The sequence below is a fragment of the Lepisosteus platostomus genome, chromosome 8 (assembly GCF_059453375.1).
Source record: "Lepisosteus platostomus isolate fLepPlt1 chromosome 8, fLepPlt1.hap1, whole genome shotgun sequence".
NCBI lineage: Eukaryota > Metazoa > Chordata > Actinopteri > Semionotiformes > Lepisosteidae > Lepisosteus > Lepisosteus platostomus.
This window is the reverse complement of record NC_142618.1, coordinates 15,486,084-15,767,804: the sequence shown is the minus strand read 5'-3', so window position 1 is coordinate 15,767,804 and position 281,721 is coordinate 15,486,084. Positions and strand designations below refer to the sequence as shown.

Here is a 281,721-nt window from a genome sequence, read left to right as displayed (position 1 = left end):
GTGACCAGGAATGAATTTGGTTCTCTTGAAGTCAATGAGTGCTGGACCTTAATAAACACCTACTGTACAAAACAACAAGCCACATACAGTAAGGTGTTCACAGGTCAAATACTTTTTAATAATCCACTCCACCTTTATTACTGTCTGATCACTTCACAACAAGCCACAGAAACCTTTATTAGAAAGAATGTTCTAACACCTTTGAACTCATTTTATATGAAACAGAAACAAAACTATAAAACAGCATGAACCCACAGTCATAAAAGGACATATTAAGAGGTCTCTGTCATGTCCACCAGTAACCGTAAACGACCTTTTGCTAAACCGACCACAGCTATGGGTAATTCCAGCAAGCGCCAGCGCACTGATCAATTAACCAATCGCGACACCACACTAATTACCAACCCCTCTACTTCCCAGGATATTAAAACCCTCATTACGCGCAGGTCTGTGCTTGGTATTAGCCTCTGTCCTTGGAGTGCCTACCTTGCTGTTGCTATTGAGACTTTTGCTTCCAGGCTGATTCTCAGGTCTTTGAATATTCTACCTTCGTCCCTCGACACTGACTTCAGCCCAGCGATTTGGGAAAGTTGCCAAGGATCTCCTGAAACTCTCAGAACAACGCACAGGGTCCTTCCTCTCCCCTGTGGACACAGCGTTTGCTACGGTCTCAGCTTAGTAATGAAGTTTGAAGTGAAAAATTAGTTTACATGGATAATCTAGTGGAAAGATACACTTACAGCTTTTTACCTAAAGAAATGTTAAATGCTATCCTATTCAAAACTGTATCTCAATTTGTCACTAATTTAAATTGTAACCACACCCTGACAAGTCTAGTGGAGTCTAGTGTGCATACTACAAAAATCCATTAAGATCTAACTTGCATTTGGTAGATAGCCTTTAAAACTGTAAATAGTATTTAATGGTTTTACTGTTGATAATACTTGGAAATCTGTTCATATCTCATGAATGTGTTCAACCCCATCTCTGTTCTGTACTACACAATTAGGTTTTAATGGCATGTCAAAACAAAATCAAGAAGCACATGAAAATGCTCAGAAATCCGAGATGTTTTACATGGGGAAAAAAGGAAAACCTCTGCTCACATCACGAGTGAAAGTGCAGGGTACTGAAAAGGTACTGACCAGAGGAGAATAGGAGGAGATAGGGTGAAAGTTCTCAAGGACAAAGTCAACCAATAAAATCCAGAGGACACAAGCAGGAACTACAGGGGATAATATTTAAAATGGAAAACAGAATGTGGATGAGCAGCTTGTTGCACACTCCCATCTCCCTTTGTGTACAGAACTGCCTTCTGATTTTAAATGCTCTTCCTTGTAGTTTAAACTTGTGTTCTCTGGTATGGGACTCACTGTATCCTTTTTGTATTACTTCGCTGTAAGGCAAAAGTCCTGATCACATTTTAGAGGTGCGCTATGGAGAGTGTGCTCACGTGTGGGATGACAGTGTGGTTTGGCAGCAGCTCGTTGTCTGACTGGAAGGTGATACCGGGGGTGATCAGGTCAGCCCAGTCCAGCATTGGAGTCCAGCTCCCTTCTACTGTGGACATTTTCATAACTTGTTGTCTCAGGAAGGCTGGAAGTACCGCTAAGGACAACAATCATCCTGGTTTCTCACTCTTCTCCCCCCTTCCCTCTGGTCAGCGTTATAGGAGCATAAAGACACAAACCTCCAGATTCAGAGAGAGGTTCTTCCCACAAGCTGCCAGATTACTGAACTCTACCCCTACCCCTGACTTACACTGGAGTGTGTGTTGTATGTTATTGAACTTGTTGTGGCTGCTGCTGTTCTTAATGTCTTTGTATTCTTTGTATTGGAACATACATGCAAATACGCATTTCATTGCACTTGTGCAAATGACAGTAATCTGAACTGGACTGAAATGATGTCACCCTAGACATCCATTCCATAGGTCCATTTCAGAACACCAGAAATTCCACACCTGACTTCATCATTTTTACTAGTAAAGGTTTATTCCATTCTGAAAAGAGAAGAAAGAAAACACAAAGTTTCGGCCGTGGAGCCTTCTTAATAAAAATAAGATGTCTTATTTTTAGTAACGGCTCCCTTCTTAATAATAATAATTGCTTACTTATACAGTACTTTTCTGCAGACTCCAGTCAAAGCTCTTTACAGGTAATGGGGAATCCCACTGCTCCCACCAGTGTGCAGCCCCACCTGGATGATGCGACAGCAGCCATAGTGCACCAGTACTCTCACCACACACCAGCTCTCAGTGGGGAGGAGAGCAGAGTGATGAAGCCAGTTCAGAGAGGAGGATTATCAGGAGGCCATGATTGGTAGAGGCCAGTGGAACATTTGGCCGGGATACCAGGGTTACACCCCTACTCTTTTTGAGAAATGCCCTGGGCTTTTTAATGACTACAGAGATTCAGGACCTTGGTTTTACACCTCTTTCAAAGGATGGCATCTTTTTACAGTATAGTGTCTCCATCACTATACTGGGCTTTAGGACCCACACAGACCACAGGGTGAGCACCCACTACTGACCCCACTAACACCTCTTCCAGCAGCAACCTTAGTTTTTCCCAGGAGTCTCCCATCGAGTTACTGACCAGGCTCACACCTGCTGAGCTTCAGGGGGCTGCCAGTTGTGAATCACAGGGGGTGATATGGCTGCTGGCCAAAGATGAGGTAGGGGCACTCTTTCCTGACCTGGAATGGAACCCAGGCCATGGCAGTGAGAGCACCGCATCCTAACCACATTCTCGCCACCCTGCCATTATAGGCTAGTTTTGTGAGGGCTTCTGGAGGCCGTTGGCTGATGCATGCTGTAGCTCTTTCAGAGTCCCTGTTTAACCCACAGCTTGCCCAGCAGCTCAGTTTGGAGGGACACCCTGATCTAGAGTGTCTGTGTGCCATACTTACGCCTTCTTGATGATTCAGTAGACTGCTCACTGGAACATTCTGGGACCTGGATATTTTTGTACCTGTGTTTGTCAATGACTTTATCCCTGGCTTGATATGAAACACCAAGGAGCCTTCAGAGACAGCTGACTAGGAGAACCATTATTATTGCACACAGAGGTGATTTAACTAATTCTGTGGCTAGTTAGGTTCATTTTGTGCACCTTGATGAATTTAGGTTTGCCACAGAAAAGGGTTTGAATACTGCAATTGTGACTTCGCCATTTTTCTTTCATAGAATTACTTCTTTCTTTTCATCTCTTTGTGTGGAGTAGGTTGTGTGTATTATATTCATTGTTACTTAAGAGTGTCATGACTTCAAATGATAAGATCAACAAAATGTGAAAACGGTCACCAAATCATGTCTACAGCACAAAGATGGAGAAGCAATGAAAACCGTTTTATGAAAACAAGAAGAGTATAATCAACAGGGTTAAAATATACTGTAACATGGTAAACATAGACAAGATCATTTTATATGATAATCGCAATGTCATATATTTATTTTATTAACCTCTTTCTTTAACATTGGGAGTTCATACCAGACATGCCCTCATTGCACAGATAAGAGAACAAGTCTGGTTACCTTCAGACAATCCTGCAGAAGAAACAGAAACAACTGTCCTGCGTTTTCAGTTTTGCTTGTCTCCCTTCACTCCTACCAGCTGGCCTCTGAAGCTGAGAGAAATGTTACATCCGCGTATTTATTGAACCGGAATGTCTTCTCCTGTGTGGCCCATAATCTTCTTTCACACCTGAAGCTCTTTCTCAAGCCGAGCTGGAATAGCTCAGTTGGTGATGCATGTTTTGAAATTTAATTGCAATCGGAGTGCAAATTTGCCTTAATGTGGCATTTGGACTCTATCGAACCATGAACACGAATATGTTCTTTCTTGCTGGTGCATTCCTGAGAATAATTGGGAAAGACGTGGCCTGTGTCACCATTTAAAGTCCTGGCTGTGTTTGATGGGCAGTTTTCCACCAATATTATCTCTGCATGCTGTCCCCTAGGCACAGGACTAGAGTTCCTTGTGGAAAACGGTCTCTGCTTCAGTCTGGATGTGAAGCTCCTGAGTGTCTCTGCTCATACTGTCTTGTGCTCATGCAGCACCGACTTACTCTGACGAGTTGTCTCAGGAAGGCTGGAAGTATCGCTAAGGACAACAACTGGTTTCTCACTTTTCTCCCCCCTTCCCTCTGGTCAGCGTTATAGGAGCATAAAGGCATGAACCTCCAGATTCAGAGAGAAGTTCTTCCTGTTAGATGTCAGATTCCAGAACTCTACCCCTGACTCACACTGATGTGTTTTTTTAAGTTGTGTGTTATTTAACTTGTTATTGTTGCTGCTGTTCTGTATTTATGTTTTTGGTGATTCCTTAAATGTTTTTGTATTGCAGCACACATGATAATCAGCATTTCATTGCACTTTGCAAATGACAAATAAATTGAAATGAACTGAAATGAAGTCACCCTAGGCATCTATTCCACGGGTCCTTTCAGCAAAGTAAGGGCCTCCCATAAGAACCCCAGAAATTCCACACCTGACTTAATCATTTTTATTCAGTTTCTCCTAATGAAAATACAATTAAGAGTCAAAGCAACAGACATCATTATCACTATTGTCATTTGCATTATCCATACTGCCAAACAGGACTTTGTACTTAGTACTGAAGAAACCAGAATCAAAAGCCATTAATAGAGGACTTGCAATCCTAGCTAGATGAGTTTCTGGAATGTGTTATTATCTTTTGAAGCAATGTACAGGTAAGCTTTGGTTCTTCACATTCAAACACACCCTTCTTTTCTTTCCTCATATTTCTGTCTTTCATGTTTCAAATATGTTGACATGTTACCTTTTCAACCCACTTCATTTGAAATTACTTTGAAAACAGTGTTTCAGGTAAAGAACATTAAGGCTGGGGTAATTTTAACTACAGGGCAACAAAGATAACATTTTTCAATTACATAAATATTTCTTCTAAGCAATTCTCATCAGTAACATTAGATGTTGGTTAATGACTCCTGCAGAGTCAGTGTTTCCATAAATACGAAAGTATTCAGACCCTTCGAAAGATCGAAAACGTTCAGCTCATGAGCTCATGTGTATGGAGGAGTGGCTTCTTCATCTTTTCTGTTTCCAAAGCTTGTGTTGCTTGTTAGTGTCTCTAATACCAAGATGGAGGCTGCGAGCAGTCCAGTGGAAGAAGACAGAAATCCCAGAACATTGCTGCTTCTGTGAGCCCCATTGCGTTCGGCGAGCCTGCGAACTGCACTGAAAGTGTACAAAGTGTGCCCCCCATGGTGCTCTGAATCCAAGAGATTTCTCAGGAAGTTTTATAGTCAAACACAGCTCTGGTATTAACATAAATAGCTGGTTAGAAGTGACCATTGCATTAGAACTACACAACTCTACTGTACAACTAATATTTCCACACATGGCACAATAGCTATTTCTGATAAGGTTATCCCTGCTTTTCAGATATTCCCAAAATGTCACATAACAACAGGTGGCAGTAAATTTCAAACTCTCACAGGTCAGGGCAGGTTCTACACACAGATCATACCATATGGTGTATTTTAATTTTTATTTAAGAGTCTCTCTTTGGGTAGCACAGTGGTGTAGTGGTTAACATCACTACTTTGCAGTGGTGGAGACCTGGGTTCAAGTCCTGATATGCCCTCTCTGTGTTCACATGGGTGTCTAGTGGAAGTGAAGAGAGAGAGTGCTAATTCAGACATCAGTTGCCAGACCTGGACTGTTGTTAAACCAGTCTGTCCTCAGGAGGAAGAACTTGATTTTGATCATTGCTTTCACCTTTTCAGCTCCTCCTCTAGCGTTGAGTGACAGAGACTTGGAAAGTGACAAGTGCTGGGGCTCACATAGAGCTCCGCTCACAGCTGAATGAAAACTCTACAGGAGCTCCAGGAAGTACTTTGATAAATGAACTGGTAAGTCTTGAATTTTCTTCACTTGCTTTGCTATTATTAATATCGATGGTGATGATAGTATTGCTACTGTGATTTTTATTTTATTATTGTCGTTGTGCAGACAAGATTCTTTAGTAACATAATTAATGTAGTCTCTGTTCCTAATAAATTAATCAATTGGATATGAAGATAAAGTGTGTACCCAAGTGTTTGCATGTTGACTTGAGACTCCTGAGATTAAATTGATTCACCATTGAGTAAATGTTGGTCAGTATCAGCTGCAGATCTCCTTCTTGTCACAGTGGGGTCAGTTTAGTGGGACTGCAAGTTTGTTACAATTCTGATAGTGAAGTGGTCTCCAAACACAGGATGTCCTCTCTTCCGGTTACTGCTGGCCATTTCATTAGAGTACAACCCACCATTATACAGTATGTCCCTGAAGTCATTACAAAAACACATATTGCATCTTACAGTACACTAACTGTCTCATATTACTTTTTGGATCTACTCCTGTGTTATTGTCTCTCTTACTCAGCCTTTTCTATGGTCTGACTTTCAAGAATAAAATCGAGACCTTCTCTCCTTAAATACATAAATGACAAGAACGACTCTGCCCATAATCATATGGATCATGGAGTATTTTAAATAGAGCATAGTGTTTGAAATCCGTCCACTATAGTTCATAATTGTGTTAAATAATTTCCTTTCACTCTCAGATGAATAGGAACAGATTGAAGTCTGTGGATGCAGCTTGCCAATTCCCTCCAGGCTAATTTCTAAAAATATAGTAAAAATAAATTATTCAAGTGTTGTTCAGTTTGATCATTCCACTTTCTCTTTCTGTGGTTAAAAGTGAATGCGAGACTCCTTTAAGACTTTGCAGTGTGCAATTCTTAGGTGGATCTTTCCTGAAAGCTTTTCAGTTGCCTCTGCTCGGTCTGGTTTGGTCGCTGATGCTCTCTGCTCATGGTGACAAAGATGAGAAAATGTAAGCTTCCATTCTGGATATTCAGATATTTCCTCTTGCTTTATTCCCTTAAATAATGTGAATTGTGAGTTGACCCAGCACAGTAGTGATCAGATGACAGTCGAGAAAGATCTGACAATCAATCTGGGCTCGTACCCAGGGATGGGAGATGTGCTCATGTAGTACCCACCCATAGGAAGGGTGAAAAAACCCCACCAGGAAATTATAGAGCAGTATGTCTGATTTGTTTGAGCTCCTGGAACAGGATACAACACTAATGGAAACACACGAGGCATGTGAGCTGGTGGTTTTAGAAGGCTTTTGATAATGTTCCTCATAAACAGTTAGAAGATTACAGAGGTTAAGTATTTATGTTAATACATTGATTTTAATAATTGTCTAATTGATAGGAAACATCAGAGAGAGAAAAGTTAGCTAGACTTGGTAACCTGTGATTGGACCATTCAGAGAAACCGAGAATTCATTATTAAAGAGAAAACATGGCAGACACAAGGGGTGAAGCCTCAAATTGGTGTGCTGCAATACTGGAGTACCACAGGGACAAGTACTTGGACCACTGCTTTGCTCGATTGATATCAGGATACGCACGTTCCCGGGCTCTTGATAAACAGTGAAACATTAACCAGAGGACACAAGTGGAAAATCCATGGACAGAAGAGAGAACAGGAGATCCTTTTTGTAACACAAAGCGTGATGGGAGTGTGGAACAAGCTGCCCAGCCATGTTGTAGAAGCCGATACTCTGGTCTTTCACGAAACAGCTGGACGAGATTCTCAGTTCAGATCCTCAACTGGACTGGATGAAGAAAAAGGCCTCCTGTCTATTCGTTGGAAGTTAGGGGGAGAAGCACATCCTACTGCAAGGATCAAGTTGGCTTCTGATGTCCGCCTGGAGTAGCAGTCCTTGAGTCCCTGTGATGCAGACAGAGACTTGCAGGAAGACGACTGGCCGCCGATCTCAGGTCAGGACAGTGAGGGCGAGACTCTCCCGGCGCACAGAACTTCATTTTGCACCAGCCTTTCTGTGTCCTCCTACAAGGACCATTGACTTTTGTTTGATCCTTTAAACAACAGTGTTTACACATTATTGCCTCTTTCCCCTAAATTAAACGACCTTGCTCGGTATTTCCTGAAACGTGATCCCCATTATTATCTCCTTCTGCTTTCCCGCACTCAGGTTTGTGTCAGAACTAAACAAGTACAGATTCACCCGTTGAACTCTGAAGAAAACTCTCAGGGCTCTCTCAATGTTACTGATCAAATTACAATATTGACAATTATACTAAAAAACTGGCCGTGAAATTCTTCTTAGCAGATGTGAGAGTAGAAGTGCAGTAATGCAGCTTGTTGGAGACACAGTGCAATTGTTACATGAATGATTACGATGTTTCTGAACAATGGAAAGCAAAACTACAGTCTACACAATGTTTCTGTTTCGTGCAAGTAAGTTCAAAGTCGAGTCCTGAATACCTCTCTAGCATGTCCTAAGGGCAGCATGACGTACAGTAGCTAACTGACCAGTGAAGCAGGCATATCCAGTGCAATGCACAACACAAGGAACACCTTCCAGTATACAGAGCTCATGGGACGCATTACCTAATGCCTGACGTTTAAGAAAAAAGTTTTTTCTGAAAATAGTCAAGCAGTGTCTCATCTGTAGGAGTGTGGCTTGGCTGATTGGAATGCAGCTCAGTATCTGTCTCAATTATTCAACAATTCAGCACTTCACACTTTGGCAATCAAAATTTTTGAAATGCACATTTACCGTAGTACTTCAAGTGTACAGGAATAATAACCTCTGCCAGTGAATAATTCAATGTCTAATCGGTCACATGACTGGACTGGTTGAATAAAAAACAGTTGGTTGGTCATGGCGACAATGATGAGAAAATGTACAGCAGTCTTTCCTCATGGAGATTCTGGTGTTTGTTTTATTCCCTTAAGTAATGTGTATTGAGATTTGATCCAGCTGTTCCCTGAGCACAGCGGTGATCAAATAACAGTCGATTGAGACCCAGCAGTCTCTCAGGACAGGGCTGCAGATGTGCTCATGTAGTGCCTGTCCACAGGAAAGGGTAAGAAAACCATCCCCAGCAATCATAGTGCAGTCTGACATCTGCTACATGTACAGTTACTGTACATGTACTCAAGTTCATTTAGAACATCACATATATGGAGATAATATAATATGGAGATAATATTCTAGGAAACAGTCAGAATGGATTTAGAAAACATAGGTTTGCAAAAGAACAAGTTAAGGTTGATTCCGTGCTGAAAAGAAAAGAGACACAACGTTTCGGCTGTGGAGCCTTCTTCGGGTGTCACCTTGTCTCTCTTTACTTTTCCTTTCAGTATAGAATAAACCTTTATTCTCACAAAAGCCAAAGTCAGACTATAGAGAGCTCTGCCTTTCCCGAGAAACCCAGGGGACACGCTTTTACACAGTGTCTACTAGTAAGGTTTGGTATCCCCTGCCTTCACCCATACACACACTAAAGTTGCTGATTAACACTTTAGTTCTCAATAAAAGTAACAGAATAATAAGAGGCATACCAAATCACACAGGCAGAGACTGCTTGCTTGTTTTATCCTTCACTGCAGATGAGAATGACCAAAAGAATCTGTAGTTTGTGTGTTAAAAGCTCTCTCCTAGTGGATTTAAGTCTATGACATGAATTAAGAGCTAAGTTATCTTTAGACAAGACAGGGAACCCGAAAGAGGGCAGACACAGTTTGTGTGAGTCTAGTTTTTCTTGTTCGTTACATACAAATCATTATAATACGTATGTATACCTGAAAAACAGATATCACACCTTTGACATGGGACACATATTTCTACGAGAGACAATGCTATACAACACCGTAGAGCGCCCATTAGCAACTTTAGCTTAAAAACCAGGCTAACTCTGCCATCTAGTGGCCATTAGCGCAACCGCACTCTTGGATCTGGCCTCTGTGTACAATTGTGCAGGACACTTGAGATTCATTTAAACTAAAAAGCCTAATAACAGCAAGCTTAATATTTTAAACCTTAACATTAATTTCATAGTCAACTGTACCCTGATACCAATTTCCTTGAATGTCCATGAAACTGGAACGTTACTGTTCCTAATTCATAATCTATTACTTTCTTTCAATTTCACATTCTACATGATTTTATTGTGTTTTCTGTTTGCTGTACTTATTTATTTTTATAATTTATGTAAAGTGCCTTGATAAAGCTCTGGATTGAATGGTGCTACAGTATATACAGTAAAAATAAAAGTGATTGATAGTCACAAGTTTTCTGCAGGCACATTAAAGCAGTGCCTGAAAAGTCTTTGATTTGAGGTTAGAGACAGATCTACAGGATGAGAGTCAGATAAATGTGCAAACATTTTAGTTACAGGCCAATTACACACAGAACTTCAAACTGCAAGACACGCCAGCCCTCTCACCCTACAACTTGCAACTAGCAAGCCACTGAAGCTCAGCAGGTGTGAGCCTGGTCGGTACTTGTATGAGAGACCTCCTGGGAAAAAAAAGGTTGCTGCTGGAAGAGGTGTTAGTGGCCAGTAGGGGGTGCTCACCCTGTGGCTTGTGTAGGTCCTAATGCCCCAGTATAGTGATGGGGGCACTATACTGTTCTCCTCCCCACTGAGAGCTGGTGTGTGGTGAGAGTACTGGCACAATATGGCTGCTGTTGCATCATCCAGGTGGGGCCAGATATTGGTGGTGAGAGTGGGATTCCCCATTACCTGTAAAGTGCTTTGAGTGGAGTGTCCAAAAAAGCACTATATAAGCATAAGGAATTCTTATTCATATTCTTCTTATTATTATTACAAATCATAGAGCACAAGTGGAACTTTACCATTTAAAACTGAGGAAGCCCTTCTTCACACAAAGGGTAGTGGGCGTGGGAAACAAGCTACCCCCTCATGTGCTTGAAGCCAAAACATTGATTTCTATCAAGAAACAGCTTGACGTTATCCTCAAATGAATTAGCTATTAATTACCACAGCCTCTGTGTGGGCAAAGGCTCCTTGGTTAAAATAAAATCCTCTATGAAAGATTGAGTAAGAATGCACGTGGCCACACAGGACATAGCCCACATTCACGATAAATGGATAAATGGGTATCACTACCCAGTTCTGGATTATAGGTACCAGTCATTCACACACACAGGGGGTAATGCTGTCATGTGCCTGTCTGGTTTCCAGGTGCAGATCAGTGGAGCTAGGATGGGAGGAGAATACAGAGCTCTATTATTCCTGCTGACAGGTCAGTATCTGCAGAGCCATGAGATTTTATTGCATTTGCAAGATTCATTTTCCCCCAGAATCCAAATGCTTTCCCGATAACAGGCATACACAGTTCTTTAGAGAGGACCATGGTCGGGAAAAAGAAACTGAAATACCCCATCCATGCGGTAGATCGAGCTCTCTAGTTGAGATCAGTCAGCATCTTCTACATGGAGACAGAGGGCAGATCATCTGTTATGCAAAATGCACCAGAGGGAGATGGAGAAAGAAGAATCTGACCAATTTAACCAACTGTCTTCCAGCAGTTGGTCAGGTGACTGAGGATGGCAGGTCATTTCTCAGAGTTTTCATTCAGACAAGAGTCTCCCTCCACCCCCTCATACCATATTATCCAGACTGAGCCAAAAGACTGAGCCCATGGGGTTTCCACCAGGCGAAGAGACATCAACCTATTACCCAGGTGTGCAAGTGTGGAGATTCAGGATCTGAGACTGTTGGAAATGGGGTGTTTAGTGATATCCATTTATGTTGATCAGGACAATCACTGTGTCCTTTTGTCTCTCTAGGAGCCTCATTCATCATCACTTCACTACCAGACGACAGGTAAGAGATCTGTTTCTCTATCCCTGATTCTAATAGGACACAGATCTGAACTGTGTCTCTCTACTGTACTATTCTTGGCCCAATTCAACCTTGTGGCCATTGTTTGGTGCTTTTCGCTAGCAAAATCGTACTGCTGTAGAGGGACAGGAAAGCCATTCAAACTGTGCAACTGGAATCCTGTGTCGACCTGTTATTGCTGATGAGCATCTGGCTCCATTGGAACCTCCTACCCCTATACCTGGCATGATTCCTGTGGATCTGCTTCAACCTGGCTCCTCTGCTCTCTGGCTGCTACCGAACTCCTGCTGCTCTGGCATCTCTGTGCAACATACTGGCCTAACAGCTACTGTACCTACCTGCTCCGAATCTGTCTTTTCTCACATCTATTCTGACTTTAACCCAAGTCTTTCCAGATGAATAAGGATTTCATTTCAGCAGATGACAGTGCAGAGATTGAATCCTTGTGTGACTGGAATGGTCAAGATCTCGGAGCTACTGGAGAGCCTCTTTCCCTTGCGTTGCAGTATCTCTGTTGATGTGTCTCTTTGGCTTTGCAGCTCCAGTGTCTACGGATCCCTGGAGTTAGATGTCACCACACTGAACGTCCTGTCTGTCAACACCAGTGACATCCAAGATGAAGTGCACCGAGGGGCCAGTTCGGTGAACATCACCCGGCCCTACACAGTGACCTTCCCCTCCGTCTCAGCCCAGGGTGAGAGCCGCCCATTCTCCCTTCGCCCAGAGGGACAGCCCCGGTGCTAAACCGAGCCATTTCCATGAAACTCTTACAGAGAGCCCTTCAATTCCAATATGGTTTAGACAGTCAAGACGTTTCCAGCACATTATATTAACAACAGCTGTTGGAATAAATCTCCTCAGAAACAGTCATACAAACACACTGATTAACACAGAAACAAAGGGGACAGAGATGTTTGTGTTGCATAAACCTCAGTTTTTTTGAGTTACTGTATGTGACCTTGTGAAACTGAGAACATAAAACAGGTTACAAATGAGAGGAGATAATTCAGCCCATCTAGCCCTTAGTAGTAGTTAGTAGTTAACTGATCCAAGTCCATATAATTTGTGATATAATCAGTCAATTTTATTCTTCTATCCAACGATCCCATCCAGCCATTTCTAGAATGAATCCAGGGTATTGGTTTCAACAACACGGCAGGGCAGCTTCTTCCACACTCCCACAACTCTCTGTGTACAGAAGTACACCCTGCTTTCAGTTTAGAAGCACTTCTCTGTAGTTGGCACTTCTATACTCTGGGCCGTATTTCACCGTTCACTCAGATGAAGTTAAAGTCTGTTCATTCTGCTGGGTTACATTTGTCAGCATCTCTGTGGCTTAAATTGACAAAGCCAAACAAAACAACTATCTGGTTTCTTGTTTGGTTTACTTACCTGTTTGCTGCCAGGAATCTTTTACCTGCCAGTGTGCTGAAGACATTTATGGTTTTTGCCTTGGAATTTAAAAAACATTGAGAGATAAACAGCTCTGAACTTATGGGTCAAGTATAAGATCAAGTATAGCATTAATAACAAAACTGACTGAAAATGTCTGATGGCATTTCTATTGTGTGTACCAGTGCATTAACATTATGACTTACAGAACCTGCTCACTTCTTGATCCACAGCTCTTGAGAGTCTGCTGAACGTCACTGTGGGTTTGGAGGTTCCTGGGCTGGGATGCGCCTTTGTGAACATCTCTGAGCTGCAGGCAGCAGTCAGCACACTAGTGAGTATCCTTAGCGGCCAGAGAGACACAAAAGCACAGGAGAACGGGAAACCAGATAGTTGTTTTACCTGATACTTCATGCCAGACCTCCTGCCTTGCTTGTGACATGTGGTTCTGATCTGTGGACTTCTCATGGACATCAGGATGAGCAGTTCTGCGCAGAACAACAGTGTGTGCAGGGACCATTAGTAAAACCATGAATCAGCAATGGTTGTCCTATAAAACCCATGCAAGTAGGAACATGGTAAACGAAACCATCCAATTTCTGCCCCGTTCCACTCACTACTACACTCATTTGAATGGACATTAGAACTGTTGAGTTACCACAACATAATAGTATTTATCTGAGACATTTCAACTTACCTGTGTTGATTCCCCAAATGTACTGTAGGTAGGCAGCTAATTTCCATCAGGGCCAGAACGGCTCATTAGGTAGAAGCTTATATTGGTTGACCTTAAGTGACCTCATGACCACCCCCTGTATGGGCTGAGCTCACCCCCAACCAATGCTGACCCCACTCACCCCGTTTGGCGGACTGGAGCAATACCCTAAATGAACACATTACATGCTATGTTGCCATTCCCTGTCTCTCTTTCCTGTGTTCCCAGTTCCACTCTCTGGCAGTGCAAACCCTGAGTGAGACAGCCAACCTCCCTCCGGCGCTGCTGATGTAAGTGATGTCACTTCCTGCTGTCCAGCCCTCTCAGTGTCTCTCGGTTCATCACTGTGTTATTGAGAAACAGGAAGGGGCGGGGTCTGAGGCCAAGATCTTCCCTGTATTCTGATATCCAGATGCCAAATGAAATCAGATGCTGCTAACAAGTTCTTTAATTCTTTGTGTCTACAAAAACTTTCTTCTTCTTGCAGTTTCAGCTTTACTCTGTACACCAAGTTAGAAAACAACATGTGCATGTTCGTGAATATTCAGCTAAAGTGAGGAAAAGATAACTTGTTTCATTAACCTGCTTTGAGTACAAGGTATTTAAAATGATCAGAAAAGAACCTTCAACACCTTAATGATGGAAGGTGATATATTAACAAAAAAAGTCTACAATGCAATGGCTGACAGGATACTGTCAACTTACTTTAGCAAGATCATTTCCTGAAAATGTTTTCCTGTTGTGTTCTGCCAGAATTCTGCACACATTTCTCAACCCAGCTCTAAAAAGAGTTGGTCCTGGTGTTTGTAGATGAATCAATATGAAACTGTGATTATAAATAAATGAGACTAATATCTCTCTGAATTATCAAGGATTATTGAGCAAGTACTTCAAAATGATTTAGCCCATGTGGCATTACATATTAAACACCTACTGTATATCTAGCTACATTTTCTAACAAGATCAGTTTTGCTTACCTTTATAATTTTACAGTGCCCTTTTCAATGCAAACATGTAATCATGTTTATTAGCTGTTTTTCCTTTTTGAAACCAAAATATCTTCTTTAGCGACAGTGTTTTAATAGTCTAGAACAAGCTGTCCAGCCACTACAGACCAGATGGGTTGAATGGCATCTGCTCATTTGTAACTTTTCTGAAGTATTTCTGTGGTTTAGAAATTTATCTTTGTTGTCTAGTGAGATGTGTCAATTAAGAAATGAAAGAGTTTGCTATTATTATTAACACTTACCAGTCCTGATACAGGGGTGTCTTCAAACTACACTTCAGGAGTTCTGTCAAATCCTAACCCCCAATTCGGATTGTGAGGCTGAGAATGATTACTTCAGAAAGACTGTCCCCTTTCATGAAGGACAAACATAGGGTTTGACCACCTACCCAACATTTTTTTAAACTCCAGTTTGGAGTCAGAAGGAAAACATAATTCTGGAGAAAGTAAAGATGAGTTTTGCAGTTCCCTTTCATAGAGGAATATATGCAAGTTTTTTTCTACTGAACACCAGAATCTCAGAAACCTTAGAAAATTAATTGATCACATGGTATGGTGATGGGAGCAGTATTAAAAATTAGGGGATACAGTATATATAAAAATCGTCCTGTTGAGTGTCACGTTTAGGCATGGAATTGTGGAATGTATAACATGCAGTCAGCTGAAATCTGAGTCATTTTTGTTTATGTGACTGTTGTGTAGGAAGAGATTCAAATCTAACTCTGAAAACATGTAACCAGTTTAAGTGAAACTGGCTGGAGTCCAACACATTAGTAAACTCATCTTGGCATGAAACAGGAATTGATACTTGTTTTATTTTTGCACTATAATAATGATGATTACACAGTGGTCTGGTTTCACAATGCAAGGCATTACACTGTAAATCAATACCATCACACACAAGTGCCCTCCCCCTACCCACAGTGTTCCGATCCTTGTGATAAATGACCATCTTCCATCAACCTGACATGTCTGTCCTGACCCATCCCACTTACTGTATACTGTACATCAATGTGACGTTAGGTCAGAGGTCAAGAACAAAATACAAATAACCTTTACCCACCAATGTGATGGAAGCACAAGGACACAATACAACTAGGCCCTCAACCATCACACGTCATACACCAATGTGATGGTTGCGCAAGGTCAAAGGTAAAGGACACAATATAAAATACAATTTTTCCTTTTTATTCTTTATCTGTTTCTCCCTACAGCCCTATGGATGACAAGTATCAGGCTACAGTACAATACAATCTTTCCCGAGAAGAAGTTGACTCTCCTGGTGCAATACTCAAGAGCCTGGTACAGCAACAGAAGTACAGCAGTGTATCAGTGCAGCTGTGTAACTGTGTTTCAGGAGGACAGGACTTCGGTGTCCGAAAGCAGTAGTGAAATTACAGCAGTCTATTGGTTAACAGTGAAGTGGTGCAACTAAAAATAATTAAAAAAATTATAAAAAGCACTCTCTAGACTTGAAATAGGAAATGACAGAAGTAACTAAACAACATAACTAAATATAGTAAGTTTAAATATATAAACTACCAAAATGCATAAGAACTTAAGAAAGGTTACACATGAGAGGAGGTCACTCTGGTCATCTGGCCATCTGTTGCAAAAAGCCAGGGTATCATCTTCAACAGCATAGCTGCACAACTTATTCTGTACTGTATATACTATCTATATACAATACATACCCATGTTAGATATATATATTATACAGTATATATATGTTTACAGAGAAACTCGTGCTCGCCATAAAGCAATCATTAGGAGTCAGGTAAAGCTTCTAACCAAAATGATTGTATCAATATAAAAGTGATTGTATTTTTCAATATATACTGATGGAAAAAATAAATGCAACATTCTGGAATGAGAATACTATAGTTATAGCTTATGTACTTTCACAAAAAGTTGTTAATTTGTTTTAAGCCCTCTGACCAGCAATACAGCTTGTGCAGTGAGGCATTGCAACTTGCCAAATACACGAAAGCTCGTTAGGTGCACTTTTACCCAGCGAGGTCCTGGTGGAACAATGCCTGATCAGGTCACCTTTAAAAAAGCCTTAATTCAAAGCTTAGGTCACTGCAAGAAAAAGGCCACACTTAGTCAGTTTTCTGTGCATTCCATAATGCCTTGAATGTCACCAGAAGCAAGGGACAGGGTCATTGGCATGCTGCAGGCAGGCATGTCATGTGCCAGCATTGCCAGACACTATGGAGTAAGCCGCTCCACTGTGTCCTGACTGCAGAGAAGGTTTCAGCAGACCGGCAGGACAGATGACCGTCCAAGATCCAGTCACCCTAGAGTGACCACACCAGAGCAGGACCGACACATCAGACTGGTCCATCTGAGAGATCGTTTCAGATCTGCCACCTGTACTGCTGCTGAAACTGCTGGCAGACACAATGCCCGCATCAGTGACAGGACAGTGAGGCTTCATGCTGCTGGCCTTAGAGCAAGGTGACCTGTCAGAGGCCCTCTGCTCACAGCTCCTGGATGTCACACCCGACTGGCTTGGGCCAGACAGAGGCTGCGATGGACTCGTCAGCAGTGGCATCAGGTCCTCTTCACGGATGAGTCACTCTTCAGCCTGTTCCACGCAGACGGGAGGGCCAGTGTGGAGGAAGAGGAGTTGGCTTCTTTTTTCCATCAGTATATAAAATATAGCAGAGGGCATTGTACTCAACCAACTAAGCATAATATTACAGGCAGAAAGCTTAAACAGTCATTAAAGTGTAACAATAGAAGGATGTGACAATATCAGCGCAACACTGCTTAGATCTGTCTTCTTCACTTCCTCTGTTATCAGCTCCTGGCCCTGTCACACAAGACTCTGAGCACGACCAAGTCTCCCATGACGCCAACACACACGTAAGTCAGGCCACTCACACCAAACTGTGTGTAGCTGCCAAGAAAGCTTGCTAAGGAGAGGACACCAACGAACAAACTGAAATGAAACATCATTAGAAGCCACTCTGTATTCATTCACTGCATGCCTTCTTGTTCATTCACATCTTTGCCTTCAGTTCTGCCATTAGTAAAGTCATTAGCAAGATCTCTGCAAGACAGAAGGTTAAGCATAGGATGCCCCTCATACTCATAGAAATTCTGACATCCAACATATTGGATATATTACATATAATATAATACATTTATTACAACTGTGGAAAATATGTTTGATTTCACTACAGGATGTTCGAGACACCACATTCACACTGTTTTTATTTCACAAACCAAATGCAAGGTCGTTTGATTCCACTGTTTCTCCCTGTTCCTCTTCACAGAACTGTGAATAATGACACATCTGTCACGACAAGAGCAACAGTAAGGAGAGATTTTGAATACTTACACTTTTTAGCTAGTACTGTACATAAATATGCAGATTGATTATCAGTAATGTGTGAATACTGTACCAATTTGAATCCTGAATCTTTTCCATTTGAATCCTGACTGTGCTCTGTCCTCATCACTGTATCTCTCTTTTGTGCCCATTTCCATCCCTCTCACAGCCGACTACGACTACAAGAGTGACCACCTCTCCAACAACACACACGTAAGTGATGACACTTGCTCTTCTCCAAGTGTGTGGGTCAATACTAGTACACTGCTCATCCATTTGTTTCTGTTGTACTCAGATAAGAGGACTAAGAATTTAAAATACAAGATTGGCTCATTCACACTCTTCTTGTTCCACAAACTGAATGTAAATAACATTTTGCCATATTGGTGGATTTCACTGTTTCTTCCTGTTCCTTATCGCAGAACTATGGATGATGAATCTTCAGCTTCAAGAGAAGAAGAGCCTTTAACTTCAACCACTACAAGACCAACAGTAAGGAAAAATAGACAATCTTTAGACTGTCTATCCTTACTCCTCAACTTCATTACTCCTTCTTACTGAACTTGAACAGCGTGTGACACTCATGTTGTTTGTTGGATCCCATTCATGTTGTTGAATTCCTTTCCTGTGTCTCTGCCCTTTTCCCCTTGGGTTTGCACGTAATAAATACCTCCTTGATCTCAGATGTAGTTCTGGAAAGTTTGAAAACCACTGATATTATTCCATTGGCCACTGACTCCTGATATATGTTTTAAAAATGTATATCCTTTAAACTCCAATTCCTTTCTGCCAACTCTAATGAAGATATCAAAAGGGGCTGTTGCACTTGAAATAAAACAGGAATCATAAAGTGAAATGTAGTCTCTAAACCATTTATATTGGTGTTCAGACATGATATAGTAGTAAAATGCCTTTTGTTAAATCTCCCAATGATCATGCCATGTAAAATGTCATTGCTGCAGTGTCTATATTAATTCTCTCACATCCTGATTTTGCATTTGATTCTATAAATCAGGGTTTTCTATTCACTGAACTGGAGATTATGTCTTGCGTATGTGGTTCAGTTCATTACTGTCCGGAAGTTGGAATCTCAGCCATTTTGTCTACTTTTAAGTCTGGTGTATTTTAACAAATACATTTTAGTGATATTTGTCATTAATGTATTTTGCTGACCTGGCTTCTTATTAAAGCCTGACCCCGTTCTGTCCTCATCACTGTGTCTCTCTCTTTTGTGCCCATTTCCATCCCTCTCACAGCTGACTACGACTACAAGAGTGACCACCTCTCCAACAACACACACGTAAGTGATGTCACTTGCTCTTCTCCAAGTGTGTGGCTCAATACTAGTACACTGCTCATCCATTTGTTTCTGTTGTACTCGGATAAGAGGACTAACAATTTAAAATACAAGATTGGCTCATTCACACTCTACTTGCTCCACAAACGGAATGTGAATAACATATTGCCATGTTGCTGGATTTCACTGTTTATTCCTGTTCCTAAACACAGAACTATGGATGATGAATCTTCAGCTTCAGGAGAAGAAGAGCTTTTGACTTCAACCACTACAAGACCAACAGTAAGGAGAGCTTTTCAATCCTTGCTCTTTGTATCCTTACTCCTGCATATCTTACTAAACTGGTATAGTGTGTGACACTCACATTCTGTTTGTTGGATCCCATTCGTGTTGTTTACTTTCCTGTGTCTCTGCCCTTTCACCCATGTGTTTCCATGCTATGCCTTCTTGAGCTCAGATGTAGGTCTGGGAAGTTTGAAAACTGCTGTTCAACTCCAATGGCCACACACTCATGTTCTGTGTTTCTAAAAATATATATCCTTTACACTCCAAATCCCTTTGACAATTCTAATGAAGATATCAAAAAGGGCTGTTGCAGTTGAAATAAAATAGGAATCTGAAAAGGAAATGTAGTTTCTGAACCATTTATTTAATAGTTTAGACAATTATACAGCAGTGACATATCTTGTGTTAAATCTCCCAATGATCATGGCATGTAAGATGTCGTTGCTGCAGTGTCTATATTCATTCTCTCACATCCTGATTTTCCATTTGATTGTATCAATCGGGTTTTATATTTACTGAACTGGAGAGTTTGTCTCGCGCATGTGGTTCAGTTCATGATTGTCCGGAAACTGGAATCTCAGACTTTTGTCTACTTTTATGTCTGGTGTATTTTCATAAATGAACTTTATAGTGATTGTTTGTCATTAATGTATTTTGCTGACCTGGATTCACATTGAATCCTGACTGTGCTCTGTCCTCATCACTTTATCTCTCTCTTTTGTGCCCATTTCCATCCCTCTCACAGCCGACTACGACTACAAGAGTGACCACCTCTCCAACAACACACACGTAAGTGATGTCACGTGCTCTTCTCCAAGTGTGTGGCTCAATACTAGCATACTGCTCATCCATTTGTTTCTGTTGTACTCAGATAAGAGGACTAAGAATTTAAAATACAAGATTGGCTCATTCACACTCTTCTTGCGCCACAAACTGAAAGTGAATAATATTTTGCCACCTTGCTGGATTTCACTGTTTCTTCCTGTTCCTTATCGCAGAACTATGGATGATGAATCTTCAGCTTCAGGAGAAGAAGAGCCTTTAACTTCAACCACTACACGACCAACAGTAAGGAGAAATAGTCAATCTTTACACTGTCTATCCTTACTCCTTAACTTCTTTACACCTTCTTACTGAACTTGAACAGCGTGTGACACTCATATTGTTAGTTGGATCCCATTCATGTTGTTGAATTCCTTTCCTGTATCTCTGCCCACTTCCCCTTGGGTTTGCATGTAATAAATACCTCCTTGATCTCAGATGTAGTTCTGGAAAGTTTGAAAACCACCAATATTATTCTATTGGCCACTGACTCCTGATATGTTTTAAAAATGTACATCCTTTAAACTCCAATTCCTTTCTGCCAACTCTAATGAAGATATCAAAAGGGGGTGTTGCACTTGAAATAAAACAGGAATCATAAAGTGAAATGTAGTCTCTAATCCATTTATATTGGTGTTCAGACATGATATAATAGACAAATGGCTTTTGTTAAATCTCCCAATCATCATACCATATAACATGTCGTTGCTGCAGTGTCTATTAATTCTCTCACATCCCGATTTGCATTTGATTCTATAAATCAGGGTTTTCTATTCACTGAACTGGAGATTTTGTCTTGCGTATGTGGTTCAGTTCATTCTTGTCTGGGAACTTGGAATCTCAGCCAGATTGCCTACTTTTAAGTCTGGTGCATTTTAACAAATACATTTTAGTGATATTCATCATTAATGTATTTTGCTGACCTGGCTTCTTATTCAAGCCTGACCCCGTTCTGTCCTCATCACTGTGTCTCTCTCTTTTGTGCCCATTTCCATCCCTCTCACAGCCGACTACGACTACAAGAGTGACAACCTCTCCAACAACACACACGTAAGTGATGACACTTGCTCTTCTCAAAGTTGTAGTTCAATACTAGCACACTGCTCATCCATTTGTTTCTGTTGTACTCAGATAAGAGGACTAAGAATTTAAAATACAAGATTGCCTCATTCACACTCTTCTTGCTCCACAAACTGAATGTGAATAACATTTTGCCATGTTGCTTGATTTCACTGTTTCTTCATGTTCCTAAACACAGAACTATGGATGATGAATCTTCAGCTTCAGGAGAAGAAGAGCTTTTGACTTCAACCACTACAAGATCAACAGTAAGGAGAGCTTTTCAATCCTTGCTCTTTGTATCCTTACTCCTGCATGTCTTACTGAACTGGTATAGTGTGTGACACTCACATTCTGTTTGTTGGATCCCATTCGTGTTGTTTACTTTCCTGTGTCTCTGCCCTGTCGCCCTTGTGTTTGCATGCAATGCCTTCTTGAGCTCAGATGTAGGTCTGGGAAGTTTGAAAACTGCTGTTCAACTCCAATGGCCACACACTCATGTTCTGTGTTTCTAAAAATATATATCCATTACACTCCAAATCCCTTTGCTAACTCTAATGAAGGTGTCAAAAAGGGCTGTTGCTCTTGAAATAAAATAGGAATCTAAAAGGGAAATGTAGTTTCTGAACCATATATGTTAGAATTTGAACATTATACATCAGTGGCATATTTTGTGTTAAAGGTCCCAACGATCTTGTCATTTAAGCTGTCACTGGTGCAGTCTCTATATTAATTCTCTCAGATGTCAACTCTGCACTCGATTCTACAAATCTGGGTTTTCTAGTTATTCACTTGGAGAGCTTGTCTTGCACATGTTTTTCTGTTCATGACTGATTCAAATTACATTCCACTGCATATGAACTCTTCATTTATCTCGATGTAGTTAAGCAGCTGGGAAGATTACATCTGGTGTTGTTTAGGGCTCAATTTCTGGCCAACTATGTATGCGATTTCAGGTGTCCACTTGGTCACAATGAAAGCGATTTGGGTTGTTTTTATATTTTAACACGTGATATCAGAATACAGTATATAACGACATTCTATTTTGAAGCTAACTCTAAAATACACTGTTTGCACTAATGCTATAAATCCAGAGGAATTTCAATTTCATTACAATTAGACTGAGGCCATGTTATGTAGCTGTTCCCGTCAATTCAGTTAAATAATCCTGTTTTCTATCAATTAGCAGCAGTGATGTAGATATTCGACAAAGGATTTCTAGGTGATCTCCAAGCATGGATGAACTTGAAATTCACATTAAGAATCATTTATAAGTCTTCACTTTCACCTCTCAGCAGTTTGGCTGGGCAGAATCCTATGCCGTGTGTTTCAGGAACATGAAAGTGTTTTTTGCAGTTGCTTTGTAAAACTTTTTAGTTATAATGCTCTAAAGTAAATGCAAGATTCTCTAAATCTCAAGTTAAAAATTTATTAGATCTCAGTTCTCAATATCTTGTTCCAACAATGTTACACGCAAGGAAATGCATGACTCCAATTCTGGAGATTATGCACCTGCAAACTTTCATGTTTCAAATGCATTTTAAAACCTATATGCTAAGAACGCTGTTTGTGGCATAGCTCCCTTGAACCTTGGCGAAGAGTTATGGATTCATTCCCAACTGAAAGAACGATCAGTAAATTCTTGCCACATGATGTATTTCCACTGTTCTCCTACACTGCATGGGAGACATGGCCCATTGCTACTGTAACAGAAATTATTGCAGTCCAAACCCAAAAGAATTTGGAAGCTCGACTTTTAAGTCTAGTCTAAATTCTCAAATTTTCACAAGTAACTTTTAAGTGGCATTCCACGTACAATATTTTGCTGACCTGGCTTCACATTGAATCCTGACCCTGCTCTGTCCTCATGACTGTATCTCTCTCTTTTGTACCCATTTCCATCCCTCTCACAGCCGACTACGACTACAAGAGTGACCACCTCTCCAACAACACATACGTAAGTGATGTCACTTGCTCTTCTCCAAGTGTGTGGGTTAATAGTAGCACACTGCTCATCCATTTGTTTCTGTTGTACTCGGATAAGAGGACTAACAATTAAAAATACAAGATTGGCTCATTCACGCTCTACTTGCTCCACAAACTGAATGTGAATAACATTTTGCCATGTTGCTAGATTTCACTGTTTCTTCCTGTTCCTTATCGCAGAACTATGGATGATGAATCTTCAGCTTCAGGAGAAGAAGAGCCTTTGACTTCAACCACTAAAAGACCAACAGTAAGGAGAAATAGTCAATCTTTACACTGGCTATCCTTACTCCTTAACTTCTTTACTTCTTCTTACTGAACTTGAACAGCGTGTGACACTCATGTTGTTTGTTGGATCCCATTCATGTTGTTGAATTCCATTCATGTGTCTCTGCCCTTTTCCCCTTGGGTTTGCATTTAATAAATACCTCCTTGATCTCAGATGTAGTTCTGGAAAGTTTGAAAACCACCGACATTATTCCATTGGCTACTGACTCCTGATATATGTTTTAAAAATATACATCCTTTAAACTGCAATTCCTTTCTGCCAACTTTAATGAAGATATCAAAGGGGCTGTTGCACTTGAAATAAAACAGGAATCATAAAGTGAAATGTAGTCTCTAATCCATTTATGTTGGTGTTCAGACATGATATAATAGACAAATGGCTTTTGTTAAATCTCCCAATCATCATGCAATGTAACATGTCGTTGCTGCAGTGTCTATTAATTCTCTCACATCCTGATTTTGTATTTGATTCTATAAATCAGGGTTTTCTATTCACTGAACTGGAGATTTTGTCTTGCGGTTGTGGTTCAGTTCATTCTTGTCTGGGAACTTGGAATCTCAGCCAGATTGCCTACTTTTAAGTCTGGTGCATTTTAACAAATACATTTTAGTGATATTCATCATTAATGTATTTTGCTGACCTGGCTTCTTATTCAAGCCTGACCCCGTTCTGTCCTCATCACTGTGTCTCTCTCTTTTGTGCCCATTTCCATCCCTCTCACAGCCGACTACGACTACAAGAGTGACAACCTCTCTAACAACACACACGTAAGTGATGACACTTGCTCTTCTCAAAGGTGTAGTTCAATACTAGCACAATGCTCATCCATTTGTTTCTGTTGTACTCAGATAAGAGGACTAAGAATTTAAAATACAAGATTGCCTCATTCACACTCTTCTTGCTCCACAAACTGAATGTGAATAACATTTTGCCATGTTGCTTGATTTCACTGTTTCTTCATGTTCCTAAACACAGAACTATGGATGATGAATCTTCAGCTTCAGGAGAAGAAGAGCTTTTGACTTCAACCACTACAAGACCAACAGTAAGGAGAGCTTTTCAATCCTTGCTCTTTGTATCCTTACTCCTGCATATCTTACTGAACTGGTATAGTGTGTGACACTCACATTCTGTTTGTTGAATCCCATTTGTGTTTTTTACTTTCCTGTGTCTCTGCCCTTTCGCCCTTGTGTTTGCATGCAATACCTTCTTGAGCTCAGATGTAGGTCTGGGAAGTTTGAAAACTGCTGTTCAACTCCAATGGCCACACACTCACGTTCTGTGTTTCTAAAAATATATATCCTTTACACTCCAAATCCCTTTGACAATTCTAATGAAGATATCAAAAAGGGCTGTTGCAGTTGAAATAAAATAGGAATCTGAAAAGAAAATGTAGTTTCTGAACCATTTATTTTATAGTTTAGACAATTATACAGCAGTGACATATCTTGTTTTAAATCTCCCAATGATCATGGCATGTAAGATGTCGTTGCTGCAGTGTCTATATTCATTCTCTCACATCCTGACTTTGCATTTGATTCTATCAATCAGGGTTTTATATTTACTGAACTGGAGAGTTTGTCTTGCGTATGTGGTTTAGTTCATGATTGTCCGGAATCTGGAATCTCAGACATTTTGTCTACTTTTAAGTCTGGTGTATTTTCATAAATGAACTTTATAGTGATATTTGTCATTAATGTATTTTGCTGACCTGGATTCTTAAAGAATCCTGACTGTGCTCTGTCCTCATCACTGTATCTCTCTCTTTTGTGCTCATTTCCATCCCTCTCACAGCCAACTACGACTACAAGAGTGACCACCTCTCCAACAACACACACGTAAGTGATGTCACTTGCTCTTCTCCAAGTGTGTGGTTTAATACTAGCACACTGCTCATCCATTTGTTTCTGTTGTACTCAGATAAGAGGACTAAGAATTAAAAATACAAGATTGGCTCATTCACACTCTTCTTGCTCCACAAACTGAATGTGAATAACATGTTGCCATGTTGCTTGATTTCACTGTTTATTCCTGTTCCTAAACACAGAACTATGGATGATGAATCTTCAGCTTCAGGAGAAGAAGAGCTTTTGACTTCAACCACTACAAGACCAACAGTAAGGAGAGCTTTTCAATCCTTGCTCTTTGTATCCTTACTCCTGCATGTCTTACTGAACTGGTATAGTGTGTGACACTCACATTCTGTTTGTTGGATCCCATTCGTGTTGTTTACTTTCCTGTGTCTCTGCCCTTTCGCCCTTGTGTTTGCATGCAATGCCTTCTTGAGCTCAGATGTAGGTCTGGGAAGTTTGAAAACTGCTGTTCAACTCCAATGGCCACACACTCATGTTCTGTGTTTCTAAAAATATATATCCTTTACACTCCAAATCCCTTTGACAATTCTAATGAAGATATCAAAAAGGGCTGTTGCAGTTGAAATAAAATAGGAATCTGAAAAGGAAATGTAGTTTCTGAACCATTTATTTAATAGTTTAGACAATTATACAGCAGTGACATATCTTGTGTTAAATCTCCCAATGATCATGGCATGTAAGATGTCGTTGCTGCAGTGTCTATATTCATTCTCTCACATCCTGATTTTCCATTTGATTGTATCAATCGGGGTTTTATATTTACTGAACTGGAGAGTTTGTCTCGCGTATGTGGTTCAGTTCATGATTGTCCGGAAACTGGAATCTCAGACTTTTGTCTACTTTTATGTCTGGTGTATTTTCATAAATGAACTTTATAGTGATTGTTTGTCATTAATGTATTTTGCTGACCTGGATTCAGATTGAATCCTGACTGTGCTCTGTCCTCATCACTGTATCTCTCTCTTTTGTGCCCATTTCCATCCCTCTCACAGCCGACTACGACTACAAGAGTGACCACCTCTCCAACAACACACACGTAAGTGATGTCACGTGCTCTTCTCCAAGTGTGTGGCTCAATACTAGCATACTGCTCATCCATTTGTTTCTGTTGTACTCAGATAAGAGGACTAAGAATTTAAAATACAAGATTGGCTCATTCACACTCTTCTTGCGCCACAAACTGAAAGTGAATAATATTTTGCCACCTTGCTGGATTTCACTGTTTCTTCCTGTTCCTTATCGCAGAACTATGGATGATGAATCTTCAGCTTCAGGAGAAGAAGAGCCTTTAACTTCAACCACTACACGACCAACAGTAAGGAGAAATAGTCAATCTTTACACTGTCCATCCTTACTCCTTAACTTCTTTACACCTTCTTACTGAACTTGAACAGCGTGTGACACTCATGTTGTTAGTTGGATCCCATTCATGTTGTTGAATTCCTTTCCTGTATCTCTGCCCTCTTTCCCTTGGGTTTGCATGTAATAAATACCTCCTTGATCTCAGATGTAGTTCTGGAAAGTTTGAAAACCACCGATATTATTCTATTGGCCACTGACTCCTGATATGTTTTAAAAATGTACATCCTTTAAACTCCAATTCCTTTCTGCCAACTCTAATGAAGATATCAAAAGGGGGTGTTGCACTTGAAATAAAACAGGAATCATAAAGTGAAATGTAGTCTCTAATCCATTTATATTGGTGTTCAGACATGATATAGTAGTAAAATGCCTTTTGTTAAATCTCCCAATCATCATACCATATAACATGTCGTTGCTGCAGTGTCTATATTAATTCTCTCACATCCCGATTTGCATTTGATTCTATAAATCAGGGTTTTCTATTCACTGAACTGGAGATTTTGTCTTGCGGTTGTGGTTCAGTTCATTCTTGTCTGGGAACTTGGAATCTCAGCCAGATTGCCTACTTTTAAGTCTGGTGCATTTTAACAAATACATTTTAGTGATATTCATCATTAATGTATTTTGCTGACCTGGCTTCTTATTCAAGCCTGACCCCGTTCTGTCCTCATCACTGTGTCTCTCTCTTTTGTGCCCATTTCCATCCCTCTCACAGCCGACTACGACTACAAGAGTGACAACCTCTCCAACAACACACACGTAAGTGATGACACTTGCTCTTCTCAAAGTTGTAGTTCAATACTAGCACACTGCTCATCCATTTGTTTCTGTTGTACTCAGATAAGAGGACTAAGAATTTAAAATACAAGATTGCCTCATTCACACTCTTCTTGCTCCACAAACTGAATGTGAATAACATTTTGCCATGTTGCTTGATTTCACTGTTTCTTCATGTTCCTAAACACAGAACTATGGATGATGAATCTTCAGCTTCAGGAGAAGAAGAGCTTTTGACTTCAACCACTACAAGATCAACAGTAAGGAGAGCTTTTCAATCCTTGCTCTTTGTATCCTTACTCCTGCATGTCTTACTGAACTGGTATAGTGTGTGACACTCACATTCTGTTTGTTGGATCCCATTCGTGTTGTTTACTTTCCTGTGTCTCTGCCCTGTCGCCCTTGTGTTTGCATGCAATGCCTTCTTGAGCTCAGATGTCGGTCTGGGAAGTTTGAAAACTGCTGTTCAACTCCAATGGCCACACACACATGTTCTGTGTTTCTAAAAATATATATCCTTTACACTCCAAATCCCTTTGCTAACTCTAATGAAGGTGTCAAAAAGGGCTGTTGCTCTTGAAATAAAATAGGAATCTAAAAGGGAAATGTAGTTTCTGAACCATATATGTTAGAATTTGAACATTATACATCAGTGGCATATTTTTTGTTAAAGGTCCCAACGATCTTGTCATTTAAGCTGTCACTGGTGCAGTCTCTATATTAATTCTCTCAGATGTCAACTCTGCACTCGATTCTACAAATCTGGGTTTTCTAGTTATTCACTTGGAGAGCTTGTCTTGCACATGTTTTTCTGTTCATGACTGATTCAAATTACATTCCACTGCATATGAACTCTTCATTTATCTCGATGTAGTTAAGCAGCTGGGAAGATTACATCTGATGTTGTTTAGGGCTCAATTTCTGGCCAACTATGTATGCGATTTCAGGTATCCACTTGGTCACAATGAAAGCGATTTGGGTTGTTTTTATATTTTAACACGTGATATCAGAATACAGTATATAACGACATTCTATTTTGAAGCTAACTCTAAAATACACTGTTTGCACTAATGCTATAAATCCAGAGGAATTTCAATTTCATTACAATTAGACTGAGGCCATGTTATGTAGCTGTTCCCGTCAATTCAGTTAAATAATCCTGTTTTCTATCAATTAGCAGCAGTGATGTAGATATTCGACTCAAAGGATTTCTAGGTGATCTCCAAGCATGGATGAACTTGAAATTCACATTAAGAATCATTTATAAGTCTTCACTTTCACCTCTCAGCAGTTTGGCTGGGCAGAATCCTATGCCGTGTGTTTCAGGAACATGAAAGTGTTTTTTGCAGTTGCTTTGTAAAACTTTTTAGTTATAATGCTCTAAAGTAAATGCAAGATTCTCTAAATCTCAAGTTAAAAATTTATTAGATCTCAGTTCTCAATATCTCGTTCCAACAATGTTACACGCAAGGAAATGCATGACTCCAATTCTGGAGATTATGCACCTGCAAACTTTCATGTTTCAAATGCATTTTAAAACCTATATGCTAAGAACGCTGTTTGTGGCATAGCTCCCTTGAACCTTGGCGAAGAGTTATGGATTCATTCCCAACTGAAAGAACGATCAGTAAATTCTTGCCACATGATGTATTTCCACTGTTCTCCTACACTGCATGGGAGACATGGCCCATTGCTACTGTAACAGAAATTATTGCAGTCCAAACCCAAAAGAATTTGGAAGCTCGACTTTTAAGTCTAGTCTAAATTCTCAAATTTTCACAAGTAACTTTTAAGTGGCATTCCACGTACAATATTTTGCTGACCTGGCTTCACATTGAATCCTGACCCTGCTCTGTCCTCATGACTGTATCTCTCTCTTTTGTACCCATTTCCATCCCTCTCACAGCCGACTACGACTACAAGAGTGACCACCTCTCCAACAACACATACGTAAGTGATGTCACTTGCTCTTCTCCAAGTGTGTGGGTTAATAGTAGCACACTGCTCATCCATTTGTTTCTGTTGTACTCGGATAAGAGGACTAACAATTAAAAATACAAGATTGGCTCATTCACGCTCTACTTGCTCCACAAACTGAATGTGAATAACATTTTGCCATGTTGCTAGATTTCACTGTTTCTTCCTGTTCCTTATCGCAGAACTATGGATGATGAATCTTCAGCTTCAGGAGAAGAAGAGCCTTTGACTTCAACCACTAAAAGACCAACAGTAAGGAGAAATAGTCAATCTTTACACTGGCTATCCTTACTCCTTAACTTCTTTACTTCTTCTTACTGAACTTGAACAGCGTGTGACACTCATGTTGTTTGTTGGATCCCATTCATGTTGTTGAATTCCATTCATGTGTCTCTGCCCTTTCGCCCTTGTGTTTGCATGCAATGCCTTCTTGAGCTCAGATGTAGGTCTGGGAAGTTTGAAAACTGCTGTTCAACTCCAATGGCCACACACTCATGTTCTGTGTTTCTAAAAATATATATCCTTTACACTCCAAATCCCTTTGACAATTCTAATGAAGATATCAAAAAGGGCTCTTGCAGTTGAAATAAAATAGGAATCTGAAAAGGAAATGTAGTTTCTGAACCATTTATTTTATAGTTTAGACAATTATACAGCAGTGACATATCTTGTGTTAAATCTCCCAATGATCATGGCATGTAAGATGTCGTTGCTGCAGTGTCTATATTCATTCTCTCACATCCTGATTTTCCATTTGATTGTATCAATCGGGTTTTATATTTACTGAACTGGAGAGTTTGTCTCGCGCATGTGGTTCAGTTCATGATTGTCCGGAAACTGGAATCTCAGACTTTTGTCTACTTTTATGTCTGGTGTATTTTCATAAATGAACTTTATAGTGATTGTTTGTCATTAATGTATTTTGCTGACCTGGATTCAGATTGAATCCTGACTGTGCTCTGTCCTCATCACTGTATCTCTCTCTTTTGTGCCCATTTCCATCCCTCTCACAGCCGACTACGACTACAAGAGTGACCACCTCTCCAACAACACACACGTAAGTGATGTCACGTGCTCTTCTCCAAGTGTGTGGCTCAATACTAGCATACTGCTCATCCATTTGTTTCTGTTGTACTCAGATAAGAGGACTAAGAATTTAAAATACAAGATTGGCTCATTCACACTCTTCTTGCGCCACAAACTGAAAGTGAATAATATTTTGCCACCTTGCTGGATTTCACTGTTTCTTCCTGTTCCTTATCGCAGAACTATGGATGATGAATCTTCAGCTTCAGGAGAAGAAGAGCCTTTAACTTCAACCACTACACGACCAACAGTAAGGAGAAATAGTCAATCTTTACACTGTCCATCCTTACTCCTTAACTTCTTTACACCTTCTTACTGAACTTGAACAGCGTGTGACACTCATGTTGTTAGTTGGATCCCATTCATGTTGTTGAATTCCTTTCCTGTATCTCTGCCCTCTTTCCCTTGGGTTTGCATGTAATAAATACCTCCTTGATCTCAGATGTAGTTCTGGAAAGTTTGAAAACCACCGATATTATTCTATTGGCCACTGACTCCTGATATGTTTTAAAAATGTACATCCTTTAAACTCCAATTCCTTTCTGCCAACTCTAATGAAGATATCAAAAGGGGGTGTTGCACTTGAAATAAAACAGGAATCATAAAGTGAAATGTAGTCTCTAATCCATTTATATTGGTGTTCAGACATGATATAGTAGTAAAATGCCTTTTGTTAAATCTCCCAATCATCATACCATATAACATGTCGTTGCTGCAGTGTCTATATTAATTCTCTCACATCCCGATTTGCATTTGATTCTATAAATCAGGGTTTTCTATTCATTGAACTGGAGATTTTGTCTTGCGGTTGTGGTTCAGTTCATTCTTGTCTGGGAACTTGGAATCTCAGCCAGATTGCCTACTTTTAAGTCTGGTGCATTTTAACAAATACATTTTAGTGATATTCATCATTAATGTATTTTGCTGACCTGGCTTCTTATTCAAGCCTGACCCCGTTCTGTCCTCATCACTGTGTCTCTCTCTTTTGTGCCCATTTCCATCCCTCTCACAGCCGACTACGACTACAAGAGTGACAACCTCTCCAACAACACACACGTAAGTGATGACACTTGCTCTTCTCAAAGTTGTAGTTCAATACTAGCACACTGCTCATCCATTTGTTTCTGTTGTACTCAGATAAGAGGACTAAGAATTTAAAATACAAGATTGCCTCATTCACACTCTTCTTGCTCCACAAACTGAATGTGAATAACATTTTGCCATGTTGCTTGATTTCACTGTTTCTTCATGTTCCTAAACACAGAACTATGGATGATGAATCTTCAGCTTCAGGAGAAGAAGAGCTTTTGACTTCAACCACTACAAGATCAACAGTAAGGAGAGCTTTTCAATCCTTGCTCTTTGTATCCTTACTCCTGCATGTCTTACTGAACTGGTATAGTGTGTGACACTCACATTCTGTTTGTTGGATCCCATTCGTGTTGTTTACTTTCCTGTGTCTCTGCCCTGTCGCCCTTGTGTTTGCATGCAATGCTTTCTTGAGCTCAGATGTCGGTCTGGGAAGTTTGAAAACTGCTGTTCAACTCCAATGGCCACACACTCATGTTCTGTGTTTCTAAAAATATATATCCTTTACACTCCAAATCCCTTTGCTAACTCTAATGAAGGTGTCAAAAAGGGCTGTTGCTCTTGAAATAAAATAGGAATCTAAAAGGGAAATGTAGTTTCTGAACCATATATGTTAGAATTTGAACATTATACATCAGTGGCATATTTTTTGTTAAAGGTCCCAACGATCTTGTCATTTAAGCTGTCACTGGTGCAGTCTCTATATTAATTCTCTCAGATGTCAACTCTGCACTCGATTCTACAAATCTGGGTTTTCTAGTTATTCACTTGGAGAGCTTGTCTTGCACATGTTTTTCTGTTCATGACTGATTCAAATTACATTCCACTGCATATGAACTCTTCATTTATCTCGATGTAGTTAAGCAGCTGGGAAGATTACATCTGGTGTTGTTTAGGGCTCAATTTCTGGCCAACTATATATGCGATTTCAGGTGTCCACTTGGTCACAATGAAAGCGATTTGGGTTGTTTTTATATTTTAACACGTGATATCAGAATACAGTATATAACGACATTCTATTTTGAAGCTAACTCTAAAATACACTGTTTGCACTAATGCTATAAATCCAGAGGAATTTCAATTTCATTACAATTAGACTGAGGCCATGTTATGTAGCTGTTCCCGTCAATTCAGTTAAATAATCCTGTTTTCTATCAATTAGCAGCAGTGATGTAGATATTCGACTCAAAGGATTTCTAGGTGATCTCCAAGCATGGATGAACTTGAAATTCACATTAAGAATCATTTATAAGTCTTCACTTTCACCTCTCAGCAGTTTGGCTGGGCAGAATCCTATGCCGTGTGTTTCAGGAACATGAAAGTGTTTTTTGCAGTTGCTTTGTAAAACTTTTTAGTTATAATGCTCTAAAGTAAATGCAAGATTCTCTAAATCTCAAGTTAAAAATTTATTAGATCTCAGTTCTCAATATCTTGTTCCAACAATGTTACACGCAAGGAAATGCATGACTCCAATTCTGGAGATTATGCACCTGCAAACTTTCATGTTTCAAATGCATTTTAAAACCTATATGCTAAGAACGCTGTTTGTGGCATAGCTCCCTTGAACCTTGGCGAAGAGTTATGGATTCATTCCCAACTGAAAGAACGATCAGTAAATTCTTGCCACATGATGTATTTCCACTGTTCTCCTACACTGCATGGGAGACATGGCCCATTGCTACTGTAACAGAAATTATTGCAGTCCAAACCCAAAAGAATTTGGAAGCTCGACTTTTAAGTCTAGTCTAAATTCTCAAATTTTCACAAGTAACTTTTAAGTGGCATTCCACGTACAATATTTTGCTGACCTGGCTTCACATTGAATCCTGACCCTGCTCTGTCCTCATGACTGTATCTCTCTCTTTTGTACCCATTTCCATCCCTCTCACAGCCGACTACGACTACAAGAGTGACCACCTCTCCAACAACACATACGTAAGTGATGTCACTTGCTCTTCTCCAAGTGTGTGGGTTAATAGTAGCACACTACTCATCCATTTGTTTCTGTTGTACTCGGATAAGAGGACTAACAATTAAAAATACAAGATTGGCTCATTCACGCTCTACTTGCTCCACAAACTGAATGTGAATAACATTTTGCCATGTTGCTAGATTTCACTGTTTCTTCCTGTTCCTTATCGCAGAACTATGGATGATGAATCTTCAGCTTCAGGAGAAGAAGAGCCTTTGACTTCAACCACTAAAAGACCAACAGTAAGGAGAAATAGTCAATCTTTACACTGGCTATCCTTACTCCTTAACTTCTTTACTTCTTCTTACTGAACTTGAACAGCGTGTGACACTCATGTTGTTTGTTGGATCCCATTCATGTTGTTGAATTCCATTCATGTGTCTCTGCCCTTTCGCCCTTGTGTTTGCATGCAATGCCTTCTTGAGCTCAGATGTAGGTCTGGGAAGTTTGAAAACTGCTGTTCAACTCCAATGGCCACACACTCATGTTCTGTGTTTCTAAAAATATATATCCTTTACACTCCAAATCCCTTTGACAATTCTAATGAAGATATCAAAAAGGGCTCTTGCAGTTGAAATAAAATAGGAATCTGAAAAGGAAATGTAGTTTCTGAACCATTTATTTAATAGTTTAGACAATTATACAGCAGTGACATATCTTGTGTTAAATCTCCCAATGATCATGGCATGTAAGATGTCGTTGCTGCAGTGTCTATATTCATTCTCTCACATCCTGATTTTCCATTTGATTGTATCAATCGGGTTTTATATTTACTGAACTGGAGAGTTTGTCTCGCGCATGTGGTTCAGTTCATGATTGTCCGGAAACTGGAATCTCAGACTTTTGTCTACTTTTATGTCTGGTGTATTTTCATAAATGAACTTTATAGTGATTGTTTGTCATTAATGTATTTTGCTGACCTGGATTCAGATTGAATCCTGACTGTGCTCTGTCCTCATCACTGTATCTCTCTCTTTTGTGCCCATTTCCATCCCTCTCACAGCCGACTACGACTACAAGAGTGACCACCTCTCCAACAACACACACGTAAGTGATGTCACGTGCTCTTCTCCAAGTGTGTGGCTCAATACTAGCATACTGCTCATCCATTTGTTTCTGTTGTACTCAGATAAGAGGACTAAGAATTTAAAATACAAGATTGGCTCATTCACACTCTTCTTGCGCCACAAACTGAAAGTGAATAATATTTTGCCACCTTGCTGGATTTCACTGTTTCTTCCTGTTCCTTATCGCAGAACTATGGATGATGAATCTTCAGCTTCAGGAGAAGAAGAGCCTTTAACTTCAACCACTACACGACCAACAGTAAGGAGAAATAGTCAATCTTTACACTGTCCATCCTTACTCCTTAACTTCTTTACACCTTCTTACTGAACTTGAACAGCGTGTGACACTCATGTTGTTAGTTGGATCCCATTCATGTTGTTGAATTCCTTTCCTGTATCTCTGCCCTCGTTCCCTTGGGTTTGCATGTAATAAATACCTCCTTGATCTCAGATGTAGTTCTGGAAAGTTTGAAAACCACCGATATTATTCTATTGGCCACTGACTCCTGATATGTTTTAAAAATGTACATCCTTTAAACTCCAATTCCTTTCTGCCAACTCTAATGAAGATATCAAAAGGGGGTGTTGCACTTGAAATAAAACAGGAATCATAAAGTGAAATGTAGTCTCTAATCCATTTATATTGGTGTTCAGACATGATATAGTAGTAAAATGCCTTTTGTTAAATCTCCCAATCATCATACCATATAACATGTCGTTGCTGCAGTGTCTATATTAATTCTCTCACATCCCGATATGCATTTGATTCTATAAATCAGGGTTTTCTATTCACTGAACTGGAGATTTTGTCTAGCGTATGTGGTTCAGTTCATTCTTGTCTGGGAACTTGGAATCTCAGCCAGATTGCCTACTTTTAAGTCTGGTGCATTTTAACAAATACATTTTAGTGATATTCATCATTAATGTATTTTGCTGACCTGGCTTCTTATTCAAGCCTGACCCCGTTCTGTCCTCATCACTGTGTCTCTCTCTTTTGTGCCCATTTCCATCCCTCTCACAGCCGACTACGACTACAAGAGTGACAACCTCTCCAACAACACACACGTAAGTGATGACACTTGCTCTTCTCAAAGTTGTAGTTCAATACTAGCACACTGCTCATCCATTTGTTTCTGTTGTACTCAGATAAGAGGACTAAGAATTTAAAATACAAGATTGCCTCATTCACACTCTTCTTGCTCCACAAACTGAATGTGAATAACATTTTGCCATGTTGCTTGATTTCACTGTTTCTTCATGTTCCTAAACACAGAACTATGGATGATGAATCTTCAGCTTCAGGAGAAGAAGAGCTTTTGACTTCAACCACTACAAGATCAACAGTAAGGAGAGCTTTTCAATCCTTGCTCTTTGTATCCTTACTCCTGCATGTCTTACTGAACTGGTATAGTGTGTGACACTCACATTCTGTTTGTTGGATCCCATTCGTGTTGTTTACTTTCCTGTGTCTCTGCCCTGTCGCCCTTGTGTTTGCATGCAATGCCTTCTTGAGCTCAGATGTCGGTCTGGGAAGTTTGAAAACTGCTGTTCAACTCCAATGGCCACACACTCATGTTCTGTGTTTCTAAAAATATATATCCTTTACACTCCAAATCCCTTTGCTAACTCTAATGAAGGTGTCAAAAAGGGCTGTTGCTCTTGAAATAAAATAGGAATCTAAAAGGGAAATGTAGTTTCTGAACCATATATGTTAGAATTTGAACATTATACATCAGTGGCATATTTTTTGTTAAAGGTCCCAACGATCTTGTCATTTAAGCTGTCACTGGTGCAGTCTCTATATTAATTCTCTCAGATGTCAACTCTGCACTCGATTCTACAAATCTGGGTTTTCTAGTTATTCACTTGGAGAGCTTGTCTTGCACATGTTTTTCTGTTCATGACTGATTCAAATTACATTCCACTGCATATGAACTCTTCATTTATCTCGATGTAGTTAAGCAGCTGGGAAGATTACATCTGGTGTTGTTTAGGGCTCAATTTCTGGCCAACTGTGTATGCGATTTCAGGTGTCCACTTGGTCACAATGAAAGCGATTTGGGTTGTTTTTATATTTTAACACGTGATATCAGAATACAGTATATAACGACATTCTATTTTGAAGCTAACTCTAAAATACACTGTTTGCACTAATGCTATAAATCCAGAGGAATTTCAGTTTCATTACAATTAGACTGAGGCCATGTTATGTAGCTGTTCCCGTCAATTCAGTTAAATAATCCTGTTTTCTATCAATTAGCAGCAGTGATGTAGATATTCGACTCAAAGGATTTCTAGGTGATCTCCAAGCATGGATGAACTTGAAATTCACATTAAGAATCATTTATAAGTCTTCACTTTCACCTCTCAGCAGTTTGGCTGGGCAGAATCCTATGCCGTGTGTTTCAGGAACATGAAAGTGTTTTTTGCAGTTGCTTTGTAAAACTTTTTAGTTATAATGCTCTAAAGTAAATGCAAGATTCTCTAAATCTCAAGTTAAAAATTTATTAGATCTCAGTTCTCAATATCTTGTTCCAACAATGTTACACGCAAGGAAATGCATGACTCCAATTCTGGAGATTATGCACCTGCAAACTTTCATGTTTCAAATGCATTTTAAAACCTATATGCTAAGAACGCTGTTTGTGGCATAGCTCCCTTGAACCTTGGCGAAGAGTTATGGATTCATTCCCAACTGAAAGAACGATCAGTAAATTCTTGCCACATGATGTATTTCCACTGTTCTCCTACACTGCATGGGAGACATGGCCCATTGCTACTGTAACAGAAATTATTGCAGTCCAAACCCAAAAGAATTTGGAAGCTCGACTTTTAAGTCTAGTCTAAATTCTCAAATTTTCACAAGTAACTTTTAAGTGGCATTCCACGTACAATATTTTGCTGACCTGGCTTCACATTGAATCCTGACCCTGCTCTGTCCTCATGACTGTATCTCTCTCTTTTGTACCCATTTCCATCCCTCTCACAGCCGACTACGACTACAAGAGTGACCACCTCTCCAACAACACATACGTAAGTGATGTCACTTGCTCTTCTCCAAGTGTGTGGGTTAATAGTAGCACACTGCTCATCCATTTGTTTCTGTTGTACTCGGATAAGAGGACTAACAATTAAAAATACAAGATTGGCTCATTCACGCTCTACTTGCTCCACAAACTGAATGTGAATAACATTTTGCCATGTTGCTAGATTTCACTGTTTCTTCCTGTTCCTTATCGCAGAACTATGGATGATGAATCTTCCGCTTCAGGAGAAGAAGAGCCTTTGACTTCAACCACTAAAAGACCAACAGTAAGGAGAAATAGTCAATCTTTACACTGGCTATCCTTACTCCTTAACTTCTTTACTTCTTCTTACTGAACTTGAACAGCGTGTGACACTCATGTTGTTTGTTGGATCCCATTCATGTTGTTGAATTCCATTCATGTGTCTCTGCCCTTTTCCCCTTGGGTTTGCATTTAATAAATACCTCCTTGATCTCAGATGTAGTTCTGGAAAGTTTGAAAACCACCGACATTATTCCATTGGCTACTGACTCCTGATATATGTTTTAAAAATATACATCCTTTAAACTGCAATTCCTTTCTGCCAACTTTAATGAAGATATCAAAGGGGCTGTTGCACTTGAAATAAAACAGGAATCATAAAGTGAAATGTAGTCTCTAATCCATTTATGTTGGTGTTCAGACATGATATAATAGACAAATGGCTTTTGTTAAATCTCCCAATCATCATGCAATGTAACATGTCGTTGCTGCAGTGTCTATTAATTCTCTCACATCCTGATTTTGTATTTGATTCTATAAATCAGGGTTTTCTATTCACTGAACTGGAGATTTTGTCTTGCGTATGTGGTTCAGTTCATTCTTGTCCGGAACTTGGAATCTCAGCCAGTTTGTCTACTTTTAAGTCTGGTGTATTTTAACAAATACATTTTAGTGATATTCATCATTATTGTATTTTGCTGACCTGGCTTCTTATTCAAGCCTGACCCCGTTCTGTCCTCATCACTGTGCCTCTCTTTTTTTTGCTCATTTTCATCCCTCTCACAGCCGAAAACGACTACAAGAGTGACAACCTCTCTAACAACACACACGTAAGTGATGACACTTGCTCTTCTCAAAGGTGTAGTTCAATACTAGCACAATGCTCATCCATTTGTTTCTGTTGTACTCAGATAAGAGGACTAAGAATTTAAAATACAAGATTGCCTCATTCACACTCTTCTTGCTCCACAAACTGAATGTGAATAACATTTTGCCATGTTGCTTGATTTCACTGTTTCTTCATGTTCCTAAACACAGAACTATGGATGATGAATCTTCAGCTTCAGGAGAAGAAGAGCTTTTGACTTCAACCACTACAAGACCAACAGTAAGGAGAGCTTTTCAATCCTTGCTCTTTGTATCCTTACTCCTGCATATCTTACTGAACTGGTATAGTGTGTGACACTCACATTCTGTTTGTTGAATCCCATTTGTGTTTTTTACTTTCCTGTGTCTCTGCCCTTTCGCCCTTGTGTTTGCATGCAATACCTTCTTGAGCTCAGATGTAGGTCTGGGAAGTTTGAAAACTGCTGTTCAACTCCAATGGCCACACACTCACGTTCTGTGTTTCTAAAAATATATATCCTTTACACTCCAAATCCCTTTGACAATTCTAATGAAGATATCAAAAAGGGCTGTTGCAGTTGAAATAAAATAGGAATCTGAAAAGAAAATGTAGTTTCTGAACCATTTATTTTATAGTTTAGACAATTATACAGCAGTGACATATCTTGTTTTAAATCTCCCAATGATCATGGCATGTAAGATGTCGTTGCTGCAGTGTCTATATTCATTCTCTCACATCCTGACTTTGCATTTGATTCTATCAATCAGGGTTTTATATTTACTGAACTGGAGAGTTTGTCTTGCGTATGTGGTTTAGTTCATGATTGTCCGGAATCTGGAATCTCAGACATTTTGTCTACTTTTAAGTCTGGTGTATTTTCATAAATGAACTTTATAGTGATATTTGTCATTAATGTATTTTGCTGACCTGGATTCTTAAAGAATCCTGACTGTGCTCTGTCCTCATCACTGTATCTCTCTCTTTTGTGCTCATTTCCATCCCTCTCACAGCCAACTACGACTACAAGAGTGACCACCTCTCCAACAACACACACGTAAGTGATGTCACTTGCTCTTCTCCAAGTGTGTGGTTTAATACTAGCACACTGCTCATCCATTTGTTTCTGTTGTACTCAGATAAGAGGACTAAGAATTAAAAATACAAGATTGGCTCATTCACACTCTTCTTGCTCCACAAACTGAATGTGAATAACATGTTGCCATGTTGCTTGATTTCACTGTTTATTCCTGTTCCTAAACACAGAACTATGGATGATGAATCTTCAGCTTCAGGAGAAGAAGAGCTTTTGACTTCAACCACTACAAGACCAACAGTAAGGAGAGCTTTTCAATCCTTGCTCTTTGTATCCTTACTCCTGCATGTCTTACTGAACTGGTATAGTGTGTGACACTCACATTCTGTTTGTTGGATCCCATTCGTGTTGTTTACTTTCCTGTGTCTCTGCCCTTTCGCCCTTGTGTTTGCATGCAATGCCTTCTTGAGCTCAGATGTAGGTCTGGGAAGTTTGAAAACTGCTGTTCAACTCCAATGGCCACACACTCATGTTCTGTGTTTCTAAAAATATATATCCTTTACACTCCAAATCCCTTTGACAATTCTAATGAAGATATCAAAAAGGGCTGTTGCAGTTGAAATAAAATAGGAATCTGAAAAGGAAATGTAGTTTCTGAACCATTTATTTAATAGTTTAGACAATTATACAGCAGTGACATATCTTGTGTTAAATCTCCCAATGATCATGGCATGTAAGATGTCGTTGCTGCAGTGTCTATATTCATTCTCTCACATCCTGATTTTCCATTTGATTGTATCAATCGGGGTTTTATATTTACTGAACTGGAGAGTTTGTCTCGCGTATGTGGTTCAGTTCATGATTGTCCGGAAACTGGAATCTCAGACTTTTGTCTACTTTTATGTCTGGTGTATTTTCATAAATGAACTTTATAGTGATTGTTTGTCATTAATGTATTTTGCTGACCTGGATTCAGATTGAATCCTGACTGTGCTCTGTCCTCATCACTGTATCTCTCTCTTTTGTGCCCATTTCCATCCCTCTCACAGCCGACTACGACTACAAGAGTGACCACCTCTCCAACAACACACACGTAAGTGATGTCACGTGCTCTTCTCCAAGTGTGTGGCTCAATACTAGCATACTGCTCATCCATTTGTTTCTGTTGTACTCAGATAAGAGGACTAAGAATTTAAAATACAAGATTGGCTCATTCACACTCTTCTTGCGCCACAAACTGAAAGTGAATAATATTTTGCCACCATGCTGGATTTCACTGTTTCTTCCTGTTCCTTATCGCAGAACTATGGATGATGAATCTTCAGCTTCAGGAGAAGAAGAGCCTTTAACTTCAACCACTACACGACCAACAGTAAGGAGAAATAGTCAATCTTTACACTGTCTATCCTTACTCCTTAACTTCTTTACACCTTCTTACTGAACTTGAACAGCGTGTGACACTCATGTTGTTAGTTGAATCCCATTCATGTTGTTGGATTCCTTTCCTGTATCTCTGTCCTCTTCCCCTTGGGTTTGCATGTAATAAATACCTCCTTGTTCTCAGATGTAGTTCTGGAAAGTTTGAAAACCACCGATATTATTCTATTGGCCACTGACTCCTGATATGTTTTAAAAATGTACATCCTTTAAACTCCAATTCCTTTCTGCCAACTCTAATGAAGATATCAAAAGGGGGTGTTGCACTTGAAATAAAACAGGAATCATAAAGTGAAATGTAGTCTCTAATCCATTTATATTGGTGTTCAGACATGATATAGTAGTAAAATGCCTTTTGTTAAATCTCCCAATCATCATACCATATAACATGTCGTTGCTGCAGTGTCTATATTAATTCTCTCACATCCCGATTTGCATTTGATTCTATAAATCAGGGTTTTCTATTCACTGAACTGGAGATTTTGTCTTGCGGTTGTGGTTCAGTTCATTCTTGTCTGGGAACTTGGAATCTCAGCCAGATTGCCTACTTTTAAGTCTGGTGCATTTTAACAAATACATTTTAGTGATATTCATCATTAATGTATTTTGCTGACCTGGCTTCTTATTCAAGCCTGACCCCGTTCTGTCCTCATCACTGTGTCTCTCTCTTTTGTGCTCATTTTCATCCCTCTCACAGCCGAAAACGACTACAAGAGTGACAACCTCTCTAACAACACACACGTAAGTGATGACACTTGCTCTTCTCAAAGGTGTAGTTCAATACTAGCACAATGCTCATCCATTTGTTTCTGTTGTACTCAGATAAGAGGACTAAGAATTTAAAATACAAGATTGCCTCATTCACACTCTTCTTGCTCCACAAACTGAATGTGAATAACATTTTGCCATGTTGCTTGATTTCACTGTTTCTTCATGTTCCTAAACACAGAACTATGGATGATGAATCTTCAGCTTCAGGAGAAGAAGAGCTTTTGACTTCAACCACTACAAGACCAACAGTAAGGAGAGCTTTTCAATCCTTGCTCTTTGTATCCTTACTCCTGCATATCTTACTGAACTGGTATAGTGTGTGACACTCACATTCTGTTTGTTGAATCCCATTTGTGTTTTTTACTTTCCTGTGTCTCTGCCCTTTCGCCCTTGTGTTTGCATGCAATACCTTCTTGAGCTCAGATGTAGGTCTGGGAAGTTTGAAAACTGCTGTTCAACTCCAATGGCCACACACTCACGTTCTGTGTTTCTAAAAATATATATCCTTTACACTCCAAATCCCTTTGACAATTCTAATGAAGATATCAAAAAGGGCTGTTGCAGTTGAAATAAAATAGGAATCTGAAAAGAAAATGTAGTTTCTGAACCATTTATTTTATAGTTTAGACAATTATACAGCAGTGACATATCTTGTTTTAAATCTCCCAATGATCATGGCATGTAAGATGTCGTTGCTGCAGTGTCTATATTCATTCTCTCACATCCTGACTTTGCATTTGATTCTATCAATCAGGGTTTTATATTTACTGAACTGGAGAGTTTGTCTCGCGTATGTGGTTCAGTTCATGATTGTCCGGAAACTGGAATCTCAGACTTTTGTCTACTTTTATGTCTGGTGTATTTTCATAAATGAACTTTATAGTGATTGTTTGTCATTAATGTATTTTGCTGACCTGGATTCAGATTGAATCCTGACTGTGCTCTGTCCTCATCACTGTATCTCTCTCTTTTGTGCCCATTTCCATCCCTCTCACAGCCGACTACGACTACAAGAGTGACCACCTCTCCAACAACACACACGTAAGTGATGTCACGTGCTCTTCTCCAAGTGTGTGGCTCAATACTAGCATACTGCTCATCCATTTGTTTCTGTTGTACTCAGATAAGAGGACTAAGAATTTAAAATACAAGATTGGCTCATTCACACTCTTCTTGCGCCACAAACTGAAAGTGAATAATATTTTGCCACCATGCTGGATTTCACTGTTTCTTCCTGTTCCTTATCGCAGAACTATGGATGATGAATCTTCAGCTTCAGGAGAAGAAGAGCCTTTAACTTCAACCACTACACGACCAACAGTAAGGAGAAATAGTCAATCTTTACACTGTCTATCCTTACTCCTTAACTTCTTTACACCTTCTTACTGAACTTGAACAGCGTGTGACACTCATGTTGTTAGTTGAATCCCATTCATGTTGTTGGATTCCTTTCCTGTATCTCTGTCCTCTTCCCCTTGGGTTTGCATGTAATAAATACCTCCTTGTTCTCAGATGTAGTTCTGGAAAGTTTGAAAACCACCGATATTATTCTATTGGCCACTGACTCCTGATATGTTTTAAAAATGTACATCCTTTAAACTCCAATTCCTTTCTGCCAACTCTAATGAAGATATCAAAAGGGGGTGTTGCACTTGAAATAAAACAGGAATCATAAAGTGAAATGTAGTCTCTAATCCATTTATATTGGTGTTCAGACATGATATAGTAGTAAAATGCCTTTTGTTAAATCTCCCAATCATCATACCATATAACATGTCGTTGCTGCAGTGTCTATATTAATTCTCTCACATCCCGATTTGCATTTGATTCTATAAATCAGGGTTTTCTATTCACTGAACTGGAGATTTTGTCTTGCGGTTGTGGTTCAGTTCATTCTTGTCTGGGAACTTGGAATCTCAGCCAGATTGCCTACTTTTAAGTCTGGTGCATTTTAACAAATACATTTTAGTGATATTCATCATTAATGTATTTTGCTGACCTGGCTTCTTATTCAAGCCTGACCCCGTTCTGTCCTCATCACTGTGTCTCTCTCTTTTGTGCCAATTTCCATCCCTCTCACAGCCGACTACGACTACAAGAGTGACAACCTCTCCAACAACACACACGTAAGTGATGACACTTGCTCTTCTCAATGTTGTAGTTCAATACTAGCACACTGCTCATCCATTTGTTTCTGTTGTACTCGGATAAGAGGACTAAGAATTAAAAATACAAGATTGGCTCATTCACACTATTCTTGCTCCACAAACTGAATGTGAATAACATTTTGCCATGTTGCTTGATTTCACTGTTTCTTCATGTTCCTAAACACAGAACTATGGATGATGAATCTTCAGCTTCAGGAGAAGAAGAGCTTTTGACTTCAACCACTACAAGATCAACAGTAAGGAGAGCTTTTCAATCCTTGCTCTTTGTATCCTTACTCCTGCATGTCTTACTGAACTGGTATAGTGTGTGACACTCACATTCTGTTTGTTGGATCCCATTCGTGTTGTTTACTTTCCTGTGTCTCTGCCCTTTCGCCCTTGTGTTTGCATGCAATGCCTTCTTGAGCTCAGATGTAGGTCTGGGAAGTTTGAAAACTGCTGTTCAACTCCAATGGCCACACACTCATGTTCTGTGTTTCTAAAAATATATATTCTTTACACTCCAAATCCCTTTGCTAACTCTAATGAAGGTGTCAAAAAGGGCTGTTGCACTTGAAATAAAATAGGAATCTAAAAGGGAAATGTAGTTTCTGAACCATATATGTTAGAATTTAAACATTATACATCAGTGGCATATTTTGTGTTAAAGGTCCCAACGATCTTGTCATTTAAGCTGTCACTGGTGCAGTCTCTATATTAATTCTCTCAGATGTCAACTCTGCACTCGATTCTACAAATCTGGGTTTTCTAGTTATTCACTTGGAGAGCTTGTCTTGCACATGTTTTTCTGTTCATGACTGATTCAAATTACATTCCACTGCATATGAACTCTTCATTTATCTCGATGTAGTTAAGCAGCTGGGAAGATTACATCTGGTGTTCTTTAGGGCTCAATTTCTGGCCAACTATGTATGCGATTTCAGGTGTCCACTTGGTTACAATGAAAGCAATTTGGGTTGTTTTAATATTTTAACTCGTGATATCAGAATACAGTATATAACGACATTCTATTTTGAAGCTAACTCTAAAATACACTGTTTGCACTAATGCTATAAATCCAGAGGAATTTCAATTTCATTACAATTAGACTGAGGCCATGTTATGTAGCTGTTCCCGTCAATTCAGTTAAATAATCCTGTTTTCTATCAATTAGCAGCAGTGATGTAGATATTCGACTCAAAAGATTTCTAGGTGATCTACAAGCATGGATGGACTTGAAATTCACATTAAGAATAATTTATAAGTCTTCACTTTCACCTCTCAGCAGTTTGGCTTGGCAGAATCCTATGCCGTGTGTTTCGGGAACATGAAAGTGTTTTTTGCAGTTGCTTTGTAAAACGTTTTAGTTATAACGCTCTAAAGTAAATGCAAGATTCTCTAAATCACAAGTTAAAAATTTATTAGATATCAGTTCTCAATATCTTGTTCCAACAATGTTACACGCAAGGAAATGCATGACTCCAATTCTAGAGATTATGCACCTGCAAACTTTCATGTTTCAAATGCATTTTAAAACCTAAGCGCTAGGAACGCTGTTTGTGGCATAGCTCCCTTGAACCTTGGCGAAGAGTTACGGATTCATTCCCAACTGAAAGAACGATCATTAAATTCTTGCCACATGATGTATTTCCACTGTTCTCCTACACTGCATGGGAGACATGGCCCATTGCTACTGTAACAGAAATTATTGCAGTCCAAACCCAAAAGAATTAGGAAGCTCGACTTTTAAGTCAATATTTTACAATATTTTGCTGACCTGGCTTCACATTGAATCCTGACCCTGCTCTGTCCTCATCACTGTCTCTCTGTCTCTTTTGTGCCCATTTCCATCCCTCTCACAGCCGACTACGACTACAAGAGTGACCACCTCTCCAACAACACACACGTAAGTGATGTCACTTGCTCTTCGTCAAGTGTGTAGCTCAATACTAGCACACTGCTCATCCATTTGTTTCTGTTGTACTCAGATAAGAGGACTAACAATTAAAAATAGGAGATTGCCACATTCACACTGTTCTCATTTCAGAAATTGAATGTGAATAACTTTTTGCCATGTTGCTTCATTTCACTGTTTCTTCCTGTTCCTTATCACAGAACTATGGATGATGAATCTTCAGCTTCAGGAGAAGAAGAGCCTTTAACTTCAACCACTACACGACCAACAGTAAGGAGAAATAGTCAATCTTTACACTGGCTATCCTAACTCCTTTACTTCTTTACTCCTTCTTACTGAACTTGAATAGCGTGTAACACTCATGTTGTTAGTTGGATCCCATTCATGTTGTTGAATTCCTTTCTTGTGTCTCTGCCCTTTTCCCCTTGGGTTTGCATTTAATAAATACCTCCTTGAACTCAGATGTAGTTCTGGAAAGTTTGAAAACCACCGATATTATTCCATTGGCCACTGACTCCTGATATGTGTATTAAAAATGTACATCCTTTACACTCCAATGCCTTTCTGCCAACTCTAATGAAGATATCAAAAGGGGTTGTTGCACTCGAAACAAAACAGGAATCATTAAATGAAACACAGTCTCTAAACCATTAATGTTGGTGTTCAGACATGATATAGCAGTAAAATGCTTTTTGTTAAATCACCCAATGATCTTGTCATGTAAGATGTCTTTGCTGCAGTGTCTATATTATTAATTCTCTTATATCATGATTTTGCATTTGATTCTATAAATCAGGGTTTTCTACTCACTGAACTGGAGATTTTGTCTTGCGTATGTGGTTCAGTTCATTACTGTCCGGAATTTGGAATCTCAGCCATTTTGTCTAGTTTTATGTCTCGTGTATTTTAACAAATGAACTTTATAGTGATATTCGTCATTAACGTTTTTTCATTAAGGGAAATATGTAGTTTTTAAATATTTCAAGCAGGAGTTATACAACAGTGAAATTGATTTTTTAAAGCTGCCAAAATCTTGTCATGTAAGCTTTGTTTGGTGTTGTATCTATTTTAGTTCTCTTAGATCCCAACTCTGCATTTAATTTCATAAATCATTTTTATCTAGTTACTCGGTTGGAGAGTATGTCTTGCATTTCGGGTTTTATTCACGATTGTTTTAAATCATATCCCACTGCATACAGTATGATCATACTTCTGTCGATTTGTGTAGTTACGCAACTGAGAAGATCATGTGAAATATCTTCTTTTTAAAGCTCACGGTGATCTTATATTGTAAACTTTGTTGTTTGATATATCTACAGTATTTTTAGTATGACAGTATTATTCTTTTAGGTGCCAACTCTGCATTCACTTCTATTAATCAGGGTTTTGTAGTTACTCAGGTGGAGAGTTTCTCTTGCATCTGTGGTTCTGTTCATGATTGTTTTAAATCATATACTGCTGCAAATGAACATGTTATTTTTGTCAACAGCTGAGATCATGTCTGGTGTTCCTCAGAACTCAATTCTTAGCCCTCTTTTTATCTGTTCTCATGTGTCAGCTTGATCAGACACTAAACAAACACATCACTGTCTCTCTGTCTCCTTTGTGCCCATTTCCATCCCTCTCACAGCCGACTACAACTACAAGAGTGACCTCCTCTCCAACAACACAGATGTAAGTGATGTCACTTACTCATCCCTAATGTGTAGTTCTATACTGCTAAACTACTCATTCGTTTCTCCTTTCTCACTTAAGTGGAAAAGTCTATACTGATATACTAATCATCCACTTGTTTGTGTTGTACTCCAGTAAGATGTCTAAGAATTAAAAATAGGAGGTCCCCTTGAATCACATTTCTCTCATTTCACAAACTGAATACGACTATGTTTTTGCCTGGTTGCTTGATTCCACTGTTTCTTCCTGTTCCTCTTCACAGAATTGCGGATGATGACTTTTCAGGCTCAGGAGAAGAGCCTTTTTCTTCAGCCACTACAAGACCAACAGTAAGGAGAGATTTTCAATCCTTACACTTTGTTTCCTACCTCCTTCATGTTGTAATGATCTAGGATTGCATATGGCACCCATTCATGTTATATAATTCCCCTCTTGTATTCCTGCCTTGGGTTAAGATCAGACACTCAACAAACACATCACTGTCTCTCTCTCCTTTGTTCCCATTTCCATCCCTCTCACAGCCAACTACGACTACTACAGCGATCACATCTCCAACAACACGGATGTAAGTGATGTCACTTACCCATCTCCAAATGGGAAGTTCTATACTGCTAAACTACTCATTCTTTTCTTTGTGTTGTATTTCTATAAGATAACTTAGAGATAAATTGGAGATCCCTCAGAATCACAGAGTTCTCATTTCCCACACTGAATATGAGTACATTTCCATTGTTTCTTCCTGTTCCTCTTCACAGAATTGTGGATGACGACTTTTCAGGATCAGGAGAAGATCCTTTTACGAGACCAACAGTAAGGAGGGATTTTTTGAATCCTTACACTTTGTATCCTTACTCCTGCATGTTGTACTGAACTGGTATTGTGTATGACAATCGTGTCCTGTTTGTTTGCTCCCATTTGAGTTGTTTAAGGCTTCTCTTGTATCTCTGCCCTGTTCCCTTTGGGTTTAGACATTATAAACTCAGGTGAAGGTCTGGCAAGTTTGAAAATTGCTGCTGTTCATTCCAGTGGCCATCCTTATATGTGTTTAAATAATATGCATGCTTTTCACCACCAATCCCCTTTGCCTTTTATACAGGCCACATCAAAAAGTGCTATTTCTTTAAACAACTAGGAATCTGAAAGGGAAATGCATAGTTTCCAAAATGTTTAAGCAGGATGTTAGACATTATACAGCACTGAAATATCTTTTTTGAAAGCTTCCAGTGATCTTGTCATATAAAATAGTTTGTTTTGTCATCTACAGTATCTATTTTAATTCTATTAGATGCCAACTCTGCATTCATTCTATAAATCAGGGTTTTGTAGTTAATCAGGTGGAGAGCTTGGCTGGTATCTATGGTTCTGTTAAATTTTTTTTGTTTTAAATCATATCGAGCTGCCTGTTTATACAGTATTTTATTTCTGTCAATGTTTGTAGTTATATAGCTGGTAAAAACACATCTGCTGTTCCCCCCTGCTCAATTACTAGGCCTCAGTTCATCTGTTTTCAAGTGTCAACTTGATCAGATACTAAACAAAAACTCCTTTGTGCCCATTTCCACCCCTCTCACAGCCAACTACGACTACAAGAGTGACCACCTCTCCAACAACACACACGTAAGTGATGTCACTAGCTTTTATACGAGTGTATAGTTTCATTCTAATAATAAACTGCTCAGATATAGCTGTGTGCTGTACACTGATGGAGGAGTAACAACTAAAAATATAACATCCCTCAATTTCAAAGGTTCTCAATTCAAAAACCAGATGTAAGAAACATTTTGCCACGTTGACTGATCCCACTCTTGTCCTCTGTCTCTCTTCACAGAACTAAGCATGACGATGTTACAGATTCAGGGATAGAAGAGCCCTACATCCCAGTTACTATAAGGTCCACAGCTAAAGTAAGGAGTGGTTCTGAAACTACATACTTTGGGTCCATACCAGTGTACAGAATATCATACTGAACGGGTATTACAGATCACTGGGAGACCCACATTCTCCTTCTTGAATACTTCTTCTTTTTAATTTCTTCTGTGTCTGGGTCCCAATCACTTGGCACTGAGTATAATAAATCAGTCCTTTGGCTCAAAATTACAATGTACAGTGTTGAGTCGTACAGCTTTCTAGTCAGATCTCAACAAATCCTGGCTGTAATACTATAGAAGGAGTTCAGTTCAGCCCCAGTCTGCATTTCCTCGTCTTATGCAGATGTTAGGCAATGATGTTGTATTCTGAACGTATCACAAATTGCTGTTGGAGTGAATTAACACTTTTCAAACCTTTAAGAGATCTCTCAAATATTCAATATTATTCAGTCCGCACCTGTTAAAGCAGCTATTGATCTTCTCATGTAAACAGATTCTGGTGCAGGATCTTCATTAACTCTTTCATGTCCCAATGCAGCCTTCTGTTCTGTAAATGAGGGCATTCCAGTTACGTGGATAGAGAGGTTATTCTACAAGCTGTGTTACTGTTATTGTTTTAATGTTACCTCTCTGAGCATCAAAGTATTAGTTCTGTTGATATATGTGCATATGCAGCTGGAAAAATGTACGTCTGGTGTTCCACAGGGATCTATACTGGGTCCCTTATATTTCAGTCATTATCGCTCCCCTTGCTCAAGAAATATAATTACATGGGTCATTGTGAATTTTAAAATGTATGTCTGATATTGGTTAAATATTACAAAATGGGGATTGGTTCTACTTTAAATTAGAAAAAATCAGAATATATACATACTTAACGTAGAGGGCTGTCCTTCAAATACTCTTTTACATTTATTCTAAACAAAATAACATGAAGACAGTGTAATATTCCCTGTTGATTCCTGGATTCATCGAATAAAAGCAAAGGTACACACCTATCCTCTTTACACTGTATAGCACTTTTACATTAGGTGCTGTAAGCAATGATATGGTTTCAAGACAAGTTAGGAAAATATGCACCAAAGTGACTTATTAGTAATTATTGACTATCTGAATGCCGAGTGTAAAATGTTTAGAATTGTTCTTTCTTTACACTTGTGCTCTGTCCTCAACATTGTCTCTCTGTCTCCTTTGTGCCCATTTCCATCCCTCTCGCAGCCGACGACGACTACAAGAGTGACCACCTCTCCAACAACACATACGTAAGTGATGTCACAAGCTTTTATACGAGTGTATAGTTTCATTCTAATAATAAACTGCTCAGATATAGCTGTGTGCTGTACACTGATGGAGGAGTAACAACTAGAAATATAACATCCCTCAATTTCAAAGGTTCTCAATTCAAAAACCAGATGTAAGAAACATTTTGCCAGGTTGACTGATCCCACTCTTGTTCTCTGTCTCTCTTCACAGAACTAAGCGTGACGATGTTACAGATTCAGGGATAGAAGAGCCCTACATCCCAGTTACTACAAGGTCCACAGCTAAAGTAAGGAGTGGTTCTGAAACTACATACTTTGGGTCCTTACCAGTGTACAGAATATCATACTGAAAGGGTATTACAGATCACTGGGAGACCCACATTCTCCTTCTTGAATACTTCTTCTTTTTAATTTCTTCTGTGTCTGGGTCCCAATCACTTGGCACTGAGTATAATAAATCAGTCCTTTGGCTCAAAATTACAATGTACAGTGTTGAGTCGTACAGCTTTTTAGTCAGTTCTCAACAAATCCTGGCTGTAATACTATAGAAGGAGTTCAGTTCAGCCCCAGTCTGTATTTCCTCGTCTTATGCAGACGTTAGGCAATGATGTTGTATTCTGAACATATCACAAATTGCTGCTGGAGTGAATAAACACTTCTCAAACCTTTAAGAGATCTCTCAAATATTCAATATTATTCAGTCCGCACCTGTTAAAGCAGCTATTGATCTTCTCATGTAAACAGATTCTGGTGCAGGATCTTCATTAACTCTTTCATATCCCAATGCAGCCTTCTGTCCTATAAATGAGGGCATTCCAGTTACGTGGATAGAGAGGTTGTTCTACAAGCTGTGTTACTGTTATTGTTTTAATGTTACCTCTCTGAGCATCAAAGTATTAGTTCTGTTGATATATGTGCATATGCAGCTGGAAAAATTTACGTCTGGTGTTCCACAGGGATCTATACTGGGTCCCTTATATTTCAGTCATTATCGCTCCCCTTGCTCAAGAAATATAATTACATGGGTCATTTTGAATTTTAAAATGTATGTCTGATATTGGTTAAATATTACAAAATGGGGATTAGTTCTACTTTAAATTAGAAGAAATCAGAATATATACATACTTAACGTAGAGGGCTGTCCTTCAAATACTCTTTTACATTTATTCTAAACAAAATAACATGAAGACAGTGTAATATTCCATGTTGATTCCTGGATTCATCGAATAAAAGCAAAGGTACACACCTATCCTCTTTACACTGTATAGCACTTTTACATTAGGTGCTGTAAGCAATGATATGAATTCAAGACAAGTTAGGAAAATATGCACCAAAGTGACTTATTACTAATTATTGACTATCTGAATGCCGAGTGTAAAATGTTTAGAATTGTTCTTTGTTTACACTTGTGCTCTGTCCTCAACATTGTCTCTCTGTCTCCTTTGTGCCCATTTCCATCCCTCTTGCAGCCGACTACGACTACAAGAGTGACCACCTCTCCAACAACACACACGTAAGTGATGTCACAAGCTTTTATACGAGTGTATAGTTTAATTCTAATAAAAAACTGCTCAGATATAGCTGTGTGCTGTACAATGATGGAGGAGTGACAACTAGAAATATAACATCAATCAATTTCAAAGGTTCTCAATTCAAAAACCAGATGTAAGAAACATTTTGCCAGGTTGACTGATCCCACTCTTGTTCTCTGTCTCTCTTCACAGAACTAAGCGTGACGATGTTACAGATTCAGGGATAGAAGAGCCCTACATCCCAGTTACTACAAGGTCCACAGCTAAAGTAAGGAGTGGTTCTGAAACTACATACGTTGGGTCCTTACCAGTGTACAGAATATCATACTGAAAGGATATTACAGATCACTGGGAGACCCACATTCTCCTTCTTGAATACTTCTTCTTTTTAATTTCTTCTGTGTCTGGGTCCCAATCACTTGGCACTGAGTATAATAAATCAGTCCTTTGGCTCAAAATTACAATGTACAGTGTTGAGTCGTACAGCTTTCTAGTCAGTTCTCAACAAATCCTGGCTGTAATACTATAGAAGGAGTTCAGTTCAGCCCCCGTCTGCATTTCCTCGTCTTATGCAGACGTTAGGCAAAGATGTTGTATTCTGAACATATCACAAATTACTGCTGGAGTGAATTAACACTTTTCAAACCTTTAAGAGATCTCTCAAATATTCAATATGATTCAGTCCGCACCTGTTAAAGCAGCTATTGATCTACTCATGTAAACAGATTCTGGTGCAGGATCTTCATTAACTCTTTCATGTCCCAATGCAGCCTTCTGTTCTGTAAATGAGGGCATTCCAGTTACGTGGATAGAGAGGTTGTTCTACAAGCTGTGTTACTGTTATTGTTTTAATGTTACCTCTCTGAGCATCAAAGTATTAGTTCTGTTGATATATGTGTATATGCAGCTGGAAAAATATACGTCTGGTGTTCCACAGGGATCTATACTGGGTCCCTTACAGTATATTTCAGTCATTATCGCTCCCCTTGCTAAAGAAATCTAATTACATGGGTCATTTTGAATTTTAAAATGTATGTCTGATATTGGTTAAATATTACAAAATGGGGATTGGTTCTACTTAAAATTAGAAGAAATCAGAATATATACATACTTAACGTAGAGGGCTGTCCTTCAAATACTCTTTTACATTTATTCTAAACAAAATAACATGAGGACAGTGTAATATTCCCTGTTGATTCCTGGATTCATCGAATAAAGGCAAAGGTACACACCTATCCCCTTTATACTGTATAGCACTTTTACATTAGGTGCTGTAAGCAATGATATGATTTCAAGACAAGTTAGGAAAATATGCACCAAAGTGACTTATTACTAATTATTGACTATCTGTATGCCGAGTGTAAAATGTTTAGAATTGTTCTTTGTTTACACTTGTGCTCTGTCCTCAACATTGTCTCTCTGTCTCCTTTGTGCCCATTTCCATCCCTCTTGCAGCCGACTACGACTACAAGAGTGACCACCTCTCCAACAACACACACGTAAGTGATGTCACAAGCTTTTATACGAGTGTATAGTTTAATTCTAATAAAAAACTGCTCAGATATAGCTGTGTGCTGTACACTGATGGAGGAGTAACAACTAGAAATATAACATCCCTCAATTTCAAAGGTTCTCAATTCAAAAACCAGATGTAAGAAACATTTTGCCAGGTTGACTGATCCCACTCTTGTTCTCTGTCTCTCTTCACAGAACTAAGCGTGACGATGTTACAGATTCAGGGATAGAAGAGCCCTACATCCCAGTTACTACAAGGTCCACAGCTAAAGTAAGGAGTGGTTCTGAAACTACATACGTTGGGTCCTTACCAGTATACAGAATATCATACTAAACGGGTATTACAGATCACTGGGAGACCCACATTCTCCTTCTTGAATACTTCTTCTTTTTAATATCTTCTGTGTCTGGGTCCTAATCACTTGGCACTGAGTATAATAAATCAGTTCAGCCCCAGTCTGCATTTCCTCGTCTTATGCAGACGTTAGGCAAAGATGTTGTATTCTGAACATATCACAAATTGCTGCTGGAGTGAATTAACACTTTTCAAACCTTTAAGAGATCTCTCAAATATTCAATATTATTCAGTCTGCACCTGTTAAAGCAGCTATTGATCTTCTCATGTAAACAGATTCTGGTGCAGGATCTTCATTAACTCTTTCATGTCCCAATGCAGCCTTCTGTTCTGTAAATGAGGGCATTCCAGTTACGTGGATAGAGAGGTTGTTCTACAAGCTGTGTTACTGTTATTGTTTTAATGTTACCTCTCTGAGCATCAAAGTATTAGTTCTGTTGATATATGTGCATATGCAGCTGGAAAAATGTACGTCTGGTGTTCCACAGGGATCTATACTGGGTCCCTTATATTTCAGTCATTATCGCTCCCCTTGCTCAAGAAATATAATTACATGGGTCATTTTGAATTTTAAAATGTATGTCTGATATTGGTTAAATATTACAAAATGGGGATTGGTTCTACTTTAAATTAGAAGAAATCAGAATATATACATACTTAACGTAGAGGGCTGTCCTTCAAATACTCTTTTACATTTATTCTAAACAAAATAACATGAAGACAGTGTAATATTCCCTGTTGATTCCTGGATTCATCTAATAAAGGCAAAGGTACACACCTATCCCCTTTATACTGTATAGCACTTTTACATTAGGTGCTGTAAGCAATGATATGATTTCAAGACAAGTTAGGAAAATATGCACCAAAGTGACTTATTACTAATTATTGACTATCTGTATGCCGAGTGTAAAATGTTTAGAATTGTTCTTTGTTTACACTTGTGCTCTGTCCTCAACATTGTCTCTCTGTCTTCTTTGTGCCCATTTCCATCCCTCTTGCAGCCGACTACGACTACAAGAGTGACCACCTCTCCAACAACACACACGTAAGTGATGTCACAAGCTTTTATACGAGTGTATAGTTTCATTCTAATACAAAACTGCTCAGATATAGCTGTGTGCTGTACACTGATGGAGGAGTAACAACTAGAAATATAACATCCCTCAATTTCAAAGGTTCTCAATTCAAAAACCAGATGTAAGAAACATTTTGCCAGGTTGACTGATCCCACTCTTGTTCTCTGTCTCTCTTCACAGAACTAAGCGTGACGATGTTACAGATTCAGGGATAGAAGAGCCCTACATCCCAGTTACTACAAGGTCCACAGCTAAAGTAAGGAGTGGTTCTGAAACTACATACGTTGGGTCCTTACCAGTATACAGAATATCATACTGAACGGGTATTACAGATCACTGGGAGACCCACATTCTCCTTCTTGAATACTTCTTCTTTTTAATATCTTCTGTGTCTGGGTCCTAATCACTTGGCACTGAGTATAATAAATCAGTTCAGCCCCAGTCTGCATTTCCTCGTCTTATGCAGACGTTAGGCAAAGATGTTGTATTCTGAACATATCACAAATTGCTGCTGGAGTGAATTAACACTTTTCAAACCTTTAAGAGATCTCTCAAATATTCAATATTATTCAGTCCGCACCTGTTAAAGCAGCTATTGATCTTCTCATGTAAACAGATTCTGGTGCAGGATCTTCATTAACTCTTTCATGTCCCAATGCAGCCTTCTGTTCTGTAAATGAGGGCATTCCAGTTACGTGGATAGAGAGGTTGTTCTACAAGCTGTGTTACTGTTATTGATTTAATGTTACCTCTCTGAGCATCAAAGTATTAGTTCTGTTGATATATGTGCATATGCAGCTGGAAAAATTTACGTCTGGTGTTCCACAGGGATCTATACTGGGTCCCTTATATTTCAGTCATTATCGCTCCCCTTGCTCAAGAAATATAATTACATGGGTCATTTTGAATTTTAAAATGTATGTCTGATATTGGTTAAATATTACAAAATGGGGATTGGTTCTACTTTAAATTAGAAGAAATCAGAATATATACATACTTAACGTAGAGGGCTGTCCTTCAAATACTCTTTTACATTTATTCTAAACAAAATAACATGAAGACAGTGTAATATTCCCTGTTGATTCCTGGATTCATCGAATAAAGGCAAAGGTACACACCTATCCCCTTTACACTGTATAGCACTTTTACATTAGGTGCTGTAAGCAATGATATGATTTCAAGACAAGTTAGGAAAATATGCACCAAAGTGACTTATTACTAATTATTGACTATCTGTATGCCGAGTGTAAAATGTTTCGAATTGTTCTTTGTTTACACTTGTGCTCTGTCCTCAACATTGTCTCTCTGTCTTCTTTGTGCCCATTTCCATCCCTCTTGCAGCCGACTACGACTACAAGAGTGACCACCTCTCCAACAACACACACGTAAGTGATGTCACAAGCTTTTATACGAGTGTATAGTTTCATTCTAATACAAAACTGCTCAGATATAGCTGTGTGCTGTACACTGATGGAGGAGTAACAACTAGAAATATAACATCCCTCAATTTCAAAGGTTCTCAATTCAAAAACCAGATGTAAGAAACATTTTGCCAGGTTGACTGATCCCACTCTTGTTCTCTGTCTCTCTTCACAGAACTAAGCGTGACGATGTTACAGATTCAGGGATAGAAGAGCCCTACATCCCAGTTACTACAAGGTCCACAGCTAAAGTAAGGAGTGGTTCTGAAACTACATACGTTGGGTCCTTACCAGTGTACAGAATATCATACTGAACGGGTATTACAGATCACTGGGAGACCCACATTCTCCTTCTTGAATACTTCTTCTTTTTAATATCTTCTGTGTCTGGGTCCTAATCACTTGGCACTGAGTATAATAAATCAGTTCAGCCCCAGTCTGCATTTCCTCGTCTTATGCAGACGTTAGGCAAAGATGTTGTATTCTGAACATATCACAAATTGCTGCTGGAGTGAATTAACACTTTTCAAACCTTTAAGAGATCTGTCAAATATTCAATATTATTCAGTTCGCACCTGTTAAAGCAGCTATTGATCTTCTCATGTAAACAGATTCTGGTGCAGGATCTTCATTAACTCTTTCATATCCCAATGCAGCCTTCTGTCCTGTAAATGAGGGCATTCCAGTTACGTGGATAGAGAGGTTGTTCTACAAGCTGTGTTACTGTTATTGTTTTAATGTTACCTCTCTGAGCATCAAAGTATTAGTTCTGTTGATATATGTGCATATGCAGCTGGAAAAATGTACGTCTGGTGTTCCACAGGGATCTATACTGGGTCCCTTATATTTCAGTCATTATCGCTCCCCTTGCTCAAGAAATATAATTACATGGGTCATTTTGAATTTTAAAATGTATGTCTGATATTGGTTAAATATTACAAAATGGGGATTGGTTCTACTTTAAATTAGAAGAAATCAGAATATATACATACTTAACGTAGAGGGCTGTCCTTCAAATACTCTTTTACATTTATTCTAAACAAAATAACATGAAGACAGTGTAATATTCCCTGTTGATTCCTGGATTCATCTAATAAAGGCAAAGGTACACACCTATCCCCTTTATACTGTATAGCACTTTTACATTAGGTGCTGTAAGCAATGATATGATTTCAAGACAAGTTAGGAAAATATGCACCAAAGTGACTTATTACTAATTATTGACTATCTGTATGCCGAGTGTAAAATGTTTAGAATTGTTCTTTGTTTACACTTGTGCTCTGTCCTCAACATTGTCTCTCTGTCTTCTTTGTGCCCATTTCCATCCCTCTTGCAGCCGACTACGACTACAAGAGTGACCACCTCTCCAACAACACACACGTAAGTGATGTCACAAGCTTTTATACGAGTGTATAGTTTCATTCTAATACAAAACTGCTCAGATATAGCTGTGTGCTGTACACTGATGGAGGAGTAACAACTAGAAATATAACATCCCTCAATTTCAAAGGTTCTCAATTCAAAAACCAGATGTAAGAAACATTTTGCCAGGTTGACTGATCCCACTCTTCTTCTCTGTCTCTCTTCACAGAACTAAGCGTGACGATGTTACAGATTCAGGGATAGAAGAGCCCTACATCCCAGTTACTACAAGGTCCACAGCTAAAGTAAGGAGTGGTTCTGAAACTACATACGTTGGGTCCTTACCAGTATACAGAATATCATACTGAACGGGTATTACAGATCACTGGGAGACCCACATTCTCCTTCTTGAATACTTCTTCTTTTTAATATCTTCTGTGTCTGGGTCCTAATCACTTGGCACTGAGTATAATAAATCAGTTCAGCCCCAGTCTGCATTTCCTCGTCTTATGCAGACGTTAGGCAAAGATGTTGTATTCTGAACATATCACAAATTGCTGCTGGAGTGAATTAACACTTTTCAAACCTTTAAGAGATCTCTCAAATATTCAATATTATTCAGTCCGCACCTGTTAAAGCAGCTATTGATCTTCTCATGTAAACAGATTCTGGTGCAGGATCTTCATTTACTCTTTCATGTCCCAATGCAGCCTTCTGTTCTGTAAATGAGGGCATTCCAGTTACGTGGATAGAGAGGTTGTTCTACAAGCTGTGTTACTGTTATTGATTTAATGTTACCTCTCTGAGCATCAAAGTATTAGTTCTTTTGATATATGTGCATATGCAGCTGGAAAAATTTACGTCTGGTGTTCCACAGGGATCTATACTGGGTCCCTTATATTTCAGTCATTATCGCTCCCCTTGCTCAAGAAATATAATTACATGGGTCATTTTGAATTTTAAAATGTATGTCTGATATTGGTTAAATATTACAAAATGGGGATTGGTTCTACTTTAAATTAGAAGAAATCAGAATATATACATACTTAACGTAGAGGGCTGTCCTTCAAATACTCTTTTACATTTATTCTAAACAAAATAACATGAAGACAGTGTAATATTCCCTGTTGATTCCTGGATTCATCGAATAAAGGCAAAGGTACACACCTATCCCCTTTATACTGTATAGCACTTTTACAATAGGTGCTGTAAGCAATGATATGATTTCAAGACAAGTTAGGAAAATATGCACCAAAGTGACTTATTACTAATTATTGACTATCTGTATGCCGAGTGTAAAATGTTTAGAATTGTTCTTTGTTTACACTTGTGCTCTGTCCTCAACATTGTCTCTCTGTCTTCTTTGTGCCCATTTCCATCCCTCTTGCAGCCGACGACGACTACAAGAGTGACCACCTCTACAACAACACACACGTAAGTGATGTCACAAGCTTTTATACGAGTGTATAGTTTCATTCTAATAAAAAACTGCTCAGATATAGCTGTGTGCCGTACACTGATGGAGGAGTAACAACTAGAAATATAACATCCCTCAATTTCAAAGGTTCTCAATTCAAAAACCAGATGTAAGAAACATTTTGCCAGGTTGACTGATCCCACTCTTGTTCTCTGTCTCTCTTCACAGAACTAAGCGTGACGATGTTACAGATTCAGGGATAGAAGAGCCCTACATCCCAGTTACTACAAGGTCCACAGCTAAAGTAAGGAGTGGTTCTGAAACTACATACGTTGGGTCCTTACCAGTATACAGAATATCATACTGAACGGGTATTACACATCACTGGGAGACCCACATTCTCCTTCTTGAATACTTCTTCTTTTTAATATCTTCTGTGTCTGGGTCCTAATCACTTGGCACTGAGTATAATAAATCAGTTCAGCCCCAGTCTGCATTTCCTCGTCTTATGCAGACGTTAGGCAATGATGTTGTATTCTGAACATATCACAAATTGCTGCTGGAGTGAATTAACACTTTTCAAACCTTTAAGAGATCTCTCAAATATTCAATATTATTCAGTCCGCACCTGTTAAAGCAGCTATTGATCTTCTCATGTAAACAGATTCTGGTGCAGGATCTTCATTAACTCTTTCATGTCCCAATGCAGCCTTCTGTTCTGTAAATGAGGGCATTCTAGTTACGTGGATAGAGAGGTTGTTCTACAAGCTGTGTTACTGTTATTGTTTTAATGTTACCTCTCTGAGCATCAAAGTATTAGTTCTGTTCATATATGTGCATATGCAGCTGGAAAAATGTACATCTGGTGTTCCACAGGGATCTATACTGGGTCCCTTATATTTCAGTCATTATCGCTCCCCTTGCTCAAGAAATATAATTACATGGGTCATTGTGAATTTTAAAATGTATGTCTGATATTGGTTAAATATTACAAAATGGGGATTGGTTCTACTTTAAATTAGAAGAAATCAGAATATACAGTGCCTTGCGAAAGTATTCGGCCCCCTTGAACTTTTCAACCTTTTGCCACATTTCAGGCTTCAAACATAAAGATATAAATTTTTTATTTTATGTGAAGAATCACCAACAAGTGGGACACAATTGTGAAGTGGAACGAAATCTATTGGATTTTTGAAACTTTTTTAACTAATAAAAAAATGAAAAGTGGGGCGTGCAAAATTATTCGGCCCCCTTGCGTTAATACTTTGTAGAGCCACCTTTTGCTGCGATTACAGCTGCAAGTCGCTTGGGGTATGTCTCTATCAGTTTTGCACATCGAGAGACTGAAATTCTTGCCCATTCTTCCTTGCAAAACAGCTCGAGCTCAGTGAGGTTGGATGGAGAGCGTTTGTGAACAGCAGTTTTCAGCTCTTTCCACAGATTCTCGATTGGATTCAGGTCTGGACTTTGACTTGGCCATTCAAACACCTGGATACGTTTATTTGTGAACCATTCCTTTGTAGATTTTGCTGTATGTTTGGGATCATTGTCTTGTTGGAAGATAAATCTCCGTCCCAGTTTCAGGTCTTTTGCAGACTCCAACAGGTTTTCATCCAGAATGGTCCTGTATTTGGCTGCATCCATCTTCCCCTCAATTTTAACCATCTTCCCTGTCCCTGCTGAAGAAAAGCAGGCCCAAACCATGATGCTGCCACCACCATGTTTGACAGTGGGGATGGTGTGTTGAGGGTGATGAGCTGTGTTGCTTTTACGCCAAACATATCGTTTTGCATTGTGGCCAAAAAGTTCGATTTTGGTTTCATCTGACCAGAGCACCTTCTTCCACATGTTTGGGGTGTCTCCCAGGTGGCTTGTGGCAAACTTTAGACGAGACTTTTTATGGATATCTTTGAGAAATGGCTTTCTTCTTGCCACTCTTCCATAAAGGCCAGATTTGTGCAGTGTAAGACTGATTGTTGTCCTATGGACAGACTCTCCCACCTCAGCTGTAGTTCTCTGCAGTTCATCCAGAGTGATCATGGGCCTCTTGGCTGCATCTCTGATCAGTCTTCTCCTTGTCTGAGCTGAAAGTTTAGAGGGACGGCCAGGTCTTGGTAGATTTGCAGTGGTCTGATACTCCTTCCATTTCAAGATGATCGCTTGCACAGTGCTCCTTGGGATGTTTGAAGCTTGGGAAATCTTTTTGTATCCAAATCCGGCTTTAAACTTCTCCACAACAGTATTACAGACCTGCCTGGTGTGTTCCTTGGTCTTCATGATGCTCTCTGCGCTTTCAACAGAACCTTGAGACTATCACAGAGCAGGTGCATTTATACAGAGACTTGATTACACACAGGTGGATTCTATTTATCACCATCAGTCATTTAGGACAACATTGGATCATTCAGAGATCCTCGCTGAACTTCTGGAGTGAGTTTGCTGCACTGAAAGTAAAGGGGCCGAATAATTTTGCACACCCCACTTTTCATTTTTTTATTAGTTAAAAAAGTTTCAAAAATCCAATAGATTTCGTTCCACTTCACAATTGTGTCCCACTTGTTGGTGATTCTTCACATAAAATAAAAAATTTATATCTTTATGTTTGAAGCCTGAAATGTGGCAAAAGGTTGAAAAGTTCAAGGGGGCCGAATACTTTCGCAAGGCACTGTATACATACTTAACGTAGAGGGCTGTCCTTCAAATACTCTTTTACATTTATTCTAAACAAAATAATATGAAGACAGTGTAATATTCCCTGTTGATTCCTGGATTCATCGAATAAAAGCAAAGGTACACACCTATCCTCTTTACACTGTATAGCACTTTTACATTAGGTGCTGTAAGCAATGATATGATTTCAAGACAAGTTAGGAAAATATGCACCAAAGTGACTTATTACTAATTATTGACTATCTGTATGCCGAGTGTAAAATGTTTAGAATTGTTCTTTGTTTACACTTGTGCTCTGTCCTCAACATTGTCTCTCTGTCTTCTTTGTGCCCATTTCCATCCCTCTTGCAGCCGACTACGACTACAAGAGTGACCACCTCTCCAACAACACACACGTAAGTGATGTCACAAGCTTTTATACGAGTGTATAGTTTCATTCTAATAAAAAACTGCTCAGATATAGCTGTGTGCTGTACACTGATGGAGGAGTAACAACTAGAAATATAACATCCCTCAATTTCAAAGGTTCTCAATTCAAAAACCAGATGTAAGAAACATTTTGCCAGTTTGACTGATCCCACTCTTCTTCTCTGTCTCTCTTCACAGAACTAAGCGTGACTATGTTACAGATTCAGGGATAGAAGAGCCCTACATCCCAGTTACTACAAGGTCCACAGCTAAAGTAAGGAGTGGTTCTGAAACTACATACGTTGGGTCCTTACCAGTGTACAGAATATCATACTGAACGGGTATTACAGATCACTGGGAGACCCACATTCTCCTTCTTGAATACTTCTTCTTTTTAATATCTTCTGTGTCTGGGTCCCAATCACTTGGCACTGAGTATAATAAATCAGTCCTTTGGCTCAAAATTACAATGTACAGTGTTGAGTCGTACAGCTTTCTAGTCAGTTCTCAACAAATCCTGGCTGTAATACTATAGAAGGAGTTCAGTTCAGCCCCAGTCTGCATTTCCTCGTCTTATGCAGACGTTAGGCAAAGATGTTGTATTCTGAACATATCACAAATTGCTGCTGGAGTGAATTAACACTTTTCAAACCTTTAAGAGATCTCTCAAATATTCAATATTATTCAGTCCGCACCTGTTAAAGCAGCTATTGATCTTCTCATGTAAACAGATTCTGGTGCAGGATCTTCATTAACTCTTTCATGTCCCAATGCAGCCTTCTGTTCTGTAAATGAGGGCATTCCAGTTACGTGGATAGAGAGGTTGTTCTACAAGCTGTGTTACTGTTATTGTTTTAATGTTACCTCTCTGAGCATCAAAGTATTAGTTCTGTTGATATATGCGCATATGCAGCTGGAAAAATGTACGTCTGGTGTTCCACAGGGATCTATACTGGGTCCCTTATATTTCAGTCATTATCGCTCCCCTTGCTCAAGAAATATAATTACATGGGTCATTTTGAATTTTAAAATGTATGTCTGATATTGGTTAAATATTACAAAATGGGGATTGGTTCTACTTTAAATTAGAAGAAAGAATATATACATACTTAACGTAGAGGGCTGTCCTTCAAATACTCTTTTACATTTATTCTAAACAAAATAACATGAAGACAGTGTAATATTCCCTGTTGATTCCTGGATTCATCGAATAAAGGCAAAGGTACACACCTATCCCCTTTACACTGTATAGCACTTTTACAATAGGTGCTGTAAGCAATGATATGATTTCAAGACAAGTTAGGAAAATATGCACCAATGTGACTTATTACTAATTATTGACTATCTGTATGCCGAGTGTAAAATGTTTCGAATTGTTCTTTGTTTACACTTGTGCTCTGTCCTCAACATTGTCTCTCTGTCTTCTTTGTGCCCATTTCCATCCCTCTTGCAGCCGACGACGACTACAAGAGTGACCACCTCTACAACAACACACACGTAAGTGATGTCACAAGCTTTTATACGAGTGTATAGTTTCATTCTAATAATAAACTGCTCAGATATAGCTGTGTGCTGCACACTGATGGAGGAGTAACAACTAGAAATATAACATCCCTCAATTTCAAAGGTTCTCAAGTCAAAAACCAGATGTAAGAAACATTTTGCCAGGTTGACTGATCCCACTCTTGTTCTCTGTCTCTCTTCACAGAACTAAGCGTGACGATGTTACAGATTCAGGGATAGAAGAGCCCTACATCCCAGTTACTACAAGGTCCACAGCTAAAGTAAGGAGTGGTTCTGAAACTACATACGTTGGGTCCTTACCAGTATACAGAATATCATACTGAACGGGTATTACAGATCACTGGGAGACCCACATTCTCCTTCTTGAATACTTCTTCTTTTTAATTTCTTCTGTATCTGGGTCCCAATCACTTGGCACTGAGTATAATAAATCAGTCCTTTGGCTCAAAATTACAATGTACAGTGTTCAGTCGTACAGCTTTCTAGTCAGTTCTCAACAAATCCTGGCTGTAATACTATAGAAGGAGTTCAGTTCAGCCCCAGTCTGGATTTCCTCGTCTTATGCAGACGTTAGGCAAAGATGTTGTATTCTGAACATATCACAAATTGCTGCTGGAGTGAATTAACACTTTTCAAACCTTTAAGAGATCTCTCAAATATTCAATATGATTCAGTCCGCACCTGTTAAAGCAGCTATTGATCTTCTCATGTAAACAGATTCTGGTGCAGGATCTTCATTAACTCTTTCATGTCCCAATGCAGCCTTCTGTTCTGTAAATGAGGGCATTCCAGTTACGTGGATAGAGAAGTTGTTCTACAAGCTGTGTTACTGTTATTGTTTTAATGTTACCTCTCTGAGCAACATGTACGTCTGGTGTTCCACAGGGATCCATACTTGGTCCCTTATATTTCAGTCATTATCGCTCCTCTTGCTCAAGAAATATAATTACATGGGTCATTTTGAATTTTAAAATGTATGTCTGATATTGGTTAAATATTACAAAATGGGGGTTGGTTCTACTTTAAATTAGAAGAAATCAGAATATATACATACTTAACGTAGAGGGATGTCCTTCAAATACTCTTTTACATTTATTCTAAACAAAATAACATGAAGACAGTGTAATATTCCCTGTTGATTCCTGGATTCATCGAATAAAGGCAAAGGTACATACCTATCCTATTTACACTGTATAGCACTTTTACATTAGGTGCTGTAAGCAATGATATGATTTCAAGACAAGTTAGGAAAATATGCACCAAAGTGACTTATTACTAATTATTGACTATCTGTATGCTGAGTGTAAAATGTTTAGAATTGTTCTTTGTTTACACTTGTGCTCTGTCCTCAACATTGTCTCTCTGTCTTCTTTGTGCCCATTTCCATCCCTCTTGCAGCTGACTACGACTACAAGAATGACCACCTCTCCAACAACACACACGTAAGTGATGTCACAAGCTTTTATACGAGTGTATAGTTTAATTCTAATAATAAACTGCTCAGATATAGCTGTGTGCTGTACACTGATGGAGGAGTAACAACTAGAAATATAACATCCCTCAATTTCAAAGGTTCTCAATTCAAAAACCAGATGTAAGAAACATTTTGCCAGGTTGACTGATCCCACTCTTGTTCTCTGTCTCTCTTCACAGAACTAAGCGTGACGATGTTACAGATTCAGGGATAGAAGAGCCCTACATCCCAGTTACTACAAGGTCCACAGCTAAAGTAAGGAGTGGTTCTGAAACTACATACTTTGGGTCCTTACCAGTGTACAGAATATCATACTGAACGGGTATTACAGATCACTGGGAGACCCACATTCTCCTTCTTGAATACTACTTCTTTTTAATTTCTTTTAATTTCTCCGCTGTGTCATTTTAAATGTTAAAATCCAATGTGTGCCCAGTTGCTACAAGGTCCACAGTTAAAGTAAGGAGTGGACCGCATAGATTGTGTCCTTACCAGCGTACAATGAATTCAAGTGGTATCATATATTACTGGGACACCCACATTGTGATTTTTGAATACTGTTTCTATTGTTAATTAGTAGTTCAATAGTAAACAAAATATGGGGCGCGGTTCCACTTTAAACTATATTCAGTCAGAATATATACATACTGTACTAAACCTACATGCTTGTTCTTAAAACCTTCTTTTGAATTTGTGATAAAAAAAGAACAAAATGAAGACCGTGTACTTTTCTCCATTGAATCCTGTCCCAGCTCTGTCCTCATCTCTCCTTTGTGCCCATTTCCATCCCTCTCACAGCTGACAACGACTACAAGAGGGACCTCCTCTCCAACAACACACACGTAAGTGATGTCATTTACTCATCTCCAAATGAGAAGTTCTATACTGCTAAACTACTCATCTGTTAGTTCGTGTTATATTCAAGTAAGTGGACTAACAAATACCTCTAAGAAGTACCTCGCAATATAGTCTTCCTATTTGTCAAACCAAAATGCAAGTTATCTTTTTCCAGGTTGTTTGATTCTACTGCTTCTCCTCTTCACAGAATTGAGGACAATCACTCTTCAGGGTCAGGAGAAGAAGAGCCTTTTACTTCCACCACTACAAGGCCAACAGTAAGGAGAGCTTTTCAATCCTTACACTTTGTTTCCTACCTCCTTCGTGTTGTACTGAACCAGTATTGCGTGTGACACCCATGTTCCGTTTGTTGGATCCCATTCATTTTGTTAACACCGTTAATGCAAGGAGTGTTTTTTTAATTCCATCCAGTTGTCTTCTTAAATTGTTTTTGAACTTCCCATGAAGGAGTCAGAAATGTAATGACGAAATCCTCAATGACTTATATAAAGCACCTGTGGGATGATGGCACCAGGCGATGGACTCGAAAGTAGGATTCTCACATGGGTTTGAACTGTACACAAGGGTGTCAGAGATAGAAAGATTGTGTGAGCCAAATTCCCCTATTTTGTTTTTAATAGAGCTGGGCACAATGCCTGACTCTGACGTATGTCTATGTTTGGAACGTTTGATGTGCAAATGTCTCCTGAGCTACAGACAGGAATCATCCAGAGCTATGTGTATACTGTGCTGTATAGTGTTCTGTGTATATACTGTGTGCTTTGTGCTTGCTTTGTGTGTGCTGTCTGTATACTCTGTATATACCGTGCAGTGTGTAGAGTGCAGAGTGAGAAAATGAGGAGCTTTACAATGTGTCAGAGTTTCTCCTCTGATCACTCTTTGAGAACTACAGTACTGTACATCAAAACGACTGTGTCCTCAAGTCCTCATTTCATGTCCATTCTCATTTCTCTTCCTATCACAGGAGACTCTGACTACAGTGGTGTCCCCTCCTCCTGAAACACTGACGTACGTAAACTTCTTTCCTTATTTAGTAGCAACTGCACAGTCTTGATTACTTGTGACAGAATGAGAGAAACCCTCAGGTCTCCAAAAATGATCAATATTCTAAAAATAACAACACATTGTACTACAGGCTATGAAATCATCACTTACATTTTAGTTAACTGATTGTGCTCTCTGTCTTACTCCTTAGAACTCTGCATGTCTTTCTACCGACCACTGGTGAATCACTGATCTTCCAAAACGTGACTGCTGTCCATGTTACGATGACCCTAAGAGGTAGGTTTCACCTTCCTGACAGTGTGACTACCTGATTATTACTAACACCAAGTAGACAGCAAGCATAGAAGGAAGGCTAATTTAATGCACTCTAATATTACAACTCACTATAAGGATAGTGCTCTTCCCTGAAGAATTCACTGACCTTCTAAATATGAAATATATATTATGTCTTAATGTTCAATTTTCACAAATATAGGACTGAAACTGGAGACAACCAAAGGAACTTCTACAACCACAATTCCGGCTAACACTACAACCACAGCTACCCCCACTCCCTCTACAACCACGCCCGTGGCCCCCTCTACAACCACGCCCGAGGCCCCCTCTACAACCACGCCTGAGTTCCCCTCTACAACCACGCCCAAGGCTCCCTCAACAACCACGCCCGAGGCCTCCTCTACAACCACGCCCGAGGCCCCCTCAACAACCACGCCCGAGGCCTCCTCTACAACCACGCCCGAGGCCTCCTCTACAACCACGCCCGAGGCCCCCTCTAGAACCACGCCCGAGGCCCCCTCAACAACCACGCCCGTGGCCCCCTCTACAACCACGCCCGTGGCCCCCTCAACAACCACGCCCGAGGCCTCCTCTACAACCACGCCCGAGGCCTCCTCTACAACCACGCCCGAGGCCCCCTCTAGAACCACGCCCGAGGCCCCCTCAACAACCACGCCCGTGGCCCCCTCTACAACCACACCCGAGGCCCCCTCAACAACCACGCCTGAGGCGCCCTCTACAACCACGCCCGAGGCCCCCTCAACAACCACGCCCGAGGCCCCCTCAACAACCACGCCCGAGGCCCCCTCTACAACCACGCCCGAGGCCCCCTCTACAACCACGCCCGAGGCCCCCTCTACAACCACGCCCGAGGCCCCCTCTACAACCACACCTGAGTTCCCCTCTACAACCACGCCTGAGGCCCCCACTCCAACCACGCCTGAGGCCCCCTCTACAACCACGCCTGTGGCCTCCTCTACAACCACGCCTGTGGCCTCCTCTACAACCACGCCCGAGGCCCCCTCTACAACCACGCCCGAGGCCCCCTCTACAACCACACCCGAGGCCCCCTCTACAACCACGCCCGAGTTCCCCTCTACAACCACGCCTGAGGCCCCCTCTACAACCACGCCCGAGGCCCCCTCTACAACCACGCCCGAGGCCCCCTCAACAACCACACCTGAGTTCCCCTCTACAACCACGCCTGAGTTCCCCTCTACAACCACGCCCGAGGCCCCCTCTACAACCACGCATGAGGCCCCCACTCCAACCTCACCTGAGTTCCCCTCTACAACCACACCTGAGTTCCCCTCTACAACCACACCCGAGTTCCCCTCTACAACCACACCCGAGTTCCCCTCTACAACCACGCCCGAGGCCCCCTCAACAACCACACCTGAGTTCCCCTCTACAACCACGCCCGAGGCCCCCTCTACAACCACGCCCGAGGCCCCCTCAACAACCACACCTGAGTTCCCCTCTACAACCACGCCCAAGTTCCCCTCTACAACCACGCCCGAGGCCTCCTCTACAACCACGCCTGAGGCCCCCACTCCAACCTCACCTGAGTTCCCCTCTACAACCACACCTGAGTTCCCCTCTACAACCACACCCGAGTTCCCCTCTACAACCACACCCGAGTTCCCCTCTACAACCACGCCCGAGGCCCCCTCAACAACCACACCCGAGTTCCCCTCTACAACCACGCCTGAGGCCCCCTCTACAACCACGCCTGAGGCCCCCTCTACAACCACTCCTGAGGCCCCCTCTACAACCACGCCTGAGGCCTCCTCTAAAACCACGCCTGAGGCCCCCACTCCAACCACGCCTGAGGCCCCCACTCCAACCACGCCTGTGGCCCCCACTCCAACCACGCCTGAGTTCCCCTCTACAACCACGCCTGAGGCCTCCTCTACAACCACGCCTGAGGCTCCCTCTACAACCACGCCTGAGGCCCCCTCTACAACCACGCCTGAGGCCCCCACTCCAACCACGCCCGAGTTCCCCTCTACAACCACGCCCGAGGCCTCCTCTACAACCACGCCCGAGGCCTCCTCTACAACCACGCCTGAGGCCCCCACTCCAACCACACCTGAGTTCCCCTCTACAACCACACCTGAGTTCCCCTCTACAACCACACCCGAGTTCCCCTCTACAACCACGCCTGAGTTCCCCTCTACAACCACGCCTGAGTTCCCCTCTACAACCACCCCTGAGTTTCCCTCTACAACCACACCCGAGGCCCCCACTCCAACCTCACCTGAGTTCCCCTCTACAACCACACCTGAGTTCCCCTCTACAACCACACCCGAGTTCCCCTCTACAACCACGCCCGAGTTCCCCTCTACAACCACGCCCGAGGCCCCCTCAACAACCACACCCGAGTTCCCCTCTACAACCACACCCGAGTTCCCCTCAACAACCACACCTGAGTTCCCCTCTACAACCACGCCTGAGGACTCCTCTAAAACCACGCCTGAGGCCCCCACTCCAACCACGCCTGAGGCCCCCACTCCAACCACGCCTGAGGCCCCCACTCCAACCACGCCTGTGGCCCCCTCTACAACCACGCCTGAGGCCTCCTCTACAACCACGCCTGAGTTCCCCTCTACAACCACGCCTGAGGCCTCCTCTACAACCACGCCTGAGGCCCCCACTCCAACCACGCCCGAGGCCCCCTCTACAACCACGCCCGAGGCCCCCTCTACAACCACGCCCGAGGCCCCCTCTACAACCACGCCCGAGGCCCCCTCTACAACCACGCCCGAGGCCCCCACTCCAACCACGCCTGAGTTCCCCTCTACAACCACGCCTGAGTTCCCCTCTACAACCACGCCTGAGGCCTCCTCTACAACCACGCCTGAGGCCCCCACTCCAACCACGCCCGAGTTCCCCTCTACAACCACGCCCGAGGCCCCCTCTACAACCACGCCCGAGGCCCCCTCTACAACCACGCCCGAGGCCCCCTCTACAACCACGCCCGAGGCCCCCTCTACAACCACGCCCGAGGCCCCCACTCCAACCACACCTGAGTTCCCCTCTACAACCACGCCTGAGGCCCCCTCTACAACCACGCCTGAGGCCCCCTCTACAACCACGCCTGAGGCCCCCTCTACAACCACGCCTGAGGCCCCCACTCCAACCACGCCCGAGGCCCCCACTCCAACCACGCCCGAGGCCCCCTCTACAACCACGCCCGAGGCCCCCTCTACAACCACGCCCGAGGCCCCCTCTACAACCACGCCCGAGGCCTCCTCTACAACCACGCCCGAGGCCCCCTCTACAACCACGCCCGAGGCCTCCTCTACAACCACGCCCGAGGCCCCCTCTACAACCACGCCCGAGGCCCCCTCTACAACCACGCCCGAGGCCCCCACTCCAACCACACCCGAGTTCCCCTCTACAACCACGCCTGAGGCCCCCTCTACAACCACGCCTGAGGCCCCCTCTACAACCACGCCTGAGGCCTCCTCTACAACCACGCCTGAGGCCTCCTCTACAACCACGCCTGAGGCCCCCACTCCAACCACACCTGAGTTCCCCTCTACAACCACACCTGAGTTCCCCTCTACAACCACACCTGAGTTCCCCTCTACAACCACGCCTGAGTTCCCCTCTACAACCACGCCTGAGGCTCCCTCTACAACCACGCCTGAGGCTCCCTCTACAACCACGCCTGAGGCCCCCTCTACAACCACGCCTGAGGCCCCCTCTACAACCACGCCTGAGTTCCCCTCTACAACCACGCCTGAGGCTCCCTCTACAACCACGCCTGAGGCCTCCTCTACAACCACGCCTGAGTTCCCCTCTACAACCACGCCTGAGGCCTCCTCTACAACCACGCCTGAGTTCCCCTCTACAACCACGCCTGAGGCCTCCTCTACAACCACGCCTGAGGCCTCCTCTACAACCACGCCTGAGTTCCCCTCTACAACCACACCTGAGTTCCCCTCTACAACCACGCCTGAGGACCCCTCTACAACCACGCCTGAGTTCCCCTCTACAACCACGCCTGAGTTCCCCTCTACAACCACGTCTGTGGCCCCCTCTACAACCACGCCTGAGGCCCCCTCTACAACCACGCCTGAGGCTCCCTCTACAACCACGCCCGTGGCCCCCTCTACAACCACACCTGAGTTCCCCTCTACAACCACGCCTGAGGCCCCCTCTACAACCACGCCTGAGGCCCCCACTCCAACCACACCTGAGGCCCCCTCTACAACCACGCCTGTGGCCTCCTCTACAACCACGCCTGAGGCCCCCTCTACAACCACGCCTGAGTTCCCCTCTACAACCACGCCTGAGGCCCCCTCTACAACCACGCCTGAGGCCCCCTCTACAACCACACCCGAGTTCTCCTCTACAACCACGCCCGAGGCCTCCTCTACAACCACGCCCGAGGCCCCCACTCCAACCATACCCGAGTTCCCCTCTACAACCACGCCCGAGGCCCCCTCTACAACCACGCCCGAGGCCCCCACTCCAACCACGCCCGAGTTCCCCACTCCAACCACGCCCGAGTTCCCCACTCCAACCACGCCCGAGTTCCCCACTCCAACCACGCCCGTGGCCCCCTCTACAACCACGCCCGTGGCCCCCTCTACAACCACGCCCGAGGCCCCCTCTACAACCACGCCCGAGTCCCCCTCTACAACCACACCCGAGTCCCCCTCTACAACCACGCCTGAGGCCTCCTCTACAACCACGCCTGAGGCCCCCTCTACAACCACGCCTGAGGCCCCCTCTACAACCACGCCTGAGGCCCCCTCTACAACCACGCCCGAGGCCCCCTCTACAACCACGCCCGAGGCCCCCTCTACAACCACGCCCGAGACCCCCTCTACAACCACGCCCGAGGCCCCCTCTACAACCACGCCCGAGGCCCCCTCTACAACCACGTCTGAGGCCCCCTCTACAACCACGTCTGAGGCCCCCACTCCAAACAAACCTGAGGCTCTCTCTACTCCAACTACAACACCTACTACCACCAAAACTAACACTCCAACTACAACACCTACTACCACTCCTACTACAACACCTACTACAACACCTACTACCACCAAAACTACCACTCCAACTACAACACCTACTACCACTCCTACTACAACACCTACTACCACCAAAACTACCACTCCAACTACAACACCTACTACCACTCCTACTACAACACCTACTACCACCAAAACTACCACTCCAACTACAACACCTACTACCACCAAAACTACCACTCCAACTACAACACCTACTACCACTCCTACTACAACACCTACTACCACCAAAACTACCACTCCAACTACAACACCTACTACAACACCTACTACCACCAAAACTACCACTCCAACTACAACACCTACTACAACACCTACTACCACCAAAACTACCACTCCAACTACAACACCTACTACAACACCTACTACCACCAAAACTACCACTCCAACTACAACACCTACTACCACCAAAACTACCACTCCAACTACAACACCTACTACCACCAAAACTACCACTCCAACTACAACACCTACTACCACCAAAACTACCACTCCAACTACAACACCTACTACCACCAAAACTACCACTCCAACTACAACACCTACTACCACTCCTACTACAACACCTACTACCACCAAAACTACCACTCCAACTACAACACCTATTACCACCAAAACTACCACTCCAACTACAACACCTACTACCACTCCTACTACAACACCTACTACCACCAAAACTACCACTCCAACTACAACACATACTACCACCAAAACTACCACTCCAACTACAACACCTACTACCACCAAAACTACCACTCCAACTACAACACCTACTACCACCAAAACTACCACTCCAACTACAACACCTACTACCACTCCTACTACAACACCTACTACCACCAAAACTACCACTCCAACTACAACACCTACTACCACCAAAACTACCACTCCAACTACAACACCTACTACCACTCCTACTACAACACCTACTACCACCAAAACTACCACTCCAACTACAACACCTACTACAACACCTACTACCACCAAAACTACCACTCCAACTACAACACCTACTACCACCAAAACTACCACTCCAACTACAACACCTACTACCACCAAAACTACCACTCCAACTACAACACCTACTACCACTCCTACTACAACACCTACTACAACACCTACTACCACCAAAACTACCACTCCAACTACAACACCTACTACAACACCTACTACAACACCTATTACCACCAAAACTACCACTCCAACTACAACACCTACTACAACCAAAACTACCACTCCAACTACAACACCTACTACCACCAAAACTACCACTCCAACTACAACACCTACTACCACTCCTACTACAACACCTACTACCACCAAAACTACCACTCCAACTACAACAGCTACTACCACCAAAACTACCACTCCAACTACAACACCTACTACCACCAAAACTACCACTCCTACTACAACCAAAACAACAGGTAAGTCTGCTCAGGTAATGTAAGGCAAACTGATCTGCTTTGTAAAATCACAGAATGAATATCTCATTTGTCACTTCAACACTGACTGGATAAGTGCTTTAACATTAAAAGAACAAGTAAACATTGATATATACAGTATATACACGTCTAGCCAAACACTCAATTTTAAGAGGTATTACCAGCACTGTGATTAGATTTGGGTCATGCATTATGATTCTTAGTTTTCATTAAGTATGCAGTATCTCATCTGATAAACTTTGTTATGTGTGATTGACATATTCCCTATTACAAACGTTAATTTTTTATTAACTGTTTAAGATTAATGCAATCTGATTTGTTCACTGACGTTAATAAATTTGCACACGAGAGTTTATATCTCCCATTGTCTTTTCCACGAGCAGTGACAACAACACCTGTACCTGCAGTTTCAACAATATTTAAACTGGTGTTCACCATGGCAATGAATTTCATGCCTCAGCTGAACGACCGCTCCTCTAAGGAATTTCATCAATTGGCAGCGACTGTTACAATACAGGTAGGTATCAATGGGTCCCTCTGCCAAAAGTAACAGTCTGGCTGTATCAGGTATACAGCTGGGTGAAGGTTTATTTAATACTGCTCCACAGATTATCAGAAACCGACTAGTACAAGCATTCTAGACAGCAAGTAAGAAAGTCAAGTCAAAGTTAAGAAATAAATGCAAGAGTCTAAGTCTAAGCAACTCAAAAGTCTAAGATGAACAGCTGGATATTTCCTGAATCCCTGGGAAAGAACAGAAGTAGCATGGTTTGCAGTGAGTCTTTGGTTTGGGATTCCTCACCCTCTTGCTAACATTTTAGGTGAAATAATGATAATGCAAATAAACAGAATATCATAAAAAGCAACCCAGACCAAAACAAACGTATATCAAATTATCTTTACATTCCGTGAGATTGACTCTGCACTAGGATTCTGGGAGTGGTTCTTCAGGAAGACAAAAGAGACAGAAACAGGAGAGTTTTGTTCACGATCTTTACCCAGCGACTCCTCCATAACTGTCATACTCAGATAAGAGGTGACTGAAAGGAGTTGCACAGGGGAAAATCTTCAGGGTGACACCGTCCTTTGAGGACCAGTAGAGGGCTGTTACACTCTGAAAATACGGAAGTACGTTTCTCACACAATTCCTGTACTGCAGCCAGGAGAAAAGTCACAGATCTTGCAGTTTCAAACAAAGTAATTAAACAAACTTAAGAGTCTTACATTGGTCTTAAGTATCCATTTCTTTCTCTCAGTTGAGTGACAGCCGAGGTGGAGTAATCCACAAAATTCAAACTTGTTCCTTTTTTACTCACAGCTTGATTTCGTGTACAGAACGAAGTATGGATCTATTTTCATTGGCGTCATCTTGTTAGGATTCAGGTAAGGAATTTAATTCTGCTGAGTGCTGACCAGTTAGCTGAGTCACTCTCTTGCCCTCTACATACTCTTGTCTTGTAGGTTTCATTCAATTGAGGACAATTCCCTCTAATTCTGAAATGACTTAGACCTACAGTTTGTTTTTTGTCATGGTGTAACAGTGGGACTCATTCCTTAACTATTCATTACCAAATTCATTCAGGTTTGAATCCGTTTTTGCAGGCATAATGTCTAAAAATATCCAGAAAAACAGGTCGGTTTTAAAGTTACTACAATTCAAATAATTGTCAATTATTAATAATTCAAATAATAGATATCACCCAATACAATCATTTAAAATTAGAAGTCAGTGGGAGGACACTGGTCCACTTGACTTTCGATCACTCAGTAAATCCTCAGAGACTGTGGCATCAGTGTTAACACAGTTCACACTAGTGATAAAAGCCTGCGGGAGGTGAGCTAAATCTCCTTCTTTTCCCCGGACAGGCCAGGATCTGTTATCGCAGACACACAGCTGGAATTCAGGAGCTCAAACACAACTCTTACTGGCACTGCTATAATCAAAACTCTTGTGGAAGCGAGTGAAAACTCCAGTCTCACCAACTTTACTCTGCCACTGAACACCTCAGCAATCCAGGCAACAAGTAAGGAAGAAGCAGCATGGCCGTCTTTCACTTCACTTTGCAATCTCTCTGTAGAACTAGCTTGCAAAATCTTCAGAATGTGCTGGTGTAATTCAATTAAACACCTGCCTCATTGCAAATCCCCTCTAATCTGGTTTCAGACAATTACTCAGCACCGAAAATGCCTATGTTAAAGTCATTTACAATCTTCTTATGACTGCAGATTCTCTGACTATCCTTATTCTCCTTGACCTCAGTGTTGCTTTTGATAGTAAATCGTGGCATCTTACTTTTTCATCTTGAGACTGTATGTGGAGTTTCTGACATTCGTTCATGTTCGTTAAGTCTGGTGTTCATCACTTGGCCCCCAACCATTCAGCATTTACATGTTTCCAATTGGTCAGCTATTACAATTACGTTGTCTGAATGATCATTTCTATGCCAAAGATACTCAAATCTATGTCCATACTTAACCTGACAATGAAGTAGCTGTTTTTTCACTCTCTCTAATTGCATCTCTGACCTAAAATCCTAGATGACACAGTACTTGCATTACAATCTAAACTGAAGAATTTGGAGGTGATATTGGATCCAGGCTTGACGTTTGACCCCCATGTGCAAAATGTTGTAAAACCATCTGCTTCCACCCTAGAAATATCACCAGACTATGTCCTATTCCGTCACTGACTGTAGTGGAAAAACTGGTCAGCACATTTGTCTGTAATTTTCTAGAATTACTGCACCACCCTTCGTTCTGACTTCTAAATCCTCATGCTCACCTATATTGCTATAATTGCTTGGCACCTCAGTAACTTCTTTTGTTTTGTTTTTAATTTCCCAGTAAAGTGCTTTGAAAAGATACTTTGATTACTATTATTATTGTTGTTATTATTGTTAAGAGAATAATGGTTAGACAAGAATATACAGTATGGTAGACATTTCAAAACAAGTTAACCTAAAGTACATCATGACAGGAAGAAGCTTAGTTTCAGTCCCTGTTAACATCTAGTCTTTTAGATCTATCTACAACTGTAATGTCCTCTGCTTTTGAGTGTCACTAATTATTGTTTCATTTTCTATCACCAGAAATAGAAACAACCACAGCAGTCCCTACAACTCTTCTTACAACTCCACTTCCATCAACTACTACACAACCTACCAACACTACTCCAACCAATTCACCAATAATTACTCCTACAACCACCCCTCATGCTACTGACACATCTACAACACCTACAATTACTCCTACAACCACCCCTCATGCTACTGACACATCTACAACACCTACAATTACTCCTACAACCACCCCTCATGCTACTGACACATCTACAACACCTACAATTACTCCTACAACCACCCCTCATGCTACTGACACATCTACAACACCTACAATTACTCCTACAACCATCCCTCATGCTACTGAATCATCTACAACACCTACAATTACTCCTACAACCACCCCTCATGCTACTGACACATCTACAACACCTACAATTACTCCTACAACCACCCCTCATGCTACTGACAAATCTACAACACCTACAATTACTCCTACAACCACCCCTCATGCTACTGACAAATCTACAACACCTACAATTACTCCTACAACCACCCCTCATGTTACTGAATCATCTACAACACCTACAATTACTCCTACAACCACCCCTCATGTTACTGAATCATCTACAACACCTACAATTACTCCTACAACCACCCCTCATGCTACTGACACATCTACAACACCTACAATTACTCCTACAACCACCCCTCATGTTACTGAATCATCTACAACACCTACAATTACTCCTACAACCACCCCTCATGCTACTGACACATCTACAACACCTACAATTACTCCTACAACCACCCCTCATGTTACTGACACATCTACAACACCTACAATTACTCCTACAACCACCCCTCATGCTACTGACACATCTACAACACCTACAATTACTCCTACAACCACCCCTCATGCTACTGACACATCTACAACACCTACAATTACTCCTACAACCACCCCTCATGCTACTGACACATCTACAACACCTACAATTACTCCTACAACCACCCCTCATGCTACTGACACATCTACAACACCTAAAATTACTCCTACAACCACCCCTCATGTTACTGACACATCTACAACACCTACAATTACTCCTACAACCACCCCTCATGCTACTGACACATCTACAACACCTAAAATTACTCCTACAACCACCCCTCATGCTACTGACACATCTACAACACCTACAATTACTCCTACAACCACCCCTCATGCTACTGACACATCTACAACACCTACAATTACTCCTACAACCACCCCTCATGCTACTGACACATCTACAACACCTACAATTACTCCTACAACCACCCCTCATGCTACTGACACATCTACAACACCTACAATTACTCCTACAACCACCCCTCATGCTACTAACACATCTACAACACATAAAATTACTCCTACAACCACCCCTCATGCTACTAACACATCTACAACACCTACAATTACTCCTGCAAACACACCTAAAACAGATATTTCTTCCGCAACACCTACTACAACCCCATCCAATTCTACTATTACATCTACAACTTCTTCTACAGCCAGAACTACAGGTAAGTTCGCTCAGTTAACCCAGGTCAAGCAGATCAGCTTTGTACAGGCACAGGATCGATGTCAAGTTTGTTTTAATCTGTAAACACATACACTGACTTTAAGCCTGATTGCATACATGCTTTTAGTTTATATAGTTTAAATAACAAATAAAAATTTAGATAATTACATGCCAAGCACAACCTCAATGTCAACAGTTATCACTAGCACTCTGGATAAATCGCTCTTTCTAATTAGTATTTGTCACTTAACATTTATTTATTTGATTAATGTTGTTTTGTTTTATTCACACTTTCCTTAAAACGTTTGAAAAAAAACATTTTCTTTATAGTAGAAGATTGATGTTTCACTGCAGTCTGATTTGTGCATTGACTTTAGTCACAAGCAACAATGTATATCTCTTTATATAAATATACAATTTATATTGTTTTTCCCATGAACAGCGACAAAGATTACAGAAACAACTACAGCCCCAACAACGCCATCTATACCCACATATCTGACGAGATTTGCACTAGTGTTCAGCCTTATAAGGTCGTTTGAGCCAGGGCTGAATGACCCCAGCTCAACACAATACAAGGAACTGGAACTGAATGTTACAAAACAGGTAGGTTGGCTCTCTTTGGATTATTTAACACTGAAGAGCTGGATGACTAGAAACGACTGCAGGCAGGAGGAGGGGCGACAGTGTCTCCACTGAGCTTCTCAAAAGAACACAAGCCGCAGGATTTGCAGTCTGTCTCTTATTCAGATTGTTTTTCCCCTTGTTACCAGTAACAGTGGCTCCTTAAGGTGGATCAACTCATTACTTCATGCAAATGGAACGTTTTATGCAAACAAGCAGGGAATGTTGTTTCACACCAGTGTTTTGCGAAAAGGATGGGGAAACCACTTCCTCTCAAACCCAAAAGATGGCACTGTGTCTGCAGACTCGTGACCACGTGTTTTCCCGTTTCAGAGTCCTATAACGTTTGGTTAGACTTTTAGGTGCGGTCTGGCTGGGTGAAGGCAACTTTTTTAAAGTGAGTTAAACAATCCCACATGTACATGCAGAATTTCTAGAATGCCTTCTCTCTCCATACTGGACCACTGTCTTTGGGACTTTGATTTTGTGAATCTAGAAGTCCACCGGTTTGTTTTCCCCATGAGGGTATATTTTACAGCAGTCCACAGTCAACATTCTGTACCTGTGATGCCAAGCTGACCAGGTAACCATGTCGCAAGGGGCACACGAGTGCATTTCTGTCAGCCAATCTACATTTTAGAGTGCCCAGCACTACAGTCTCAATAATTAAAGCACAGAAGTGGGAAGTAACTACACCTGCCGCAGGTCCCACTATGACCAGCCTTCTCTTAGTTCGGTCCAGAATTCAACATCTGGCAAAGCCGAAGGCTGACCCATAGCACTTGGCCTAAGATGGATGATGGATAAAATTGTGACACGTCCAGGACAGTCGCTACAAAACCACTCAAGGCTGTTCACCCTTTCTACAATGGCCAGGAAGTCTAATTAGGGGTCAGACCCCTTCAGTACCATGTCTGGGTATATGGCCAGAACTCCAGGAGTAGGAGCTGGTGACTGGAACTGGAACCAGAGATGGTGATCTGGGCTCCAACAGAACCACTGGCTGGTTTGCACTGACATTATGTTTGGAATGATGTACTTAGTCATGACCTGCAGGGGTCCGAGCTAGGACCATGACTGCTCTTATGTACATCAAAGATGGAATTAGTGGAAGACCGCAGAGATCTCTATTAGGACCACTCCTGTTCTTAATCATACAGCTGATGTAATTAGGGATGTTCCACAGGGATTTGTGCTAGGACCACTGTACTTATTCATTCATATCAAGGATATAGATGCTGGTACAGTCAGTAGATCAGATGGTGCAAAAATAGTAGAACTAGCAAACAGTGTAAAAGCAGCAAATTCATTTTAAAAAGATTTAGATAAAATTCCAAAACTAGGCAAAGACCTAGCAAATGATGTCTGATGTAGACAAGACCGGGGTTTTGCATTCTGGTAGGAAGAGCACGTGATCTTGAGTATAAATTAATTTTCTCTGTCAGTTGATACCTTGTTGTAGACAGAGAAAATTACAAAGTCCTAACTTCTTTCTAACTTGTTTTTTCAACAGCTTAATACGATTTACAAAAAGAAATACGGAATTCTCTTCATTCAGTCCAAGGTGACAGGATTCAGGTGAGGACTTGAGCTCTGCCACATGTTGGCCAATCAGCTGTTTACTCTCCAGGCCTCCACTTGGGTCTTCAAGTGTCAGCTCAGCTGAGCACAGCTCCCTCTGATGTGGGTGTTACTTAGACAGTTTCTCTTTAGGTGTAACAATATAATAATATAACAAGGTGTAAATATTCACTACCTAATTCATTCAAAGTGTGAATCAGTTGTTAGAAAGTTAAATTTAAAAGCAGATTTTCAGCTTTAACTGGAACAATTTAACCTTTGGTTTTAAGCTTCTGAAGACCGAACTTGGTCCAGATTATTTATTATAGTGGTACCAACCAATCGTATCCCTGTCACGTCTGCCTCTGGAAGCAGGTGACATCATAGCTAGCCGTGTTAAGCAGAGTGAAGTCTCATTCATTTAAAAAGTCCTAGTGTGTCAATATCACATGATATATGAACATTGTTCACAGTAATATAATAATGTTCTTGAATTTATTAAGTGACTTCCATCCCAAACCGTCTCGAATTGCTCCTCAAATGCTAGTGCAAAGCTCTTCATTTACCTCTGAACAGCTCCTATTAGACAGCAGATAAGCTGGAGAAATGAGACTTGGCTTCACAAATTGAAGCCAGAATAGACAAACCCAGAATATAAACTAGCCAAGAAGCTAGAGTTGCCACTTCTTCTCTAAAGAACAGCCATGGGATCTTTGACAACATAATAGTCAGGGCCTCGGTTTAATGTGTCAGAGGACAGCACGTCCTTCAGGACAGGATCCAGGGGCACAACACTGGAACGCTGGATTGGAAACTGCACTCTAGAGAGAAGAGCGCGCTCTACAGGTTCACTAAAACTACAGGATCGTGCTGGATTGTTCCTGGAGGGCACCCATCCCAGTATTGGCCGAGCCCAGCCTTGTGAGGCTGCTCAGATCAGATCAGGCTGCAAGGTGGCAACAGTGCCAACTATTACAAGAACAGTTCAGAACAATCAGAAATTAAATTAAACCCTAAACTTAAAATACCCTCAAATGTCTGGAAAATGTAGACTCTTAGATTAATTCCCCCCCCCCCCCCCCCCCGATATCCAAAATTTTAAAATAATATTCAGCAAAAATGCCCAATGGATTGAGTGGTATAAATCATTTTTAAAACTACTGAGATTTCTATTTTTGAATCGCGGACATAACACACTGAAATATTTTACAATCGGTCAGTGGGGGGGGCACAGGGTTCGGACACCGGTCATTAAGTGGCTATTGAAAACTCCACAGAGAGGCTGTGACGAGTGATTCAAGGTACCTCTAATCAAAAACAACGTGCTGGAGGCGGTGAACTGTCCTTCTTCCCTCTGCTCAGGCAAGGCTCCGTTATCACAACCACCGAGCTGGATTTCAGGAGCTCCGCTCCCAGCGCCATTGAGATCGCCAACACTTTCAAGGACGAGCTGGCGAACTTCACTCCTCCAGTGGACAACACGACAATACAGGCAACAAGTAAGAAAGAGGGAGTGGGGCCGTCTCTCTCCTGACCCTTCTCCTGACGTGCGCCTTTGGTATTTTCTCAGTAGAAATGCTAAGAGAATGAATACCCCTCAGAAGCCAACACAGATGTCGCAGAAGACACGAACCTCAAATCATGCCAGGAAGTTTTTTTTTTTTAAATATATATAAAGAAAGTCACGGAGCAAATGTTTACCTCACTCGGCACCGCTGCCAAAGTCTCGTCTTTCACCTCCACCGCTCTCCTCCCCTGGACGCCCCGACTTTCACTGACCAATTCTTCTTGCGCTTTCCATCACCAGAGCTGGAAGCCAGCACAGCCGCCCCGGCGAGCACAACGGTAACGACCGGGCCGGCCAGGCCCGCCTCCGGAGGACACACCGCGACCGCCAGGGCCCGCTGGACCTTCCTCCTGACCCTGGCCGCTCTCGTCCTGCCCCGCGTCGCCCGGCTGGACAGCCCGGCCTGAGGCCTCGGAGCGCTCGGCGGCTCCCGGACCCTGCTTTTATTTATCAAGAGCGTTTCCAAAAAAATCTTCAGATGTAAAATCAGTTGACTATTCCTTCATATAACGTGCAAAAAGAGAAATCCCTTTCATATGTCTCGCTTGCTTTTTCAGCATATTGATATAAAGGTGCAAAATGAAGTATTATTTAAGTCCATCTTCTAAAACCTCACTTTAATACGCTGTTTTTCCCTTTTCTTGATTTCAATACGTTAAAACGTGCTCACGGTTCTACCGGTTTTTTGCTTTGTCTTCTTTTGTAAAGTACCCTGAGATTCTCATGTAAAGTGCAATATGTAAAAATAAATATTATGAAGCATGTTTAAAAATGATGCGTGTTGCGTGTCACTCATCACTCCATCCCCCTTTCTCTCCAGGACAGCCTGGTTTCCTTCTAATCCTCTCTGTTCATTCGCAGGTTTCGACTTCATGTCTCTCTTCATCTCCCCTCGACCCAGCTCTTGTTCTCCTGTGCTATATAATCTCTGCTGACCCCCCTGTCTTTCTCACACCTGAAGAAGGCTCCACAACCGAAAACCTTGCGTTTCCTTTCTTCTCTTTTCAGCATGGAGTAAACCTTTACTTGCTCCTTCGCTGACGCAGCCCCCTGCTTGAACTGTATCAGTGTTAGATCTTTAACTCTAAGTGTATAATACGCATCACTTGGCGTGATGTGCACTCGGGGAACGACTGCACAGCCCACAGACTGCCACAGCTCCTATCAGGCTCAGACACAGGCACTGGGAGCTGCAGAACAATTACATGCCTGTAATTCCTGCGTTCCTTCCTTGCCCAGTAATCCCCAGTACAAACAGGTCTTCGTCCTCGGGGTCGCCGCACAAAAGCACAAGGCACTGCAGGCTATTGTACCACCCCACTCCTCCAAATGCTCCAGTAATTCCAGCCCTTTCCCTTCCGGCTCACCTTTTCCCTCCTGGATCCCAGATGGACAACGTCAGGCTCTTTCAAACTGCCTCGGCAACCTCAACCAGCACAGTGTTCAGTTCACGCCGCCTGTGACTATATCACTACTGCAGGACAGTATCCAGGCCGCCATCAAGCACTTGAAACAATCTGTTTACAACGTCTGCATGGTCTGGGATGTGGACGTAGGTTAGTGACACATCTCAGGTGAGTCGGCTTGGATTTCTAGGACAGCTTCCTGAAAATCCCCGCCCAGCTACAATCTGTCGTGCTGACAGAAGAGGAAATGTCCACACCACAGTGTGGGAAAGGAATCGCCACTCACCCAATTGAACTCGTAATTACATAGGTCAACAAAAGCCCTCAATGTCACACTGCCGAAATACTATGCTTCTGGTACGGTGAACTATTAATGAGACAGAACAGCCAACATACTGAGCCCCTAACAGCGAGAAAACAAAGGGATTCACTGCAGGGAGGCTCCAACACAAATTATTCCGGAGTTTCAACACATTTATTCAAAACTATTCCCACTGCCAATAATTCCAATGATCCCAGACGTTACCTGAAGCAGGTTACTGAATTACCTCACTTAACCATATAATAGAAGACTACAGAGTACAATACTCTTTAGCAGGGCTGGGAGTTTTTCTTGAGTATTTTGTTTTTGAATTTTGGGTTAATCCTGCTATGTAACATCTCCTCGTTCGAACACTTCAATCACCTTAATCAATCACTCACTGTAATTTACGCGCAGTATGTGCATATTAACAGCAAAGATTACGAGCTGGTTTAATTGAACAGCATCGCAGTGTGCAGCAATAAATCGAAATGGCCCCATACATGTATATACTGTAATGCGCCAACAACAGTTTGCTTTGAAGAGATGTGAAATACTGATAGCAGAAATACGTGCGGTAGTACAGAAAAACACTGTAAAGCGGAAAACTAAAAAGTTTCGCAGGCCGTGGTTTCTTGTCTGTTAAAAACTGAATCACTGATGCTGTTGTGTAGAAAGAACACACACGCGTTCCTCAGCATCCAGGGGACGGGTAACAGCTATTGTGCATCGTTTAGACTTGAACTCTATGTTTGGATACCACGTCCCTTCATCTCTTCAGAGACGAGCTTGTCAGCTCCTTCACTAAACCAACCAATAACCTATTGTTCATAAGTTTTAGCCAGTTAAATGAGTGCTCTCTAAATTTAAGCATGAGCAGGATGATCTGTGTGTTTTTTGTCGGCCTGAAAGGGGAGCATTTTGGTGCATTTATTTGTTAGGTGCCTGTGTTAGGGTCTGTGAAGGTGTTTTGGACGGACTTGCAGAGTTTTGTTTGCAGGCAGTTAAAGGTGCTTTTTAGATTTAAGGATTTTGATATTTTATTGGACTTTTGAATAGAAAATTTGGAAAAAGAGCATTTATTTATAGTAAATGTATTCGTCATTCCGGGTAAACGTCACATTCATAAATCAAAATGGTCTGATAATACTCCCCTTTTCAGTACTTTTGAGGTGGAGATGAAACACTATTTAAATTCTCTAAAAAAATTGAGAAATGCTAAAGCAAGGAAAACATGATATATGTAAACAAACACAATTTGATCACTTAATTTACTTCATTACCTCTGGCAGTTAAATGTTTTTCTTTTCTGTTTGTGTTTTTTTTCTCTTGTACCCGTTTCTGATCCTCTGGTTGTATTTGTATTTGTAAATTCTTTATACCTTTAATTAAAAAAAACTAATAACCTATTTCAAACCACAGTGAAGGGCGCCATCCAGCGGTGTGTAAACTGGCATTTGTTCAAATATAAAGAAATAAAACCGTGTGCTTACCTGTTGCGGATAATTCACAACAGCCGCGACACCTTATGATAATAGGAACAAAAATTGAACCATACATATTCATAAACATTTTTGGGTATGTTTAAGATTCCGTTGCATTTCACTCAACAGCACTTTTGTTTCCGTCAATACACATTTTTTTTCTACCGCACTCTACGACAAACCCACACTCAAGGTTTGGAAACCGGACATACTCTAAGCTACTTACACTGCGCCCTCTTGTGGCCTGGAGGTCTGATGGGTCTCTCCACCCATTTACTATTTTTTCTCTAATGTATAATTTATTAATAAGCCCCATAACCCCAATTAATTTATAGAGGAAAATACAACATATTAAAAGGGTACATGCGAATTGTTTTGTGGTGAGGATGGCTTTTATTGGTAATGTTGGTTATGCGTTACAACAGGGAAGGAGCTCTCGGTAGGGAGATTCCAAGGTAGGAGGTGTAATTCATCACATGTTCTGCACATGACTTGCTTTTGCCCCCAGTCAAGTGGGCGTTTTACTGGAACAAATCTGCCAAAGTACCTCTGCTCCATCCTGATACACAGGAGTCCAGTGTGTCTCTCCTGTTGAGCCATGTCCTCCATGTCTTCTCACAATCTTCGCTTCAGACTGGTCATCTTGCCCTGAGATGGACTTCCAGGGCCCCCTTCAGGGTGTGTCTTGTCTGTCTGGGTGTGCTCTGCAACTGCATTCTGGTTAGAACTGATCTAGAATAGATTTGTCCTCTCTGTTTAGATTCCCACATTACTGACTGGTTGGTTTGTACACATGCACCTGGTGTGTGCTGGTTCCACAACTGGGCCATCTGACTCAAAACCACCCACAAGGGACTTTGAGAACATGCTTTGAATTTACCAAAAACAGTTTCTGCAATCTGAGACTTTTTGTATTCATTGCGTTCAATGTTTGTGTTTGCACTTGAATGTCATGCATTTTAATAATTTGTTGTCATTTTAAAACTGTTGAAAAGCTTCTAAACGTATAGGCTTTTATTTTTAGATAAGGACAACATTACAAAAGCTTGTTAGCGCCAGGAAAAACAAACAGCATTGTGTTTAATCTCAATATTTATTGTATTTAAAGGGATTCGTTTGAACTCGACTGTTTTTGCATTTCAACAAGATAATATTGCATTATGCTGCCAACCACCGAAGCCTGTTAGCGATGTGGAGAAAAAAAGTATATAATGCATTGAAACAAGATCATATTGATAGTCCTCTAGACAGTGAGACCCTTGATGTCCGGGTGAAGTTATTCGTGGTGAGTGAAAGGTTGGAGAACGTGCGGTTTGAAAATGAAATACAGACTCCAGAACAACATTGCAAACATCAAACCAAGTAACAGCCTCAGGGGTTGCAATGCCAGCCCACCAGGAAGGAAAGATTTTAATCTTGACCAAGCTAAGGTTAAATTGCACTGCTTCTAAGCTTTTCAAGTCCCAGTTAGGCATGCAAGTAAATGGACTAGAAACAGGGTTGGGAAGGTTTTATAACAACAGAATAGGTATGTCTCCCACTTAAACTCTTGCCTGTAGGGGCAGTTTCATGTGCAGGCTCTTCCTGCTGTGCTGCCTCATGGGTTTACCGACAAACAATGGAATCATAATGTTTCCCTTTTAAAGCTCCTTGAAATATTCCATCAACACCATTACAGACGACGAGAGCCCTGCATTAATTACAACAGAATCTCTTTATTCTCCTCACTGCGCAGCAGAATTAAATAATAAAAATAATAATGCTTTTTAAACAATGAATACGTTTTAAAACTGAAATTGTACAGTATTTACATTCAATAGATAATTAAAACATTGATACATTGAAAAATATTGCACAGAAAGATCAGAACACTAATAAAGTACAGAAAAATATACATGATAATGTAAGTATTTATTTTCTTTAAGATAAAGGTTGAACATAGTTTTTTTTCTTTTTATACTTTTTTTTTTAATTAACTTAATCATATATATGAAAGTTTGAGATCTGAAAATGTTTCTATGAAATTTTCCATTCTAAAAATTGAATTATAATGGTTTGAATTTAAAGATCTGGAATTTTAAATTCCGACTCACTGTGTGATTTCATCAAACATTCTCAGGCATAAAAACGTAAAACTCACGTTTCTGCTTTTTTCTGTATCAGGACCATTTTTATCCTGACATTGTCAAATGAAACATTAATAATTATTAATTGTATCATATTTGTTCATGTAATATTCTTGTGTTGAGTCATTACTCATTCTGGGTTGAGGCCAGAACACACAAGACAGAAGTGATCCTTCCCATAATGTTAAACTTCACGACAGTAATGGCAGATTCATTTATGCCAAGCTAGCGGTTCAGAAGTATTTACTCAGTTCAAGAAACCTTCTACAGATCCATCAGACTCTCCCTTATTATTGCACACACTACTGTAAGAGAGAGGAGAAGAGTTGTGACTGCACCCAAACTGGAAGATACTCCTGCAATGTTGCTTCCAGATGTTGGTGATCTTGTAGTTGTGGTAGTTGATTTCTTGGTGGTTGTACTTGTAGTTCTTGAACCTGTGCTTGTCGCTGTTGTGGTTGTTGAGCTCGTGGTTGTTGTTGTTGGTGGTGGTGGTGTTGTAGTTGTGGTCGGTGAACTCATGGTCATGTCTTTTGGTCCTGTAGTTGTTGTAGTTGTGGTTATGGGTTTTGTGGTTGGGGTCGTTGAGCTCGTGGTTGTTGTTTCTGGTCTTGTAGCTGATGTAGTTGTGGTTGCTGGTGTGGTGGTTGGGGTTTCTGAGCTTGAGGATGTGATTGTTGTTGCAGTAGTTGTGGCAGAAGTTATCACTTTTGTAAAGGAAACAAAAAGATGTTGTGAGTTATAATTGTGTGATGTCATATTCATAAGTCACTGTATCTTTATTCTTTTTTTCCCAGAAATATTCATTAGCTTATTTATATAACCTTTAATTTAGATTTCATATTAATCCTTTTATTCCAATTCTGTAATTGTTCTAGAACTGATGCTTTATGAAAGGTAAATGTTGTTACAGGAGTAACAAGGAGTGCAGCAACATGGACTTGTTAGAGGAGTGGTTGTAAAATCTATAATTTCCCATTCACATCTTGACAGTTCACATTTCAGAAAAACGTATGCAGTTCACAGAGTCTCAAACAATGAGTACAAACTGAGCTATTCACTGATCTACAGGTGAGCTTACTGGGTTTGGGTTATAGTTGGTTTAAACAAAGAGGATTAAAGGGAGTTTCCTGCTTTACACAAGTTTATTAACTTTGTGGTAAATTATTATATTCTTCATCCACACACAGAAACATGGGATGGAAATAAAAGAGGAGATGAAGGGGCAGACAAAAGGGAGGGAGCTGAAGGATGACAGATAGAGACAAAGAAATGAAATGCCTTTGCCCGTCTTTTGCTCTAAGTTTGTACCAGGAGAGAGGACATTATTCTGATCAATCTTGGAGACCATATCCTGGCTTAGTAATTTCAACCTTGATTCAGAAAGCTTGTTGTCTTGCTATTTTAGGAAATTCTGAATTACTTTACTCGCTTGGAAGAAGTGGTTAGAAAATGGATGGATGATTTCCTTTGCTGTGGAGTCCTTAGGCTAAAATCTTTCTCTACAAATCTGGCAAATCATCATTAGAATTGGGAGACAGATTCCCATTCAGTTTTGAACATCCATGAAGTAGGAAGGGATATTTTTGTGCTGTGCAGTTATGTGATTGTTTTGTTAATAAATATTGGTTTACCCTAACAAGATTTGACTCTGATTTATACTTTTTCACGAGAGGTGTGCCAGAGAATGTAAGAAACACCTTTGCTACAAATTGGTACCTCTCATTTGGGTATGAATGTTGTGACTTCTTCGATTCCTACAGTGTAAATCTAGTTTCCTCTTGTTTGTAACCTTTCCTGTTTTTTTATTTCTAAGGCCACTTATTCTCCCTGTTTTTAGTCTTTAAATCTTTATAAAGGGGCACAGACACAATGCTCAGCGTGTTGCTGTTGCTGTATGCATGTATTTGGTGATGTACCTTTAGAATAAAGAGATTGATTCCCATTTGTTTTGTGGAGTTCAGGTTATAGGAAGGAAGCTTTAATATTAGTTTGTCTCATTTATTTAATAACTTAAAATAGAGAATTAAGCAAGAGAACTCAGGTTAAATAACAGTAGGATCCATATAGGATCTTTATTTCCCAATTGTTGCATTTACTTACATTAATAATGAAAATGCAGAATTATCCCATAGAAGTAAGGTTATATCACAGCACGTTTAATACAGTGATATGTCACTTTCAAAAGCTGCATGTACTTACATGTGGCATTAATGCTGGAAGGAATGATGTTCAGGAAGGTCTCAGACTGAGCCTCGGATATCTGCAAATCACTGATAACATTGGTGATGTTTGGCACAACTGTCTCATTACGGAATATGAGGTCTACATCCACTCCTACTGATCCACTCCTGTAGGTCAAGGGAAATAAAGAAGAGAGATATTTACTAATGGGTTGGAGCAATGTGTCATTCATGAGAGAGAAGATCCCAGTGTCCTCCTCACATTAGGGAACAACCAATTATGTGAAGTCATGACTGGTTATTTCAAGGGACAACTATATTGAATAAACACTCTAACAGACACCATGGATTAACAGGAAAATCACTGTTCCTGTAAATTTCAAAGTCTTTACTTTTTTCCTTTTAATAGTTTTTATATGTTTGGGTAACTGAAAATCCATTCACATACTGTAGTTTTGATGAAGTGAACCTATTGTCTGCACTGGTAGAAAATTCCAAAAATGTAGCTCACCAAAATCGCTTGACTTCACATCGCAGGAAGGTAAGTGGATATTTTTTTTTGTACACTGAGTAACACTGTAAAATAAGAAAACAGAAAACATTAATACCACCTCAGGCCTGGTAGATAAATTCTTCAATCAACGGTTCAAAACATACAAGTACTTACCTCTCCAGAGACATTTTGAGCCAGCTGTTTATACTTGGCAGATGAAGAATTATTCAGTTCGTCTTGGAAATCCCGAATCATTCGGAAAGTCAGCAGAATTATACCGTTCCTCTCTGATGTGGTTATGATAGTTGTCATGGTTGTAGTGGTGTCTGTGGTTTGAGCTGAGCTCGTGACAGCAGTCGGAGCTGTGGATTTCGTACTGGAAGTTGTTGAGGTTGTAGTGGGAGACGTTGGAGTAGCTGGGGTTGTAGAGTATGCTGAACTGGGAGTTGTAGCTGTGGGTGTACTGCCATGAGGTATTGTGGTCCTACTTGTGTTTGTAGTAGAAGGAGCTGTTGTGGTTGAAGTAGGAGCTGCAGCGGGCGAAGTGTGAAGTGGTGTAGTTGTCATGGGAGTGGTCGTTTGTGTAGCAGAAGATGCAGATGTGCTTGTGGTGGGTGGATAGGTTATGCCTGCAGTAGGAGTGATAGAAGTAGCAGTGGTAACAAATGCCATTGTTGCAGCTGGAGCAGTAGTTGTGAATGTGGCGGGTGAACTGTTGTTGGTACTGGAAATTGTTTTGGTAGTACTTAAAATATCTCTTCTGGTTGTAGATGAAGCTGTGGGCGTTGTGGAAGGTGGAGTGGTGGGTGTGGTAGGAGCTGTGCTTGTTGTACTGGGAACTATTGTGTTATTAACAGCAGCTGTGGGAGATGCAGATGGAGCTGTAGATCTAGTGGTGGCAGGAAGAATGGTGGTGGCTGTTGTAGTGGGAGCTGCTGTAGTAGTTGTAGTTGGAGTCTGAGTTGTAGTTGTTGTAGAAGGAGACGCGGTTGAAGTAATAGCAACTGCTGTTGTTGCCGTGCTAGTAGTGGAAGCTTCCTTTATCGTACCTGAAGCTGTAGTTCTGGCAGAAGAAGTTGGTGTTGAACTAATAGTTAGAGATGTAGTTTTAGTTGTTGTGATAGGAGATGTGGCGGTAGCAGTAGTTGCTGTAGTTGTACTGGGAATTGCTGTAGTTGCTATGGGAGCAGCTGTTGTTGAAGTGGGAGCAGCTGTGGTAGTTGTAGCTAGAGATGCAGTTGTGGAAGACAATGTGGTAGTAACAGCTGGGGCTGTAGTTGTTGTAGAAGGAATAGTTGTTTTAGAAGTAGGAGCAGCTGTGGTTGTTGTAGTTGGACCTGTAGTCATGGGTCTTGAGGAAGATGAAGTGTTGGTTGCAGGTGCTGTAGTTGTTGTAGTGGGTATTGTTGTGGTAGTACTGGGAGTGGCTGTGGTTCTTGTAGTTGGAGCTGTGGTTGTGGTGGGAGGAGAGGTTGTGGTACTAGAAGGAGTTGTGGTTGTTGTAGACGAAGGTACATTTGTGGGTGTTGTGGGAAGTGAAGTGGTGGTACTAGGAGCTGTGGTTGTTGTAGTGGTGGAAGGCGAGAAAGTGGAGGAAGTAGCAATTGTTGAGGTAGTAGTGGGAGCAGCTGTGGTAGTTGCAGTTGGCGCTGTAGTTGTGGTTACTGTGGAAGACGATGTGGTAGTAGTAGCTGGGGCTGTAGTTGTTGTAGAAGGAATTGTTGTTTTAGAACTAGGAGCAGCCGTGGTTGTTGTACTTGGACCTGTAGTCATGGGTCTTGAGGAAGATGAAGTGTTGGTAGCAGGTGCTGTAGTGGTTATAGTGGGTATTGTTGTTGTAGAAGTAGGAGCAGCTGTTGTAGTAGTTGTGGGAGGAGCAGAGGTTGATGTGCTGGTAGTTGTAGTTGTGAGTGGACTTGTAGTTGTGAGTGGAGGTGTTGAGGTAGTAGCAGGAGCTGTTGTAGTACTTGTAGGAGGAGCAGAGGTTAATGGACTGGTGGTTGTAGTTGTGAGTGGAGGTGTTGAGGTAGTAGTAGGAGTTGTAGTAGTTGTGGGAGGAGCAGAGGTTGTTGTACTGGTGGTTGTAGGTGTCAGAGGAGGTGTTGAGGTAGTAGCAGGAGTTGTAGTAGTTGTGGGAGGAGCAGAGGTTATACTGGTGGTTGTAGTTGTGAGTGGAGGTGTTGAGGTAGTAGCAGGAGCTGTTGTAGTACTTGTAGGAGGAGCAGAGGTTGTTGTACTGGTGGTTGTAGTTGTGAAAGGAGGTGTTGAGGTTGAAGCAGGAGCTGCTGTAGTACTTGTGGGAAGAGCAGAGGTTGTTGTGCTGGTAGTTGTAGTTGTGAGAGGACTTGTAGTTGTGAGAGGAGGTGTTGAGGTAGTAGCAGGAGCTGTTGTAGTAGTTGTGGGAGGAGCAGAGGTTGTTGTACTGGTGGTTGTAGTTGTCAGAGGAGGTGTTGAGGTAGTAGCAGGAGCTGTTGTAGTAGTTGTGGGAGGAGCAGAGGTTGTTGTACTGGTGGTTGAAATTTTGAGTGGAGGTGTTGAGGTAGTAGCAGGAGCTGTTGTAGTAGTTGTGGGAGGAGCAGAGCTTGTTGCGCTGGGAGTTGTAGTTGTGAGAGGACTTGTAGTTGTGAGAGGAGGTGTTGAGGTAGTAGCAGGAGCTGCTGTAGTACTTGTGGGAAGAGCAGAGGTTGTTGTGCTGGTAGTTGTAGTTGTGAGAGGACTTGTAGTTGTGAGAGGAGGTGTTGAGGTAGTAGCAGGAGCTGTTGTAGTAGTTGTGGGAGGAGCAGAGGTTGTTGTACTGGTGGTTGTAGTTGTCAGAGGAGGTGTTGAGGTTGTAGCAGGAGCTGCTGTAGTACTTGTGGGAGGAGCAGAGCTTGTTGTGCTGGTAGTTGTAGTTGTGAAAGGAGGTGTTGAGGTAGTAGCAGGAGCTGTTGTAGTAATTGTGGGAGGAGCAGAGGTTGTTGTACTGGTAGTCGTAGTTGTGAAAGGAGGTGTTGAGGTTGTCTCAGGAGCTGTTGTAGTTGTTGTGGGAGGAGCAGAGCTTGTTGCGCTGGGAGTTGTAGTTGTGAGAGGACTTGTAGTTGTGAGAGGAGGTGTTGAGGTAGTAGCAGGAGCTGTTGTAGTAGTTGTGGGAGGAGCAGAGGTTGTTGTACTGGTGGTTGTAGTTGTGAGAGGAGGTGTTGAGGTAGTAGCAGGAGCCGTTGTAGTACTTGTAGGAGGAGCAGAGGTTTTTGTACTAGTGGTTGTAGTTGTGAGACGAGATGTTGAGGTTGTAGCAGGAGCTGCTGTAGTACTTGTGGGAAGAGCAGAGGTTGTTGTGCTGGTAGTTGTAGTTGTGAGAGGACTTGTAGTTGTGAGAGGAGGTGTTGAGGTAGTAGCAGGAGCTGTTGTAGTAGTTGTTGGAGGAGCAGAGGTTGCTGTACTGGTAGTTGTAGTTGTGAGTGGAGGTGTTGAGGTAGTAGCAGGAGCTGTTGTGGTTGTTGTGGGAGGAGCAGAGGTTGTTGTGCTGGTAGTTGTAGTTGTGAAAGGAGGTGCTGAGGTTGTAGCAGGAGCTGCTGTAGTACTTGTGGGAGGAGCAGAGGTTGCTGTGCTGGTAGTTGTAGTTGTGAGTGGAGGTGTTGTGGTAGTAGCAGGAGCTGTTGTAGTAGTTGTGGGAGGAGCAGAGCTTGTTCCGCTGGGAGTTGTAGTTGTGAGAGGACTTGTAGTTGTGAGAGGAGGTGTTGAGGTAGTAGCAGGAGCTTTTGTAGTACTTGTAGGAGGAGCAGAGGTTGTTGTACTAGTGGTTGTAGTTGTGAGACGAGGTGTTGAGGTAGTAGCAGGAGTTGTTGTAGTCGTTGTGGGAGGAGCAGAAGTTGTTGTGCTGGTAGTTGTAGTTGTGAAAGGAGGTGTTAAGGTTGTAGCAGGAGCTGCTGTAGTAGTTGTGGGAGGAGCAGAGGTTTCTGTACTGGTAGTTGTAGTTGTGAGTGGAGGTGTTGAGATAGTAGCAGGAGCTGTTGTAGTTGTTGTAGGAGGAGCAGAGGTTGTTGTGCTGGTAGTTGTAGTTGTGAGAGGAGGTGTTGAGGTAGTAGCAGCAGCTGTTGTAGAAGTTGTGGGAGGAGCAGAGGTTGTTGTACTGGTGGTTGTAGTTGTGAGTGGAGGTGTTGAGGTAGTAGCAGGAGCTGTTGTAGTAGTTGTGGGAGGAGCAGAGGTTGTTGTACTGGTGGTTGTAGTTGTGAGTGGAGGTGTTGAGGTAGTAGCAGGAGATGTTGTAGTACTTGTAGGAAGAGCAAAGGTTGTTGTACTAGTGGTTGTAGTTGTGAGAGGAGGTGTTGAGGTAGTAGCAGGAGCTGTTGTAGTAGTTGTGGGAGGAGCAGAAGTTGTTGTACTGGTGGTTGTAGTTGTGAGAGGAGGTGTTGAGGTAGTAGCAGGAGTTGTTGTAGTCGTTGTGGGAGGAGCAGAGGTTGTTGTACTGGTAGTTGTAGTTGTGAAAGGAGGTGTTAAGGTTGTAGCAGGAGCTGCTGTAGTACTTGTGGGAAGAGCAGAGGTTGTTGTGCTGGAAGTTGTAGTTGTGAGAGGACTTGTAGTTGTGAGAGGAGGTGTTGAGGTAGTAGCAGGAGCTGTTGTAGTACTTGTGGGAGGAGCAGAGCTTATTGTGCTGGTAGTTGTAGTTGTGAGAGGAGGTGTTGAGGTTGTAGCAGGAGCTGCTGTAGTACTTGTGGGAAGAGCAGAGGTTGCTGTACTGGTAGTTGTAGTTGTGAGTGGAGGTGTTGAGGTAGTAGCAGGAGCTGTTGTAGTTGTTGTGGGAGGAGCAGAGGTTGTTGTGCTGGTAGTTGTAGTTGTGAGAGGACTTGTAGTTGTGAGAGGAGGTGTTGAGGTAGTAGCAGGAGCTGTTGTAGTAGTTGTGGGAGGAGCAGAGGTTGTTGTACTGGTGGTTGTAGTTGTGAGAGGAGGTGTTGAGGTAGTAGCAGGAGCTGTTGTAGTAGTTGTGGGAGGAGCAGAGGTTGTTGTGCTGGTAGTTGTAGTTGTGAAAGGAGGTGTTGAGGTAGTAGCAGGAGCTGTTGTAGTAATTGTGGGAGGAGCAGAGGTTGTTGTACTGGTAGTCGTAGTTGTGAAAGGAGGTGTTGAGGTAGTACCAGGAGTCGTTGTAGTCGTTGTGGGAGGAGCAGAGGTTGTTGCGCTGGTAGTTGTAGTTGTGAAAGGAGGTGTTGAGGTAGTAGCAGGAGCTGTTGTAGTTGTTGTGGGAGGAGCAGAGGTTGTTGTGCTGGTAGTTGTAGTTGTGAGAGGACTTGTAGTTGTGAGAGGAGGTGTTGAGGTAGTAGCAGGAGCTGTTGTAGTAGTTGTGGGAGGAGCAGAGGTTGTTGTACTGGTGGTTGTAGTTGTGAGAGGAGGTGTTGAGGTAGTAGCAGGAGCTGTTGTAGTAGTTGTGGGAGGAGCAGAGGTTGTTGTACTGGTGGTTGTAGTTGTGAGACGAGATGTTGAGGTTGTAGCAGGAGCTGCTGTAGTACTTGTGGGAAGAGCAGAGGTTGTTGTGCTGGTAGTTGTAGTTGTGAGAGGACTTGTAGTTGTGAGAGGAGGTGTTGAGGTAGTAGCAGGAGCTGTTGTAGTAGTTGTGGGAGGAGCAGAGGTTGTTGTACTGGTGGTTGTAGTTGTCAGAGGAGGTGTTGAGGTAGTAGCAGGAGCTGCTGTAGTACTTGTGGGAGGAGCAGAGCTTGTTGTGCTGGTAGTTGTGGTTGTGAGAGGACTTGTAGTTGTGAGAAGAGGTGTTGAGGTAGTAGCAGGAGCTGTTGTAGTAGTTGTGGGAGGAGCAGAGGTTGCTGTACTGGTAGTTGTAGTTGTGAGTGGAGGTGTTGAGGTAGTAGCAGGAGCTGCTGTAGTAGTTGTGGGAGGAGCAGAGGTTGTTGTACTGGTGGTTGTAGTTGTCAGAGGAGGTGTTGAGGTTGTAGCAGGAGCTGCTGTAGTACTTGTGGGAGGAGCAGAGCTTGTTGTGCTGGTAGTTGTAGTTGTGAAAGGAGGTGTTGAGGTAGTAGCAGGAGCTGTTGTAGAAATTGTGGGAGGAGCAGAGGTTGTTGTACTGGTAGTCGTAGTTGTGAAAGGAGGTGTTGAGGTTGTCTCAGGAGCTGTTGTAGTTGTTGTGGGAGGAGCAGAGCTTGTTGCGCTGGGAGTTGTAGTTGTGAGAGGACTTGTAGTTGTGAGAGGAGGTGTTGAGGTAGTAGCAGGAGCCGTTGTAGTACTTGTAGGAGGAGCAGAGGTTGTTGTACTGGTGGTTGTAGTTGTGAAACGAGATGTTGAGGTTGTAGCAGGAGCTGCTGTAGTACTTGTGGGAAGAGCAGAGGTTGTTGTTCTGGTAGTTGTAGTTGTGAGAGGACTTGTAGTTGTGAGAGGAGGTGTTGAGGTAGTAGCAGGAGTTGTTGTAGTCGTTGTGGGAGGAGCAGAAGTTGTTGTGCTGGTAGTTGTAGTTGTGAAAGGAGGTGTTAAGGTTGTAGCAGGAGCTGCTGTAGTAGTTGTGGGAGGAGCAGAGGTTTCTGTACTGGTAGTTGTAGTTGTGAGAGGAGGTGTTGAGGTAGTAGCAGGAGTTGTTGTAGTCGTTGTGGGAGGAGCAGAGGTTGTTGTACTGGTAGTTGTAGTTGTGAAAGGAGGTGTTAAGGTTGTAGCAGGAGCTGCTGTAGTACTTGTGGGAAGAGCAGAGGTTGTTGTGCTGGAAGTTGTAGTTGTGAGAGGACTTGTAGTTGTGAGAGGAGGTGTTGAGGTAGTAGCAGGAGCTGTTGTAGTACTTGTGGGAGGAGCAGAGCTTATTGTGCTGGTAGTTGTAGTTGTGAGAGGAGGTGTTGAGGTTGTAGCAGGAGCTGCTGTAGTACTTGTGGGAAGAGCAGAGGTTGCTGTACTGGTAGTTGTAGTTGTGAGTGGAGGTGTTGAGGTAGTAGCAGGAGCTGTTGTAGTTGTTGTGGGAGGAGCAGAGGTTGTTGTGCTGGTAGTTGTAGTTGTGAGAGGACTTGTAGTTGTGAGAGGAGGTGTTGAGGTAGTAGCAGGAGCTGTTGTAGTAGTTGTGGGAGGAGCAGAGGTTGTTGTACTGGTGGTTGTAGTTGTCAGAGGAGGTGTTGAGGTTGTAGCAGGAGCTGCTGTAGTACTTGTGGGAGGAGCAGAGCTTGTTGTGCTGGTAGTTGTAGTTGTGAAAGGAGGTGTTGAGGTAGTAGCAGGAGCTGTTGTAGTAATTGTGGGAGGAGCAGAGCTTGTTGTACTGGTAGTTGTAGTTGTGAGACGAGATGTTGAGGTTGTAGCAGGAGCTGCTGTAGTACTTGTGGGAAGAGCAGAGGTTGTTGTGCTGGTAGTTGTAGTTGTGAGAGGACTTGTAGTTGTGAGAGGAGGTGTTGAGGTAGTAGCAGGAGCTGTTGTAGTAGTTGTGGGAGGAGCAGAGGTTGTTGTGCTGGTAGTTGTAGTTGTGAAAGGAGGTGTTGAGGTAGTAGCAGGAGCTGTTGTAGTAATTGTGGGAGGAGCAGAGGTTGTTGTACTGGTAGTCGTAGTTGTGAAAGGAGGTGTTGAGGTAGTACCAGGAGTCGTTGTAGTCGTTGTGGGAGGAGCAGAGGTTGTTGCGCTGGTAGTTGTAGTTGTGAAAGGAGGTGTTGAGGTAGTAGCAGGAGCTGTTGTAGTTGTTGTGGGAGGAGCAGAGGTTGTTGTGCTGGTAGTTGTAGTTGTGAGAGGACTTGTAGTTGTGAGAGGAGGTGTTGAGGTAGTAGCAGGAGCTGTTGTAGTAGTTGTGGGAGGAGCAGAGGTTGTTGTACTGGTGGTTGTAGTTGTGAGAGGAGGTGTTGAGGTAGTAGCAGGAGCTGTTGTAGTAGTTGTGGGAGGAGCAGAGGTTGTTGTACTGGTGGTTGTAGTTGTGAGACGAGATGTTGAGGTTGTAGCAGGAGCTGCTGTAGTACTTGTGGGAAGAGCAGAGGTTGTTGTGCTGGTAGTTGTAGTTGTGAGAGGACTTGTAGTTGTGAGAGGAGGTGTTGAGGTAGTAGCAGGAGCTGTTGTAGTAGTTGTGGGAGGAGCAGAGGTTGTTGTACTGGTGGTTGTAGTTGTCAGAGGAGGTGTTGAGGTAGTAGCAGGAGCTGCTGTAGTACTTGTGGGAGGAGCAGAGCTTGTTGTGCTGGTAGTTGTGGTTGTGAGAGGACTTGTAGTTGTGAGAAGAGGTGTTGAGGTAGTAGCAGGAGCTGTTGTAGTAGTTGTGGGAGGAGCAGAGGTTGCTGTACTGGTAGTTGTAGTTGTGAGTGGAGGTGTTGAGGTAGTAGCAGGAGCTGCTGTAGTAGTTGTGGGAGGAGCAGAGGTTGTTGTACTGGTGGTTGTAGTTGTCAGAGGAGGTGTTGAGGTTGTAGCAGGAGCTGCTGTAGTACTTGTGGGAGGAGCAGAGCTTGTTGTGCTGGTAGTTGTAGTTGTGAAAGGAGGTGTTGAGGTAGTAGCAGGAGCTGTTGTAGTAATTGTGGGAGGAGCAGAGGTTGTTGTACTGGTAGTCGTAGTTGTGAAAGGAGGTGTTGAGGTTGTCTCAGGAGCTGTTGTAGTTGTTGTGGGAAGAGCAGAGCTTGTTGCGCTGGGAGTTGTAGTTGTGAGAGGACTTGTAGTTGTGAGAGGAGGTGTTGAGGTAGTAGCAGGAGCCGTTGTAGTACTTGTAGGAGGAGCAGAGGTTGTTGTACTGGTGGTTGTAGTTGTGAAACGAGATGTTGAGGTTGTAGCAGGAGCTGCTGTAGTACTTGTGGGAAGAGCAGAGGTTGTTGTTCTGGTAGTTGTAGTTGTGAGAGGACTTGTAGTTGTGAGAGGAGGTGTTGAGGTAGTAGCAGGAGCTGTTGTAGTAGTTGTTGGAGGAGCAGAGGTTGCTGTACTGGTAGTTGTAGTTGTGAGTGGAGGTGTTGAGGTAGTAGCAGGAGCTGTTGTGGTTGTTGTGGGAGGAGCAGAGGTTGTTGTGCTGGTAGTTGTAGTTGTGAGAGGACTTGAAGTTGTGAGAGGAGGTGTTGAGGTAGTAGCAGGAGCTGTTGTAGTACTTGTAGGAGGAGCAGAGGTTGTTGTACTGGTGGTTGTAGTTGTGAGTGGAGGTGTTGAGGTAGTAGCAGGAGCTGTTGTAGTACTTGTAGGAGGAGCAGAGGTTGTTGTACTGGTGGTTGTAGTTGTCAGAGGAGGTGTTGAGGTTGTAGCAGGAGCTGCTGTAGTACTTGTGGGAGGAGCAGAGCTTGTTGTGCTGGTAGTTGTAGTTGTGAAAGGAGGTGTTGAGGTAGTAGCAGGAGCTGTTGTAGTAATTGTGGGAGGAGCAGAGCTTGTTGTACTGGTAGTTGTAGTTGTGAGACGAGATGTTGAGGTTGTAGCAGGAGCTGCTGTAGTACTTGTGGGAAGAGCAGAGGTTGTTGTGCTGGTAGTTGTAGTTGTGAGAGGACTTGTAGTTGTGAGAGGAGGTGTTGAGGTAGTAGCAGGAGCTGTTGTAGTAGTTGTGGGAGGAGCAGAGGTTGTTGTGCTGGTAGTTGTAGTTGTGAAAGGAGGTGTTGAGGTAGTAGCAGGAGCTGTTGTAGTAATTGTGGGAGGAGCAGAGGTTGTTGTACTGGTAGTCGTAGTTGTGAAAGGAGGTGTTGAGGTAGTACCTGGAGTCGTTGTAGTGGTTGTGGGAGGAGCAGAGGTTGTTGCGCTGGTAGTTGTAGTTGTGTAAGGAGGTGTTGAGGTAGTAGCAGGAGCTGTTGTAGTTGTTGTGGGAGGAGCAGAGGTTGTTGTGCTGGTAGTTGTAGTTGTGAGAGGACTTGTAGTTGTGAGAGGAGGTGTTGAGGTAGTAGCAGGAGCTGTTGTAGTAGTTGTGGGAGGAGCAGAGGTTGTTGTACTGGTGGTTGTAGTTGTGAGACGAGATGTTGAGGTTGTAGCAGGAGCTGCTGTAGTACTTGTGGGAAGAGCAGAGGTTGTTGTGCTGGTAGTTGTAGTTGTGAGAGGACTTGTAGTTGTGAGAGGAGGTGTTGAGGTAGTAGCAGGAGCTGTTGTAGTAGTTGTGGGAGGAGCAGAGGTTGTTGTACTGGTGGTTGTAGTTGTCAGAGGAGGTGTTGAGGTAGTAGCAGGAGCTGTTGTAGTTGTTGTGGGAGGAGCAGAGCTTGTTGTGCTGGTAGTTGTGGTTGTGAGAGGACTTGTAGTTGTGAGAGGAGGTGTTGAGGTAGTAGCAGGAGCTGTTGTAGTAGTTGTGGGAGGAGCAGAGGTTGTTGTACTGGTGGTTGTAGTTGTCAGAGGAGGTGTTGAGGTTGTAGCAGGAGCTGCTGTAGTACTTGTGGGAGGAGCAGAGCTTATTGTGCTGGTAGTTGTAGTTGTGAAAGGAGGTGTTGAGGTAGTAGCAGGAGCTGTTGTAGTAATTGTGGGAGGAGCAGAGGTTGTTGTACTGGTAGTCGTAGTTGTGAAAGGAGGTGTTGAGGTTGTCTCAGGAGCTGTTGTAGTTGTTGTGGGAGGAGCAGAGCTTGTTGCGCTGGGAGCTGTAGTTGTGAGAGGACTTGTAGTTGTGAGAGGAGGTGTTGAGGTAGTAGCAGGAGCTGTTGTAGTAGTTGTGGGAGGAGCAGAGGTTGTTGTACTGGTGGTTGTAGTTGTGAGAGGAGGTGTTGAGGTAGTAGCAGGAGCCGTTGTAGTACTTGTAGGAGGAGCAGAGGTTGTTGTACTAGTGGTTGTAGTTGTGAGACGAGATGTTGAGGTTGTAGCAGGAGCTGCTGTAGTACTTGTGGGAAGAGCAGAGGTTGTTGTGCTGGTAGTTGTAGTTGTGAGAGGACTTGTAGTTGTGAGAGGAGGTGTTGAGGTAGTAGCAGGAGCTGTTGTAGTAGTTGTTGGAGGAGCAGAGGTTGCTGTACTGGTAGTTGTAGTTGTGAGTGGAGGTGTTGAGGTAGTAGCAGGAGCTGTTGTGGTTGTTGTGGGAGGAGCAGAGGTTGTTGTGCTGGTAGTTGTAGTTGTGAGAGGACTTGTAGTTGTGAGAGGAGGTGTTGAGGTAGTAGCAGGAGCTGTTGTAGTAGTTGTGGGAGGAGCAGAGGTTGTTGTACTGGTGGTTGTATTTGTCAGAGGAGGTGTTGAGGTAGTAGCAGGAGCTGCTGTAGTACTTGTGGGAGGAGCAGAGCTTGTTGTGCTGGTAGTTGTGGTTGTGAGAGGACTTGTAGTTGTGAGAGGAGGTGTTGAGGTAGTAGCAGGAGCTGTTGTAATAGTTGTGGGAGGAGCAGAGGTTGTTGTACTGGTGGTTGTAGTTGTCAGAGGAGGTGTTGAGGTAGTAGCAGGAGCTGCTGTAGTACTTGTGGGAGGAGCAGAGCTTGTTGTGCTGGTAGTTGTGGTTGTGAGAGGACTTGTAGTTGTGAGAGGAGGTGTTGAGGTAGTAGCAGGAGCTGTTGTAGTAGTTGTGGGAGGAGCAGAGGTTGCTGTACTGGTAGTTGTAGTTGTGAGTGGAGGTGTTGAGGTAGTAGCAGGAGCTGTTGTAGTAATTGTGGGAGGAGCAGAGGTTGTTGTACTGGTAGTCGTAGTTGTGAAAGGAGGTGTTGAGGTTGTCTCAGGAGCTGTTGTAGTTGTTGTGGGAGGAGCAGAGCTTGTTGCGCTGGGAGTTGTAGTTGTGAGAGGACTTGTAGTTGTGAGAGGAGGTGTTGAGGTAGTAGCAGGAGCTGCTGTAGTACTTGTGGGAAGAGCAGAGGTTGTTGTGCTGGTAGTTGTAGTTGTGAGAGGACTTGTAGTTGTGAGAGGAGGTGTTGAGGTAGTAGCAGGAGCTGTTGTAGTAGTTGTGGGAGGAGCAGAGGTTGTTGTACTGGTGGTTGTAGTTGTCAGAGGAGGTGTTGAGGTTGTAGCAGGAGCTGCTGTAGTACTTGTGGGAGGAGCAGAGCTTGTTGTGCTGGTAGTTGTAGTTGTGAAAGGAGGTGTTGAGGTAGTAGCAGGAGCTGTTGTAGTAATTGTGGGAGGAGCAGAGGTTGTTGTACTGGTAGTCGTAGTTGTGAAAGGAGGTGTTGAGGTTGTCTCAGGAGCTGTTGTAGTTGTTGTGGGAGGAGCAGAGCTTGTTGCGCTGGGAGTTGTAGTTGTGAGAGGACTTGTAGTTGTGAGAGGAGGTGTTGAGGTAGTAGCAGGAGCTGTTGTAGTAGTTGTGGGAGGAGCAGAGGTTGTTGTACTGGTGGTTGTAGTTGTGAGAGGAGGTGTTGAGGTAGTAGCAGGAGCCGTTGTAGTACTTGTAGGAGGAGCAGAGGTTTTTGTACTAGTGGTTGTAGTTGTGAGACGAGATGTTGAGGTTGTAGCAGGAGCTGCTGTAGTACTTGTGGGAAGAGCAGAGGTTGTTGTGCTGGTAGTTGTAGTTGTGAGAGGACTTGTAGTTGTGAGAGGAGGTGTTGAGGTAGTAGCAGGAGCTGTTGTAGTAGTTGTTGGAGGAGCAGAGGTTGCTGTACTGGTAGTTGTAGTTGTGAGTGGAGGTGTTGAGGTAGTAGCAGGAGCTGTTGTGGTTGTTGTGGGAGGAGCAGAGGTTGTTGTGCTGGTAGTTGTAGTTGTGAGAGGACTTGTAGTTGTGAGAGGAGGTGTTGAGGTAGTAGCAGGAGCTGTTGTTGTACTTGTAGGAGGAGCAGAGGTTGTTGTACTGGTGGTTGTAGTTGTGAGTGGAGGTGTTGAGGTAGTAGCAGGAGCTGTTGTAGTACTTGTAGGAGGAGCAGAGGTTGTTGTACTGGTGGTTGTAGTTGTCAGAGGAGGTGTTGAGGTTGTAGCAGGAGCTGCTGTAGTACTTGTGGGAGGAGCAGAGGTTGTTGTACTGGTGGTTGTAGTTGTGAGAGGAGGTGTTGAGGTAGTAGCAGGAGCCGTTGTAGTACTTGTAGGAGGAGCAGAGGTTGTTGTACTAGTGGTTGTAGTTGTGAGACGAGATGTTGAGGTTGTAGCAGGAGCTGCTGTAGTACTTGTGGGAAGAGCAGAGGTTGTTGTGCTGGTAGTTGTAGTTGTGAGAGGACTTGTAGTTGTGAGAGGAGGTGTTGAGGTAGTAGCAGGAGCTGTTGTAGTAATTGTGGGAGGAGCAGAGCTTGTTGTACTGGTAGTTGTAGTTGTGAGACGAGATGTTGAGGTTGTAGCAGGAGCTGCTGTAGTACTTGTGGGAAGAGCAGAGGTTGTTGTGCTGGTAGTTGTAGTTGTGAGAGGACTTGTAGTTGTGAGAGGAGGTGTTGAGGTAGTAGCAGGAGCTGTTGTAGTACTTGTAGGAGGAGCAGAGGTTGTTGTGCTGGTAGTTGTAGTTGTGAGAGGACTTGTAGTTGTGAGAGGAGGTGTTGAGGTAGTAGCAGGAGCTGTTGTAGTAGTTGTGGGAGGAGCAGAGGTTGTTGTGCTGGTAGTTGTAGTTGTGAGAGGAGGTGTTGAGGTAGTAGCAGGAGCTGTTGTAGTAAAGGGTGAAGTTGTATTATCTGAGGCTTCAGATGTTCTCATAGCTGTACATAGAATAGAATGTAAATGTCAATAAAATGTTCAAAACACCCCTTTGTATTCATGTCCATTTAAATCAATAAAGATTTCATCTTTAAATCTATTTCCAGGTACAAACACTATGTTTTGTCTTAACTATCTTTTGTGAAAACAAATGATAATGTTGATGCATTTTTTTCTTTCTACACAGACCAAATTTGAAGAGAGAGGCATTTGGTATAGGGGGATATTAAGACAATTATGCTTTTCAAAGAACTGTAATGTTCAGAACAGTGTTGAGTGGTGACAGTTTGTTCATTTGCAGTGAGTGACCGAGTGAGGGACGCTGCGTGACCTCCATGTGATAACACGGACTTCCGTGATCGCTAGTGTGAACTGTGTAAGGGCCAGTAACTTATCAGAGGGCTGGACTCACCAGCCAGGAAGAGTATAAGTGCTGCAATCCCCCCTCTCATCCTGTTGTCCATCCTGAAGAAGACTCGAGAGGTTCAGTAGCTGCTCAGTGTTCAGCAGAGTTGGTGTTTGGTCTCTCCAGTAACTTGTGCTTCAGTGCTCTTTTTCCTAATTCACACACAAACATAAAATCTTATTTGTGTTTATTCATGATTCACCTTTTCATTCTTGTAGGAGCTTCTCTGCTGAGACCTTGATTAAGTCTTAACCAGAGTCACATGATGTTGAAAATGCCATAGGCCACAAGGAAATTCATTTCAAACCAGGAACAGGAGGTAAGTCTTTACGCAAAGGATAATGGGAGTATGGATCAGCCTAGCAGGCCATGTTCTCAAAACTGATACTCTAGCTTCTTTCTAGCATAGGATGGAGGAGATCTTCAAATCAATTAGCTATCTACGTAATGGACTTCATATCCTGAAATTCCTCTTTCCAACTGTATCATGTCCTCAAGCTACATGATTAGTGATGCGTTATTTACTTGCAGTCTTACTGTCGTTGTTACAGTATATCATCTGATGTGATGACATTGCCAATGGTCTTACTAACCCAACTCAAGAGTGACAATACCCAACATGATAACATGAACAGTCAGCCTGTTCGAAACGATAATGCACCAGCTCGGACATCTCAACGCAACCAAACCAGCAGAAAGGAAAGGAACAATCTCACCTCATATTGCTTGTTTAGTTTAGGAAGGATGCACAGCAACACGAACACATAAATGAAACATAAATCATAAAACATACATCACAGAATTTTCTCCCATTAATACTGAGTCCTTGATTATTATTTTTTTTTGCTCACTGTCGTTTTTCAGATTTTTCAATAGTTGGGAATTGCGCGAAGAACTGTTATTCTAATTGTGTTTATCTAATTCCCTGCGTTTATCAAGTTGCAAGGGAAAAAAAACCTGGAAAATGTTTGCAAAGTAATGAAATCGAAGATAGAATTGTCGTATTATTGCAAGATGCCTTGAAAATAGGAAATACCCTTTTTATGGGTAACAGAGTAAAATACTGTTGTGGAATCCTGACAAGTGTAGCTATCATTAACGGACTTAATGTGAGAAAAGAAATAAGCTTAATGGTCTCTGTTTAAGAGCATAAGACAGGTCTCAAACAAGTAGAGGCATTCAACCTACTGTATCTGACCTGTCCGATAGTTAAGAGCCCATTGGTCCCAGGATCTCATGATGACCTGAGCTGAGCACATCCTCCCTAATTAGTGGGATGCCTGAGGAGGGTGAGGACACTGGAACCCAGAGAATGTCCTTCCTTATTCCACCCAGCTTTGTTCAACAGGCCCCTCAGTCCCAGGGCTAAGCAACCTGCTTTTAGTGCCATTTAGGGTCTTTGAACATTCCAATGAACTCAATCGCAAACTGACCCTCAATCTTCTTCAACGCCTGGGTCTCCTGGGCGAATGAGATCAGTTTGATCATTCTGGAAGAGCTGGAGCAAAGATATAAAATGGAATGGACCGGTGGAGCCAATTGGTTAATGATGTGGAAACTGACCTCCCTAATTGAATCGGAGGAGGAGTTGAGGTACAGCGACTACTGTATATGACTCTGTAATCACTGGGACACTTTGTGATAGGAAGAGATCTAAAAAAAAAGATTTTATATTCCAAATAGTTCATTTGTAGATGTGCCGTTACACCATTGTTGAGGTAAAGACATGATGGGGGATGCCAGTGCGCAGGAGACATGAGAACATGTTTACAGATATCTCATATTCCTGCTCATTTTATACTTGATGATCGGTCAGTTCGCCTCACGTGGGCCTGAGCACAGGCATCACACAGACTTCAAGAACTAACGTTTCTCCACAGAAGGGAAACTCTCTGGGGTACGCACGGATTCACAAGGTCACCCTAAATGTTTAGAAAGGGCCAGCCTGTAGAGGACCACAGTGGAAGTTGGAAAGGATTGCTGTTCTCGTGATCATCCATCCATTTCAAGTGCATCTCCCCAGGGAGAGCACCACAGGAACTTTGCTCAGGACCCTGGGGCTAATCACTGCTCCCCCCTTCACATGATCATTTAACTATTCCAAATGTGCAAGCACTTCCGAGTCATGTTCTTCACCTTTTAGCAACTGTGACAGAGGTGATGCATATTTCTGGACACTGTGAGCGCTCAATTCTCAATACTAGTACAAAGGCTACAGTACATTGATTACTGTTCTAAAATCAATTGAGACGATACAGTTATAGGTTTCTAATCTGCAAGCATACACATGCTGCTGGAAGAGGTGTTAGTGGGGCCAGCAGGGGGCGCTCACCCTGCGGTCCATGTGGGTCCTAATGCCCCAGTATAGTGATGGGGACACTATACTGTAAACAGGCGCCGTCCTTCGGATGAGACATAAAACCGAGGTCCTGACTCTCTGTGGTCATTAAAAATCCCAGGGCGCTTCTCGAAAAGAGTAGGGGTGTAACCCCGGTGTCCTGGCCAAATTTCCAATTGGCCCTTACCAATCATGGCCTCCTAATAATCCCCCTCTATGAATTGGCTACATTACTCTGCTCTCCTCCCCACTGAGAGCTGGTGTGTGGTGAGCGTTCTGGCGCACTATGGCTGCCGTCGCATCATCCAGGTGGATGCTACACATTGGTGGTGGTGGTGGAGGGGAGTCCCCATTACCTGTAAAGCGCTTTGAGTGGAGTGTCCAGAAAAGCGCTGTATAAGTGTAAGCAATTATTATTATTATTATTATTATTATTATTATTATTATTATAACCCCCCCCCAACAAATTAGAAGACATTCCTCATCCTATACTGAGACACTCTCCACTCCCTGGTCAGACCAATAAAGCGATTAGCAAGATGCCTAGAAAAGTGCAAATGCCTTTCTTTCTTGTAGGCTTACTGCAGAATACTGGTTTCCCCTGTATTTCACTGGACTTAACATGAGAACACTAGGCAGGTCCCAGATGATAGGCGGCCATTGGGTAGTTAGTACTTAACTGATTCTATTATCTCATCTTGAATGAATCTCCACACTCCCAAATCCTTTCTGTAAAGAGGTGCCTCCTGTATTTTGGTTTCAAGTACGTTAAAATTTGGCCATATATATAGTTTCCACAATGGGTACATTTATAATGTGTACTCTACAAAGGCCATTTTAAGAACAGAGCACAAAGTCTTACCATGATGTTCTTTAACAATTCAGGAGAAACATAATTATAGTAATAATTAATAATAAGTCAGTGGTCATTGAGAGCATTAGTTGGCTATTTGGTGTTTTATCAGACCAGGCTGGTGCCAGATAAATAATTATTATTATTTTTTGTATTCATAGTTTATTTATTACAATACTACCAGCAAAACAGCACTACTGATAATAAAACAATGTTGCCCATGATCTCATATGTTATTTCCAAGATCTAATAGTAATTGCTGTTAGTGTGTTATGGTTCCCATCTTATAACATTGAAGTGTCACAAGAACAAACTGGTCTTAAATTGGTCTTCAGTTTCAAATCCCCAAAATGATCATGACAATCTTATTGTCTTGATGTTTATTGATAGAGTTTAGTGACAGATCCACATGTAATTATTATTAAAAACGTGAATCATGGTATTGATGGTGCTACTGTAATAAAGGGGGGAACAGGAAATTAAAGATCATCCGGCTAGTTCCTTAGCCCCATTAGCTAAATACTCTCAATGACCAACCACAACCTTTTCGAGATCACAGTTGTCAGCGGTATTCTTATGATGCATTGGTGCATTTAACACTTCCTCGCACTTCAACGTATGAGTTCATTAAATTACATTTCCACCCAAGGATTTAGAGGCAGCAATTCAGTGCAACACTCCCAAGAAACAAAATAATATCCAGATATCAGTGTGTATTTCCATATTCACTCGAAGAACGATCGATAAATCGATTAATAATGCATCTAATACATACATTCACATCGTTCCACACAAGCAGCGAGGAAAAGCAGAAAACATCAATAGTCACAAGAACTCCAGTGTTACAGCTGACAAGACTGAAGTCAGCTGAAACCCAGGCAGTATTTGAGATGAAGTCGGTACTTACCCGCTCTAATGAATGAATGAATTAATTAATGAAGAAATGTTAATGGAGTAGGGCTGTGAGGTGAGGGCGTCTTCGCGCTGGTGCTCCAGCGGTGAACAGATGTGAGGCGGGGAGTCCGCATCTAGCTCTTTTATACCCGTCCATACCTGTTCCAGAACACACCCCACACATCTCCCACACCGCTCCCTCAATCTCCACCTGTTAGAAAGAGCATCTCGGTGCGACTGTGGCCCCGCTCCCTATAGAAGAACATCGACGCGCAGCGAAGAAGAAGATCGATTTATTTTATTTATTTATTTTTACAGGTTGAGTTTCCAAATCCCGGTTACGCTCAAAAATATCGTTCGGGATCAGGTGCAGTACTGTATATCATCGATTTGAAAAGGTAGAGAGTGGAATCGGAATCGGTGAACACATCTCGTCTTACAACATTCCTTTCCGATCGGCTAGTTGATTCCTCGGCCAATTTCAAGTGTTATTTAAAAATAACTTAAGAGGTTTATCCGGCGTCACTGATATTTCAAGTCTACGTTTTCTCCTGCTGCGTGCAGGGCTCGGGTCGGAGGTCACGATATTACGCGCTAGACATTCTTAAGGGAGCGGCTGAGGTAAAGACGGGAACACGAAGCTTCTCACCTGTAAACAGCCGTTTCAGAGGAAAAAGCTGGACAGCTGACGTCTAACGGTTCATTTCCCTCTTGTTAATTACACAATGATGAGTATTTTCTCGGAAATGCGTGTGTAAATCTATGAACATGGCGAATTGCCAGTAAATGTGGATGTATCAGAATCCGAGGCGAGGCTCCGAGGAACATCTGAGATGAAGTTGATTCACTCATTGTAAAAATTGAGCTTTGGTGCTACGTTTCCCTTTCAATTGCCTAATGACCAAAAGGCTGTGTTTTCACTGTGTGCCCTGCGATGGACTGGTGTCCTGTCCGGGGTGTACCCTGCCTTGTGCCCTGTCCATTGCTTGCTGGGATAGGTTCTCCCTCTGCTGCAACCCTGTACTGGAAAAAGATGTTAGAAAATGTATGGACAGAACATATGTGATATAACAGGACTGTATATTTCACTGTAAGCATTCTGGTGGTCTTAACACACACTGTAGGTACATCACCTCTAACTGGCTTCATAATAATTACTCCTTGCATTTCATATAGCACATTTTCATCAAGAGGGATCTGAAATCACTTTCCATGTACAGTAGGAGGAAAACAATATTTCTTAAGCAATAAATAGGTTGTATTGATGTAAAGGGATGCTAAATCATTGATTTAGTTTTTACGTATATTCTGTCTATTTTCTATTGCTGTTGCAGTCGTAGAGTTTTGCTTGAGCACAACAAGCCCAGTTTCTCAGGTTGCCCAGTGGGGTTTTGCCTTCCCATGATTCCCTCCAGTGATGGTGTCAGGGCCTGGCTCAGTCAATGAGCCTTGGAGGAAAATATAATCAAGTGCAAACTATTTTCTTCAGTCTTTGTTAACCTTTGATACTCTCTGTATCACATAACACTTTGAAATGTATAATAGCTTAAAATATTTAAAAGCTTCTCTTCTGCAAAGCTGAAGACTCTGAAAAATGTAAAACCTTAAATACTACAGGTATAGGAAAACAGGAGTGTCTCCTATCACCAGGACTATTCTGTCTAGACAAGCTGGAGGACAGGAGTGTCTCCTCTCACATAGACTCTTCTGTCTAGACAAGCTGGAGGACAGGAGTGTCTCCTCTCACATAGACTCTTCTGTCCAGACAGGCTGGAGGACAGGAGTGTCTCCTCTCACATAGACTCTTCTGTCTAGACAACCTGGAGGACAGGAGTGTCTCCTCTCACATAGACTCTTCTGTTTAGACAAGCTGGAGGACAGGAGTGTCTCCTCTCACGTAGACTCTTCTGTCCAGACAGGCTGGAGGACAGGAGTGTCTCCTCTCACATAGACTCTTCTGTCTAGACAAGCTGGAGGACAGGAGTGTCTCCTCTCACATAGACTCTTCTGTCTAGACAAGCTGGAGGACAGGAGTGTCTCCTTTCACATAGACTCTTCTGTCCAGACAGGCTGGAGGACAGGAGTGTCTCCTCCGATGAAATGGCTGATTTAAAATTTAAATTAATACTTTACTCAAGTGTTCACCAAGGAAGGAACAGAGAACATACTTCAGTCTGAGGATGAACAAAGTTCTTTATTGGAGAGGCAGGAGTGTTTCTGGCACTAGAAACGAGAGACACAGCCCTTCCAACAGGTACTCAGGACAGGACTTGAACCCAAGGCCGGGAGATGAGCTCATGCAGCATCTACCCATAATGAGAATGACAAAACTGAAGCAAGGAATTATTGAGCAGTAACTCTGAGTTTTTGTACACCTGAAGCTGTGTAAGAGTAAGCAGAATTAAATTAGAGGACCACATATATAAAAATAAGATCCTTCTCTATACCTAAAATAACGGGAAAAGGAAACATGAACCTAGAGGCGGTAGATTGTGATTAACAAGCTTCTGAACTATTATCGCCCTACTCCCCACCTCGCAACCTTCGCTCTTCTACATTGTATGGGTGACAGGGCCTTCTCCTGTTATGCCCCCAAGCTCTGGAACTCTCTCCCCAAGGATATCAGAGAGTCACCTTCTCTAAACTCCTTCAAATCCAGACTCAAACCCGTCTTCTTCAGAAAAGCCTTTACTTAACTGGTTCCATTCTTCACCCCTCTGCTTTTCCTAGTACCACCATCCACTGTCTCCTCTATATATTGTAATTGTGTTTTATCTTGTGTATTCTTCTTATTTATTGTTGTTGTCATCCTGCAAAGCGCTTTGAGAAGCCACCTTTAAAGGCGCTATATAAAATAAAGTTTATTATTATTATTCTTAGAACAAACTATAACGACAGCATACAGGGGATATAATATGGTTTATACAGATTTCCAAATAAATCTGCCTTTAGGCAAAGAGCTCAGCCAGTGCCAAAGAAACAATACCCTCCCAACTCACTCATCACTCATCAAGAGGCGAGAGCAAAACGACAGATTTGTCTCGGCTTTCCCCCTGTGCTTCCTAGATGCCCATCTTGTCCTCTCCTGGGCTTCAGGACTGCGCTGCTAAGGGCGCCACCTTAAATCGCCGCCCAGGGCGTGAATGAAGTATTTTGAATTGAATCGAACTGAAAAGTTAAAAGAAACGGTGTCGCAATCCAAAGCCGGGTCCGTCAGCCAGAAAAACGCACCTTTCTGCATAACACAACAGCCCCTTTTTTCACTGGCAATCGAGCGAAAACCAGAACTCATTCCCTGTGACGCAGGGGCAGTCGGAAAGCGCACGTTTTGTTATCGTTAAAAACCGTAGGCGTCAATCATCGCATCAAAGACAGCCACAGGGCGGGGCCGAGGATGTTGTGCGGTTGACTGGCAATAGAAATGTCATAACACGCTTATATAAACAGTGGATAGTGGTATATCAAGGTAGTTGCGCAGGACGCGCTGAAGGGAATTACGTGCGCGTGATTTCCCGAGGTTCCTGCTAGAACGCGGCCCCCGCGCGCGTGATTCTCCAGTTGCTGGTGGTAACCTCAGTGTGACCTTTAACCCCGGTCCTGGTATCCCCGATCTGGTCGATCTCGTCCTCCACTCTCCCCGTTTTAGGAAGTGGCAACCCCTGCAAGGAATTCACAATTTAGCAATTCAGTAGTTTCTTTTTGTTTTGGTTTAAATTCAGGGAGCGGCGCTCGTTTAGAGCCAAAGTAGTTCTAGTCTTTGTGTATCAGAAGCTCCTGTCCGTGTTTTAAAGATGATGAAATGCTGCAAATGAGCAGAGAGACGCCTGAGGTGCTGTAGTTTTGCAGAAGACGAAAGTGACACTTAAGCTGCATAAGGCAGACTGTCATGTCATAGAAGGAATGTAGGACCAAAAGGTTAATTCCAGTTTCGAGTTTCCATAAAAGCCACATCCCTGTTAACTGAAGAAGATGTTTGAAAGTATTGTACATAACCTGCTTGTGAACATCTACACATACACTAGGTAGGGAGAGACAATTGCATGTCTCTGTTCTCTCTGATCTCCTGAGAGAATCTCTCTGACCAGATTAAAACCTCTTTTCAGATCTTCACTGGTCTGCGCTGGGACATCTTGTCTCCATACAGTTGCTAAATTAATTGATCAGGTCTCCTGCTTGACAAGTGGCTCAGGTCTTTTGTGCAAAGTGGCACCCGAGGCACATTCGTGCTCACCCGTGCGAACCACCTGTTCTTCTTCTGCTGCGAGCTGAAGCTGATGTCACAGACCAATCAAACCATCACTTCACTGCTAAAATGCTTTAAAAAAAGTTAAAAGAGAAGGGTATTCAGCCCATGTAGCTCATTTGGTAGTTAGACCTCATACATCTATTTCTTAAAAGTAGCCAGAGTATCAGCTTCAACAACATGGCTTGTTGGCAGCTTGTTCCACACACCCACCACCCTCTGTGGAAAGAAGTGCCTCCTCATCATGGCTTTAAATGAGGAGTCACAATAATATTCATTATAATCACAGTGCTGGCCTTTGTCAGCTGTGTATTTTCTGGTGGTTCCCCGACAACAAGCATTATCAGGGAACCAAGGCTGATTTCTGTGGATTCAAATATTAGCAGCACCATTTCCTGCTGTTGTTGCCTGGGAGAATGATATTTGAGATACACAATACAGAAAAACAGCAAATAGCTAAATGATTAATGAGGGCAATGACTCAATCTTAGTTCAATCAGGGACCAAATCTCTCCTAAGCTAAATATAGATCAGGTATTTCATACGCCTCTTGAATCTGCGAAAAAAGAGAGACACTATTTACTTTGGAGCCTTTTCAAATATGGGCACTACAGGCATAATCCAAGCAGTCTTGCTACATTCCTGTTGTACTGATGGCTATCTGGAGACACAGACACAGGCGTGGTAGCTCTGCCTTAAGTGACACCTGTGCTGCATTGCTTGGTGCAATTTATTCTTCTGATGTTTTTCTGCTCTGGACACTCGTAATCTCACTGCTGCAGGCATGTTTTGCCAGTTATAGTCCCAGTCCGGGTCATGAGACAAAACAGATTCGTTCGGATGAAGTGCTGAGAATTGCAAAAAAGTGCAAAAATTCAGAGCTGGAATTGTACTTTGCATGAATAGAAGCATGACAAGACTGACTGAAGTGAATTGTGAATATCCCAGTTAGCTTTTCCCAGAGAGGTGACCTCTGTTAGTATCGGTTTATGTGAGCTGTGCAGTTTATACTGATAGGTATCTCCTTTAGCTTCTGCTAATTCTCCGGTAGGTGCTTTTATCCAAAGCAACTTACATCTGCACCCATTTACACACCTGCGTATCTTACTGGTGTCACCACTACTGCCCTTATTCTGTGTGCCTATACTACATCTGTAATTACACTGAGAAATACAGTATTTTTAGAACTAAAATATATCTCTGTCTCAAGTTATATACTGTAGAATATATGTTATCTACCAGCTACTTTAATATTAAGAATAATATAAAGTTTATGAAAACAAGTTCAGGAATTGTAGTTTTCAAATCCACTGGAAGAAATTGAAATGATACATTTTCATTTTCCTGACAGTTAGGATGTATTTTCAGAAGTCATAGAACAATACAAATTGACTTGTCATTAATGTGGTGGATCGTGAGGCATATAGGTTTCAATGAAGAATATTTAGTAAGGTCCAGAGAGTCTGGAGCGAAATTAGCTGATCTTGGAGAATGTATAAGAGATCACATGGAAAACTGTGTGGAGATGTCATGGTTAGACTCTCTGTTGGGTGTAGATTGAACACAACCTTAAAATAGACAGATAACTGCATTGTCCTGACATAACTGTCCCTGTTTAGGAAACTTTAGACTGGTCACCAATGAGAGGAAACCAGAAACTGTCCTAGAGCACAATATTGCCAGAGTTTTAATTTAATATTATTAATGATAATTGTAGTTACCCTTCAGATTTATCAACCTAGGCCAACTCTGAAATTCTTGTGAGATTCTCTTGGAAAAAACAATAGCAGGGAGAAAATAATCTACATGTTATTATTTTACTTATTGCTTAATGCAGTTATAATGCACTATTAGTGAAGTAAATGAAAAAAGTAGTACTGCAGTATTTTGTCTACAGGACTGCTATGGTAATATGAACTTTCATCTCTCTGTCACTCCTCAGCCATTATTTGAAATGAGACTTCTGCCCCACGCATACTGTAGTATCAGCTGCTCTAGTGAACAATAACAGCACTGCTAAATGAAGCTTTCTAATCCAAACAAAATCTGAGCCCTGAGGGGCTTGAGGTCAGACAGCAACAGTGAATCTGCCTGTGAGCCTGGTGTTGTTCTCAGCTGGGAGAGTCACGCCAAATAACCTCTAATACACTGTTCCTCTATCAACGTCATTAGGATCCGACTGAACTACTGAGAGTCACCTTGCCTTGAGAGCTTCAAGCAGGTATCTCCTGACAGACACCTTGTCTTCAGAGCTCTGAGCAGGTGCAGTATCTTCTGACAGACACCTCGTCTTCAAAGCTCTGAGAAGGTGCAGTATCTCCTGACAGACACCTCGTCTTCAGAGCTCTGAGCAGATGCAGTATCTCCTGACAGACACCTTGTCTTCAGAGCTCTGAGTGGGTGCAGTATCTCCTGACAGTCACCTTGTCTTCAGAGCTCTGAGCAGGTGCAGTATCTCCTGATGGGCACCTTGTCTTCAGAGCTCTGAGCAGGTGCAGTATCTCCTGACAGACACCTTGTCTTCAGAGTTCTGAGAAGGTGCAGTATCTCCTGACAGACACCTTGTCTTCAGAGCTCTGAGCAGGTACAGTATCTCCTGACAGACACCTCGTCTTCAGAGCTCTGAGCAGATGCAGTATCTCCTGACAGACACCTTGTCTTCAGAGCTCTGAGTGGGTGCAGTATCTCCTGACAGTCACCCTGTCTTCAGAGCTCTGAGCAGATGCAGTATCTCCTGACAGTCACCTTGTCTTCAGAGCTCTGAGCAGGTGCAGTATCTCCTGATGGGCACCTTGTCTTCAGAGCTCTGAGCAGGTGCAGTATCTCCTGACAGACACCTTGTCTTCAGAGTTCTGAGCAGGTGCAGTATCTCCTGACAGACACCTTGTCTTCAGAGCTCTGAGCAGGTGCAGTATCTCCTGACAGACACCTTGTCTTCAGAGCTCTGAGCAGGAGCAGTATCTCCTGACAGACACCTTGTCTTCAGAGCTCTGAGCAGGTGCAGTATCTCCTGACAGACACCTTGTCTTCAGAGCTCTGAGCAGGTATCTGCAGACAGAACGAGTGCAGCAGGGATCCTGAAGTCTTCTTTGTGTTGGCGCTATTTCAGCCTGAAATTGAAGGTGCAAGCGCAACTGACAATCCTTGGAGTCTAATGATGGTGAAGGAACTGTGGAAGGAGAACAGAAAGGCCCAACAAAAGCTTTTAAACATGTCTTTTTTTTACCTCTCTATAAATCCATCTCCCTCTCTCCAGTGCTCTCCAGAAGTCTAAAACTAGGATTTGCACGAACCTTCCTAATAATCATTTGTTTTGGAAAGGCATGACTTATTTTTATTCAAATCAATTCAGTTCCTACCCCCGGGGACCAAGTCAAGATGTGCAGAGGGCTGAACCTCGTTCTTTTCAACAAGGGAAGTACTGGGACCATTCAGTGACATGTGCCTCTCGTTGATCAGGCATTGCTCAGAAGAGAGCCATGAACATCCTATCAATCTATCAGTGCTTGGAGTCTGTAGTCCAAAGACAAAGCCAGATCGGAATAGGAATTGGACAACATGACACGGCTTCAGGCTCTCTGTTCTTGTTACTTCCTCCTATCCTCTCCTGTAGCGTCTGTCTCCTCCCAGGTGCAGGACCTCTGTCCCAGACCCCTCCTTAATCACTCCCACGATTATCAGCGGGATCAGCCCAGCGCCTCAAGAGCCGGATCTGTCACAAACCTGCAATGGAGGAGACTGAAAGGGCAGAGGGGGACGTAGCCTAGGGGCAAAACAACTGACGCTTTTTAAGAACACTTTGGTATTTTCTTTGGCCGTGGTGAATCCAGAAAGCGTCACAGAGAGAAAAACAGTGTGAGTAATATGTTCAGGAATGCCGATCCACATGGTCCTTGCTCGTCAGCTGTAGCTGATACACAGGTTGGTTTTGTTATCTGGTGGTAATGAGCCAATGGTGACATTTAACTTTGGTTGGAGAAACGCTATGAAAGTATGCCACAGTCATCCATCTTGCATGAGATCAAAAACCAAAATGGGCCTCAGTTCGCAGTGCGGCTCTGGAAATAAGTAATAGGGTGACGAGTCGAAGGTAGTCAACACTAACCATGAGTGCACTGTGACAGGGGAGGACAGCCCTGGTCCTGGAGAGCCCTGGCTTGCGAACTTTCTAAACTCTTGTCAGTAAAGTGAATCGAATGATCCAGTTAAATCAGGACCTCGAGGGTGACAAGACCTCGGTGGTCTGCTGTCTCTGGCCTGCTCCACTGAGCAGACCACCTGGGGCTCAGAGTGAGTGTAGACGTCAGTGACAGTCCTGTGAAACCACCCTGACTGTGGCTCTGCAGTATCGGGGGTTTCCAGCGCAGTAAATGGACTAGTAAGCTGTAGTAATTGCTGCTGCTCTAAAATCACTAGGATTAACAACAGCCAAGAACTAAGGGTATTGAAAGGATTATTGAATATTTCAAGTGCTGATAATTTGGCACAACCCTGCTGTTACAAGTGCAGCTGGCCCTAATGAACTCCCATTACCCAATAACCACACCACACCCCTTCCCTCAGTACTTTAACCCTCTGCTCACCGTGTTCACTGCTCGGTATTAGGAATCTTCCCGCCTCCTGAGCTCTCGTTACCGGCACCCTCCGACACCTTGTTCTCTCGGACCTCGCCTGTAGGACCCCTTTCCAGCTTGTACCTTCCCACCCTTCTCCCGTCTCGCCCTGCTCAGATTCGTTTGCCTAGCTCTCCTCTCTGGACTCGCCTGCGCCTGCTCTCCTGCCTCGCCCTTCTCGGACTCGTTCACCCCAGGGTTCGTAATACTCGACCGTAACAGCCGTGGCCTGAGGACGAGGGGCTGGGACCCCTGCAGAGTGAGGAGCGAGGCGGAGCCGGGGGGCAGGAGGCATATACAAGAGGAATGTGAGGGAGACAAGGGGATCACGTTCAGTATAAATGATGTATAAGGGAGGAAATGACATCATGACTGATTGCAGATTGCAGGCAGCTGAGGCTGATTGAACTTGGCTGCTGTCATCCCTCCCAGTTACAATAATGACAAAATAATGGCATATAAACTCTGTATGATTTTGTTTCAGGTGCAGAAGGCTTTATACTGTACAAACAATTCAGTATCCATACATCAGTAATTTCAAGACCCATGCATCGTACCCCCGTCAATAACACCCGTATGGCAAAAAGGCTTCGAAAACTTCGAAACCCCTCAACCACCATCCAATTAACAGACACCTGATGAGCCTATTTACGCGTGATCGAGCCCATGTTCTGTATTATTCAAAGATCTCATTGAGCTGTTTCCTAAAAATAAACAGGGTGTCAGTGTCAACCTCATGGCTGGGCAGCTGGTTCCATACCCCCACCCCCCTTAGTGTAAAGATAAGGAAATAAGGGAGGGCAGGTTTCTCTAACCTCAGGGGTTTTCGTGGGGAAGCGTCCTCTTAAAAGTGTCAGGGAGTGTTAGACAAAGACATTTCCAGGCCAGAGTGTCACAAAACAGAGTGTTTGTGAGATTTAGAGAGGTTAGGTGATTGATTATGTGAGAGCGTGACAGTATCACTGGAACCACGTCTGTGTGCACTCTACAATTAGTAATCAAATCACACATTAATTTAGTGCAAATCATGGTCATTTTCAAAGCAGCAAGGAAAGAGCTTCATCTGATGATACACACATACTGCTTTGCTCGGCCTCTTCCACACATTTTTACACAAACTAAATCCCCTCAGTCCACTCCATCACCCACAACTGCGACCTACAGATACACAAAGAAAAGTCTTCGGAAGCTGTTTTTGGCGCCCTCTAGTGTTCGACTCGAGGCCATTGCAGCCCTGCGCCCATGGCACTCAAACGAGACGTCACCCAAGATTCTGATTTCCTGGAATCACTGACTACATGTTGGAAGTTAACTAATTAATCACAACAGTTAATTAAGTCCATGCTCCCAGCTGCACCACCAATTCAAAAATCCAGCGTCCCACAGTAATTTGTCCTAGTCAAGAATATACATATGGTTGATGTGAGTTTCCTCCAGTTTTTGAACTGCCTGAGCTGGTACTAACTCACTTGGAAAACACTGCGAGGCCCATCTATCCTGTTGGCTAGGTAGCATTTAATTGATCTACTGGAAACTGGTATTTTGAAACTAAAGGAAGTGCATTTGCAACTGATCACCTGAGGCACTTCCTTACACAAAGGGTGGTGGGATTGTGGAGCAACACACCCAGTCAAGGTGTTAAAGCCGATACCCTGTTCTCTTTCAAAGAAAAGAGACGCTCCTTCACACAAAGGGTGGTGGGAGCATGGATCATGATACCCAGTCAAGGTGTTGAACCAATACCCTGGTTTCTTTAAAAACAGGAGGCACATCTTTACACAAAGGGTGGTGGGAATGTACAAAAAAAAGGTAGAATTAGATTTGCCCTGGAGCTTTGTGAAATAATTAATGGTTGTGTAACTTTAAAGTTAGAAAAACGTACTGTATATCTGTATATATATATATCGTATGAGGGCTGTAGTGGGTTTAAGAGCAATTGGTATGAATAATGTGGATGAAAATTATTTAACTCTTGACAACCTCCATCCAAAAGTGCAGGGAAAGACATCTAATTCCTCTTCTGATCCAGATGTGCTGAATTCTGGCTCACATTGACTTCATATATGCCAGAAAAACACAAGTCAGGTTGAGTCAGTTGAGTCAGGTCTGCCCCCCTGCAATGTGGGGAGTTCAGTTCCTGTTTTGAAATCGTCAAGCCAGCAGCAACCAGCTCTACAGCAGCTCGAGCTGGTGACCCTCCTCGCTTTCTCCCTCTGGGCAAGAGCCAAGAGCCACTCCAGAATGACAAGAGCCTGCCGATTACTGCGCTTGCTGGCATTTGTCAAAGATGTCTTTAACGTTCCTGACACGGGTGAGGTATGTTAAGTAGATAATTCTCCAAAATCAAATGCAGATTAAAAATCTCTCTTTCTGTTGCCCGGAGGCTTGTTTCGCGCTGTTTATTTTATTCCGTGAGCTCATGGGTTCGACTCGTTCTGCCACTGTTGTCTGAGATCGCAGGGGCTCGGCGGCGGCTGTGCTGGGTCAGCACTGGGGTGGGAGACCCCTGAGGAAATCCGGGTCGCTGTTGTAAGTGGCGTTGGCAGACCAGCAGGTGGCGCTCTTCGTTTCCAAACTCTCCTTTTAGTGAAGTACCCTGTCTCTCTGCTGAAGAGGTGCAGCAATTTCTCTGCTGACAACTGGAAGGACTTCAGTTTTTTCCCAAGCCCCTTTTTTTTAACTCTTCGGGGGGCTATCCTTTTTTCTCCTTTCCTGTGGATGCTTTGCTCTAGTGGACATGGTTTACAAGGTTCCTTTATTAGAAAAAAAACTACTGTTGATCAACTCTGCCTCTGTCCTGTTAGTGACAACCTGCTGGCAATGTTGCCAACTGAACGACTCAGCAGTCTGCAAAGGTGCCGGAACCCTACTCCCCACACAGGTCCCCCAGTGCCGCCAGCTCACTCACACACTGCAGAGAATCCCCATGATGAGAGAATGAGCGCAGCTCACTTTGTTAGTAAAAGAACACAGCACACAAGACCTTCCTGCTCCAAGCACAGGAAGTGGCCTTTGCTATCTTATTTGGTTTACTGGTTAAATTAAGAATACCAAGTCCAAAATGATGTACAGTATCTGCAAAAACCAAGCTGAGCAGAGAGAAGTACCTATTTGTCACTCACCTAAAGAATGCTCCTTAGCTGAAACGTTGTGTCTCTTTTCCTTTCAGCATGGGGATAAAAGCCTTTGCCTGTTCCTTTGCAGCCTATGCATGCTGACACAGCTCCCTGCTTGTACCTATTTGTCTTCTCTTTATGACGGGAGACAAGGTTGCTTAGTGGAAACGTTCTTGCAGAACCGTATGTGGTGCAGCAGCCCCAGAGGTACAGGCGTTCTGCCAGGGTTTGGCCCGCTTTCAGGAAGAGCTGATGTTTGGGCTGCTCTGCAGCTCTGTGATGGTACAGCTCTGGGTGTTATCCCAGCCTGGGTTATGCCTGATTTGCCATGTGTGATGATGGAATTTCATGGAAATAAAGTGTGTTGTTTGAGAGTAGTGTTGGTTGGGTGTGGGCTTGGTTGGGTCTGTGTTCAGATCAGTAGGGACTATCAAGGAAGCAGCTGAATCCCTGGGATAAGATCGTGTTGCCTGGGATCCAGGTTTAATGCCAAGACGCAGGGCTTCTTGCAGAAGAAGGTTGGTGCTTGAACCTGGGGCAACGGGGGAGGGGAAAGACAAAAGGTCAGGGAAGCAGGAGCATACCTACTCCAATCTCTTCCTCGTGTTTCTGTTAAAAAATCCAGGACACAGCTCCAGTTTCCATACGACACTACGAGCAGTCTGTGTAAGTTCTGTTTTTGGAAAGTTCACTCCTGACATCAGTCCCCTCAGTAGATATCAACTTTAGAAATGCAGGTGGTACAAAAGATGACAACCATGACCTTGGAAGGGCAGTTTTAGGTAGACTCTTTTCTACTCTTGTAAATGACCGTTTTTGTTGTTCAAAAACTGTGCTAACACTGTGCTCTCTTACAGCTTCAAGCACTGATGAGCAGGGTTCTGCCAGGATTGTGCACCACCTACTGGCCACACATAGGAATGACAGGCTCTTATTCCCAGCACACCTCTCACACACCAAGGAAACATTCCAGGCAGAAATCCAAGGAAAACTGCATTTTCATGAATCAGTTGGATCTACTTCATATTCTATTGGATATTGGATTGGAAACAATATGCAATTTGGGAGATTTTTATAAAGAAAAACCACCAAGCATGTTGGTGACATGGTCAGTCTTGTTTGTAACTGACTCTTAAAGAAGTGTGTCGCCTGACAGGTGCACATCTACATTTAAAGCTCTTAAATTGCTCCTTGTAATGCAGTATTTTTGAAAATTGGTCAAATTAAAATAATCATTTGGGGACACATTCAGAAAAGTAAGTACGGACTATTATTTCTAAGTGCCAATGAATCCTTTAATAGGCACATTTATATGGAGTAGTAGAATCAGAAGTATAATAGAATCATTATTCTGTTGACATTCATTGCAAATGCTGGCAATGTGCCTGTAGATGAGCCAGATCTAAAAGTGTTGTAAGAGTTGCTTCACAATTTGATATCGAGATATTACTGCACCTCGTTGGAGAATTCACACCCATTTTGTGATGCTTGCACACTTTGAATATGCTAATCAAAACCTGAATGCTCCGGTTGAAGCCTACGAAGGGTAAGATAAGTTGGATAAGCAAATGGCAGTAAAAACTAAGGAGAAACACCTGAACTATGTTGATTGCAACAGTCTGCTGAATGCTCAGGCTCAAACACAAGAAAGTTACTGGACCAGCAACTAAAATCAGCTCCTGGTTTAGTGACTCCAGGACAAGAACATAAGAGAGCATTTCCAAATCACCCTCTCACACAGAATCCAAGCTCTGCAAGTCCAAACACACCCCGACCTCTTGTCCACCGTGAGGAAGAGGAAGAGCAAAGCCTGGAACAGAGAGGGCAGGGACCAAAGACAGCTTGGAAAGAGGCATGTGAGGACTCCTCCGGTAGGAGCACAGGACAGCACGAGAACTGGATCTCGGGCGAACCACTCAACCAGCTAAACAGACCCTCAACAAGAGTCACACCAGAGCACAGAAAGCACAACAAGATCACTTCCAAGCAGATAAAGAAGGGAATAAAAAGTGTCAGAAGAGATAAAAGGCAATTCATTGTCAACTTGGCGAACCCAGCCAATCTAGACATGTCAAGACTTGACATCTGACATCTTGACATCACTAGAGAGCTGGCAGGAAGTGTGGCCAGTGTGGCAGGAAGACACTGCCCCCTGACCGACCAGTCACAGATAAACACAGAAGAGCACTCGCCAAGCCAGAGGAGCAGCTCAGGAGATGGGAAGAACATTTCAGGGAGGTCTTAAACAGGCCGCCTATCACGAACCACACACGAGCACTTAAACATCACAGCATACCCACGAGCACCTCTCACCCGCGCACACACTAATTAATCAATTATCATTCCTCACGCTCTTCACTATTTATACCCACTCAGTCTCCGCTCACTACTGAGGTTCCCTCTTCCGAGCTCAACCCTCGCTTTATCTTTTTGGGAAAGAGCACTTTAAACCTAATCATCTTTGGGCTCTCGAAACCCTTCCTCAATCCCTTGACTACGGCATCACTTTCCGTTTTTAGGATTTGGTTCCTTTTAGAACTTTCCGGAACCCTTCCGGGACTTATCTACCACAGCCTCGCATGGGGTCCCAACCAACCGCTTCGCTGCTTCTCCTGACAACGATGGCGCCCAGAGATGATGGGGTACCCCCAGACCAGGCCGAGGCAGCAGACCTGCTGTATCAACTCTTCAAACAGGTATGGAAGGAGGAAGAAGTACCCAGAGTGGACTGTAGGTCATCCAGCAGAACTCTCCAGAAAAGGCAACAGCTACAGGGGCATTATGCTTTTATCTATGCCGAGGAAAGTCTAGAGCAGGATCATCCTAGAAAGGCTGTCAAAAGTTCTGGGTCAAGAACTGAGAGACCAGGCAGGATTCAGACAGGACAGGTCTTGCACCCATCACTTTGCTGTGGTCTTTCTCACTGTCAATTAGACCAGAGGGAGGAATACATCTGACAGCTGTGGACTTGCAGAAAGCCTTCGACAGCCTTGATCAAGCACCCTGTGGGAAATCATGGCATATCATGGAACTCTGGAGGAGTTGTAGCTTTACCTACAGTCATTTAGTAGAGTAGTTCTCAATGGACACTTGCCGACATCTTCATGGTGAAAACAGGAGTCAGACAGGGCTGCCTGCTGTCTCTGTTGCTACAAAGAACACAAGGGTTTAAGAAGAGCAGTGCTCAGACCCATGATCTCGATATTTGGTGGAAGCGAGTTTGGCAGCAATCACAAGTCTGCTCAGGTGAGTTTCTGCCAATTTTGCACACCGGCTTGGAGCAGGTTTTGCCCATTCTGCCGAATTTCTTCCTAAAAAACACTGTTCTCACATGATGATCTGAACACTTTCATTTTCTTCTTCATCATGAGGAGTAAAAACAGCAATGTGGAAGTCAAACCTGATCCCTCAGCAGGATCTGACCCAACTGCTGAGTTCAGCCCAGCTCCTGGCCCAGGAACACAAGACACTCACACAGTGTGTAGGGCCGGTGCCCTGGCTACTGGACATGAAGGACAGCTGGGTCTCACCCCAGGGTTCAGTGTTCAGTGTTTAGGCCGTGACAGATACCTACACACATATATAAAGTCCCACTTTATCTCTCATTTTTGGTAAGAGATCACCAATGTCAGAATCAATATCTCAGAAAAAAACTGAGATACTTTGAAGAGACAGAAGGGATAAGAGAATAGGAGGTTTTCACCACCGCTTGTGTAATGTTTTCTCATCTTCTACCATTGGAATCAAATATTTTTTAGTTGAAGATCCTTTAGGATAAATAGAAGCAAGTTGCCAGTTTTGGGATTAAAATTATCACACTGTTTATTTTATTGTTATTTCATTTGGTTCTGCAGTCTTCTGTCCCTCTCATTACGTACCAGCTCTTTCAGTGTGAGAGAGTTAGAAAAATTCTGTAGTCTTCTATGCTATTAAAAAAGTCTGTGTAGTTACATTTGCAGTCAGATTGCCCTATAAACACAAGTCTTTTCTCTACTCTTCAGCCAGGTGTTAATCTCCTCTTGTGTCCTGGACTGCAATGATCCTGAGCATATTGTCCTAGACACAGACATGTGACCACACCAGACTCCCCTCAGGCCCAGGCACTGGGTGCAGATGTTTGCAGGGTGAATTATGTGTAAAGGAGCTGTGTGACACTGGGTGCATATGTGATATCTGTGATAAACATCAAGTGTTTCTTGTGGGTTTATGGCTGTTTTGCAAGAATTGCAACAAAGTTTCCAGTTAGAGGTTAGAGTCAGTCACTTGCCCACACAGATACCCCCATCTCATCTCATCTCAGTCCTACTGACACCCTCCCCCATCCAGAGAAGCTGTGAACTGAGAGCTGCTTCTTTCTAGCACACAAGAATTATTCAAGTGGACATAAAACTAAGATAGTGTATACATAAGGAGAGCATGTTGATCCCATCAATACTTTTAGTAGCTGAAATTCAATTTATCTTTGGAAGAGATGAGAACATATTGATACAAAAGAGGGGGGTTGCGAAAATAATGAGTATTAGGGATCGACCGAGCAGTTTAGTCAATAAGTAAAATAAATAAGTTTAACCCCCTAACTTGTAAGTGACTTCTCCAGATTATACCCGATTGGTTGGCATAACTAGAGGCACGTGAATTCTTTGTTCTCTGGCACAGCTGTGGTGAAAAGAGTAATAACCCAGGCACACTCGGTTAAACAAGTATTTATTAACAATCACAGTGACACAAACTACGCTACGCACAGCAAAAATACCACGCACAAGTTACTATATTTACAGTATGTACAGACAAGGCGTTCCAGAGGCCTAACGTTCTAGTCACCCAGAAGACACCAGGCTGCTTCCTAGCATTCGACTCTTAAATAAAGCCTACAGAGAATAAAATAAGAGATAAGCTGCCTTCTAACCTGCAGTTAAATCCCTCTCTTTCCACAAACCCGGAAACAACAAAATAAAGGGGAGCTTATCTCTCTATTCTAAAAATGCACTCACAAGCAGGAAAAGCTGTCTTTAACCGAGATATTTTTATTCAGGCAACCCAGGTTCCCTAAGAACACAGAACAGCACGCTCTCTCTAGCAAGGCTGGAACACTGAGCTGTAGTCGGGTTTTGTCTGGATGATCATGAAGTAAGGGCTCTCGCCTGGCACAAGCTTCAAGTTTCAGCTCCTCCAGACTCCCCTCTCTCTCTTCTCTTCTTCTCCTCTCCAGATCTAAACTTATTGTTAGAAAATATTAGTGAGGCAGAAAAACCAGGGCAATCCCCAGAGGCGTAGTCGAAATAACAGTCCGAGGTCCGAAAGAAGAAGGTTAACAAACCAGTGCAAAAGTACAAAACCAGAAGTGGAGCCGGAAGCCGAGAATCAAAACCAGAACGAGAACCAAAGTACCAAAACCAAAACCGGGAGACGTAGTCGGAGAACAAACCAGGGTCAGGAAGCCAAAAACCAAGTAGTAAGTAATAGTGAAAAGCCGAAGTAGCTCTAACCATGAAAACCCCAATACTGAGCCCAGGGGAGAGTGTGAAGGGCTGGGGTAAATGGTCTAACTGGGAACCGTGCTGGAATGCGAGGTGGAATGACGAGTCCTCCGGGGGTGTGGCGCAACACTTATACAGCGTGTTTCTGGACTGCTGATAGACACTAAATCATTTACCCACAACGTAATTAACTAGGCCAACTAGCTATATGATTGCTTTGATCACTGCATCTCAGCAAACATCCCCTCCGCTTGGCAGCTGGAAACCTAATCCATCCAGGTCCTTTCATCCTGGGGTAAACAGGCAGGTCACTGGATTGATGCTTAACCAGGTTCCATGAACAGCTCCTGCAAGAAAGGCCGAATCACCGCAGACAGTTTTGGTCTGCCCAGCCCAAAAGCAGGCCTGGTTTTCTTCAGCAGCACTGGGTGGCCAGCAGTGATGCTGCTCTGGCCCAAATCAATGCCCACTGTCTCGTGTTGGCCCTGCATTGTGAGCTCCCACATGAGTTCAGATGAGCGCTGTTGAATGCCGTGAAAAACGTGCATGGGAGACATGGCAGTGCATAATTATAGTGATAACGTTCTGTGTCAATGCCGTTGTACAATTCGAGGAAAACGCTGCACAAATATGAAATCTACTTCTGTACGAGCACCTCTCACCCGCGCACGCACTAATTAATCAATTATCATTCCTCAGGCTCTTCACTATTTATACCCACTCAGTCTCCGCTCACTACTGAGGTTCCCTCTTCCGAGCTCAACCCTCGCTTTACCTTTTTGGGAAAGAGCACTTTAAACCTAATCGTCTTTGGGCTCTCGAAACCCTTCCTCAATCCCTTGACTACGGCATCACTTTCCGTTTTTAGGATTTGGTTCCTAAACTTTCCGGAACTTTTCCGGGACTTATCTACCACAGCCTCGCATGGGGTCCCAACCAGCCGCTTCGCTGCTTCTCCTGACAACGATGGCGCCCAGAGATGATGGGGTACCCCCAGACCAGGCCGAGGCAGCAGACCTGCTGTATCAACTCTTCGAACAGGTATGGAAGGAGGAAGAAGTACCCAGAGTGGACTGTAGGTCATCCAGCAGAACTCTCCAGAAAAGGCAACAGCTACAGGGGCATTATGCTTTTATCTGGGCCGAGGAAAGTCTAGAGCAGGATCATCCTAGAAAGGCTGTCAAAAGTTCTGGGTCAAGAACTGAGAGACCAGGCAGGATTCAGACAGGACAGGTCTTGCATCCATCACTTTGCTGTGGTCTTTCTCACTGTCAATTAGACCAGAAGGAGGAATACATCTGACAGCTGTGGACTTGCAGAAAGCCTTCGACAGCCTTGATCAAGCACCCTGTGGGAAATCATGGCATATCATGGAACTCTGGAGGAGTTGTAGCTTTACCTACAGTCATTTAGAAGAGTTGTTCTCAATGGACACATGCCGACATCTTCATGGTGAAAACAGGAGTCAGACAGGGCTGCCTGCTGTCTCTGTTGCTACAAAGAACACAAGGGTTTAAGAAGAGCAGTGCTCAGACCCATGATCTCGATATTTGGTGGAAGCGAGTTTGGCAGCAAACACAAGTCTGCTCAGGTGAGTTTCTGCCAATTTTGCACACCGGCTTGGAGCAGGTTTTGCCCATTCTGCCGAATTTCTTCCTAAAAAACACTGTTCTCACATGATGATCTGAACACTTTCATTTTCTTCTTCATCATGAGGAGTAAAAACAGCAATGTGGAAGTCAAACCTGATCCCTCAGCAGGATCTGACCCAACTGCTGAGTTCAGCCCAGCTCCTGGCCCAGGAACACAAGACACTCACACAGTGTGTAGGGCCGGTGCCCTGGCTACTGGACATGAAGGACAGCTGGGTCTCACCCCAGGGTTCAGTGTTCAGTGTTTAGGCCGTGACAGATACCTACACACGTATATAAAGTCCCACTTTATCTCTCATTTTTGGTAAGAGATCACCAATGTCAGAATCAATATCTCAGAAAAAAACTGAGATACTTTGAAGAGACAGAAGGGATAAGAGAATAGGAGGTTTTCACCACCGCTTGTGTAATGTTTTCTCATCTTCTACCATTGGAATCAAATATTTTTTAGTTGAAGATCCTTTAGGATAAATAGAAGCAAGTTGCCAGTTTTGGGATTAAAATTATCACACTGTTTATTTTATTGTTATTTCATTTGGTTCTGCAGTCTTCTGTCCCTCTCATTACGTACCAGCTCTTTCAGTGTGAGAGAGTTAGAAAAATTCTGTAGTCTTCTATGCTATTAAAAAAGTCTGTGTAGTTACATTTGCAGTCAGATTGCCCTATAAAGACAAGTCTTTTCTCTACTCTTCAGCCAGGTGTTAATCTCCTCTTGTGTCCTGGACTGCAATGATCCTGAGCATATTGTCCTAGACACAGACATGTGACCACACCAGACTCCCCTCAGGCCCAGGCACTGGGTGCAGATGTTTGCAGGGTGAATTATGTGTAAAGGAGCTGTGTGACACTGGGTGCATATGTGATATCTGTGATAAACATCAAGTGTTTCTTGTGGGTTTATGGCTGTTTTGCAAGAATTGCAACAAAGTTTCCAGTTAGAGGTTAGAGTCAGTCACTTGCCCACACAGATACCCCCATCTCATCTCATCTCAGTCCTACTGACACCCTCCCCCATCCAGAGAAGCTGTGAACTGAGAGCTGCTTCTTTCTAGCACACAAGAATTATTCAAGTGGACATAAAACTAAGATAGTGTATACATAAGGAGAGAATGTTGATCCCATCAATACTTTTAGTAGCTGAAATTCAATTTATCTTTGGAAGAGATGAGAACATATTGATACAAAAGAGGGGGGTTGCGAAAATAATGAGTATTAGGGATCGACCGAGCAGTTTAGTCAATAAGTAAAATAAATATGTTTAACCCCCTAACTTGTAAGTGACTTCTCCAGATTATACCCGATTGGTTGGCATAACTAGAGGCATGTGAATTCTTTGTTCTCTGGCACAGCTGTGGTGAAAAGAGTAATAACCCAGGCACACTCGGTTAAACAAGTATTTATTAACAATCACAGTGACACAAACTACGCTACGCACAACAAAAATACCACGCACAAGTTACTATATTTACAGTATGTACAGACAAGGCGTTCCAGAGGCCTAACGTTCTAGTCACCCAGAAGACCCCAGGCTGCTTCCTAGCATTCGACTCTTAAATAAAGCCTGCAGAGAATAAAATAAGAGATAAGCTGCCTTCTAACCTGCAGTTAAATCCCTCTCTTTCCACAAACCCGGAAACAACAAAATAAAGGGGAGATTATCTCTCTATTCTAAAAATGCACTCACAAGCAGGAAAAGCTGTCTTTAACCGAGATATTTTTATTCAGGCAACCCAGGTTCCCTGAGAACACAGAACAGCACGCTCTCTCTAGCAAGGCTGGAACACTGAGCTGTAGTCGGGTTTTGTCTGGATGATCATGAAGTAAGGGCTCTCTCCTGGCACAAGCTTCAAGTTTCAGCTCCTCCAGACTCCCCTCTCTCTCTTCTCTTCTTCTCCTCTCCAGATCTAAACTTATTGTTAGAAAATATTAGTGAGGCAGAAAAACCAGGGCAATCCCCAGAGGCGTAGTCGAAATAACAGTCCGAGGTCCGAAAGAAGAAGGTTAACAAACCAGTGCAAAAGTACAAAACCAGAAGTGGAGCCGGAAGCCGAGAATCAAAACCAGAACGAGAACCAAAGTACCAAAACCAAAACCGGGAGACGTAGTCGGAGAACAAACCAGGGTCAGGAAGCCAAAAACCAAGTAGTAAGTAATAGTGAAAAGCCGAAGTAGCTCTAACCATGAAAACCCCAATACTGAGCCCAGGGGAGAGTGTGAAGGGCTGGGGTAAATGGTCTAACTGGGAACCGTGCTGGAATGCGAGGTGGAATGACGAGTCCTCCGGGGGTGTGGCGCAACACTTATACAGCGTGTTTCTGGACTGCTGATAGACACTAAATCATTTACCCACAACGTAATTAACTAGGCCAACTAGCTATATGATTGCTTTGATCACTGCATCTCAGCAAACATCCCCTCCGCTTGGCAGCTGGAAACCTAATCCATCCAGGTCCTTTCATCCTGGGGTAAACAGGCAGGTCACTGGATTGATGCTTAACCAGGTTCCATGAACAGCTCCTGCAAGAAAGGCCGAATCACCGCAGACAGTTTTGGTCTGCCCAGCCCAAAAGCAGGCCTGGTTTTCTTCAGCAGCACTGGGTGGCCAGCAGTGATGCTGCTCTGGCCCAAATCAATGCCCACTGTCTCGTGTTGGCCCTGCATTGTGAGCTCCCACATGAGTTCAGATGAGCGCTGTTGAATGCCGTGAAAAACGTGCATGGGAGACATGGCAGTGCATAATTATAGTGATAACGTTCCGTGTCGATGCCATTGTACAATTCGAGGAAAACGCTGCACAAATATGAAATCTACTTCTGTAAATTATTACTCTTTACTCTCGCACAAAACTACTTGAACCAGAGAATCCTGTACTGACAGCAACTGGTACAAAGGGGGGTTATGAAAATGGTGAAAATCAGAGATTGACCAAGCAGTTTAGTCCACAAATAAAATATTTATTCATAACTCCCAGCTTGTAAGTGATTTCTCCAGAATATACCCGAGTGGTTGGTGTAATTAGAGGCACATGAATTCTTTCTCTGAAACAGCTTTGGTGAAAAGAGTAATAATCCAGGTGCACTTGGTTAAACAGATGTTTATTAATGATGACAGTGACACAAACTACACTACATAACATACAATGAGCTCTGGGTTCAACTGGGGTTGGGGTGGGCTCTGTGTGTAGTTTGTATGTTCTCCCTGTGTTCATGTGGGTATCCTTTGGGTGCTCCGGTTTCCTCCCACAGTCCAAAGAGATTCAGGCAGGTTAGCTGGCTTCTGGGAAAATATGCCCTGGGGTGTGTGTGTTTCTGGGTGCCCCGCAATGGACTGGCGTCCTGTCCAGGGTGTACCCCGCCTTGCACCTGGTGCTTGCCAGGATAGACTGTGGCTCCGCCGTGACCCTGAATTGGAAGCAGCACTTAGAAAATGGACGGGTTGCTTTTTGCAAAAGCTGTCAGAAATAAAGTATGTTGAAATGCAAAGTCTGTGAATTTCTGGCTCAGTCTTTCTCTTTAATCTCTGTCTAAAGAGACGCATAAAAACACGTTAAGCACCAAGTGTGAACTGTAGCAGTCTCCGTCCTGTGAGCTTCTTCCTTCTAGCACACAGGACTTCTTAACACAAACACAAACCTCAAACTTAGACACAGAAAAAAACATAGAACATAGAAAAGACAGATTGAAAAGAGTTCTGGACCACTTCCCTTAAGTGTGTGTGTTTATACTTCAGTGTTCATCAGTATTATTCTTGCTGCCTGTGGTATGATAGCGTATTGCTGAGCCCTATAACTGTTAGTAAAGCCCTCAGACTCTCAATGCACAGACACGAGAAGAAAATAATACTAAGCTTTTTATGTCCTTAAATTCTTGCCCTTTATCATGTACTTTTGTATCGCCTTCCTTGTCTTAAACTAGTTCCTCTTTATTTTGTTTTAATCTGTCTATGAAATGCTGGTTTCCAGTGTGCAGTTCCTCACTCTTGGGCCCAATCTGTGTGCAGGCAGGGGCACAGAGCAGCAGGATCGCTCCACAACAAATTCTCACAACTCATCCTCAACCTTCTTTTTTTTCTGACGTTTTCAGAGAAAATCTTGTCTTTTTCTGAATGTTGCGCGCTGTGGGGCAGAACACTCGAAACGGACCCCTCTTACTGCTAGCTGTGGAGCACACACAGCTCCCACAAACAGGAGTGAGTCTGTTCTTAGCGTGTGCACGTGAACCGCACGCGGACAGTGAGAGGTGTCAAAGCCACTCACACTCACAAGAGTGGACGTGACAAGCCGCATTGTGGAAAGCCAACGTGCCCAGAGGCACAAAGGACTCTGGGAACCCAGAGGGCAGCACTTTCCAGAACGTCGCCTTATAAGGCAGGTGAAAAACGCCAAACCCAGGAGCTATAAATGCTGCCGCCCCTGTCCGAGCCGAGCTCAGAGGTCCTGGCGACAGAGGGACAAGAACGGCTCGGACAGGAGGACGCCCGTCACTGCACTGGGTATGTATGAAACAGCTTCGCTTGCAGACTCCTCCGGTAGGTACTAACAGAAATCAGTGGGAGAGCTGGACACAGCACTCTCCTCGTTTAACAAGTGCTCTGCTTCAAACGACTCGAAAATAACTCTTGCATCTCAGCCTCTAAGCCCATGTGGTGGAGAAAACCGTGCAATTAATTGCCATGTGCTCTAGTTATCTAAGATGTGGTATCAAGAAACTGTCTGTTGAAGCACGGTACTAAATGTTATTCAAGCAGGGAGCTGCGTCAGGCGGCAAAGGAATAAGTAAAGGTTTATTCCATGTTGAAAAAAAAAGGCATCGATCCCAAAGAAGGCTGCACAGCAGGAACATTGTTTCCTTTCTTCTCTTTTCAGTTTGCCGTAAACCCTTACTTGTACTCAATGTTATGTCCAACTTTATTTCAAAAAGAAAAACCCTGAACGTTAAAGTCTGTATACACAAAATAAATGGAAGATGGCTTGTGTCTCTGTGTCTCTGTGTCCCATGAGGCTCATCTCCTGGGCATTCTGACTGGCATTTTGAGGGTTAATTCTCTTTCCTCCTGCAGTATCAACTCTGGAGATGAAGGCTGTGCTTCTGCTGTGTGTTCTGGGCGCAATAGCAGTGCTGTCTGCTGCAGGTAAGCCTCTTCATTTAGCACTCACAGCCCGGGTCTGTCCAGGCTGGCACAGTTCATTCTGCTTGGTTTCCACCACTCTGATTCGCCATGACACCTCAGCGCCTGTCTCTCCCCACGCGACTCTGCAGGTCTGCAGGGGGCTGGTCTTAGAGCTGTTCTTTTCTTGACAACACATTTTAAGGCTATTTGATTGATTGGTTGATTGGTTGATTGGTTGATTGGTTGATTGGTTGATTGATTGGCTCTGTCTCTACGTGAAGTTCCAGGACTCCGTGGCTGTAGCGGTGGTCTGTGTCCTCCACGATGCAATAAGGCTGGATTCAATGACTGGTTCAAAGTCGGCAAGAAATGTTTTAAGTTCTTTCACCAAATCAAACCATTTCTGGATGCAGAGGTAACAAATCTATAGGTCAATATAAATTAAGACCGTCTTTAAATATCGTAAACTTTCAAATGTTTCTAATCAACTGCCAAATATTTCTCCAAGAAATGCAGATTAGGTCATGCATTTTCAGGGCTCACTGCTCAGTGCCGTCAGGGAGAGCTGTGTCACTCCTCTCTCTGGTGTGGGAGCGCTGTCGGGGAGAGCTGTCACTCCTCTCTCTGGTGTGGGAGCGCTGTCGGGGAGAGCTGTGTCACTCCTCTCTCTGGTGTGGGAGCGCTGTCGGGGAGAGCTGTCACTCCTCTCTCTGGTGTGGGAGCGCTGTCGGGGAGAGCTGTGTCACTCCTCTCTCTGGTGTGGGAGCGCTGTCAGGGAGAGCTGTGTCACTCCTCTCTCTGGCGTGGGAGCTGTGTCAGGGAGAGCTGTGTCACTCCTCTCTCTGGCGTGGGAGCTGTGTCAGGGAGAGCTGTGTCACTCCTCTCTCTGGTGTGGGAGCGCTGTCAGGGAGAGCTGTGTCACTCCTCTCTCTGGCGTGGGAGCTGTGTCAGGGAGAGCTGTGTCACTCCTCTCTCTGGTGTGGGAGCTGTGTCGGGGAGAGCTGTGTCACTCCTCTCTCTGGTGTGGGAGCTGTGTCGGGGAGAGCTGTGTCACTCCTCTCTCTGGTGTGGGAGCGCTGTCGGGGAGAGCTGTGTCACTCCTCTCTCTGGTGTGGGAGCTGTGTCGGGGAGAGCTGTGTCACTCCTCTCTCTGGTGTGGGAGCTCTGTCAGGGAGAGCTGTGTCACTCCTCTCTCTGGTGTGGGAGCTCTGTCAGGGAGAGCTGTGTCACTCCTCTCTCTGGTGTGGGAGCTCTGCTGGTTGTCTGTGGCCTTTCGGGGGAGCCAGCCTGACCTCTGTCCCGTCCGCTGTTCCCCCAGATGTACTGCAGGAGCCTCTCCCCTCGAAGCCACCTGGCCTCCATCCACTCCCCAACCGAGAACGTGTTGATCTACCACCTGACCCTGAAGAAGAAGTGCAATTCTCCCGGCATCTGGTTAGGAGGTTTTCGTTTCCCAGGGGTGAGGAAAACCGCCGTGGGTATGTCAGGTTGCAATATCAGTTCGCAACACAATCTTTGGAATACAAGACTGCAGCCAGCACGTGTTGGATTGGAGAGCTCCACTGAGCCGCTGCTTCTGAGAGTGTCGACACGGGTTTTGGCCACTAGGTGGCGGCAAGGGGACACTGGGAGAGAGAAATGAGGGTAGAAAGTAACAGGAGGTGGTCAGAGGAAAAGAGGAATTGCAGACTTCCTGTGGTTTTGCAAACACTCAAAGAAAGAAATGAAAACTGGATGAACAAATGCTGTACAGATCCCCCCTCAGACACAAAAAAGAACTTAGAAACAATAAGGGAACTGAAAATGAATGCACATTTGAATGCAAAGCGCTAATCCACAGATGAGAACAGAGTAGCATTGCAGACTTCGATACAAAACTACAAATAACAGTTCTACTGTGAACTTATATCCATTAAAGCCACAATGTTTTAGTACAGACCCTCGGTGTAGTCAGTGCCCAAGAAGAAAGAAAGTGATCATGTGTTCATTTTCTGGGAAAGTTTATTTTCTTTGAAAATCTTTCGTGCTTCTTTTTACATTTTGTTTATTTCTTGACAGCTCATTTGTCAGCTTTAAAATCACAAGCAGTGTCATCACCCATTCGGTTACTAGATAAATACTGATTTAGTTCTGTTCACACTAAATGAAACGTTTGCTGTGATCACTGCAGTAGTACAGTATATCTATAGTAAATACTGTGACAGTGTGGTAAAGATACTGTAGATCACTGTGACACTGTAGTAGTCGATCTATAGTAGATTACTGTGACAGTGTGGTAAAGATACAGTAGATCACTGTGAAACTGTAGTATATCTATAGTAGATTACTGTATCACTGTGGTAAAGATTCAGTAGATCACTGTGAAACTGTAGTATATCTATAGTGATTACTGTGACAGTGTGGTAAAGATAGAGTAGATCACTGTCAAGCTGTAGTATATCTATAGTAGATTACTGTAACAGTGTGGTAAAGATAGTGAATCACTGCGACACTGTAGTATATCTGTAGTAATTACTGTGACAGTGTGGTAAAGATACAGTGGATCACTGCAACACTGTAGTATATCTGTAGTAGATTACCGTGACAGTGTGGTAAAGATACAGTGGATCACTGCAACACTGTAGTATATCTGTAGTAGATTACTGTGACAGTGTGGTAAAGATACAGTGGATCACTGTGACACTGTAGCAGATCTAAGGTCACAGAGAATATGGTAAAACCACAGGAAGAGCGCCGATGGTTCTGTAAAGCTACAGGAGGGGCTGGTAAATCTGCGACAGTGTGAAAACAGTTTAAGAGTGTGGAGTTATGATTAATGCAAGTGAAACCTGGGAAGCATGGATGCATGCTTTTAAAGAGTTAGTGCCTCTGACACAGAGACCGCTGTCCTTTTCCCTCAGTCCCTGAAGTATCTGTGGTTGGATGGGAGCAGATGGAATTACACCGCCTGGGCTCCAGGAGAGCCAAACAATTGTTCTGGAAATGAACACTGCCTTGAAATGAACTCTCACAGTGAGTGTGTCTCAGTATTCCGTCTGTACATGTCTCTGCTTGTCCAGAGTCAGTGTCCGTCTTTCCCAAAGCTTCTCTGTCTCTCTAAGTACGTCTTTTAATTCTGTCTGTGACAGGCCTGTGTCACTGCCTTTGTGTAAATCTGTCTCGTCATTCTGTTTCCCTCTGTCACTGTCTGTCTCTGACGTTCTGTAAATCCGTCACATTGTCCTCCCTGCCTTTGTCACTGTCTCTCTATCTCTCTGTCTTTCTGTATTGTGTCTGCATGTATATGCCCGTCTTTCTGTGTCTGCCTTTCTGCCCGTTTCTCTGTCTTTCTGTAAGTATGTCTAATTGGGTACCACTTTTTCATATACTGTAAAGTAATTACACTGATAGAATTCTGTCTAGAATAATATTTCCCATACACTCATAGGATCCTGTCTCTAATAATACTCTCTTATATTATAAGTGCAAAAGTTCAATTTGCATAATAGGTACCTTAGTTGTGTTCTGTCCTCATTGACTCCAATGGGCTGATTGACAATCTCTTTCTGTCTTCTTACAGGGGACAAGTGGAATGACCTTTATTGTACTTCACCCAGGCCTTTTGTCTGCCAGCTGTCCCTCACTCAGACGGAGACGGACGATCCCAGCAGTGCCCTGTAGTCCACTGGGGGCTAGGGCAGGCCAGGGTATCCCTGCAGGTTTAGGTTATATCATCTCCTCTTCCCTGCTCCCTCTCCATCCTTATAAACCACTCTGACGACAGCATCTCTCTACTTCCTCTGGGGAGGACACTCAGAGATCCAGGGGGGTGAGACGCCTGAGGTCCAGGACGGTAGGACACCTGAGGTCCAGGAGTCCAACTGCTCTGGCCAGTTCTGGCATACCCAGAGAGCTGATGTTCTTTAGCTCTTTAGTTACTCTGAATCTAGGAATTAAAACAGCTTGTTAACCAACTGACAGGCTTATTTGACATTCTGAAAAAAACAGGTGATGTGATTCCCTTCAGGTTTTTGAGAATAGTGTCAATCAATATTGCTGATTGGCTGTTTAGCCAGTGACACAGGATCTTCTGAATATTACTGGGCTCATCTGTGTGCCTGTGTCCCTTTCCTCCACTTATTTCATTTTTGTGCCCAAATATAATTCAATGCAATCCGTATGAAAATTAGGATGTCTTCAATGGTTCTCTTGCACTATAGTGTAAGCACCCTATGTTCACTACAAGGCGGCTCACTGGTCTGCTCAGTGGTGACTCTGCATCAGAGTGAGCTGTCTAACAGAGGAGCAGGGAGGCAGAGATGCTGTAAACTATCCTCATGCAGCCTCATCCCAACCCCAGCTTTTGGTTTTCTTTTACGTTCTGCTTTGCAACGCTTAGATCTGGAGCAGCCTGTTCTCTGCCTCGAGGCCTGTTCTCTGTCGGGAGTTTCCTGCAGAGCTCCATGGATGAAGGCAGAGCAGGCTATACTAAAGCACAGTGGAATCAGGGTAACATCTGATAGACACTGGAGTCAATACATGGTCCAGTCGAGGTAACAGTGGCAGTGAAGTCATAAAGGCACTGCAGTAAACCTCCATACCCGAGGATGAAGTCCTCTCTCTGAACCTGGGCTCATCATCATCATCATCATCATCATCGTGTCCAGTCTGCAGCCAACGGGGCATGTGCGGAGAAATCCTGCAGCTCAGCGTTCGGGATGCGACATGGCGCAGTACATGCAAATTTCCCACTTGTAGTTCAGATACTGAAATAAAATCCCCACTGCTACAGAGAAGATTAGAGAAGTGTTTAAGCAGAACCGAAAGGCTCTGGGTTGGCTATTATTAGTGGTGGGAGTGGCAGGCAGGGTAGAAGAGAGCTCAGCCCAGGGCGTCCCCAGCTGTGGTCCAGAGGGACCCAGCTCTCTGCTGGTTTGCATTCCAGCTGAGCCGCTGATGGCTGGAGCTCCCTCATGCGTGTCTGAAGCGAGCTGCTCTCTTCACTTGGGTCTGCCCTGGGCACGTGGGTTTTAAAAACAACCTCGTGTAACCAGCTCAAAGACATGTCCACAGTCCCTCCTGGGCTTGCCGCCCTGGTTGTGTTCGCACGAGCACCTCCGTGCGTGATCGGTGCGTGATGCACACCAGCAGGAGGCAGCGCACATGTCTCGGGTGCCATAGTGATGCCACCTGCAACAGCCTTTTCAGAGCCGAAAGCACATGTAAAAGCCAGCCTCGGGCAGAAGACACCAGGTCCAGGGCTGGCAAACCACGGGTTCGGATCATGTGAGTATTCTGGACTGCCTCTCTAGGGATCGGGTCAGGGAGCTCCCGGCTGTAATTCACTTTGCCCGCCAGGAGATGGCAGTATGGGTTCGTGAGCACAGTATTTCCAGCCATCGACTGTCAGGGAGAGGGCAGAGAGGAGGGCTACATTCTGTAATTCGTTTGCAACGCTTGTAACGCAAATAAAGCATTCTGAAGTGATCTGATTGACTTTCCGAAATCTTTCCACCCACATTCACACCCACCTTCATAGTTTCACTGACAGACCAGCTGCCGAGAATCTTGTAGGGCTGTGTGGTTCACGTGGCTATGGTCGCCCCCGCCGCTTCTGCTGGGGACTCGAACCCCGGGCTCCGGCGTCACTCAACAGGGACCCAGCCAGTTGAGCTAATTGATTGATTGATTGAGGTGCACTGATTGATGGATTGATTGATTGCAGTGCACTGATTGATTGGTTGAGGTGCACTGATTGTTGGGGTGATGACTGCTGGCACCTGTGTGTCTGCTGAAGGCTGCAGTCTTATAACAGGGGTTATAACAGTGAGAGGAGATGAGGATCTACCCGCTGTAGTGGAGATTGTGCCCTGGCTGGCTTTGCCCGTTTATCACATTAATAATATAATAACAATCCCTATGGTTTGCACTCTTTCGAAGACGTCTTGTGTTCTGTTGTTACACGTCAGCCCTGTACTGGAGATGGTATAATGCCTGTGTGACGATGCGGCGCTCGAGTCCCAGCGGCCGTGTGTCGCGAGACTGAGGTGCCCGAGCGCGTGGAGGATCCTTTGATCTCCTCCAGCGCGCGCCTCCTGTCTCGTTTGCTATTGTACATCTGAGTCTTTTCATTTCAGATGTGCTTATTTTAACCAAGACACATTGTGGAAGATAATTAAAGGCTCCTTGGTCGAAATATTGCGGGGGGTTTTTTTCTGCTGTTCGGTGTAGAACTGGACTATGGATCTAAATCCTGTCAAACCCTCAGATACATGCTGTATAGGACCATGTACTGTTCCGACCTGTTTTATTAGCAAGACGTTATTTACAGGACAGTAGGTCGTGTTGTATAAAAGCTTTTTGGGGGGGCTATTATTAACTAGGTAACCACGTACTGAAACCATTTAATGTTCAATATAATTAGCAGCAATAATAAATACGCTCTACGTTTACAGCATCTAATCAAAATGAATGTACGCTTATCTAAAACAGGGAAAAAACAACTCTGTCTTTCACAAAAAAATACCTTTAAAAGTTGAAAATTAGTTCGTCCTGTGTGTGATGTAATATACCGTAGAACAAATAGCCCTGTTCAGGCTCTAACATCTGCAAAGTGCTAAATTTGTCGAGAAAGAAACACCTTGTCACGACATATGTTCGCTCATCATCACGACGCGTGGAAGTTAATTGTGCGATCGCTTATAGCGGGCAGTATGCTGGAACTGGACTGGGAGAAATGCCACCCGAGTCTGCGATACTTCAAGCGAGCGCTCTTGTCTCGGATCTCAGTCCCGTCCGGTCCAGTCCCGGGTCTAGGTCCCCTTGTCCGCGTCGTGCGTGATGAGAACTGGAATAAAGAGCGTGGGCTGCTCGCTCCGTACAGACGGTAAATACCGAACCGCCTGCTCCTGCCCTAGGTCAGGCTGATTAAAAGCGACTTCTGGTTTTAAATGTCTGTAAAACACGGGCGCTTTCGATCTGAGTGTTCGACAAGGCGGGCACAGCGGCTGGGTGTCAAACCGGGTGTCAAACAGTCAGTCGGGGCGTGAGTGGGACTGTCACGGGGACGGAGGTGTCGTCGTTGTTCCTGCTCTGACTGAGACGGGTTTCTTCTGGGGTGTTTTTTAACTCGTCTCCGAGAGGACAGGGGTTACGCGCAGGTCGTCTGGTTTTGTTAGAATTTCTTAGAATTCCAGGTTTGCCAGCGCGGCTACACGACCAACAGGTCGCGCTTACAAAGCATTTCGCTTTCGGAGCCTCGTTGAGCGGACTTATTTTCTTACAGACCCTGAAAAGGTTTTATGGGACACCCCCATATCGTCATCTGTCGAAGGGCTCGATATAAAAAGAAGGAAAAAATCGACATTCATGAGTTAACACCTTTAATACCTAAATACTACAGTTACTTTCATTCACGTCTATGGTCCGCTTGTTGTTTCGATCTACATATATACTTTTTTTCAGCAATGTTTTTAACATGTTTTTTTTCTGTCAAGTGCTGTGTGGTGCACCGCATTCTGCTCAAATCACCACCCTGGGAATGAATAAAGTACTGGAGCGCCCTCGCCCGGTGGTGAGGTGGAAGTGCACCTAAGCGCTGAGGGTACCGCAAAGCTTTTTTTCGAACTGAATATTGGAAACCCCAAAGCCGTCTTTTACCCAGCCTAGCCACTTCCGATACAAGCCTATCTGAGCGCTGGAAGAAAAAGAGGTTTGTAAGGTGCTGTAAATAGTACGTGAAAATGGCAGGTTTATTACAGGCCCCGCTCTCTGGCGGTGAGCCCACCTGCCAGCCTCCCGACGGCGCTTCCGGCCTGGGCGCGCGGAGCTGGCAGACACAGGAAGTGGCGCAGACACCGAGCCCGCAGTCCGACTGGAGCGGCATGCGAGAAACACAACCGGATTTGCGAACATGTAGACGACACGAGGGCGCCCAGAAAACACACCTTAACATCTCCGAGCCGGTGCTCCGGGGATGAAAATGAAGCACACGGTCAGCTTGAGGGCGCCCCGCAGCTACCGAGATTTTAGCTGCTCTGCGTCACAGCTGGAAAAAAACCCTCAACCCGAGCTCTGTGTCGCAACAGCTCCTCTCTACTGTCTTCTCTCCCTCCTCTCCGTATAGTGTCCCCGTCACTATACTGGGGGGTTTAGGACCCACATGGACCACATGGACCGCAGGGTGAGCGCCCCCTGCTGGCCCCGCTAACACCTCTTCCAGCAGCAACCTTAGTACCATCCATGTACTGACCAGGCTCACACCTGCTTGACTTCAGTGGGCTGCCAGCTATGAGCTGCAGAGTGATATGGCTGCTGGCCATAAAAGGCTTCATCACGGCATCCAGACCATCTGAGTTTTGGGCTCGGAGCGCCTGGCCTCGTTACCCTGGTTTTATTCCCTGTCCCTGTACCGGATCCCATTCCGGATTTTAACCGTGTTTGTCTCGTCTTGGATGGATCGTTCGGTTTTGGACTTTGGACTGCGCCCCGGATTTTCCCCTTGGACTGTCTGAACTTGTTTGCCCTTGCCACGCCCCCCGAGCACCGGATCACCGCCGTCACGCCCCCCTGTCTGTCAGCCCGTCCTGCTCCTACTGTGCAGTACCTGGTCTGCAGGAGACCCTGGAATAAATTCACTACCAGCTACCCAATGGACCAGACATCATGTCGGTGCATACAGCCAAATATTCTGGACACATATTTGTTAAAAAAACAACAAATTTATGGGCCTTAAGAATTCCTAGTCATTCTACCAAGAGGGGTGAATTACGCAGAGATCCAGACTTTGAAACATATTGTTGCAAACAATGAGCAAAATGCAAAACAGCAAGCACCTGTGGGACAGGAAGCTGGTCTGCCGAAGACAGAAAATATATCAAGAACAACGACAGGAACTGCTCTCTGTACAGAAGCCCTGAAATACTAATACCTTTCTCAAAACTGGGAACCATCTTTAGCAGCACAACCGGAACCTGCAGAAATTGCTTCAGTCCTGATTTTTCTACAATAGTCAAATGTATTTTTCCTGGAGCAGCTGTTGCTTTCCAAGGCGCCGTGCAACGCTACAGTGTGGTCCGGTGAGGAGAACTGACCCTTTTCTTCTTCTGCTGCCTTTAATTCTTCACTGGCACAGCTGATCTCTCGGGTCTATGCACAGCTACAGCTCCCGTGATGTGGGACCAGGAGACTTGGCCAGGTGAGTTCTCCTCTGCTGAAGAGGGATGGACAATGATCTGGGAATGATATCAATAAATCCAACTTAATGGAAACCTCTCTTCTCCTGCCACGTCTCCCACACGGCCCAGATCAGAACGCTCGTAACAGCAAGCGAAAAGCAAACACGGACACGGACAGTGACCCCGATGTAGTGGCCGGAGGGCAGCTGGACGAAGAGCTGGCCGTCTTGACAGGTCGCCCTCCCTGTCCAGCGGTCTCTCAGTCCTGGAGCGTGGTCAAACCCACGGGCTCTCCCGCCGCTCTGTCTCTGGTCCTCCAGCCGGACGAGGACGCCCCCTGCTGGCTGCTGAAGGAGATGGCGCCCCAGCTCACGGGGGCTTTGACGAGACAGGGGCAGAGGCAGCGGGCGCTGTCCCGCCGCAGGGAGCGGTCCGCCAAGGCGTAGATGAACGGGTTGGCACAGCTGTTGGCGAAGGCCAGGGGCGCCGTGATCTCCATGCCCAGTTGCGCCACCTTGTGGGCCACGCAGGACGGGGAGGAGTCTCGGGCCAGCAGCTGCTGCACCACGCCCACCAGCCGGAAGGTGTTGAAGGGGACCCAGGACAGGACGAAGGCCCCCACCACCAGGAAGATGATCTTGAAGGAGCGACAGAGGTGGGTGTCCAGGCTGGACGAGCGCCTGGCGTGCAGACACAGGGTGCGCGTGATCCTGCAGTAGCAGAGGAGGACGAGGAGGAGAGGGAGGAAGAAGCTGAAGAGCAGGAGCAGCAGGGACTGGCCCGGAGAGGACGAGCCCTCCTCTTCTTGGCACCACATCACTTCTGTGCCGTCCTCCAGTTCTGTGTCGTTGTGCAGGACCCGGGCTCTCAGCACGGGCAGGGCGAGCAGGGGGGACACGAGCCACACACTCAGACAGCCCAGCCCCGTGAACAGAGCCCTGCTGAGTCGGCGGTAGAGGCTGGGGTTGACCACCGCCAGGTACCTGCGGAGACAGGAGGGGCAGGGATGTCACCTGGAGGAGCAGATCAGCCTCCAGAGCTGGAGAGCCAAAGGGCAGAGGGATGGACAGGGAGAGGAAGAGATGTGGAAAACACTGCGGCAGGGAGAGGGAGAGCTAAGGAGAACAAGACTCGGGCAAGGAGAGGGAGTAAATGTCTATGTAAATACATTATATGTTAATGTCTTATGATTGTGTCTTTATTGTAAATGTCTGTAGATTTTTGTTTTATGTGAATTGTATTTGTCTTGTTTTGGCAACACTGATTGTGTTCATTGGTCATGCCAATAAAGCACCTTAAATTGAATTGAATTGAAATACAGAGGTGGGCCAAGGGGGAGTTAAGGAGAACAGGAGAGAGAGGTGGAGTGAGAGAGACAAGGTGACAGGGGGAGGAAGAGATAAAGAGAACAGAACAGAGATAAGGAGACAGGACAGAGACAGGGAGAAGGAGAATATGGAGACGGGGAGAGACAAGGAGAAGAGGCCAGAGAGAGGGAGAACTAAGGATTACAGGGAGAGGGAGCGCTAAGGAAAACAGGACAGAGACAGTGAGAACGAGAAATAAGAAGAAGGGCTGAGGGGGGGGGAAAGGAGACAGAGACAACATTCATGGGAGAGATTTAAAGGGAAAGAAGGAGGGATATATAGATGAAAAGAAGAAGAGGGAGAACAAAGGCAGAGGGAGAGCATGCATGGAATTACATTTATTCATGAAAGACGTTTCTGCTGCTTGATCTGTTTGTTACAACAAAACTGTTTAGTTTCCGCAAACTATTATTTGAGCAGGGAGGGTGTGCTTATTCAATTTACACGGTAACTTTCACCATTTCAGCATTTTCTATTTCAACATTAAATGGCACTTCTGTACTAAGGGGCTGTAATCATGAAGCCACAGTCAGAGCTCAAGGCTGTATCGTCATCATCATCCTGATCTGCTCCGTCACGTCAGGCCGAGAAGGAGGTGTGCATAATTGACCATGGTGCATGTTTGTCTTTATACAAAGAGGAGTGGGTGTGTGGAACAGGCTTCCCAGCCAGGTGGCTGAGACCTGAACTCTGGGCACCTTTAAGAAAAGGCTGGAGGAAATTTTAGAATCATGTAGCTGCCGAACGGCCGAACGAGCCTGATGGCTGCTATTATTGTTATTATTCTCGTCTCGTTCCGATCACTCCCGCGCCCCGCCAGCCCTCACCTGTCCACACTCACGAAGGTCAGCATCAGCACCCCGACGTTCATGCTGAGGGCGACCAGAAAGGGCGCCCCCTTGCAGCTCAGCTCGCCCGCCCGCCAGGCGCCGCCGCTCAGCTCGCTGTCGATCCAGAAGGGCAGCGCGGTCAGGAACAGCAGGTCCGCGGCGGCCAGGTTGGCGGCCAGCGTCTCGCTGGGGCGCCAGCCTCTCTGGCGTCCCCAGCCGCGCCGCCTCCACCGGGCCCAGAGCGCGGCCAGCAGGGCGAGGTTCCCCGCCACGCCCGCCACGAAGAAGGCGCAGTACAGGCCCACCCGCGCCCTGGCGCTGCCCGCCAGCACGGGCACCTCACAGCCTGAGGCGTTGGCGTCGTAGACGTAGGTCGTCTCCTCCTGCCACGGGCCGGAGGTGGTGGCTTCTGCAGGGCCTGACATCTGCGCTCCCAGCGCGACTGCGTCCGTCGTGGCCGTCATGGGGGGCTGGTGGGTTCCTCTTCTGGCCAGGCCGCGTGCCAGTGCACGATCAGGCCACTGGGGCTCCCTGTGCCAGGTCCTGGGTCCAGACTTGTGACGCCGCCTGGTTATTTACACACACATCCCCTGGACACTGCTGCTGTCGAGTCTGTGTTGGCGTCTGTTGTGGATCCGTCACCTTCCTTATGCTCCCATGGACGTGGTTGTGTTATACCGTGTTGTGTTGTGTTGTGTTGTGTTGTGTTGTGTTGTGTTATGCTGCGCTGCATTCACTAAATCGTCTAAGGCCCTAACAAAGTCACCCAGGCAGATTTCTGCAGCCTGAATGGGGAAACAGGGCACAGGTGGAACCTACTGGGAAGATCTGCATCTACAACCAAGAACGGGAGGCACTACTTTACACAAAGGGTGGTGGGAGAGGGGAACACGCTACCTTTAGGTAGCTTTAGGTGTTGCTGTACTGTCCTGGGACTCACAGCTGCTCTGGCGGAGGAAGTCGCACGCTGGGCTGTCGTTGAGCTCGTGCTGGTTTGGTGTTGGTTTTGGTGCTTTTCTACAAAGCAATTCAAAAGCGTTTGTTTAGTGGCTGAGAAGAAAACAGAAGGGCGTCGAGCCGTGCGCCTACACACAAACATCTTGAAAGCTTGTAAGCCTGTGGTGTGGTCTGTGACCACACAACTAAACAACACTACTAAGCAACACAGATGGAGAGAACGACTCGTTTCAAATCTGTAAATCTGCTGTATATGTACTTTGGCGCCGAGCTCAAGAACGCGATGTTTGATATGTGTGTTTGTATCTGTATCAGCCGGACTCCTTACTGCTAAACCTAACGCTCGTAAAGACGTCTTTACAGGAGAGACCGGTGTTCTCCGAGAATATGCTGCGGTCAAGTTCGATATTCATTTTGGAACGTCAATACCATTTTCATGAAACCTCCTAGAGTTATGAAAACACCTGCATTGCGCATAGAGTGATTTGTGAATATTTTCACAGCCTTCACTTGGCATTTTGTTCTGCCCACACGCAAATATTCTGTTGTCAACATCTTTGCAAAGGAATTACATCAAGCCTTCAAGTCAAGTGCATTTCAAAGACAGCGATTTGTGAACATTTTCACAACCTTTGCATTAGCTTAGAAGGCTTAGAAACTGTCTTTTTCTAAACCTTAGCTCATTGATTGATGCGCAATTACGCACCAACTGGAATGGGAAGTTCACCACGCGAGAAATACCGTTTAACAGGTGTTCATGCGAACGACGACAGAGTCAAGGCTGTGAAAACATTCGCAAATCACGCTATGCGCAATGCAAGTGTTTTCATAACTCTCGGAGGTTTCGTGACGACGCTGTTGACGCTCCAAATTGAATATCGAACTTCGAGCTGACTAGACCGAAGCACCGCCCGCCTCCTGCGCGACTCGTCGGATCTGATCTGAGTTTCCGAACGAGCTGTTTCCCTGCGGGTAGGTGTGTGTGGCGCTGCGGTCTGGGCAGATAAACTGTTTACCCACACACACACACACACACACATACGCCCCTGTCCTGTTTACTCTGGGCGCCAGCCAGCTGGCACTTTAAGAAAGCCGAGTAGAGCAGAGAGTAGAGAGCTTGAAGAGCCCAGCGCACCGGACAGGACACCGCGCTTCCATCCACAGCTCACGGTCAGTGGCGACGGACTGCAAGACCATTGTGTTGCTACACAAACAAGAAAGAAAAAACAAAACACCCACTCCTTTCTCTCTCTTGTCACGGTACATTTAGAAAGGAAAATTCTGCTGTCCCTCTCGACTGACTTCGCTGCCCTAGCCATGATTCGACTGTCTCTCCGTGTTTTCTAGTTGGGAATAATGTAAATACTCGTAATATATCGCAGGAGCTGTGAATGCAGAAAAACAAAACGTTTTTTGTAAAAACTGGTTTCTCAGGCGGCGCCCAAAAGTGATCAAGGACAGCGTCAGAAATTACAGTAGTAAATGTATTATTACTACCGTTGACGCCATATCTCACTTGCAAGGGCATGACATGACTGAAATTATTCGCTAATATTTTTTATATCATTTCAAAAAATTAACGTGATAACCACCTAACTAACCGAATAACGGAATAGTGAAATATAAAACACAGGTTTCAATCTCAGTTTCCGCCAGGAGCAGCTGTCAAGCCGAGAGAACCGGTGAGGCATTTCCCTCAGTCGAGCACCGAATCTAACCGCCTTGAGATCAGCTGTACAGCCCGTCCTCGGCCGAGCCGTGTCCAGCCTCGGGTGTTTGATGTATGAACTGAGCTCAACACCTTTAGTTAGATGAATGTTATATAAATACATTCAAATACAGGTTTTAGCTAAAAATGCATGAGCCTAATACGTTCAGGAGATAATAGGAAGTGGTTTGTAGATTTGGCTGACATTTCAGAACGATTATTAAAGCCATGAGAAAGATGAGCGGTGTAACTCGAATAACGAAATGTGAAACGAGATTTACTGCTGCGCGTTGTGATAAGTGATGTACAGACAACGCGAGCAATTTAAAGCGTCGTGGAAAGAACTGAAAACTGGAACGTGAGCAAAGCCACGGTCAGTTGAGCGCGGTGCCGACAGGCCCTCCAGCCCAGCTGCGTTTGAATCGAAAGAAACTTTCCCCCCTGTCGCAGCCTACGGTATACAGTAAATGCTGTGTTTTAGGAAGCGAGTTTAAACTGAGAACAGGAGGCACTTTTTTTACACAAAGGCTGGTGGGAGTGTGGAACAAGCTGCCCAGCCGAGTTGTCGAAGCTGATATCATCGTTTCTTTAAAGACACAACAGGCTGAGATCTTGGTTCAATAGGGAACTTTTTTAATAATAATATGAATTTATTAATTATACGGTACTGTTATTTGCAACTTACTAAGGTACTACCAGAAGGGCTCGATGGCCTCCCTTCGTCTCTTATGTGCTCGTCTTCTTATCAGGAAAAGATTAAGGCCACGCTGAAAAGTCGAAAAATACAGGTTCCGTTGTTCAGCTCAGACCTCAGTTGTTTTCCCACTTTTTAGCCTCGAATTAACCTGTTACAGAGCCTGACCCGTGTTCTGTCGCCGGGCAGGAGAGGATCCAGAGACGGTTTTCATCAGGTGTTCCGAGCGCTGCAGAGAAAGTCCAGCCGGGCGGTCGACCTGTTATCATCATTATCTCACATTTGATATTGTATTTTTATTCGATACTTCAGAGTGCTCACGCAATACACATATTTTAAAGTGTTTTATTTATAAATGATTCTATTGGTATAATTATTATTGTGCTATTAAATAATCAAATTAATTCTAGTATCTTAATATGGTGTAGTCTTATCTAAAACAGAGCTTCGACGTCTCCTGCGAGTTTTTGTCGCACAGAAACTTGGCTTATTAATTACCTGGAGCTGCTCCTGGACATAGCACGACTTGCGAGGCAAGCTCTTCCGAACGCAAACTTCTCCGGTTAACCCGGCGGGATTAATTTAATTTATTCCGTCTGTTCATTTTAGAGAGTCTGTAGTGAAGATGCAGATGCACAGAGAAAGTATCAGGTTTTATGTGTTCGTATTGGCTGCTTTATAGTAAATCTGAATCACCTAGCAATCGAGTTACACTTTCTAACGTGCACATTTGTTGCTTAACCAAAACACAAGACTAATTTAGTTTAATTTAGATTAATTAATTCGAATTAGTACTTTTAACACTCCTAATTGCTCCAGACTGTTTCACGGACCGATTTAGTCCCTTAGCTCAGGAGCTTAAGAAAGTTTACAAAAGATAGTTCATATATACCTGTTTTTTTTAATTCGTACTTATTCTCACCCATCCGTTTCTTGAAAGAAGCCAGGGTATGGTCTTCAACACAACACGACTTCGGAAAAATCGTGCAGAATGATTTCATCAACCATCAGTAGCACTTTGAAAGCACGCACCTAGAGACTATTCGACCGCTCTCGGCTCCCAGCACTGATCAAGTCCGGTCCCGAGGCACAGACGCCGGCGGGGGCGGCCAGTCGAGACCGCGGTACCGGTCGCTCCCGTTGACAGCTTCAAGCCGTTTGATTGCTCTTGACTTTTTTTTTCCCCGTGGAAATTCGGGGAATTCAGCCTGCAAGCAAAAGGCTTTCTTGCCATGTTGAAGAACCGAAAACACGTCCAAAAATGCGTGCCGTTTCGGTTCTGTGACAGTCTCGGGCTCATTGCGTTCCTAGGCGTTCGGGTTGAACGCGAAAGCACCAGGTACGGCACGAGTCCAATAACTCTTATAACTATCTTTATTGTAAATAAAGATATACAGTCTCTTCGTACTGTAGCTACGCCTCCGCGTCTTCGTCTTCAGGACAAAATACGCTCCGGATAAAACAAAATCCCTTCGCCCTTGGACGAAAAAAAAATTGCCGAAACTGAATCGTTGAGGGATGTTGGGAGGGTTGTAAATTTTGTATTGTAGATGAGAGAAGAATTCCGAAGACCATTTTCGTTCAGTGTAAAAAACAAAAACGTGCCGTGCAGCGAATTGCTAATCTGTTTTCATGCATACAGTACACTACTGCGTCAGCGAAATGGCTTAGTTTTAAAATATTAATTTAACTAGATAATGGCGATACTTGATAAACAACACAGTGTTGTTAAATAAGTACATAAAATATCAGAGACTTGTTCAGGAAGAAAAACACGAAACACTCCTGAACGCGCATTTTTCAATCTGACTATAGACAGCTAGACGCACCTTGTGTGATGTTTTTTTTTTTCCTAAGAAATGCCGGTTTCGTTTGTTTGAGAATTTCGACTTTAGTGCCGAATGAAGTAAAATCTGAGTGTGAAGCTCCCCAAGTGTCTCGTGAACTTTTCACCCCGGGGGCTGCGGGGGCGAGCAGACTCCGGTTATCAGTCAGTAGCGTGACAAGAGCGGCCCGCGGACACATCAAAGCGGCCGAGAGTCCCCCGGGCGCGTTCCGCCGAGAGGCACCGCGCCGGCCGCGTGTTCAGGCCGCCGGCTTCAACAGCTGACACCGAGGCGACGGGATCTCTGTTCTAACGAAAACACTGCCCACTCCCGGACACGGCGCGGCTCCGAGCACTGCGACGGGACGGCGGACAATACGAGCTGATGTTGGGACAGCACTGTTACCGAGGGGCAGAATCAGGTCCGCAGTCGCAGTCCGAGTGCCTGGCGCAGAGTAATCACTGTGTGTGATGAATTATTATTCGGGCAGCCTGAAGTATTACTACTATAGTTATTATTTTATTATTATCGGTGGTGGTGTTTATATTGGTTTTATTATATTATTAATTTATTAAGTAACGCGCTTGTAACCTACGTGAAATTGTGATTCTTATTATGTTTGTTAATAATAACAACAATAATGATCATGCTGATTAAGATGATAATAATCAAGTACATTAATTAATTGCCTAATGCTTTAATATTTATTTACATTAAATAGTATTTGATTAAATATGCATTTTTTTACTATTCTTGTTGTTGTTGTTTGTTGTTAGTGTTTATCGGAATATTTCACATTTGCTGGTGCAGGTGTCGCGTGGCTGGTGTTTGTGAGGAGAGGCAGGGTGAATCGCAGAACGAGAAATTAAAAGGCGAGGAGCCTTCTACATTAGTACAACAGATACTATTAACACCATCGAATACTAATTACTGTCAATACCAGAAATTAATTATTATGCAGTAAATCTTTATTTAGCTCATTAACAAGCGCTTTACAATCCATGAATATATGATACGCTAACGATCACATTGCTCACGAAACACCGCAAGCGCTTGACTTGCCCAGCTGAGGGAGTCAGATTTCGGGACGACGGACTGGCGAATTTTTTTCCCCCCGCGCGCGAGACCGAACACGTTCAGACCGGAAGGTCAGCTGAGCCCGGGCGAGCTGCCCCTCCGCTCATTTCGCGGTCCGGGCTAGCTGAAGGAATTAGACACGGCCGTCGCCGATCAGAAATCTTACTGCCGTCACCGCTGGACCGGACACGGTGGTAGCCAAGGAGACACCCTGACACATTGTTAAGAAGTGAGCGCACTGTGAAAACTGCCCAGAGCACCCCCAACCACTGGGGGAGATTATACTGGACAAGCGGGGTACAGGTCTGTCTGTCAGCCGAGCTCTGCACAGTCGGAGAACATTACAACAAAGCCAGGTTATAAAAAGCGCTACTTCGCGTTCCTGGCATCATCATCATTATTAATTATTATTATTATTATTTGGCTGTTATTATAATTTTAAGTGGGTAGCTGCGTCAGCATGCGTAGGCTGCAAAGGAACAAGTAATAGGTTTATTCCATGCTGAAAAAAAGAAGAAAGAGAACACAACGTTTCGGCCGTGGAGCCTTCTTCAGGTGCCTGAAGGACACCTGAAGAAGGCTCCACGGCCGAAACGTTGTGTTCTCTTTCTTCTTTTTTTCAGCATGGAATAAACCTATTACTTGTTCCATTATAATTTTAAGGCGACTATCTCCAGCAAACGTCCGCAGAAATAGCTACAGCATTAGCGACAAATCGCTCACGCGTCGTTTGTTTAAACGAATTCCCAACTAAATGCACGAAACGTGCGTCACTGCGATTGCGACTGTTCTCGGGCAGTGAAGACCAACGACTTTCCAATCCGCCGAGAGCAGGCTCTGATCGGACGCGCCGCCGTCCCGCATCGCCATCACACACGATGCAAGAGTGTTTGTCAAAGGCGTTTCACCATCAGAATAATGTATGTATAGGAACAAGCGAAACATTCTTCCATGCGTGTATTCCGTATAAGGAAAGAAAAGAGACACAACGTTTCGGCTGTGGAGAAGTCTCCACTCTCCACGGCCGAAATGTCTGTATTTTGTTCTTTCAGCATGGGATGCACTTTTACTTGTTACCTTGCAGCCTACGCGTGCTGACGCAGCTCCCTACCGAAATGTGTGTCTAATATTCATTACAAAGACGTCCTGAACGCCGTTTCTCCGAATTGTAGTGTTTCTGATCAGAACACTTCTTGACTCATCAACCCACATTTTAGCCAGTGGCACCCGGTTTATTGATAACTCTGACTGTGTGAGGAGGAGACGAGGTGCTCTCGAGTTAAACCCCGCTGCTCAGAGTGGCCCACGCGTGTCCTCTCTCCCGCTGGAGTCCTCGCGTGAGCTCCCGGCGTGGCGGCGCGCGGCGGCCCTACCTGCTCCGCTCGGCGTTCTCGCGCATCTGCAGCCGGGCCGGCACGGGTAGCGTGCTGTCAGCGCGTGCACGCAAGAGACCCACCCTGAGCGCTTCCGAAACCTGCGCATTCAGCTAAATTAAACTTCTGTCGCCCTTCGTTCCAGAGATAGCCTGGTTTAAAGGGCACGGGCCAGGGTTGAAGCGCATCGTCCTTTTAAAGGTACATTATATATATATAAAAATATATATAAAAAAAAATCTCAAACAAGAATATCCCCCAGAGCTTTGAAGAAGCTGTGTGTTTCTAAAACGAATAATCAGACTCTTATCAGGCAGTTTCACACAACGTCATCAGTTTTTTTTTCTTTGAAAAACGGCAAAGCGAACGTCTGGGTTGAACGGTTGGACTCTTACTCAGATTCAGGAGCTGGGAGAGAATCACAAGACATTCATTCAAACCTTTATTTATTATGAAATTTATTGTTCATACAGAATATTCAGAGAGGATTCCTCAGTAATAAACACACACAAACACAGTGAGAGAGAGGAGATCACAGAGAATCCTTCAGTAATAAACACACACAACAGGACAGGAGACACAGTGAGAGAGAGAGGAGATCACAGAGACTCCCTCAGTAATAAACACACACAACAGGACAGGAGACACAGTGAGAGAGAGAGAGGAGATCACAGAGAATCGTTCAGTAATAAACAGAACAGGACAGGAGACACAGTAAAAGACAGGAGGTAACAGAATCTCCAGTAAGAAACGCACAGCGGGACAGGAGACACAGTGATAGAGAGGAGAGGACAGAAAATCTTTCAGTAATAAACACACACAACAGGACAGGAGACAGTGAGAGAGAGAGGACATCACAGAGAATCGTTCAGTAATAAACACAACAGGACAGGAGACACAGTAAAAGACAGGAGGTAACAGAATCTCCAGTAAGAAACGCACAGCGGGACAGGAGACACAGTGATAGAGAGGAGAGGACAGAAAATCTTTCAGTAATAAACACACACAACAGGACAGGAGACAGTGAGAGAGAGAGGACATCACAGAGAATCGTTCAGTAATAAACACAACAGGACAGGAGACACAGTAAAAGACAGGAGGTAACAGAATCTCCAGTAAGAAACGCACAGCGGGACAGGAGACACAGTGATAGAGAGGAGAGGACAGAAAATCTTTCAGTAATACACACAACAGTACAGGAGACACAGTGAGAGAGGCGAGGACAGAGACAGGGAGAGACGCAGCGGGATGAGAGACCTGAGGAAAAGCAGGCGGCTGTATGCGGCGCTCTTCCCTCTGGAGCGGAAGATCCACACGCGGCGTGATCTTCTGTGGAGTACAGTGGGTCACAGCGAGCGTGATCATCCTCTTTCGAAACATTTACAGATCACTCCTTTCACAGGCTCGCTATAAACTCCATTTAGCATTATTAACTTACTGCTCCGAATGTTTTGGTCGATTTCTTCTCTTACTAATCCCACCCCGCAAATCCAGTCTTGGCAAAACCGACCATTAAAAATAAATCACGGCTGAGCTCCGGGACCTCTTCCAGCACAGATTCAGCACAGAGGAGCGACGCGACGATAATGCCGTCTCGTGTGTCTAGTGCTCAGGTACGGAGGCGTGTACTCGTTTTTACCGGCGCAGCTGAACCTCTCGACCAGAGAGCAGCAGTAATTGATTAAATGTGCGGAATAACGCGACCGGGCTCTCCCGACCGCCGGTACACCACCGCCCCCTGTCGGGCTCCCCGCCCCGCTGGTGCATCAGCGCCCCCTGTCGGGCTCCACGCCCCGTCGCAGCGCTTGGCATGGCGGTGGCGCGCGGCGCTCCGGGAAGCCGCGAGATTCTTGAAAGGGCCTGTGGCTGCACGACTTCCTGAGCGCTGCAGTAACCCTCGCTCACAGATGAGCGTCTATAATAATAATAATAATAATAATAATAATAATAATAATAATAATAAGCGTCTTGTTTATTTTATACTACCACTTTCATTACCTTAAATGCACTTTACAAAACCGCAATCCCTCTCTCTTTAACCTGCCTCAAAGCTCATGCCCGACGGACAGACCAGACAGGAAATAAACTGAATTCAGAAGAATGGCTGAAAACTGGCCGGAGATGTTTAAGACTTTTTTTTTTTTGTAGCCGCAGAGCGTAAACCGCTACTCAGAATGGACGCTGGTTTTCGAAAGGAAAATGCACACACGAACACTGGGCGAACCGAGCTCTTCTTCTCCAGTCGGCGTGTGAGGCTCAGACACGCTCGGGAACTCCGGTCCGAGCCGCTCGGAGGGCTCGCGAGGTCTGGCCCCTACCGTTCGCACGCCAGGCTGAGCCGAGCCGAGCAGAGCCGAGCCGTCTAGCTGCTGAACTCGTGAACTTTTCACCCCGGGGGCTGCGGGGGCGAGCAGACTCCGGTTATCAGTCAGTAGCGTGACAAGAGCAGCTCGCGGACACCTCACAGCGGCAGAGAGTCCCCCGCTGTGAAGCACGCGCTTGGTATTATTTAATGATGCTTTCACAATCGGTGCGGTTATTTGACTCTTTATTTCTAAGAATGACAACGAGGATGAGGCTGGCGACAGCGATGATAATGATGAATGTGGTTGGTCAACTGCACATTTGATAATATCACTTAACAACGAGTTCATGACGTGTGGAATATTGTAGATTATAGGGTTTATTCCGTGCTGAACAGAGAAGAAAGGAAACAGGACTTTCGGCTGTGGAGCCTTCTTCGGGTGTGATCACCACCGGAACCGCTGAAAGGCTCCACAGCCGAAACGTTGTGTTTCCTTTCTTCTCTTTTCCGCCTGGAATCAACCTTTACTTGTTCCCTTGCAGCCTACGCATGCTGACGCAGCTCCCTGCTTGAACTATTTTACATCGAGTTTACCATTAGAGTGGCGTGATGGCACAGCGGTTAGCACTACAGTGCTGAGACTCTGGGCTCAACTCCTATCTGTGTGGAGTTTGCGTGTTCTCCCCAATCTCTTGTGGGTTTCCTCCCACAGTCCAAAGGCATGCTGGTACTGTAGGGCAATTGGCTTCTGGGAAAATTCGCCCTGGTGTGTGTGTGTGTGTCCTGTGATGGACTGGCGTCCTGTCCAGGGTGTACCCTGCCTTGCGCCCGTTGCTTTCTGGGATAGTCTGGCTCCCCTGTTATCCTGAATTGAATAAAGCAGTCAGGAAGTGTATGGGTGGAAATGTATTATTAATTACAGAGAGAATGATGACAATAATGATAAAGATGAAGATGACAATGACACTGAGGGTGGTAGAACGATGGCGACGAACCACTACCTTAATTATCAGGTTCATTCAAGACTCAATAATTCTTGATCAGCAGATACAGTTATTTTTATATATTTAAAAATTGTCATCCTTCAAGGAGTAATTACAGCATTTTCCCCAGTCCTTGGATGCGTTCAAACTTGTCAGTTTTCATTTCATTTTTCACTAACGTCACAAAATTACGCATCACATGAGTCAAAAGACAAAATGAAAAAGAGAAAACATTTCACAGGTTTCACAGGTTTTAACACCTTCAGTGTTTCTTTCAGTTTTGATAGGAAGGTGAATGTCTGGGTCTGAAATCGTCTGAGGGCTGAAGCCTCATTCAAAATCAAAAGGCAAAAACAAGCTTTCCTGCCAGACCAGCCCTTCGTGGTTATTTTAGGAATTTTTCATGGTGAGCTGGAAATAATAGAGTCACAAAAAGACAGAGAGACAAAGAAAAGAAAGAAAAAGCAAAAATAAAACACACATCTCATACAAAATACAATACTACATTACAGCGCATATAGAAATCCACAATTTACCAATACATACTTCTACACTGGTTGAAGTAGTTCAAGTAGGGAGCTGCGTCAGCATGCGCAGGATGCAAAGGGAAGAGTAAAGATTTATTCCAGGCTGAAAAGAGAAGAAAGAAAACACAACGTTTCGGCCGTGGAGCCTTCACCTGACTGACACCCGAAGAAGCCTCCACAGCCGAAATGTTGTGTTTCTTTTCTTGTCTTTTCAGCCTGGAAGAAACCTTTACTTGTTCTTCTATATTGGTGTTGAGCCTCAGGATAGGAACTCCTCTGGAAGCACTCTTTTCTAGATTGCACACATCTCAACACACAGAGAGAAGCTCAACCAGGGGGGAGGCTGTGCTGGAGCCCTCACTGATAATGTTCAGAGTTTTCAGATTTAAACATGTTGGATATATGGAGGCAACAGATAGTGAGTCACGGCCAGTTATATTACAAGCTGTGGACCACTCTGTTAACTGAAATCTAAATTAAATTGATATTTTAATGATACAGAATAGTGAGGGAGAGAATCTCTCAGTCACAAACACAGCAGGACAGGAGACACAGTGAGAGAGAGGAGATACCAGAAAATCCCTCAGTAATGAACACACACAGCAGGACAGGAGACAGTGAGAGAGGAGAGGACAGAGAATTCCTCAGTAATAAACACATGCAACAGGACAGGAGACACAGTGAGAGTGAGGAGGTGACAGAATCCCTCAGTAATAAACACACACAACCGAACAGGAGACACAGTGCGAGACAATAGATCACAGAGTAATAAAAACATACAAGAGTATAGTTAAGGCATGAAGTTCTTAACCACGTGATTTTCTGTGCTCCTAATCTGCAGTTCCAAAATAATCCTCTAGGTGTCTCTGTAGGCGTTATATACTCAGGCACTAGGCAATAAACACACGAACTGTGATAAATCAAAACTATTATATTTATTGATACAATTAAAAAGATGTGCAAGGACAATTTAAAAAGGCTGTTTGAAATACTTCACTGTGTGAAAAAGTCTAACTATATCCACCTTCTCTACTGGACACAGACAAATGTAAATTATTTTTACATATATCATTATTAGCATTTTTTTACAAAGCCTACAATCTATCACCAGATCCCTCTTGAAAGATACAGACAATAGTATGACCTTTTAAACCACAAAGCTCACACTGAGATAGGTTCTTTGTAGTTCCTGTATCACAACCTTGGTGGCACATGGCATCTTGGAAAGTCTAAACACTTTTGAAGTGGGTTTTAGAAACACGACTCACACAGTGCAAATTACACGATCAAAGCTTACAGCGCCATTGTGCAAGGCCTGTTACCAACTCCAGCATTTTGAACAAGAAACACCCACATAGCAGCCCTTGCAAGTGAAATATAGTTGAATAATCTGCTGAAAAAAGACAAGCTTGTTGCAACCGTGCAAAAAAGAACTAATTTCTGAAAGATGCAATCTAACAGCAAAGCTGTGCTCTACCCAGAGCATTCAAATACTTTTTGTTTTCTTAGCAACACTTTGTGGCAATGCAGTTTTAAAGCAGCTGGACCATTGCTGAAGGATATATGGAGTTCGGAGACTCAGCTTTTCCTAAATGTGACACGTGGTAAGAGTCTCAGTGGTCTAATACAGTAGTTAGAGAAACAAAACGTCAGAGTCCACGAAACATGCAATAAAACCAAGCAATTAAAACCATCAAAGGCAGAGGCACAAACAGCACGAGAAACAGATTTTGACGTTAAAATCTTCAGCGAGGTTGCTGAAACACTGGATGTTTCCTTCAATTCAATCAATTTAAAGCAAGAACACTTTTCAGTCAACCAGCTCTCCCATTTGTCCAGCAGCCACACCCTAGTGTGTGTCTGGATGTGCTAATGCAGCCAGGTGACACGCTGGCGACACAGGCGTCAGGAGGAGGCTGGGAGTCAGTTCTGGTGTCCTGTGCCATCCTGAGAAAACGTCTGGATACCCTTCCGTGCATTTTCTCTTTTTTCAGAAATAAACCTTTTTAAATAAGAGATCCCATGTAGGTTTATTGTCAGCGCCCAGCTGTAGAGCTGTAGACATTTAAGTGGTCTTTACTAACTGCCTTTTCATAGTTTTTACACTTTATATAAATATAAATGTATTGCTGTGCAATACATTTATATTTATATTTATATCTATGGTTACATCTATATTTATATTCATACGTGTGATACGATTTTCTGTGTACTGTTCTGTTCTAGTTTCCTCTTGTGTGTCCGGACTGTGAGTAACTCTTGTATTGTATTGTATGTATTGTACTATTAGTATATAATTCGTTACACTGTGGCTGTGTTGTGTGTGTTAAGCTGCTGTTGCACTGCAATTTCCCTCACGGGATCAATAAAGTATCTATCTATCTAGAGCCAGACCACTGCCTGGGCGGGACCTGCATGTCGTCACAACTGACAGGCGGCCTAGCGAATTGCTACATAGAAGCTCTCCAGGAAGTCGCCCAGTGGGTTGATGGGAGATGTAGTTTACATAAGGCAGTGCAGCGTCTCTGAGCCAACCTGACCAATATCAGCTAGTTTTCCAATACCCAGAAAGCAGGAAGCACATACTACCTGTTATTGGGAATCAGGGTAACACTTACACAGTTAAACAACATAGGTCAGGTTTACCTAGCTCCATGAGTACTGACAGAATTATTCCTTCAAATGGACAGGTTTTCATACTGCAGCTTCAATCTATAAAAGAAGAATTGTTAAACCAGCTGAAAAAGATTAGATTTAGCTGCAAAATTAAAATTTGGCTACTTTTTTGCACTGAACTGTGACATTTAAGTGGTCTTTACTAACTGCCTTTTCATAGTTTTTACACTTTATGCTGTTGTTTTTCTGAAGGCAGCTCCAATGTAATGATGTTACTCCACTGGTTTCTGATTTTGGTCTTTTCTGTCTATTCAGAAAAGGCACAACTATTCTGTTGACGCACTGCTATGTGATAATCACTTTGATATATAGTATAATTTTCTGTGATATGACTGAATGAAATGGATGCACGGTTAAAAGTCAATACCCAAACACCTCACCAAATTAGATGGTTAAGGTGCTCAGCTGGGACAATTGTTTAAAAAGTAACTTTAGATGAACATATAGCAACCTCTTCGAGCTAGAGGAGTGAAATACAGGTATAAAACTAGTCCAATACTCTAGGCCCTAAAAATAGGACAGAAGACACTGAAAAGGAAGTGATATCGTAGGAGCGCATGTCTGGGTATTATGAAGTCAGTTCTCTGAATTAAACATTAGACTGGCAGCTCTGGGTGTCTGGTTGTGTCTGGTTGTCTCAGTCTTTCTACAGTGATTTCATTTCCTTTCCTGAAATGTCACAGTAGAGTAATGAAGTTCATTCTCCTGTGGAAACAAAAAGAAGATGTGTGAGTCCTATTTTATAACAAAGCTCTGGGATAGATCGATTATCGGCTCAAAAGCTTCAGTCATAAAACCTTGCTGTCAGAGACTGAGAGATACTCACAGTGGCATCGGATGACACCATGAAAGAGACTCTTGGGGTGTCTGCAGCCCGCTGTCCTGTGAGAGGAAACAGATTTCAGACTCAGATCAGAACCAGACCAGCGGGACACAGTGGATACGGCACTAGACCGTGAGATACTCCCAGCAGGTTAGCTGGTCTGTTAGATCTCAGCTGCTCAGCAGGCCTGGTCAATACTGAGAACCAGCATCCAGGAAATCCAGTTGCTGCCGGAAGTGGTGTTGGTAGACCAGTAGGCGGCGCTCTTCCTTTTGCATTGCACAATTTCCAAAGTACCTAATACCATGCCTGGGGACACTGTGCTGTAGGAGGTGCCATGCATCTGATGTTTAGAGCTGTTAATCTCACGTCCTGGCAATTTGGTCATTAAAGGGTTGTTAACACTGGTGTCCTGCCTAAGCTCCACTCTGGGCTGTACTGTCTGGCCTCACTAAAGATCACCCACAACCCCCCTGATTCAGCAGTTCCTCTCTGCTGCCCTGATCTGTGAGCAGTGGGGCTGCTGTGTGTCACTTCACTGGGTGAAGTCCAGTACCCCAGATCACCCCCAATCCCCCTGGTGCAGCAGTTTCTATCTGCTGCCCTGATCTGTGAGCAGTGGAGCTGCTGTGTGTCACTTCACTGGGTGAAGTCCAGTACCCCAGATCACCCACAATCCCCCTGGTGAGGCAGTTTCTCTCTGCTGCCCTGATCTGTGTGCAGTGGGGCTGCTGTGTGTCACTTCACTGGGAGAAGTCCAGTACCCCAGATCACCCCCAATCCCCCTGGTGCAGCAGTTCCTCTCTGCTGCCCTGATCTGTGTGCAGTGGGGCTGCTGTGTGGGGTGTGAAGTGGAAACACACAGTCAGGGTGAGCAGTGCAAAGTCACTGACTGGCACCGCAGTGCGTTTCCAGCCTTGCGAGAGGTATGATGGGACAGACTGACGCATGAGAAAAGGACTCACGTAAAACAAGAACATTACCTGCTCTGCCAGCTCTCCTCCAGAACTGGAACCTCAGAGCCGCCACAGCGAGGAGGAGCACAGAGACTCCACTCAGTCCGGCCACCAGGGCAGGGCACTTCTCAGGCTGGCCTGCTGACACAGGAACTAATGATTCTTCCTAACCCGCCTTTCAGTCTCCTAGCTCCAAGAGCCTTCAGGACACAGTCAGGACGGGGGGGCACTTCTTTACACAGAGGGTGGTGGGAGTGTGGAACAAGCTGCCCTGCCGTGTTCTTGAAGCTAATAGACTGGTTTCTTTCAGGACACAGCTGGGTTTGATCCTCCAGCCAGGACAGGAGGCATTTCTTTACACAGAGGGTGGTGGGAGTGTGGAACAAGCTGTTGGACTGATTAGATAGTAACAACCCAGCCAGCTGGCACAGTTTGGTCTGGGTGCTGAGAGAGGAAACAATCCAAACAGATCTTGTCCCCCCGCCCCCAGCCCCAGTCCCCCTAAACTCTCACCTGCCCCCACCCTGGAGCTCCGGGTGATTGTGCCCCCACCCTCGATCTCCGCGACACAAGTGACGTCTCCTCCGCGCTCCCACAGCCACGCCGGGACTCTGACCCATGTCCGCACGAAGGGGGTACGCTGTCCCCCGGCCGTCACCGAGCCCCAGTCCGCCAGTCCCGTCAGCTCTGCTCCGGCGAGATCCCAGCGGAGGCGCGCTCGGTGCTCGGGCAGCACGCCGTACAGCATGCAAGCCACAGTGCGGCTGTCCTCCGGCCCCACAGCGCCCTCTGCTGGCAGCAGCAGCGTCAGCGCAGGAGAGGAGCGAGGCCGGTCTGCAGTGGGAAGTCTAGTTTACTGGCTTGACTGATGAGCCACACACAGCGGGTACACTCAGCACAACATCAACAGACATTTACAATACAGGCCCATCATGCTTCTCTAATCCCAGAATAGCTGTCACAGTGCAGCAGGAAGTGGACCTCTGTCTCTATTTCTCCCCGCTGGCAGTGGGAGCACAGCCTGTCCTCTCTGGACAGTCAGGTCTGCCTGTGTCCAGTTTCTGTGTCCAGGCTGTGTCACTGAGCCTGTCCTCTCTGGACAGCCAGGTCTGTCTGTGTCCAGTGTCTGTGTCCAGGCTGTGGTCACTGAGCCTGTAGTTCATCATGGTCTGTTTCTCTTTGCTGTCTCTTACCCTGCTCAGATATACAGCTAGTGTGTCTTGTCAGTACAGGGACTGTGGTCTATTTCGAAACTGGCTGCGCCATCGATCCCTGTGTTTCCATCCCGGAGAACTGTGGTTCCAGGATGAGGAGTGCGGAGCGGAGTTTAGCTCAACCTCCTCTCCTTGTCGGCTGGCAGGGTGTTATCGCGCTGTGTATTACTACCAGGTCGGAAGGGTGACTCGATAGTTACCCCACACCAGCACAGTCGATCCTCTGCCCACGTAGACCGCGGACCTCCCCGCGTAGGCGCAGACGTACGTGGCCGTGTCCCCCGGCGCGGCGCGAGACAGGGTCAGGGCGCACCGCTCCTCCTCGGCCGCGCTTCCCGGGGGCGCGCCGAGCGGGGTGAGCGGCCCCGCCGGCCCGTCGAGCGCCGCCCGGAACCAGCTCACCCTCTGACAGCCGCCGTGCGCGCCGCTGAACCCGGACAGGCTGCAGTGCAGGGTCACGGGGTCTCCCGCCCACACCGAGACGGACCGCGGCTCCTGGGACAGCGTGCCCGCGGAGCAGGCTGGAAACAATATAATAATAAAAATAATAATCGTTTCCTTGGACCACAACCCTTCAGAACACAAGCTACGAGAATGTATACTACTACAGAACAAAATACTCTTACTATTACTATATACTATACTACTGTAGATGATTATAATCGTATTATTATAATCTGTAGATTACCTCGTCTCTACTTTGTCTCTATCGGGTCGGGTCTGAGGCCAAGACCCCTTTAAAGCGGTTTTTTTACAGATAATATGAGGAAGAACATTTCTTTTTTTCTGAGCACACAGGGCTTTAATAGGTGTAAACATAACAACAGTTTCACGACGTTTAACATCGACGCGGGAGGAGCGAACCGGGCGGTTTGAATATAAAGATAAAGACTGAAATATAGAGATAAAGACTGAAAACGAACCCGAGAACAACAGGGCCTCACAGAAAAGGTAGCGGACAGGAACTGGACAAACAGCGGAAGTACAGCATATGTATCGTTTGAAGACATATTTACTGGTAGAGATAGCGACAGCGCCGTTCCCTCAGGCCGCAGGCTCGTACCTTTCAGAACGGAGGCCAGAATAAAAACAGCCAGCCGGAACATGGCGACCCTCAGACTAGATCTGATCACAGTTCAGCTGCAGGAGTCTCTCTCTGAGTGCCTTGTCCTCTCCTCAGTGTCTCAGTGTCCCAGTCTCCTGTCTCTCTCTGAGTGGCTCCGTGTCCTTGTCCTCTTCCTGTCTCTCTCTGAGTGCCTTGTCCTCTCCCCAGTGTCTCAGCGTCCTTGTCCTCTCCCTCAGTGGCTCAGTGTCCTCGTGTATCCCTCAGTGTCTCATGTCCTTGTCCTCTCCCTGTCTCTCTCTGAGTGCCCTTGTCCTCTCCCCTGTGTCTCAGTGTCCCAGTCTCCTGTCTCTCTCTGAGTGGCTCCGTGTCCTTGTCCTCTTCCTGTCTCTCTCTGAGTGCCCTTGTCCTCTCCCTCAGTGCCTCGTGTGTCCCTCAGTGTCTCGGTGTCCCCGTGTGTCCCTCAGTGTCCTCGTGTGTCGGAGCCCGTGTGCTGGTACGAGCCCCTGTCCCCTGGAGCCCGTGTCTCTCACGCTGACAGGGAGCAGGAGCTGAGCTGAGCTGATCTGTGTCTGAGACACCTGCTGCCTCTTCTGCTCACAAGCGTTTCCGCTCTCGCACGGCTTCCGGAGAGGACAGCTGAGAGCAGAGGGGCTCAGACTTTCCACCGCGCCTCAGCGGAGAGGAGGAGGGGCAGAGCACTCCTTCAACCGTCTCACACAGACCGAGGCAGAGGAAGGCTGTCAGATTTCTCCTGGTACTGGGCCTGGTCAGTCTGGCCTGGAGGTCAGTGCGGTGATGAAGGTGTGGTCAGTCTGGCCTGGGGGTCAGTGCGGTGATGAAGCTGTGGTCAGTCTGGCCTGGAGGTCAGTGCGGTGATGAAGCTGTGGTCAGTCTGGCCTGGGGGTCAGTGCAGTGATGAAGCTGTGGTCAGTCTAGCTGGATGCTGTATTTCTACTTGCTGACATCCAGTACACACACCTGGTCTCACAGAAGCCTGCCCGCTCTGCTCGGAGGTGTCCTAGCAACTGGGGCTCAGTGGCCATGAAACAAGTCTTTTCTTCTGAGCAGCTGAGGCGAGAGGCATTATCTCGAACAGGCAGAGATACCGTGCGACACTGCAGACCTGACTCACTGCGAAGGTCAACACATACACACTCACACCAGGGCCAGTTTTCCCAGAAGCCAATTCAGCTTCCAGGATGTCTTTGGACTTTGGGAGGAAACTGGAGCACCTTGAAGGAATCCACACGAACACAGGAAGAACATGCAAACTCCACACAGACAGCACCCCCACAATAACAAACCACTCACCACTGCGGACTCCCCTCCACCACCACCACCAATGTGTGATGATGCAACGGCAGCCATAGTGCGTTATAGAAGGGGATTATTAGGAGGCCATGATCGGTAAGGGCCAATTGGAAATTTGGCCAGGACACCGGGGTTACACCCCTACTCTTTCTGAGAAGCACCCTGGGATTTTTAATGCCCACAGAGAGTCAGGACCTCGGTTTTACATCTCATCCGAAAGACAGCACCTGTTTACAGTACAGTGTCCCCGTCACTATACTGGGGCATTAGGACCCACACGGACCACAGGGTGAGCGCCCCCTGCTGGCCCCACTAACACCTCTTCCAGCAGCAACCTTGGTTTTTCCCAGGAGGTCTCCCATCCAGGTACTGACCAGGCTCACACCTGCTGAGCTTCAGTGGGTTGCCAGTTGTGAGTTGCAGGGTGATATGACTGCTAACCTTATCAAGGTTAGGTGCCGGCTCCCCCTTGATCCCGAATTGGAAGAAGGGGTCAGAAAACTGATGGAGACATATGAATCGCAACTGCTCGAGCAGACGTTGGGGATTGTACAGCTTCACCCTGCGTGGTTAGAAAGTGCAATAACGTGTTTCAGCAGAGCAGACCGTGAGAAGATATTTATGGAATGAACCTCTGTTTCACGCCTGCTTCACAATTCATTACGAACCGAGTTCGCAGGTTTCGCGGTGGCAATCAGTGTCAGCCGGGCAGTGATTTCGGTTCTGCCTCGTAAGTAACGCAGGGTCAAGTGGGCTTGTAGCAGGGGAGTCGTCACAGAGTTTTCTTCTCACACGGAGGAGAGACAGGACCGCAGCCCGTCCGGGGAGCCGCGACCGCGAGTTAACTCCACAGGCGACGCATTCACAGAGCCGCCTCTCCCGTGTGAAATCGTCTACAACGGTTCATAACGGTCAGAAAGACAGAAAAGACTGTATGAGGTAACGGGAAGAAAATATCGCCGTTCCCGGTCAGGCTCGGCCCGGGCCGGTGAAGGTGCGCGGACACCCGGAGCTCCGAGGGCGTTTCGTGGTCTCCGGGCTTGACGACTGCCGTGCCTGTGAGGTGAGGACGGGAGTTTAGTAACGCTAGCTAGCGTTGTCTGGGTAGCCGCAGAGTCAATAGAGCCAGAGAGCCAGCTGAACCGTCGCCTGCTGTTGACTTAGCGGCTGTTTACCGAGAGACCCGCCAGGACCGCAGCGCCGCTCCGGAGATCAGCAGCTCCCGGCTTCAGCTCAAATTGTTATTTTTTAAGCCACCAGGAATTCAGGACCTTCCGCGTTCCTCACCCTCCCCTCCTTGGAACAGCGAAAACCGCATGAGAAGGTAAGGCTTCTGTCCACCGCCTTCAGACAGCTTTCAGTCAACCTGGCAAGGAAAAAGCTCTCTAGCTGCGCTCCGCTCCGCGCTGTGGGACTACTGTTTCCACCACTATAATAATAGTATATCGCTACATATTATTTATTACACTTTTGGACACTCCAGTCACAGTGCTTTACAGGTAATGGGGATCCCCTCCACCACCACCAATGTGCAGCCCCACCTGGATGACGTGACAGCAGCCATAGTGCACCAGGACTCTCACCACACACCAGCTCTCAGTGGGGAGGAGAACAGAGTGATGAAGCCAGTTCAGAGAGGGGGATTATTAGGAGGCCATGATTGGTAAAGGCCAGGGGGAAATTTGGCCAGGACACTGGGGTAACACCCCTACTCTTTTCAAGAAACACCCTGAGATTTTTTATGACCACAGAGAGTCAGGACCTCGGTTTTATGTCTCATATGAAGGACGGGGCGTTTTTACAGTATAGTGTCCCCGTCACTGTACTGGGGCATCAGGACCCACATGGACCAGAGGGTGAGAGACCCCTGCTGACCTCTCTGACACCTCTTCCAGCAGCAACCTTACAGTAGTGCTGCCCAGTAGTACTGACCAGGCTAAGACCTGCTGAGCTTCAGGGGGCTGCCAGCTGTGAGTTGCCAGGTGACATAGCTACTGTCTTTTCAGTAAATATTCCAAATACTTATGGATATAATAAATATGTTGGCTCCATATAAATATGTAGTATACATCAGCCTTCACCTGGGCGACACTGGGTACCTTTTCTTCACCAGCTGCACTAGATCAACTCCTTATTGGCTTAATGAGACCAGATGAGAAGCTTTTCCCAGCTCTTCAGGACTGCAGACACTCCCTGGGCCTACTTTAACTGTATCTTGTCTGAAATGAGTAAAAGGGATCAGGGAAGCAGAATATCAATGATGTGATTGATATTGATGATGATGATATGATGATGGTGAAATTGGTGACGACAGTGGTGATGATGATGGTGATATTGGTGATGATGATAATGGTGATATTGGTGATGATGATAATGATGTGATTGATATTGATGATGATGATATGATGGTGATATTAGTGATGTTGGCAGTGATGATGATGGTGATGATGATGGTTATATTGTTGAGCATGATAGCGGTGATGATGATGGTAACTATTGTTTACAGGCTGAACTAGAAGAACGAGAAAACGAGCATCAGCACAACGTCCTGGGGAGGATGCAGAGACGGGAGGACTGAGAGACACTGTGAAAGGAAGATGTCCTCTTTTCTCAGCAAGCTGGGTTCTGAGATGGACTGGCTGCAGATGCTCAGGAACACCTCTGTCCTTGTGGGGACCGGGACTGAATCAGTGAGTGACCACCGGGGGGCGCTCTGGAGCCTGCACTGGCTCTGGGGACAGGGGGACAGGGAGAGAGGAAGGACGGGGGGCGGGCCCTCCTCTGTGCCCTATTCCTACCAGGTGTCCCACCTGTTCGTGGGGCTCACCCTCCCCCTGTCCCTGTCCCTGCTCTTCCTGCTGGGCATCTTCAACATCCTGATCCTCTGCAACCTGCGGAGCAGCAGGGCCGGCCTCAGGCCCCCTGGGGGCCGCGTCTCCGGGCCCACCGCTCGGGCGCTGGTCTCCATGGGGGTGGCAGACACCGCCCTGTGCATGACCGCGGCGCCCACTGTGCTGCTGTCCGACCTGGGGGTCCCATTCCCCTTCTACCCCTGCCTGCTGCTGAGCTGCACCGTCCTGGGCTGGGCCATGGTGTCCTCCTTTCACCACGTGCTCATGGCGTACTACCGCTGGAAGCTGATCACGCAGCCGCACAGGTGAGCGCGGTGGGGGGGGGCAGGAGCACTGAACACGAGACGGGAGGCAAACGAGAGGAGCTCCTCCAGCTCATAGCTTATGGATCCCAGGAGCTCATCCAGTTGTTTCTTGGGAGAAACCAGGGTATCGGCTTTAACAACATGGCTGGACAGCCTGCTCCCCGCTTCCACCACCCTTTGTGCAAAGAAGTGCCTCCTGTTCCAGTAGTTCCCAGTTGTGTCCTCTGGTGGGGGTTGCAGTGTTCATGCATGGTGTTATTCACGGTGGAGATGAGAGTTCAGGGCTCTGATATTGTCGCTGATGTACCCAGCTGCGTACAGTATATAAGGATTAGTGTGACTTGCTTTTGATCATTCTCTTTAATCACTATATTGATCAATATATATATATATCAGTATGGGTATGTGGATGGGATGAGTGCCGTCCAGTCGGTGTCGACTCATGGTGACCCTATGGTCACTATCCCCCGGCACTATCCATAGACTTTTCATGGCAAGATACGGGAGTAGACTGCCAGGCCTTTCTTCTGTGCAGATAGTGCGAGTGTTGTTGCCGTTGTCAGGGAATCGTGATCCTCCGCTGCCAACCCCACCTTCCCACTCTGCTGCAGCCCACTGTGGGTTATTAGAGAACCTTGCCCCCGACGTTGATCACGAACCCACTACCCTGAGATTGAGCCTAACGCCCTACCAACACAGCTAGTCGAGGCGGTATACTGATCAGTTAATCAGGATACTTACTGTATTAACAGTATACGGTCGGGTGTGTTTGTACATCTGCCTCATTCTGCTTTTGAAATATTTGTCCAGTTACGAGAGACATTCTGGCTCCGGTTGGTATTTCTCTGCCTGTGCTGCGCTGGACCGAGCTGAGAGAGCGGCCGCCCCTCATTCTCACTCTCAGAGGGCGGACCTGTCTGTCCAGCGGTCCGGCCCCTCTGTCTGTCTGGGTGTGGAGATGTACAGTTGTATCAAATATAAAAAAACTTCATTTAGGGCTGCAAGGGTCTGGATCAAGCAACCCCCGCCCAATTGTTGAAGCTGGTGCCCTGGTGTCTTTCACAAAACAGCTGGACAAGACCCTTCAGTTAGGACAGCAGGCATCTGAGGAGTCTGGAAGCTGCTGTCCACTGGCCTGTAAGAATCTGACCAAGCCTGACGCTGTCCTCAGACACACACTGGTGACAAACCAACAGTTAGCTGAACCTACACAATGGATATAGATAATAGATCCTACAGATACTCCATCAGTACATCAATACATTTTAAAAAACTGTCATAACTATTTATTTCATTGTTACATTCATGTGAGAGGTGTAATGTGCAATTTAAACAGATCTGTCTGTATAATATATAGTGACGGGGACACTATACTCTAAACAGGCACCGTCCTTCAGATGAGACGTAAAACCGAGGTCCTGACTCTCTGTGGTCATTAAAAATCCCAGGGCGTTTCTCAAAAAGAGTAGGGGTGTAACCCCGGCGTCCTGGCCAAATTCCCCATTGGCCCTTACCAATCATGGCCTCCTAATAATCCCCATCTATGAATTGGCTTCATTACTCTGCTCTCCTCCCCACTGATACCTGATGTGTGGTGAGCGTTCTGGTGCGCTATGGCTGCCGTCGCATCATCCAGGTGGGGCTGCACATTGGTGGTGGTGGAGGGGAGTCCCCATTACCTCAAAGGTCTTTGAGTGGAGTGTCCAGAAAAAGCGCTATATAAGTGTAAGCAATTCTTCTTATTATTATTATAATAAACTGCAGATTTGTGTCTGTGTGTGGTACACTGCAGTGTCTTCAGCCAGTAGGTGTTGGCACTAACCCTCCTCTCTCCCCTCTGCAGCAGTCGGGGTAGACAAGCGTGGAGCTCCTCCCTGTTCCCTCTGTCTTTGTGCTGGGTGGCTGGCGTTGCCATCAGCTGCCTGCCTTACCTGGGCTACAACAACTACCCCAATCTACAGGCCGCCTCCTACAGCGCTGCAGCCAATCACAGCCCTGGAGTCAACCTGAGCTCCCTCACTCACCCAGCCAATCACAGCCCCACAATCAGCTATGTTCCCGCCACTACAGCCAATCACAGTCCTGGGCTCACTTACACCACCACTTCTGCAGCCAATCAGAACCCCGCAGGCAGACAGATTCCCTTCAGCGCAACACCTTACGTCTCGGAAGATGCACTGAAAGAATATGCTTTCCAAAGCGTGCCAGCACACACCTACTCTGCATCACCGAACAACCCCAGAGTCCCCTTCGTGAAGGATCTGTTAGCGTTCACTGTTCCCAGTTTGACCACTCCCATCTCTCCATCTGTTCACCGATGGCCTAACTCTGCTGTGAATTCCAGTAAGAGAGCATCCCCTGGTCACACACCTGGAGCTCCACAGCAGCCTCCTGCCTCCTCACACAGCGATAGAGTTTGCTGTCCTAGGCCTGTTAACATCCATCCTCAGACTAAGCCTTTCGTATCCACCTGGAATGCACCAGTGACTGACCACAGTTCCAGGGGGGTGTACAGGAAGCCAGCCCTGCCCCACCAACACTCCCCGCAGCCAGTCAGCGACAGAGATGTCGAAGCCTTCTCTCTTCTCACTGACACGCCCTCAGCCAGGTATAGCTCTCTTTCGGGGCGCAGGGTCACGTCAAGGCAAGTCCAGAACCCTGGGCCTGTCGATGGGGCCAAGACCACACAGTCTGCAGCAGCCATTGGGCCTGGAAGCAGTCAGGGTGGTATCAAACCAGCCGGACTCGGTGTCCTCCCCCCCGAGTACCACCCGATGGCGTCAGACCTCCGCCAGGAGAGTCACAGGATCCCCCAGGGCAACCGCGACGGACTCGCCCTCACTACCGAGACCCCTGCCTCCGACAGCACGCCCACAAGCCCCGGAGAGTCACTCTCGAGTGGGCAGCAGATGGAGAAGGACCCCGGGCGACCTCTGACCTCGTCGCACCAACTGAAGCCATATTTCCCGCTGCCACGTGCCCTGAAAACCCCCACCTTGGAGTGCGCTGGCAGCCCCAGCTCCTGCCGGGTCCCCTGCATCTACCAGAACGTCTTGTCCCTCACCTACCTCACCTACGTCGTCTTCCTGTGCGGGGTGACTCTGCCCCTGGGCGTGACCTGCCTCCTCTACTGCCTGGCCTTCCGGGCCATCCGGGCGCACTGCCGCGGCCGGGCCCTCCTCTCGCCCCCCGCCTCCTCCGCCCCCCGCGGGCCCTCCCACAATTCCCTGTTCTACCTCCGGCAGAGGCGCGTGGCCAGGCTGACGGCGCTGCTCTTCGGCCTGTACGTCCTGTCGCGCCTGCCCTTCAACCTGCTGAACGCCGTCATGCTGCTGTGCCCCTCCTGCCCCGTGCCGTACTGGGCGCCCCCGCTGGCGATCCTGTGCGCCGTCTTCAGTGCCGCCTCCAACCCCCTCATCTACCTGGTGAGGGGCGAGGGGAAGCTGGCCAAGGTGCTGAGGCAGGCCCTGTCGCCGAACCAACACTAGGGGGCGCCCCCGCCTGCCGGAGGCTTGGCGGTTGGGTCCGGAGGCTCTTCAGCGGAGGGGCAGGAGGCAGACCTGAGCTCAGTGCACACGGCACCGCGGCGCTGGGTCTGTCCCACAGCACAGCCAGACCCTTTCGCACACTGCAGCCTCACGATTACACCACACAGCACAGGACAGAGGTGCGTCTGCTTCAGGCCCAGGTGGTTTTTGTTCTGTTCTTGAAAACTGATCATGTCTTCTCTTTAAGACCTCAGTAGGAGAAAAACCTGTTACTGCTGTTTTTACAAAGTCATTTCTTGTTGTACTTCAACAGACAGGTTTTTGACTGATACCAAATTTCGTAGTTGAGTTCCCACATTCCAGTAATAATTCCCCTTTTCCACAGTGTGATTACACGCTAACACAAAATCCTTGAACCTGCGGATATACGTGTATTCAGTGTTTGTGAGTGTGTGTCGTTTCTCTGTGTACCGTGTTCTCTAAATCCCAGGCTGTGCAGGAGAGCAGATGAGACCCTGTGCGATTTCCTCCTGACCAAATCGAAGTGCAAACTGAGGCGGATGTAAAGTGTTTGGTGAATATCGCCCCTTGCGGGTGTTTCTCTGCATGCATCCTTCTGTCGCGATATTGCTGCATCTTTGTCTTCTCGTTAATAAATAAAAGCTATGCTGATGAAAACGAAATGTCCTGGATTGTCTCACTTGGCGGTGTGATGGCTGTTAGGGGTCTACGGTGGAGTCGCAGTGAGAACTGCCGGTTGCGCAGCCGGATTTAAAGGCTTTGCAGTCGTGGTGCCCAGCAGAGGGCGCTATGAGCTTTACTAGCAGTAAAACACGATCGGATCTGCAGCGTGCAGGGGCTCTACTGCCCGCCTAGCGAGCCTCTTCTGGATTGAGACCATTTCACGGCTCTGAGAAACCTCATTCGTTAGTGCTACGTTTGTGCGGTTTGGGCTGTTGAAAGTAGCGTTTGTGCTGCTTTAGTTCCCGAGATATAGCGCCTTGTTTTTCCGGCGATCAAGTGACCATGCACGGTGACTTTGAGCTCCAGTGACCCCGTCTGCCGAGTTCAAGCGCTCTGTTACAGTTTAGCTCTTACCCTTAACATTTTAAAGACAATCAATATCCATAAACATATGAGCCTCCTTAGATGTGAATAACACTAAGACATGACGCATGCCAACAAGTTTACCATCTATGACATAATCCAGTGGTTGTAATCTATGTAAAATCACCGAGATTGTAAGATCTATGGTTTTTATTTTCTAAGGTACGTTTTCCTTTTCTTTGTTGCCAAACATTTAACTGTGGGATACCATCACGACAAGACCCCCACAGCATGTCCTGATAGGAACTCCATGTATATCGCGGCAGTGTATATCACGACTGGTGCCATGCTTCCATGCCACCCTGACAACAAAGGTCTCATATCAGGACATGATATAACCAGATAGTACGTGTTGCAATATATGGACTTTGTGTCGCGACATGGGGTCAGCATATCCTGTAAAAGTATGTTCTAGCACAGCATATGGACTCCATTACGCGACATGAGGACGGGGGATTTCGTCGGGGGTATGTCATATCGCGATATACGGGCTTCATGTCGTGACATGGGCGTGACAGTTTTGGTCATATCGCGATATATGGACTCCATGTCGCGACATCGGGGGGGGGGGGAGTTTTGGCTGGGTATGTCATATCGCGATATGCGGGCTCTATGTCGCGACATGGGCGGCGGGGGCTTTTTGTCGGGGTATGTCATATCGCGATATATGGACTTAATGTCGCGACAGTGGTGCCATGACCGTGATGCGTGCACTCCTATCGTGACATGCTATCGGAGTCGTGAACGCGCTGTGGATGCCACGACATTCTTTGTCTGCTATTCAGTTTTGACCTAAGTGCGACTTCTCTTAGATTGATCAGTAATTGGAAACCAATGGATGTGTTACTGTATATCCAGCGTGTTCATACAGCACGCACGCTACACACAGAACTTCCGCTGTGGCGCTTTACCCAATCAGAGTGTCGTTTCTCACTCTTCACCCAATCGCGACCCGAACTGTTCGGGGGTTTAGCCAATCACGGGTCTGAGAGCTGTTCAAGCTAGCAGCGCCAGGTGGATCGGCTAGTTTACTGTCAATGAGAATCTTTTTTTTTAAATGCTTTATTTATTTGCAAAATAACTACATGGGCTTATTTTTTAACGTCTTTATTGATTCAGAATGTCCCGTACTCTTCAGAATAAATACATTTTTTATTTGCAATATAAATGTCTCCGCTGCTTACTATAATGAATATATGGTATTTGAATAATTTTAATCGTTAATATTTAAGGAAACACAAAGATAAAAGCACTGTGAGCTCATCGCTTCATGTTTGCGCATAAGACCCCTGTAGATACAACACACGGATAATGTTTATTAAAGAAATCAGATATATGTTCACTTCTGTTATGTGAAAATAAAAAATATGTTTCCAGTATTGCCGCGGTCCGCAGGTGTGAGACGGTGGGCTTTCCAGTATTGCTTCTCAGATGTGTTATTTACTACCCGCGACAACCTTGTACGTAGTGCCCCTTAAAAAACACCCTGGTTCTTTTTCACGTTAACGAATGTGCTTTGCATAAAAAGTGCAACAGTGGTCTTGTTGTTCGTAAAGTTGCAGATTCAAGCCTTTTTGAACACGTGGCTCGACAGACGGTCGAATCTTTACACGTCCCTTGGTGCGCGTGTTTATTTAAGAAGGAGACCGTGAGAAACTGATCACTTCTTCAGATTTAAAAAAAGCAGACCGCTACGAAGTATTAAGACGTGCTCGTTAAAGCCTCTTGGTAAGAACTGTTTGCTAGTGTTTACTTTTTTAGACTACACCCGCAACTCTTCTGATTAGGGTATGTGATATTCGTGACATTTAATTTTCCTGCTCACGGAAACGCACAGAAGACACTGATATTAAATGCAAAATCCACCGCCACCCCCCACCCGGGCAGAGGGCAGAGGAACACAGTTGCAGAACTGTTACTCTCACACCGGTAACAGACGCTTGAACTCGGCAGACGGGGTCACTGGAGGTCAAAGTCACCGTGCGTGGTCACGTGATCACCGGAAAAACAAGGCGCTATATCTCGGGAACGAAAACAGTACAAACCGGCCCAAACGCAGCACTAACGGATGAGGTGGGTTTAATCGTTTGTGCTGTCTGTAGGGGGGCTGACTTCATGGAGCTCAAGGTAAACCCTGCATGGTATTTTAAATACAATATTTCGGACGGATTTTGAATCTTGCGTTTTGCAACGCATAAGTTTTGCATAACTTCAGAGGAACTCGTAAAACTACTGAACAGTCTAAAAGCAGGCATACGAAATACTTAGAACTGTTATAAGCAACAAGTGAAAATGAGCTCTTGCTGCTTTTCTTTAGATTCCTCATATGAGAGACCTTTGCAAACTAGCCGTCATTTGACCGGGAATTCGCCAACTCTTAGACAGTGACGAGATTATCGCCATATTCAATTCCAATCCCCGACCCTGCCTCTGGTCTAGAAGGTCAAAACCTCACAACAGAGGCAGGCAGTGATTGTGTGTGTGTCCGCCGTGGCACAGTAGCGTTCGGCAGCCTCGGTAATTGTTGCTTAACCTGTGTGTGTTTGTGAGTGAGAGAGAGAGAGACAGTATGTGTATATGAGGTTCCGCTAATTGTGCTGTTTGATTATACCGCTCGAGGATTGGAGGGGTGCCCATATGCTGGCAGGACGGCCAGTTAGAGCCCGGACCACCCACTTTTGCACAGGCCCACCCAAAAATCAATTCCTGGCCACGCCCCTCCTTTTACCAAACTTGTACACCACAGGAAGCATGATGTGTGTCGTGCAAAATGTTTTGTTGAGGTCGGAACAGCACAACCATCGCATTGAATACAAAGTACATGGTGCTGTTTAAAAACCCTAGATATGAACTACAGATTACTGTGCTGGCCTGTCAGATGTATCTCGGTAAACCCATTATTTTGGAAGCGTTCGAAGACGCTACTAGCAGCCTCTAGGTTACTTGTGGATGGGTTTAAATGCAAGCACACCCGGGGACTATCGATCGAGACAGGTCTTTCCTCCCAGATGTACCAGTGGCTTGTGTATTCACACAACCTGAAAGCCAATGATTTCACACGCGCAGTGTGGGTCACAGTCTAGAAATCGCACTCAGGCTGTGAGCGTGTCTTCCCGCGTGGCTGTCTCACAGTTACCAGTAAGAGCTGCACCCCGCCAGCACAAAGCTCTTCTCCGTGGGGCTTCCGACAACCTTGTTCAGACAATCGCGGAAATCGCTCTGAAGACCCTGAAAGGAAAGATACCTCTAACTTCTGAACAGTCTGGGGCCCTGAAGAAAAGGCGTGTTTCTAAAGACTCTGAGCAAAAAGGGTGTTTCTCTTCAAAGAAACTCTTAGTTAACCATCCGGGAGGTTTTAGTGGGACACGAGTGAGTAGTGTGAAGTCAGTCGGGCTTTCTGTCCATTAGCCATCTTACAAGCAATGTTTGTGCTGGTTCAATAAAAGTTTTCTTTTTAATTAAAAGCGAATCAGGCGTCTGTGCACCGGAGAAGCACTGCCGCCCTGTGGCGGCATCTGGTACTGCACAGAACCTCCTCTCCCTGTTCCCTCTCTCAAAGGAGAGCTTCAAGAGCCGTACTGCAATGATCGATGGATTCCAAGGTTTCCAAAGTTAGACAGCATCAAAATAATTACAAAACAAATCGAAAAATAAAACATTTGACAGCGGGCAGCACGTTGCTCAGGGATTAACTTTGGTACCTCAAAGCGCTGGGGCCCTGGGTTCAGTTGCTATCTGTGTGGAGTTTGCATGTTCTCCCCATGTTCAAGTGGGTTTCCTCTGAGTGCTCCAGTTTCCTCCCACACTTCAAAGACATACTGGCTGAAAACGTGGCCCTGTTGTGAGTGTGTTTGTGTCTGCGATGCCCTGTCTTACCGTGTGTACACTGCCTCGTGCCCGCTGCTTGCTGGGATAGGCTCCAGCTCCCCCTGATCCTGTACTGCGTTAAGTGGTTAGAACATGGATGGGTTCTTTGACAGGTTAATTCCTGAGTTTCCTCCCCCAGTAGGATTGTAAATAGTTCTGATTCTGCTAGATGTGGGAATTCTGGGATTAGATGTATTATTTTAGGGAAGAATGTTTTATCAACCCAGAGTTTCTCGCTGTACAGCAGAAAATGCATCCCTGTTGCTGCCTTCACCTTGGTGGCTGTGGTCACTGAGCCTGTCCTCTCTGGACAGCCACGTCTGTCTGTGTCCAGTTTCTATGGCCAGGCTGTGGTCACTGAGTCTGTCCTCTCTGGGCAGCCATCTGATCCATTTGAAGCTTTATAGTGACTGTCTGTGTCCAGGCTGTGGTCACTGAGCCTGAACTTCATCATTATCTGTTTCTCTTTGCTGTTTCTTACCTTGCTCAGATAGTCAGCTAGTGTGTCATATCAGGGACCTGTAGCGTTCCAGCGTGTGTGGTGTTGGTGTGATTGTATCCCAGTGGGTGAGGCAGTGTTGTCTGGCTGGTGCTGTGATGTGGTTGACTTTGATTTGTGCTGTTGTAGCTGTGCTGCCGGTTCAACAGGGCCTTGTAAAGGTGTTCAGTGCTCAATCCTGAGTAATTGCTTTCAGGATTCAATCCCGGTACCTGCACATGTTTGGTATTTGTGCTTAAAGTGTGGATGTTGCTTCAACATTCAATGCCTGTGACAAAACACCAGATTGAAAAGTTACGCGGTACTTGCTTTTAATTCAGTATTCAAGAGACACAAGCCATTCACGAGTCATTCTGAGTCATGTCCGGTGTTGGCTGCTTCTTTGAAAGTATTTGCCCTTTCCTGCCAGCATTTCTGTCCTCAAACAGCTGGCAGTTCAGGTTGCTCTGCAGGCCGCTGCTCTCCAGAAGGATGACCCTTCTGCACTCTCTCAGAGAGGAGTCTGCCTGCCCCTCTCTCACCTCGAACTTCTCATGGGGGGGCACCAGCACCTCCCGCTCCCTGGGGAGCAAGGACAGGTTCCCCAGTTCCGCCCCCAGGCACGTCAGGATCTGGAAGCAGGTCCTCCTGCCGAAGCCCTTGGCTACCTTGGGGTCCAGAGAAGTGGAGGTGAAGGAGCTGAACCGGACCTGGCGGCCGGTGTGGGCGGAGAACGTGTGCACGGACCCCCGGAACGTCCAGCGGCTCTGTTTTCCGGAGTGCTCCTGCAGCAGGCGGATGGAGTCGGCCAGGAGGAAGTGCAGGGCCTTGTACTGGAAGGAGTCCCTGTAGCTCCTGCCCTGGGTGCGCACTGCGCTGTTGAATTCCTTGTAGATGGGGAAATTCACCTCGCGGGTGTAGACGTGGATGGCGATGGCGTGGTTGTAGGTCATCCCGGGTGCGAGGTCAGCCAGAGTCTTATTCTTAAACTCCCTCTGAGCGTGTTTCCAAGCCCTGCTAAGCTTTTCCACCAGTTCCTTTGTGAGGAGGGTCCTGCTGACTGCTTCTGCCATCTGATGGTTACACTGCATGTAGGCATCATCGACGGAATCGGGGGACATGCTCATTATGATCTGGCTTGGGACCCGAACCTGCAGAAGAATTCGAGTTCATTCCAGGATTTGCAGTGCTCTCAAGACAGTCTGATCCACTCCAGGCTTTACACTGCTCTCAGACACACTCCCACTGCACAGCGGTCTGATCCGCTCCAGGATTTACACTGCTCTCAGACACACTCCCACTGCACAGCGGTCTGATCCGCTCCAGGATTTACACTGCTCTCAGACACACTCCCACTGCACAGCGGTCTGATCCGCTCCAGGATTTACACTGCTCTCAGACACACTCCCACTGCACAGCAGTCTGATCCGCTCCAGGATTTACACTGCTCTCAGACACACTCCCACTGCACAGCGGTCTGATCCACTCCTGGATTTACACTGCTCTCAGACACACTCCCACTGCACAGTGGTCTGATCCGCTCCAGGATTTACACTGCTCTCAGACACACTCCCACTGCACAGCAGTCTGATCCACTCCAGGATTTACACTGCTCTCAGACACAATCCCACTGCACAGCAGTCTGATCCGCTCCAGGATTTACACTGCTCTCAGACACACTCCCACTGCACAGCGGTCTGATCCACTCCAGGTCTTACACTACTCTCAGACAGACTCTCACTCCACAGTGGTCTGATCCATTTGAAGCTTTATAATGACTGCATAGAACTTTGATCCACTCCAGGTCTTACCAGATACAGTGTCATCCACGTACTAGAAACTGAATAAAACATACCTGTCTGGACTCCACAGCCACTAAGAGACCAGTCATCACCATCATCATCAGGGTCTTCATCTCCATGTTGCTCTGTTGAGCTGGGTCACCTGGAAACGCGTGAAGAAGTGTTAATTGAATATACTGCAACTGTTACAGACAGGAGCCACAGTGCCCACGAGGACCTGCTGCAGGAAGATGCCACATTTGCCCGGGCAGTTTTCCCATGGGCGTGTGAGGAATGATGGTCCACTGAGAATCGGAGTTGGCAGAGGGTGTGGGTACATATTGCACATCTGGCCTGTTGGGTAGTCAGTATTAAATTGATCCCAGGATCTCGTCCAGCTGTTTCTTGAAAGAAGCCAGTGTGTCAGCTTTAACAAAATGGCTGGGCAGCTTGTTTCACATTCCCACCACCCTTTGTGTAAAGAAGTGTCTCCTGTTCGCAGTTTTATTGCACTTTCCTGTAGTCCCCACTGTTTCTTGTCTTGGAGATTGAAGAACAACCCCCCTGCTGGTTTTCTGTCGGGTCAGGAGGAAGTGTGATTGCTCTCTGGCTCAGGTGTGGGCTGAGCCAGGCAGGCAGCTCTGGGTGTGTAAATAGGCCACAGTGACACCACAAAAGTACAGATAGGAATATGTGTCCAGAGTCTCCACTAGGGTGCTTGAAAGCTAATTTGATGGCTGTGGCTTGTTTTCAAGTAGATTATTCCTGCATTCCTACTATATATACTGTATATTTATGCTTTTGCTGATAAGAGAGCAAGCTCTTACAAAGACTAGACTCAGGGCAGCAAAGGAAAATCAGGCTTTAAAGTATTTATGCCAGTAAGTGTTTAATTGATCCCAGGATGTCAGCCTGAAAAGCCCGTGGGCGGCCATGCCATGGCCTGGGCACTGCTGCTTTCTGTGCCACTGACATCACAGCCTTCTTCTCCACACAGGCCAAGACAAGGGGCGGCTGCCACCACTGCAGGACACGCCCACCTCTGCCACACTGTCTGCAGTCATGCTACTGACTGGATGTCAGACGATCCACGCTGACAGGCTGAAGGAACTGAGTCTCTTTAGTCTGAAGGGAGTGTCCCGCACTGACAGGCTGAAGGAACTGAGTCTCTTTAGTCCTGAACAGAGAGAGTTATGATCTGATTTAAGGCCTTGACAGTGGAACAAGCTACCCTGCCTTGTCATTGAAGATGACATGCTGCCTTGTTTCAAGAACAACCTGATCTCATTAGTAAATGAACAAGTAATAGGTTTATTCCATGCTGAAAAAAGAAGAAAGAAAACACAAAGTTCCCACCTCACACCTAAAGAAGGCTCCACAGCTGAAAAACGTGTTTTCTTTCTTCTTTTTTTCAGCATGGAATAAACCTATTACTTGTTCCTTTGCAGCTACACATGCTGATGCAGCTACCCACCTGAACTACTCATTAGTAAATACACTACAAAGAGTTTCTGCTTGTTTGGAATACCAGGAACATGTATGTAAGTTTGTGCCTGCTCATGTGCTCATTTGTGTGTTTGTTTGGAAGTACAGTTCTTAATTAAGTAGTATTTTCTTTACTGGATCATACATATTTTGACCTTTGTGCAGGTTTTCATTAACTGTGGTTTAGGGATCATTTGTAGAATGAACCTGGAGAACTGGAGCATGTCTGCACTCCCCTGTGGACCCTGTCATTAGCAGCTGTTAACAAACATGAGCTACTGTCCCTTAACCACACACCCCTAGAATGCTGCTCAGTATCAGAACTGATTTGTTGACAAGGTCTGGTCCAATCAAGGTCCAAATCAGAAAAAGAGACCTCAGAATTAAGCTAGATCTCAATCTCATTACTCTTACTCTCGGAGAGCAGGAGTCAGGTGAGTTTGATCTCAGTCTTGTTACTCTCCGAGAGCAGGAGTCGGGCGAATTTGATCTCAGTCTCGTTACTCTTGCTCTCGGAGAGCAGGAGTCGGTGAGTTTGATCTCAGTCTTGTTACTCTCAGAGAGCAGGAGTCGGGCGAGTTTGATCTCAGTCTCGTTACTCTTACTCTTGGAGAGCAAGAATCGGGTGAGTTTGATCTCAGTCTCGTTACTCTTACTCTCTGAGAGCAGGAGTTGGTGAGTTTGATCTCAGTCTTGTTACTCTTACTCTCTGAGAGCAGGAGTCGGTGAGTTTGATCTCAGTCTTGTTACTCTCAGAGAGCAGGAGTCGGGCGAGTTTGATCTCAGTCTCGTTACTCTTGCTCTCCGAGAGCAGGAGTCGGTGAGTTTGATCTCAGTCTCGTTACTCTTGCTCTCTGAGAGCAGGAGTTGGTGAGTTTGATCTCAGTCTTGTTACTCTCAGAGAGCAGGAGTCGGGCGAGTTTGATCTCAGTCTCATTACCTCTTACTCCCGAGAGCAGGAGTCGGGTGAGTTTGATATCAATCTTGTTACCTGTTACTGTCCGAAAGCAGGAGTCAGGTCAGTCCCTCTCAGTGCGGAGATAGGCGTGCTGTACTTTGTCCCTGCTGTTTGAGCTGTTTGAGCCCTCTGTTCACAGGCAGGGTCCCCAGAACCTCTGAGCGCAGACAGACTTGGTCTGGTGTTTCTCACCTGCCTTATAAGGAGATGTTGTGAGAGAAACATTCTGTGTATCCGTGAAGATAAGGAGATCTTTAAAATCTTGTGGGTTTTCTATTTCTGTTTGAGGTTTTCACACTTCACAGTCTTCTCCTCTACCCTGAAGGTTACAGTGTAGCTACTTAGCAGAGGTGTGAACTTGTTAGGAGACTCTCACCCGGTCTGCTGCTGCATTTGAACATCGACCCAGGACATGCTGAGAGCTGCTCTCTCTCGGGACAGTAAGGGACACGAAGAATGAAGCAATTCAGCGAGTCTTTAAAGAAAACCCTCAAACACTAGGAGAACACGCAGACTCCACTCAGACAGATTCCTGAGCCCAGACTTAAACCCAGGACCCTAGAACTGTGTGGCAGCTGCATTAACTCGCCATACCAAGGCTCAGCCTTTAGTAACATAGATTCTTTATCAAAATCTGAAACTTAGTAGAATCAACACGTAAGAATCAACAAACATACACTCGGCGATGTGAATGAAAATGAGACTTATTCTCACTGGCTTGAGAATAGCTGACACTGTTGGGCAGGAAGCCCTGAGAGCACAGGGACACAGGCTCTCTTGAAATGGGTGCAGTATCAGCCAGAACTGGCCCAGAAGGGGGGGGGGGGCGTGGTCACAGACAAGTCAGCAGATTAAGTGCAGCTTTGCAGTCGCACCCAGGCAGGTTTAAACAGCCGAGTCTTCCAATCAGGGCTGATCACACAGGCATCTGACAGGAGTCAGCAAACTCCTGAAAGACACTGGTGTTGTCAGTCCAACCAAGTGATTCAGGATCAGCAATGAGGCAGCTGGAAATGAAGAGAAAGTGCAGTAATGACTGATAATAGGAGGCAGCTATATACTTTTTAATTGCTCAAATTTGAAAATATTTTGAATATTTAAACATTTCGCTTCGTACTTTTTTTAAATGGGTTTCTTTAGTCATTTTTTATATACATTGGTTAAATAAGAAGCTATTTCTTGAAGAATCCCTGATCCTCCATACATGACAGGAGGTACAAGTTGTCCAGCCATGATATTGAAGCCTATACCCTGGCTTCTTTCAAGAAACTCCTGGATGAGATCCTGGGATCAGTTAAGTACTAATGATCCACCAGGCCAGACGGGCAGAACAGCCTCCTGTCGTTTGTGACCTTTCACCCCCCTGACTGTGTATTGTGGTTGTGAAAGGATAAGGGTTCTCTCAGGGGTGCCTACAGAGCTGTCATATCGGAAATGACATTTAAAGCATTTTGAACCAAGGGATTCAAAGAAGGACAGTATGGATGTTCTTCCTGGGTTTCCTCAAGTGCTCCAGTTTCTCCTCTAGAGATAGGACATACTGGGAGGTTAATAGGCTTCTGGGAAAACTGGCCCTGGTGTGAGTGTGCGTGTCTGCCCTGTGATGGACTGACGTTCTGCCCAGGGTGTACCCTGTCTTGTGCCCGTTGCTTTCTGGGATAGGCTCTGGTCCCCCGAGACCCTGAATAGGATAAAGTGGGTAGGAAATGGCTGGAATTCAAGGAGTTCAGGGGGCAGTCCCCATCACACATTGACAGCTTCGGGTGGGGATCGGATTCTGTGACCTGGCAGTACAAGGGAAAGACATTCATTACACCAAGACAGCAGTAGGTTTTAATAAGTGTTTTTTATTCATGCTTTTCTTGCTGAGCACAATAGCGAAGCATGGGGGCAGTGAGATGCAAGAACAGAGGAAAATCCCAAAGTTGTGCAGAGATTTCCCTGTAAAGCTATTTAACTATTCCAAGCAAGACTCTCCGTCCATCTGCACTGTTGACACTTACAGTATATGCAGTGATGAAAGAAAACCCATCAGAAAATAGACAAGATGTTACTGGGTGTCATCTACCGACTCAATGCTGTGTGTGTTGATCTCTTTGTTTTATCAATCGCTAGCACACCTTCACACGGTGTTCTATCAGAGCAGCGCACCACCAGACTGAGGGAACACAGGCTCTGAAACACAAGCTGTGATGGACACTGGACACAGCTGTGTCCATCAGATCAGAGTCCACACCTCTCTGTGGCTGTCAGAGAGGAGTGGACTCTGATCTGATGGACGCTGATGTCTTAAAAGAGTGGACTCTGATCTGATGGACGCTGATGTCGTAATGGAGTGGACTCTGATCTGCTGGACGCTGATGTCATAATGGAGTGGACTCTGATCTGCTGGACGCTGATGTCGTAATGGAGTGGACTTTGATCTGCTGGACGCTGATGTCTTAAAAGAGTGGACTCTGATCTGATGGACGCTGATGTCGTAATGGAGTGGAGTCTGATCTGATGGACGCTGATGTCGTAATGGAGTGGAGTCTGATCTGATGGACGCTGATGTCGTAATGGAGTGGACTCTGATCTGATGGACGCTGATGTCGTAATGGAGTGGACTCTGATCTGATGGACGCTGATGTCGTAATGGAGTGGAGTCTGATCTGATGGACGCTGATGTCGTAATGGAGTGGAGTCTGATCTGATGGACGCTGATGTCATAATGGAGTGGTGTCCCATCCCAGGAGTATTCTCCTTTGCGCCCGGTGCTTGCCTGGAAACATCATGAGCTACCCCACGACCCTGAAGTGAATGAAGCAGTTAGAACATGGATATGTGAATATATGTGAAGCAGGCTGAGATTTCTTATGTGTGATATTCTGGATGACACTGTACTGTAATAATACTGTTATTTAATAATCTCTCTCTACTTAAACCCTAACCACACTCAAACTCACATCTGACGTTTTGAGTTCCCTCTATCTTCCTTCTCCTCCTCTTTCTTTCGTGTTGCTTTTCCATCCAGGTCCCCAGTGGGGGGCACATGAAGTACGAGTTAGAGGGTGCCCACAGTCATACTGTTCTCAGCAATTCTAACTTACCCATTAATCCTGCTTCTCTCTGGCTCCCGAGGATCCAGCTCCCGGGAGTGAGGCAGCACCTCCCAGCGAGTCAGCGAGTCTTCTTCCTTCTCTACCCCTGAGGGCCCAGCCCAGTCCTCAGGCAGCGAGCCAGTGAGTCGTCTTCCTTCCCTACCCCTGAGGGCGCAAGTCAGCAGTGAGACAGCGAGTCAGAGAGTCCTCTTCCTTCCCTAGCCTGAGGGCCCAAGTCAGCAGTGAGGCAGCGAGTCCTCTTCCTTTTCTATCCCTGAGGGCCCAGCCCAGATACTCTGTACTTTGCTTTACTTTACTACTCAGACACTGTGTTAAACTACAAAAGATACTGTGTACTATTCTGTACTGTAACAATACAGTATAATCTTGTGATTTCTAATATGCAAAACTTTATACTACACTGGACTATAATGTTATAATACTGTGTTGTTAACCTAAGAGATCATAATCTTTAAGAACGGTATTAGAATTAAAGGCATTTACCTAGCTGAGCAGAGGATCAGGAGGAATCTGGAGAATTATGCTGGTTAATTTTAATCAAGAATAAAAATTCAACACACAGAAAGAGGCATGTGGACAACAGGGGAGACACAGAACAAGGAGGAACTGGGAGGAAGAAGAAGCATCAGGCGAGAGTAACCAGGACATGGTCTGCGTGATTGAGCATGAGATCTATGTGATCTTGTGTGCAGTCTATGCAATCCAGTAGGTGGTCTGTGTGATCCGGTATGAGATCTATGTGATACAGCGTGTAGTCTGTATCATCCAGTATGCAGTCTATGTGGTCTAGGTGACTTTGTGTGCAGTCAATGTAATCCTGCCTGTGGTCCATGTGATCAAGCCTGTGGTTTGGTCTATGTAATCCAGTGTGTATTCAATTTGATCCAGCATGTGGTCTATGTGATCCAGTGTCTCAAAGGTATTAAATTGCACACTTTAGCTCACCTGGTGAAGAAAGAGCACTTCAGATTGCTGAAGGTCCCACTGGACACCAGAACGACCGTTTTCCCGGCGGCGGTCTTCCTCACCGACTTCACGGCGAACATCTCGAAGGGCGGGATCAGCACCTCCTGTTCGCTGGCGAAGGCGGAGAAGGCACTGATGTCCGCGCCGTAGCAGGTGGTGATCCTGAAAAAGGTCGTCTGGCCGAATCTCTTGGCAACGCGCGGTCTCGCGGAGGTGGAAGTGAAGCTCCCAAAGCGAATGTATCCATTGGGCGTGACCTGGAACCTCAACCTCGTGCCGCGGTACACCGCGCGGCACCCCGGCCCCTGCAGTCTGTTCAGCAAGCGCAGGGCGTCCGTCAGCAGGAAGTGCAGGGCCTTGTAGTGGTAGCGGAGCCGGTAGAGGTGCCTGCTTCCTCCCTGGCTGCGGGTGGCTGCGTTGAACGAGCGGTAGACTGGCGGCCTCTCCATGGTGTACACCCGGAGGGCCCTGGCGTGCTCGACGGTCGCCCCTGGAATGTAGTGCGTGTAGATCGCGGAATTCCAGGCCACGTTCAGCTCCGCGTTCATGTTCCTCTCTCGATGCAGCAGCCCCCCGGGCCTGGTGACTTCCTGCAGCATCTTCCTGTGGCAGCCCACGTACTGATCGTCCACGGAGCTCTGGGCCATGTCCAGCCACACGGGCCCGAGCCAGTCCTGCGCACAGCACAGCCGTGACTCGGCAACGGCATCCTTCTCAAGAGCCGAGTCCTGCGTCAAGGACAAGAGTCGCGGCCAATGAACGAATTGGTCTGATTACAGCCCCGCTTCGAACCCCCGCCTCGCGCTTCGCTCTGTGGGGAACCCGCCTGGGATTCGGGCCGCGACGACGGCTCTCGGGGGGGGAACACGGCCACCCTCATTGCTCACCGGAGAGCCTCTGGGTTCCGAACGCAAAGTTACTGGGCTTTTGGTGGAAAAGGCTAGGCCCCTCCCCGAGCTGGGGAATTCTGGGCACGGCGTGGTTCACAGTGTGATAATTCTGTGTTTAAACTGGAGGTCTGAAGATCAGTTATCCTGTATTTAAGATGAAAGTCGGTTCTGCGGGTTCTCAGTTACTCTGTTGTCATGGTGAAGAATAGTTAATGGGCAGAAACAGATTACCAGATGGGTCTATGAGCTCCATGAAACTGGCCCCTCTACAAATAGCACAAATGATGGAACCAGTCTCATTCCTTAGCTGCTGTGTTTCTCCTGTGCCATTGGCAGTTGTGCTCGGATGTTAGAATCGTGTGGTCTGAATTGTCATTGCTACGCAGCTGATTCTCACCTGGAACTGAGGTCATGCTGTCTGGCACAGCTCGTTACCAAGGATTATGAAATGCCGGCTAAATCGTTTTGGACTAACGAGTGAGACCGGCTGCGGTATTTGTGCTGTTGTAGGGGGGAAACATCATGGAGCTCTCATTTGTCATGTAGATTACAAAAGTAAATGATGAAAGCAACTATTGCTTCATTTGAGCTTCTGTCAGACAAGAGAAGATTGCATTTCCTGTCTTAACATTCGTGTGCAGGAAAATTTAATTTTCCCGAAAAGGTTTGTGCAGAAATATCCGGATAAACCAATAGAAATTGTTCCGAGTTACACTATAGCTACTAATGGATAGTTATTCCCTCTGACTTCAGGTACAAACCATGGAGTGTGTGCAACAGGACCGCACGGGTGGGAATCTGGAGAGAAGACCATGATGATGAACCCTGGGCTCCCTTCACTGACACTCGTGGCCCTCCAGTCAGACCTACTGGAAGGGATGGGCTACAGTGCCAGTAGAAGAGGCTTTGCCAGGAAAAAGCTGTGTACTGCCTAAGGCAGGATCAAAAGCTCTTTAACCTGTTCGCAGAGCTGATGTGTGGCTTTCACGGTTTCAGTGAGAGAATCTGTGGTGAATCCTAAACCCAGGGAAAACCAGAACCAAATCCCAGAATGAAACGGAACCGAAGTACCTCTCTGGGCTCCGCAGCCACAGCCAGCAGGAGCACAGCCAGCGCCCTCAGCAGGATCGTCTCCATGTCAGCCTCACGAGCTCGTCAACCTGGAGGTTTAAAGCAGTCAAACAGAAGAACAGTGAAACTTCTTTTTTCAACACACCAGAGGCATGTGCTCTGACTGCCCGGTTTCCAGCGAACCCCAGATTGCCACCAAGAGGACCCCAGACTGGCCCCAGGGGACTACAGAGTCTATAGCCCAGATCACCCCAGACTGCCCCCAGGGGACACCAGACTGGCCCCAGGGGACTACAGAGTCTATAGCCCAGATCACCCCAGACTGGCCCCAGGGGACTACAGAGTCTATAGCCCAGATCACCCCAGACTGCCCCCAGGGGACACCAGACTGGCCCCAGGGGACTACAGAGTCTATAGCCCAGATCACCCCAGACTGCCCCCAGGGGACACCAGACTGGCCCCAGGGGACTACAGAGTCTATAGCCCAGATCACTCCAGACTGCCCCCAGGGGACTACAGAGTCTATAGCCCAGATCACCCCAGACTGGCCCCAGGGGACTACAGAGTCTATAGCCCAGATCACCCCAGACTGGCCCCAGGGGACTACAGAGTCTATAGCCCACATCACCCCAGACTGGCCCCAGGGGACTACAGAGTCTATAGCCCAGATCACCCAAGACTGGCCCCAGGGGACTACAGAGTCTATAGCCCAGGTCCTGTCTACTCTCCTCCTGGTTTGATATGGAGGCAGCCCCAGAGCTCATCTGCAGCTCTTACTCACCAAGAGCAGGAGTCAGGTGAGTCACTCTTCCAGAGTCTTTCCTGTTTGATTTCCGTGTGCCCCAGCACAGTCCAGGCAGAGACAGCGAAACCCCAGAACCTCTTGAGCACAGAGAGGAGAGTGAGTTCAGCTGAGGTCAGCACGACAGCAATTATATTGGTCCAGTGTTTGGCATCTCATTCCTGCCTTATAAGGAGATGTTACCAAGAAATTTATTTTGATCTTGAAATACGTTTTTTTGGCCTCCGATCTTGTCAGGTCTCTGGTTTGCCTTCTTCCCCATCACAGTTATTGTGAAATGATGTGGCCGTAGTGAGAGCAGATAGCATCTCACATAGTGGAGGCTTCTGAACAAAAGCATCTGCAGGCCTATCTTTTAACCAAGACTTGGTCAGTTAATAAGGTCTTAAAATGCTGAGCACTGAAAACGATACAGAGTGGATTCTGAAAAGTTATTTTCTCTTTATTTCTATTCCTATTACCTATTATTTTTCTCCCTCACAGATTTATATCCCTGCTATCATCCTCTCTCCTTCACACCTTAAGAGGGTCAACAGTTGAAACTTCCCAATTCTTCTTTACGTTGTAGAATTAACCTCTGCTTATTCCATTGCTGTTGACTTGCCACTTGAAACTGTTCCTTGTTCCTTGTCGAATTTATTACATGCTAAATTGCAGTGTTGTGTGCAGGATATGAAAACTAAAGACAGTTTTGTATTACTGGTGAGAAGCTAATACTGTTGTTACTGTAGATGCATGTTATATGGGTATTGTCAGCCTATCTCACTGATTTACTCAGATACTAGGATGTATGCTAAGGTGCGATCACATTGGCTAGATGGTCCAAATTAGTTCACAATGATCAGAAAGGCTGTATTAAAGGACATCTGGAAGACGTTATCCAGTTGTTGAAGTCGATACCCTGGCTTCTTTCAAGAAATGGATCCTCAGATTAATTAGCTAATAACAACAGGCTTGACATGCTGAATGCCCTATTTTTCATCTGTGTGTAATTTCTCTCCTACGCTGTTCTCTGCTCTCATATGCCTTACATTCCTGCTTCCTTCTTCTCTCTTCCTCACACCCAAAGAGGCTCTTCAGCCAAAAACAATCCATCTTCCTTTTTTTCAAAGCGGAATTAAAACTTACAAGTTCCTCTTCACAGTTTTACTATCAACCAGGTCTTAATGCTTCTGTATATGTGATCTTTCATTATGTGTGTAGGTTCCTTTCAGCTTCACCACTCTTTTGGTGAAGAGTCCCTGCTAGTGTGTCTCAGCAGTGTGGTGCAGATGGGTGAGTTGATGGAAACCTCAGGCTTTGAAAGAGGCTGAGAGCTGAACAGAACAGCATGTTTGTCTCTCCTTCAGGTCAGTAGTGAATGTAACTACGGAGGCAGGGACATGTTGAGTTTTCTCTCGCACACTTTAACATCATTTGAAATGTGGTGAAAAATGCTTTAGAAATGCCTGCAACTCAGATTCCCTAAAAGCGATCCAGTCTAGGTTTTACAGGCTGCTGGCTCTGTTACACACTGCGTTGATTAGGCTTTGTGATTTTTTTAACTCTAATGATTTCTATGTGTATTGTGCTTTTGAAACAAGGTAACAGGCTTGATAGGTACTGTGCATGGGTCATGCACACTCTGCAGTTGATAAGACCTGGAGTGGAGTCTCCACTCCAGTGCTGTGCAGTGCAGAGTGATTTCTAGAGCGAAGACAGAGAGGTGAACTTAATATGTTATTGCATGATTGTCTGTTGATAAATAACATCTGCTCTTATTGTACAGTGTATTCCTTACACTTCCATCACCACCAGTGTGCAGCCCCACCTGGATGATGCAATGGCAGCCATAGTGCACCAGTACTCTCACCACACACCAGCTCTCAGTGGGGAGGAGAATAGAGTGATGAAGCCAGTTCAGAGACGGGGATTGTTAGAAGGACATGATTGGTAAAGGCCAGGGGGAAATTTGACCAGGACACCGAGGTAACACCCCTTCTCTTTTCGAGAAACACACTGGGATTTCTAATGACCACAGACAGAGACAGGACCTCGGTTTAACATCTCATCCAAAGAATGGCGCCTTCTTTTACAGTATAGTGTCCCCTTAATTACAGTGGGGTATTAGGACCCACACAGACCACAGGGTGAACACCCCCTGCTGGCAACCTTAGTTTTTCCCAGGAGGTCTCAGCCTCCAGGTACTGGCCAAGCTCACACCTGCTGAGCTTCAGTTGGTTGCCAGTTGTGAGTTGCAGGATGATATGGCTGCTGGCCATATCATTTTATCATTCTATTTTATGTTATGAATTTATCACACTGGTTCCCACCAATGTGTTGGACATCGCACTAGAAACACCACAGCAACTGACAGTCTCTACTCTGCCTGCCAATCAGCTGTGTTTGTTGCTGTGACAATGCTTGTTAAAGGAAGATCTGTTCCACCTGTGTATAATTACCAATCGCTAGGGAGAATGGATATTGTTCTTGCCAGCAGGTCAGGTTACAGCAATAAGCAGGCTGTCTGCCTGTTAGCAGTTTAAAGGATTCATTGTTTTAATTTTATTTTACTTTAACTCAACTGTTGTTGTTTTAAAGGGACACATTGAGGAATGTCTTCCTCGCATTTTCAACCAATCTTAAGACTTGGTAATGTGCTCCCTCTAGTGGTCAAAAGGTTTTATGACAGTCCTACACTAGCACAGTGATAGTCAAACATTTTTGCCCCTTTAACGTGTTTGTTTTGTGCTTCCTTTTCTCATTTAACTGTACTTTCCAGCAGTTTTCGCTTGTGGTTCTTTGCCTTTTGAATAGTTGTGCTAGGTCCTCTCTAAGTCCTCTCTAAGACTAAAAAGACTCAGTTCCTTCAGCCTGTCAGTGTGGGACACTCCCTTCAGACTAAAGAGACTCAGGTCCTTCAGCCTGTTAGTGTACTTCATTCCCTTCAGCTTCATCTCACAACTGGGATCTTTAGGATACAAAGTGTTGAAATTAACCATTCAAACTGCCTGCATGAATGTGATATTCATAGCTGGACTACAAAGAATAAACCTCTGGGGACAAACCACAGAAGGAGTTGACTCAAAATTGACCAACATCATTGGAACAACTGAAACTTTATCTTATGGTCAGATGAAATGAAATCTGAGCTGTTCGGACCTTGTCATCATTATTTGTAACCTTTTGTTACATTCATGTACACTGTGCCATTTAGGTGTACAGCAAAATCACACAAATACAGCTCAATTCAACCTTTGTATCCTTCCATCCAGTAAGAGATCACACAAGTGCAGCTCAGTCTCAGTCGCTGTACATTATCACAGCCCTGTGCAACACCTAGACATGAACAAGCTCAGTGCAGACTGACGCCAGCCCAGGTAATGGAAATGTCTGTAGGCACAGCCACAAAGGAAGTTTAGAGAAAACCACACTCACATTCTGACACATATTCAATGAGATTCAGTTAATTTTCTGTTTCCTTTTTTTCTGTTTTAGTTGTTATAACTCTGATCAGATCTCCTTTGATGTTATTGGTCTCTCCAAATCATCAGCAACTGACCTAATAAATGATGGAATAATTAATAAATGATTGATTAATAATAGCAATTGCTATAATAATAATAATTACACTTATGTAGCACTTTTCTGGACACTCCGCTCAAAGTGCTTTATAGGTAATGGAGAATCTGCTTTGCATTTAGATTCTAATTTCTAATTGTCTTTTCATCCATAAAAGTGGCACTCTGAGTGTTCCCGTTTTGGTTAAAAATAGGCATTTTAACAAAAGTTGGCATTTCATTTGTAGTTCAACACAATGTAGTAAGGGGGTGACTACTATTGTAAGGCATTCAAGAGATTATAATGAACTGGGAAATTAATCTAGGTAACCCCTTGAAAACAAACAACAAAGAACCGTATTAATAGTTACAAACTCTCAGAGTCTAAAAACAATGGATCGTTTACCCAGCTGCACATCCAGTAAAAACAAAGGGCTTTTTGAGGGAATTACTCTAATCATGACAACAGGTAACATTCACACACTGAAAAAAGAGACAACCAGAGACAGAGAGGGAAAAAGCAGGAAGTAAACAGAGAGGTCAGGCCAGAGGACCTTGTTTGGATCAACCTTAAAAACCAAATTCTAGCTACGTATTTGCAACTTTTAAAACAGCTTGCTGTTTTGTTTAGGAAACTCAGATTTCCATTATTGTGGAATCCTCAGGTGTCGGACATTCTCTTCAGGATTAGCAATACATTTTCAGAACTGAGATGAATCCCCATTCAATTGGGAGATTCCAGATTTATAGGAAGGGAGATTTAGCTCTAGGTCATATGATTCAATTGAGAAAGCAGGATTATCTCTCTTGGCTTGTTAAGGCATGATGTTTATGTTGTATGAGGAACATTGTGTGTTCTTTAGTTTGTGTTTGCAATTCATTTCTTACTCTTTCACCAGGATGAGTCAGGCACCTCAGGCTGTAGGAACTGCTCAGGTATATTTTTGGCATGCTTCTGACATGTGGGGGTAATAACCTTTTCATTTAATTATTATTAATCATGCTCTACTTTTTTCCATGTTCATAACTCCCTATTTGTAATAATATGAAACTAAAGTATTTGAGGCCAATTCCCTTAATTAAGGGAATATTTAATTACTTTTTAGATCACACTCACCTTGAAATTCCTGATTTTGACTACAGAGTCTATAGCCCAGATCACCCCAGACTGGCCCCAGGGGACTACAGAGTCTATAGTCCAGGTCCTGTCTACTCTCCTCCTGGTTTGATATGGAGGCAGCCCCAGAGCTCATCTGCAGCTCTTACTCACCAAGAGCAGGAGTCAGGTGAGTCACTCTTCCAGAGTCTTTCCTGTTTGATTTCCATGTGCCCCAGCACAGTCCAGGCAGAGACAGCGAAACCCCAGAACCTCTTGAGCACAGAGAGAAGAGTGAGTTCAGCTGAGGTCAGCACGACAGCATTTATATTGGTCCAGTGTTTGGCATCTCATTCCTGCCTTATAAGAAGATGTTACCAAGAAATTTATTTTGATCTTGAAATACATGTTTTTTTGGCCTCCGATCTTGTCAGGTCTCTGGTTTGCCTTCTTCCCCATCACAGTTATTGTGAAATGATGTGGCCGTAGTGAGAGCAGATAGCATCTCACATAGTGGAGGCTTCTGGACAAAAGCATCTGCAGGCCTCTTTTAACCAAGACTTGGTCAGTTAATAAGGTCTTAAAATGCTGAGCACTGAAAACGATACAGAGTGGATTCTGAAAAGTTATTTTCTCTTTATTTATATTCCTATTACCTATTATTTTTCTCCCTCACAGATTTATATCCCTGCTATCATCCTCTCTCCTTCACACCTTAAGAGGGTCAACAGTTGAAACTTCCCAATTCTTCTTTACGTTGTAGAATTAACCTCTGCTTATTCCATTGCTGTTGACTTGCCACTTGAAACTGTTCCTTGTTCCTTGTCGAATTTATTACATGCTAAATTGCAGTGTTGTGTGCAGGATATGAAAACTAAAGACAGTTTTGTATTACTGGTGAGAAGCTAATACTGTTGTTACTGTAGATGCATGTTATATGGGTATTGTCAGCCTATCTCACTGATTTACTCAGATACTAGGATGTATGCTAAGGTGCGATCACATTGGCTAGATGGTCCAAATTAGTTCACAATGATCAGAAAGGCTGTATTAAAGGACATCTGGAAGACGTTATCCAGTTGTTGAAGTCGATACCCTGGCTTCTTTCAAGAAATGGATCCTCAGATTAATTAGCTAATAACAACAGGCTTGACATGCTGAATGCCCTATTTTTCATCTGTGTGTAATTTCTCTCCTACGCTGTTCTCTGCTCTCATATGCCTTACATTCCTGCTTCCTTCTTCTCTCTTCCTCACACCCAAAGAGGCTCTTCAGCCAAAAACAATCCATCTTCCTTTTTTTCAAAGTGGAATTAAAACTTACAAGTTCCTCTTCACAGTTTTACTATCAACCAGGTCTTAATGCTTCTGTATATGTGATCTTTCATTATGTGTGTAGGTTCCTTTCAGCTTCACCACTCTTTTGGTGAAGAGTCCCTGCTAGTGTGTCTCAGCAGTGTGGTGCAGATGGGTGAGTTGATGGAAACCTCAGGCTTTGAAAGAGGCTGAGAGCTGAACAGAACAGCATGTTTGTCTCTCCTTCAGGTCAGTAGTGAATGTAACTACGGAGGCAGGGACATGTTGAGTTTTCTCTCGCACACTTTAACATCATTTGAAATGTGGTGAAAAATGCTTTAGAAATGCCTGCAACTCAGATTCCCTAAAATGGAACCAGTCTAGGTTTTACAGGCTGCTGGCTCTGTTACACACTGCGTTGATTAGGCTTTGTGATTTTTTTAACTCTAATGATTTCTATGTGTATTGTGCTTTTGAAACAAGGTAACAGGCTTGATAGGTACTGTGCATGGGTCATGCACACTCTGCAGTTGATAAGACCTGGAGTGGAGTCTCCACTCCAGTGCTGTGCAGTGCAGAGTGATTTCTAGAGCGAAGACAGAGAGGTGAACTTAATATGTTATTGCATGATTGTCTGTTGATAAATAACATCTGCTCTTATTGTACAGTGTATTCCTTACACTTCCATCACCACCAGTGTGCAGCCCCACCTGGATGATGCAATGGCAGCCATAGTGCACCAGTACTCTCACCACACATCAGCTCTCAGTGGGGAGAACAGAGTGATGAAGCCAGTTCAGAGACGGGGATTGTTAGAAGGACATGATTGGTAAAGGCCAGGGGGAAATTTGACCAGGACACCGAGGTAACACCCCTTCTCTTTTCGAGAAACACACTGGGATTTCTAATGACCACAGACAGAGACAGGACCTCGGTTTAACATCTCATCCAAAGAATGGCGCCTTCTTTTACAGTATAGTGTCCCCTTAATTACAATGGGGTATTAGGACCCACACAGACCACAGGGTGAACACCCCCTGCTGGCAACCTTAGTTTTTCCCAGGAGGTCTCACCCTCCAGGTACTGGCCAAGCTCACACCTGCTGAGCTTCAGTTGGTTGCCAGTTGTGAGTTGCAGGATGATATGGCTGCTGGCCATATCATTTTATCATTCTATTTTATGTTGTGAATTTATCACACTGGTGCCCACCAATGTGTTGGACATCACACTAGAAACACCACAGCAAATGACAGTCTCTACTCCGCATGCCAATCAGCTGTGTTTGTTGCTGTGACAATGCTTGTTAAAGGAAGATCTGTTCCACCTGTGTATAATTACCAATCACTAGGGAGAATGGATATTGTTCTTGCCAGCAGGTCAGGTTACAGCAATAAGCAGGCTGTCTGCCTGTTAGCATTTTAAAGGATTCATTGTTTTAATTTTATTTTACTTTAACTCAACTGTTGTTGTTTTAAAGGGACACATTGAGGAATGTCTTTCTCGCATTTTCAACCAATCTTAAGACTTGGTAATGTGCTCCCTCTAGTGGTCAAAAGGTTTTATGACAGTCCTACACTAGCACAGTGATGGTCAAACATTTTTGCCCCTTTAACGTGTTTGTTTTGTGCTTCCTTTTCTCATTTAACTGTACTTTCCAGCAGTTTTCACTTGTGGTTCGTTGCCTTTTGAATAGTTGTGCTAGGTCCTCTCTAAGACTAAAAAGACTCAGTTCCTTCAGCCTGTCAGTGTGGGACACTCCCTTCAGACTAAAGAGACTCAGGTCCTTCAGCCTGTCAGTGTACTTCATTCCCTTCAGCTTCATCTCACAACTGGGATTTTTAGGATACAAAGTGTTGAAATTAACCATTCAAACTGCCTGCATGACTGTGATATTCATAGCTGGACTACAAAGAATAAACCTCTGGGGACAAACCACAGAAGGAGTTGACTCAAAATTGACCAACATCATTGGAACAACAACTGAAACTTTATCTTATGGTCAGATGAAATGAAATCTGAGCTGTTCGGACCTTGTCATCATCATTTGTAACCTTTTGTTACATTCATGTACACTGTGCCATTTAGGTGTACAGCAAAATCACACAAATACAGCTCAATTCAACCTTTGTATCCTTCCATCCAGTAAGAGATCACATAAGTGCAGCTCAGTCTCAGTCGCTGTACATTATCACAGCCCTGTGCAACACCTAGACATGAACAAGCTCAGTGCAGACTGACGCCAGCCCAGGTAATGGAAATGTCTGTAGGCACAGCCACAAAGGAAGTTTAGAGAAAACCACACTCACATTCTGACACATATTCAATGAGATTCAGTTAATTTTCTGTTTCCTTTTTTTCCATTTTAGTTGTAATAACTCTGATCAGATCTCCTTTGATGTTATTGGTCTCTCCAAATCATCAGCAACTGACCTAATAAATGATGGAATAATTAATAAATGATTGATTAATAATAGCAATTGCTATAATAATAATAATTACACTTATGTAGCACTTTTCTGGACACTCCGCTCAAAGTGCTTTATAGGTAATGGAGAATCTGCTTTGCATTTAGATTCTAATTTCTAATTGTCTTTTCATCCATAAAAGTGGCACTCTGAGTGTTCCCGTTTTGGTTAAAAATAGGCATTTTAACAAAAGTTGGCATTTCATTTGTAGTTCAACACAATGTAGTAAGGGGGTGACTACTATTGTAAGGTATTCAAGAGATTATAATGAACTGGGAAATTAATCTAGGTAACCCCTTGAAAACAAACAACAAAGAACCGTATTAATAGTTACAAACTCTCAGAGTCTAAAAACAATGGATCGTTTACCCAGCTGCACATCCAGTAAAAACAAAGGGCTTTTTGAGGGAATTACTCTAATCATGACAACAGGTAACATTCACACACTGAAAAAAGAGACAACCAGAGACAGAGAGGGAAAAAGCAGGAAGTAAACAGAGAGGTCAGGCCAGAGGACCTTGTTTGGATCAACCTTAAAAACCAAATTCTAGCTACGTATTTGCAACTTTTAAAACAGCTTGCTGTTTTGTTTAGGAAACTCAGATTTCCATTATTGTGGAATCCTCAGGTGTCGGACATTCTCTTCAGGATTAGCAATACATTTTCAGAACTGAGATGAATCCCCATTCAATTGGGAGATTCCAGATTTATAGGAAGGGAGATTTAGCTCTAGGTCATATGATTCAATTGAGAAAGCAGGATTATCTCTCTTGGCTTGTTAAGGCATGATGTTTATGTTGTATGAGGAACATTGTGTGTTCTTTAGTTTGTGTTTGCAATTCATTTCTTACTCTTTCACCAGGATGAGTCAGGCACCTCAGGCTGTAGGAACTGCTCAGGTATATTTTTGGCATGCTTCTGACATGTGGGGGTAATAACCTTTTCATTTAATTATTATTAATCATGCTCTACTTTTTTCCATGTTCATAACTCCCTATTTGTAATAATATGAAACTAAAGTATTTGAGGCCAATTCCCTTAATTAAGGGAATATTTAATTACTTTTTAGATCACACTCACCTTGAAATTCCTGATTTTGATTACTTTTGAGAAACAACACTCACTGAATACAACAGGATCAGAGTACAGAGCCTTTTACCAAAAGTAACATCACCCCTCCCTTGAAACCTGAACCGCGCAGAGAACTTGGTCATTTCACAACGAGGAGTTCGCCGCTGTCTCTAGGCCTATGAGCGACTGTGACCGCCCAGCAAGGGGCAGAGCAGAGCCACACCTGTCACATGAACAAATGATATCAACTCAAATGAGTTTTATCTGTGAGACTTGCTTCACGTGAGAGTATGTTGTAAAAAAACTGTAAGCTGTAAGTATGACACATCCACTACCCTGCTTGTCAAATGTCTTTACTACAAAGAAAAGAGTTCCATAAAAGTGGTTTTATTCCATTAAACACTGATTGAGACATAAAAAACTAAGCAGAGGGGGCAGACATGGCATGACAACACACAGGTGTCTGAAACTCTGTGCAAATGTCCAATGGGATTTCGTGTTTAATGATCAATGCATCATTTCCTTCTTTAAAAAGAAAGGAATTTCCTTCTTTACCTGCAAGACAAGCCTCATCGAAGGCGGTAACGACAAACTCTTACAGGTTCTGCTGTAGAGCATCTGAAGAACCAAGTTCACTTCCAGTCAGTGAGAACGGTGTCAGTGTTACTCCCAACATGCCAGTTTTCTGCTTGTGCTTCCACATCCTGTCGCTTTGGGAAACAGTGGGGTTCTGGGTTTGAATAAACTGGGGAGAGAGGCAGCTGAGCGCCGCCTGCTGGCCAACCTCAGCCGAACGCCCCAGAGTCACGTCTGCTCCGGCCTGCGCCATCTCATTCGGCGCCCGCCCCCGCCTCCGCCGGCCCCGCCTCCTCCAGCCCCGTCCCCGCCTCCGCTGCCCTCGCCTCCTTCGGCCCCGCCTCCTTCGGCCCCTCCCCCACCTCTGCAGCCCTCGCTTCCTCCTCTGGCCCCTCCCCCGCCTCTGCAGCCCTCGCTTCCTCCTCTGGCCCCGCCCCCGCCTCTGCAGCCCTCGCTTCCTCCTCTGGCCCCGCCCCCGCCTCTGCAGCCCTCGCTTCCTCCTCTGGCCCCGCCCCCGCCTCTGCAGCCCTTGCTTCCTCCTCTGGCCCCGCCCCCGCCTCTGCAGCCCTTGCTTCCTCCTCTGGCCCCGCCCCCGCCTCTGCAGCCCTCGCTTCCTCCTTCCCCGCCCCCGCCCTCGCCGCGCCGCGCTGGTGCGTGCGCCGGTGCTTCTTCATGTTGCCCAGCTGATTGAAGCCGCGGTGGCAATCCGGGCAGCGGAAGGGCAGCGCCCCCGTGTGGATGAGCAGGTGCTTCTTCAGGTTGCCCAGGTGGCCGAACCTCTTGGGGCAGGCGGTGCAGGCGAAGGGCCGCTCGCCGCTGTGGACCAGCTGGTGCTTGCGCAGATCCCCAGAGCGCCGGAAGGTTTTGCCGCAGTGGGGGCAGTCCAGGGACTTCGGCTGGGCGTGGCTCTTGCGGTGGGCGCGCACTTTGGAGAGGCTGCGGAACTTGGTGCCGCAGTCGGGGCAGGGGTGCAGGGAGTCGGGCGTGTGCACCCGGCCGTGGCGCTTGAGGTTGTCGGCGTGGTTGAAGCCCTTGCCGCAGTCGGGGCAGCGGTAGGGCGCCTCGCCGCTGTGGGTCCGCCGGTGGCGCTTGAGGTTGCCCACCTGGCTGAAGCGCCTGCCGCAGTCGGGGCACTGGAAGGGGGCGCGGCCCGAGTGGGTCAGCTGGTGCTTCTTCAGCGTGCTGGAGTCGCGGAAGCGGCGGCTGCACTGGGGGCACTGGTAGGGCAGCGCCCCCGTGTGGATGCGCTGGTGCTTGCGCACGTCCCCCGAGAAGCGGAAGCGCTTGCCGCAGTCGGGGCAGGGGTAAGGGGTCTCGCCCGTGTGCACCTGCGGGGGAGAGCGAGAGAGAGAGAGAGCGCTCAGGGCACGGAATACCGCGCCCGCGACGCAGGTACGCAGCGTTAATTCACCGTCTTCCGTTTTTGCGTCGTCGGATTAGTCAGGTCCACTGAAACGCGGACGGGATACAGTCAGGTTTTAGTCACACTCTTTTTGTTGACCGAAACGGAAGTCATTTTAGTCATATTTTTGTCTGCCAGTTTAATTAATTAAATTAATTAACTAATCGATTTTGTTCTATATATTAAGGGTTTTAGTTCAATTCATTTTTTGTCTTTGGAATATACAGGAAATTTAGCCATTTCACTTTTCATTTGATTGCCTTTAAATCCGTATAATTGTGTGGCAACGTTTTACTTCCCGTGTTAGACAAGAATCGAGTGCATAAAACAGATCAGGAATGTCAACTGTTATTCCAAGAACATTAGAACAAAGTTATATTCAAACACTCACCAAAATCACATAACAAATCTTTAAAATGGAGTTTTAAAGGATTTATATACGGCTTTAATGGTCTATAATGAGTTGTTAAGTCCACGGTAGACTGTTTAGTGATATTATTATTAATTTATCCAGCACAGGCCCCTGCCAATAATAAATTTGCAATAACTACAGGAAAATTAAAGCATGAACTACATTCATCCTTTAACTCACCAATATAATATTAATTACTAGCCAATCCGCACTATATTATTGGAGTCAAAACGTAGTCGAAGAGCAATTCAATCTCATTTACTCGTCCCCATGTCACCCATGCCCACGGCCCCTATGTGATATGCCAACGACTTCTCGTTCGAATCATGCTAACAGAGTGACAGGCCTCTGCTTCAGGTCAGTCATAGCGTTTTTACTCCACATACATTCTTCTGAAAATCTAAAAAGGAACGCCTATGTGCACACTTGGCATTCGAACTCCGTACACGAGGGACGTGCACGTGACGACGGAGCACGACAAAAGAGCAGGTCTCACCCGTTCGTGCCGCCGCAGGCGCTCGGAGTCCCGGAATCTCTTCCCGCACTCGGAGCAGACACAAGGCTTGTGCCCGGTGTGGATCTTCATGTGGCGGTACAGGTGTCTGGCCCTGCGGAAGACCTTCCCGCACTGATCGCAGCAGTGGGGAAACGCAGGCCCTGCCCCCAGCCGGCCGCCGCCCTCCGTGCCCGCTGTCTCCGCCCCTCCCGGGTGGGACTTCTGGTGCAACCGGAGGTGGGCCGCCTTCCGGAAGTGCCGTCCGCAGGCCTCGCAGGCGAAGGGCTGCTTCCCTGCGCGGAGGAGAGCGTGCCTGTCCAGCGAGGCGGCATGCAGGAAGGTGGTTGGGCAGTCGGCGCGACGGTACGGTCGCTTCCAGGTGCCCTCGGCGCTCTCCTCAACTCCCGACGCCGCTGCCAAATCTCCGTGGACCATCAGGTGCCTCTGGAACAACCTGAAGTCGTGGAGTGTTTTGGGGCACTGAGGGCAGCAGTGCAGGGCAAGTCCCTGCTTTCCCGCCTCTGCTCCTCCGTCCTTCCTCTCCTCCTCTCCCGGCCTCTCCTCGTCCCCTCTTCGTCCCACCGCCTCTGCTCCAGCTGCTCCTCCTCCCTGTTCCCTCTCGCTCCCTCGCCCTTCCCCAGGCCCGTGCCGGGGCTTCTTCAGAGCTGCCGGCGCCTGGCTGCACCGCCCGCGGGCCCGAGACGCCGGCCTGCCGAGCGGAGGGGATGCCGTGGGGGTGGTGGGTTCCTGTTTGGTCTTGGCGTGAGCGGCCCGGCGGGTGACGGCGGGGCGGGCGCGGAGGGTTTCGGCGCGCAGCTGCTGCCTGCGGCAGTTCCTCTGGTGCCGGGGGAGCTCTGCGTCTCCGCAGAGGCCCTCGTTGCAGAGAGGGCAGGCGAGAGGCAAGGCGGGCGTGGAAGTCTTCGGGGCTGTGGACAGAGCAACAGGGAGGAAGCACGAGAACAGAGTCCCACGCACAAGAAGCCAGAAGAGTTTTCACAGCTCATTCTCTCGGCCAGCAGGCGCTCCGACACACGCAGCCCTCCACAGAGAGTCCCTTCTGTAAGAGGGAAAGTGACAGCCCCCCTGAATGTCAGTCTACGTCTCTGATTACTAAGGCCAGCTCCACGAACAAACACTAAAACAGCTACTATTCTAGATTTAATCATTTCTGTTGGTGGAATTGTGTGCTGCATTCTGTACAAACACACTCTCACTGCAGATCAGTCTAATCGTCCTCTGATTATGCTAATTGCAGGCCGTAGAGAGGGTACGCTGTCTGCAGGAGACCTGAAAACACAGCTTTGCTCAGATACATGTGTGAGTTTAGCCAACCTGAAACTTACGTCCTGTCCAGAGTGTGAACTGACACAGGCAATCCGACCCATTTCCCAGATGGAATACCCTCCTGGGAAATGGGTCGGATTAACTGTGTCAGTTCACACTCTGAACAGGACGCAAGTTTCAGGTTGGCTAAATCAGGACTGTCTAATCGTGACCTACCTGTAGCTGCAGCACTTGTGATCGGGGTTCCTGTTTCGCTGTGCTTAGCCTGCGCCACGATAGCCGAAGGGTTCTCGCCAACATCCTGGTCACCCTCATCCTCCTTTTTCATTGGGGGTTCCCTGGTCTCCCCACTTTCCACTGGCAGTAGTGCACCCCTATCCATCTCTTGTGCAGCCTGGCAACCTTCTTTCACCTCTCTGGAAAAGCTCACATCCTCAGTCTTTGGGGTGACTCTGTGGTCTACACCCCCTGTTTCCCCTTGGGAAACCTCATCCTCCATCTTGTTGTCCAACTTTAGCCTTGCAGCGTCTGGGGTATCAGGGATCCAATGGCTGTTAGAGTCAGGGCCCTGTGTTTCCCTCTTGATGGGAGCCATCTGCTCCGAATGGACGATCCCACTGTTACCTCTTTCTGAAGTCAGGGCTACATCAGGCCCTTGTTTTTTGGCCATCTTGTCGACCCAACCAGATGGCACTTGCTCCTCTCTCCGATTGTTTGGGGCAGATTGCAGAGGAGCAGCAGCTCCGCTAGGAAGGAGGGCTTTGGACAATGGATCATTCCTCCCTCTGAGGTGGTCATTCCGAGATGACGATTTTGGGAGATTCGGCCCTTCTCTCTCTCCGGTATTTGGGCCCCCGTCGTCCGGGTTAGAGTTGGAATTGGAACATTCCTCCAATTCCGAGCCAACCTCGTGACCAGACCCTTTGCCATTGTTTCTCCTGGAGGGTGAGACTCCGGTGCTCTCCCCTTGTGGATTGCCATCATCCCCAGAAGAGGCACCTAGAAAACCCCAGACCTCGGTGGCAGGTGCAGAGCTGCTGAACCTGTAATCCAGCTGTGATCTACAGATCCTTTCAATTCCGTTGACTGACGCAGCACACTCGGCATCACAATTCAGAGAGGACTTCGCAAGTTTTAACACCCTGCTTGCGTTGCTGGGGTGAGAGACAGGAGCGGTAGGGGAGTTCTTTTGTCCTGGTACACCTTTTGAGCTAAGCAAGGTCACAGTTACACCAACACCTGGAGCCCAGCCCAGCTGTGGGGTCTCCATGCAGCTCCCATCTGGCTCTTCAAAGCAAGCGTCAGTCTCGGGGTCACCCCTCTGCTTGTCGGACACGCTCCCTGTCCGAAGAGCCAGCAGATCTCCCGGTGATGGACTGGAGATTTCGCCTCTAGTTTGGGAAGATTCTGGAAGTGGCTGCTTTGAGCTCCCCTGGGATACATCTGCACCAGGTAAGCAAGGGACATTAGCAGGATTAGGGTTACATGCTTCTCTGCTCCTGAAAGCAGATTGTCGAGAGGCAGAGCTGTGTCCCGCAGGTCTGGGTCCAGGCTGAACAGAGTCTTGGCTGGAAGACACAGGGCGTTTATTCAGAATCCGGACATAGTGGATAACTAAAGGGAAGCGTGGTCCAGCGTCAGGAATTGTGGCTTGGGGAGGTACATGCCGGATCTCTGGCTGGGCGGAGGTCTGGGTGGGAAAAACCTGTTCCACAGCGCCCCCTACTGGAGTGATACAGGCAGGGTCCTGGATTGGTCTGAAACCCTCCTCCTCTTTCTTGGGCACCGGGAGGGAATCGGAAAACAGCTGTCCTTCTCCCTCCTCCTCTTCCTTGACGGAGCCCAATTCCAATTCTGGATGTTCCTCCCTCTGTAGGGCACACTCCAGCTCCCCACTTTCCTTCTTAATTCCCTCCTCCTTGATTTGCACCAGCGTCGTCTCCCCAACCTCCGGCTGACCTTTGCCCTGAAGAGCCTGGTATGGCAAGGACCCCCTCTCAGAGTGGGCTACAGCTACAGCCAGGGCAGAAGGGAGAGGCAGGGGAGGTTGCGGGTGCATCTCCGTTTCGGCCAAGCCAGAGCTTGATCTGAGGTTTCCGAGTGCAGCAGGATCCCCTGTGAGGAGAGGAAGAGGAAGGCTGGGTGAGCCAGAAGAAGAGCAGAGACAGGAGGCAAGAAAGAGCAACAGGCAAGTGGGAAAGCCAGAGTCAGAAACCAGGGGAAGGGAGAGGGGAGGGAGGACAAGAGGAGACAAAGACGGAAAGGAATGCAAGTTCAGAGGTCAAAGGTCAAAGGTCAGCCTGGGTCACCAGCAAGAAGAGGGGAAAGTGGAGACACAGGAGAGACTTCACCCCAGTGGCATTCGGGGATGAGAAATTCTAAGGTCTGAAAGGAGAGCAGGAGTTAGAGAGAGAAAAGTGACGAGCAGAAATAAAAAACACAACAGGCATTTCTCATTTATTATTGAGGCAGAGATGGAGCATGAGAGGGAAGAGGAGGACTGAGAACAGCCCTGCTGTGAGACGGTCACCTCTGGAGAAGCACGTGCTGGGCAGCTGCAGGGCCCGCGGGATGGGGGAGGCGACTTGCATCGGTACCGTCCGAACTGCAGGGGTCCTGCTGGGGGTGGCCGTCAGCCCGCTGAGGCAGCCTGGGACAGGAGCGGAGGCAGGATTGGGAGGGCCCCTGGGCAGGGCTACCCCTTCTCTTCCCCCGCCTCCCCCGGGGTCCGCCTCAATCCGCAGCTCCCCGTTCTCCGACACCACCCACCTGATCGGGGGCGCCGAGGTCTGGCAGGAGTGCACAGACTCCATTTGTGTCGGTGCCACCCCGTGCCACCCCGTCTCTCCTCCCAGACTGGCACACCTGGAAGAGAGGGGGTCAGGGGTCACGTGAGAGGAAGAAGTCTCCTCCAGCAGATTTTAAAGCGGAGCTTGGGAATGTAAGCCACTTCGGAAGGACAGTTGTCTGCATTTGTAATACCTGATTATTAACCAGACTATTATCTTCTTCAGGAAAGCCTTTACTAAACTGGTCCCACTCTTCACCCCTCTGCTTTTCTTAGTACCACCATCCACGGCCTCCTCTGTGTATTGTAATTGTGTTTTATCTTGTGTATTCTTCTTATTTATTGTTGTTGTCATCCTGTAAAGCGCTTTGAGAAGCCACCTAAAAAGGCGCTATATAAAATAGTTGATTTTTATTAACCGACTGCAGGGTCTGAGAGTGAAGGGGGAAGCCCAGGGCAGCCACACCGAGGAGGAGCAGGGATCCCTCGACCAGGGGGTCCTGGTGGGGGGACGACCAGACACGCACGACATGAGAGACTGAAGTTTTCCTCTTCGTTCAGCTACCCCCGGTGACAGACCCCTGTACTCCTGCAGTCCCCCCCGGAGAGAGACACTCCTCTCACAGCAGACTTACCTCGGACTGCGAAAAACACGGGAAACTGGGAGAAACGGAATGATAAAAAAATGCCTTTATTAACCACGTACCCACGTAGTGCATGGTAATATTCCTCTTTAATAAATATGTAGGTTTTTTTACTCAACGCCATGCTGTAACGGTGAGCATCCTTGTGCGAATGAGTCCAGCTTTGAGCCCTCCTTCACGGCAACGGCGCCAACTAGACGATTCCTCTTTCAAGAAACAGCTGGGTGAGATCCGGCGACCGATTAACTGACTACCAGGCGGGCACGTTTCAAGCCGCATCCGAGAGTTAAATGCACGGTGTAAGCATCAGCCGTTTTACGATACACCCGGCCGTTACTGACACAGCCCGGCTGGGACCAGAGCTGATCACGCCGGGCGCTTATCTTGGTCAAACTGTACATCTGCGCATCTTGTGACAAACCCGAGTAGAAACCAAATTACACGAAGGGACGGGTGACATGCACGCTCCGTGTCACTACAAAACCCTGTCTCCTGTGGGAAGTACAGACACTCTTGAAGCTCTTGCAGCTCGACGGGTACACCTCTATTACACTGAAAACCTCTGAGCTTAAGAGATCTTCACTGGAGGAGCCATGGGATGTTTTAATTTGGTTTTATTCCCTTTAAAATAATCCTGCAAATATGTTGATGTTTCATTATGTGAAAACCACGTTGTTTTATTTACGTGAAGTGCGAAGACGGCCAATCGCCGATGTTCATTAATGTAAATTCTGGAAGTTTTAGTTTTCAAAAAACTGAGAGGAAATGAGAGCGCAACGGTTCTGATGTGCTTGTGTAGTTTACTCGAGCTTTGAGGGACAGTTGTGGCATTGTGGAAAACTTCTCTTCGTTTGTTGACTAAAACAAAGTGAACGTGAATAAAATACGTTTAATTATCAAACCTGGCGAAGTTTATTGTGGAGTCTGCACGGGCATCATCAGCCATAAACTCGCCTTTCTTACGGTGGAATTGGGATACTACATTCACCAAAACGCGTTGAAAGTGCCAGCCGGCGTGGTTTAAAAGATACCGTTCAATGAACAGGTAAGGCGCGCATCTGCTTAATCTCTACTGACAACCGCCTCCTGTGTCTGCTGTATTTAACGCGATTTAAACGTTTCATCCCGCGTAATTCCAAGAGGGAATGCTACACTCCTGCCTGAATCAAACCGGATGAAGATCCAAACAAGTTAAAAACGCGTGTTTAAAACAAAATACAACCTTCCTGTGACACCGGAGCTTCTCAAATGTTTTCTGCCGCACCCCCCAACCCAAACAGAGATGGTTATCGAGCATATGTATAGAAATAACGGAGATTTATACTCACCGCTTACAACAGACAACCAAACATTTTCCACATAAGCAAAACTCTCTCACATGTTTAAAATACAGGCCAACTCTCATTGGTTAGTCACATGCAGTAAGTAAAGATCGTATCTTTGATTGGGTAACTTGGACGTCGGTCTGTGAGCCTCTGCCAATTATAGACACGGTGGGGCGGCACTAATGCAGTGCGAGGGGCTGGGTTTACGGCCAGAAACCATAGGTAATAATAAGGGACTTGCAGCTGACGTCACAGAACATGCGACAGTCAAGCCATTGCCATTTTGAACAGTCAAGCGTACTGTCAGCAGGACGGCCGATTATTTATGCGAGAGATTATTTCATTCAGGCATAATAAAATGTGAGAGAGAAATACAAATAACTGTTTCTCCCACCCCACATAAAATCCTCTTGCCCATTCTCTTGCTGGTTCCCCTATCCAAGTTTCTAATTTAGGACCCCTAAACTAAGAGAATTAGCTGCAATGGAGCCCACCTGTAACAAATCATTCACTGTGCCAGCAGCACCTCACAACCCTGTTGTCCCCCCACTGGCACTGTGTAACCCAGCTGTGCTGAGCTCCATATAAATACTGTCAAGACACACCAGTGAAGCCAGGAGAGAGAGTGGGGAGCTCATGTGATTGCTCTAGGTCCTGTCCAGCTACCGTTCCCCTTCTGACAAAGACAGAGAAGCCCGATGGCACAGTGGCACACTGGCCTTTCCAGTTTCTGTGAACAAGGGTCTCTAGCAGGGCTGAGTCTATCTGTCTCGACTTTCATGGCCTGGCAGGCATTATTAATCAATCAGAGCCAACACCAGAAGTCCCGATCCTCCTGATGTGTGAATCGTGAGATATTCAAAAGTGTTGTGTATGGCATACAGCTGGACTTTTGTGGAGGGATAATCTGAGTTTAGTGGCTTGGCAGCTGTTCATGCCTTGGAATTCAAACCCACAACTATGCACGTCTGAGACCAGAGGCCCTGGTCACTGCTCCACACTTCTGCTTGAACGAAACGCCTGTGTGCAGAGAGAAGATGGGAATCTGCTCCTTTTTCTTTCTCTCCGTATCCCTTCTGACCTGAACAATCACAGGACTATATCTGATTTATTTGACGGTTTCCAAACATTTCCTGGAGAGCCTGGAGAGAAGGAAATCGTTCCAGTTCAGGGATGACTGGAAATGTCACACGAAGAACCAGAGGATGCAAGTTGAGAACAGGGTGCACTTGTTTACACAAAAAGTGGTGGGAGTGTGGATCAAGCTGCGCAGCCATGTTGTGGGAAGTGTGGATCAGCCATGTGCTTGAAGCCGATACCCTGGCTTCTCTCAAGAACCGGCTGGAGGAACTTTGAATCAGTTAGCTGCTAACTAGCAGACAGACTGGATTTGCTGATGTGGCCTCAACCCATTTGTAACTCCGTAATGTTTCCATTTTCTTCACAGCAAAGACAAGCAAACCTTCCAAAGCCACTTCCTTTAATCGGAGAGACAAGATGTCGCAGTCCAACGTGTTTACAGAGACTTTGAAGTTTTGATCGCTTTTTCTCTTGGTGAGCTTTACACCCGAATGTCCAGCAGGTGGTGCTACAGTGCATTATGTGTACTCGGTAGTCTTAACTTTCTATTTCTCACAGCATTATAATAATTTCTCACACTTATATAGCGCTTTTCTGGACACACCACTCAAAGCTCTTTACAGGTAGTGGGGATCCCCTCCACCACCACCAGTGTGCAGCCCCACCTGGATGATGTAACAGCAGCCAAAGTGCACCAGAACGCTCACCACACACCAGCTCTCAGTGGAGAGGAGAACAGAGTGATGAAGCCACTTCAGAGATGGGGATTATCAGGAGGCCATGATTGGTAAAGGCCAGGGGGAAATTTGGCCAGGACGCTGGGGTAGCACCCCTACTCTTCAAGAAACACCCTGGGATTTTTAATGACCACAGAGAGTCAGGACCTCAGTTTTACGTCTCATCCGAAGGACGGCACCCTTTTACGGTAGAGTGTCCCCGACACTCTATTGGGCCATGAGGACCGACACAGACCACAGGCCCTGCTGGCCCCAATAACACCTCTTCTAGCAGCAACCTTAGGTTTCCTAGGAGGTGAAAATAAAAAAAAAATTCATATATTAACAGGTGTATTGTTTCTGTGGAGAATGAACTGACTCAGTTACTATCTCAGTAACTAGGAATGCAGATTAACTTTGATCTACAGTCCTGACTGAAGGACTGGGGCTCTCAGAGACTGAACTGGCCCAGTTCACTGCACTGTACTGTGTTTTACCCTGATCTCACTTGGGTTTACTGCACTGCACTGTGCTTGTACCCTGATCTCACTGGGCTCGTTTTCCTTGCTGTCGTCGTGCTCTCCCGGAGTCAGCTAGGGTTCCCTGCTGCTGCACTTGTCTTTGTATGTGTTTGAAAGTGAAATCATTCCGACTCAGGACCAGTTCCGGCTACAAAGAGTGCTTTAATTACAGGATGACAAGGCCTTAGTTTGTGGCTTGCGAATTAAACTACAGGTATTTTCGTCATGCGCAGAAGAAGGGCGAGGAGTAGCGAATTCAAGCCGTCCCGCTCCTCGTCTCTCTCTCTCTAGCCCCCGTGGCAGCGGTGGAAGATGATGAACTGGAGTTTGCTGCAGTTTCCCAGCTGCCCCAGGCACTGCTCCGGTCTGACAGGCTTCCCCCGCAGGGCCAGCGACACATCGGGACCCAGATCCGGCAGCTCCGCCCGCAGCTTCTCCAGCAGCCGGCCCACAGTGTCGGAGCGCAGCAGCTCCAGCTCCCGGCTCTTCCCACTGTTCCCGACGATGACCTTGACCGACACAGTGCCCCCTAGTGGCTGCTGTGGGGTCAGGGGCTCTTTATCGCACATCTTCAGGTGTGTGTGGCAGACTGGGCGCAGGTAGTCAGGAAGTTCGGTTTTCTCACATAACACGGGTGGGAGACCGTCCTTGGAGTGGACCGACGGCGAACTGCCCTTCCTCCAGTGTGGAGGGTGCTGCAAATACAGGGAGACAGGTTATAGACAGACTGACCTCACGAGGACACCTCTGAGGGCCGCGGTGTCCGTCAGGAGCACGCTGGCGCCGGGCATTGTGGGCAGGAATGTTAATTAGCTGCCAAACTGTGTAAAGTAGGTGGCTCCCCCAGTCCTGGGGTCTCCGGGAAGAGCACTGGCTGCTCTGGGTTCTTGATCCCAGGTGAATTGAGATCCGTTCTATACGTGAGCTCAGGAATGAAGATAATTCAATTCGCTTGCAGCTGTTTCATAGTCAAAAGGGTTTTTTCTACAGTATGTGGTTTCAACCCTGTGTCAGCTTCCGGGTTGCAGAGCTGGCCTGACACAGGTGTGTCCGCCGAGGTGCGGTGGACCGGATCTCTGGAGAAGAGGTGTCAGTGTGCGAGAGTGTGCGAGAGTGTGCGAAAGGCTCATTCCCACCCGTGTCTGCTCATCAAGAGCTCAACACCCGCTTGCAGCTGTCTGTACAGGCGTGCTGAGAGACTATTGCCGGAATAAAATGCTTGCTGTGTTTTTGAACACATGGACTGGGGGCAGAATCAGAGAAATTAAAACTGGCAGAATTAGCCAGGACCAGTATGAGGAACCCCAGCTCTAAAAAGACATCTAATGTCTTTGCCTGAATAAAATCAGCTGGCACATCAGCACTGCTGCCTCAGGGAGCTGGGGCCCTGGGTTCAGTTCCTGGAGGGCTATCTGTGAGGAGTTGGCATTTTCTCATTGGGTTCATGTGGATGACGTCCTCCCACAGTCCAAAGACAAGCTGTTTTTTTAATAAACTTAATTCTTCTAAGAATACAATTCTAAGCAATACAATCCAATAATTAAGAGGTCTCAATGATTGTCAATTTTACAACCGTTTTTTAGCAAGCAGGGGATGAAGACTCGACCCAACCCAGTCCCTCTGGTGGGACCGCTTGTGTCGCTCTAACTGCGACAGAAAGACGAGCTGGCAGGTGAATGGGCTCCTGGACGAACCGACCCTGGTGTGGTGTGGTGTGGTCTTGTCCAGCGTATCCCTGCCCTGCGCCCGCTGCGTGTCGCGAAAGACCGTGACGGGCACCGAGTCACTTTCACTTTCACTTCGCCCACGCGCACCTGACCTCTGCGCCCCCTCGCGCGCATCTGCTGGAAACTGTGAGGAACCCGGATGCAGTCGTGTCGGGAAAGCACCCGAGTGACTTCACTGCGTTTATCATTTACTGTGTCTTAAACAGTACAGCGTATACAGGTAATGAGATCAACAGTACATTATTTATACGTTAGTTAAAAGGTAATTATTCCTTTGCTGTATTTTAAATACCCTAATATACGGTATGTATTTAGATTGCATACTATATTTGGCATGTAATTATTCTAATTATAGGATTTTATAGCTTTAAATTTCTGTCATCGTTACCTCATTTCTCTTGTACCTATATGAAGAGCCGAAGTTGTCTTTTTATTTACATGTTTTCATTTCTCTGCCTTCTGGACTGTGTGTGAACTACTGCTACATTCTCTCTCCCTTGCTCTCTGCCCGTCTCTGAGATCGTACCATTAAAGGACAAAGGACTCTCCTGTCGCCTGTGTAAATCGATAAAGACATTTTACAGCACTGTACTTTTTTCCGGACAATAATACCATCAATTTGACAATGATAATGTAGGCACTAAAGGCCAGAGCCATCTGTCGGAGTATTTGAAACTGAGTACAGGAGGCTCTTCTTTACACAAAGGGTGGTGGGAGTGTGGACCAGGTTTTTGAAGCCGATTCAAGAAATGGCTGAATAAAATCCTGAGATCAATTAACTACTAACATCCGAACAGGCTAGATGAGCCGAATGTCCCCTCTCATCGGTGATCTGTCTTGTGTTCGTGTGTTCGAATTCATGAATTCAGTGAAGAAAAGCATTAACAGAGTGCGTCTAATTATCACAATGATCTGAAATGAGTGAAGGAGAGCTGGAAGCCAGGAAACACTGTAATGAACAGAGCAAAAAGCCAGAACTGGAAAGCTGGAAATTGGAATTAAAGATTTTTTTTCAGACGTATAACTCACATACCTGGGTAAAGCAATGCGAAATGTCAGTCGCCATCCTTTGTGATTGCTGCCTCTGTCTCTGTCTGTCTGCCTCTCTCCCATCGCAGGGTTTTATATTCGCACTGTGAGGAGAGCCTTGGATCCAATCAGGCCTCCTGTTTCTGTTTTCACACCGTATTTCCCCGCCCTCTTCTTCTCTTACTGTTGCCCCCTGAGCAACAGCCCCGCCTCTCTACAGGCTCACTTCTGCTGTGATCTGGCCTTGACCGGGGTTTGTGGGAACAGTCATAGTGTTTACCATGAGTTAGAAACCAAAACCTTAAAAACCAGAAGAAAAACAAAACATCAGAAAAGTAACGACTAAGAGACTCTTATCCACCTGTTTCTTGAAAGAAACCTGGATGTAATCTTCAACAGTAACTTGTTACTGTTGTGTACTGGGATGTAACCTTCAACCTTCAACAGTGTGGTCGGGCGGCTTGTTCCACACTCCCACCACCCTTTGTGTAATGTCTCCTTGAGAGAACACAGAGAGATTCTGGTTAGTCAGGCCCCGGCAGTGGTCAGTGATAGGCAGGCGTGCCTGGCACATGCCTGTCACCATTCCAGGGAAATTCCCCATCAAACCAAGTCAGGGACTTTACCAAACTGGTTTATACAGTTGTGAGGAAATCTACTGAGAATTCCTGGAGTTGTCTGTGTCCCGTCTCCTAAGTAGATCATAAATAAGCAAGAGATATGATCATATCTGAAATAACACTATGCTAGAACTACACGATAAAATATCACCATAATAATATTACACGGCATGTCTTCAGGTCTGTAAACCATCAATGAACTTACACTGCTTTTTCACACTGGCCTGTGCTTGGCCAATCTATTCCTGAATGTCACCATACTTTCTTTTACTGCACTTTACTCTGCTTTCAATATGATGTACTACACGTACAACATCATCATAATTCCTTACATGTATATACCTCTACACGTTTGTATAGCAATTTCATGCCTAAGGATGCCCAAATGCTTTACAAAAAGAGAGGATCTAATTCTCCCCCTATTGAAGTGTGGCCCCACTGCACATAGATCAGGGGCAGGAGAGAAAAACCCCACCAGGTGAATTATGGGTGACCCAAAGAGCTAAGGGGAAGACAGACCGTACTCGTCCAGAGTGGAGCTTGGTCAAGGCACTGTTGTTAACAGCACCACTCTTACAAACAGTCCTGGGATTTCTAATGATCCAGTACTCAGGACCTCAGACTAACGTCTCATTATAAGGATGACACTTCCTCCAACAGTGACAGTATTCAGCAACTGGGACGCTGGTCTGGAAGTTCTGGTCCAGAAGGCAGTGCACCACCTATGGGTCTTCCAGAAGCATGGCTTTGCAGGCAGGAAGAATCTGGCGAACCCAATGAGACATGCAGACTCCACACAGAAGGTGCCTGGGAGCTGTGAGGTGGCTGATCTAAGCACCAACACTTTAACAACGTGTTCAAAGTGCCTTTTAGTTGTTTTTAATCAAATTCAAAATATACAGAAATCTTACCACCTAGAAATCTGCCCACAGAGCCAGTTTGCCGGGCCTTGGCACTGGCCTTGACTCTGGGCCAATTCGGCACCACGCCTGGTTTCCTCCTGGTGCTGTTGTTGTGTCTGGTTTGCTTTTACTTTCAGATTCAGTTTTGTCTCTTGGGCTGCCTCAGTTTGCATCTCAAACCAGAAATGGGAGACCCCTCTTTCTGCAAAGGAAAGTGGGATCGATTAACTCTTCAAGCCCGGACAGGCTGGGTGGGCTGTCTGAGCTGCAAGTGCAGCCCCTGCAGTGATCTGGGTCAGTTCGGGAGCAGTACCTCTTGAGCGAGCCGCTGAGTGTGTCGGGTGGTTTCCTCTGTTTGTTTCTGTGGCTTGGCGAGAAATTCAGTTGCTGCTGAGAAGCTGCATGATTTCCCGTAAACGCTGTGTCACAGAGATGGAGATCAGGCACTGCGCCGTTCATATCTGTGTCTGATCTCCTCTAGCAGGGATCCGAATCAGGATCGGGGTAGTGGGATTAACTCCCATGGGCCGTTAGTGTCTGATCTCCTCTAGCAGGGATCCGATCAGGATCGGGGTAGTGGGATTAACTCCCATGGGCCGTTAGTGTCTGATCTCCTCTAGCAGGGATCCGATCAGGATCGGGGTAGTGGGATTAACTCCCATGGGCCGTTAGTGTCTGATCTCCTCTAGCAGGGATCTGATCAGGATCGGGGTAGTGGGATTAACTCCCATGGGCCGTTAGTGTCTGATCTCCTCAAGCAGGGATCTGATCAGGATCAGGGAAGTGGGATTAACCATGTCTGAGACAACTTCATCTTTACTCTCTCTGTATTTTAGCACTTCTTTACACAAAGGGTTGCGGGGGTCTGGAGCAAGCTGCCCACTCACAAGGTTGAAATGCGAGTGTCCGATTGTTGAGTTACTGAGCAGCTGATTGAGAGCGTGATGTTACAGTGAGCACTACAGCCTCACAGCTCCAGAGGCAGGGGCTCTATTCCATCTGGGAGTATCTGCCTGTGCGGAGATAGCGCGTCAGTTTAGTTCCTGACTGTATCAGTGACTCCTTACACACCTCCTTGGCCTTCTTTTGGTTGCCAATATGAGGCTCCAAACTCTGGAAGACCCTGGGAGACACAGGGAACACAAGCTTGTGTGTTCTTTTAGTGATCTACGATAAACTAAGATCTAAGATATGATCTTCTCTTTACAGACCTGTTGAACCCTTCTGCATCCTGTCTTATAACTCACTGTTGTACTCGAGATCTTAATTCTGTTTCCCTTTCTGTTGAAATTTGGTTATAAATGAGTATTCTGTGTTATTTTATTTTGGCTTGTTTTTCTTCAAAACTCATCTGGAGGAGGTGTTATGAAAGTTGCAATATACCATTAAGATTAATATTGTTACAGCTTTAGGTGACTTAGAAGTGTCTCTTAGATTTCAGATAAAGTCTGTGACACTGGGAAGAGTAAACACTTCAAACGTGGAAGGAGAGAGGATATTTGCTGAGGTCTGGGGGGGTCCCTTGAGCAGAAACAACTGAACAGTTTATCTTAGCATACCTAGGTAAGTTCTGGGTTAATGATGGCAAAGGAGCAGGACAGAAAATGACAATGTAATATCACATTAAGAGCCCGAGAGGAGGAAGGAAGACAGGAGAAGAAAAAAGAAGAGAGAGGAGCCCAGAGGAGTTGGCGAGAGCCCCTACTTCATGCTCACCGAAACAGAACCTGACTGGAGCCAAGTATTCGAACCTTGTTAGAGAGAGCGCTTTTCTGTGTTTTCAGGGAGCTTGGGTTTCCTGGTACCTCAGTTAGAAACGTCTTTCCTGATTAGGGTGCATTTTATGGACAGGGATATAGGCTCCCATTCATTTTGTGGCATCCAGGGTGCAGAGAGAGAGATTTAAGTGTAGATTGATTCTTATTTAGTTAGAAGGCAGCTCATCTCTTGTGTGGCCTCTGTAGGCATATTAAGAGTTTTGTGCTTAGTAGCAGTCTGGGGGTTTCAGGTTGACCAAAGTGTTAGGCCTTGTTTGTAAATACTGTACACAGAGTAACTTGTGTGCTGTGTGTAGTGTAGTTTGTGTTTTGTCATTGTAATAAATATTTGTTTAACCGAGTGTGTCTGGATTAATACTCCTCTCAACAAAGCTGTGCCAGAGGACAAAGAATTCCTGTGCCTCCAATTATACCAGCTGCTCGGGTATAGAAATCACTTACAAGTTGGGGGTTCTGAATAATTATTTCACTGATCGACTAGCCCGCTCAGTCAATTCCTGATTTTCACCAGTCTTGTTACCCCCCATTTGTCGCAATGTGATGATGGTGTGTGTCCATTTGACACTGCACACGGACAGAGGCAGACCCACCGACAGCTGTGACCACAGTGTAAATATACCAGGCATCTGCTGTAGACTAACTACAGGACCCAGTTACTGTCCAAGTGAGTCAGATTAACACTGCTTTACAGTCTTGATTGAAGAGCTAGGGTTCTCACAGACTGAACTGTCACAGTAAGTCAGAGTAACACTGATCTACAGGCTTTCTTTTCAAATAGTATTTTTGTGACTTCAATGTAGAAAAGCTGCACTACATTTTCAGTTTTTACTTTATCTTTTCAGCTAACCTCAAACGTTTTGCTGTGGTTTGTGTTGACTAGCAAGTCTTTACTCTCAGCATGTTATATTTTTTTGTAAAATGTCACAGTACCTTACAGCACTTTAATGAATTTGTACCAGGATTTCACTGTACTTTCCTGCTCTTTGTGCTTTACCATGGTTTCACTGTACTTTACTGGACTGGACGGGACTTTTACAAGTATCTTAACCGTAATTTTAGCTGGATCTTACTGTATTGTAGTAAACTTTAGTGCATTGTACTGTATTTTTGTCTTTGATCTCACTGGACTTTACTGCTCTGTACTGCGCTTGTACCCTGATTTCACTGGGCTTTCCTGCACTGTACTTTGCTTTTAATTTAATCTCCCTGGGGTTTACTGCACTGTGCCGCTCTTTTACCTTGATCTTACTGAGCTTTGCTGCACTTTACTGTGTTTGTACCCTGATTTCAGTGGGCCTTACTGCACTGTGATGTGCTTTTACCCTGATTTCACTTGTGCGGTAGCACAAAGAACAGTAAGACGTGACTCTCAGCCTTGAGTTTTACGGTCCCTGCATCAGGTGGGGCTCTCTGCTGCTACGCTTGACACTGGATGTGTTTGAGAATGAAATAATTTAGACCCAGTTCTGGTCAGAGAAGAAGCGTTTTTATTGCAGGATCTGATACACACAGCCTCCTAGAGTGCATAGAAGGATAAAGAAGAAACAATTCAGTGGGGTTAATTCAGCAGATCAACCGGAATCAGCGGAAGCAGAGCTGTGTGATTGATATGACATGCGCCAGTGAGCTGCTTGCTGAAGACGAAAGGGATTCCTTCATTCCTTCCCTCCTGGGCCGTCCCGCTCCTCGTCTCTCTCTCTCTAGCCCCCGTGGCAGCGGTGGAAGGTGATGAACTGGAGTTTGCTGCAGTTTCCCAGCTGCCCCAGGCACTGCTCCGGTCTGACAGGCTTCCCCCGCAGGGCCAGCGACACATCGGGACCCAGATCCGGCAGCTCCGCCCGCAGCTTCTCCAGCAGCCGGCCCACAGTGTCGGAGCGCAGCAGCTCCAGCTCCCGGCTCTTCCCACTGTTCCCGACGATGACCTCCGTCATCACTGTGCCCCCTTGTGGCTCCTGCTGGTCCCTCTCTGCCAGGTTCAGGGTCATGGTGGTGTGAACCACACTGGGCCAGAGGTCGCTGTCATATTGGCAGCTGGTCTGCTCTGCCAGAGGGAGTGTTGCCTGCAGGCTCCCAGCGGGCTGGAATGAGGAAATGTGTATCTGGGGAAATGCAGGACAAATCAGTCAACTACCTGTCTCTGGCTGTCTGTCCATCACTCAAAACTCAGGTGCAAACTGGAGATCAAAGAGGGAAACCCAATGAGAAAATGTAGCTCATTCTGCCTGAGTATAGGTGACTGTGACTGACGCACAGCTGTGCTATTGACGGAAGAGCAGATATAAACTGCAGGAGCTCAGTCTGCCTGGATACTGGTGTCTGTAACTGACTCACAGCTCTGTGATCGACAGAAGTGCAGGTATAAACTGCAGGAGCTCAGTCTGCCTGGATACTGGTGACTGTGACTGACACACAGCTCTGCTATTGACAGAAGAGCAGGTATAAACTGCAGGAGCTCAGTCTGCCTGGATACTGGCGTCTGTAACTGACTCACAGCTCTGTTATCGACAGAAGAACAGGTATAAACTGCAGGAGCTCAGTCTGCCTGGATACTGGTGTCTGTAACTGACTCACAGCTCTGTGATCGACAGAAGTGCAGGTATAAACTGCAGGAGCTCAGTCAGCCTGGATACTGGTGACTGTGACTGACACACAGCTCTGCCATTGACAGAAGTGCAGGTATAAACTGCAGGAGCTCAGTCTGCCTGGATACTGGTGACTGTGACTGACACACAGCTCTGCTATTGACAGAAGAGCAGGTATAAACTGCAGGAGCTCAGTCTGCCTGGATACTGGCGTCTGTAACTGACTCACAGCTCTGTTATCGACAGAAGAACAGGTATAAACTGCAGGAGCTCAGTCTGCCTGGATACTGGTGTCTGTAACAGCTATGTTATTACCAGCCTCAGTAAGAGATTTTCAGCCTGGTAAACATACTCTTCCCCTTTCACCAGACTAACTCAGCTGGCAGTATGCACGCTGTGTGCAGAGGCAAGAAGACACTCTTCTGATGCAAACTCTCTGTGATCCTTTGAAAAGCAAAGTTATCACGTCTCGTTATATATGGCCAATAAAGTGATCTGTTCCTGTGTCTTCTTCTCCAACCGCTGCTATCTTCTCCACACTGAACACAGACCGCACAGCTGCACAAGAAGCGGTCGTACAAGCGAATTCCCCAGGCACCCAGAGTGGGGAGAACACACCTCGCACACACACCACACAAACTGCTCCGTCTTAGTTACGAAATAAGAGTACACAACAGCCATCGCCCCCGGTGCCTGCTCGCGTGGAAGAAGAGGGATGGTGATAAAACAGACCTGATTCTGAGTGCACACCGCCATGATCTCTCTTGACTTCTCCTTTGGCTTTGAGTGCTGCTCTCCGTATCAGCTTTTTCTTTCTCTTTCAGATCGAGCGCCGGATCTTATAAGCTGATCATGACTCCACCCTGGGGGGGAATTCCTCGACCTCTCGATGTACTTTCACTGGGCTAATAAACACCACAAGGAGCCGGAGATCTCCGATCCTCTTTTTCTGATAAGAGACCCTCAGCCAAGGTCAGTGTCAGACCCAAAGCGGCAGAAAACGTACAGCTTCTAACAGGAACCACAGACAGGATCTCACAGTGCCTCTGAGATATGTTTATACTTCTGAGGAGACAGGGACAAAATGATCACTGAAAGTCTTACAAGCTGAATAATGGGTCTTGCTCAAACACTAATTCTCACAGCATTAGACTGTAGTTGTACTGCACAGATAAAAAGTCATATTTGTCATAAATTATTACTTTACACCTGTAAATATTCCTTAAAACAAAATCCAATGTCCAAGATTAAAAGAGAGTTAAGGCATGGAAGACATTCAATAGTAGCATGGCAGTAGAGGCTCTCAGAAAGCTGAATTTATCACTTTCCACTGTAAAATCTATCATTAATGATCTCACTCATAAAGTGTCCACTCTGCCCGGAAGAGGGCACACTTGTCTATTGTCACCACAGGCTATGAGACAAGTGGTTCTGGAGACAGCAGTACAACTAAAAGTTCGCAAACAGTTGAAGATCTCCAATGCACATGGGGATATTCAGGATACAAAGTGTAGAAAACTGCCTTTCAAAGTTGCTTGCCTGAATGCGACATTCATACCCGGGCTTCTAATTTTCTATATAATTCATAGCAGAAGCCTCTTCTGAGGGTGAACCATAGACTGAGGTGACTAAGGCTTGACATCACTGGATCGACAACTGAAGCCATGTCCTGTGCTCAGTTTCCATGAAAAGTGAGCTGTCTGGGCCGGGTCCGGACAGCAGTCTGGACCAGTGCTTTCCAGGACCAGCGCTGAGGATCCCTGGACTACCTGGATCGGACCAGAGTCCTGGAGGAGTGGTAGTAGTCTTTAGTTATGAATGTCAGGGTGCACTTACACATGGAGATCACCAGGGACTTCCAGTCTGAGAACAGGAGACACGTCTTTACACAAAAGGTAGAGGCAGTGAGAGGTGGCTTTGGAAACATTTTGCGTTTATATTAGACAATATTGTGTCTAAACGAGAAACCAGATAACATTGTGTTAAAACGCAATAATTAATTTCTAAACAACATTGCCTACAATATTATATCTTGCATTAAACTCTATATGTAATAATGTTGCCTTATGCAAAGTAGCATTGACTTGAACAACACAAGAACATTGTCACACTCCTCTTTGTGCAAAAAAGACTTAATCTAATGGAGCACGTGGACTGTTTTTGCACACAAGAAGTAAAACACTCTGTCAGTGAGCATTCCTGGATTTAAACACGTGTCATTGTCACAATTACTGTGAAAACCATGAATGGCATGCCTTCTGTTATTCTAGAGGTGAAATGGCATGCCTTATGTTATTCTAGAGGTGAAACTGCAGCAGCATGTGTGTCTGATCTTCCAACCATGCACGGAATACAACAATGATGACTTGGCAGCAAGACACAGTATCTACTCTTAGCGTACTGTTAAACCTCAAAAGCTTTTAGACTAGGCTTATTTCAAATGCATTTGAATTATGAGTGACACAGCAAAATGCTGGAAGAGTGTAATTGGAAGGGAGGAGAAACAGTACTTCTGTGTCTGTTTGCACAGGCTTGAATGTTAAGAGATAGGGGAATGCCGAACTAAAAGAAGAAATCCAGGATGGCACACAGCCCGTTATACAGTGTGTCCATTGATGGCTTGCTCTTTACTGTTACCAGCAATGACAGTAACAGTAAGCCAACAGGAGGTATGAGCTTTGCTGTCAAGTGCTCGTAAATGTATTCCTTTCAACGCTTAAAGAGTAGGCAAAAACCCTCGCTATTTAAGTTATTAGGTCAAGTCAGTCTCCGCTTTTCTGGATGGGGGTGATCAGTCCTTGATACCTTCAGGTGAACAGCCGGCTCTCGGGACGAGGTTGGAGAGTTTGAGCAGGGCCTGCTGCTTCTACAAGCTGCTATTTCTCAGCCTTTCATTGTTGACTCTCTTTCTGTGGTAGGCCAAGCTCTGCGATCGGGGAGTCTAGGGGGTTTCGGTTGTCTTTGAGAGTTTGTCATATACTGGATGCTGTTTTGGTTTAATGCTTCTGTGTTTGGGATCTGTGGGTAGAGATTTGCAGAACTGTTTTGCCAGACTGATCCATTTTGGTTGGCTGGGTTTCCTGGTTTTGCTTTATTTAAATGAAATTCAGCTTTTGCCCTAAGGTACTTATTGACTCCTCAACTTGTGAGAGTTGTCTATTTGCGCATTTCTTGTGTGAGTCTGTAGTCAGTATGGCTGGAGCCTGGAGCCTGGAGCCTGAAGCCTCCCCTCTCTCCTCTCCCCTCTCACACAGACTGAAAGACCTACCTGCTCATGTACACCATCTCTCAAAGCCAGGGGACTGGCCAGACCCACCCAGCCAATCCAGTCTGCTCCTCTGCCTGTGGCATCTGTTTCAACATGGAGAAACTAGTCTCAAGGCACTGCAGGACAACTAAGTGCAAGATCAGATACACCCAGGGCCTCTTCTGGTCTTATAAATGCATAATGTTTCAAATACTGGGAGACAGAAGAAAGGTAAAATTCTCTTCACTCTGCCTATGTCCCATTCACCCCTGCATCAAAACAGAAAGCAAAAGCAGAGGAGAACTTTGACTCAAAACAAAACGTGACATCAGAAGGGGAACAGAGGTAGTTTCCAAAGACAAACTTCCGTGTTCAAATAATTGCCTGGGCTTCTCAGGCTATGGCAGAGAGTCACACTGTCAGGACACCCCGACACCGAGGGGAGAGATTCACTCCATAGGACACCCCCACACCGAGGGGAGAGTCACTCCGACACCCCCACACCGAGGGGAGAGAGTCACTCCGCAGGACACCCTGACACCCCCACACCGAGGGGAGAGAGTCACTCCGCAGGACACCCTGACACCCCCACACCGAGGGGAGAGAGTCACTCCGCAGGACACCCTGACACCCCCACACCAAGGGGAGAGAGTCACTCTGATGGGTCACCCCGACACCAAGGGGACAGAATCACTTCCATTCTCACTTCTTTAGTGTAGAACCCTGTTTCAAATGAGGGGCGTCGGAATTTCTCTGTACTGTACCCCTCTTCTACACGCACAAAACAGACGTCCATTCACGGGACACAGACACTTAACAGTCTTTCTGTTTTCATTCTCTCAACCAGGGAAAAACCAGCTCCTTCATCGCAAGGCTTCCCAGCAAGAACCTCTCCAGCTGGGTAACCTGGGGACTTTGACACCATTGTTGTCTGTGAAAGCGTGGCGCTGGCAGGCATGTCTTGTTGGCACGTGGACAAGTAGCAGAGCACCGCCTGCTTACCGGAGGAGAAAGAATTCCTCTGTGCTGGAGGCAGCAGGGAGCACACAGGGAGAGAGAGAGAGAGCAGGCTAGCTGTAAAGCCATGATACAAGACTTGACTGCTACTTTACTTCTAGGTGAACAGATTTGTTACTTACTCACACCAAAATGCAATTACACAGACTACAGAGCGGAACAGTGGTCAGGGTGAAGGAAGGGCCCCGGGTTCAAATCCCACAGCTATGGCACCTGTGAGCAAGGCGCTGCGGTCAAAGTGCTCAGTTGAACACCCTGCTGTCTGAACGGGGCTCCGACTCATCACTGAGTGTGAGAATCCTGGAAAGTTAAAAGGATAATGAAAAAACACTCAAGAATGAACAAAGTCTTTGATTATTTAATGTCAAATAGAAAAGTTTCACCAGCACAGGTCCATGATTTTCTCGGCGTCCCCTGTGAGATGTTCAGAAGTCCAGATCCAAACAGAGGGATTAGGGACAATAGATGGGAAGTCATGCCACTTCCTCTTGCGCGCAGTGTGCACGCGCCCTCCTCAGAGGTCCCCCTTGGCTACAGGACCAGAGCTCTTGGGTTCCGCCCTCTTCTGAGTCTTCTGGAGGAGCTTCAGAGTGTCTCTCTTCTCTATTCTTCTGAGCTGCTTCTTCTTCATCCTCTTCATCTTGGCGGGGTTACGGATCTGCAAGGGAGAGACGGGGACAGGGAGAGAGTCAATATAGCTCAAGACATGGAGAAGGCAAAGTTAGGCGCGTTTCTTCACAATAACAAGCAAGATTTACTGGTCACCTCTTACATCAAGACATGTTATGTAAAAAAATGTGTTCTCTGAAGGGAGTGTCCCACACTGACAGGCCGAAGGAACTGAGTCTCTTTAGTCTGAAGGGAGTGTCCCACACTGACAGGCAGAAGGAACTGAGTCTCTTTAGTCTGAAGGGAGTGTCCCACACTGACAGGCCGAAGGAACTGAGTCTCTTTAGTCTGAAGGGAGTGTCCCACACTGACAGGCAGAAGGAACTGAGTCTCTTTAGTCTGAAGGGAGTGTCCCACACTGACAGGCCAAAGGAACTGAGTCTCTTTAGTCTGAAGGGAGTGTCCCACACTGACAGGCTGAAGGAACTGAGTCTCTTTAATCTCGAACAGAGAAGACTAAGAGGGGACCTGATACAAGTATTCAAAATCCTCAAAGATACTGACAGACTGAACCCAGGCAACCAGAACCAGAGAAGACAAATGAAAACTTTGAAGAAGGACATTTAAAACCGAGAAAAGGAGGAACAAGCCTGTTCATGTGGTTAAAACTGATATCAATGGTTTCTTTAGAGAAACAACTGGATGTTTTCTACTAACTACCAGACGGGCTAGATGGGCCAAATGGCCTTTAATGACTTGTTGCTGTGCACCCCCTAGCTGGGCGAAGGGGTTATGACAGCCTCACACTCTGCAGTATCAGTCCCCAGGGTCCACTGGGGCTCTTCTTCATGTCACAGACACAGACAAGCACATGGCTGGGAGCTGGACAGAGATCGCAGAGGCGCTGTACAACTGGGCAGTCCCTTAGCAACAGGAGCGCTTGTTAGTAAGAGTACGCAGGGGACAAATTACAGGAAGCCATTTAGCTCACAGTGCTTGTTCTGTTGTCTACCAGCTAAGAGATCCTAACACTTCTTCAGCTTCTTTTCCAGAGTTCAGGTTTCCAGCTGGCTGTGACCTCTGTTCCAGACCCCCACAACTCTTTGTGAAAAGAACTATTTCCTCTTCTCCATTCTAAATAATTTCCCTTTCAGTGTCCAGTGGTGGCCCTGTGTCCATTTCTGTTCAGAGTGGGACAGTCTCCTGGGCTGAGCCTGTTCATATCCATTAGACTTTTATACACAGGGATCACATCTCTCTTCTAGACTGAAAGTCTGATTCCTCAGGGCCAAATTACTCGTTTTGCTCCTGTCTGAGTTCTTAAGTATCTTATCGAAGTAACATCTCAATCTCACGTTTCTCACAATCATCCCTCTGCATATTTTTCATACAGATGAATTCTTTTCAATTTCACTTTGTATCAAGACTTCCTTTCCGTAGTGCTCTGTAAATCCATCATAGACCTGAATCTCCACATTCCCAGCAACAGCACCTGCAGCAACGAGGAAGGAACTCTGTGCTGTGTTATTTTCCAAGAAAATTGAACTAGGTCCAAATTAGCCACAATGCAGCAAATAATTACACAGAAGGAACTACATTTCCTGAAATTCCAGGTAGCAGAAGTATTGGGTGACCCTGCACGTAACATGCAAGCCTTGATTCACAAAGCACGTTTGAGTCCGACACAAGACACTAGTGCAGCAGTGTGGCACAGCAGTCGGGGCTCTGGACTTGGAACTGGGCGGTTGTGGGTTCGAATCCAGGTGAGATCCACCCAGTGTAAACGTACAATGTATTTATCCAAAGCAACATAACAACCAAGAAAAGTGGTAATAATGAATTAAAGATTTTAAACAATAATAAACAATCAAAAAAAACAATAAAGAATTAATAATTAAAGATATAAATGCTGAACAAAGTCAATGCTGGCTGAAAAGAGATTTGACTTTGTTTCAGTACATGAGCAATGACACTCCCTTAACACACAGTCACCCCCTCTAGCTCTACACAGAGACACCCCCTCTGGGCGCACAGACACCCCTCTCAGAGACGGAGAAGAGTTGTGTGGCTGAGGGACAGACAAGCTCCTCTCACCACTTGAACAATCTCGGCCTTCCTCTCGTTCTCCAAGCGCCTCTTCTGGTTCTCCTCCTGACGTTTCCTCCTCTCCTGCAGGGAAACATGGGAAAACAGGGAATAAGATACAGTTTGTACTCAGGTTAATGTGTTAGTGTCCAGTCAGTGTGTCTGTGCTGTATTAACCCCTCTCTCTCAGTGCAGTGTTAATGTACTGGAGTGTCCAGTCAGTGTGTCTGTACTGTATGAACCCCTCTCTCTCAGTGCAGTGTTAATGTACTGGAGTGTCCAGTCAGTGTGTCTGTACTGTATGAACCCCTCTCTCTCAGTGCAGTGTTAATGTACTGGAGTGTCCAGTCAGTGTGTCTGTACTGTATTAACCCCTCTCTCTCAGTGCAGTGTTAATGTACTGGAGTGTCCAGTCAGTGTGTCTGGACTGTATTAACCCCTCTCTCTCAGTGCAGTGTTAATGTACTGGAGTGTCCAGTCAGTGTGTCTGGACTGTATTAACCCCTCTCTCTCAGTGCAGTGTTAATGTACTGGAGTGTCCAGTCAGTGTGTCTGTACTGTATTAACCCCTCTCTCTCAGTGCAGTGTTAATGTACTGGAGTGTCCAGTCAGTGTGTCTGTACTGTATTAACCCCTCTCTCTCAGTGCAGTGTTAATGTACTGGAGTGTCCAGTCAGTGTCTCTGGACTGTATTAACCCCTCTCTCTCAGTGCAGTGTTAATGTACTGGAGTGTCCAGTCAGTGTGTCTGGACTGTATTAACCCCTCTCTCTCTCAGTGCAGTGTTAATGTACTGGAGTGTCCAGTCAGTGTGTCTGGACTGTATTAACCCCTCTCTCTCAGTGCAGTGTTAATGTCCTGGAGTGTCCAGTCAGTGTGTCTGGACTGTATTGACCCCTCTCTCTCAGTGCAGTGTTAATGTCCTGGAGTGTCCAGTCAGTGTGTCTGGACTGTATTAACCCCTCTCTCTCAGTGCAGTGTTAATGTACTGTAGTGTCCAGTCAGTGTGTCTGGACTGTATTAACCCCTCTCTCTCAGTGCAGTGTTAATGTACTGGAGTGTCCAGTCAGTGTGTCTGGACTGTATTAACCCCTCTCTCTCAGTGCAGTGTTAATGTACTGTAGTGTCCAGTCAGTGTGTCTGGACTGTATTAACCCCTCTCTCTCAGTGCAGTGTTAATGTACTGGAGTGTCCAGTCAGTGTGTCTGGACTGTATTAACCCCTCTCTCTCAGTGCAGTGTTAATGTACTGGAGTGTCCAGTCAGTGTGTCTCTAGTCAGTAACACCAGTCTCTGCTCCTACCTCCTTCTCCCTGCCCTTCTCCTCCTGTAGCTGCCTGGCCAGCCCCTTCACTCTGTCCCTCTCTCTCCTCTCCTCCATCTTCTTTTCCCAGGACGAGCGCAGGGGCTTGTCTCTGAGCATCGCCGAGAACCTGAGAGAGACACACAGACGACACCTCATTGTTGTATTTTACTGATCATTAATGTATACTCTATATCCCACACACAGTTAACACACCTTCTTGGTCTTTAGAAATTGGCAGGATTACTTATTACGTGCTGACGTGTTTTCTCATCTCCTGCGTGTAAGTGTTTAACTGGGGCTCACGCTGTGTGGGATGGGTTGTGTACGGTGGCGTGTCTGTAATCGGCCTGCAGAGCCAGTTTCCCCCGGGCCAGCGAAGGACGGGGCTCTCGTGCGGCATGTGTGTGCCAGTGTGCCCCCCGCTGCTCCACCCCACCGGATCGTCCCGCAGCACCTGGGGGTGAACCCGGGTCTCCGGCGTAACGCAACAGGGAACCAGCCGAGTGAGCTAAAGGAGACCCCCCCCAGCCCAGGCGGCTGAGGTCCCTGCGACGCGCAGGGAGTGCGATGACGTCACCGGGTCCGAACTAGCTCAGCGACACCAGCAACCAGCAGCGAGAAACACGACAACCACCACAGCGACAAGGAGCAGTGACAGCAAGGGACAGAGGGAAATTGTACTGGATGCTCTACTCGAACCCCTGTCCGCCTTGTGCTTCCTCAGGCCTCAGCCCCTGGGGCTCAGACTAGGGTTACAATCTCTGAGAGCCAGGAGTGGCGGGGGGGGGGGGGTTGGGTCCTGCGCTCAGCTCTGGCCTGGTGGTGCCTTCTGTGTGGAGTCTGCATGTTGCCCCCCATGGTCTCCAGGAGCTGTTCCTGAAGACAAGCTGGCTGGAATCACAGATGTCTCTAAGCTTTGTGTGTGTGTTGAACCCACAACTGGCCCTTATCACTCCAGACCCCTGACCAGGACTCAGACAAGGAACTATAATATAAACCACGAGGGGACCCGGATTACCTCTGTTTGTTCCGATCCTTCCACACCCGTCCGGATTTGGGCTTGCCGAGCGGCACCGCCACCTGGTCCGCTCCATTTCCTCGGCTGGGCTTCAGCTTCGAGCCAGCCGTCTCCTTTGCTGCGTCCGCTGCCGGAGTCCTCTCCAGCCCGTTGGGCTCGACCCGTTTCTCCGAGCCGCCTGCCCGGTTCTCCTTCTCGCTGGTGCCGTCGGGACGCGAGCGGCAGTCGGCTGTCTCTGTCTGCGCGCCGGTGGGAAGGCACTTACTACCGGCGTCTCCGCCGTCCGCTGCTCCTGGCGAGCTCGGCTCTTGCTCTCTCCGTCCAGTCGGTCCAGAGCTCGGCTCGCCCTTTCGCCTCTTCGCTCCGGGTCCGGAATCCCCGGTTCGGGCACTGTCCGCTCCCCGCACGTTACACTCCCCTGCTGAGACGGGGGCCCGTGAACCAGTACACGATTCCGCCTCCTCCCCTGACGGTTCCGAACCCGGATCTGCCGCTTCATCAGACTCCGAGTTCCGAACCGCCCTCAGGTGCCGAGTACTGCCGGTTCTGCCCGTCAGGGCTGCAGGGGTCTGAGAAGCGGCGGTGCTTTGCGCTCCAGTCCGGCGGCCGCTACGAGTCCTGACCCCGACTCCTTCCTCCAGCTCGGATCCGGAGTCTCTCGTCTCTGACGGATCCGAACCCTGGTCCATCAGGACCGGGTCGGGTCTGCTTCTTTGCCGGCGCCGAGACATCCCGAAGAGAGAAACTGCAGCCCAGACACAAACTCACACACGTGTGAGTTAGGTCTCGCACTTCCTGCGGGGGAGACCAGCCGGGCCTGGCTCTGGCGCCCCCTTGTGCCTGGAGGACCTGTAAGCACCTCTCTCGGGTGTACTGTCTATCGTATTCCTTACTGGCTGGTGGAAGGGGTGGAAGGGGTAATCTAAAATATTGCTGCTCAGCTTCTCCTGACTCTCCAGCAACAGGCCACAGTTTCTGCAGGCGAGCATGTACGTCTAACCTTCAATTTTTGCCCTACTTTGCTCAAGTAGTTGTAGGAGTGTGGAACAAGCTGTCCAGACATGTTGAAACCGATACACAGTGGCTTTTTTCAAGGAACGGCTGGATGATATCCTCGGATTCCACAATCCTCTGAGTAAAGAAGTGTCCCCAGTTCTCAGATTTAAATGTCTTTCTGTGGTTCGTGTTTCACTGTTCATCCTGATGAAATCCGTTGGAATGACTTTGTCGCCTCGGAGGACTATGAACGATTTGCCTAAAAAGGTCCCTCGTGGTCAGGTGAAACTTACAGGGTCATAAAGACTAAAGAAAAGTAAAAACAAAAATCTTACGTTGGTTATTTCTGAGATGCTTGCAATATTGGCTCGTGTGCGTTACGTTTGCCACAGCCGGAGAACGACATCTCCCAGAGTTCCCCACAAGAGCCCCCGTCCCTCTCGAATGACGTCAGAACCAGCCCTGCGCACTGCCGGGAACGGGAGGCGCCCGAGGATTTAAACCCACTCAGCAGCCGAGGGAGAGGGTCAGGTAAGGGTGTGAAAGCAGTTTTTTTTTGTAATTGTTGGAGTATTGTTAATTAATAAAGGAGTTAATGGGAGCGGTCCGATGGAGGGTCCGGCCGGGAGGGGGCAGGGGGAGCCGGCGATCGCTCGATTAGCGCTGCCGGCGTCAGGTCCGGGTGAGACAGGACAGCTGGCGGCCTCCGAGCGCAGCAGCCGTTTTCATCCCGTCGCCCCGTCTGGCCGAGTCAGCGCTGCCTGAGCACCGGGGCATCTCCGAGACTCTGCCGGGGGTATACTCGGAGGGGCCGCGCTGCCCTGGTGCGGAGCCCGGGGTTGTGTTAGTCATGATTGATCAGTTAGTGTTGCTAACGCTGATGAAGTTAAAACAGCACTTACAGACATTTACAGTACAGACCATCATAGGACACATAGATACTGTAGATCGCTGTCTGTTCCCCACGACATTACACGCTGTAGTATGAATTATTTTTTTATTATTATTGTTATTATTATTCATAACACTGTATGACTCACGACACTGTGCTCTGTAAGAAAGGCCGGTATTTGCCTATCCACAGTACTAGAGAATACCTTCCTCAGGTTACTGTTCACACAGTTACCGCCGTAGTTATTTCTCTCTCTAAGAGGAGGCTAGGCTTAGGATGTGTGTTAGTCTCTCTCTGTCTGTGTACAACCAAGAACAGGAGGCATGTCTGTACACAAAGGGTGGTGGGAGTGTGGAACAAGCTCTCCTACCATGTTGTTGAATCTGATACCCTGGTTTCTCTCAAGAAACGGCTGGATGAGACCTGTTTGCTGATTGGTTAAAGAGAGTGAGTGCAGCTAACCATCGGGCATTCTGTGACATTGATAATCCCCAACAGTCTGAGCTCCAGACTCTCACAGACGCACTGACAGCTGGCCATCACAGGGGTTACCATTATGGAGTGTGTCTCAGAGCAGTGTAAAGCCTGGAGCGGATCAGACCGCTGTGCAGTGGGAGTGTGTCTGAGAGCAGTGTAAATCCTGGAGCGGATCAGACCGCTGTGCAGTGGGAGTGTGTCTGAGAGCAGTGTAAATCCTGGAGTGGATCAGACCGCTGTGCAGTGGGAGTGTGTCTGAGAGCAGTGTAAATCCTGGAGTGGATCAGACTGCTGTGCAGTGGGAGTGTGTCTGAGAGCAGTGTAAATCCTGGAGTGGATCAGACCGCTGTGCAGTGGGAGTGTGTCTGAGAGCAGTGTAAATCCTGGAGTGGATCAGACCGCTGTGCAGTGGGAGTGTGTCTGAGAGCAGTGTAAATCCTGGAGTGGATCAGACCGCTGTGCAGTGGGAGTGTGTCTGAGAGCAGTGTAAATCCTGGAGCGGATCAGACCGCTGTGCAGTGGGAGTGTGTCTGAGAGCAGTGTAAATCCTGGAGTGGATCAGACCGCTGTGCAGTGGGAGTGTGTCTGAGAGCAGTGTAAATCCTGGAATGGATCAGACTGCTAGGAAGCCAATTTCCCGTCTTCCTTCCAGTGCTGGATTAATCCTGGAATGAATAAGGCACTAACTACTAAATGACCTCTTTTGATTTGTGACCTGCCTTACATCTTTATTGAACCCATTTATTGGCTCTGAAACCCAAGGAATCCTCCTCCCAGGAACTCCCCTCTGCCCATCCCCCACTGTTGCACACGTCACAAGGTCTTCCTCCTACAATCCTACAACCCCACAGTCCCTCTGCCCTGGAGGACTGGGGGAATGTGGTACCCCCACAAGAGACGGGGTGTTGCAGTTGAGCTCCGTGACGGCAGGGGACACCCGCGCTCGCTGTGTGAGCAGGAAAGCTCTGTCAGCCCTCCAGAGACAGCGGTGAGAGCCTCACTGATTGCTCACCCTGCTCTGCGTGTGTGGAATTTGCCTAGACAAATGCCTGGGCTGGAGATTCGGAAGTCAACCTGAATCAGGTTCAAGAAGAGAGCGGCATCGCTGCACGAGCTGGAGAGGGGCAGGTCGCAGTTAGTTTATTTGCTGAAAGCTTCTCAGCCCAAACGGTGGGGTTTTTCTCCTGTCTTTTTACTGCGCAGTGTGAGATTAACCTCTGCTTGTTCCTCAGCTCGAGATCAGTTCTGTTTCCTTGGCTAGTGCCTCCTGCTCCCTATTCCCAGTCCAGTCCAGTCAGAGAGTGGTCCTGGGCTGGCCTTCTGATCTCTCCCCAGCAGGTGCCCAGAGCACCCCGCCTTGCTGCCCTGTACCCCTGGATGTCAGAGCTCCTCACCCTGCAATCCTGCAAAGAAACCTCATTTCTGTCACTTGTACCTCTGCTTGTAGAAAGCTCTGTGGTTTAGGGGGACAGTCTGTGGCTCTGTCCTGGGGGGTACAGGGGTGTGTTCCTATGGCTCTGTCCTGTGGGGTACAGGGGTGTGTTCTGTCCTGTGGGGTACAGGGATGTGTTCTGTCCTGTGGGGTACAGGGGTGTGTTCTGTCCTGTGGGGTACAGGGGTGTGTTCCTGTGGCTCTGTCCTGTGGGGTACAGGGGTGTGTTCTGTCCTGTGGGGTACAGGGGTGTGTTCCTGTGGCTCTGTCCTGTGGGGTACAGGAGTGTATTCTGTCCTGTGGGGTACAGGGGTGTGTTCCTGTGGCTCTGTCCTGTGGGGTACAGGGGTGTGTTCTGTCCTGTGGGGTACAGGGGTGTGTTCCTGTGGCTCTGTCCTGTGGGGTACAGGGGTGTGTTCTGTCCTGTGGGGTACAGGGATGTGTTCCTGTGGCTCTGTCCTGTGGGGTACAGGGGTGTGTTCCTGTGGCTCTGTCCTGGGGGGTACGGGGGTGTGTTCCTGTGGCTCTGTCCTGTGGGGTACAGGGGTGTATTCTGTCCTGTGGGGTACAGGGGTGTGTTCCTGTGGCTCTGTCCTGTGGGGTACAGGGGTGTGTTCTGTCCTGTGGGGTACAGGGGTGTGTTCCTGTGGCTCTGTCCTGTGGGGTACAGGGGTGTGTTCTGTCCTGTGGGGTACAGGGGTGTGTTCCTGTGGCTCTGTCCTGTGGGGTACAGGGGTGTGTTCTGTCCTGTGGGGTACAGGGGTGTGTTCCTGTGGCTCTGTCCTGTGGGGTACAGGGGTGTGTTCTGTCCTGTGGGGTACAGGGGTGTGTTCCTGTGGCTCTGTCCTGTGGGGTACAGGGGTGTGTTCTGTCCTGTGGGGTACAGGGATGTGTTCCTGTGGCTCTGTCCTGTGGGGTACAGGGGTGTGTTCCTGTGGCTCTGTCCTGGGGGGTACGGGGGTGTGTTTCTGTGACTCTGTCGGGGGAGCGTTCTTGTGGCGTATGGGAGAACATTTTTTGGTGGGGGATTTATTTTCATTCTTTCAATCTTCTCTTTTTCTTTCAGGCTCGGAAGCTGAACAGCATGGGAAGAGCCAGCAGATTCCCATCCGGCTCGTGAAGGAAGTGCAGACGGGGGTTTGATCCGGGAAGCCCGGGAAAACGTCCTGCTCAGAGATCCAGACCCAAGCCTCACCAGTCTGCTGCTTCTCCCTCCCTCCTCTTAGCTCTGAAACAGCGTCGCCTGCGTTTCAGATCGGCGTCCGGCTTTCCTCGGGGCTGTTTCGGCTCTGACTCGAGGATCGAACCCCTTGAGAAGCCCAGCTCGGCTTCCTGGTCGGAGGCTGGAGAGAACCACAGGTCCTGAACTGCCCGGAAGTAAGATCCGTCTGCACCGAGGAAGCCGTTGGAAGTTTCATCCCCACAGGAGGCTGCAAGGGAGAGTGTTGGTATATGAGTGAAATCTGAAATAAGGACGATTTCCCTCACGGGTCCGCTGGTGTAGTGCAGGCACAGGGCAGCAGCAGGAAGAGCTCGACGCTGCAGGACTCTCCTGTCCGCAGCCCAGGATGGTGGACAACCGCTTCGCCACGGCGCTGGTGATCGGCAGCCTGCTCAGCCTGCTGTCGGCCGTCTACCTGTGCGTGGCGCTGGGCACAGACAACTGGTACGAGTACCGCAGCCCGCCAGCAGAGGGCAACGCCTCGGAGCTGCACGAGGAGTTCGTGTCGGACGACGCCGACGAGAAGGCCTACAGCGACACGCTCTTCCGGCTGAACGGCACCCTGGGACTGTGGAGGAGGTGCATCGTGGTGCACGGCGAGGCGCACTGGTACAAGGCACCAGGTGTGTGGGCGGCGGGGTGGGTGCGATAGAGCTCGACATGGCGGCACAAGACGGGTCACGAAGGAGAGGAGGCCATTCCGCCCGTCTGGCCTGTTGGGCCCTTAGCAGTCAGTCGATCTACGGTCTCGTCTGGCTGTTTTCATGAGGGAAGCCAGGGTATCGGCTCCAACAGCGTGGCCGGGCAGCTTGCGAAGTGCACAAGCGCGACCAACGTGAAAACAGCTACAACCGAGAACAGGAGGCACTTTTTTTACACAAAGGGTGGTGGGAGAGTGGAACAAGCTGCCCAGGCATTTTGTCCGAGACGATATCCTGATATCGTTCAAGAAAGAGCTGGGGGAGGGCTGAATGAACGACTTACTACTCCAGGGGCCAAATGGGCTGCATGGCCTCTCGTTTGTGACCTGTCTTGTGTAGACTGATGCCAGCAGTATCAGGGATACAGTGCCAGGGAGGGGTGGTACACTGGGGCTGCGTTGGGCTGGTCTGGGTTACTGATGCCAAGCAGCTGGGGTTGGGTTAGGGACAGCAAGCCCAGCACAGGTTGCTGCACATCGTGGAGCTGGTGTCCCACTTGTTGTGGGGCAGCACTGAAGGAGCGATGGCAGTCTGGTTTCTGATCCTCCCTCCCCCTCTGTCTCCTCCTGTCCAGACCCGAAGATGGTGACTAAATGTGTCAGCTTCTCTCTGGTCAACCTCTTCACTCCAAAATACAGTGAGCCGGGCAATCACAACAGCGGAGAGGACCTGCTGCGCACCTGTGAGTGACTGTGTGTCTGCGCGCCTGCCTGTGTCGGTCTGGATGATCAATTAATGGACACAGAGTCTGTGTCAGACTGATTGATTAATTAATGGACACAGAGTCTGTGTCAGACTGATTGATTAATGGACACAGAGTCTGTGTCAGACTGATTGATTAATTAATGGACACAGAGTCCATGTCAGACTGATTGATTAATTAATGGACACAGAGTCTGTGTCAGTTGGATGGTAATGTGGACAGTAGTATCTGTATCTGTCTTTTTTTATATTTGATGGGGACAGTCTGGACTCTCTCAATCTGTGTGTGTGCTGTCAACGGACAACAGTATCAGGACTCTCGATCTGTGTGTGTGCTGTTGATTTACAGCAGTCAGGACTTGATCTGTGTGCGTGCGCTGTCGATTGACAGCAGTCAGGACTCTCGATCTGTGTGTGTGTGCTGTCAACGGACAGCAGTATCAGGACTCTCAATCTGTGTGTGTGTACTGTCAACAGACAGCAGTATCAGGACTCTCAATCTGTGTGTGTGTGCTGTCAACGGACAGCAGTATCAGGACTCTCGATCTGTGTGTGTGTGTGCTGTCAACGGACAGCAGTATCAGGACTCTCGATCTGTGTGTATGTGTGCTGTCAACAGACAGCAGTATCGGGACTCTGGATCAGTGTGTGTGTGCTGTCAACGGACAGCAGTATCGGGACTCTGGATCAGTGTGTGTGTGTGCTGTCAATGGACATCAGTCAGGACTCTCGATCTGTGTGTGTGCTGTCAATGGACATCAGTCAGGACTCTCGATCTGTGTGTGTGCTGTCAATGGACATCAGTCAGGACTCTCGATCTGTGTGTGTGTGCTGTCAATGGACATCAGTCAGGACTCTCGATCTGTGTGTGTGTGCTGTCAATGGACATCAGTCAGGACTCTCGATCTGCGTGTGTGCTGTCAATGGACATCAGTCAGGACTCTCGATCTGTGTGTGTGCTGTCGATGGACATCAGTCAGGACTCTCGATCTGCGTGTGTGTGCTGTCGATGGACATCAGTCAGGACTCTCGATCTGCGTGTGTGTGCTGTCAATGGACATCAGTCAGGACTCTCGATCTGTGTGTGTGTGCTGTCGATGGACATCAGTCAGGACTCTCGATCTGCGTGTGTGTGCTGTCGATGGACATCAGTCAGGACTCTCGATCTGCGTGTGTGTGCTGTCAATGGACATCAGTCAGGACTCTCGATCTGTGTGTGTGTGCTGTCGATGGACATCAGTCAGGACTCTCGATCTGCGTGTGTGTGCTGTCGATGGACATCAGTCAGGACTCTCGATCTGTGTGTGCTGTCGATGGACATCAGTCAGGACTCTCGATCTGTGTGTGTGTGCTGTCGATGGACATCAGTCAGGACTCTCGATCTGAGTGTGCTTTCGATGGACAGCAGTGTCTGGATTAACTCTGCTCTGTCTCTGTGTGGCAGATCTGTGGCGCTGTCAGTTCCTGCTCCCCCTGGTCAGTCTGGGGCTGGTGCTGTTTGGGGGGCTGATCGGGGTGTGTGCCTGTGCCTGTCACAGCCTCTACCCCACTCTGGGCACTGGGGTCCTGCACCTGCTGGCTGGTAAGGCTGTCTCTCTGTTTCTTGCTCGTACTCTCTTCCCCCATCGTCAACACCAAGATAGCGCTCCCCACTCCCCACTGCACAGCGGTCTGATCCATTCCTTCAAACACTCCCACTTCACCGCACTCTGATCCGCTCCAGCTTTTACATTGAGCTCAAACACACTCCCACTGCACAGCAGTCTGATCCACACCAGGCTTGACAGTGGTCTCAATCAAACTTCCACTGCACAGCACTATGGTCCACTCCACCCTGTACCAGCTGTAGGGTCGTTTAGGTATTGGAATCTTTAAACTCATTTCTTATCTTGGAAAAAATGTGCACTGTCCAGTCAGTGTGTCTGTACTGTATGAACCCCTCTCTCTCAGTGCAGTGTTAATGTCCTGTAGTGTCCAGTCAGTGTGTCTGGACTGTATTAACCCCTCTCTCTCAGTGCAGTGTTAATGTCCTGTAGTGTCCAGTCAGTGTGTCTGGACTGTATTAACCCCTCTCTCTCAGTGCAGTGTTAATGTACTGGAGTGTCCAGTCAGTGTGTCTGGACTGTATTAACCCCTCTCTCTCAGTGCAGTGTTAATGTACTGGAGTGTCCAGTCAGTGTGTCTGTACTGTATTAACCCCTCTCTCTCAGTGCAGTGTTCATGTACTGGAGTGTCCAGTCATGCAGTGTGCTCTATTCTCTCTCTGACCCCTAGGTGTCTGTACCCTGGGCAGTGTGTGCTGCTATGTGGTGGGTGTCCAGCTGCTCCACAGGTCTCTGTCGGGGCTGCCGGACGGGGTGGAGGGCTCTGTGGGCTGGTCTCTGTGTCTGGCCGCAGTGGCGGCTCCTCTCCAGATGATGGCAGCAGCGCTCCTGATCTGGGCGGCCCGCACGAACCGGCTGGAGTACTCCCGCATGAGGGCCTACAGGGTGGCCTGAGAGAGGCCCACGGCGTCCGCTCTGTCCTCGGGGTGAACGTTCGAGCCCCTCTGGAAGTTATCTCACTAATCTCACTCCCCTGTGTTTCAAACCTGTGTGCATTGTGCTTCTTCAGGCTTTTATTTATTGTTTTGTTGGGGGTGTTTTGCTTTAGACTGTCCACATTTTATATGAAGGTTTTTTTTAAAGATTTTTTGCCACTAAATACTAAATATTTTATCTTTTTATTGTCATCGTTGATAATATTTGCTTCCCAGTGCTGTGTTTTTTTTTTTTAGATTTTAGATTTTGTTTGATCTGCATCTCATTGCTCTGTGGACCCCCTGACTTCTTTCCATAGTGGTGTGTTAGACACTCCTGTAATGACCCTGGGAATCTCCTGAACACTGAGAAAGTGCCCGTCTGTGTGTGTCTGTGCTTGTCTCTGCCCTGCCTCCCTTGTGGGAGGCCTGTCTCCGTCTCTGCCCCACCCCTCTTGGGGATGACAAGTCTCTGCGTCTCTGTCCTGCCCCTCTCTGAGGCAGCGAGTCTGTGTCTCTAACCTGCCCCTCTCGGAGGTGGCGAGTCTGTGTCTCTGCCCTGCCCCTCTCTGGGGCGGCGAGTCTCTCTGTCTCTGCCCTGCCCCTCTCTGGGGCGGCAAGTCTCTCTGTCTCTGCCCTGCCCCTCTCTGGGGCGGCGAGTCTCTCTGTCTCTGCCCTGCCCCTCTCTGGGGCGGCGAGTCTCTCTGTCTCTGCCCTGCCCCTCTCTGGGGCGGCGAGTCTCTCTGTCTCTGCCCTGCCCTTCCTAGGGTGTTGTGAGTTGTTTGATTAGTGTGCAGTGATCTCCCTGTGTCTCAGTGTTTCAGCAGTATTCCAGGGCGTCAGTCCAGGTTAAGTAGCTGAGTGAGAGTGCTTTAATATGTGGCTGTGCAGCTGGAATTCCTGCCTGAACTCATGATTCGTCCTACTGGATTGATTGAGTGTGTGATACAATAATTCATTTCCATGAGCCTCTAGAATCCAGGGCAGCAAAGAATTTTCATTTAACAACTGTACAGTTAGTACAGTTTCGGTCAAACATTTGCTAACTCCTAGAAGACTCTTGTGGGATTCAGGTAGGATGAGTCCTTGTTATCTATTGCTTCACCACCATTTCACTGAGCTAGTACTAATGTGGGATGTCTCCCATTGTTTTCAAACTTCTGTAAAGGTGACCTGCTCTCTGTTCAGGGAATAAGTACTTCCAGGTTCATTCTCAAGGCTGATGCCATTTTGTTCAATCATGTCCATCTTTACATCCCATAAGGTGCCACACAAGCCAAAGTCATTTTGGAGTTCTGTCCTGACTCCTGTTGGCACATAGTTATGATGACAATCAGTGTACAGCTCAACAAGACCTCCAGCTTTGTTGTGCCTAAACTCCACTCCGGGCTTGAATAATCCGACCTCCTTGAAGATCATGCTTCATTCACCTGGGGCATCAGTTTCTCTCCCTGATCTGTGTGCACTGGGACTTCATTTCATGTACAGTATGTATTTAGGATGTAACCTGCTTTATAAATGCAAGTAATTATAATTATTAGGAGCCCTGGGCAGCCTTATACTCGAGACATTAGACCACAAGCCAGGGTATCAGCTTCAACAGCAACAGGATGGGCAGCTTGTTCCACGCTCCCACCACCCTTTGTGTAAAGAGGAGCCTGGTCCTGTCCTCCGTTTTAAATGCACTTCTCCATAGTTTTCACTTGCGTCCTCGGCTTCGGGAGCAATGGCCTACCTCACACAGCCATTCGCCCTTATTCCAAGTGGAGAAATGGATGTGGGACAGCAGTGGAGGAGGGGTCATACCTACACAAGCAGTGCAGAGAGCCTGTTTGGGCATTAATGACTCCCCAATGGGCATTATTCGGGAAGGGCTGCTTCAGGACTGCAAGTCTTTCTGTCAATTGCAAAAACAGTGTAACCCCCTCTATCACTATAGCGTGAATCATGGACAATTTTAAACGTCTGTCTTCTTATAAACCACTGAATATATTGTAATGTATCAGCTGCTTTGCTCTTTAGTTTCTGTCTGTGTATCTCCAAGAAGGAAGTAGGTGCAACAACCTGTGTTGATTATTAAAGATGCTCACTACAAACGTGTTCAAAGTCTTTGGGATTATGATGGTGAGAATATTGGTTTATAGATGATTGTCAAGATAATGGAAAGCCACTTTTATCCTTTTATCCTGTGGGTGCATACAACTGTTTTTCTAACACATGGTTGTCACTGTGAAAACTGAAGTCTGTAAAAAAACATGATTATGTTTCATCAAAAATGAATGTGTTTGGTACTGCAACTCAATAAAAACACAAATTCAAAAACCTGTTTCACTTGTTTGATTGAATCATGTTTAAACTAGTCTAGAATTGCAAACTCATTTTAAGCTTGGAAATGGGCTGGGAGTCAACCCTCGAATAACCAGTGTGTAGCATCACAGTACTAGATCTGTACTAAGACTGATATTTTTCTTAATGACATCACTGATTTAAATCTGTGGGGTACTATAGGGATCAGTTCCAGGACCACAGTTCTTCTTAATTATATCAATGATGTAATTAGTGGAGTACCACAGGGGTCTGTACCAGGACTTCTAGTATAATTCTCTGAGTGATGCCATTAGTAGAGTATTGCAGCATTCTGTACTGGCACTACTGCTCATCTTAATTAAATATATGATGTAATTAGTGGAGTACCACAGGGGTCTGTACTAGGACTGCTTATATTATTAATTAAATGAATGATCTAGCTCTAAGTGACATCAAATAGTGACTGTGCTGAAGAACTCAGTTGTTGGTGGCTGCTGTTATATGTGATGAGGACTTTGACTCCACAGTACTGTGAGACAGCATCGCACGGTATTCTAAGAGCAGTATGAGAGCAAAGACCTGCATGACCACACAGAAAGCACACACCTGACACCAGGTTTGTGGTGGAGTGCTTTATTGCAGCTATAGGTGGCTTCTTATCCCTCGCTCTGAGCCATGATGGAAGGCACCTGCACAGTGTACCTCTCCGCCAGGGACAGGGCGATGCCCTTCTCGTAGTACGCCCCCTCGTTGATGAAGTAGGGGTACAGGGCTCTCTCCCCAGTATACGGCAGAGTCTCACCACTGAAGGACAGGAACAGGGCATCCCCCGGGCTCAGCAGGGAAAAGTCACGGTCCTGAGGGGGCAGAAGGGTCAAAGATCAGAGGACAAGGTCAGGCTTCTTTGGACACCTCGAGGAAACTGGTGTCCTCTCTCATGGGAGCCAGAAGCAGCAGAATGCGATTCTGTCAAATTTCAGAAGCATTTGCTCGACTTGTTCCAAACAAGGAACTGAGTGAAACAGGAGCCTGTCAGTGCGAAAGAGTGAGCTCTGAGAAAATAATAACCTGAACACCTGTCACTGTGGAGTCGGCTCTGTTATAGTGAACCTGACACCTGTCAGTGCAGGAACGAGCTCCTTTACGATAGTGCCCCCGACTGACCAGTCACAGAGCGGGGCCGAGCTCCGTCACAATAGTGCCCCCAACTGACCAGTCACAGAGCGAGGGCGAGCTCCGTCACAATAGTGCCCCCGACTGACCAGTCACAGTGCGGGAGTGAGCTCTGTTACAACAGTGCCCCTGACTGACCAGTCACAGAGCGGGAGTGAGCTCTGTCACAACAGTGCCCCTGACTGACCAGTCACAGAGCGGGAGTGAGCTCTGTCACAACAGTGCCCCTGACTGACCAGTCACAGTGCGGGAGTGAGCTCTGTCACAACAGTGCCCCCGACTGACCAGTCACAGTGCGGGGGCGAGCTCCGTCACAATAGTGCCCCTGACTGACCAGTCACAGTGCGGGAGTGAGCTCCGTCACAATAGTGCCCCCGACTGACCAGTCACAGAGCGAGGGCGAGCTCCGTCACAACAGTGCCCCTGACTGACCCGTCTCTGTGCAGAAATGAGGCTCACCTGTCTGTCGGGGTGCACGGCCGCAGCTATGTGCTGGGTCCTGGGATCTCGGGGATAATCGATGTTGCCCACACTCCTGTACATGTCCACCTCACAGCTGGGGAACACTGTGCCTGGGAGAGCAGGGGGGCTGCGTTAGGGCCCAGCAGGATGTACTTTCTTCTGTTTTAGTGTTTGAATGACTGAAGGAGAAAGAAGCATCTTCCCCAACACAAATGAATTTCAGATCAATTTTGCAATACACAAGGTCTCAAACTTGAATACAGTAGTGTGCTTGATTGGCATGTGTACTCAATTCCGAAACAGCTGTAATGTATGTAACTAACATACATTAATCTCTCCATCTGTGTTCTCAAAGATGGTTTTCCTAACTCCCACATCGGAAACACTACAGAGACTAATATTATCCTGCAGCTAGGATCACACCTTTCCCCTTCTCTCAATGAAGGACTCCTTTTCTTCTAAATTCTCTCTATTCATTGATGGTTTCATTTCACACCTCTCTACACCTCTCCTGACTTCACACCTCCTGATTGTCCACTCTGTCTGTTCCCTGCTCCTGCCCCTCTCTCCTCCTCTCTCCCAGCTTTTCTTCTCCCGCTACACTGCCCTGCTTCACTCCATATTCCCCGATTTAATTTTTCCCAGTTTCCAATTCTGACAGTATGTGTGCACAGTCTCTGATTATCTCGACCGGTTTACAAAAGAGTCCCTCATACCTGTAGGAATCATATTGATTTTTGTCTTGAAATCCACATCAGGGGCTGAAAATGTTTCTGGTTGATGATCGGGTGGAGTCCCAATGTGGGGTGTAGAGTACAGGAAGCCGACTCCCACCCTCAGACCAGAGTGTGCCTGGACACGGTGCTGGACCGAGGTGAGACCCAGGCACCAGCCACGCTGTCTGCTCACACAGTTTGACCTGGTCAGTAACTCTCTGGTCAGTTGTCTAAGCCCCCGGTGACCTGGTCAGTGGCTCTCTGGTCAGTTCTCGAAGCCCCCGGTGACCTGGTCAGTGGCTCTCTGGTCAGTTCTCTAAGCCCCCGGTGACCAGGTCAGTGACTCTCTGGTCAGTTGTCTAAGCCCCTGGTGACCTGGTCAGTGGCTCTCTGGCCAGGTCATTGGACCAGATCATTGGAGAGTTAGTGAACTGGCCAGGGGCTCAGTGGTTAGTGAATAGGTGCACAGGGGCCAGTGACGTGACCCCGAGTGCCACTCTCAGAGTGGTTAGTCAATGTCCTGATCCGGTCACTAAGAGCAAGGGGCCAGACCTCTCTCCCTGAGCTGTGGGCACATGTGGACGTTTCTCCTGATCCCGTCACTAACAAGGCGCAGGGCAGCCTGCCTCAGGTGTGTACTGCACACCCCAAAAGTGGTAGATCTGTGTGGAGCTCCACAAGGCATCCCCATGAAAACTCAAGGAGACCAACTGGAGACACAGCAGGAAGACACAATTCCTGCCACTGCTAGACACTATACTGGCCAGCAGAGTATTTTCTGTACAGTAAAGGATCCCTGGTTGTCAAGGGGACATTACAGTCAGTGAGCACGTTTGCTTGGCACCTGAACAGTGTCACCTCCTCTCTCTCTCACCTGTGTTGAAGAGTTCAATGAAGTCTAGCAGGTGAGTGATCCCCTCTTTCATCTGAATGAAGATGTCAGCCCTGAGCACTCCTTGGGGTTGGGGCCCTACTTCTATCGCTGAAAGAAGGGAAGAAAGAGAGGTTAATACAGTACAGACACACTGACTGGACACTCCAGTACATTAACACTGCACTGAGAGAGAGGGGTTTATACAGTACAGACACACTGACTGGACACTCCAGTACATTAACACTGCACTGAGAGAGAAGGGTTAATACAGTACAGACACACTGACTGGACACTCCAGTACATTAACACTGCACTGAGAGAGAGGGGTTAATACAGTCCAGACACACTGACTGGACACTACAGGACATTAACACTGCACTGAGAGAGAGGGGTTAATACAGACACACTGACTGGACACTCCAGTACATTAACACTGCACTGAGAGAGAGGGGTCAATACAGACACCCTGACTGGACACTCCAGTACATTAACACTGCACTGAATAAATAGAAAGAAATGAATGCATTGAGAGGGAGACGTGGAAGAAAGAGATTGTAAGTCTGAGGTCCTCAGATTGTACCAAAGCCATGCTTCCCCACAGACTCCAGGGAGTAGGATTCAGAGGGAGGGAGGTTGAAGATTAGAAATCGGACTGGGACATGTGACATCTTCATCTGTGTGAGACAGAGAGAGAAAAGAGTGAAAATCTTGGATGTATGGTCTTACATTTTAGTATATCTGTACATTCCTATCTGGGATAGTGGGTGGGACACCCTGAAGACACACTGACCCTGCAGGACCAGGACCGGACACCCTGCGGACACACCGACCCTGCAGGACCAGGGCTGGACACCCTGCGGACACACTGACCCTGCAGGACCAGGGCTGGACACCCTGCGGACACACCAGCCTTAGGTCACATGTGTATTAACTGTCATGTTTTTTAACTTTAATCCCTGGGTTGCACAAGAGCAATGGAGGACCAGTGCACAGTTCTGTTGGGCTGGAGCAGCAGGGAGACTCGACAGTCTTCCCTGTCCACCCTGTCACTCATCAACAAGATCTGCAAACATCCTGTGTGAAATACCAAAGACCGTAGAAAACAATATAAATAAAAACAGAGGACTTCATGCAATCATGATTTCACATCACAAAAAATATTATTAAGGCAATTAAAACAAATTCAGATGAGTAATTTCAACTGGAAAGGAGAAAAGGACCAGGGCTGCCAAGCCTATAGGCGATCTACTGCTCTTGCCTCCAGGTACTTGTAGAACTGCAGGGAGAGCCAGTCGCTGTCAGAGTAACCGATCAGGCAGACACCCATGTTGGCTGTGGTGTTGTGGAGATCACAAAGCAGATCCGCCGCCTGGGCGGTACCCTTAGGCCCCAGGTTCGAATTGAGCTCCTGGGCTCTCTTCACCTCATATGGGCTGTCCTCTGTCAGTGGGGCACTGCGGAGAGACAGAGAGGAGAGAACACTGTGTTGACACTGACCGATTCGCTGCAGAATATTAACTCAAAGGCTTTCAGATTTAGTAGCACTTTAACAGGCAGCTGCCTGGCCAGTGTTGATCCAGTGACACAGAACCAGAAATGCACTTTGCTCAAACACCGTCTCACTTCCCCCGCCAGAACAGGGAGGCCCGACCCAGAGCAGTGCTGGACAAATCAGAACCACAAGAGAGAGCTGCCTGCTAGATATTCATGATCCCAGCCAGACAGAGCCAGGCCTGTCTACTTGTTACCAAGGAAGCTCTAGAAAGTCCTGTGCTCACTAGGATTGGCAAGTGCTATTGATGTGTTCTGATATTGATCACTGGATTTTTGTGTCCGGTCAATTTTGGCTGTGCAGACACTGGCAGACACTGGGAGAGGAGACACAGTGTGCTGTATGCGAGGGAGAGGAGACAGCAGCGCGAGTGCAGTAGCAGCTCTGACCTGAGGGTGGCGCTGGTGAAGCAGCGGTTGAGGTCTACGTCCACGTAGCGGGAACAGCGCTCCACAGCTCGGGGGTTCGCCAGGACAGTCCGGGCTGTGAAAGAGGGGCGCTGCAGGAGGGGGGCGCCATCCCGCACCAGATACACCCCACTAAGCTCGTTGCCGTGGGTACCCCCGGACACTACCACCGAGGAGAGCCGGGGAAGCTGGAGGGGGGGGGGGGAGTCAATTTCCATGGCAACAGGGGACTCTGGGAGATGCAGAGAAGTAGAGAGATGAAGAGCCAAGACCGGACACAAACAAGGCCTTCTGGGTGTGAGTAGCTAATTGATCCATTTCCCACAACCTGCAAATGAAATTCCAAAGGACGTACAGTACCACCCCCAAATAATCCAGCTGCCGCAGAAATTGGAACAAATATTGTGACTCTAGATAGATAGATACTTCGTTAATCCCATGAGAGAAATAGCAGTGCAACAGCAGCCTGAGACAGTCAACACAGCACAGTGTAACAAAATGATACAATAATACACAATACAATACAGTAAGTACAGTCAGTGAGAAGTGCAGTAAAAAGGAAAAAAAATGGAGTATACAGAATTGTTCACAGTACAGAAGATACAAAACGAACCAGAAAGTACAGTACACAAAAAGATGTATTGCACATTATCAATATATTGCACAAAAATCAGTTAGAAGTATTACTTCTAATAGTCTCATAGAGTAATCTTAATAACATTGCACAGAGCTACGTCATATTTGACATGAATGACTGAATTCCAAAAACACAAAATATTCAAGTCATGAACAAGAGGAGGGTATTCTGCTCATTTGATAGTTAAGAGTTAATCTGGGGATCTCATCCAGCTGTTTCTTGAAAGAAGCCAGGGTATCGGCATCAACAACATGGTGGGGCTGCTTGTTCCACACCCCCACCACCTGTTGTGTAAAGAAGTGCCTCCTACTATCAGGTAGTTTTTTTTTTAAGGTTTCTGAATCCTTTTATTAGATCTCCTCGTAGACCACTCTGTTCAAGACAAAAGAGATTCAGTTCTTCCAGCCTGTCAGTGCACACACAAAGCCAGAGTCTGTGCTTCAAAGTGTTCAGTACATGTAGAAAAGGGTGGTGATCTTAACACACACTTTAACCAAGACATACTGTACATCAGGAGACGGAGTCTGCAGACCCAGAGGAAGACTGGGGAGTTCAGAGTGGTTGCGTGTGAATTTAGCTAGAAGAGCTCGGCGATCCAGGAGGATCATGGACTCATGGGTACCCGTCAGCTGGCCTGGGGGAGTCTTGCTGGGGAAGGGGAAGTCTGGTCTACTCAGCAGTAGGCAGTTTGATACAGAAATTAGATGAGCTGCTGTCACACTGGCCTCTGGCACAGAACCGTACCAAAATCAAACTGAAAGGCAAAACAGTTCTAAACCCTGAACAAATGAATCTGGATCACATTCTTGTGCATGTTCTCTGTGCATGTTGCCCAAAGAGGAGAACAGAAGTCAAACACTAAATGAAGTGGAGTCTCTCTCTCTCTGCCGTGGGCGCTGAGAGTCTTACCTTTCGCACTGGCCGTGGGGAGATCTCTTCTCCCTCTGCTGCTCTCTCAGTCCTCCTGCACGTACCTGTGCACAGAGCAGACCGGGTTGTGCCAACAAGCATAACTCACTAATCCAGGAGCCCCAGTGCCAGAACGCCCAGTGGACTTTGGCCTTGACTGTCTGGGGGCAATAGGGCATCGTCTGTCACGCCTGCAGACGTGCTGAGCAGGACAGTGGCTGTTAAATTCGAACACCTCACACTCTATTAGAATTGGGACGCTATTTAGAAGGGCTTGTTTTGCAAAAGGTCAGCGAGCTGGGCAATAGTTCACCTGCAGCACACAGAACAGAAGGAGATGAGGAGAGGGAGAGAATGTGTGCAGCCCTGGCTCTGGCAGAGTGAGCTGGACTTGTGACTAGCCTCATTCGAGAAGCACAACACCCAAAAGACAAGTCTTGCATTTGAAACAAGCACCTGTTTCATTAGTGGCCATCAACGTCCGGCTCAGCAAAACCAGCTGAAAGGACGACAAAGCCACTCTAGCAACAGCAAGGGTCTGAAGTGAGAGACACCACACAAGGGAGAACAACACCACACACTCGATCTGTCTGCTCGGAGCTCTGCAGGAGAACTAATCAACTGGCCCTGGGGGGCGGAGCACAGGCCCCTCCCCTTTATTCCACCCACAGGCCTCTTAAAGGCACATCGCTCCTTTGTAGCTCAAAGCAGGCAGGTGGAGTGGGGTTGTGGCCTCAAGTGTAGATGGATATATTGTAGCTGTCTTAGAATACAGAAAACACAATCCTATTTTCACAGTACATTGGACAGAGCACCGACACAGCTCCGGGCACACTGTGGGGTACAGAGCACTGACACAGCTCTGATGACTGTGGAGCCCTGAACACCGACACAGCTCCAGGCACACTGTGGGGTACAAAGCACTGACACAGCTCTGATGACTGTGGAGCACAGGGCACTGACACAGCTCTGATGACTGTGGAGCACAGGGCACTGACAGCATTGGGCACACTGTGGAGCACAGAGCACTGACACAACTCTGGGCACACTGTGGAGCACAAGGCACTGACATAGCTCTGATGACTGTGGAGCACAAGGCACTGACACGGCTCTGGGCACACTGTGGGGCACAGAGCACTGACAGCTTTAGGCACACTGTGGAGCCCCGAACACCGACACAGCTCCGGGCACACTGTGGGGTACAAAGCACTGACACAGCTCTGATGACTGTGGAGCACAGGGCACTGACACAGCTCTGGGCACACTGTGGAGCACAGAGCACTGACACAGCTCTGATGACTGTGGAGCACAAGGCACTGACACGGCTCTGGGCACACTGTAGGGCACAGAGCACTGACACAGCTCTGATCACTGTGGAGCACAGGGCACTGACACGGCTCTGGGCACACTGTGGGGCACAGAGCACTGACAGCTTTGGGCACACTGTGGAGCACAGGGCCTAGAAAGTGTTTCATACGCCTCAGAGCTGAACAGAGCAATGAGGAGAGAGCAGACATCATCTCAGTGTTCAGTGCGGAGCAGGAGCAGAGGACAGAGATCGGGGCGGGGGGGTGGGGGCTGAGTTTGGAACTGATCTTACCTTCCTCCTTGGCTCACAGCAGCGATATCAGTCCCGCCCTGTCTTCTCCTCTCCTCCCTCTCAGCCTCTCTCCTCTGTCTCTGTGGTGCTGTGGTGTGCAAAGAGTTTGTGTGCCACTCCCTTCAGCTTGCAGGGGGGGAATCCTTCACTAGCAAGTCCTGAGTGCCACACCCTGTGTTACAAAACACCACAGTCACGAGGTCTCACTCACACACACCTGATCTCTCGCCAGCTGCGGGGGCAGCTGTATGTCAGGTCTCAGCACGCTGTCACTCTCCTCCTCAGGCAGAATGGCTGTGCGCATTGCTCTTTTACTCCTCCCCCTCCTTCCTCCTGCACTACTGTACTGCTCACTCAGCACTTCTCTCTACTGTCGGCTCTCTGTGTCTGGACTGTATTAACCTCTCTCTCTCTCTCTCTCAGCAGTGTTAATGTACTGGAGTGTCCAGTCAGTGTGTCTGGACTGTATTAACCCCTCTCTCCCAGTGCAGTGTTAATGTACTGGAGTGTCCAGTCAGTGTGTCTGGACTGTATTAACCCCTCTCTCCCAGTGCAGTGTTAATGTATTGGAGTGTCCAGTCAGTGTGTCTGTACTGTATTAACCCCTCTCTCCCAGTGCAGTGTTAATGTATTGGAGTGTCCAGTCAGTGTGTCTGTACTGTATTGACCCCTCTCTCTCAGTGCAGTGTTAATGTCCTGTAGTGTCCAGTCAGTGTGTCTGGACTGTATTAACCCCTCTCTCTCAGTGCAGTGTTAATGTACTGGAGTGTCCAGTCAGTGTGTCTGGACTGTATTAACCCCTCTCTCTCAGTGCAGTGTTAATGTACTGGAGTGTCCAGTCAGTGTGTCTGTACTGTATTAACTCCTCTCTCTCAGTGCAGTGTTAATGTGCTGTAGTTGTGATGGTTAAAGCCTCTTCCTTCACTGCAGAAAGGTGGGACACACCTGCCTTGATTGACTGACTGGAATTTCACAGGCTGAAAAGGGTTCAGCTGATTGGCCGTGTGTTTAATTGGACATTCCAGTTCCAGGAGTAGCAGCTGTCAGTATATCAGCAGGCAGGTGCAGAGTGCAGGGAGCTGTCTCTCAGTTCTTGCAGCTCATGGTGAGAGGAAGGTAGGCAGTGTTTTAGGAACAAGGGGATGGCTACTACCAGAATTATTCTGGGTAAATCCCAGTGCTGAAAATTGAGTCTTTCAAAGAGAATAGTGATATGTATAGGGGAGCAAGGTTTATTTTTTGTGGTGTTGCATGGTATGTGTTAATATAATGGCTTTTTGTTGTTGTTGTTATTTGGTAGTATTGCAATGACCATGGTGGTTAGGTGTGTGTCATGAGATCAGGGTCCTGCAATCAAAGATGCTCCTCCATCTTCTTCTTCTTCTTTTTCACAGCCTTAGTCCCAGACTGTCCTGGGGTCAGCTGCTTTGGTTGCTCTTCTCCATTTGTCTCTGTCGAGCACATCTTCCTCACTCACTTCACATACCTCCATATCTTTTCTCACACAATCTATCCATCTCTTTCTAGGCCTGCCTCTTCCTCTGTTACCTTCCACCTCAAATTCCATTACCCTCTTTGTTACTTCCTCAACGTCCCTCCTCATGATATGTCCATACCACCGTAACCTCGCTTCTCGCATCTTCTCAACCACATCCACCACCCTACATCGTCTACGGATTTCTTCATTTCTGATCTTATCCTTCATTGAAATCTGCAGAATCCATCTCAACATCCTCATTTCAGTTCTTCTCATCAAGTTCTCTTCCCTCTTTCCAACTGCCAAGCATTCAGCTCCATATAGTAATACAGGTCTAATCACAGTCTTGTACATTTTGCACTTTAACTTTCTGGGAATTTTCCTGTCACAGATTATTCCAGTTATTTCTCTCCACTTGTTCCATCCAGCTTTCACTCTTTGTTTTACTGCCTCCAGTGTTTCTCCTCCCTTTACCAGTTTTGATCCAAGGTATTTAAAGTCATCAACTTGTTTCAGTTTTCCTCCATTTGTCTCCTCAACATTGGTCATAGTATCTCCTCTTCTCTCCATTACCATTATTTCAGATTTTTCTGCATTCATTTTCAGTCCACCCTTTTCCAGACTCCTCTGCCATTTGAACACTTTCTCCTGTAGTTCTACTTCTGAGTCTGCCATCAGTGCCACATCATCAGCAAAGATGAGTTCCCAAGGCACTTCTGTTCTTACCTCCTCTGTCAGTGTGTCAATAATGTTTATGAAAAGGAAAGGACTTAGTGCTGATCCTTGGTGTACTCCAACTGTGATTTCAAACTCTTTTGTCTCTCCCTGTTGTGTTATCATCTTTGTAGTTGTATCTCTATAGGTTGCTTGAACTAACTTCACCATGCTTTCTGGTACTCCTTTCTTCCTCAAGCACCAATACACCACCTCTCTGGGCACACGGTCATATGCCTTCTCCAAGTCCAGAAAGGCCACATACAGCTTTTTCCCTTTCTCTAGTGTCTTCTCCTGTAACTGTCTCATCACAAAATGAGATGCTCCTCCATCATGACCAATTTAACAAAACGCAACTAATTAACCAATCTCCAGCTCCCTCTCTCTCCTACACCTCCTGGGACCAGACTACTTAAGCACACTTCAGTAGGTTCCAGTGTTCAGTATTGGGGTTTCCTGACAAGAGCTTTGTTTGTGTGTTCTCAGACTTGGAGATTGACTTGACTTTGACTTCGGATCACATAAAATGTCCTTGGTTGCTTCTCCTCTCCCCTGTGTAAGCATCGCTGTGTAACTCTCCCTCCTGCTGTGCCTGGAGACTACTGCATAGGGTCCCAAATGTCCAACTCCTTGTGTGTGTATGTGTATGTGTATCAAGAAAAGTGTTACAGGAGAGTTATGGATCAAAGTGTCAGATATGTACTGTTTAGTTACTCTGCTGAGGGGAGCTGGGTTTGATATTAATTTTATGTCTGCAAGGTTGTAAGGAGGGTTTTTGGGTGAGGATAGAAGGGAAGAAGGATGAGGGTTTGATCAGTTTGAATGGGAGAAACTGACTGATCTTTCTGCTTGTATGTTAAATGGATCAGTGATGGAGGAGGGTATTGCTACATGCTTGTCTTGGCTTTGTCTAATTAAGGTGATCTGGTGAGAGTCTTGGAGGATGATGATGATGACATTTGGAGCTGTGCTTGGAGAATACCAGTTTCATTTTGTGAAGATGGAAGTTATGTATTTTTAAGTGCATTCCTGCATTGACTGTGGGCTGAGAATGGAGGTTTGGTGTTCTGTCAAGGACGCAAGTTTGTGGAAGCCTACACAAAAGCTATTTGGGGAAAATGTAGGGGAAATCAGACCTGTACGCAGAATGTAAGGAAATGTCACTTCCACCCAGAGTGTAATCATTTGCAAAATTGTTTAGGAGTAATAGTTACATACAATGTGTTTAACTTACTTAATGTTCATTGTGCTCCTGTGCTTTATCGGCTGGCAGCCCTAGGTCCAGTTCTAGTCTTGAAGTTAGAGACCAGGAAGCCTTGGAAGGATTTGATGAGTGGCTTTAGTAAAGAAAGATGCCTCCACAGACCGTACAGAAACCAATGGTAGAGTGTGTCCTGTATTCCTGGATTACCTGGAATTCAACAGAGTGACAGACTGGTGTTTTATAATGGGGAAAAGTGGGTGCCTGTGAGTGAAGTTCCCCGTCTCGCCCAAGACCTACTGATTCGTGTGTTCCTCCCAGTGTAGGAAAGGGTGGGTCTGACTGGGTGTCCCACTGTGCAAGTGGGAATAAGACGGATTTCTTCCTGGTAAAGGAACACTAGCCATGGTGAGTGTGCCAGGGGTTCCAGGGAAGGAGAGGAAAGAGGTGTATTTTGCACAGAAGAAAAAGCGAATTTGGGAGTTTGTAAGGAATATGTTTCTTCCAGCTCTCGCAGTGGAATAGGGGACCTAAGAGTTCTTCCATGTGAGAAGAGGGAACTGAAGGTCTTTGAAGGACTTCTTTTGGAACTGGGCAGGCTTCTCTGAAAGGTACTAGTGGTCCCTTCTTAAGAGCCTGGGTGGGCTTTGCAATCAACCAGTGACAGATGAGCAGAATGTGCACTTCTATTTGGGTGAAGTGCTGACTCTGGGTTTCATGTAGTGTCTTGGGGGTTGGTGTTTTTCACAGTAGTGTCCAGTCTAAGGCTGAAACTGTTGATTTAAATGTTTCTGCCTAATTTGGAGTCATTTGGGTGGCTCTCTAAACGTGGGTGACTTAGGCAGGGTTTTTGGGATGTGTTCTAGGGAGCCTGAGGTAGGGTTAGGGTTTCAACACCACTGAGACATTTTTCGACACATTTGCTGCTCTTTAGGATGCGTTTGAAATGCAGGAAAAGCATTTGTTTCCTCAAGAACAAAATCTGGCTCAATTTTCCAGTTTTGTGGCTAAGCCGCTCGCCTGCCAAAAAATCAAAAATCAAAAGTTTGAAAAGGCAATGTATACATGCTAAAATAGTGTCCGATCAGACACCATGTCTTTGTTAACCTCTCTTAATGCTGTGTTAATATACTGTAGTGTCTAGTCATTCTATGCTCCTAAAAGACTATTTCTCATTGTCTGGATCGGATTAGTTTCATTGTGGTTCTAACCTGAATATGTCTGTACTTCAGGACTGTCTTCTCATTTATAGATCTGAGAACCATTTCATTTCTAACTATATGTGTGGCAATCCCACTGATGGTAAGACCAGCAGCGGATCTTAAGCTGTCAGCTGGAACAGCGATGTGGATGAGGGCGAGGGGGACTGAGCAGGACAGGCAGGGAGGATTCTGAAGCCTGACAGGGACTCGGGGAACCAGTGGTGCAGGCAGACAGGCTGTGGACCGACTGATACTGGATACAAGTGAAGTAAAACTTGTACTTCAGATAAAAAGATGAACACTGTCACTTGTCCTTGTCAACAAAAACAGACTAAAAATGGTTCTCTATCCAGAATGAAGTTGGTCGATCGCTTGACCCAAATCCAGCATTCGTTTGCAAATTCCTTCATTTAAAAAAAAATGCACTGCACTTTTTGGAGTTCCCCAAGATGGCAACCTATTGCCCAAATCTCTTCCTCCCCCCCATCTATGCCTGAGCCACTGATGAGCCTGCAGAATGATATTTGGGTTCTTGAGAAGTTTCTCAGTTGCTCTCCCTCTGCTGTGGCAATAAGAGAGGCTCTGCCCTCTTCCTGAAGAGCAGATGTTATTGGCTATGGGAATTCTCTAATTCCTTGCTTATCAAAGTCGCCCAAATCACTGTCTTGTGCCACTAGGTTAGGTGACTTAGGAAGGTGGGTTACTGTACATTGCCTTCTGGGGAATGTGGTTCAGACCAGAACCTCCCGCACTCTTGAATCGCCTTAAAACAAAGTGTTTATTAATGATCCCATCATTGGATTGTGGTGTGAATATATTTGCAAGGCACTGTAACCTTGAACAGTTAAAATGCAACGATGACAAAAACTGACCTTTTTATTAAAGAATTTTAACTTGATCAATGACCGAATTAATTCAACAATACTATTTCAAGACAAGACAGCAGTAATAATTAAGTCCGCAAATTCGTTATGGAACATAAGAGTTCCAAAGCAATAAAAGTGCATGGACAGAAGTTTATTGCAAACTAAAATTCTCTGCTCTGGTTTTGAAAATGTCCTGAAGCTTGTACAGGTGCAAGTTAGGTGTGCTGGAGCTCATCAGCCAGATAAGTTAATGGTTTAATCTACACAACTAATATGAAACTGCCTGAATTGGCCGAGCAAGTTACATTTCTGTAAAAGATGAATCCATACAATTAAGCTTAAAAGCAAGTCCCTTCACATTAAAAGAGAATAATTAGTTTAGCCAATTATTTGATCACCCCAACCCCACCTCTTAAACACAACAGAGTTTAAACCATGGTCTGTAGTGTTCATAATGCAGACGTTTACATCAGTAGTTCTTGAAGCACAGATGTTCTGCAGGGTCGAGAGAGATACGGACGATGGACGATGGACACTCCGGTACATTAACGCTACTCTTGACCGAGGTGTGTGCTGTCATTAGTTTTGTCTGTGTGAGACAGAGAGAGAAAGGAGTGAAAATCTTGGATGTATGGTCTTACATTTTAGTACATCTGTACATTCCTATCTGGGATAGTGGGTGGGACACCCTACAGATACAGAGCAGTTCACATGGTCTGTGATTCAGCACTGTGAAACGATCAGAGATAATCAACAATCCTGTTACTCTTATCCATCTGTGTGAAAGAACGAGCTGTTCCAGGTCAATTTTAAGCACTTGAATGAAACCTGTCACCACAGAAAGAAACTTCCTCTTTCATGTCAGAAGCACCAGTCCAGACCTGTGGTCCAGCTTTCTGGTTCCAATCCAGACTGTGCCACCAGCACAGCAGCACCATGATTCCCACAACTGGTAAAGTTGTCGGATACCTACTGGGGTCAGGAGAATCTCAATGGGGATGCCTCGAACATTTTATTCTGCTTAAAAGATTCTAAGAATGCTCTAATCCAAAATAGCAGGGCACAGAGCAAAGTCAAATAATCAGGAATGACTGGCAACCTGAACACAAGATGGGTCACATTTGAGATGAGGCTGTTTCATCCATCTGGCAGGTTTTGACATCAGTAATTAATTGATCTCATACATTAATTGAAGGAAACCAGGGATTCGACTTTAACAAGGCTGTGCAGCTTGTTCCACACTCAGTTTTAAACACATTTTCCTGTAGTTTCCAGCTGGAGACCTCTTGTTTGTTTCACTATTAATTCAGAAGAAATCTCATGGGTTGATTTTGTCAGGGCCCTTGAGGATTTTGATTGCATCAAATCCCCTTCTAGACCCTTCTGTTCATGACTAAAGAGATTCAGTTCCTTCAGCTTGTCAGTGTCAGCTATTCCCTCAAGCCCTGGAATGATTCCTGATCTCCAATATCTTGTCTACAGTGAAGTGACCACAACTGTATACGATATTCTAAACGTATCCTTAAAAGTGCGTTAGACCACTTTTACATAACTCTTGATTTAAATACTCTAAGCTGTTAACTACATATCCTAGCACGTTGTTTGCCACTTAAGTTCCCCACATTGTCTAGAAGATGCAAGTTAAGGTGCTTATTTACACAATGGTGTATTGATTTACACAGGGGCAGCATAGTGGTGCCTTGCAGCAGTGGGGCCCTGCTTTCAGTTCCTGGGGTGCTATCTGTATGGAGTTTGCATGGTCTCTATGTGGAGGTGTGGGAGGTGCTCCCGTTTACTCCCACAGTCCAAAGACATACTGGGAAAACTGGCTGTGGCGTGAGTGTGTGCTTGTCTGCGTGTGCCCTGTGATGGACTGGCAGTCGGTCTAGGGTGTACCCTGCCTTGTGCCTGCTGCTTGCTGGGATAGGCTCCAGCTCCAATGTGATCCTCTGATGAAGAAGAGTTCAGAGCCCAGAATGCTGCCAGCTGCTGTGAGCCCTGGTGTGGAGTCTGTAGCTGTGAGGTGACCCTGTTCAACAGCAGCCCTGATTAAACCTGGGCTCAGGCTCTAATGACCCAGACAGACAGCTCCTGTCTGGCAAAACATTTCAATAAGGGAAGACAGAAGGGAAGGAACAACGTGACTTTGTGAAATTCATGGATTCAGAGCTTGTGTTCTTACATTTTTCTTTTCCTTTTTCTTCTTGTTGTTGTTGTTGTTGTTGGCGTTGGCGTTGTTGTTGTGTTGTTGTTTATTTTTGCAGCGGTAAACAATCAGTAAAATAAACAGGACTACAGCCAGGCCTACAATTACTCCTAGAGTTATCATCCATGATGGGAAGGCTTTCCCTGAAACAGTCAGAGACAAAGATTTAATAAGGACTGGACACTCCAGTACATTAACACTGCACTGAGAGAGAGGGGTTAATACAGTCCAGACACACTGACTGGACACTCCAGTACATTAACACTGCACTGAGAGAGAGGGGTTAATACAGTCCAGACACACTGACTGGACACTCCAGTACATTAACACTGCACTGAGAGAGAGGGGTTAATACAGTCCAGACACACTGACTGGACACTCCAGTACATTAACACTGCACTGAGAGAGAGGGGTTCATACAGTACAGACACACTGCCGACACCTAAATAATTTATTTATTAAAACATGTTGTTGGTTTAGTTTTACAAATATAGAGTAGGTGAGTATTTCAAAATGTTTTCAGCACAACAACAATTAAACTTGTTTATAAGTTACCACAGACCTGTTAAGTGAATGAAAATACTTCCTGTGCCTTATCATAAATATACAAACACTTTATTTAATGTATAATAAATACGCAGTATAAAATTCACTGAAACATACAAAACCCAAACCACATCTATCGTAAGCAACTGACCTACCTCTATAGGACACTGTTGATATTCCCAAAATCTAAACCTATGTAGTATTTTTACCTTGTTTTATTATTCCCCATCAGGAATGGGATCCAGATAAGGAAATCACGGGTCACATGGGCACGTATTGATAGCACACGGTCAAGTATACAGTCTGGCAAAGTGCAGTGCTCACAATTTTCCAGCAGGTAGCGATCACCAAGCAGCCACACTCCACCATGTGCACCATTGCACTGTGGAGTTCTCGATGTTAAGAAGTGCAGTGAATTCAACCATGCTCGATAAAAAGAAGATTCTTTTTCCTAGTAGTTACTGGGAAAATGTGTTGCAGTTATAAGCGATGCATTTCCTTTAAGGTGTAGTATAATTCCAGATCACTTTAATTTGCGAAGATGCCGAGCTGGACAGTACTGAAGCTCATGACACACAGATTGTGACCGGACTGGGTCACGGCTGTAGATGTATTCTGTAGTAATTTCTGAGGTCGGTGTTCTGTGGTTATAGCAAGTATCCTGTTAGGTTTCCCTCTGCCCCTGTTGGTTCTCTTCTACTTGCGACTGCTCTTCCTCTTTCCTGAAGGGTTCTCTCTCATTGGGTGTTATATTCATGATTTGACTCTGTTCCCCTGACATTTTGCCGTTATGGAGACGCACCTGCAATCCAGGCATGACCTCCTTCAACATCTTAGATCTCTCGTATTTCTCTAGTAACTAATACATTAAAGGGTTTAAGACTTAACCGAAACGGTTAATTAGTATCGACATTAATATGAAAGATGTGTAGAATCCTTTTCAATTGTGATTTAGTTACTTCCAAACGTAACTCTTTTTACATTAGCTGTTTCCAGTTTGTCCATCCCCTCTATAACAATTGTTAGGTGAATTTAATACACATTTTAGTTAAACTGTCTTTTGAAGGCCTTTATTTTAAAAATTACTAGTGTATTTGTTTAGGGAATATAATTGGTTAATACCAGTGAGTTTCAGGATTAAAAACCAACCCACTAATCAACCTCCCCATCCACTCATTCAGAACTGCAGTACAGACCATAGGAGTCCCTCTCACTCATTTACTGTGTCTGTCCCAGCTGTGCAGTATCTCTCAGTGCAGTACAGACAATAGGAGTCTCTCTCACTCATTTAGTGTCTGTCCCAGCTGTGCAGTATCTCTCAGTGCAGTACAGACAATGGGAGTCCCTCTCACTCATTTACTGGGTCTCTAGCAGCTGTGCAGTATCTCTCATTGCAGTACAGACAATAGGAGTCCCTCTCACTCATTTACTGGGTCTCTAGCAGCTGTGCAGTATCTCTCATTGCAGTACAGACAATAGGAGTCCCTCTCACTCATTTACTGGGTCTCTAGCAGCTGTGCAGTATCTCTCAGTGCAGTACAGACAATAGGAGTCTCTCTCGCTCATTTAGTGTCTGTCCCAGCTGTGCAGTATCTCACCAGGGCAGTAGTCCTCGAGCCTGACAGAGGTTATGCTGCTGTCGACAGGGTTAGTGACTGAGCAGATGAGGGGCTCAGAGAGTCCTGCTGCCTCCAATTGAAGAGTCAGGTTGGTGGAGAGAGCAGAATTCTTGGTGGAGATCAGTGACCTTCCCTCTGTGAGCCAAGACAGGGTGACCCCTCTCCCGTTCTCCACTGAGCACAGCAGGGAGCAGGATACGTTCGATGGAGAGGCTGAGTAAGAGGCCTGGACTCGTGGCTGGGACACAGGACCTGTACAGGAGACGAGACAGAGAGCACTAGGGTTTTACTACACTGTGCATATAGAGAGAGGGGAAGCAAAAATATTGTTCAAGTTCATTGGTTAAAGAAACATCTGGGATGAACTTAAATAAGAATTAGAAAATAGTACTAAACTCTACAATCCTCCTTGATTGATTAATTTTGGGGTTTAATTAATGCCCAGGAGAACAGGAAACCAGAGAAACACCGAAGCAGATCTTAAACAGAAGTCCTGTAACTCACAGTTAATGGTCAATGAGGCTTGAGCACCAGAGGCACAATGACATTAACTGCTGTGACATCGTTAACAGGATCTTTTAAGATTAGGCAGGCCCAGACCAACAGACTCACCAGATCTTATTTACAGTGCAGGGAATTCAAAACACCACAACCAATAAAACGGAAGAAAAGCCTACACTCCTCTGTGCATTACTAATGAAATTTCTCAAAGTCACCAACTAATGTGGCAGAGCAGCTACACTACCGGCCTCCATACAAACAAAGTCTCTCCCAGACTCTTTTGAATATTTCAGAACAACTTGCACCTCGAATTCCTTCTGTCCCTGATCAGTCTTTGTCCTCCAGACGAGAGACATCCTTCTTCCTCTTCCTGCTTTTTAAATAGTCAGCTGGCCAATCAGCTTCCTGCAACAGGTCAGGTGACCGAGCAGCTCATTTCTCCAGAGGAATCTTGGGAAGGTGGACCCTGCTGGGGCCGTGCCCTCACGCGCTCACCCCCTTCATGAGGTGGCCGACTGAATAACGGCCGTTCCAAGGCCACCTCCCCCCGGATTTTAAAGCAATCAAGGGTGTGTCGGGACACCCTGCTGCAGAGATGTGCCTCGCTCAGAGCGCAGCTCGTCATTCAGCCCTGCTGCCACTCTGCCTCTCCTCCAGCTGAGAGATCTTGGCTTCCAGTTGCTGCTTCTCACCAGTGAGGACTTTCCCCACGATAGTTCAAGTAGGGAGCTATGTCAGCATGCACAGGCTTCAAGGGAACAAGTAAAAGTTTGTTCCATGTTAAAAACGGATTCAATGATTCCACCTTCCCCCTTCTCTCAACGACAGACTCGTTTCCTTCTAATCCTCTCTGTTCATTTGCAGGTTTTGACTTCGCACCACCTGAGTGTCCCCTGCTCCCACCTCCCCTACACTCCTGGCGTTTGTTCTCCCAGCTTTATCAGCTACTGACTTCTCCCTCTCTCACAGCCGAATGCAGGCTCCACAGCCAAAATATTGTGTTTCTTTTCAGCATGGAATAAACCTTTACTTGCTCCTTTCCCCGGGATGTTGCTGGCCAGCTGGTCGGCCTGGGCCTGCTCCTGGGCCGGTTGTGCTGCAGTCAGGCCCTCCTGCAGCCTCATCGGCTCAGCCCTCAGGCTCTGGGCTCTCCTTCTCCTGGGTCTGGGCCTCCTCCTCTCCATGGCACCCCGGCTCCCGGAGCTCTTCCTCTGGAGACACAGCGCCTCCGCGTTTCCACCCCTCTCCGGACCAGCTGTCTCTTCTCCGCAGGGGCCTGTCTGCTCTGGGCTTGAAGACTTTCCACCTCCGCCTTCCTGTCCTCCGCGTCAGCCTCTGTTCCAGTCACTCCAGTCTGGAGCTCCTGCGAGTGTATCAGCCTTGACCTGGACGTTTCCACGGCTCTCCAGAGGCTCGGGATTTCCCCTGGCTTCACGGTCACCTCACTCAAACATCTCTGCAATGGGAGCTCACTCTCTGACTGGCACCAATATCCCTGCCCTCCTGTCCACTCCCTGACTGACCCAGGACACCTCCACTTCCTGCTTTTTAAGCAGTTGCCTCACCAATTATCTACCAGCAACTTGACATGTGACAGAGAACAGCCACTCATCTGGGGGATGTGGTTCCTACTTGGGCCATGCTCTTACACTGTACACAGAGACACGCTGACTGTACGTTGTCAGAGACAGTGACATTAACTGTTCACAGTCAGAGACACTGATTGCACTGTCAGAGACACAGTGACATTAACTGTACACAGTCAGAGACACTGATTGTACACAGAGACGCTGATTGTACACTGTCAGAGACACTCTGGTCATACACTGTCAGAGACACAGTGACATTAACTGTACACAGACACACTGTCAGAGACATTGATTATACACAGAGACACACTGACAATAACTGTACACAGAGACAGTGACATTGAATGTACAAAGAGACACTGATTTGACACAGTCAGAGACACACTGATTAAACACTGTCGGTAACAGAGGGATATTAACTGTACCCAGACAGAGACACACTGATTGTACACAGTCAGAGATGCTGTGGTTATACACAAAGAAACAATATCATTTACTGTACACAGTCAGAGACGGAGTGGATTGCACACTTTTAGGTGACAGTGACTGATATTAGGCACACTTACTATAAACTGCAAGAGAAATATGTGTGATCTTGCTCTGTCCATCTTGGTTTTCCACATTGTAGTTCCCAGTGTCTGTAATAGTGAGGTTCATGATATAGAAACATCCATCCTCCCTGGACCAGTGGATTTTTCTGTTGTAGACCTTGTCAAGACGGCCGTTCTTCACTGAGGCCTGCACACCGCTGTCTGTTTTCAAGAGGCCATTCTTACTGACTGGAGCTGGGAGCTGGACGGACTTCCCCTCAAGACAATTGATCTTGTGTGCTTCAGACCTCGCAGTCACCTGGCACAGACCTGTAAAAGAACGTGAAATTGACGAACTGGTTACAGTTTTGGGAACTTTTTGCAACCTGAGTTAATAGAGTCTCTTACCGAAGATGCAAATTGAACCATTGTATTTGAGACATAAGACTTTAATCGATTGCAGAATATTTTAAACCCATTTATACGGCTGGGTATTGTACTGGAGCAATCTCAGTGATGTATGTAAGAAAAGTTACAAACAAGAGGAGCCATTCCGCCACTCTTGCCCATTTGGCGGACTTTAGTTAATTGATCTAGGAACTCATTCACCTCTTTCTTGAAAGAAATCAGGGTATCGATATTCTACATGGTTGGGCAGTTTGTTCCACACTCCTACCACTCTCTATGTAAAGTGCCTCCTGTACACGGTTTTAAATGCAATTTTCTTTTTCGCTCTTTGCTTCATGTTTTCATTGGGTTAACTCTCTGGGTCTACAAGGATTTTTAATACTTGTGTAAAGTCCTCTTGTAGTCCTCTTTGGTCAGGTCTAAACAGATTCAGTTCCTTCAGTCTGTCAGTGTAGGACACTCCATTCAGACTAGAGAGACTCAGTTCCTTCAGCCTGTCTGTGTGGGACACTCCCCTCAGACTAAAGAGATTCAGTTCCTTCAGCCTGTCAGCATGGGACACTCCCTTCAGATTAAAAAAGGACTCAGTTCCTTCTATATAATACCTGTGTGACTGCAGGCTCACCACCCAGGATGCTACAGCCTCCAGCAACTTTCTATTTACTGTAATAACCAATTCTCAATTCAGACACGCATGTTTCCCTGACTGCCTGCTGTAATTTGGTTAAATCTTCAAATAATTCACACACGTTGGTCAGGCAAGACCTCCCTTCTCTAAATCCATTCTGTTTCCTAGGATATTATCTCCATATACTGCATGTGATACTCTAAACTGACTCTAATACATGTAACTTTACATGTACCAGAAGACAGACTTACAGCTGTGTAATTACTTCATTCCAGTTCGTCAGCAGACCTTTTATTAGTGATGGGCACTATATGAGCACATCTCCAGCCCCTGGATAGGAGCCCTGCACTGAGAGACTGCTGGAAGAGCTCTCTCCATGGTTTCTGAATAACGTGTCTTGTTTTCTTTAGTAGTGCTGGTCAGATACCAGCATGCCCCGAGGACAGATTATCAATTAGATGGCCATTGACTAATTGATCTGCTTGTCTGTTTGGGCTGTTTGACCATTTTCAGTAAATGGTCTCAGAAGTCCTTCGGGCACATTGTTCCGGTGTGAATTTAAAGGGGGTAGTCATTGGTGATCTGGTGCCTTCTGTCGATCAGCAGTTCTGTGCAGGACGAGGTGAGCCAGTGACAAAAGAGAACACAGCGATCCTTCTCTGACTTACACAGCGTGCTCCTATCAAGAACATTTGATCAACCTCGCACGGCTTTTCAAATGACACGAAGAATCACTTGCGCCTCATTTGATAGGTCTCCTGGAGCCCATCAGCGAAAGACGATAAGAAAGTCAGCAAAATGTCTTATTGCTTCAACTCTCTGAGAGTTTCTATGTGATCTACTGCCAAGGAGGGCCCTAGCGAAACGGTGTGCTACACACATCAAATACTAGCATCTGCAGAGTTGACAAAGCGGAGAAGTGTATTCACACCCCACGACTTGAGGTGAATCACATCAAGCAGATGATGTTGAAGGAGATGTTGTCAAAGCTGAGTAATGACATTCTGAGATTCTCCAAGCTCGTGGATGAGCACAAGGGGTTTTTCTGATCTCATTAATGAAGTGTTAGAGTGCGTTTACACTGCCTACAGTGTACATTTACCCAACCAACTTTTCCAGGTTTTTCATTTGTAATTATTTTTCAGAATGTGTGAGCATTTGTTTTTCACTAAGAAGTTGTGGGTTTTGGGTGATAGATTTATCGCACAAATCTGGTTTTTCATGATCTGATAATCAGATTCACTATCAATACGTAATTCATTTTGGTTTTCTCAGGTCAATTTTTCGAAATTCCAGTCCAGTTATAAGACTCTTATCTTTTTTATCTTTTTTGAAAATCAAATGAAATAGCAAACAGAATAAAAGAAACTAGTGACTGAAATTGCTTCTTATTGAAAACATTTATTACTGTCTTTTGTTAACCCTTTCTGTATCATGTATACAAAGCGTGTTTAGCTAACTGTTCTCCTGTTCTTCAATAAATAGTTCTCAATAAATTGTCCGACAAATGATTTTCTGTCTCCTCTCCTGTACAGGTCCTGTGTCCCAGCCACGAGTCCAGGCCTCTTACTCAGCCTCTCCATCGAACGTATCCTGCTCCCTGCTGTGCTCAGTGGAGAACGGGAGAGGGGTCACCCTGTCTTGGCTCACAGAGGGAAGGTCACTGATCTCCACCAGGAATCCTGCCCTCTCCACCAACCTGACTCTTCAGCTGGAGGCAGCAGGACTCTCTGAGCCCCTCGTCTGCTCAGCCACTAACCCTTTCGACAGCAGCACAACCTCTGTCAGGCTTGAGGACTACTGCCCTGGTGAGATGCTGCACAGCTGGGACAGACACTAAATGAGTGAGAGAGACTCCTATTGTCCTACTCCTACGTTAATGTATGTTGTCAGAGACAGTGACATTAACTGTTCACAGTCAGAGACACTGATTGCACTGTCAGAGACACAGTGACATTAACTGTACACAGTCAGAGACACTGATTGTACACAGAGACGCTGATTGTACACTGTCAGAGACACTCTGGTCATACACTGTCAGAGACACAGTGACATTAACTGTACACAGACACACTGTCAGAGACATTGATTATACACAGAGACACACTGACAATAACTGTACACAGAGACAGTGACATTAAATGTACACAGAGACACTGATATGACACAGTCAGAGACACACTGATTAAACACTGTCAGTAACAGAGGGATATTAACTGTACCCAGACAGAGACACACTGATTGTACACAGTCAGAGACGCTGTGGTTATACACAAAGAAACAATTACAATAACTGTACACAGTCAGAGACAGAGTGGATTGCACACTTTTAGGTGACAGTGACTGATATTAGGCATACTTACTATAAACTGCAAGAGAAAAATGTGTGATCTTGCTCTGTCCATCTTGGTTTTCCACATTGTAGTTCCCAGTGTCTGTAATAGTGAGGTTCATGATATAGAAACATCCATCCTCGCTGGACCAGTGGATTTTTCTGTTGTAGACCTTGTCAAGACGGCCGTTCTTCACTGAGGCCTGCACACCGCTGTCTGTTTTCAAGAGGCCATTCTTACTGACTGGAGCTGGGAGCCGGACGGACTCCCCCTCAAGACAATTGATCTTGTGTGCTTCAGACCTCACAGTCCCCAGGCACAGCCCTGTAAACGAACGTGAAATTGACGAACTGGTTACAGTTTTGGGAACTTTTTGCAACCTGAGTTATTGGAGTCTCTTACCAAAGATGCAAATTGAACCATTGTATTTGAGACATAAGACTTTAATCGATTGCAGAATATTTTTAACCCATTTATACGGCTGGGTATTGTACTGGAGCAATCTCAGTGATGTATGTAAGAAAAGTTACAAACAAGAGGAGCCATTCCGCCCGTCTTGCCCATTTGGCGGACTTTAGTTAATTGATCTAGGAACTCATTCAGCTGTTTCTTGAAAGAAATCAGGGTATCGATATTCTACATGGTTGGGCAGTTTGTTCCACACTCCTACCACTCTCTATGTAAAGTGCCTCCTGTACACGGTTTTAAATGCAATTTTCTTTTTCGCTCTTTGCTTCATGTTTTCATTGGGTTAACTCTCAGGGTCTATAAGGATTTTTAATACTTGTGTAAAGTCCTCTTGTAGTCCTCTTTGCTCAGGTCTAAACAGATTCAGTTCCTTCAGTCTGTCAGTGTGGGACACTCCCTTCAGGCTAAAGAGACTCAGTTCCTTCAGCCTGTCTGTGTGGGACACTCCCTTCAGACTAAAGAGATTCAGTTCCTTCAGCCTGTCAGCATGGGACACTCCCTTCAGATTAAAAAAGGACTCAGTTCCTTCTATAAAATACCTGTGTGACTGCAGGCTCACCACCCAGGACGCTACAGCCTCCAGCAACTTTCTATTTACTGTAATAACCAATTCTCAATTCAGACACGCATGTTTCCCTGACTGCCTGCTGTAATTTGGTTAAATCTTCAAATAATTCACACACGTTGGTCAGGCAAGACCTCCCTTCTCTAAATCCATTCTGTTTCCTAGGATATTATCTCAATATACTGCATGTGATACTCTAAACTGACTCTAATACATATAACTTTACATGTACCAGAAGACAGACTTACAGCTGTGTAATTACTTCATTCCGGTTCGTCAGCAGACCTTTTATTAGTGATGGGCACTACTGTATATGAGCACATCTCCAGCCCCTGGATAGGAGCCCTGCACTGAGAGACTGCTGGAAGAGCTCTCTCCATGGTTTCTGAATAACGTGTCTTGTTTTCTTTAGTAGTGCTGGTCAGATACCAGCAGGCCCTGAGGACAGATTATCAATTAGATGGCCATTGACTAATTGATCTGCTTGTCTGTTTGGGCTGTTTGACCATTTTAAGTAAATAGTCTCAGAAGTCCTTCGGGCACATTGTTCCGGTGTGAATTTAAAGGGGGTAGTCATTGGTGATCTGGTGCCTTCTGTCGATCAGCAGTTCTGTGCAGGACGAGGTGAGCCAGTGACAAAAGAGAACACAGCGATCCTTCTCTGACTTACACAGCGTGCTCCTATCAAGAACATTTGATCAACCTCGCACGACTTTTCAAATGACACGAAGAATCACTTGCGCCTCATTTGATAGGTCTCCTGGAGCCCATCAGCGAAAGACGATAAGAAAGTCAGCAAAATGTCTTATTGCTTCAACTCTCTGAGAGTTTCTATGTGATCTACTGCCAAGGAGGGCCCTAGCGAAACGGTGTGCTACACACATCAAATACTAGCATCTGCAGAGTTGACAAAGCGGAGAAGTGTATTCACACCCCACGACTTGAGGTGAATCACATCAAGCAGATGATGTTGAAGGAGATGTTGTCAAAGCTGAGTAATGACATTCTGAGATTCTCCAAGCTCGTGGATGAGCACAAGGGGTTTTTCTGATCTCATTAATGAAGTGTTAGAGTGCGTTTACACTGCCTACAGTGTACATTTACACAACCAACTTTTCCAGGTTTTTCGTTTGTAATTATTTTTCAGAATGTGTGAGCATTTGTTTTTCACTAAGAGGTTGTGGGTTTCAATGTGTAAATTAAGGTAAAATAAATTCTGACTTAACGCATTTTGGTTTCAGGCTGTTAGACCACGAAATGTTTTATTTTCTGAAGGGGTGTGCAGACTTTCTATAGGCCCAGTATACACCACCTTCCATCCCAAATAATCCCAAAGTGCTTTATGCATAGGAGGTGACCTAGATCACCTCCCTACCTATAACAGAAGATGAAGGCACTCTGCCTTGTTTAAAAGCTGTTGGACACAGGCTTCTCCCTCACAAAGTGTTTTTTCAGATGGAAATCAAGAGCTAAGATGGGCATGACTGATATAACAATATCAGGAGCCTATTTAATAAGTTATGCCTGATCTTTGCCATTGTTTGCTCCCAGTCACATAAGGAGATTCAAGATTTCTTTATTTGCCATATACAACAAGTGTATTGGAATGCTGACTCGTTCAGCTGTACCCAGTAACATTAGAGAAAACAAAATAGCCACAAATGACAAGCAGACATGGACAATAAATTCTGACAATAGACGTTATATTACAGCCAAGACAGGACATAGTGCAAAGAGTGCAGTACCTTAAAGTGCAGGTGCTAATTTGAGGTGTTTATGATATCAACTGCTTGGGGGAAGAAACTGTTTTTGAATCTATTGGTCACTGCGATACCTCCTACCAGAACCCAGGGGTGAAAACAGATAGTGGCCTGGGTGAATTGGGTCCCGAAGTACAGCTCGAGCCCGGTTGTGGCAGCTGTCGAGATATATCCGGTCGATGGAGGGTAGCTCGGTCCTAGTGATCTTCTGCACGGACCTCACAACAATCTGTATGGCTTTTTTTACTGTAATACCACCAGTCCGGACACTCTCAATCGTATTGCGGTAAAAATTGGTGAGCGTCTTGCTCATCCCCCACTTCCTTAACCCTCTCAGGAAGTGAAGGCGCTGGTGGGCTTCAGTGAGGAAGGCAGCAGTGGTCTCTGGCCAGCTCAGCCTCTCACTGATCTGGAGGCCGAGGAACCTGAAGGTGCTGACAGTTTCGACTGGAGCCCTGTGAATGATGATGGGAGTCTGAAGTCCAATATATTCTCTTTTGTTTTGCCGATGTTAAGTGTGAGGCTGTTGTTGTGACACCAGTCCTCCAGCCCTGCTACCTCACTCCTGTAAGCGGTTTCATCATTGTTGCTGATGAGACCGATTGCTGTGGTGTCATCGGCAAACTAGATGATGCAGACAATTTGTGGTTTGATGTTTTCAGAAAACTTCATAAGGCAGAATACAACATGATACTAAACATTTAGTCAAGTCTCTTCTAACTCAAAACCTAGAGGTCTTAGCCTTCTATTGGGATAATATTGAAGTAATGCAAATTGCATGTGCTTTTGTTGTACAAATGCGTATACTTGTTAAAATGCAAATATGGTATTGAACGATGCTTGCATTTTAATAACACTTTCTGATGCAGAAAATGTGCCTTAAAGACAATTTATCAAGACAGCGTTGCTGTAACAAGGTGTTTTGAACGATTATGTATAATCATGGATTATATGGGACCATATTACATAGGAACTATATGGGATGATATAGACAGTGAAGATGAGCTGTACCTTTGAATACTGAATTTCAGACCAGTCCCATTTTGGCTAGTGTCTCTTTCTTTTTTTTTTGGTCTTGTGTTCTTTCTTGTTGCAGTACTTAAATAGCCCAAGGCCTTCACAGTCTCCTGGGATGTGACTGGATGACATCGTTTTTTTGGACAGACTGGACTTCCGAGTGTGAAGAACTGCACAGTCACAGTGGAAGTCATGAGCAGTTTGACAATCCTGAGACACTAGTTCAGGGAGGGTTTTGTCAACGAACAGACAAATCTATTTCTCCTGCCCTGGCTATATAGTATCGTGCATTGCACTCAAGAACGGTCAAAAATCAAAAGTTTGAAAACACACTTTCTATATGTCTTGTCTTTTGCATTAAAAACCAGACAAAACAATGCACTTAGTTTAGTGGCACTTGTAATTCTAAGCAGTATTCGGCCCAGCACATGCTTATACCATACAACGTTTCAGTAGCATAAGAAATAGCTGAAATGTGTTTGCATTGAGAGGGCCAGCGTCCCTGTACGTCTCTGCGCTCTGCACTCAGCGAAGCTCTGGGAAAGCGGTCCTGCTGTGTGCGAATCTGCACACTGTGTGGAGGGTAGTGTGGTCTGGGTGGGGGTGGGGTGTGATGGTGGGTCTACATATACTGATGTGTCTGAGATGAGCTGAGAGATCTGCTCTGCGCACTGAGGAGAGATGGGCTGCCTCTGTCTCCTGCTCCTGACCCTGAGCCTGCTGGGTAAGTGAGCTCCTCTACCGCACTCAGCCAGAGTTCAGTGACAAACTGCACTGGGACAACAAGACTGGACTCTTCTACATCCCAGACATGAAGTCCAATCACAGTGGAGTTTATGCTATCGAAAACAAGAGTGAAGACAAGGGCACAAAAACTGAAGTGAAATTGACAGTGTACAGTAAGTGAGCTACAGTACATGAAGTTAACTACTACTGACCACCCAGCTGTTGGGGGCATAACCGATTGGGTTGGTGTCATCAGTTCCTTTGAGGATTTTCTCTACTTGCATCAGGAACGTTTTCTCTGTTGAAGAATAAAGAGATTGAGTTTCTTCAGTCTGTCAGTGTGGGACCCTCCCTATAGACTAAAGAGACTTGGTTCCTTCAGTTTGTCAGTGTGGGACACTCCCTTCAGACTAAAGAGACTCAGTTCCTTCAGCCTGTCAGTGTGGGACACTCCCTTCAGACTAAAGAGAATCGGTTCCTTCAGCCTGTCAGTGTGGGACACTCCCTTCAGACTAAAGAGATTCAGTTCCTTCTATAAAATACCTGTGTGACTGCAGGCTCAGTGCCCAGGACGCTACAGTCACCAGCAACTTTCTATTTACTGTAATAACCAATTCTCAATTCAGACACGCATGTTTCCCTGACTGCCTGCTGTAATTTGAGAATCGCTTATGAAGAACTTTATCCAAAGTCTTCTGAAAAACTTGATAGACCAGACACTTATACTGTGTCTCTTCATTACTGTGGTTATATCTTTCATTTCTTCCACGAAGAAATGTCTTGCAGATGTACAGTAAATAATGTGTGAACAGCTCAGTCTTTTTCATAAGTAGGCTGTTCTTTCTCAGAGTTTCCCAGGCTCCACACAGTGGGGTGATAGATTCATCGCACAAATCTGGTTTTTCATGATCTGATAATCAGATTCACTATCAATACGTAATTCATTTTGGTTTTCTCAGGTCAATTTTTCGAAATTCCAGTCCAGTTATAAGACTCTTATCTTTTTTATCTTTTTTGAAAATCAAATGAAATAGCAAACAGAATAAAAGAAACTAGTGACTGAAATTGCTTCTTATTGAAAACATTTATTACTGTCTTTTGTTAACCCTTTCTGTATCATGTATACAAAGCGTGTTTAGCTAACTGTTCTCCTGTTCTTCAATAAATAGTTCTCAATAAATTGTCCGACAAATGATTTTCTGTCTCCTCTCCTGTACAGGTCCTGTGTCCCAGCCACGAGTCCAGGCCTCTTACTCAGCCTCTCCATCGAACGTATCCTGCTCCCTGCTGTGCTCAGTGGAGAACGGGAGAGGGGTCACCCTGTCTTGGCTCACAGAGGGAAGGTCACTGATCTCCACCAGGAATCCTGCCCTCTCCACCAACCTGACTCTTCAGCTGGAGGCAGCAGGACTCTCTGAGCCCCTCGTCTGCTCAGCCACTAACCCTTTCGACAGCAGCACAACCTCTGTCAGGCTTGAGGACTACTGCCCTGGTGAGATACATGCTAATAAAGCACCTTGAATTGAGTTGAATTGAATACTGCACAGCTGGGACAGACACTAAATGAGTGAGAGAGACTCCTATTGTCCTACTCCTACGTTAATGTATGTTGTCAGAGACAGTGACATTAACTGTTCACAGTCAGAGACACTGATTGCACTGTCAGAGACACAGTGACATTAACTGTACACAGTCAGAGACACTGATTGTACACAGAGACGCTGATTGTACACTGTCAGAGACACTCTGGTCATACACTGTCAGAGACACAGTGACATTAACTGTACACAGACACACTGTCAGAGACATTGATTATACACAGAGACACACTGACAATAACTGTACACAGAGACAGTGACAATAAATGTACACAGAGACACTGATATGACACAGTCAGAGACACACTGATTAAACACTGTCGGTAACAGAGGGATATTAACTGTACCCAGACAGAGACACACTGATTGTACACAGTCAGAGACGCTGTGGTTATACACAAAGAAACAATAACAATAACTGTACACAGTCAGAGACAGAGTGGATTGCACACTTTTAGGTGACAGTGACTGATATTAGGCATACTTACTATAAACTGCAAGAGAAAAATGTGTGATCTTGCTCTGTCCATCTTGGTTTTCCACATTGTAGTTCCCAGTGTCTGTAATAGTGAGGTTCATGATATAGAAACATCCATCCTCGCTGGACCAGTGGATTTTTCTGTTGTAGACCTTGTCAAGACGGCCGTTCTTCACTGAGGCCTGCACACCGCTGTCTGTTTTCAAGAGGCCATTCTTACTGACTGGAGCTGGGAGCCGGACGGACTCCCCCTCAAGACAATTGATCTTGTGTGCTTCAGACCTCACAGTCCCCAGGCACAGCCCTGTAAACGAACGTGAAATTGACGAACTGGTTACAGTTTTGGGAACTTTTTGCAACCTGAGTTATTGGAGTCTCTTACCGAAGATGCAAATTGAACCATTGTATTTGAGACATAAGACTTTAATCGATTGCAGAATATTTTAAACCCATTTATACGGCTGGGTATTGTACTGGAGCAATCTCAGTGATGTATGTAAGAAAAGTTACAAACAAGAGGAGCCATTCCGCCCGTCTTGCCCATTTGGCGGACTTTAGTTAATTGATCTAGGAACTCATTCAGCTGTTTCTTGAAAGAAATCAGGGTATCGATATTCTACATGGTTGGGCAGTTTGTTCCACACTCCTACCACTCTCTATGTAAAGTGCCTCCTGTACACGGTTTTAAATGCAATTTTCTTTTTCGCTCTTTGCTTCATGTTTTCATTGGGTTAACTCTCAGGGTCTATAAGGATTTTTAATACTTGTGTAAAGTCCTCTTGTAGTCCTCTTTGCTCAGGTCTAAACAGATTCAGTTCCTTCAGTCTGTCAGTGTGGGACACTCCCTTCAGGCTAAAGAGACTCAGTTCCTTCAGCCTGTCTGTGTGGGACACTCCCCTCAGACTAAAGAGATTCTGTTCCTTCAGCCTGTCAGCATGGGACACTCCCTTCAGATTAAAAAAGGACTCAGTTCCTTCTATATAATACCTGTGTGACTGCAGGCTCACCACCCAGGATGCTACAGCCTCCAGCAACTTTCTATTTACTGTAATAACCAATTCTCAATTCAGACACGCATGTTTCCCTGACTGCCTGCTGTAATTTGGTTAAATCTTCAAATAATTCACACACGTTGGTCAGGCAAGACCTCCCTTCTCTAAATCCATTCTGTTTCCTAGGATATTATCTCCATATACTGCATGTGATACTCTAAACTGACTCTAATACATGTAACTTTACATGTACCAGAAGACAGACTTACAGCTGTGTAATTACTTCATTCCGGTTCGTCAGCAGACCTTTTATTAGTGATGGGCACTATATGAGCACATCTCCAGCCCCTGGATAGGAGCCCTGCACTGAGAGACTGCTGGAAGAGCTCTCTCCATGGTTTCTGAATAACGTGTCTTGTTTTCTTTAGTAGTGCTGGTCAGATACCAGCAGGCCCTGAGGACAGATTATCAATTAGATGGCCATTGACTAATTGATCTGCTTGTCTGTTTGGGCTGTTTGACCATTTTAAGTAAATAGTCTCAGAAGTCCTTCGGGCACATTGTTCCGGTGTGAATTTAAAGGGGGTAGTCATTGGTGATCTGGTGCCTTCTGTCGATCAGCAGTTCTGTGCAGGACGAGGTGAGCCAGTGACAAAAGAGAACACAGCGATCCTTCTCTGACTTACACAGCGTGCTCCTATCAAGAACATTTGATCAACCTCGCACGACTTTTCAAATGACACGAAGAATCACTTGCGCCTCATTTGATAGGTCTCCTGGAGCCCATCAGCGAAAGACGATAAGAAAGTCAGCAAAATGTCTTATTGCTTCAACTCTCTGAGAGTTTCTATGTGATCTACTGCCAAGGAGGGCCCTAGCGAAACGGTGTGCTACACACATCAAATACTAGCATCTGCAGAGTTGACAAAGCGGAGAAGTGTATTCACACCCCACGACTTGAGGTGAATCACATCAAGCAGATGATGTTGAAGGAGATGTTGTCAAAGCTGAGTAATGACATTCTGAGATTCTCCAAGCTCGTGGATGAGCACAAGGGGTTTTTCTGATCTCATTAATGAAGTGTTAGAGTGCGTTTACACTGCCTACAGTGTACATTTACCCAACCAACTTTTCCAGGTTTTTCGTTTGTAATTATTTTTCAGAATGTGTGAGCATTTGTTTTTCACTAAGAGGTTGTGGGTTTCAATGTGTAAATTAAGGTAAAATAAATTCTGACTTAACGCATTTTGGTTTCAGGCTGTTAGACCACGAAATGTTTTATTTTCTGAAGGGGTGTGCAGACTTTCTATAGGCCCAGTATACACCACCTTCCATCCCAAATAATCCCAAAGTGCTTTATGCATAGGAGGTGACCTAGATCACCTCCCTACCTATAACAGAAGATGAAGGCACTCTGCCTTGTTTAAAAGCTGTTGGACACAGGCTTCTCCCTCACAAAGTGTTTTTTCAGATGGAAACCAAGAGCTAAGATGGGCATGACTGATATAACAATATCAGGAGCCTATTTAATAAGTTATGCCTGATCTTTGCCATTGTTTGCTCCCAGTCACGTAAGGAGATTCAAGATTCAAGATTTCTTTATTTGCCATATACAACAAGTGTATTGGAATGCTGACTCGTTCAGCTGTACCCAGTAACATTAGAGAAAACAAAATAGCCACAAATGACAAGCAGACATGGACAATAAATTCTGACAATAGACGTTATATTACAGCCAAGACAGGACATAGTGCAAAGAGTGCAGTACCTTAAAGTGCAGGTGTTTATGATATCAACCACTTGGGGGAAGAAACTGTTTTTGAATCTATTGGTCACTGCGATACCTCCTACCAGAACCCAGGGGTGAAAACAGATCGTGGCCTGGGTGAATTGGGTCCCGAAGTACAGCTCGAGCCCGGTTGTGGCAGCTGTCGAGATATATCCGGTCGATGGAGGGTAGCTCGGTCCTAGTGATCTTCTGCACGGACCTCACAACAATCTGTATGGCTTTTTTTACTGTAATACCACCAGTCTGGACACTCTCAATCGTATTGCGGTAAGAATTGGTGAGCGTCTTGCTCATCCCCCACTTCCTTAACCCTCTCAGGAAGTGAAGGCGGTGGTGGGCTTCAGTGAGGAAGGCAGCAGTGGTCTCTGACCAGCTCAGCCTCTCACTGATCTGGAGGCCGAGGAACCTGAAGGTGCTGACAGTTTCGACTGGAGCCCTGTGAATGATGATGGGAGTCTGAAGTCCAATATATTCTCTTTTGTTTTGCCGATGTTAAGTGTGAGGCTGTTGTTGTGACACCAGTCCACCAGCTCTGCTACCTCACTCCTGTAAGCGGTTTCATCATTGTTGCTGATGAGACCGATTGCTGTGGTGTCATCGGCAAACTAGATGATGCAGACAATTTGTGGTTTGATGTTTTCAGAAAACTTCATAAGGCAGAATACAACATGATACTAAACATTTAGTCAAGTCTCTTCTAACTCAAAACCTAGAGGTCTTAGCCTTCTATTGGGATAACATTGAAGTAATGCAAATTGCATGTGCTTTTGTTGCACAAATGCGTATACTTGTTAAAATGCAAATATGGTATTGAACGATGCTTGCATTTTAATAACACTATCTGATGCAGAAAATGTGCCTTAAAGACAATTTATCAAGACAGCGTTGCTGTAACAAGGTGTTTTGAACGATTATGTATAATCATGGATTATATGGGACCATATTACATAGGAGCTATATGGGATGATATAGACAGTGAAGATGAGCTGTACCTTTGAATACTGAATTTCAGACCAGTCCCATTTTGGCTAGTGTCTCTTTCTTTTTTTTTGGTCTTGTGTTCTTTCTTGTTGCAGTACTTAAATAGGCCAAGGCCTTCACAGTCTCCTGGGATGTGACTGGATGACATCGTTTTTTTGGACAGACTGGACTTCTGAGTGTGAAGAACTGCACAGTCACAGTGGAAGTCATGAGCAGTTTGACAATCCTGAGACACTAGTTCAGGGAGGGTTTTGTCAACGAGCAGACAAATCTATTTCTCCTGCCCTGGCTATATAGCATCGTGCATTGCACTCAAGAACGGTCAAAAATCAAAGGTTTGAAAACACACTTTCTATATGTCTTGTCTTTTGCATTAAAAACCAGACAAAACAATGCACTTAGTTTAGTGGCACTTGTAATTCTAAGCAGCATTCGGCCCAGCACATGCTTATACCATACAACGTTTCAGTAGCATAAGAAATAGCTGAAATGTGTTTGCATTGAGAGGGCCAGCGTCCCTGTACGTCTCTGCGCTCTGCACTCAGCGAAGCTCTGGGAAAGCGGTCCTGCTGTGTGCGAATCTGCACACTGTGTGGAGGGTAGTGTGGTCTGGGTGGGGGTGGGGTGTGATGGTGGGTCTACATATACTGATGTGTCTGAGACGAGCTGAGAGATCTGCTCTGCGCACTGAGGAGAGATGGGCTGCCTCTGTCTCCTGCTCCTGACCCTGAGCCTGCTGGGTAAGTGAGCTCCTCTACCGCACCCACCCTTAACACACTGACAGCACATGGGAGCAGGGCCTCAGGCTGGCCTCCGGCACGAGGCTGCAGGTCCCTGTCGGAGAGGAGCCGGAGTCCTGGAGGAGCTGGACTCTCAGTGCTCTGCGGACACACAGCGCGGTCGGGACGGGGGGGTGAGGAGGAGGACAGGGATCATGGTGATGGAGCATTGCTGGATGTTTTGGAGTTTCTCTTGCTCCTACTCTGCACAAGCGAGCATGCTGGGTTGCAAGCTGTGCTAAAAGCTGTGAGCGTCAAGCCTGCTCCTGTTAGAAAGAGTGCGCCGGGTGAGAGAGGGTGTCAGAGCTGTGGTCAGGATGTGAGTGTGGAGCACCAGCACAGCAGGAGTACTGGGGCCTCACGGATCACTTGACCACATGGTTAGAATGACTTCCTTTTTGTTAATACAGATACATTTTTATTAAAGGCTCTATTGCTCCAGTGATTCTATTGTATATTTGTCATCATGCGTGAAAAAGTTTTATTGCTGTGGATGCTGAAAAATACAATAATAAGAAGAAAATGTTATTGTTTGAAGATATCTTTTTTAGGACATGAAGGACTTGGGCTCTCAGAGACTGAAACTGACCCAGTTACTGTCCAAGTGAGTCAGATTAACACTGATCTTCAGTCTTGACTGAAGGACTGGGGTTCACACAGACTGAACCGACCCAGTTTCTGTCCAAGTGAGGCAGATTAACACTGCTCTACAGTCCTGACTGAAGGACTGGGGTTCACACAGACTGAACCGACCCAGTTTCTGTCCAAGTGAGGCAGATTAACACTAATTTACAGTCCTGACTGGAGGACTGGGACTCTCAGAGACTTAACTGACCCAGTTCCTGTCTCAGTGAGTCAGAATCACATTGATATATAGCTGCAGTTTACTGTTTGCTGTCTCCTGTTGTGATGGTTGTGCTTGTTCAAGTGTATTTCTGTCACCTGTTGTGATATATGTTTATTAATGTTATGAGTCTAATCTGTTGTGATACATGTGTTAATTGCTGTTTATTATTGAGGGATAGCTAGGCAGCAGCGTGGTGCTGTGAATTAGGATTTGGGCCTTATAGCTAAAAGAATGTGGGTTCAAATCCAGGTTGAGGGGCTCATTGAACAAGATGCTTCTTCAAGAAGTCCTCTGGTTTGGGACTAATCATTGTTTTCAATTCTGCTTCTATATTTAAATGGGAGTAAGATGATCACATTTCTAGTCAGCGGATGCTAATTCCAACTTCAGTGATCCGTGTGAAGATGTTCGAGTGTGAGAGTCTCGATACCAGCCTCTTCATTCATACATTACATGCAGGGGAGCTACTGGAGCAAATTGAATGAAGTTCCTCATGTAAGCACACAGTAACAGCGGGCCATCTGGGATATGGACTCATAGTCACTGTGACCCGACCCACCCCCTCCCCCTCAGTGGAGGTGTTCTCTGGTTTTAAATATTGAAATTTCCTGAATTCTTTTTCCTTCTCCTTCTCCCTTTCTCTCTCTACATCTCTTCTTTATGTGTTTCAGGAACTCCGGGCTCTGTCTCCCAGTCTCATCTGAAGCAGTATATTAGAGCAGAAGGGGAAACCCTCTATTTCACTGATCCAGTGCTGAGAGAAGGATTCCTGGACAAAGATGGTCACAACATTGCAAGGGTGGTCGATGGGAAGCTGATAGTCAATCAGCCAGAGTTCAGTGACAGACTGCACTGGGACAACAAGACTGGACTCTTTTACATCCCAGACATGAAGTCCAATCACAGTGGAGTTTATGCTATCGAAAACAAGAGTGAAAACAAGGGCACAAAAACTGAAGTGAAATTGACAGTGTACAGTAAGTGAGCTACAGTACATGAAGTTAACTACTACTGACCACCCAGCTGTTGGGGGCATAACCGATTGGGTTGGTGTCATCAGTTCCTTTGAGGATTTTCACTGCTTGCATCAGGAACGTTTTCTCTGTTGAAGAATAAAGAGATTGAGTTCCTTCAGTCTGTCAGTGTGGGACACTCCCTTCAGACTAAAGAGACTCAGTTCCTTCAGTCTGTCAGTGTGGGACACTCCCTTCAGACTAAAGAGACTCAGTTCCTTCAGTCTGTCAGTGTGGGACACTCCCTTCAGACTAAAGAGACTCGGTTCCTTCAGCCTGTCAGTGTGGGACACTCCCTTCAGACTAAAGAGACTCGGTTCCTTCTATAAAATACCTGTGTGACTGCAGGCTCACCGCCCAGGACGCTACAGTCACCAGCAACTTTCTATTTACTGTAATAACCAATTCTCAATTCAGACACGCATGTTTCCCTGACTGCCTGCTGTAATTTGAGAATCGCTTATGAAGAACTTTATCCAAAGTCTTCTGAAAAACTTGATAGACCAGACACTTATACTGTGTCTCTTCATTACTGTGGTTATATCTTTCATTTCTTCCACAAAGAAATGTCTTGCAGATGTACAGTAAATAATGTGTGAACAGCTCAGTCTTTTTCATAAGTAGGCTGTTCTTTCTCAGAGTTTCCCAGGCTCCACACAGTGGGGTGATAGATTCATCGCACAAATCTGGTTTTTCATGATCTGATAATCAGATTCACTATCAATACGTAATTCATTTTGGTTTTCTCAGGTCAATTTTTCGAAATTCCAGTCCAGTTATAAGACTCTTATCTTTTTTATCTTTTTTGAAAATCAAATGAAATAGCAAACAGAATAAAAGAAACTAGTGACGGAAATTGCTTCTTATTGAAAACATTTATTACTGTCTTTTGTTAACCCTTTCTGTATCATGTATACAAAGCGTGTTTAGCTAACTGTTCTCCTGTTCTTCAATAAATAGTTCTCAATAAATTGTCCAACAAATGATTTTCTGTCTCCTCTCCTGTACAGGTCCTGTGTCCCAGCCACGAGTCCAGGCCTCTAACTCAGCCTCTCCGTCGACCACATCCTGCTCCCTGCTGTGCTCAGTGGAGAACGGGAGAGGGGTCACCCTGTCTTGGCTCACAGAGGGAAGGTCACTGATCTCCACCAGGAATCCTGCCCTCTCCACCAACCTGACTCTTCAGCTGGAGGCAGCAGGACTCTCTGAGCCCCTCGTCTGCTCAGCCACTAACCCTGTCGACAGCAGCATGACCTCTGTCAGGCTTGAGGACTACTGCCCTGGTGAGATACTGCACAGCTGGGACAGACACTAAATGAGTGAGAGAGACTCCTATTGTCTGTACTGCACTGAGAGATACTGCACAGCTGGGACAGACACAGTAAATGAGTGAGAGGGACTCCTATTGTCTGTACTGCACTGAGAGATACTGCACAGCTGCTAGAGACCCAGTAAATGAGTGAGAGGGACTCCTATGGTCTGTACTGCACTGAGAGATACTACACAGCTGCTAGAGACACAGTAAATGAGTGAGACTGAGACTTTTATTGTCTGTACTGCACTGTGAGATACTGTATGGATGAGCTACTTAGCTTTGCTTATATTTCTCATCAGTTCTCAGTTTCATTCACCAATATCATTTTGGTGTCCAATGCATACTTGGAGAAAGGAGCACATGGGAAAATAGATGGAGATGTACATGGTACAGTCGCCCTTGATAGAAAGTGAAATACGTTAGAACATATTGTAAGTAGGACCCAGTTCAAGTGGACTGAACAGCTGTCTATCTTCATCACCAGCACTGATTGATGTCTCTCTCCAGGCCCCAGGCCAGTGCAGTTCATAGTGAGGACGGTGCTGTCTGTGCTGGTGATTCTGGGACTCACAGCCGTGCTTCTGACCCGCTGCACAGGGAGGAGGTAATGTGGTCTCTAACCCCTTCTGTTCATTTAATAAGGCAATAATATCATACACTGGAGCTACATTAGGCTGTCAGTTTAACAGACACAACTACAATGTTTCTTTAAGGCCTTAAACTCTGATTGTCCCTCTCTCAGGCTCCATTTCTTGATTTCAATGACAAAAATATTTCCTCAATTTCCTGTACTTCAATGATTCACCAAAACTAAGTATGTCTCTTGCTTTATACTGCAAACTGATGTAGTACAGTGTCTGTTTTTATTGCAGGACTGAGACAAGAAGATAAAAGAGAGAAAGAGAGACAACCCTGCACACTGAGTCTACACTCTACACCCTGAACACTCAACACCACCGAGCTCCACACTCAGTGACCCTGTCTACACTCTACACCCTGAACACTCAACACCACTGAGCTTCACACTCACAGCCCTGCACACTTAGTGACCCTGTCTACACTCAACACCACTGAGCTCCACACTCACAACTCTGCACACTGAGTGACCCTGTCTACACTCTACATCCTGAACACTCAACACCACTGAGCTTCACACTCACAGCCCTGGACACTTAGTGACCCTGTCTACACTCAACACCACTGAGCTCCACACTCACAACTCTGCACACTGAGTGACCCTGTCTACACTCTACATCCTGAACACTCAACACCACTGAACTGCACACTCACAGCCCTGCACACTGAGTGACCCTGTCTACACACTACACCCTGAACACTCAACACCACTGAGCTCCACACTCACAACCCTGCACACTGAGTGACCCTGTCTACACTCTACACCCTGAACACTCAACACCACAGCTCCACACTCAGAGTCCTGAACACTGAGTGACCCTGTCCACACTCTACACCTTCAACTTTGATCTCCAGGTACTAATGCACCTCAAATGTATTGTGTTCTTGTATTCTTTCCCACAAGAGAGGAAATTGTAAAATTATTCTGTGGTTTCTAGTTTCTTCACTTCTGTTTTCTTTATGAATACCTGTGTTTCCCATTATGACCCTGTTATGAATTCAAATGTGTTATAAAGTTTTGAATAAATATGCTGAATAATATGTTCTGTGTCCATTTATGGTCAATGATGTGCTTATTTTAAGATCCTACATTTAAGCCAAAAGTGGGAAAAATTAAAGACAATGTTGAAGACAAAAGGCATCTTTTGGAAACTTTGTTAAAACTTTCAGCAATATGGCCCAGGTCATTGTAAGGTGAGCATGATTTCAGCTATACTGAGCTGTTATACAGTACATGGTGATTCTCTATCCCAGTATGGTTTACTCATCAGTTGCTATAACCATTTCTTGTAACAATGTGGGAGGAACATCTTGACAGCGCTAGGATCACGGCGGAGAGCCGAAGACAACAGCGGTGGACGTGAAACACGATAAACTGGGCAGACAATGTGATTGTGTGTCCGCTTTGTGCTATAGTGAGACACCAGGCCAGGCACGCAAAGCTGCGCAAGCTGACAGTGGACGCCACTGTTACCTGCCGCCTGCTGCTTGCGCCAGATCATTTAAAGGCGCCCCAAATTAAACACATACGGTTTGCTCCTTCACAAGAATCTGCGAAGTATTGTATATTCAGTCCGAACCGCACGAATCTACGCGAAAAGTGCGCGATGTGAACAACAGGTTTGGAAAGTCTGAAGGCTCTCGACTCCAAGACGAAATCAGTCACTAAATAGCTTTCTTTAATCTATATACATTAGAATTATAAACACGCGTCTTTAATTTAAATTTCTGTTAAAATGCACAATTTCTTCAGCTTCTACACAAGGTCTTCAAATGGAAGGATGAAGTCTCATCTGAAGTCAAACGTCGAAAGCGAAATCGCCAAACCGGCGCTCAGCTGTGGGCAGCTGCGAGAGTCAGGTGCATGGTCCGTCCTTCCCTTCGGCGCGATAAAAACTGTACTTCCACTTGCCTCTGCCGAAAGTGTCCCTCTGCTCTGGCGCATTGAGCCGCTCTGACGCAAACGGCGGGTGACAGTCAACACTGACAACTCTGCTCGTGCGCTAAAGTGCTGCACGTCTGTGAGGATGTCGCGTGCCTGGCCTGCTGTTGCACTATAGCGCAAAACACGGAGACACGAGAACAACCATCGTCGCGCGCTGGAGATGGCTAATATATCCTCGGCTCTAGTGCATCAAATAAAGTGTATTATTATTATTATTATTATTATTATTATTATTATGTGTTCCACAGAAAGCTGGCTGTGCGAGAAAAAAAAACAGTGAATGTAATCTAGAAATGCGCACGAAGTAAGAGGGTGCTGAGAAGAAAGAGGAAATGTGTAAAGCCCTCTATTAACGATCAGCTTCTTGTATTATTCCTGTTTCCCTTTTGCTGGTGTTTCGCTACAGTGGTAATGATCTGCACAAGAGCTCAGGAAGGGTGACTGTCAAGTCAAAGACGTGATGTGTAAAGGGTTTTAGAAAAAATCATTTTTTTAATAAAGCTTGCGTAAGAGTCACGATAATTCTAAGACCTAAACGACAGTTGTAATCATGAATAAAAAAAATGGAAAGGGTTTGCTGATGTGTGGACCTTATTTTTCTCATACATTTGGACACACACAGATCGCCTTGCCTGCTCCGGCTCTGACAGCGGACATCTTTCAGCTCAGCTCTGGCGACAGAACTCAGTCCAGTGACTAATTATCTACTCATCAAAAGAAGGTCTTCTTCATTGCAGGGAATGGAGGTGTTTCAGGATGACCACAGTTAATTAAGCCATCTATGTTAAGTCTTGGGCGTTCAATTTTTTCTCCTGCCTGAGCCCTCAGTTAATTAGACATAGCACTTAATTAACCCAATTAACCCGTAATTAACCCTTAATTAACTTAATTATGATCTGTGACTTAGCTCTGGAGTGTATTGTAAGACGTTGAGTCTTTTAATGAAATGAACGTTCGGACTTAGCGACCTGAAGTAACATCCTGTGTGTGTCTAATTAAGAACAGAATGGGGCTAACTGATGATCCGAGTGGGAAGAAGAAAAACAACAGGAAGTCAGAGACAGCCCCTCGGATCTCCCCCTTCTTCTGCAGGTCCCCCATCGTCTCACTGTTTTACCCAGGACAGGGTGACGGGGGTGCCGGAGTCTACCCCAGCCTGGCCAGAACTGCGGGACACACACCCACCCAGAGGAGAACATACCAGTTCCACACGGACAGCAGCCCAGGAACTGAACCCAAGGCCCCCTGCACTGCTCAGTGCTGCTCTTACCCCTGCGCAATGAGAGTGAAATATTCACCCAACCTTCATGGTCACCACACCCTGACACACAAGGAGACCAGTATCACTTCCAAAACAAAACCACTTTATTACACTAGAGCCGGTTTCTGATTTTTGTATTGTGCCGTTGTTTTTAGTGAATTCTTATTTGTACTTATGTTTATGTGCGTGAATACAGATATCTACGGTCTCTCCAACCTGGTACCTATAGCAAACAAAATTTCTAAAGTACAGTAGATGTAAGCCTTAATTTGCAGAGTTCATACAGATATTTGTGTTTAGAAATAACAATAGTTATCATAAAAAATCCTAATAAAGTGTATTATTACATTTTCTGACGTGTTAACACTTCAGTCCATACATTAATTCTAGAAATATTGTCGAAAAAAGTACAAGATCGGAGATGCCATCGAGTAACACAATAAAAGCTTAGAAAGTTAGCATTCCAGTCAGCGGGTATTTCTTTAATAAATATACAATTATGACATAGTTTTTCCTAAGTATGACAGGACTGAAGTCGAAATTGACTGAATTTTCAGACTGGGAATATAAAAAATGTTGCAGGATGTGGGATATGAATGTGCGCGCTATTTTTAACTATTCACAGTTGAAATATGCCACTTGCCAAACCCCAGCTCGTACACAGAGCGCATCGTACTGCGGGGCTCGGTAATAAATCGGTAAATAAATGGGCAGCAGGCTCACAGCTCACCTGAAGTCCAGATCAACAGCACGACAGCAATCGACGACATGGCTCAAAACGCTCGCGAAATTGCAGCCCACCACACCCTCAAGCTCAGCTCTGTGCCCTGCTCTGGGGTGCGGAGATCATAATCGCTCGTCCCCACCCCCACAGGCAGCCTGGTTAAGCGTTAACCACTCCCACGCCGGCGACACTGCAGCTCTGTAAACCAGCAAACCTTGAAGCGCCGGGCAGGTCACTCCGGTCCACCTGCGAACTTGCTCCTTTTCTGGTTTTCATTTCAGCTCGGAGCTCAATAATTGAATTGAAGCGATTGAACCGCAGGAACTCGGCACTCGGGAGTGGACATGTCTACTCTTGTGTTTCTTTCTCAAGGCATTTACTATAAATGTATTTAATGTACAAATAAACATATTGATTAAATAACATTTACAATTCCTCCAGCACCTTCTCCCTTTTAACGTTTTCCCCTTTTGTTCATCTAGTTACAATTTACAAAATATTTTCACAAAACTAATAGCCAAGAAGTGAAAAGGAAAGGTGCACCTGCTTATCTAAGAACATTAGTTCCCACTCTCTCTGGAAATACCCCCTGGCCTCAGTTTAAGAACATTAAACAGGTCACAAATGAAAGGCAGCCAATCAGCCTCTCTAGCAGGTTGGGTTGTTATTAATTAATTGATCCCAGGATTTCATCCAGCTGTTTCTTGAAAGAAGCCAGGATATCAATATCAATATCAGTAGTTTGCAAACTTTTCTGTATTGTAGATCATTGATATAAGTAAGAAGAGCAGTGGCCCCAGTACTGACCCCTGTGATACTCCAATAATTAATAATAAAGCCATTCTGCAATAATACAGGTCAGACCTGTGTTTGTCAGTATCACCTGTATTACAGGTGTCCTGTGACCCAATAGTCAGAACTGTGTTTATCAGTATCACCTGTATGAGAGGTGTACTGTAGTCCAACATTTGGACCCGTGTTTGTCAGTATCACCTGTATGAGAGGTGTACTGTAGTCCAACATTTGGACCCGTGTTTGTCAGTATCACCTGTATGAGAGGTGTACTGTAGTCCAACATTTGGACCCATGTTTGTCAGTATCACCTGTATGAAAGGTGTACTGTAGTCCAACAGTCGGACCCGTGTTTGTCAGTTACACCTGTATGAGAGGTGTACTGTAGTCCAACAGTCAGATCCTTGTTTGTCAGTATCACCTGTATGAGAGGTGTACTGTAGTCCAACAGTCGGACCCGTGTTTGTCAGTATCACCTGTATGAGAGGTGTACTGTAGTCCAACAGTCGGACCCGTGTTTGTCAGTATCACCTGTATGAGTGGTGTACTGTAGTCCAACAGTCAGACCCGTGTTTGTCAGTGTCACCTGTATGAGAGGTGTACTGTAGTCCAACACTCAGATCTGTGTTTGTCAGTATCACCTGTATGAGAGGTGACAGTCACCACCCCAGGCATTAGCTCTTCACCCCACTGCCCTCAGGCAAGAGATATAAGAGCATACGGACACTGACCACTAGATTCTTCAATAGCTTCTATCCACAAGCAGTGAGACTGGCGAACACATTTAGCCATCCCCCTCGGACCACACCTACTCCATCACCATCTA

The 281,721-nt window shown here is 45.4% G+C and overlaps 17 protein-coding genes and 4 long non-coding RNA genes across 31 annotated transcripts; 9 read left to right on the top strand and 12 right to left on the bottom strand.

Moving 5' to 3' along the window:
• Positions 1 to 5,765: 5,765 nt before the first annotated feature.
• Positions 5,766 to 60,061, top strand: LOC148656762 (uncharacterized). Its single transcript, XM_088644402.1, has 28 exons — positions 5,766 to 5,898; positions 11,064 to 11,124; positions 11,672 to 11,708; positions 12,266 to 12,420; positions 13,352 to 13,452; positions 14,062 to 14,123; positions 16,054 to 16,141; positions 17,649 to 17,710; positions 18,124 to 18,163; positions 18,349 to 18,392; positions 18,602 to 18,671; positions 48,189 to 48,232; positions 48,495 to 48,561; positions 48,754 to 48,797; positions 48,988 to 49,042; positions 49,806 to 49,849; positions 51,574 to 51,649; positions 52,832 to 52,875; positions 53,087 to 53,162; positions 54,350 to 54,393; positions 54,605 to 54,680; positions 55,766 to 55,809; positions 56,021 to 56,096; positions 57,182 to 57,225; positions 57,437 to 57,512; positions 58,598 to 58,641; positions 58,853 to 58,928; positions 60,014 to 60,061. The coding sequence occupies exons 2-28, from the start codon at positions 11,085 to 11,087 to the stop codon at positions 60,059 to 60,061; spliced, it is 1,677 nt and encodes a 558-aa protein (XP_088500528.1). The 5' UTR covers positions 5,766 to 5,898; positions 11,064 to 11,084.
• A 196-nt stretch (positions 60,062 to 60,257) lies between these two features.
• On the top strand, positions 60,258 to 64,902 carry LOC148656761 (uncharacterized). Of its 2 annotated transcripts, none has more exons than XR_015940816.1 (3): positions 60,258 to 60,344; positions 63,062 to 63,105; positions 64,827 to 64,902. It is a non-coding gene; the product is annotated as an uncharacterized LOC148656761 (long non-coding RNA). The 2 variants fall into 2 exon arrangements; XR_015940817.1 differs by lacking the exon at positions 64,827 to 64,902 and adding an exon at positions 63,317 to 64,039.
• A 1,155-nt stretch (positions 64,903 to 66,057) lies between these two features.
• Positions 66,058 to 74,492, top strand: LOC148656760 (uncharacterized; the record flags this gene model as incomplete). Its single annotated transcript, XM_088644401.1, has 7 exons — positions 66,058 to 66,084; positions 66,296 to 66,371; positions 66,915 to 66,958; positions 67,162 to 67,231; positions 67,939 to 67,982; positions 68,170 to 68,255; positions 68,455 to 74,492. Coding segments are annotated over exons 1-7 (6,384 nt in total), but the record flags the coding sequence as incomplete, so codon positions are not given.
• A 645-nt stretch (positions 74,493 to 75,137) lies between these two features.
• On the top strand, positions 75,138 to 83,898 carry LOC148656759 (uncharacterized). The gene is made up of 8 exons (XM_088642605.1): positions 75,138 to 75,265; positions 76,067 to 76,131; positions 76,615 to 76,772; positions 77,838 to 79,373; positions 79,815 to 79,978; positions 81,510 to 81,574; positions 82,919 to 83,055; positions 83,364 to 83,898. Exons 1-8 carry the CDS (start codon positions 75,185 to 75,187, stop codon positions 83,528 to 83,530), a joined length of 2,373 nt encoding a protein of 790 aa, XP_088498731.1. The 5' UTR covers positions 75,138 to 75,184; the 3' UTR covers positions 83,531 to 83,898.
• Positions 83,899 to 88,009: 4,111 nt separating this feature from the next.
• Positions 88,010 to 93,014, bottom strand: LOC148656758 (uncharacterized). Its single transcript, XM_088642606.1, has 4 exons — positions 91,291 to 93,014; positions 91,135 to 91,199; positions 90,643 to 90,791; positions 88,010 to 89,147 (listed from the first exon to the last, which is right to left on the bottom strand). The coding sequence occupies exons 1-4, from the start codon at positions 92,887 to 92,889 to the stop codon at positions 88,705 to 88,707; spliced, it is 2,256 nt and encodes a 751-aa protein (XP_088498732.1). The 5' UTR covers positions 92,890 to 93,014; the 3' UTR covers positions 88,010 to 88,704.
• Positions 92,934 to 104,821, bottom strand: LOC148656757 (uncharacterized). The gene is made up of 6 exons (XM_088644400.1): positions 104,816 to 104,821; positions 103,914 to 104,308; positions 103,389 to 103,801; positions 94,066 to 103,274; positions 93,073 to 93,967; positions 92,934 to 93,007 (listed from the first exon to the last, which is right to left on the bottom strand). The coding sequence occupies exons 1-6, from the start codon at positions 104,819 to 104,821 to the stop codon at positions 92,934 to 92,936; spliced, it is 10,992 nt and encodes a 3,663-aa protein (XP_088500526.1).
• A 26,188-nt stretch (positions 104,822 to 131,009) lies between these two features.
• LOC148656756 (uncharacterized) lies at positions 131,010 to 136,818 on the bottom strand. The gene is made up of 2 exons (XR_015940813.1): positions 136,678 to 136,818; positions 131,010 to 134,810 (listed from the first exon to the last, which is right to left on the bottom strand). It is a non-coding gene; the product is annotated as an uncharacterized LOC148656756 (long non-coding RNA).
• Positions 132,506 to 138,651, top strand: LOC148656755 (lectin-like). The gene is made up of 6 exons (XM_088642595.1): positions 132,506 to 132,567; positions 133,135 to 133,206; positions 133,467 to 133,600; positions 134,504 to 134,644; positions 136,086 to 136,197; positions 136,745 to 138,651. Exons 2-6 carry the CDS (start codon positions 133,149 to 133,151, stop codon positions 136,843 to 136,845), a joined length of 546 nt encoding a protein of 181 aa, XP_088498721.1. The 5' UTR covers positions 132,506 to 132,567; positions 133,135 to 133,148; the 3' UTR covers positions 136,846 to 138,651.
• Positions 138,652 to 142,073: 3,422 nt separating this feature from the next.
• On the bottom strand, positions 142,074 to 152,330 carry LOC148656754 (G protein-coupled receptor 15-like). Of its 2 annotated transcripts, XM_088642593.1 has the most exons (3): positions 152,173 to 152,330; positions 144,535 to 145,554; positions 142,074 to 143,323 (listed from the first exon to the last, which is right to left on the bottom strand). In XM_088642593.1, the coding sequence occupies exons 2-3, from the start codon at positions 144,999 to 145,001 to the stop codon at positions 142,600 to 142,602; spliced, it is 1,191 nt and encodes a 396-aa protein (XP_088498719.1). In that variant the 5' UTR covers positions 145,002 to 145,554; positions 152,173 to 152,330; the 3' UTR covers positions 142,074 to 142,599. The 2 variants fall into 2 exon arrangements, with proteins under 2 accessions (XP_088498719.1, XP_088498720.1); XM_088642594.1 differs by lacking the exon at positions 152,173 to 152,330 and having other exon boundaries at positions 144,535 to 151,236.
• A 6,435-nt stretch (positions 152,331 to 158,765) lies between these two features.
• Positions 158,766 to 163,038, bottom strand: LOC148656753 (uncharacterized). 2 transcript variants are annotated; one of them, XM_088642592.1, is made up of 7 exons: positions 162,914 to 163,038; positions 162,720 to 162,820; positions 161,857 to 162,177; positions 160,956 to 161,276; positions 160,470 to 160,580; positions 159,490 to 159,545; positions 158,766 to 159,368 (listed from the first exon to the last, which is right to left on the bottom strand). In XM_088642592.1, the coding sequence occupies exons 2-7, from the start codon at positions 162,760 to 162,762 to the stop codon at positions 159,321 to 159,323; spliced, it is 900 nt and encodes a 299-aa protein (XP_088498718.1). In that variant the 5' UTR covers positions 162,763 to 162,820; positions 162,914 to 163,038; the 3' UTR covers positions 158,766 to 159,320. The 2 variants fall into 2 exon arrangements, with proteins under 2 accessions (XP_088498718.1, XP_088498717.1); XM_088642591.1 differs by having other exon boundaries at positions 162,720 to 162,948.
• A 1,142-nt stretch (positions 163,039 to 164,180) lies between these two features.
• On the top strand, positions 164,181 to 170,678 carry LOC148656752 (uncharacterized). Its single transcript, XM_088642590.1, has 3 exons — positions 164,181 to 165,357; positions 166,540 to 167,190; positions 169,034 to 170,678. The coding sequence occupies exons 2-3, from the start codon at positions 166,631 to 166,633 to the stop codon at positions 170,676 to 170,678; spliced, it is 2,205 nt and encodes a 734-aa protein (XP_088498716.1). The 5' UTR covers positions 164,181 to 165,357; positions 166,540 to 166,630.
• A 2,843-nt stretch (positions 170,679 to 173,521) lies between these two features.
• LOC148656750 (uncharacterized) lies at positions 173,522 to 183,843 on the top strand. Its single transcript, XR_015940812.1, has 2 exons — positions 173,522 to 173,912; positions 183,475 to 183,843. It is a non-coding gene; the product is annotated as an uncharacterized LOC148656750 (long non-coding RNA).
• Positions 176,446 to 180,533, bottom strand: LOC148656751 (ecto-ADP-ribosyltransferase 5-like). Its single transcript, XM_088642586.1, has 3 exons — positions 180,388 to 180,533; positions 177,986 to 178,074; positions 176,446 to 177,281 (listed from the first exon to the last, which is right to left on the bottom strand). Exons 2-3 carry the CDS (start codon positions 178,049 to 178,051, stop codon positions 176,493 to 176,495), a joined length of 855 nt encoding a protein of 284 aa, XP_088498712.1. The 5' UTR covers positions 178,052 to 178,074; positions 180,388 to 180,533; the 3' UTR covers positions 176,446 to 176,492.
• Positions 182,182 to 187,298, bottom strand: LOC148656749 (erythroblast NAD(P)(+)--arginine ADP-ribosyltransferase-like). The gene is made up of 5 exons (XM_088642585.1): positions 187,164 to 187,298; positions 186,383 to 186,471; positions 184,401 to 185,149; positions 183,444 to 183,599; positions 182,182 to 183,144 (listed from the first exon to the last, which is right to left on the bottom strand). Exons 2-5 carry the CDS (start codon positions 186,446 to 186,448, stop codon positions 183,132 to 183,134), a joined length of 984 nt encoding a protein of 327 aa, XP_088498711.1. The 5' UTR covers positions 186,449 to 186,471; positions 187,164 to 187,298; the 3' UTR covers positions 182,182 to 183,131.
• A 341-nt stretch (positions 187,299 to 187,639) lies between these two features.
• Positions 187,640 to 205,147, top strand: LOC148656748 (uncharacterized). 2 transcript variants are annotated; one of them, XR_015940811.1, is made up of 4 exons: positions 187,640 to 188,533; positions 188,953 to 193,363; positions 193,783 to 193,979; positions 204,037 to 205,147. It is a non-coding gene; the product is annotated as an uncharacterized LOC148656748 (long non-coding RNA). The 2 variants fall into 2 exon arrangements; XR_015940810.1 differs by having other exon boundaries at positions 187,640 to 193,363.
• LOC148656747 (uncharacterized) lies at positions 196,988 to 210,790 on the bottom strand. Of its 4 annotated transcripts, none has more exons than XM_088642569.1 (6): positions 210,655 to 210,790; positions 205,581 to 208,589; positions 203,351 to 203,685; positions 201,037 to 202,935; positions 199,537 to 200,462; positions 196,988 to 198,554 (listed from the first exon to the last, which is right to left on the bottom strand). In XM_088642569.1, the coding sequence occupies exons 2-6, from the start codon at positions 205,655 to 205,657 to the stop codon at positions 197,481 to 197,483; spliced, it is 4,311 nt and encodes a 1,436-aa protein (XP_088498695.1). In that variant the 5' UTR covers positions 205,658 to 208,589; positions 210,655 to 210,790; the 3' UTR covers positions 196,988 to 197,480. The 4 variants fall into 4 exon arrangements, with proteins under 4 accessions (XP_088498695.1, XP_088498696.1, XP_088498697.1 ...); XM_088642570.1 differs by having other exon boundaries at positions 206,183 to 208,589; XM_088642571.1 differs by lacking the exons at positions 205,581 to 208,589; positions 210,655 to 210,790 and having other exon boundaries at positions 203,351 to 203,470; positions 203,590 to 204,041.
• Positions 210,791 to 215,414: 4,624 nt separating this feature from the next.
• LOC148656746 (uncharacterized) lies at positions 215,415 to 217,443 on the bottom strand. Of its 2 annotated transcripts, none has more exons than XM_088642568.1 (2): positions 217,265 to 217,443; positions 215,415 to 216,028 (listed from the first exon to the last, which is right to left on the bottom strand). In XM_088642568.1, exons 1-2 carry the CDS (start codon positions 217,286 to 217,288, stop codon positions 215,651 to 215,653), a joined length of 402 nt encoding a protein of 133 aa, XP_088498694.1. In that variant the 5' UTR covers positions 217,289 to 217,443; the 3' UTR covers positions 215,415 to 215,650. The 2 variants fall into 2 exon arrangements, with proteins under 2 accessions (XP_088498694.1, XP_088498693.1); XM_088642567.1 differs by having other exon boundaries at positions 215,415 to 216,049; positions 217,265 to 217,422.
• A 3,691-nt stretch (positions 217,444 to 221,134) lies between these two features.
• ccdc86 (coiled-coil domain containing 86) lies at positions 221,135 to 226,633 on the bottom strand. The gene is made up of 4 exons (XM_088642565.1): positions 225,813 to 226,633; positions 224,792 to 224,921; positions 223,500 to 223,574; positions 221,135 to 221,454 (listed from the first exon to the last, which is right to left on the bottom strand). Exons 1-4 carry the CDS (start codon positions 226,541 to 226,543, stop codon positions 221,311 to 221,313), a joined length of 1,080 nt encoding a protein of 359 aa, XP_088498691.1. The 5' UTR covers positions 226,544 to 226,633; the 3' UTR covers positions 221,135 to 221,310.
• Positions 226,634 to 227,200: 567 nt separating this feature from the next.
• LOC148656744 (claudin domain-containing protein 1-like) lies at positions 227,201 to 237,074 on the top strand. Its single transcript, XM_088642566.1, has 5 exons — positions 227,201 to 227,339; positions 230,676 to 231,454; positions 232,107 to 232,214; positions 233,679 to 233,816; positions 234,509 to 237,074. The coding sequence occupies exons 2-5, from the start codon at positions 231,178 to 231,180 to the stop codon at positions 234,730 to 234,732; spliced, it is 747 nt and encodes a 248-aa protein (XP_088498692.1). The 5' UTR covers positions 227,201 to 227,339; positions 230,676 to 231,177; the 3' UTR covers positions 234,733 to 237,074.
• Positions 237,075 to 237,676: 602 nt separating this feature from the next.
• LOC148656743 (N-acyl-aromatic-L-amino acid amidohydrolase (carboxylate-forming) A-like) lies at positions 237,677 to 245,702 on the bottom strand. The gene is made up of 8 exons (XM_088642589.1): positions 245,390 to 245,702; positions 243,790 to 243,854; positions 242,226 to 242,475; positions 241,543 to 241,738; positions 240,865 to 240,958; positions 240,285 to 240,392; positions 238,692 to 238,804; positions 237,677 to 237,916 (listed from the first exon to the last, which is right to left on the bottom strand). The coding sequence occupies exons 3-8, from the start codon at positions 242,459 to 242,461 to the stop codon at positions 237,716 to 237,718; spliced, it is 948 nt and encodes a 315-aa protein (XP_088498715.1). The 5' UTR covers positions 242,462 to 242,475; positions 243,790 to 243,854; positions 245,390 to 245,702; the 3' UTR covers positions 237,677 to 237,715.
• Positions 245,703 to 250,841: 5,139 nt separating this feature from the next.
• Positions 250,842 to 280,295, bottom strand: LOC148656742 (uncharacterized). Of its 3 annotated transcripts, XM_088642562.1 has the most exons (7): positions 280,110 to 280,286; positions 267,832 to 268,125; positions 261,240 to 261,533; positions 257,877 to 258,170; positions 255,200 to 255,472; positions 253,032 to 253,198; positions 250,842 to 251,438 (listed from the first exon to the last, which is right to left on the bottom strand). In XM_088642562.1, exons 1-7 carry the CDS (start codon positions 280,147 to 280,149, stop codon positions 251,319 to 251,321), a joined length of 1,482 nt encoding a protein of 493 aa, XP_088498688.1. In that variant the 5' UTR covers positions 280,150 to 280,286; the 3' UTR covers positions 250,842 to 251,318. The 3 variants fall into 3 exon arrangements, with proteins under 3 accessions (XP_088498688.1, XP_088498689.1, XP_088498690.1); XM_088642563.1 differs by lacking the exon at positions 253,032 to 253,198 and having other exon boundaries at positions 280,110 to 280,295; XM_088642564.1 differs by lacking the exon at positions 257,877 to 258,170 and having other exon boundaries at positions 280,110 to 280,284.
• Between the last annotated feature and the right edge of the window lie 1,426 nt (positions 280,296 to 281,721).

Bases quoted from the DNA above. Each gene is read 5' to 3' on its own strand.
- LOC148656757 (XM_088644400.1), bottom strand. The intron at 103,802-103,913 runs GTACAACAACCT...TCCTCCCACAAG, and splicing joins TCTCACAACTACAACCACTA to TACTACAGCAGCTCCTGCTA. The intron at 93,968-94,065 runs GCTCCTCCCACA...TCCTCCCACAAG, and splicing joins CTACCAGTACAACAACCTCT to TACTACAGCAGCTCCTGCTA.
- LOC148656754 (XM_088642593.1), bottom strand. From the start codon at position 145,001: ATGACGGCCACGACGGACGCAGTCGCGCTGGGAGCGCAGATGTCAGGC. The intron at 143,324-144,534 runs GTGAGGGCTGGC...CTGTCTCCGCAG, and splicing joins ACCTTCGTGAGTGTGGACAG to GTACCTGGCGGTGGTCAACC.
- LOC148656752 (XM_088642590.1), top strand. From the start codon at position 166,631: ATGTCCTCTTTTCTCAGCAAGCTGGGTTCTGAGATGGACTGGCTGCAG. The intron at 167,191-169,033 runs GTGAGCGCGGTG...TCCCCTCTGCAG, and splicing joins CTGATCACGCAGCCGCACAG to CAGTCGGGGTAGACAAGCGT.
- LOC148656758 (XM_088642606.1), bottom strand. From the start codon at position 92,889: ATGACTACAGGTCCAAGTACAACAACCACGGCTGCTCCTAGTTCTAAA. The intron at 91,200-91,290 runs GTAAGTACTTGT...CTTATTTTACAG, and splicing joins CTCAAAATGTCTCTGGAGAG to TGTTACTCAGTGTACAAAAA. The intron at 89,148-90,642 runs GTAAGTACATGC...CCTTTACAAAAG, and splicing joins TTCCAGCATTAATGCCACAT to TGATAACTTCTGCCACAACT.
- ccdc86 (XM_088642565.1), bottom strand. From the start codon at position 226,543: ATGTCTCGGCGCCGGCAAAGAAGCAGACCCGACCCGGTCCTGATGGAC. The intron at 224,922-225,812 runs GTAATCCGGGTC...TGTCTCTCTCAG, and splicing joins AAGGATCGGAACAAACAGAG to GTTCTCGGCGATGCTCAGAG. The intron at 221,455-223,499 runs GTGAGAGGAGCT...TCTCCCTTGCAG, and splicing joins AGGCCGAGATTGTTCAAGTG to ATCCGTAACCCCGCCAAGAT.
- LOC148656749 (XM_088642585.1), bottom strand. From the start codon at position 186,448: ATGGAGACGATCCTGCTGAGGGCGCTGGCTGTGCTCCTGCTGGCTGTG. The intron at 185,150-186,382 runs GTACTTCGGTTC...TCCTTGACGCAG, and splicing joins TGGCTGCGGAGCCCAGAGAG to GACTCGGCTCTTGAGAAGGA. The intron at 183,600-184,400 runs GTGAGCTAAAGT...TTGCGCCCTCAG, and splicing joins AAGTGCTCTTTCTTCACCAG to GGGTAGGGAAGGAAGACGAC.
- LOC148656742 (XM_088642562.1), bottom strand. From the start codon at position 280,149: ATGTCGTCGATTGCTGTCGTGCTGTTGATCTGGACTTCAG. The intron at 261,534-267,831 runs GTAAGTATGCCT...GTTCGTTTACAG, and splicing joins TTTTTCTCTTGCAGTTTATA to GGCTGTGCCTGGGGACTGTG. The intron at 258,171-261,239 runs GTAAGTATGCCT...GTTCTTTTACAG, and splicing joins TTTTTCTCTTGCAGTTTATA to GTCTGTGCCAGGTGACTGCG.
- LOC148656747 (XM_088642569.1), bottom strand. From the start codon at position 205,657: ATGAGAGTTGGCCTGTATTTTAAACATGTGAGAGAGTTTTGCTTATGT. The intron at 203,686-205,580 runs GTGAGTATAAAT...CCTCTCTTCCAG, and splicing joins TTGGTTGTCTGTTGTAAGCG to GTGTGCCAGTCTGGGAGGAG. The intron at 202,936-203,350 runs GTGACCGTCTCA...CTCTCCTCACAG, and splicing joins CAGCACGTGCTTCTCCAGAG to GGGATCCTGCTGCACTCGGA.
- LOC148656746 (XM_088642567.1), bottom strand. From the start codon at position 217,288: ATGGCGGTGTGCACTCAGAATCAG. The intron at 216,050-217,264 runs GTCTGTTTTATC...GCATTTCCCCAG, and splicing joins CGGTGTGCACTCAGAATCAG to ATACACATTTCCTCATTCCA.
- LOC148656762 (XM_088644402.1), top strand. From the start codon at position 11,085: ATGGGAGGAGAATACAGAGCTCTATTATTCCTGCTGACAG. The intron at 18,164-18,348 runs GTAAGGAGAGAT...TCCCTCTCACAG, and splicing joins CTGTCACGACAAGAGCAACA to CCGACTACGACTACAAGAGT. The intron at 57,226-57,436 runs GTAAGTGATGTC...CTCTCTTCACAG, and splicing joins ACCTCTCCAACAACACACAC to AACTAAGCGTGACGATGTTA.
- LOC148656743 (XM_088642589.1), bottom strand. From the start codon at position 242,461: ATGGAAATTGACTCCCCCCCCCCCCTCCAGCTTCCCCGGCTCTCCTCG. The intron at 241,739-242,225 runs GTCAGAGCTGCT...GTCTCTCCGCAG, and splicing joins TTCACCAGCGCCACCCTCAG to TGCCCCACTGACAGAGGACA. The intron at 238,805-240,284 runs GTGAGAGAGAGA...CTGCTCTCCCAG, and splicing joins CATTGAACTCTTCAACACAG to GCACAGTGTTCCCCAGCTGT.
- LOC148656744 (XM_088642566.1), top strand. From the start codon at position 231,178: ATGGTGGACAACCGCTTCGCCACGGCGCTGGTGATCGGCAGCCTGCTC. The intron at 231,455-232,106 runs GTGTGTGGGCGG...CCTCCTGTCCAG, and splicing joins GCACTGGTACAAGGCACCAG to ACCCGAAGATGGTGACTAAA. The intron at 233,817-234,508 runs GTAAGGCTGTCT...TCTGACCCCTAG, and splicing joins GGTCCTGCACCTGCTGGCTG to GTGTCTGTACCCTGGGCAGT.
- LOC148656755 (XM_088642595.1), top strand. From the start codon at position 133,149: ATGAAGGCTGTGCTTCTGCTGTGTGTTCTGGGCGCAATAGCAGTGCTG. The intron at 134,645-136,085 runs GTGAGGAAAACC...CTTTTCCCTCAG, and splicing joins GAGGTTTTCGTTTCCCAGGG to TCCCTGAAGTATCTGTGGTT. The intron at 136,198-136,744 runs GTGAGTGTGTCT...GTCTTCTTACAG, and splicing joins CCTTGAAATGAACTCTCACA to GGGACAAGTGGAATGACCTT.
- LOC148656759 (XM_088642605.1), top strand. From the start codon at position 75,185: ATGGCAATGAATTTCATGCCTCAGCTGAACGACCGCTCCTCTAAGGAA. The intron at 79,374-79,814 runs GTAAGTTCGCTC...TCCCATGAACAG, and splicing joins TTCTACAGCCAGAACTACAG to CGACAAAGATTACAGAAACA. The intron at 81,575-82,918 runs GTGAGGACTTGA...CCCTCTGCTCAG, and splicing joins TCCAAGGTGACAGGATTCAG to GCAAGGCTCCGTTATCACAA.
- LOC148656751 (XM_088642586.1), bottom strand. From the start codon at position 178,051: ATGGAGATGAAGACCCTGATGATGATGGTGATGACTGGTCTCTTAGTG. The intron at 177,282-177,985 runs GTATGTTTTATT...ATTCTTCTGCAG, and splicing joins TGGCTGTGGAGTCCAGACAG to GTTCGGGTCCCAAGCCAGAT.
- LOC148656753 (XM_088642592.1), bottom strand. From the start codon at position 162,762: ATGTTCCGGCTGGCTGTTTTTATTCTGGCCTCCGTTCTGAAAG. The intron at 162,178-162,719 runs GTACGAGCCTGC...TATTGTTTCCAG, and splicing joins TCTGGCCTCCGTTCTGAAAG to CCTGCTCCGCGGGCACGCTG. The intron at 159,369-159,489 runs GTGAGTATCTCT...TTGTTTCCACAG, and splicing joins TGGTGTCATCCGATGCCACT to GAGAATGAACTTCATTACTC.